The sequence below is a fragment of the Ochotona curzoniae genome, unplaced genomic scaffold, assembly GCF_017591425.1.
Source record: "Ochotona curzoniae isolate NIBS_2020 unplaced genomic scaffold, NIBS_Ocur_1.0 contig_1, whole genome shotgun sequence".
In the NCBI taxonomy this organism is placed as follows: Eukaryota; Metazoa; Chordata; class Mammalia; order Lagomorpha; family Ochotonidae; genus Ochotona; species Ochotona curzoniae.
The window spans coordinates 24,488,629-24,776,986 of NW_024464918.1; the positions used below are offsets into that span (position 1 = coordinate 24,488,629).

The 288,358-nt window shown below is 39.1% G+C and overlaps 2 protein-coding genes across 3 annotated transcripts; one reads left to right on the forward strand and one right to left on the reverse strand.

The window, feature by feature from the left end:
- Positions 1–9,807: 9,807 nt before the first annotated feature.
- KCTD16 (potassium channel tetramerization domain containing 16) lies at positions 9,808–208,695 on the reverse strand. The gene is made up of 2 exons (XM_040999459.1): positions 207,555–208,695; positions 9,808–10,269 (listed from the first exon to the last, which is right to left on the reverse strand). The coding sequence occupies exons 1-2, from the start codon at positions 208,384–208,386 to the stop codon at positions 9,818–9,820; spliced, it is 1,284 nt and encodes a 427-aa protein (XP_040855393.1). The 5' UTR covers positions 208,387–208,695; the 3' UTR covers positions 9,808–9,817.
- Positions 208,696–243,633: 34,938 nt separating this feature from the next.
- Positions 243,634–257,379, forward strand: YIPF5 (Yip1 domain family member 5). 2 transcript variants are annotated; one of them, XM_040999629.1, is made up of 6 exons: positions 243,634–243,769; positions 244,497–244,616; positions 252,140–252,312; positions 253,448–253,593; positions 254,573–254,754; positions 256,044–257,379. In XM_040999629.1, the coding sequence occupies exons 2-6, from the start codon at positions 244,507–244,509 to the stop codon at positions 256,204–256,206; spliced, it is 774 nt and encodes a 257-aa protein (XP_040855563.1). In that variant the 5' UTR covers positions 243,634–243,769; positions 244,497–244,506; the 3' UTR covers positions 256,207–257,379. The 2 variants fall into 2 exon arrangements, with proteins under 2 accessions (XP_040855563.1, XP_040855499.1); XM_040999565.1 differs by having other exon boundaries at positions 243,647–243,769; positions 244,405–244,616.
- Positions 257,380–288,358: the final 30,979 nt, after the last annotated feature.

The window sequence follows — 288,358 nt, forward strand, 5'->3', positions numbered from 1 at the left end:
GCTAGCCCATGCAGCAAACTAGAGCCTACCCTCCCTTGTTCAGTATTCTTGGTGAGGGTGGAGACTAACAAAGACTCCAAAACGCTACAGCCTCACCTTTTTCCTGCTCGGCTTGTGCCTTGTATGAGTATTTACTTGGGCTGTGCAGCATGGATGGCATGACTTTGGAAGAATTTTTCAGAACAATGTCATCACAGTTGGCAGTCAATTTTTAAAAAGACGTTTAAAAGAAGATGTCTCAGCCTGATTCCATAGGAGTTCCACATACCGCTTTCAACACGTCTCTTCTACTCTCAGGATCTCGGGATTTCCCTGTTGCACAAGAAATAGTTTTGGATAAGTCAGCGTATCTCAAAGTCAGTATCTTAAAACTAGATCTATTAAAGAAGTCCAGAAGATTCTCAGTTAAGTGAAATGTCAAATTCCCTTTACTGTAAAATTCCCAGGGCTTTAGATATGATAAAGAGCATTTTATAATTTCAAAGGGGAATTTGTGAAAAAGGCTATATTTCTACAACTATAAATCATTCAATGCTTTCCATTTTTTATTGCACATCATGGGAGAAGTGTCCCACCAAACACTTGACAGCAAACTAAATTATTTCTGGATGGAGTTCCTGGCATCAGTATTTGTGGGCATTTGGGGGAGTATGACAATTTAAAACAGCCCCATTAATATGAATTGGAGCCAATTTCCCTCTAAATATTTAAATATTCATTGTCTTAAGTCTCTCCTTTTTCTTGTTTGCTAATTCAGCAACTCCCACGACAAACCTGACTCAATAAATTGCACTGTTAATTGTCTCTTGTCTAAAATTCTTGAGTTAACATGAAATTATGTTGAAACATCAATCTCACATAAATTGTGATTCAATAGGTATGAGTATATATACATATAGATATATGAGACAACTAAATGTTACCAAATTATTTATTATGATTGGTGCTAAATTACAATGTATATGAAATGGAGTCATTTATGGAAACACATAAAAAATAGTTACCTATATCTGTAGTTATATTCACACAAAGAATCTGAAATATAAGTTTCTGTTCTGCCTTTTAAAATATATCCACAGAATGACTTTGTAGTTTTCACCATACAATTATACAATACTGATACTGCACCTGTATCATTTACCATACTATAAGAACTAAACATAATATGAAAGCAGTTAATTGCAAATTATTTTTTTTCATATCCATCAGTGACTCAAAACAAAATAGTTTATTTCTATTGGCAGTGAGAATGGATGGTAATAATTAGCATAGTAGGTATTGCATACATCGATATGTATGTTTATATTTGTGTGTTGCTCAGGGCTGTTGTTCAATCTATAGGCCATTGCCTTTTGAATGGACCCATGGACCAAAATGGTGTGCAATTCCATTCGGACAATTAGCAGCACTTTTTCTTTTACCATGTTTTGCTTACAAAAACAAATGGATAAGAAAGAAATACAGCAGGCTAAGATCTATTGCATTACATACTAAGGTAAAAACAGTTACTGAGTTATTCGAGTCACAGTAGTTTAAGTATATTTGCTATTCACAGACTGCAGACTTTTTGCTGAATAACCGAGCTGTTGGGAGTTGACAACATGTAGACATGCATTGATGTGAGTCCGTAATTAATGATGTTGATACTGCAATAAGCACATTCATTTTAACACCATTCAGTAAACAGATTCCTTTAAAGTATGAGTTAAATCTGTCACAATTACGCACACCCACAAAAAAAAAGGAACCCTGTAAACAATTTGACATTACACTTATGTACAAGCAAACCGTATTGGAAAAGAGAAGAGGTAATTTCAAATGGTGTCGCTTGGTATACATCAATGTGCAACAAACTGACCCAAGTTATCAAGTGCTCCAATGAGGTCAAGGAAAAATAATATGAGCAAGGCCCCAGTAAATCACCACTCAATGTTAGTACCAATGGAATGCAGACTCCTCCACCTGCAATGCCATCACATGCAGAGTATCCGAGAAAGATGTGAAGAGGAGCGTCACCGTCCCTGGAGAGCTCCAGGTGAGCTCACCAACAAGGTCTTTAACTTTAAAAATGTCAAGGGGTGGTATTGGTATGATTCAAATATGTCAATTGAATTTGGAAAATTGTCATGCTTATTAGGTTTGACCCAGTTCTCTGCTGGATCTAAACAAGAACTGGGATCTTGTCTCTATTACTAAAGTGCCACCAGCCAACACAATGATTTCTGATTTCACCAACTAAACTGGATACCACCACCAAATTCAGGTGTGAAAACACTAAAGCAGATCCACTAAGCAGTTTTCATTGAGACTCTGAAGTGTGACTCCACTAAGTTTGTGTTTCTGCATGTATTGGTAGCATACATTTCCAGTAATTCCTGAATGCATTTCCTTGAAGCAGAAGCAAGGCATCGAGAGACCTGGGCACTCATTTCCCTGCCCACCCGCCATTATATACAAAAATACAGTCATCTGTCCTATAAACTAAGCATAATATTCTCCTGATTTAGCATTCTCCTTTGGAATTAAAAGTAAATGACAAGAAAACTTGAAGCCAGGGTGATGGAAAATCTCCTTTGTGCTTGAAGATTTTGAGAAAAAAAAAAGCATTAATTCTTTCCAATGTTCTTAAAATGCATCAGAACACTTAATTGTTAAAAACATGGATTTTCTGTATTACTATTTTAAGACCACATCTTTAGGGGCCTATGGGGGAAAAAAATGAAGGACCAATCTTAGTTTATCATGTTTACATTGGCTGGTTACACCTGACAGGTCCCTGGGGGAGGACTTCAAGCTTGGTGTGTGTGCTGAGCCATGGCGTGGGAGCCAGGCTGAGTTTCTGAAAGGTATGGGCTGTGTGCCTACCAGCTGATCCCAGGGAGCACCACGGAAGCTCTGCTTGCATAGCGTGACTTCAAACACTTTTCGTAATTGCCAATAGTATGCAAAGCACATGGTTATGAAATAAGAACATAACTCAATAAATTATGAGTGCCCAAAATCCAGTCATTTGTCTCTAGAAGACACTTAAACAGCTAAAGCGATATTTGCTTTCATTTGACTATCTGCTGTTCCTTCTTAGAGCAACTGTTTTGGTTTTTGTATAAATAGGTTTATAGTGTTATTTGCAATAGTCTAAAAAGTGTTTGGTTGTAATTACAATGTGCCCTTGAGCTTTAGTTTCTATTTACAATATACATATTATAAATTATTTACCATAGCTTTAAATAATAAAATAGTTTTTTAGCTCCACCTACAAAATCAGATAGGGTCACAACGACCCTATGAATGACAAACAGAAATCAACAAGGAGATGTTATCAGCAGGTCTTAAGTGCCATTACGGCAAAAACTACCGAGTTTGTGCTGTTGTACACCCCACTTTTTCTTCTCTTCTTAAACATCATCACTGGTGTGATTTGTGTGGGTTTGGTTTTTCAGAATGAACAATTTTTAAAACAAATAGTTTGAAATTTCAGCAAGTGGCTGTAATAAAAAAGCCAGTTAATTTTGCATTTTCTTAAATGCACTTCTGTTTAGTTTTGTATCCATAGATGTTAAATCTAGGTATTTTCATTACATTCTCCATACCATAGATAAACACATATGTTCATAGTAGTAGAGAACTTCAAATATCAAACTATAATAGGCTATCTAAGAGATCAAATATAAACTGTAATAATAATAAGTTTCTCAAACTCAAAAATTCCAAAAGTTCAAACAATGAGTTTGTTTATGTGTGTATACAAATGTATAGATGTATACACAGATATATACATTTCAATAGATGTACAGAATATGTACATATATACATCATTTTATACAAACACACAGCTCCTCTCACACACACACACACACACACAATTTCAGTGCACTTTCTTTTGTTCAGTCACCTCTCATTTTTGAAACTTAAAATTATGAATGAAAAAAAATGCTGGGAAGGGCCCAGCGCTGTGGCCTAGCGACTAAAGTCCTCACCTGGATGTGCCAGGATCCCATATGGGCACCAGTTTTAATCCCAGCTGCTCCACTTCCCATCCAGCTCCCTGCTTGTGGCCTGGGAAAGCAGTCAAGAATGGCCCAAAGCCTTGGGACCCTGCACCCATGTGGGAGACCTGGAGGAGGTTCCTGGCTCCTGGCTTCGGATTGGCAAAGCACCGGCCATTGCGGTCACTTGGGGAGTAAATCATTATATGGAAGATATTCCTCTCTGTCTCTTCTCCTCTCTGTATATCTGAGTTTGCAATAAAATAATTTAAAAAAAAATGTTGGGAAGAGCCAACCACCTTTGGATTTGTGACATATCTTGAATAAAAAGCTGAAATATCTTTATAAAAAATTGATCAAAAAGCCAAAAGGTGATGTATCTACTTAGGCAGGTATCTACTTGGATGCATATATAAACATAAATATACATGCAAATACACCTGCTATACATCTCCTGAAATTGCTAGCCTATATTTAGCACATTAAGCAGGCACCCTCCTCCTGACATGGAAAATAACTCACCACTTCAGGTTTTACCAAAGTGAAAGAATTACCAAATATCTGTTCTACACCATGATTACCCCTTGGTAAGGTTTGAGGCCTCGAGTACAGCTATGGCAAGGAGAATCTTCTCCAAATCTACCTTTCTGTCTTGAGGAGGAGCAGTTCTAATGGTATGTGCAAATTAAAAAAAAATGAATCTCAGAAAGGATGGCAGAAGTTCACACTGGCTACTCTTGGAAGAAATGAACAGCAAACTCAAAAGGACAGAGATGAGATTGCACAATAAGGTATCCAAGCCTTCATCCTTTGTGGCCCATCAAAACCAGATGAGAATCTGGCTCTCCCACTGTGAAGCTATAGACCTCCCAGGTATTACTTTCATCTAGTGAGTCTCATTGACTTCAGTGACACTGATTTATTATATGATTACATGAGATAGGTCACGTAAATCATTTAGAGTTTGACATATAATAATAAATCCTTTATATACACTCTAATAATATTTAAACCATCACTCCAAAAATATTAATAAGAGTTACATCTAGAAATAATAGTCTAGGACTTGTGCGATCTGACTTAAATTAATCCAAAATTTGATTCTATGGTAGATAATGATGCTCACCACAGTGACCCGTACATGGTAGACACTCAACAAATATTTCATGAATGCATGCATGAGCAAATTAATTTCTAATTATTTAAGAATTATTTAAGCTCTCTGGATTCTGTATCTCTCTTGTGTTAGTTGGAAATATGATGATTTGACTTTCTGTTGTCCCTGGAATGGTTCTGCGATAGAAGAAAAAAGCATAGCATTATTTACCATGCAAGTGTGGTTTATGTTCTAATAAATTCAGTACGAGCTAAATACTTAGACTTGGCAGGCCAAGCTTGTACTGTGATTATAGCATCTGCGGAGACAGGGTGTGAGAACTGTCCCTACATGGGACTTAAATATCTATGTGCCACCATTACTGAGCAGATATTTAACCCAAAGCAACAAGAGCACATGATGAAGAGTTAAAGATAATAAACATAATAAAGGTATTGGCCTTATCCCCATTACTGGTTTGACTTCAGAGAGCATTTTGTTGTCTATTTTAATCAACTTGAAAAATATTTTTAGCAAGTCATGTAAACAGAAGTCCTCCAAAGTGCTTCCCAACAAAAGAATTTAGTTATTGTAAGGTGACAATTGCAATGACGTGAAATTTTTCTGAGGCAGAAAGATTATAAGTCAGTCTCATTCCTTCCAGAACCCTGAAAAAATGTAAGTCTCAATTTTTAGAGTTCTACAAAGTGATAATTTGATCTCACTTTAAATAAATCACATATACTTTTAATGTGATAGTAAACTATTGATTGTATTTGTTGCTACCTCTTGGCCAGGAAGTGTTTGTATATGCAGCACAAACAAATTAAGCCAACTTTTGATTCAGTTTCTCAACTTGAGCATCATTGACATCTGGGGCTAGCAATTCTGTTGTGGGGAACACTCCTGTTGTAGGATCTTCAGCAACATTCTTGGCTTCTACTCATTAGAGACTAGTAGCACTTTTCAAGTTGCGGTCATCAAAAACATTAAAAGCCAGTGTCAAGAGTTCTGGAGTTTGAATCCAGCCTGGTTAAGAGATGTTGCTTGAAATAAACATAAAAACCATACAAATCCAAGAAGAGTTTGTCGAAATTGCTTCTCTCTCACATAAAGGGTTAAAACACCAACTACTGACTCAACCTGAGATAAACTGCTGACAACCAATGTGAATTTAATATCTATTCTAGCTTTCAAAAGTGTATTCATTGTCATTCTTTCTTTCATTTTTACTATAGGTTAGGGGAGAAAAAATAGCACTAAAGTATACAAAAGTGAGTTTTTTCCCACCAAATATTTGTAATATTTGAATTTCACTTCATAAGACCAGCTTACCCAAAATCTCCAAGAATTGGTCCTCACAGTTGCAATATGACATTGTGTTAAACACTTGTAACTGAAGGTTTTTTCCATGCACCTGGATAAAGCTCATATGTGCATCAGTCAGTACTGACTCAACACTAACCTAAAATTCCTGCTAGCATCACACACACACACACACACACACACACACACACACACACACACACACACACACACAGATGCCATTATAGAGCAACTCCTCTCCATTAGCTTCTTGTACATCAATGCTTCCATTTGAGATAGATAGAACCCACATTTGCCAGCAGAGAATCAGAAATTATGTTGATTCTTATTGTGCAAATGCAGGTAAATTAGTTAAAGGCCAATTCTAAGAATAATGTGACAAGATGAAGGTGGTCACTGGAGATACGTGACTTTCTGAATCAGGTGGTTGGCACCTACCGGCTTTTATGAAGCTGAATAACAGGGTAGTAACTCTCACCCTTGTCTGGAATAAATGCCTGGATAGTTGTTGGGCCAAGGCACATTTTCTCTATCTTTCAAAACATAACTTCCTCAAATATAGTAACGATGGTAGTCTAAGAACTTAAAAAATCTTTACCCAAATAACCTAGATTGAGGATATATATATATTCTCAACTGATTTGATTCCATTAGTTCTTCATATCAATATTTTATGGCACTTGTTATAACCAGTGTTCAACAAATAAGCCATATGTATGTGTGTACATACATATATATAGTTCTGTTAAGAACTGAGCTGTACGTTTTAAACACTGTTTTCAGTTTGGAGAAACAGGCGTGATTCAGTCCGCAGTAGGGTTGCTGGGGTATTTCATCTCCTCATTCTTACCCAGCACTCAATGCTCATGTTGCAGGCTCAGACACTTTGCCTGATAACTTCACCCAGGGTAGTAATGATGACTTCCATGCACCTGCTGCAGAGCCCTTCCCTGACAAGTTCAGTGCCTACCTCAACGACAGCACCTGTACTAATGTGGATGATACTCATGTTAATCTTTGCCATTTGTACTTTATGCCACATGTGGGTACGAGTCCAGAGCTGGTCCAGAATAAAAACGTTGCTTTGCTTTAAAATGAAGTTTCTATTTCTAGTTTTCTTTGTTATCAGGAGCTAAGGGGTGGAGGGAGGGGAGTTCCTGCACAGAATCATTCAGGAAAATTCATGATCCTGAGGAAAAGTGCCATGTACACTTTTTTCTAGTGGGTTGACTGTCCATTCAGTTCTGTTTTGATAATATTATATTCCAGTCTGAAATTTAAGGAAATTAGGACTCTGGCCATTTCAATCTTACCCTAAGTTTTTGGAAAATACTCTCAGTTTAACTGCAATAATTATGTAACTAAAATGAGTTTCAGAATAATTTCTCCAGATCCAACTTCTCTACCAATTTAGTTCTCATTATTTGCAAGATCATCCATTATGAAGATGACTGCACTGTCATGTACTACCAAGACACATTGAAAAGAATGAAAATATATCATTAACCAAGCTATATTGCACTTGAGATCAAATATCTGCTAATATATTAATAGACAAAAGCATTTCAACCCATAAATTACAATTGTCTGAGTAATTCAACTCCCAAAATAAACTTCCTGTTTCATTTAAGTAAAACTGTAGACCTCATTCAAACGATTAAGGCAGGAAAACACTGGCTATTCTGTCATCCAAGGGGAAGGGAAGAACTGCAAAAATCAGAAAAAAAAATATCCCTATACCGAGAGCAGAATCAGGACAGAACCTCTTATATGATAAATGCACATTAGCAAAAGATTTCAAAGGGAAGAAATTGGTCATTATTCTTCCCTCCTAGATATCATCCAGTTGCCCTTATTACACACACACGCGCACACACACACACACACACACACACACACACACACACACATTATAGAAAATTAGGGGGAGCAACTGGCACACAATGAACCTTTGAAAACAATTTCTCACTTACCAACAGAATGAATGAAAGATGCTGAAAATAAAAACTCATCTTTCAACACTGATGTAGCACAAGTCTACAAAAGTATTATTGTTACATTAATAGAATGTGGAATCACATGGATGGTTAGAAAACTATTAACAGGGCTTTTTTTTTTTTTTTGGCTGTGTCTATACAGCGAGCCCCAGTTACATATGAGGGTTATTACGGATTTTGTCAAAATGACATAGCTAAATCTTCATGTGGACACAGCCAAGTCCCAGAATCCTAGCAGCAACCAAAACTGGATACGACAATCATGTAGCATTGCAGGGTAAAATCTTTACGAGAAACTATTGTAAGAAATGAAAAATACATTTTCCCCTGAAATAAAAAGTACTCAGGTACTGTGTGTTCTTCCTAATTCCCCAGTTAGGCAGGAATATAGAGAAGTTCAGTGTGGAGGACGCGGAAAGGCCACACCATTACAATGTGGGCAGTGAGGACACTGACGCGCTGAGCCAAGAGTGATCCTCCCCTCACGGCGGAGACGGCTCTGTGCTGTCACTCAGTAGTAAATCGTGTTGATGCAGATGTTTGTCTTTTCTTTTTAATATAAAGAATGTTGGACTGGCTCTTCTCGCTTGCTCCTAGCACTAAAAAGAAATATATATATATATAAAAGAAAGCAATAAAAGGGAGACTGAAATGTTACCTTCTAAGCAATTGTGCTGCTGATGAGGGTTGTTTAGTGATAGAAAGGATTTTCAAGAGAGGAACCTCTGGGAGGGTCTGAAGAAAGAGGCACAGACTCATCTGTGTGAGTCTAGGAGGGGCTCCTGGAGCAGGGACGCAGCCCACAGGATGTCCAGGCCCCGGGGACCTCTGCTGTGTGTGTATATATACATACTTAGCTGTGCTAGGGTGGCACAAATCCTCATGCATACAATCAATATAAACTGGCACATAGAGAAAAGTCATAGAAATCCACCATCCCCACCCTCACCCGCAACACTCCCGAAAACACAGAAAAAAATATACATAATAAAAAAAAAATTCTAAGCATTTGGTTCAATCTCCTTCTGTCAAATCCAGAGAAGGAAGTAGATCAAGAGAGAGAGAAAAAACCCAGTTTCAGAGAAATGACTCCCAAGGCATCACAGCTATTCTTAGGTAGCTGGATTTCAGATGTATAAGATACTCAACTCATGGGACCAAATTAAAAACAACAAAAAAACAACAGCAGCAAAAGAGGGTTTCTCATATTTCCACATTTGGAAAGAAATCTACCCTGTGGATTTACATGTTAAAGTGAACTAGGTAAAGTAGGCAGTAGACATCAATGGATTATTGTGTTCTAACAAACATGTCTCATCAGTTTTTTTTTTTTTTCTGTAAAATACGATTTTAGGAGGGTTCCAAAATGGTGACTCAGATTTTTTTTTTTCTTCTCCCATCCCAGCCCTTCCCTATAGGTGATATTTTCGTAAAAGTTCAGATTGCCAAGGGTGTTTTCTCTCGGGAAACCGATCTGGAATTTTTATCTTCAGAAAATCCTGGATGCATTTCTCTAGCTCCTCCTCAATTGAGAGCTTTTCCTTAACAGCCTTTTTTTTGCTGCTCACGTTCGACTCCCTAGAGCCCGAGGTTAGGGTCCGAAGCAAATCGCTTTTCCGTCGCATCTCGGACTGTTGGACCAGCTGGACCGGACCCTTCTTGATGGGACGATCCAGAGTCTGGATGTTGGTCTGGCGTGTCACAGGCCCGCAGATGACGGTCTCCTGAGGAGAGCTGGCTTCTGACTGGCTGTCACAGCTGGAGGTGGAGAGGTCATTGCAAGATGTCCCGCTCTCTCCTTTGTCACCTTTGCCATTCTTACAGCAGCAGTCACAGTGCGAGGATGACCACCTGGAAGGCTCCCCTGCAAGCAAAGCACAGGACACAAGAGATTACTATCAGCTCAGGTTGCAATACCGTACAGCACAGCACTTGGAGACTCAAGCACACGCATCACACTTTGAGAAGAAAAGGGGATGCATACAGTCAAGTCAAGTCCACGAGAGTAGGAGATTCGTAATCCCACCTGTGTAATGCAGTCGAGGCAGATTAATTCTTAAACCCACGGATACTACATTTGGATATCACTGCACAGGAATATCCAGCTATTCCATGTATTAACCTAGTGGCCTTGACACAAAACTCTTCAATGTTCAAGGCTTCTATTTCCTCATGTATTAGATGACAATACCTTCCAACTACCAGATTTGTAGAGAGGATACAGATCTGTCAAGTAAAATTCTGAAGGCAGTACATAGCATACAATAAGCCCCAAAAACACAGTGTCAGTGTCCAATTTTACCACGGCTGACAGTAAGCCTCAATACGAAATCCTGTGTGTGAACAGTCAAATGCAACATGAGAAGTGCCTCAGAGTGGAAAGCAAGCAGGCAGAGAAAGGGGCTTCCCTTAGCTGGCTGCTATCTAAGATCTGGACGCTCATTTTCTCACAGGCCTCACAATAATGCTATAAACTCAATAGTTTCACTGCAGTTACCATACAGGGAAACTAAGACCAAGGAAATTAAGAAACTTAATACAGTTTGTATCACAAGACAAAGCTGGATTTAAACGCAGGGTTCTCAAATGCCACAAATAAGGCAATGAACCCGTTTCAATTTGCCTGTTTGTAAAATTTCTGTTTCTGCTTCTAGCCCATATTCAAGCTTCTGCTTCCTCATGAAATTCTTTCTCCCTATCCCAGAGAAACAGCTATCTCATTCCTATGAATTGAGGTATTCTGTAGGTCTTTTTCTATACACATCACATTTTATTTTAATGGTTTTTCACGATACTTTATGCATCTCTGCTACTAGACCGTGAGCTCCTAATATGAACACAGTGAAGTGTTGTTGTCACCCAGTAAACAGCCCTAGGAATAGTAACTCCTAAATGCATGTGATCCAGTAACTCCTCGATACATGGGTTCAGCCATGGTTGAAGCTTGACTTGTCAATGGGACTTTCACTTACATGATCCACTAATGTCTCTTTTATTCTTAAGAACTTCTTTGAGACCCTGTTTCCCCGAGTCTTGATTGATAATGTGGCATTGAGCAATTTGGAGAGAGGAATTCTTCAGGTAAAGCTACTGCTCTACAAGCTAGAAAAATCCACACTCACAGAACAAAGCAACTTTCTAAACATATCACTGCCCAATTCTTTCACATCCCCCTGGAATCCTAAATGGAATGTTATCAAGTGTTAATACATTACATGATTGATATTTTATACAGATAGTTGAACTTGGATCAAAAAACTGGAAACATTTTCTTTATTAGATTAAATACAAGGATTATGATGTATCTTTAAAAGTTTTCCAATGGAACCAATTTTGATTTGCATTCTAACCTACTTCACTTCCATTTCTAATATCTGCAAAGTAAACAAAAGTGAATGAAAACTATTAGGAAAGTTACGTGCTATCTTGTTGCATAATGCCTACCTATTGGATACCTACATTTTACATTTTTCCCTAAGGAGTTTAAAAGAGGTTGTAAACATTGACTGTAGTCATATAAGCAACATAGAGCCATGCTTTAAAGTCACATTATAATATGAAACTGAGTAATCACTACGGTTATATAACCAATAAATGAAATGCAACAATCCAATGAGCTGAAAGAAATCAGAGAAGTGCAATGTTATCCCAGGCTATGACAAATAGATACCTTCCATGCGACACAGGAACTTTCAAACACGTGCCAGGCGGTAATCAAAATTCTCAGCAATGGAAGCTGGCCTCTCTCTCTAGTACGGATTTTGAGAGAATCATTTTTTTTCACCTTTAGTAGATAAAATCTACATCTGCCTCCCTAACTCGGCCATCTTTGCCCCAATAAGACTCAAGTAAGAAACTATTCCAAAGAACTGGACTAAAGAAATACAGTCAAACCAGAGTTAAAATGGCTTGGTCCTTTGTGGGAAAGTTCAGAAACTGAATTTAGCCTTTGCAGAAACAGAAAGAGGGGGAGGGGGATGATAGAAAGGAGAAAAAGAAGAAATTCTATGTGCAAGGACAAACCTGCCGATTATCTTAAAGAAAGATAAGAAAATATTTGGGGCATAAATGTCTTGGAACCAGTAAAAATGCAAGCCTGGGAGACTCTTTTCCCATGGAAAAGCTGTTCCATTCAATGGACTCAGAAGGAAAGCTGAGCTGTTTGGACAACGAAAGCCCTGAAGCATGGGGACCCCTGAGTACTCCCATGGAAAATGGCAAGCAGCCTTCAAGGGAGACCGAGCCAGGAACCTGGCACTGACACAGCTAGTTCCTCCCTGGACCAGTGGGGTGGTCACATTTTTAAGTGTCAGCTGGGATTCTCTGGCTTCCAGGCAAAGAGAACTATTACATTCATCTTATTCCAGACATTATGACTGCTAAAGAGAAATTGAACAACTGCACCTTTAGTGTAACTTGTCATAGCACCACATGCTTCAATATTTTATAAGACCATTTGAATGTTTTACCATTTTGGCAAGATAATTCATAAGATGGTTTCTGAAGTCTCTGTAATATTCAAAATCAAAGAGGTTGAGATGAATACATTCCAGCTAGAGTGTTGTATGGAAAGTCATTCTGAAAAATGGAAAATAATCCAACATGAGAAGATAATCACTCCACTTGTCCATAGGAAGCATTGTCGGCCTGACTACCTTCTTCCCAGGAACCTCACCCACCAAAAAGTGGTACACCAAATCAGAACACTGAAGCGACACGTAAGAACAAGCACATCCCACTGGGATGTGCTCACATGTCCTGAGGCATCTCGAAAGATCTAATAAAGGTCCCCAACTCACGATATTCCAGAATCCCCCCAATTAAAGCAAGTAATGGTATCATAAATACTTGGTACTTTAAATTGCAGCATTCTTTCACTTCTAATGTGTTGAGGTTTGAAAATGGGCTGGGGTAATTCTCTCCCCATGGGGGAAAAAAAAGGCTACAATTATGTGACCAGGAGACATTTTTAAAGGGTCGAATTCTAATTTCAAAGTGGATGAGTCTTTTCAAATACAACTTTCATTGCAGATACATCAAACAGTTCTAGCGTTTGGAGGAAATTATAGTTTGAATTACATGGGGAGGGGCAGGATACTCAGTTGCTGCAAGTCCTTGAAGTCTAAAGTCTTTGTGCAATTTGTGACTGGAACAATTGAGGACCATGGAAACAACAGGTGTGACTGGACTTGACACTCTTCTGCTACACTCCTACCTGTGGTAGTCCTTGCAGATGAAGGAATAATAAAAGATGGCAGCATATTTCTCCCCTATGAAAAATTCAAACCAAGCTGAGTGAAACATGACTTAGCAGACTCACAAAGTACTTATGCATTTTTTAAAAGCGGCAGCTCTGCAATCTACCCACACTCCAAATTTTCCACCTGCTAATGGCTGTGTGCATGGTGCACATCATTTACAGCAGCAGCTAGGAAAACTGCATTCGTTCTTTTCGTCAATGAGGCAGGAGCCTTCCAGTCTGGGAGCTAGGTGGCCAGATTTAATTTGTTGAGGCTGCTAAAAGACTTTCTTGGTATCCCAGCTGAAAAGTCAATAATGGTCAAATTGATGTTTTTATAATTCTGCTAACCTTGGAAAAGATATTGCAGAGTGAAGATTGGGAAGGCTATGTGAGCTGCTGTGACAGCCATCACTCTTGGCTTGTGACTAGCTTTTTTTTTTTTTTTTTTTTTTTTTCTTAGGGACAGTCAGTCTTGGATATACCCAGCTGGGGTTTCCCATTAGGGCTTTGAGTGTGGACAAGATCACCCAGTGCAGCAGTCAGAAGCAGGAGAGCAGGTACTTCACCAATGATCTTAATACCAAAATGTAAATACACAGGATTAACTAAATAGATATTGGAGGACTTGCAAATGAAGGCAGGTAACACGAAAGAAACAAAGATGGTGACTACAGGAGGCAGTTACCACAGTTAAGTCTGAGGAGACAAAAGAGGATGAAGTCTGAAGAATCTAAGAACTTAGAAGGGGTGCCCTGTGCAGGTGGGACTCAGAAATCTGAGGAAGGCAGGCTGGCTGCCCCGTTGGTTCTGACTTCTCTAAAGGAGGAAGGAGAAATCCGGGGGGGGGGGTGGAAAAGTGACGGGGAGAAAAAGGAATCAATTACTTTTGGGGTAAATTAAAGCTAGGTTCATGCCAGGAGAAATAAAGAGCAAATGAGGAATCTTCTTTGTCTTCTGGTCTTACAGCACCTCCTACTGGTAGGTTTTGGAGCACTTCCTATTGGCAGAACACAGCAGGAAGTCACCTATTTGCCCCGTGGAAGTGGGTGTAAAAGAACCTGAAATACCATATGTTCTAGTGCAGCAGTTAGGAAATGAAAATAAAATCATCACTTCAGTACAGCTTTTTGTCCTGCTGCCCTGTTTTCCCCCTCAGGGCTTTGCCATTTCCCTTCCCTCTGTCAACAACAAATTCCTTAAGCTTTCCTCCTGCCAGATTTCTGCTCATACTCCAGAACTCAGCTTAAACATCACTGTCTCCAAGTGGCCTTACTTATGTGTCTGCCCTTCCAGTTTAAGCTCAATCCAACCTCATGTCCATAAGTTTACAGCTACACAACACATAATTAGAAATGTGTCCCTTGGGTTACTGTTGAATGCCTGTCTCCCACACCGGAATAGAAGGACTGTGTTGGTTTCCTTCTGAATTCTAGCTTACACTGCAGTGCACATGTGAGTCTGGGTGGCAGGCATGAGTGGTAGGTGCTCAGTAAATATATCTAAATGATCAATGAATGTGAGAATGTTGCATATGCATATATGTGGATTTTACCCCACAAAAAAAAAAAAATACGGAGATTCAAAATTCAGATGGCGAAACTCATTAGAATGGAAAATATCTAAATATTTCATTAGAAAGCTAACATAGACGTAACAAAAACATGCTCATTGAAAGATAATGGCAAAATTCGAAGACTACCACTGAATTTTAAATATATATACTGCTATATACATGTATGTGTATATAGAATTATCATCACTCACAATGATTTGCAACTTAAGCAAAAAATCACTTTCATAACCATTATGCCTGTAATATATACTTAACCAATTTGGTAATGTTCTGTTTATCCTACCAATTCAGAGTTTTTGAGTATTACATATGAGAACAATGTAATGACTTGAATAAAGCAAGAAATTCTAAATTTGACTCCCCGGTTTATGCTCTGACTCTTTCCTTCCAGCACTCCATGGTGATACATGTATTCATTTTTTAAAAAACATTTATTTATTTTTTATTGGAAAGGCAGAGAGGAGAAGAGTCAGAGAGGAGAAGAGTCAGAGAGAAGATCTTCTGTCTGATGGTTCACTCCCCATGTTTCACTCTCCAAGCGGCCACAACAGCTGGAGCTGAGCCAATCTGAAGCCTGGAGCCTCCTCCGGGGCTCCCATGCAGGTGCTGGGTCCCAAAGTCTTGGGTCATCCTGCACTGCATTCCCAGGTCACAGGCAGGGAGCTGGATAGGAAGCAGGGTCGCTGGGATTAGAACCGGTGCCCATATGGGATCTCGGCATGTTCAAGGTGAGGACCTTAACCACTATGCTATCATGCCGGGCCCCATGTATTCATTTTCTAAGCCCTTTCTGCTCTTTTTTGGTTTCTTCTTCACCTTATTTCCTATTTTTTGTCTCAGAGCTTTTTCAGCTGAAGTCATGCTTCATAGGTCTCCCCCCGCCTACTTGAAATTCTAGGGCTCATCCTTCTACCTTCTCTTACCTGGTCCTCTTCATCCTTCTTTCCTTTTTCTTACGACCTTCTTCAGAAACTGTAATGAGTCCTCCAAAGCCCACAATTCGATCAGTGGCGAGCTATCTTCAGTCTGCAAATGGAATGCCCCTGGGATAGCCATGGGATGTCCTGTCCTCCTCTCTGGAACTGCCTCTCCTGTAACAACTGCTCCCTCCCTGTTCCATGCTGTCCTGATGCAGCTATCAGCAAGGGCAAGGCTCGTGGTCCATATTTGAACCAGGGAGTTTTTACCTCCTATTTAGAGTAAAACAGGTAGAGGCATGTGACCCGAGGGGGTGAACAAGAGTCCCGAGTGGGACCACTCTTCTCTAACAGGGAAATCATGAAACTAGGAGTCTGATCATTGGACCAAACCAGTTGAAGAAGATATTTATGTAGAAGGAAGCAAAGCAAAAAGACAGGTAGAGCCAAGAAATCAGAGCAAGAAAACTAACAATGTCTCAAGTTGGCCCTGTCACTAGGTTTACAGTCATTTAAGCCGAGATTTTTTCTGATGAATCTAGTGAGAGTTAATTTTGGGTGATTTAAAAAAGTCTTGCAACTATATCAAGCTCACACAAAACAATGTAATCTCTTGCTAATTTATCCTCTTCATCATCTGAGGACTTAGGCAATTATGACATTAATGCTGGTTGATAACTTAAGGGGCAAGCACCATTACTATTTTATTTACAGGGAATGAAGGAGCAATAGAGAAGTTCCATCCACTGGTTCGCTTCCCAAATGGCATCAGCAGCCAGAGCTGAGTTAACCTGGAGCCAGGAACCACAAGCTTCTTCTAAGTTTCCCATGTGGATGCAGGGCACCAAGACCTTGAGCCATCCTCTGCTGCTCTCCCAGGCCACAAGCAAAGAACTGGATCAGAAATGGAGCAGCAAGGACACAAGCCGGTGCCCATACAAGGTGCCAGGCGGTGCAGGTGGAGGATTAGCCTGTACTGTGTTGGCCCCACTCAGGGATCTTGGAGCTGACTCATTTCTGTTAGCCTTTGATTTTGTTTGCCTTTGACACACTAATCCTAGCATGTTTAAATAACATTTTGAAAATACATAGCCTAGCTCTTTTGCCAAATGTTGTATGCAGTACTCCAGTTGTGTATAGGAAATAGCTACCCTCCCAATCCAGAAACCCAGCACAGTCATCGATATCATTCATTGAGGAACATTGCTGTGCTTGCCAGTCTTTCTAGTAGGTGGTAGGATTTAATCCTCACGGTAGTCCTATTGGGGAATGCTGTTCTTTTGTCTTTTTTTCATGCAGGAGGAAACTGTAATGCAGCGTGGTTAATCACCTGGTCCAAAGCTAAAGGTTGAAAAGTGACAAGAATTCAAACGTGTATCCTTTTAAAGTAAAGATTCTGGGGCTTGTGCTGTGGCAGAGTGAGTTAATCCTCAGTTTGCAGTGTAGGCACCATTCTAGTCCCAGCTGCTCCACTTCCCATCCAGCTCCCTGATTATGCCCTGGGAAAGCAGCAGAGCATGGCTCAAGATCTTGGGGTCCTCTTCTCCCTTCTTGCCCCCAACATGGGAGACCCAGAGGAAGTTCCAAGCTCTTGACTCTTCAAATAAAAATAAATAAATCTTCAGGGCCCGGTGCGGTAGCCTAGTGCTTGAAGGCCTCACCTTGCACGTGCCAGGAACCATATGGGTGCTGGTTCCAATCCTGATGGCCCTGCTTTCTATTCAGCTCCGTGCTTGTGGCCTGGGAAAACAGTAAAGAATGGCCCAAAGCCTTGGGAATCTGCAGCTGTGTGGGTGCCCCGGAGGAGGCTCCAGGCTCCTGTCTTTGGATTGGCTCAGGCTGTTGTGGCCACTTGGGGAGTGAATTTACAGATGAAAAATTTTCCTCTCTGTCTTCCTCCTCTCTGTGTATCTGATTTTCCAATAAAAATAAACAAATCTTTAGTAAGTAAATACATCTTTAAAAATAAAGTGAAGCTCTTGTCCTTTTCAGTAGATACATTGTCCAATCAAAACTTTTCTCCAAGAATTATTGAAAATAATTAACTCGCTGAAAGGGATAAAGAGTTGGGCCTGGCATGATAGTATAGTGCTTAAGGTCCTCACCTTGTATACGCCGAGATCCCATATGGGCACCAGTTGAAATCCCGGTGGCCCCGCTTCCCATCCAGCTCCCTGCTTGTGGCCTGGGAAAGCAGTCAAGGACGGCCCAAAGCCTCGGACCCTGCACCCTCGTGGGAGACCCAGAAGAAGCTCCTGGCTCCTGGCTTCAGATTGGCTCAGCTCCAGCCATTGTGGCCGCTTGGGGAGTGAGCCACTGGACAGAAGATCTTCCTCTCTGTCTCTCCTCCTCTCTGTATATCTGCCTTTCCAATAAAAATAAATAAATCTTTTAATAAAAAGGGATAAAGAATTAACTTTAAGACATGACCCTTTCAATTATGTTGAATAACAGTAACCTCTAAAAGTAGAAAGTAACTAAATAACCAAGATTTCTAGGATGTTTGTGTGTGTGTGTGTGTGTGTGTGTGTGTGTGTGTGTGTGTGTGTAACAATTTCAGCCCTCCCAGCAGCGCATTGAGAATGACTGCGAATGACCATAGGAAGGATGCAGGGTCAGTAGGCTGCCTCCTGCAACATGGAATATTTCATATCCCTCTAATATTATTCAATTCAACCAGGCTACCAAGGCAGCAATAAGTGTGTTTGAAGAACGTACTTAATTAGCTCACAGTAAAAGCCTGTGCCAATTAATTAAGATGCAATTTCTTAACAATGCCTCATGAATATTCAACAACTGACCAATACATGATAACTCTTCAAAGGGGGAAAACACAATATACAGTATACTGGCAAATGCAAATCTAAACTCCAGTGATCCTCTTGGCTAAAGAGAAAAAAAATCCCCAAACCAGAAAACAAATAAAAAAATCATCCAAGAGCTGGCGACTTGTGAATTTTATGAGAAATGCAGATAAAAATAAAAGAACCATGTCAAAAGATGTGTGAGTTGTAAACTACACCAAGAGATAGTGAGGCAGAGTTGACCAGAAACTGAATGTAGCAGAGCATGGTCATGCAAAAGCCAGCCCAGTAGTGAGGCAGACCTCATGAGGGCAGGCCCAGAGCCACAGAGAAGTTGCTCTGAATCAACAACACAGAGTGAGAGGCCAACAAGAGACCTCAGAGAGCACAGAACACCCTTATCTTAACAATGAGGAAGTACTAAGGCCAAAGCCTGGCTTCTGGTCGGGAGCTCTGAGATCATGCCGAGGACACAGCCAGGAAGGTATAGAGCTGGTTGGGCAGGGGACAAATGAAGCACAGTCTACTCCAGAGGACTTCTGAACTGTGTGTCATCTTGACAAAGGAAGAGCTATAAAAACTCCTGGAGAGAGTTCAGTGCTGAACACTGCCTAATGTTAGGAGATGGAGGGAGGGATGGAGGAACGGGAGAGACAGACGAGTTAAGAGGATGCTGACACTGGCATCTATGAACGCCTATCCTAAGCCAGAACCTGGACTGGACAGTTCACGCCATCTCACTAAATCTTCACAATCAACAAAAAGGGGCAGGATTGCAGAGCCTAATTCTTACCTCTTGGGCCGAGCAGAGAGCTAGAGTGGATTAAGATATCCCAGGTACCAGGAGGCCATCATTTCATCATAGTGATTGAATCAAGTCTCATTTTAAACTGCATATACCCTCAGAGGAAAAACAAATAACAGACATCTCAACGTGAATTAGTTTGTTCCCAAGTAGAGGAGAAAGCCTGGGGACTCGTGTTAGTGAACAATGCTTGGCAAATGGTAATTATTCAAAAACTACTTGCTGGATTAAGCAACTGTGAGAACCTACCACAAGCCACATGTGACACTCAGCATGTAACAGGTAAAATATCTTGTGGTAACAATACTCATCTGTAGGATTCAAGGTCAGCACCATTTCCATTTAGGCCGGGTAATTCCCTGCAGTAGACTGTCCTGTATTTTGAGGAGGTGTGGCTGTGCCTCCGGCCTCATCCAGTAATCGACAGTAGCATTTCCCCCTCTTCAGGGAAGGGAACTAAATATATCTTCATATTTCAATAACTGCTTTTGAGCAGAGATCAGGGCCAAATCGCCTCCATTTGAGAACTAGTACCCTAAGAAAAATGTTCCTATTTCACTGATGAAAAACCAGAATTCCAAATTCTTTTACTAATTTGCCCATGGGTCACCACACTAGTAAAAGGCCAAAGAATGATTCAATGTCTGATAGAGCAGACTGCAACAATAACGCCTGTTCTATCACTATATTATGCCGCTCCAATGAAACGCTGCCTTTTTGACAGGAACTTATCAGGCAAAGACTCAAACAGCCTATTTCCAATGAGTTCTGAAAGGAGCCCAGTGAAAAGAGATGGAGGAAATTGAGCTGCCCTTTCACTTTTCATGAAATGGAAAGAATATTTGGTTTTCACAAGGCTGCAAGCAGATGATAAGAGAACAGAAAGCTGCATAATTCGGCAGCGCTGCCTAAACATGTATCTCTATTCATTCATTAGGCCACTAATTAATTACTATTATTTTAATTAGGATTTCAAAATGAAATAAAGGTGAAGCTAACCACGAGTTTTCCCCCTATAGTCACTGACAATATTAACAATATACGTTAATAGTACACAACATCAAATTCAGTGTTTACTACATGGCAGGTGTTGCTCTAGACACCTTTGCTCACAGAAGTTCATTTGTAAGTTGCAACATTTCTGTGAAATAAATGCCAGCATCACACATTTTTGCCAAAAAGCAGACTAAGGCACAGACGGGTTCAATCTTTCTGAGATGCAACTGTGATACAGCTTTTGCAGTGAGACCCCAGGATTTCTGCAGTGAGGGAGCAGGCAAAGCCCAGGAGAAAACAAACAGGAATGGGGCATATATTGACTGGTGCTTTGCAGCCTCCTCACTTGAGACTGCTGGAAATATTGATACTCCTCTGGTAGCGAGGGGGCAAGAATTCAATGACATGATTTCCTCTCAGCAGTACCACAAAGCCAATGACATGCCAGTGATCACAATGTGAGTGATAATTTATATGTAAATGACCAAGGTTAATATTCATCAGTGCGTATATATTTAACAGAAAAATTCAATGGTTGTAAAGAAATTTCTGCTTTTTTCGTGATTGAATGTCCTGAATAAAGTGCACTTTTCCCCCAAAAGATTTATTTATTTATTTATTTTTATTTGAAAGGCAGATTTACAGAAAGAGAAGAGAGAGAGGAGAGATGGAGTTCTTCTACCTACTGGTTCTCTCCCCAAATGGCTGTAAGGGTTGGAGCTGGGCTGGTCTGAAGCCAGAAGCCAGGAGCTTCTTCTGGGTCTCCCACATGGGTGCAGGGTCCCAAGGCTTTGGGCCATCCTCTATTGTTCAATGTGGAAATCCTTGAGTACATCTGGAACATAGCACGTTGAAAAATCCTGGTATCTCTGTTAATAAATGTGATTTGGCCTCCCTTTCTTCAAAAGCAGACATTGGGCTACTGATTAAAACATCAGTTGGATATCTTTACCCCAAATCTGAGTACCTGGTTTTGATCACCAGCTCTGACCCCAGATTCCAGATTCCTCTAATGTCAGAGAATCACAAGTAATTGGTTTCCTAGCACCCATGTGGGAGATCAGAACTGATCCCCTGGCTCCAACTTTGGTCTGTGTAATTTAGGTCACTTAGAAAAAGAAGCTCTGTCTCTCAAACTATTGAAAATCTCCTTTACACTCTTCTGTAGTTCCATGATTATTCCTTTGTTTCAATAATTCCATGTGACTATATACAATAATTTATGTAATGCAAAATAGAACACAGTAAAATAAATGAAAGATATTTTAAATATTCTGTAACAAATTAAATTTTACTCATGTACCCATCTTGTCTTTCACCTGACTATAAATTCTTCAAAAGTAAATTCCCACCAGAAAGAGAATTCCTGGCAGAAATGCAAAGATTCAATACGTTGACATATCAGAAAGTGAGAAAACATAGCACTTGCTGTTTGTATAAGCTCTATACGTTATAAAACTGTGTCCATTCATTGTAACACATTTGATCATCACATTCATCCACTCAACACTCACCTGAATGTTTCCTGCCAGACACTATCTTAGTGATGAGTTTATAGTCTAATAAAAAAGACAAACAAAGCCGAATAAAATCTCATACAGTTCTGAGGTCAGTGAAGAAAATCCTACAGGGCAGTATGGTAAGTTGAGTTGGGATGAGAGGGTTACGGTTATTGGGCAACATTTGAAGCTGACATTTGAGCTGGATCCAAAAGTCCAAAGGAATCCATCTTACCAAGTTGATGAAGAAGTCATTAGAGATGAAAGGATGCAGAGGAACTGAGGTAGGAATGATATGGCATGTCAAGCACAGGAAGTAGACCTGAATAACAGTCATAGTGTAAGAAGAGATTGATAAAGCTGAAACAAGCTAAATTGTACCCTACCTCAATAAATGTAGTCAGGAGTAATAACTCTCAACATGAAAATAATAGTGATTTTTCTTTGGAATTATACTACTTATTTATTTTATGGCAAACTTTCTGTGCCAGCTTTCTAAAGAACATATTACAGGTGATCAAGAATGGAAGCGGAGAGGCCAGTTAGGAGGCCAGTGCAGCCATCTACAAAACAATTGATAGAGACTTTGGGGAATAAAATGGAGACGAGGGATATATGAAACAGGTTTACTTGTTTTGAATTTATAGATGAGAAAAATAAGGCTCAAGGGTAAGCCATCTCAAGTACATTGATTATTCAAATCTTACATACAGTTGTTTGTGCAAGAAGATGCCCTGCAGCCTCCAGTCCCTATACACAGAGCTCTTACTCGGTTTCTCCTTCTGCACCTGCTGGGGTTGTTTAACTGACTTCACAGACCACAGCCTGGAGTTTAATTCTACAATCAGGAATGATTATATTGTTTGTAAACAATGACAGACTATGATAAATATGCATTCTGGTTAATTACTGTCTTCCCATGTGCTGTCTTTGCTTTCTCATTTCCTGTCACATCTTAATACCTGGTTGTGGGTTCTCTAAAACAGGCAGAGCGAAAATAGCTGCAAACATATGGAAAAGCAACAAAACAGCCTTCTCCCCTGGTGGGCTCCTAGAAACAGGAGGCAGAGCTGAAATTCAGATGTCTGAAGGATAACAGTTTTCATGAAGTTCAGCCTTATATCATTCCTTGGGGTTGTACGTTACGTTCTTAGTCAAGGAACAGAGTTCCCAATAAAATTCCATTATGGTCTAGATGCTGAAGCTGAGTGAGTAAAGCAAATAGTAAATTGAGTTCTGATACATTCAAAGATATTTGGCTTTTCTTTCCTTTTATTTATTTATTGTTAAACAGCAGAAGCAAAGAGTAGTTAGTAAATACTCTATGGAAATTGGGTTAACATTATGTATAGAACAGCAGCCTCTACACAGAATCTCTAGAACAGAAAAAGAAATCTCCATATGGTTTATTAAAAACAAAAACAAAAAACCCCACACATGGTGCAGTACAGGTGTTGTATAAATCAAATGGCAGTACACAAAGATGGCAATTTTGCAGGTGGTAGAAGGCTTGAAATGTGGGGTCACTCAGTTCTCAATAGGAATGTCACGGGCGCTACATATCACGTGAGCAACTTCAGTGAGTCAGTGAATATTCTCTAGTTTGTTCACCTCTGGCGTCACGGTAATAGCAGTAACTGTCTGGCAAGGATGTTTGAGCTGTATATACAACGTACTTTGCTGGGTGCTGGGTCTCTGATACCATCCAGCTACAATCATTTATTGTTGCTACTAGTTTTTATGAATCCTTCTAGTCTGCCAATTTCTTAGGGGTCGTTCTGGCATGTTAACAGAATGGGGTTTTTTTTTTTGCACAATATGAGCTCCCCACACCCTGCCTACATGCTTGAGTTTGTCTCATACATGCCACCTATGAAATGAAACTCTCTCCATGATTTTTAGAATATTAATACAGAGGCAATTTCAAAGGCTTGATCTTCCGACTTACTGCTCGAAGTTATTACAAGAAAATTTTTGTTATTGTTTTCTTTGTTAGTTTTTTATATCTATGATGGAAGAAAGAATTATGTTGTATGGTTGCAAAAAGCTGCTGTCAAAATGAACTTAAAAGCTCAAACCACCCAACTACAACTTGTCAGTCAAAAAATATACTTTTTAGTGAAATGAATTCTATCATTACTGTCTCCATTGAATTTCTTTCTTGGCTTATTCAACTCAACATGTTTGGATATGGATTCTAACTATGAAAATAAGTCCCACAATTTAGAAGGGAGGGGCTCCATGGAATCAAAATTTGCATTTACCTGTGTCCCATTTGTCCCAGGAGCAGGAATGTGTTCATTCCTCACTGTTCCTCTGATGGGAAAAAGAAGAAAAAGCCTGCTCTGACCCACGAGAAGAATCTAGAGATAGGGTCATGACAGCATGGAACTGTGACCTCCTGTGGGCACTGGGGACAATAAAGCTTCTACCAACCCACTTTCACACTTAAGATCTTTGATAGGTTCCAAAATGTCAACTGCAAGAGATCAAAGATTCTACTTTTGTCTCTTTTGTCTACTGCTGTATGCTTAGTACTCAGAATAATGCCTGTGCAACAGATAACGATTTAAAGATAATTGTTTAGGGAATCAATGCATTGCACTGACTTTGGCCTTACTCTATTTCAGGGAAGTTTAGATTGAATAGTTCCTAACACAAATAAATTCCACCACAGACAGTTGTCTCTTCAGCCAGAGGTGATGACAAAGAAGAATGAGAACACTCAACCATTCGGTTGCTCATAGATGCCTGCCAGGACACATGGGGCACAAGGTCCCCATCATTTCTCTGTTTGAAAAGAAAACGGAATAAATTGTAAATAGTGGGTTGACACTGGCATGGTGGCCTCAGAACAAGTCATCTTAGACTATCCTCTACAGTGCTGTCGTTTTTAACATAACATTTAGGGCCCAGCACAAGAGCATAGTGGTTAAGGTCCTCACCTTGAACATGCCGGGATCCATATGGGTGCCAGTTCTAATCCCAGTGGCCCCACTTCCCATCAAGTTCCCGGCCTGAAACCTGGGAAAGCAGTCAAGGACGGTCCAAAGCCTTGGGACCCTGCACCCACGTGGGAGACCCAGAAGAGCTCCTGGCTCCTGGCTTTAGATTGGCTCAGCTCTAGCTGTTGTGGCCGCTTGGGGAGTGAACCATCAGACAGAAGATCTTCCTCTCTGTCTCTCCTCCTCTCTGTATATCTGCCTTTCCAATAAAAATAAATAAATAAATCTTAAAAAGAAAACCAAACATTTAGTCCTCGGCTGGCCTGTATGTACTTGTAGGCTGGAAAATTCAGACATAATTAATTGCTTTGCTCATTTACTTATACCTTCATGTGTGTGTATCTCTCCCAAGATAACTGCACTCTTTCCTTAAATGGAATTAGAATATGATCTGGCTGAGAAACATACATGTCTCTAATGTCAGTTAAGAAAAAATTGGTAAGGAAAGGATACTTTGTACTTTTAGAATGGTAAGACAGTGAAAGCAGAGTTTCTTCTAAGTTGAACTCCCCAGAAAGGATAGGCAATCTGGTCTTCGTATAGAAACAGTGATTGTATTTCTAACAGTTCTAATGTCCAATTAGGAATCTATCCACAAACTTCATCAGGGTATGTGTGAGAAAATGCCATATTGATATAATTGTAGAAATGTGTCCTCCATATAATTTGGCACCTCCTTAAAAAAATGACTAAAAGAAGCACCAGAACTCATGAATATCTGAATCAGACTATATTTGGTAGTAACAGCAACCAGATACTTTCCTAGGAAACATAAAGCTGATTTTTATAAGAAAAACAAAATGTATAAAGTTAATATAGCCACAGCTAGTCTCATAAAGTCTTCAGTTTTATGGAAGATATAGATTGTCTTGCACAAACTTACTGAAGCAATAGAGACAGAGACTGATTGGATGAGTAACTTCCTGAATTCTGATATATTGCAGAAAAACTATGCATAGCATAAGGATTTTACATAACCAAAGTTGGTGTAATCATATACATTTTTTTGTAGTTCATTTATTCACTGTTGATTTTTCATCGGGACTAGAACTCCTAGAGCAGTTCTGTGAAAAGTTTCTCATCAAAAGAAAATGGAGGGGTTAATCTCCATATGCTAAATTTATAGCCACTGACCAGTGTGTGTCCCTAACATAGCCTGGCCATCAGCTCACACTGGAACGAAAAGGGCCATCTCTGAGGCCTTATTACTTGGCAAAGGCTAGTATATCTCTTGGAAGTTTCATTATTATTATTATTTGAAAGGCAGAGAGACAGAGAGAACTTTCATCTGCTTGTTCTCTTTCTACCTGTCCAAAACAGCTGGGTCTAGATCAGGCCAAAGTCAGAAGCCCGGAAGTCATTCAAGTGCTTCTATGTAAATAACAGATACCCAAATATGCATGAACCATTGCTGCACCTTCCCACCATTCATATGAATGGGAAGATAAAATTAAAACTAGAGCCAAGACCACACAGGCATCTCAAGCAGCAGCTCAATCACTGGACCAAATATCCGCTGTGGGTTGGATTATCCTTTAAGTCTCAGTTATAGATTATAGCTAATCTAAAACCAGCACCACAGAGAATCACTACAGCATATGATAGAGGAGAGTCTTATTTCATGCTAAATAAAAGATTTCTTTCACTGGTGTAAGAATACTACTTTAATGAAAACAAGTGATTACCCCATGCTAAACAATTTCTTAGTGAATTTGTGTGTAATTCTGGTGATATTTTATGCTTTATTACATGAAGCAAATGATTTCTTCTTCCATGTTCCAAATTTAATAAGCTGAGATTCATACAAAACCTTTTCCAAGTTTCTACAATTAATGTAGACACAAATTGGGAGTTTACAATAATTCCCATCATCACGTCTCTTAAAGAATTTTGTCTTTTGGACTCCAGTATAAAAACCCATGTAGATCATAAAGCCATCTTCAAGTGGTAAGAAGATTCTTGCAGCTTGTGGCAAAACAATTTCCAATGTCGAGGTGAGATGAAGCTAGTAATGGGAAATATTTCAGATTCCTATTGATGGAAAGGAAGGTAGTGAGACTACTGAACTCTAGCAGTAAGGTAGTCAGACTTAAGCAAGGGACTCTGAGACATCCAAAGGAACTGGGAGCCTGGGCATCACCTCCAAGGAGCAATAGAATGAACACCACAGAGGAGTAAGCTAAGATGCACAGCCAAAACTCCTCCTTCTCAATCTTTGCCAAATCTGTTGTTATTATAGATCATCATTCCAACAATGCACAAAGATGTTACAAACAAGGAATTTGGCAGAGATAGCAAAGATGCTGTCTGGGGTACCTGCATCTTACATCAGAGTGCATTTACTGAGTGGGCTCAGTTTCCCATTCCAGCTTCTTGCTAACACATAGTCTGGGAGCCAGCACAAGTTGGCTCAATACCTGAGTTTGTGCTACCTCTGTGTAAGATTGAGATTGAGTTCCAGGTTTCTGGGTACAAGCAAACAAGACTTCCTCCCCCCTGCGTCCTCTGTCCTCCCCTCCCCTCCTCCGCTGTCCTCCCCGCTGCGTCCTCTGTCCTCCCCGACTCCTCCGCTGTCCTCCCCCCACTCTCTTCTTGTTTTCTTCTTCTCTGCCTTCTTCTTCTTCTCCCCCTCCTTCTCCTCCTCCTTTGTCATTTTTGTCTTCATCTTCATCTTGGCCTTCTCCTTTCCCTATCCTTATCATTCTACCTTTAAAATAAAAGCCACATTTTTTTTTTCTTAAAAAAGAAAAAGACAATGTAGACACAGATCTATCTCAGAGAAGCCTATCAGGACCAAACTTCTGTTTTGTACATCTCATCCACATTCCAGACTTCCTGCCAGGCACCCTTCAGTTGGGGTTTCATGCGGCAGTACCAGACGGAATTATTTTTATCAGCAATCTTCTCCATTTCATGCAGAAGTAAAAGGTGCTGACATGAGCCTTATGTTTGCAGATTGCCGAACTGATCTGAGACTAGGAACCAGAAATTAAGAAAACAGTAGAGCAAATTAAAAGTATAGTGGAGAGTCTCCAAATTAGAATGAAGGAAGCAGAAGAAAGAATCTCAGAATTGAAAGATATTTCCTGTCACCAGGGGGAAGAAAACAAAAAGCTGGAAGCAGAGTGGGATCAGGCCAAAAAAAAAAAAGTATTCAAGAATTGAAAGACACTATTAAGGGGCCTAATCTAAGAGTTATGGGAGTCCCAGAAGGTGCAGAAAGAGAAACTAGTTTTACTAACATATTTAATGAAATAATAAGGGAAAATTTCCCTAATCTAGAGAAAGAATTGGGAAACAACATCCAGGAGGTGCACAGAATTCCCAATAGGTTTGACCAAAAGCAATCTTCACCACGACACATGATCATCAAGCTCTCTTCAATTGAACATAAGGAAAAGATCTTTAAATGCGCACGTGAAAAAAAAAATCAATTGACATATAAAAGAATGCCAATTAAACTCACAGGAAACTCTATAGCCAGGAAGAAAATGAAGTGACATATTCCAGATTCTAAAAGAAAAAAATTCTAGGCCCAGGATAACATACTCCACAATGCTTTCTTTCGTTTTTGAAAATGAAATAAAATTCTTCCACAGTAAAGAAAAGTTAAAAGAGTTTGCCTCTTTCAAACCTGCCCTACAATGATATTTAAAGATGTTCTCTTGTCAGAGAACAACAGAAGTAACAACAGAGTAAATTGGCAACGGAAGACTATCAATGAACAGCCCATTCCTAAAATGACAGGACCAAATGACCACGCATACATATTAACCCTGAATGTACAGGCGAGGACTGTAACCACTACGCTATGGCACTGGGCCTGGGAAATCTTTACAACTAACTAAAATATGAGACGGGAGATAAGATAGAGTGCCTGTTTGCGCATGCCAAAAGAAATGAATATGCTGCGACTAACACAGTTTCGCTTCTCAGTACAACATCCTCCCCTCCCCATCCCTCCTGAACATCAACCCTGTTGAGGGAGATTTCTGATGTCCTTCTTGTAGTTAATGAGTAAGGATGCTCCAGAGAAGTTTCTCAGAATACCTGCTTCTGAGCGGGGCGTTGAAGTGATGAAACCTTAGCTCCAAAATGCCTTGGGAAATGCAATACATTCACGTTCCAAGTACAAAGCCCCTCCAACTTACTTTGAAAGTTTGCTCACAGCCTGAATAAATCAAACTGAAAGACTTAATTATGAAGTCCCAGGGCTGGTTATGAGGATGATAAAGTACCTGCATCTCTGTTTCAGTGCAAGTGTTAATATTTCAGCAACTTCTAACTGCCTGTATTCTATTTCACAATCCATGATTAAAGTTTAATTTTCACAGTGCTTTCCCAAAAGGTGAGATTCGTGTTTCAGTACCTTGTGATAGCTCTACCATGTCCTTTTCAACATGTAAACAAATTCTTAGACACTACTTGTCGGTGCACAGTACAGGCTGTTTTGTACAGGGCACCCAAGTGCACACGACACACACACACACACACACACCCCAAAGACAACTGACCTCACGTATGTTCTCTTCTGCCACTTATTCCAGGTACATGTTTGAGAACAGAAATATTGGCAAATTAGCTATTCTGCCTCTCAAAACTCTGTTCTCTGCTCTAATTGGGTATCATAGTTTGCGACTTCAACAGAACCGTTGAGTGAAAGGAAACAGGTTAAGTTGCTCTAAGAGACTATTCAGCTTTCACCTTTTACGGGAAATAGGTGCAGAAAATCTCTCAATGTAGCATTGTAAACAGCATTTTAAAATTGTAATTGGTATAAAAGAATAGCTCATGTTATTGTATACGATTTGATGAGTTTGGACATATGATTGCACCTAGGGTGCTGACATCACAACCAAGATAAACACACACACACATCTATCTTCCTTTGTAATGGTGATTGTGTGTGTGTGTGTGTGAGAGAGAGAGAGAGAGAGAGAAACGAAGCTGGAGAGAGGGAGAAAGGAGAGAGAGAGAGAACATGTAACACAAGAACCGATCACAGCAACATGTCTTCAGTTTTTAAGTCATTCCACACTGCTTCCCACAGCAGCATCATTTTATGTTCGTAAAGACAGTGAGTAGGTTCCAGTGTCTCCACATCCTTTTCAGCACTTGCAATCTCTTGATAACAGTCATCTCAACAGCTGTGAGGCTAGACTTCCTTGCTGTTTTCATTTGCATTTTCCTGATGATTCATGATGCTGAAAACTTCTTGTAGATCTTTGGGGAAGTCTTTATTACTCAGTGCCTTTATTCATTTTTAAATTGGATCATTACTTTTCATGTCAATGTGCTTCTCACATATTTTTTGATGTCAGATACACTACAAATATATTTCTCATTTCATAAATTGCTTTTCACCCTGTTTTTTTTTTCCTTTGCTGTGTAGATTTTTTTTTGTTTGTTTGTTTGTGACACCTATCCTCTTGCCTATCTTCATTTTGGTTTTCTGTTCATTGGCTGTCATATCCAAGAGTGCATTGCTGAAACAGAAGCTAGGAAGCTTTCCTCAAATATTTCAAAATTTCTGGTCTTACATTTAACTTTTTAGTTTAATTTTACTTTATTTCTGTTTTGTGTGGCTAATCCTCCACCCAACGGTGCTAGCATGCCATATGGGTGCTGATTCATGTCCCAGCTGCACCAAGTCTTTGGGACCCTGTACCCATGTAAAAGACACAGAAGTGTTCCTGGCTCCTGGTTTTGGATCAGCCCAGCTCTGGCTATTGAGGCCATTTAGGAAGTGAATCAGCAGATGGAAGGCCATCTTTCTGTGTAAAGTTTGCCTTAAAAAGCAAAAAAAAATGAATTATTTACTTTCATTGGAAAAGCAGATTTACAGAGAGAAGAGACGGAAAGAAGCATTTTTCATCAGCTGGTTCACTCCCAAAAGGATCCGAACAACCAGAGCTGAGCCAATCAGAAACCAGGTGCTAAGAGACTCACGCAGGTCTCCCACAAGGGCACAGGGTCCCAAAGACTTGGGACACCCTCTACTGCTTTCTCAGGAAATAAGTAGGGAGCTGTATAAGAAGTGGCGTAACTAGGACATGAACCAGTGCCCATATGGGATGCTGGCTCTTGGAGGTGAAGGATTAGCCAGTTGAGTCATTGCACTGGCCCCTTTAACCTGTCTTTCACATAAGAAACTAAATCTTCTAAAAAAAATAGATGACAACTGGAAACTGCACAGTAGCCTAGTGGCTAAAGTCCTTGCCTTGCATGTGCTGGGATCCCATATGGTCACCTGTTCTAATCCTGGCAGTCCTGCTTCCCATCCAGCTCCCTGCTGTGGCCTGAGAAAGCAGTCGAGGATGGTCCAAAGCCTTGGGACCCTGCACCTGCGTGGGAGACCCAGAAGAGGCTCCTAGCTCCAGGCTTTGGCTCAGTGCAGCTCCAACCATTGCGACCGCTTGGGGAGTGAATTACTGTATGGAAGATCTTCCTCTCTCTCTCTCCTTCCTTCTGTAAATCTGCCTTCCCAATAAAAATAAATAAATCTTTAATAAATGACAACTGCATCTTAGAGAACTATATTCTAACTATACTTCTGTAAGTGTACACATAAAATATAAAGGTTAATAGATTCTAAAAATCCCTCAAATTAATATTTTAACAACTTTTTAAAGTTATATTTGTCTATTATACATCTTAAAACATCATGTAACAACACTGGAAAAAAACTCTGTAATTCCATGACAAAGAGATTCATACTATTGCTAATTTTGTGTGAACCTCCACACACCATCTTTCTCTCATCATGAAGATAAATCCATGATATGATTTCTAGCAGCTTCATGCTGGCTCGTGAGTTGCACTGAAGGTTTATCTTATTTCAAACCAAAATGAGTTGCTTAGTGTCTGTGAGGCCTAATATGATACAATAAAAGCCATTAGGAGGAAGTGGTTTCTCATTTTTCCTAAGGGTGGAGGCATTAAGAAAAGAAGATTTGATTAAGAGAATATGGAGACAAATCAAAATCTTTAATCCAGGACTTAGCCTTTGGAATCAGGATTTAATCTAAAATAGGAAGGCTCCTTAGAGCTGTCATTTAAAAAAAAAACCACTCTTGCTCTTGTCTCTGATGCTGTTTTAATGCAACTGCTGATAAGAATCCACTCCTCACAATACCAGAGCCTAGCCAAGAATATTTTAAAGTGGCAGGTCTAATTTCCAACTTCAGCCTCAGTGTTATGAATATAAATCATCACCAGGACACATAAACATCATATAAAGGTGCTGGTCAGCAACTCATCTTTCTCAATAAACTTTCCAAAGGTCAAAATTTAGGAATCTAAGATACCAAGAGGGAGTTGGAAACTCACATCTTAGCAGACACTAACTCAAACACTCACATAGTTAGGGTTCAATACTGGGTCCAGTGCAAAGGAAACAAAAGCTAAAATTGCAATGAATTTACCTTTCTTCCACTCACTTTATGCTAAAATGTGACATTTGTGCTGCTACCTGCTACCTACAGATTACAGGGTGATTGTAAAGTGAACAATCAGTTTGGAGGGCAGAGATAATAGTGAATGCAGGAAGACCACAATATGAATGGGGCTGTACATTTTAACCACTACAAGTAGTCTGATTGTGAAGAAAGCATGGCTTACTTGTGGCTTCTTAGAGAACAATTTTTGCAGAGCCTTCTAGCATGCAGTTCTGAAATATCAGAAATACTGGAGAAGATTTAAACACTACTGATGTCTGGTCTGACCCACAAAACTTAATTCAAGTGAAAGAGGGTACAATTTGGACATCAAGATTCCTAAAAGCACCCCAGATGACTGTATGATAGAGCAAAGTTTGATAATGACTTCCTAGGACATTATAATATTCATGGACTTCATCTGAGAATAACAAATAACCCAAATAATTATTTCTAAGTCATGATATAATCATATTTAATCTTTAATCACTATATAGGATTATGGGGGAACAGCAGTGTGACAGCATTGCTTCCTATCGTTTATGCTGCTCACATAATATCAACTAATTTACTGGGGAAAATAAAAGCCATAGACATTTATGACAAACTTAGCAGAAAAGGTATCCCCAAAAATGTAAACATGAATTAGTTCAGTTTATTCACAAAGTGACTAAGAAAAAACAACAGCAGGAAAAACTTCCCAGGGGTAGGTGGATCAAGCTATACATTTTGTATAGGAGACTTGCTGCAATATATCATTGAAAATATCCGATTTTCCAGCAATTATGAGACATGCAAAGAAACATGAAAGTGTATTTATGCCTAAAAAAAGCAGACAGTAGAAATAGAGTTTGAGAGGCCCAAGAGGTAGACTTAGCGTCTATGTTCAGATTATTCAAAAATGTATGCTAAGTAAAGATGTAACAATGTCCCGACAGTTAGAAAATATCAATGAGAAGTGAAAAGCTACTTTAAAAAGCTGAAATTCTGAGGTTGGAAGCTATTATAAGCAAAAGGAAATTTTACTAGAGGGTCTCACAGTAGAGATGAGCTGGCAGAAGAGTTAACCTGAGAACATAAAGATACTAAGGTAAAGATTATTAAATCTGAAGTGCAGAAATGGGGGGGGGATGAGGAGAAAAACAGAGCCTTAGAGAAACATAAAATATCATCAGTCACGTCAAAATGAATACAGTGGGAGCACCATTGCAGAAGAGAGAACAGAAATGTACAGAAAACACTTCCAAAGAAATAATACTTGAACATGTTACAAATTTGATTTAAAAGATTAATTTATAAAGCTGAGATTCAACAGGAAAGACAAACATAGGAAGATTTACATCAAGATAAATTACAGCAAAAATACTAAAAAACAAACAAAATCTTTAAAAAGCAACAAAAGGAAAATATTCAGTATGTACAAATAATTCCTCCAGTAAGGGCATCACTCAACTGCTTTTAAGAGATAGTGAAGGCCAGGAGGGAGTGGTTTTACAGTTAAAATGTTATGAATTAAAAAAAAATAGCAAGAACAATAAAATCCAAAACCTGTTGCAAAGAACCCTACTTCCTCTGAACCTACTTTTTCTTTCTTTTTTTTTTTTTTATAAAAAGAAACACTTTGAAATAAAACATTTGAAATTCATATAGGATTTTTCACACATTCATTTCATCATTATTCACGATAGTCAAGATATAAACAAAATAAAGGTATTCATAATCAGATACATCAATAAAACATGATATGCGAACACAAAGGAATGTTATTCCAAATAAAAGAAAAAAAAGAATGAAATCATAGCACTGGCAGTAAAATAAATGGAACTGGAGTATATCATGTAAAATGGAATGAGCCAGATGCAGAAAGAAATGCCACATGCTTTCCTTCTTAACTGGAAGGTTAAAGAACAACTGGATCTCAACAGGGAATAACTAATACTAGAGGTTTCAAGGGGTAAGCACTGTAGATACATTTTGGAAAATGTATTATTGAAAAAAAAAAAACCAACCGAGTTAGACTGAAGGAAAGAGTTCCGGGTATGAACAGAATAGTGTGGTGAATAGCTGACCAGAATTATAATTATATAATATAAACACCAAGTATGCAGTCTCTCGGCAAAGTATGTCATCAGATTCAAGCAGAACATGTCCGTGGATTCAAATTACATCACCATTTATTGAACCTACCTTTTAAAAGCAAGAGAAAAATATAGACATTGCCAGTAAAACAAAAAGTGAGCCTGTTGCTAAAAGATCTGTCCTACCAGAAAATCTCAATGAAGATTTCAGGGCTGAAAACAAGTGAATAACAGATGGTAATTTTATTCCACATGAAAAAATAACCCCAAAATGCTGTTAAAGGTAATTATGCAGGTAATTACAAAGACAATATAATTACATATCTTGATTCCTTTGTTTTCTTGACTGATTTAAAAAGCAATTGCATAAAACAATACGAATGTAATTGTAATGTTAAACCTATAACATACAGAAATGTTATATCTGTGGCTAAAAAAAAAAAAAAAACAAAACACAATGGAGACTGATTGAAACCAAGCTGTAATGGAGTAAAGAAATGAACCAGATGCTAACTCAAATCAAAAGAAAGTAATGAAGAGAATCAAAGAGGTCAATAAGAAGGTTAATATAATAAACTCTGTGAATATACATTGGATTCTTTCCCTGGCTTTCCTAAAGGATACAATTTTAACCTAGATATAAAAGAAAATATATTTTTGGATTTATAACATATACAGACATATATGTGTAAAAGTAATTGCATGGGAAAAGGTGAGAAAGAAATAGAACGACATAAAAGGAAAGTTCCCACATTTCTCTGAAAAGAAATATAAAATGGAAGGCTGGTGTTGAGGTGCAGATGGGCAAGATGCTGCTCACGATACCAACACCAACACTGGAGTGCTGATTCTAGCTTGCGGTTCCTACCCAGCTGCCTGCATGTGCTTGGGAAAGCAGCCGAGGACAGCCTACCACCCCCGTGGGAAACCCGGATGGATGGAGCCAGCATTTGTGAGTGAACCATTGGATGGATGACTTTTCCTACTTTCTGTTTCTATCTCTGTCATTCTGACTTTCAAATAAACAAAGAATTAAAAAAAATATATAAATCCTATATGAATTTGAAACACATTGTGATAAATTAAAATCAAAATCGCAAAGCCTAGAACAAGTACAAACAAAAATCGAGAGATTAGAATAATATTTGAAGAACGATACATAATGCACAAAAGTAACAAAGGACAAGTATTTTGTTTTCAAAAATATATAAAACAGAAGACAAAAAGAGAAATGGAAAATGTAAGTTTAACTGTAAGGTGAATGGTTTAAATAATCCAAAAGTGGTAACTGTGAAACTGAAAAAGCAAGACATCCTAAGGAGACATATTTTAGATGCAGTTGCAAGCAGTGAAAGTATAGAAAAAGGCAGCACAGGTAAACGATGCAGTATGGCCGGTCAATGAACACACGGAGCATGCTCACCATCATTGCCATTGCAGAGATGCAAATCAAGAACACAGAGAGATGTAACTTCACACCCAACAAGCTAGGTTATCAAAAAGTCTGATAATCAGCATACTATTATTATAATAGTTAATAAGAAGAGGAATAAAGACGATGCAGAGAAATTAGAACCCTCTTGAATTGGAGGTTAAAATATAAAATGAAATTGGGAGTGGAGCTGGATTCAAAATAGGCTCTCTGATAAGGCATTCGGGCATCCCAATGATGTCATCAGCGCTGTGCCAAACCCCCACCACAAAGTTGGTTCTACTTTCTTCTTTAATCTGGTGGTGATTAGGTTGCAAGAATGTATGCTTTAGAATAATGTATTAAAGCATATATTTTGCTTTGTATAGTTTCCTGCAGCTGTTGCTTTTATCTAACGAAGCTTTTAAGAAATTTGATAAATAACTCTCTTGGAAATGGTATAGAGAAAAGATTTCAACAAGATGGGGTTAAAATTAGAAAAAAAATATGAGCACAAGGAAGACACAGGGTGATAAAACTAAGGGACAGGCTAGTCAGATTTGGTGATTGGTAGGATCCGTGGGTAGGGCAGAGTGAAAGAAGATGACTTACAGGTTTGGGGACTAAGCAGGATGATCCGAAGAACACAGGACAAGGAGGATTCATCCTGATAACCACATTTGGCTATCAACTTGTCCTGTTCAGCTCCCATTTTGTTTTAGGGCAATAACAAACACATTTTCTTTAAAAAAAATATTTATTTTATTGGAAAAATCAGATATACAGAGAGGAGGGGAGACAAAGAGGAAGATGAATCTGATGATTCCACTCCCCAACAGTCGTAACAGTCAGAACTGCACCAATCTGAAGCCAGGAGACAGGAGCCTTCTCCACTCCCCTATGTGGGTGAGGGATCCAAAGGTTTTGGGCCATCCTTGACTGCTTTCCCAGACCATCAGCAGGGAAGTGGATGGAAAGTGGAACATTCAGGATTAGAATCAGTGCCCATATGGGATCCTGGCGCGTGCAAGCTGAAGACTTTAGCCATTAGGTTATTGCACTGGGCCCAAAAAACACATTTTCTATAGCAAGCCTCTTTTTCAGTCCCTAGCTTCAAATGACTGCTTCCACTTGAGCTGTGGGGAATGACGATGATGCAGGCCTGGCCAGTCAAGTACAGCGTGCCACAGCCACTCTCACAGAAATGCGGACATGACTCTAGTTAGAGTTGTGTCTGAGATGTCACCACCTCTTATCCTTCTAGACCAAAAGGTACAGAATTTAGATTTCTCATCACTACAGTAGCTAGTGTGAAATGAGAATTTGCCCAGAGTGATACTAACGCAATGGAAAACAGAGTAGAAATGGATACACACACTCCAAAGAGTACTGATCACATTGGTTTCTTGGACCCAAGGTTTCTTGGACTCTTGCAATATTCAGCTGAGGGTGAGGTTTCACATATTAATCACTCCTTTTTGTATGTTACTATTAGAAATATGTTGAGTAGCACTTCTGTAAATTGAAAGTGAAAGTATCTGGATGAAAACACAAATCAGAAATGTTTTAGAATTTACTGACTACTCAGTTGCATGACTACTCTAGCCTGACACTAGCCAATAGAAATATATCAGTGAGACATAAAAAGGTTCAGGATTTTTAGTAGTCCAGTAAAAGGCAAAAAATAAATGGGCAAAGTTAACAAAATCAATTTTAATTAAAAATTAAAATTTTAATTTGCATGTATTATTTAAACCAATATGTAAAATCATTTCAACATGTGGTCGATAGCTTTAAACTTGCTATTAAAGTAGGTTACATTTTTCCTTTCTGTACTAATTTCTTGAAATGTACTGTGAATTTTTAAACTTGTGACAGATTTGTGTTATGACTAACCTTATTTGAAGTTCTCAGTAGTCACATGCAAAAAGTGGCTGTGACAGTTGGCCAGGGACCTCTAGTCCATTTTCCCCAGAGAAATCTATTTTGCGTTGGGCCCCGTTCATAATACCTTAGATACCTTAGAATTACATATTATTTTCATAAATGAGAAAATGAAAGCAAGTCAGTACCAAGAGCTGGAATACACAAATGGCAACAATAAAACAATGAGCAATTTACAAGTTAGTGTTGATAATGGAAAATAGTAGCTTTATTTTGCTGTTGTTTTTGTACTTGGCTAGACAGTATTAACCCCTTTCTATCTATAAAAATAACTGCACAGAAAGATAACTCCAAGAGATTTTATTCTTTGCTCAGCATTATTCTAAGAACTCTACATATGTCTACTTATCTAATCCGTGAAATAGCTCTGAGGTAACTGTCTTAAACATCTTCATTTAAAGCAGAGTACAAACAGATCAGGTGGCAGGCATGGGACTTGGGCCCTGGGCATCTGGATCCTCAGCCCACATTAGGAACCTCTGGCTGTGTTGTCTTTGTGAGGTACCATCCTGGGTCCCATTGTAGAGGTCTACTGTGAGTCTTTCACCCTTTTCTCTGGCAGCCTGGGGAAGTGTGCAGATGGAAAGGATGTGTGAGAATCTATGCATAGTAGAGGCAAGAGCAGTGGTCAGAAATTCCTATTCAGATTGTACACGCCTGGCCACCTAAGGACCCAAATTCCTGCCTGTTTCCTAAACTACCTATACAGTATCCTGTTGATCTGTGAAGTACTGATATCCTTACAGTAAATGCTCTTGGCATTAAAATTCCAATATTGATTTTTTTTATCATGTTCAATCAAAAATGTTGATTGATGTTTAGGGAAAAGATTATTATAACCATCTCACACAGCTAAGAAACTAAATGTTTTTAAGGGTAAGTACTTTTTTTCCAGTGTTAGTCAGAAAATAGTTGATAGAATTCAAACTTGACACCATCCTCAATCCTGGGACCAGAATCCAAGTTCTCCTGACCCAGGACCACTTAAAATTACGTTGAAGAATGAAGACAAAAGGCTACAATAATGTGCACAGCTTTTCATGTATTGCCTGAAACTTAAATTCTTAGATGAGGATGTTCAACACTGTGGTAGGCAAGAGATATTTAAGAAACCAGAAAGTCATAAGTAGTTGACTGTCAACTTCATTTTCTGTCCCATGACAGTTCTGCAGTCACAGAGTATAAACATTCATTAAATCTGAAAGGATTTTAGCTTTGGTCCAAAGGAGAGAAAGAGAAGAGTAGAGTCTTAAACAGCAGCCACATTGTAGTCACATCTGCACAAGAGGTCACCTAGTTAAACTCAAGTGGCTTCCATAAGGAGCTAGACAGAACAATTCTATCAATATATTCCTGCAAGCACAGCTGTTCTTTGCTTGTCTGATATGTGGATGACTAAGAACAGCGTAACAGAGAATGCTAGAGACTAACTCAAGGCCAGTATCACGGCAGCCCAATGCTCCAGGCCTGGGAATAGAACAAAGGAGACAAGAGAGGAATCCTTGGAGAATGGAATGAGACATCCACAATACAGAATGCTCAAGGCACACAAAATACACAAAACTGACGACCACCATAAAATAAAATCATTTCCATTCCCATATACTAATTAGAAACACAAACAGAACTTCTTTGAAAACAACTGACGTTTATCAAAATTTTAAATACATGGAGTCTTTGTCCCAGCAGTCCTATTTCTGGTGGTATGGAAGGATATATATGCAAGGATATTTCCTTTAGAATTTTGTTATTCATGTCTCATGACTGTGCTAAAGTAAATGCCCACTAGAAATGGACTATAATGACAGCATATTCACATATTGAAATGCGAAACAAGTTTTAAAAGAGATAGCTGCATATGCAAGAACGTAATATTCATGATGAATTGATGTTAGGGAAAAATAGATCAACACATAAATACACTAACTTGGACTGATATTGTATAAGGTCTCTCCATGTATTAATTCATTGAAATCTCACAACAAACTTCTGAAGCTGATATTATCGTTGTCTTTGACTTACAGGCAAGGCAAAATGCCTTCAACAGGTCATTTAATGGAGAGGGAAGGGTAGAGAACTGATGACTGATTTTTACAATTTGTCTTTCAAGGAAGCTAAAATAATGCCATGAAAAATATTTTTTAAAAGCACTGTAAAATTATTATTGACCCATAGATATTTTACATCTAACTTTGGTCACATGCCCACCTAAACCCTAAAACACATTTCTCAGCTTATTCATTCATGCGTTTCCCAATTTTAAGTGACATAAAAAAACTATTCTTATTTTCCCAAAGCAATTGTTCTCCTAATAGCTATCAACATTACAAAATACATGTTAATGTGCAGACCAAAGTCTCCTTCACTGAGCTGCACTTTACAATGCCACTACTGTATTTGTGCTATCTGTTGAATAATAACCACCATTATGATCCAACTGTGTTGTGACCCGTATTTTAGAAATTGATTACACCAATATTCTAATCATTTTAACTAGAATGAAAGAGTAGGCTTTGGATAATTGTTTCAAATATTATCAGGTTCATCTAGTCGCAATCAATCTCTTTGTATCATATCCCAAAGGGTGCAATGTATAACATCACATTAAAACTGAAAACATGGGTATAAGCAAATGAGATTAAATACCGGGCCAACAAGGCTTAATCTTCCCTCCCCCTGGCCTTTTAAGAAGATTACTATAATCCACATCAGCAATGATATTGCATGACTTATACATCCCTCCCTCATTTGAGACCCAAATACTGAGTATTATGTCAATGAGAATTATTGTGTCCCTCTGTGAAACACAATTAATTTAGCCATTAATTCCTATGTCAACTGTAAGCATATGAGTATCTCCAATATCAACTAAGAAAAAATAATATGTTAGCTGGCAGTGAACTTGAAAGTTTAAAATAAATGACAAATATCATCCAGAAGGTTAAAGATTTCACAGGGTTATTTCACTCTTTATGGTTAATTATGTCCAAATACTCAACATTTAACAATCCCAGAGATAAAACTGACTCACAGGTGAGCAATCTCCCAGTGCAATAAACTGGCTCAAGGATAGTTTTGTTTCATTGAATAAAACAATTAGCTTTCAGTGTGCTGGAAAGCGGGAAACAATTTCACAGATGAGTAGAGCTGAGGGCCGAATCTGCTGGTGAAGTTGGTGTGAGTCAAGAGGCATTTCCCCAGGTCTTTCTGAGCTGGCATCATCAGCAGGTAATAATACATACAGAAGAGCTGTGTTTACTTACAGGCATGTGACCCAAAGAATGCATTATCTGAAAGACCTGACAGCAATGCCTCAAACAACAACAAAACAGTGTTTTTAATAAGGGTTTTCGTGAGCCCAAAAGTGCAACTCACTATTTAAAACAGAAAGGACAAATGCTTTCATGGAATTCAAACATCATTATTGTAGACATGTTAATTCCTCTAGGCATGTAAGAAGGATCAGGTTCATAGTAAGGCAGAAGCAGGAGCCGATCTCAGTCTACTTGGGAAATCAGAAAAGATGGGTGCCAATGCAGATACCATAAATTTGTAATTTATTTGAAAGAGAGATGAAAAGAGAGTGCTTCCATCTTTTGGTTCATTCCTCAAAGTCCCATATCACCCAGGGCTAAGCCGAGATTCAGAATCTCCATCAGGGCATCCCTGTGGCTGGCAGGAATCCAGGGGCTTGAGCTGTTATCAGCACTGACTCCCAGGGAGCACATTAATAGGAAACCAGAAAGGAAAGTGGAGCTGGGATTTGGACCCAGACACTGTAGTATGGGATGGCAGGATCCCAAAGAGCCCCGTAAGCACAGCAGCAAATGCTACTCTACTCATTTTTAAATGTCAAGCAAATGATAATGACACTGGATGACGTAGAAATTTCAATTGGTGTGCAAAGGCTGATGATGCTTATATAAAATATTTTTTTTAAAAAATTGTAAACAGATTTTTTTTAATTGAGAGGAGTTACATAAATTTTTGAGTTTCAACTTTTCTTGAAGAATAAGGCAAACGTTTGTACTCTGTGGATCCCCAGGGCGTCATGCAGCAGCTGTCTTAGAAGGAGCAATGGCTGACCCTCTGAAAGGCCAGGTTCACTGCACTCCTTCCTGCTCCTTATTGCTTTTACACATCAGAGACGATCTTTGGGTACAATTTTCCACTACACTTGTGCTGCACTCATTTTCATGGAGAGCACAGCCCCTTAAAGGTATCTGAATTAGTGCTGCATACTGTATTAGGCCAGAAGCTACAAGAATAGATTTCAACATCAGATATAAATATAAAACCTAGTTTTGTCATTTAATACTGCTTGTCCTTGAACAAATCATTTAATCTTTCTAAAAATCTGTTTTGCAATGAATAAAATGAGAATAATTAAGGCCATCTATCTCCTAACTCAGCTGCAAAGATTAAATATGAATGTGTGTGTATGAGTTTGTAAGTCTGCATCTATTGATAGCACAAAAGAACATAAAACACGACAGAAAAAAAGGCTGGGGTGATGCAAGGAAGTATAAGCATGATTTAGAATAAATAATAAAGTTACATTTTTAGAATAGAGTAACTTATTCGATAAAACAAATAGTTTTATTAGTATTCCAGTTTTTCTCCAAATACCCAGAAATCTATCTATATTAATGGAATCAGGCCTTTTTAAAAAAAAAAAAAATATGTACTAACAAGCTATTATCTCTGGCCCAGAAGTCCCAGTGACTTACTAGTCATTGTAAGGTTTTTGCCCAGGATATCCTGCCGGTTAATTCTGATAACATGTGCACTGAAGAAAGGATTATTAAAGTATTAGATCAGTTTAACTAGCTATTTACTAGTTCATTTTTGAAAAAATATGGTTTTCAAGTTAAGTGTGATGGTTCAATTGGCTCATCCTCACCTTGCAAGCACCAGCAGCCCATGTGGGTGCTGGTTCACGTTCTGACTGATGCAGCTCCTTGCTTATGACCTAAGAAAGGAGTAGAGCTTGGCCCAAAGCCTTGGGCCTCTACATCCATGTGGGAGATCAGGAGGCGTCTCCTGGCTCATAACTTTGGCTTAGCTCCGGCTGTGGTGGCTACTTGGGGAGTGCACCAATACATGGAAGATTTTTCTTTTTGACTCTCTTTCTGTAAATCTGCCTTTACATTAAAAATAAATAAATCCTTACACTAAAAAAAGAGAAAAATATACTTATCTGAATCTGTTTCTTTCTGTATAAACCAAACCAAAAAAAATCCTAAATGATTGTCATGGCATACTGACGACAATATTTGCAAATCTCTTTATTGATGTGCCTAGTACATAGAAAGAACGGAATACATGGTAATTTACTTTCTTTCTAGAACTAGTCTGAACACCACATTTCTCAGGTTTTAAAAAGATGACAATGATTTTATTTTTCCCTGAAAATCAGAATAATTTTAAACATCGATGAATAGAAAGATGACTAAGTACCTATAGTTAAACAGCATCAGTTTGAAAATGTATTCTAATAACGAAAAGAAAAAAAGTATTACATCATGTAGCTCATTCTTGCTGAATTGCAGAACAACCATGGTTCCTTGCTTTGTGCTAAAAATGAGCAGCTTAGAAAGATCAACACATTGAAAAAAAATCTTCTAGGAAATTTAGTAGAGATTCCTAAGACATATGGTTTGGTGTTAACAATTTCCATAACTATACATTATGCTATGCAAGGCTCTGAAAAATGTCTCTAAGACCAGACAATTTTCCCATGATTCATTAAAGCAGGAATAATTCAATTTATTGGGTGCATGTACTACTGTTAAGTACCTGTTTTGCACATAGTATTGTGTAAGAGTAAAAACAAGTATGACACTAGCTTTGCCTTCGTCTACATCCAGGTTTCTGAAAATGTGATTAAAAAAAAAAACAGTGTAAAAATCACTGTGTTACTAGAATACAGATTTTTTTTTTGATTCCTCTAATATACTCAAAATGGAGCTGGCAGCCTGCATTGAACCACATCCTAGTTGGTTTATATGCACCCTACTTCTAATTGAATGCATCCATCTATAGAAAGTGAGTTAAGTTGCTAAATTTGATTCCATTAGTAAGAAAAGCCCTGGTAAATTATGTAGCCATACATGTAGTAGAAAATTAAAATCATTGCATTTGACACAAATCTTAAGAAGTCATTCAATGCATACAACCACCTCACTGTTACAGAGAAGTCCTGCAGTAGATGAAGAAAATATGTTTTGTTTTATTTTTTGGGTTTTTTTTTTTAAAGGGCCTGTAATGGCCGGCCTAGTGACTGTATCTGCTGGAAAATGTGTTAGCACTGGTATGTATCTCAGCTGCTCCACTCCCAATGCAGCTCCCTGCTTGTGGTCTGGGAGTGCAGTAGAGATGGCCCAAAGCTTTGGGATCCTGTACCTGTGTGGGGGACCTGGAGCTTCTTCCTGTCTCTTTACGTCAGATCATCATCACTTGGGGAATGAACCAGCAAATGGAGGATTTTTCTCTCTGTCTCTCCTTCTTTCTTTGTATCTGCCTTTCCAAATAATAATATTAATAATAAAATAAATCTAAAATAAAATAAAATGAGATTTTTAAAACCCCAGAAGAGAAACAAGATGACAGAATAGACTAAGGACAGAGAATCATTAGTTAGGGTTAAGCAGAGAGACCACAATTGTGGGAAATAGGAAAGGGCAGATGGAAGGCAGAGGACACTTGAAGACCCGTAGACACGGGGATGAAGCAGAGATAGCAGAGCTTGTGTTGCAGTGACCAGATACTCAAGCAGCAGTCAGAGATCGGAGATCGGAGCTCCACCTGTGGCCAGTTGCGATTGGGCGTTCACGAACAAAGATATGCCGAAAATGAAACTAAAAGGATGGAACAAGATATTCCAGGCTAATGGAAAAGAAAACAAGCTGGTATAATCATTTTTTTCTCAGATAATAAAGATTTTGGTGTGCAAAATACTAAAAGAGATGAGGAAGGATACACATAATGATCAAAGGATGCATTGAGCAAGAAGAGATTGCCTTGCGAGATTCTTAGGTTTTCTTTGTCACCGTTACTTGTTTTCCTCCCTTGCTTTTCTTTGCTGGTTTCTGGAAGAGCCCGTCAACCACACAGGAATTAAAGGTCTTTTGATGGGTGAGGGCATAAAAGCCAATTGGTGTTTCTGAATGGGTAAGCTACGTAGATTTATCAGCAGAACACACCACTGCCTAAACCAAACCACTATGTTGTAGCCTGAAAACAGTGACGATTGCGTTATAGTTGGCTCTTCTACAAGTACTGGCATCAGAAAGACAATCAGAATATCAGCATCTAGGAATGTTTTGGAGATGTGGGGTAACAGAGAAGCAACAGAAAAAGATCCTGAGCTAAGCTCCGTTTTACCTCTTTCAAATGGCTGCAAGTCAGAATGTGTAGCAATGTAGAGTCTGACACCCACGGCTACGTCATCTCCTTGTGTATAGAGAGTAACATAGTGGGGGGAGCAGGCAGAGGATGAGAAGAAAATATCAAAATTCCTTGAATTAGTGTCAAATAAACTGCTAAATTACTTCAATAGACCTAGAACCCAATACTGGCACAGTTATTCAAATTGTGATTTTAGTGATAAATAGATTGCATGAGCAAGATAATAGGTAACTTCCACAAATTCACAACCTAGGAAATGGAGAAACATTTCCATTTGGGGAATATTCCAAACGCGAAATTAGATTTATTCAACTCTAAAGTTCATATAATTTCCATGTGAGCCACTCTTAACTGTGGGAGACTTGACAGCATCTTCCAGTCACCTAGCAGAAACCAGATTGCATCCTGTGCCAATTAAATCATTTTCTCTGATGAATAAAGCTCCTTACATACAAAGTCATTCTCACATGAAGACACATGTTTGCGAATCAGTGATATAAAGTACATTTTCTTAAATTTTCTAATCACCGGCTGAGAGTAGATTTAAAAGGACATTAGACTTTTGGTGAGTCAAAAAATGTAGGGAGAGCTCATTTGACAAACTGAGCTCCTCCTTAAACAGGTAGAAAGACGGGGGCTTTTGGAGTGCAATGGAACAGTACAGAGCCCCAGGTCTCCTGCAGGTGGAACAACTGGAAGGTAGGAGAGGTGCCAAGATATTTTGTCAATTCTACTGAGGCTAGGCCTCTGTAGTAGTGACCAAACTCCACGTAGGAGATCAAGATACTCAAATCCATTCATTCAATTCAGCAACTTTCTCTAAGATAAGGAATCATCTCTAATTTCATTTCCTGAATTTTCTTCTCTGAATTGGCTGGGTAAACTATCTGTACACCCATCTTCGAGGACTGTAAAGCACACTTAGACACTCTCCCAATGTATAACTCCTAACCTCATTATAAGCTAGCCCAAAGTGTTCCAAAAGAGGAAACAGAGAATACAGATGACCTTAAGTAGAAACAAGCTTGACATTAAGCTTGTGTTTGGAGAGTGCTCCCCAGGAGGAAGAGTGGCTGTAGCTGAGCTCTGAGATGTGTGCACAAGTCATTGCCAAAGGTACATGGCCTTGGAATGTTGTTCTGTGGAAGCTGGAAAGTCATTGGGATGCATTACATTTGCTGACTGCATGGGATGCAAAAAAAAAAAAAAAAGTGCATCAACTTACCCACCCTCACGTGCTGGTGTGAGATTCCCTTTCACTAGCTGTTTCACTTTCTTGGCATCATTGATCATTGTGTTAAGTAATCCTAGAGGCCACACACATGCTCCTAACATTAACCTACTTATGAATTATTGGCCAAGTAGATGCTTCTCAGAGCAACATATTAGAGTATAAGTACAGGAGTTAGAGCAGCAAATTTAAAAATGATAACTCTGAACTTAACCTGTGATTTCCTATCATTATCACAGAAGTGTGATGTGCTGGTGAGTCCTGGACTTCTGAGTCAAGCTGTCTGTATTGGTGGTCCTAGCTCTGCCGTGCGCTATTGGACGCAGCATGGTTCTCAATCTCTCTCTCTCTCTCTCTCTCTCTCTCTCTCTCTCTTTGCAGCATGGTTCTCAACGAATGATTTTTTATTCCTTTCTTTAACTTCTTTCCTCATTCAGTTTTCACTTCATGTGTAAAATACATTCAGAATGTATCCTCTTCTCTTATCTGCTCTGAATATACTCTGGAGCAGGTTATTTCACTCTCAGCACTGTAGAAATTTTATACAAGATCATTTTTTGTCTTCACTCTGTCCTTTGCATTGTAGAAAGAATACTAGCAACACAGGTTTCTACCCTGTAAGATTGCAATAGCAACTCCTAGTTTTGACAACCAAAAATATCTACAGACATTGTTAAATGTCCCTCTTGGGGTGGTAGTAGCAAGAGGGTTATGTCCTGCTAGACACTATTTGTTCAGACTGAGGACCCGCTGTCTCAGTGACTTTTATGTTTTCTAAAAAACTGATGGCTTCTCCATTCATTCCCTATGGTTCATTCTGCACATGGTAGTCAGAATATTGATTCAAAAACATAAATAAAATTCTATCATTCCCTTACTTAGAAGCTGGCTTTCCATGTTCTTGTAACATAGAATCCTAACTCTGCTTCAGCCTACGTGCTCTGACATGATAGTGCTCTAATGTTGCTATCTACAAGCCCTCTCTGTCACTCCACTCTGTCAACACAAACCTTCTTCTAGTCTTTAAAAACAGTGTTCACTCATACCATGGGATATTTACATTTGTGATTCTCTTTGCTTAGAAAATTATTTCTCATAGTTGGAGACCTCTTGTCATTCAGAAGCTGCAAGTGTCACAATCTTAGGTGAAAGGTTTATGACTTGCTTGTTTATGATGAAGAGAAAGGTTCTTGGCAATATTTACTTTATAGTTGTCCGCTGAACCACTGGATAAGGTTACTTCTACCTCCTAACAATCTGTGCAGAAATACATATTCATGGTTGCAATCTACTGTTTTCATTTAACATTAGACTGAGTAGTTGCTCACATTCTTAAGTATTTTTCTGCAAAAAAAGCTTTCATTTTAAGTGGCAACATATTCTTCTACCGCATACCATAATCAATTTAATGAATCATTTGTTCATTACATTATTTCTTTATTTTTCCATCTTATAATCTCCTTTAGCATTTACTCAGTAGACAATAAAGTTGGAGAATTTGACTTTTGATATTTTTCAATAGTATCAAACATTTCCTCAACCAGACATCAAACACAGAGCTGTATTATTTGGAGCCAGAGTTGAGGGGGGATTTGTGCCAAGCAATAAGAATAAATAGCACTTGCTGAAATTTTTCAGTACAGCATGTTGTATTTTTCACAGAAGTAGGGGAGCATAAATACTTTCACTTGTGGATCTGCTTGAAATTTTTAAATGTGGCTGTTCTAACTTTCAAGCTGCCTAAGAAGGTGGGAAAATGAGTACAAGGCACAAAAATCCAACTCTAATCAGCATACAATCAAACAGAAATATTTAAAAGAAAATCAACAGCTCAGAAAGCCTGGTCCTGGCTTTTTTCACAAACACTAGACCACAGCTTTGATGATTATCAGCTCAAAAAGTTAATGGCAGATTTGAGTTTTACACACTAAGCAGGCTGTACTTTAGCCAGACAATTTGTTTCCAGAGTCCCAGTGTCTGCCTTGGTACTCAGAAAGCAGAGATTTTTAGCTGACAATCAGAATCAGAGAATGGTGACAAGTACATAATGGACACTGACTGAAATTCTACCAGGTGCCCTGCACCAAGATTTGTTTTCAAAGATCCACTTATTCATATTGGAAAGGCAGATCTATAGTGAGAAGGAGAGAGGGGGAAGGATCTTCCATGCATTGGTTCACTTCCCAAATAGATGCAACAGCTGGAGCTGAACAGATCCAAAGTCAGGAGCCAGAAGCCTCTTCCAGGTCTCCCACATTAGTGCAAGGTCCCAAGGATTTGGCCCATCCTCTACTGCCTCCCAGGCCACAAGCAAGGAACTGGATGGGAAGTGGAGCAGCCAGGGCATATGGGATGGTGGGACTTGATATGGGAGGATTAGCCAATAAAGCCATTATGTTGAACCCTGATCCAAATGTTTGGCTGAAGTTCTATTGCACACATATATTCTTATACCCAAAGCCTCTGTGGCAAACCCCACATCCCAGGCCACATATACCTTCCAGTACAAGTAAACCAAAAGAACTCAAATGTTGTTTGACTTTTGTTTGCCTAAGAGTTAAACCACCCTCATCATTGTTACCCAGTTACTTACAGGAGTCACTGTGGTTGATTCAGGGAGGCTTAAGCCATAACTGGTCCTCACTCTCTGTCCTCCTCCTTGTTACTACAATGTGTGCGCTTATACCCATGCCCATTTCTAGATGTGTCCAAAGTTGCCAGAGGAATTGTAATGTCTGTGCAACCAGGAGACAGTGTCTCTCTCCTTGTCTCTCTGCCATGCCCTCTTACTTAGACCTTTGAAAAAAATTCCTTTAGCTCTGGCTCACTCTCTTACTCTACTGGCATTCAAACTGACCTTAGCAGCCAGGTAGAATACTGGTGACATGCCATTTTGTCTTGATTCAAGATCCAGACATAAAAAACAAACATACAAACAAAAAACTTCATATCCTTATCCAAGAAAGAACAACCCCCTTTTAAATAAACCATGATAATGGATGCAAGGCTGCCCCTCCAGGCCAACAGATTCACACAGCCCACTGAAACAAGTTCTTGTTCACAAGAATGAAATTCTCTGAATGGAGGCCCTGCGTGAATTTCTGCTTGCAGGCAGAAGTGGGGTTGAGAGGCTCACTTGATTTCACTGCATAAGTTTTGGGGGCATGATTTTGAGAACCCTCCTCAGGAAGTGTCTCTGCTGAAACACTCAAAGTTAGGGACAAAAAACAAGCTCCTCCTGAATATTCGAAGCAAAATTTTTCAGTGAAAAAGAAGCGGCCAAGACATGCTTAGACTTCTCCTGTGGCCTTCCACATTACAGCTGAGAAGAGAAACTGCAATGGCAAAGAGGAGCGTAAAATCCTTAAAGTAGAAAAGGAGCAAAGACAGATGCTTGAGATGTGGGACCAGAAAAGAGGCCAAAGCAGATTACATTAATCTGTTTTTCTCTGCTTAAAGGCCCTCCACTGATTTCAGATGACTTACAGCAAGTGTAAAATTCACATTCAGAAGGCAATCGGCACTGATGCCACGGTGAACTTACTGGCAGGGTTATCTGAAAGCACACAAGGGACATTTTTGCCCTAGTCATTCTTCTTTGATAGGCTTCCCAAGCATATCATCCTCCACGATATATTAAGGCTCCTATCAGCAAAACGTTCTCTCTTCGGCTTCACCAGGAAAGGCTGTAGCACAGATATTGTACCGCGTGAGTGTGTGTACACACATTTCACCAGGCTCTTCAAACGAACTACACTGTGAGAATTACAGTCAGTTCCCCTCCTGAGAATGCCCAAATGTGCATGTAGTTTTCAAGTCTCTCAACAAAATTCTGGGCGCCTTATTTTAACCATCATCTCCAGAAAAGAAGCACACACGGTCACTTCCCAAATATCTCTTATTCTCCCATTCCCTTTACCCCACAGGTCCAAGAAGTTACCTAGTCTTGTCAAATCCCTTCCTAAATATCAGGATATTCAGCCTTTATCCTCATTACTGATGTTTTAGTTCAAATGGCATCTCTTACAGAACTACTTCAGCAGCCTGTTAAACCATCCTTCATTATTCAACCAAATACTTGTCTGAAAAATAGTTATGATGATGCCACAGTACTGTTTAAACTCTCTCTCTCTCTCTCTCACACACACACACACACACACACACACATACACACATTCTTTAATGCCTATAGCATACAATGAATTTCTTAGACTAGCAGGCCAGAGCACGACACAGCTTTCATTTTGTACCAAAGCCTGTGCCTGACATTTTATCACCAGGTGTTGCCTTTTCCAGCCAGGCAAAGTGCAGTAATTTGTATAACAACAATGTTGATTACCACCAACAAGGCAGTCCATTCCTAGGACCCTGTTACTGCAGTGGCTTTGTCACCAACTTTACCTCATTCGATGCTATGTGGTTTATAACTCAGTTCCCCACCTGCTTGTCTAGTGACCCATCACAGGAAGCATATATAATGACACTAGACAGGTTACATTTCAGTTGTATAATTATATCACACACACACACACACACACACACACGACTAGGCAGATAACTTCTCAAGACAGGATTTTTGTATTCACTATTGTGTCTTCAAAGACTTGGTCATTGCCTGTAACATTACATTTGTCAGCTCAGATGCCATAACAAATGATCACGAGTGAGTGGTTTAAACAAAAGGATTTTATTTTTTTTGCAGCCAGAGGCTGGGAAGTCAGTTCAGGGTATAAGCAAAGTAGTGTTAATTCTGAAGTGGCTCCCCTTGTCCTGCGTGTCAGACTATCTCACTCGGGACTCACGGGGATTCTCTGTGTGGGCCTAGGGAGAGAGTAGCAGCAGTTCTCTACTATCTCTCTCTGTGAGGGCACTAATTCCATCATAATGCCTCCATCCTCATGACCCCAGCTAACTCATGGTGCCTCACAAATTGAGTGTCATCTCCAAATGCCATCAGATTAGGGGTGAAGGCATCAAAATCTGAATTTCTAGGGAACACAAATATTTAAACCATAATAAAAGTCCAATGAGGGGCCCGGCGCGGTGGCGCAGTGGTTAAGGTCCTCACCTTGCATGCCCAGGATCCCATATGGGCGGCGGTTCTAATCCCGGCAGCCCCGCTTCCCTTCCAGCTCCCTGCCTGTGGCCCGGGAAGGCAGTCGAGGACGGCCCAAAGCTTTGGGATCCTGCACCCGCGTGGGAGCCCTGGAAGAGGCTCCTGGCTTCGGATCGGCATAGCATCGGCCGTTGCGCTCACTTAGGGAGTGAATCATTGGATGGAAGGTCTTTCCTCTCTGTATATCCGCCTTTCCAATAAAAAATAATAAAAATAATAAAAAAAAAGTGGAATGAGTGCACCATAAAGTGTGATGACTAAATTAATCATAGTTTTGTTTTTCACAGATATGTTCATTTCTTCTAAACAATTCAGTGGTTATCTACCAACCCACTATACTAGTTGTCTTAATCAGGGACAATTTTGGCTCCCAGGGCATTTTCGAAATGAAATCTCGGGTTATTACACTAGCGTGGAGGAATTCACCAGCCTCTGATGAGTACAGCTCAGTGATGCTGTTTGTCACAACAAAATACTACTTGGCTAAAAACGGTTCTGAGGTGGAGAAATCAAAATGTTATCAAGTATATAAATGAATGAGGGAATTTTACAAAAAGTCGTTTGCCTTCTGCCTTATGTTGCCACCTGATGCTTCTCACCGATCAGTTGTCCTGGCTAATCTGTCCCACAATCATATTTGAATTTCATATTTAATTTTATCAATTCAAGGATCCCAATAGGAAACAGTTACAATCGCCCTGTCTAATATGATTGTTCTTAGACATGAATTCATATCTAATTTAAACTTAAAATACTTAAAAAATTAAATAAACTTTGGGCAGGGATCCGAGCTAGCAGCTTAGACTCTGGTTGAGCTACCAATATTCCATACTTGAGTGCAGACTTGGGGAGAATGTGACAGTGGCTTAGAAGTCAGGTTCTCACTTAAGTGGGACATTGTGCCACTGGCCTTTCTGCATTTGTCGCTCTACTTCTCAAATAAATAAACACTTCTCAAAAATTAAAGCTAAAACTTTGGACCAGTCCTCAGTAATGTAAACTAGCTTTTCAATGCTCAATAGTCACATATAATCAAAAGCTACCACATTGCATAGAATAGGTACATTTTTATTTCTACAGAAAGCTCTTTTGAATAATACTAATCATGTAGGTTATTCCTTCTTCATTACCATGAGTAATAACCAGGAATTAAATGCATCCTTTACTTTGCCTTCAGAATATTTTCCTGCTACAAGAAGAAGAAGAAACATATATTTAATAACGGTGTGGGAAACCTTCCCATTCAAAATAATTACACACACGGAGGTGTATGATAGAGTTTGATAAGGGTATACTTCGCTTGTTAAAGGAATACTTCACTGGTTAATGGGAGAAAAGTCATAAAGTAAACTTGTGCTACAATTTCTTACATATTTGAATTGGCTTGTCCATATAAAAGGAACAGTAATAAATTGAGCTGAAGAGTTCATTTTAAAACTCAACAACTCAACTAAAAAAATGTGCATAATGAAGTATTCTGTGAATATTTCAGAGATTAGATGAAAAGATCTACATAGATCACTGAGATCAATTGTAACACTTCATGAGGGTTTTCTCAAAAAATATGTTGGAAATTTGATGAGGCACACATGTCAAATGGGCACAATAGAAAAAATACTTCAAGCCGTATCAAAAGAGCGGTGTTCTAAATGCTGTCTTGATCGCATTAGGTCTTAGGAAGATACTTCTATCTAGAACCAGGAGAGTATCTGTGGAACAAGGTAGGAGGCAGAGAGATGATCAGTTATGTTGAGTACAGACAGTGTGGTGTAGTGGAATGAGCTTGGGATTTGGAGACAAAGGTTAGGAGACCCAAACAAGACAGTGACATCAATGGGTTGTAGGCAGTATGGTTTCCCCCAGCTTCAGACTAAACAGCATTTATTTTTAAGATCATCATCAAGAGCATAGGCCTCAGTATATCAATAGTAAAACTCAGTATAAGTGTTTCACATGTCTGTTCACTAGCCAATTAGTGTGACCACAGAAATAAGGCTTTCATGGGCTAGGCCCAAGACACATACCAACTTTTGCAGCTGAATAAGAGTAACTTCAGTCAAAACTTACTGATAAAGAAGGTCTGGAGTGTGACATCTCACAAAAAAACCTAGGCTATAACTAGATACTAGTTAGCTGAAATGAAAATATCTACTGCACTAAGATAAAATTTTGTCTAATTTAAACTAAGTCTGTTATTCTGTAAGTCATGCACAAGCAAGGTATTCTTATATTTATCCATTCATTTATGGGAAACTCATGTAATAAGTACATATTTTAAGTCAAGCCCTCTGTATTCATTGATTAAGGAGACACTCTCTCAGGACCTGCATGATGTTTCAACTAGCTAACCTGCAAGTAATGCCAGGATCCCATATGGGCACCAGTTTATGCCCTGGCTGCTCCACTTCATATCCAATTTCCTGCTTGTGGCCTGGGAAAGCAGTGGAAGATGGCCCAAAAGCCTTGGGACCCTGCACTCATGAGGAAGACCCAGAAGAAGCTCATTGCTCCTGGCTTTGGATCAGCTCAGTTCTGGCTGTTGTGGCCACTTTGGGCATGATCCAGAGGAAAAAAAGATATTTCTGTCTCTCCTTTTCTCTCTGTGGAGCTGTTTTTTCAATAAGAATAAATAAATCTTAAAACAAAAGAAAAAGAAGGAGGAGACACTATCCCTTCGTGAGTTAAGCCTATAAAATGAGTTGCCTAACTTCCTGTCTTCACATTTTCACTGGATTCAGCTTTCTCACTACAAAAATAACATAAAAATATTTTACAGGGACACACAGATCATGTGCTTCTGGTATGTTTTGCAGGCTAGAAATGTCATCAGTTGCCATGACAACCTGTTTGAATTCTCAGAGTATGCAGCATTTTTCATACTATCAATCAGAAGCTTGATTTATTTTACAATACCATAAAATGTTGACCCCATGGAGAGGAAAATATGGATGAAATAACTAGAGAAACACTGAAGAAATTATGGCTTATAGTGTTTCCATGGAGGCCTTGAAAGTTTGGAAGCAGAGTGAAGTTTTTCTAAATATTGACTTCTATAACTTGTGAATAGAAAAATTCATTTAAAACCCACCAAAAATTCTTACATATACTGAATATTTACCAAGCATGTTAATGTACACAATATAATTACAGTGGATTTTAAGAATATTATGGATATACAAGGATATCTAAGCCAATCCAATTCCTCATTTCATGGAAAACTCAAAATCCAAAGAGAGCAGTGTTCACATTTTAATAAAACTACTGGCAAACCTCAAAGCAGAGCCTGTATCTTCAACCTCCTGGGCTCAGTCTACAGTATCAATCAGTCAAAACACTGATGTCCACTCAAAAGAGAGTGCTAACACATTTTGTAAATTAGAAACTTAGGATGCATTCCAGAGCATGTTGCACCAATTGAGCTCCCTAAGGTTCTCCATCCTGACCATGCCCAAGAGCTACGCATGCTGACTAGTATTTTTATGACAAATACAACCTCTGACAACTTACTGACCCTTTGTTTTTTAGTCCTTCCTATCTGTCCTGTCTTCCTGTTCCATCAAAGTAGTATTATAAACTTGACAGGGGAGAGTGATAGCATTGTTGACAGTAGACTTTGATGACACATTCCTGGAAAAGATATAAATGTTTCCTATGGAATCAATCATGATATACTAGGCTAGCTGAAAGTATTAATTACAGTAGTGTTCAATTTAGGAAATGTTAAAAGCTTGTATTAGATTATTGGTTTGTTAGGACAACCATGTAGCGCGTGGCTTAAAAAACACAAATATATTTTCTCACAGTTCCGGAGACCAACAGGTCAAGGAGTCAGCTGGGTTGTTTGGTCTCTGAGGTGGACATGGCCATCTTTTCCCTTTGCTTTCACACAGTGTGTCCTTTGTGAATGTTCTAGCTCCTGTTAGGACGAGATTACTGATCCGATTCAATTATGGCCACCCTAAAACCCTCATTTAAACTGAGCATGTTTTCTTTTACTGGTAATATCTCTAAACTGAGGCTATCTGGGTTATTAAGACTATAAAAATGGAATTTGGGGAACATGATCATCAACTACTCAACTCACAACAAAGCTGTAGTTAAATGTCTTAAAAATAGTCTCATTTCAGAATATTACAAATTAGCCCAATACAACTTATTTTTCCTATGTTCAAGGTATTGGAGGGAAAAAAAATAATCCAAAATGCCATTTTCCCTGTAGTATATTGCCTAGCACCCAATCCTTAACACCATGACAATGTGTGCTCAGAACTTAGGGATCTTGACATATCAGCTTGAGCAGAATAAAGACCAAATGTCAGAACAAATGAACAGGACCAGAATGAATAGCAAAGTAGGTTCAACTTGGGAACACACATAAGGTTGTTACTGGGAATTGGCAAGGTTTGCAAATCCTCTGTATTATCTAGTGTTTTTTTTTTATATATTTTTTATATGAGCGGAAAATGGAATTTCTCTGCAAATACTCTTCTAGAATTATCCCAGTTAAATGTATGGTTATGTATGATACATTATCCTGAACATCAAATGAAACAGCAAAATAGCACTAATCTCTGTCTTCTGTTGAAATAGACTTAATATGCCAGTGTCAGGGAGAATACATAATTTAACAGCTGCATAAACCAGAACAATTTATTTTACTGTGCATTTTGTATTTAAGATGGCACCAATCATGGCCTCCTTCAGGAACCAGCAATCCAAGCTACTTTACAAGGGCACTCCTTGACTTATCCAGAGCCCTGTGCGATGTGAAATTCAGCCACATTTCTCAAATCCAGACAGTCTAATGCAAAGCTTACTGAAATAGTTCATGATGTCCCAGGCTTAGAGGCTTCAGCACACTGCCAAGCCTCTTCCTGGACCACACTTTTCCTGTTCCCCTTCACCTAAATAACAATGCCCTCTAGTCTTGTCTGAAATGTTATGACCATGGAGGCCTCCCTGATGGTCACCCATACACAGGTTCTGCCAACTGTGATCCTTAACACTCCACTGAAGTTGTCTGATTTGTTGACTTCATTCTAGATTGCAAGAACTTCGAGAAGAATCTATCTCACTGCTATATTCCCAATACCCACTGTCATGTGTGGTTCTCAAAAGATGTTTGTTGAATAGATGATGGATAAAACAGCTGTCCCAATAACTATGTCAAAGGTTGAATCCAATGGAAGCTATTTGCTGATGTGGATGTTATGAATAGAGTCCCTAATCTATAAGAAGCCTTTGAGGCAAGTGTTTTACAATCATAAAACAAAATACAATTCAATAGTCGACAACAAATATAGTGTAACAGTAAAGTCAGATGTGAATTGAGCCTTAATAATCTGACCCAAACGTTTCTCACTTTACAAAAACGAAAGCTACAGCCTAACGAGTTCTACGAATCAACATAATTTAATAATGACAAAGGACTGTGTATTGTGGCACAGTGGGCTATCACTGCTTGTGATGTCTGCTCACTAAATCCGAGTTACACTCTGGACTACTATACTTCAAATTCAGCTTTCTGCTAATATGCCTGACAGGCTGCAGATGATGGCTCAAGTACCCACATGGGAGACCAGATGGAGCTGCTGGCTCCTGGCTTCAGCCTACCCAGGCCCAGCTGTCTGCTGGTGTTTGAGACGTGAACCAGAGGACAGGAGATGTCTTCCTCCTTCCCCTTTATTTCTCCTTAACTCTCCTTCCCCTAACTTCTTCCTTTGCCATCATTCTGCTCTTTATATAAATAGATTTATTTTATTTTTATTGGAAAGTCAGATATACATAGAGGAGGAGAGACAGGAAGGAACATCTTCCATCTGATGATTCACTAACCAAGCGGGTGCAATGGCACAGATCCGAAGCCAGGAGCCCGGAAGCCACTTCCGGGTCTCCCATATGGGTGCCGGGTCCCAAGGTCCTGGGCTGTCCTTGACTGCTTTCCCAGGCTGCAAGCAAGAAGCTGGATGGTAAGTGGGGCTGCTGGGATTAGAACGAGTGGTGCCCATATGGGATCCCAGAGCTTTCAAGGCAAGGACTTTAACCACTAGGCCACTGTGCCTGGCCCTGTCACTCTGCTATTTAAATAAATAAACACATATTTCAAAAATAATGATAGAGATAGAGCACAACACAGAATTTTGACTTTAAGTCCTTTCAAATATTCATTAAAATTGATTCAGCATTTGTAAGTGTCAGACATTAGGGATTAAGGCTGAATAAGATTACCTATGCAGTCCTCAAAGAGTATACATATTTTCTGGGGCCAGTGTGAGGGCTCAGCTGGCTAACCCTCCACCTGCAAACTCTGGCATACCATATGGGTGCTGGTTCATGTCTAGGCTCCTCCACTTCCCATCCAGCTTCCTGAGTGTGCCCTAGGAAAGCAGTAGAGGATTCGCCTAAAGCCTTGGGGTCTTGTACCCATTTGGGAGATTTGAAGGAGGCTCCTGGTGCCTGGCTCTGGATCAGCTGTGCTTTGGCTGTTACAGACACTTGGGGAGTAAACCAGCAGATGGAATAACTTTGTTTTGTTTCCCCTCCTGTCTTTAAATCTGCATTTCCAATAAAAAGAAATATCTGTCTGTAAAAATAATAAAAAAAAAACCCACAAAACATAGTTTTCTTAGAGAACACAAGAAGTAAGGTAAAAAACAAATGACCAAAAATGACGAGAACAACACTACATGATAATTTTCAAACAGAAAATCATGGTACCAAGTTTGATAATGACCAATGAATTTCCCTGACATACAGTTTCAAAGAGAGGCTGATGTCAGGTAAAATAAACATCATAGGAGCAGCTTATGTTAATCAGTTTACTTGGTTCCAATTTTAGTATATGTGCTGCCGAAGCGAGCACAATCAGTATACTTGGAATCTGAATACTTGGAATACTTGGAATACTTGGAATCAGTATACTTCTGAATCTTTTGCTGTTTTCAATTTTTAATAGGTTTAATTCCCTATATCCCACCAAGCCATATTTCTTCCTTGGACTGAATGAATGTTGCTGGCCAGGCTTGATGAAACAGGTGTCTGCTTGATTATTTGTAACAATGTGATGTATGTGTTGTTATAAAATGAGATGAACCGAAGCTAGTGCATCTGGGCCACAGAGTAGTAAGTGGAAGGTGTGGGTCTTATGTTTTGACAGTGAAACAACAAAAGCCACTCCTTTCAAATGCAGATTTTATAAGCGGATCATTGATAAAGCATTCAAAAGATACTCTGCCAGGGAGATGATGTTTAATCATACATTCCTCAGTGCAAATCATTAATCATTAAGAATCATCTAATCTTTAGGACATTGTTTGCTACCTTCTAGGTAATATCCTTAAGTGTCAATAAATTTGAAACTAAGTAATGTACTGTATCGCATGATAACCAACATCAATCCCTGCAGCTAAGCCATGGTTCAGAACTAGAACAGCCTTCATTAAAACTAAAATTCTGGGGCCCAGCACAATAGCCTAGCAGCTAAAGTCCTCACCTTGCATGTACCAGGATCCCGTATGGGCGCCGGTTCCAATCCCGGCAGCCCTGCTTTCCATCCAGCTCCCTGCTTGTGGCCTGGGAAAGCAGCCAAGGACGAACCAAGGCCTTGGGACCCTGTACCTGTTTGGGAAACTCAGATGAAGCTCCAGGCTCCTGGTTTTGGATAGGCGCAGCTCTGGACATTGTTGCTACTTGGAGAGTGATTCATCGCATGGAAGATCTTCCTGTCTCTCCTCCTCTCTGTGTATCTGACTTTATAATAAAAATAAATCTTAAAAAAAAAAAAGCACTAACTAAATTCCTGGGTGTGCTTGGTGTGGATTTCCTTTAGCATGGTAAAATAATTTTAAGAATTCGTAGGAGGCTTGCTGATTATCAAATTAATTGCCATAGTGGTCAGACACAAGGCAAGGGTAATCAAATCATATGTTATACCATAGTTTGCCTTGCTTACAAGACATTTACAAACCATTGTAATTGAGTTTCAGTATTTTACTAAAAATGGATCAATAATTTTCCTACTTTTCCACAAATTTGCCCTAGAAACGAACGGGGTCAAATTCAGCACTGCTTTTTTGTTTTTAGTTCATACCACTGAAAGTTCAATATTATCAGAGTTATCCAAACGGGCTTAGTACCACCAATGGTTGCAGGTTCCAAGAGATTGCCTTGGAGAGCTAAAACTCACCTCTGGACCAAACAGCCCTATTGTTTGGGTCTTTCCCTGGGGTCTACTCCTTCCTGCCATCCCAATCCATCATGAAAAACAAGAGCTGTTTGTCAACAGAAATCCAATCAAACTAATATCATCAGGGAAGCAGCTTCCTGCAGATGTGGTTGATGCTTGGCCTAGAGCTACAAGTTCAGAGTGACCTGGTAAGCTGTGAAAAGCAGACAACCTGACTCCCCATTTTAGCAGAATGAGGTGTCATGTGCTACAGAGAAATAAAAATAAGACAGGGGCCTAAAGAAGAGTCTTCAAGTAAAAGTGAAGGCTCACTTTACAAAAATAGTTACTGGCAGGTCTCTGCCTCCACTGAGGCCAGAACAAGCAGAGAAATGCATGCTGTGACAGCAGGGATTAAGTCACCCTGGGAATCAATTTTCTAAACATCACAGGGTTCTAGCAAAGTCTTTTCAGCTCACAATGTTCCATTGGCCTGAGTTCACCGTACCTATAGCAAAATGTGGTCTGTGGGAAACCACATTTAAATGTTCCCTTGACTTTATTATAGTGTCATACGACATTTCCAGGAAGGACTCTCAAAATGAAGTGAGTATTATTTAACATGAACTAATAATTTTCAGGGGCAGCCACGGAAAGACAGTTTAGAACTTAGCATTTAGAGTTAAAAGTGCTTCGGTTCCAAAGTTGGCTGTCATAGTTAAAATCTGAGAATTACTTAATCTCAACCTCCTTTAAAGGAAATTGCAAACATGCAATGTCCCTAGGAGAACACCTGTTACCCTAAAGCATTCAATAAATATTGGCAAAGTTATTGTTATCACTATCACTAACCAATTTGAGCAACACAGATGTCCCGGAAAGATCTGGAAATACAGAAATACCATATGTTCTCCAAGATCTTATAGAGCTATAAAGCCAAGTAACACTTCATTCTGAGGCTCGCGTGGCAGCACACTGGATTAAGCCACTGCCCGTGGTGCCACAATATCCCTTATGGATGCTGCTTTGAATCCAAGCTGCTCCACTTGCAATACAGCTCCCTGAAAATGCACCTGGAACAGCAGAAGAAGACAGCTTAAGTGGTTGGATCCCTGCCACACACAAAGGAAAGCCGAATGGTGTTCCTGGTTTCACACTGGCACAGCCCCACCTCTCTCATTGGAACTGTGCTTTTCAAAATACACACATGCAGGCACGCACACATACATACACACATACATAAATCATGGGGGGAAAAACCTCACTGTAAAACATTGTAGATCACTAGTAGCTGGGATGGGTGGGAGGAATGGAGGTAAGTTGGATCAAAGAAGGGAGGCAGAGTTGAGAATAATTTATTGTGTCTAACATTTGACTATGAGATGTTATGGCGTAAGCTGGGTAGGGTTTATAGATTGTGATATTGACAACAGTGAAAGATGAGTGCGGTATATATGGGAACTCTTTGTACTGTATTTCAGCATTTTGGTTTATAAATTTAAAACTATTCTGAAATTTTAAAATGTATATATATTTAGAACACACACGCACACACACATACACAAAATTTCTCCCTGACACAATGAAAGCTAAAGTTTGAATTTCCCGACAGTAATCAGTATTCTGGCCAACTTTGCACTGACTGAAATGGAAAACAGTTCAACCACACTTAATTGTGTAGACGGGATCCAGGGACCAGGAAGTATCCTTCCAATTGCCTTTGGCATAAATTTTACCACTAACATAATGATTATCAAGCAACCTGTCACCTCCACCACAGTGAGATCCATAAGAGACTACACCTATCACGCTGTCTATCCGCTAATAGTTTTGCTTAACTTAATTTTCCTTCATAGTTATCCATTTCTGCTTTACTCTTTGCAAAGCATGTTGACATTTGCCAGTTCAGATGCATCATGACATTATTATCACTGTGACACAGAAAAAGCGACATCATGCAAGAATTATGCCTGAGGACAGTCTCCATCACAGGAATGTTTGCGCAGTGGATCATATACTAACCCTAACCATTTTCCTCAATGAATGTGGGAGAGGATGGCAAAGAACAGCTAGATAATCATACACCAGGAATGTGCAGAATCAGAAGACAAGCTCTCAACATGATGATGATAATACCAATATTTCTTAGTACTGACTGAAAGTTTATACTAATAGAATCTATCCTTCACTCTGTTATATACATATAGTGCCATTCTCAGAGAATGGTACTTATGAAAATTTTCTCCCAATGAGGGAAGAGGTTGCTATAGAGCAAATGTACTTTTAATTTTTAAAAAAAGATTTATTTATTTTTATTACAAAGTCAGATATACAAAGAGGAGGAGAGACAGAGAGGAAGATCTTCCATCTGATGATTAACTCCCCAAGTAAGCACAATGGCCGATGCTTAGCTGATTTGAAGCCAAGATCCAGGAACTTCCTCCTGGTCTCCCACACGGTGCAGGGTCCCAAGGCCTTGGGCTGTCCTCAACTGCTTTCCCAGGCCATAAGCAGGGAGCTGGATAGGAAGTGGAGCTGCCGGGATTAGAACCGGCGCCCATATGGGATCCTGGCGCGTGTTCAAGGCGAGGACTTTAGCTGCTAGGCCACCGCGCCAGGCCCCGCAAATGCACTTTTAAAAGAAATTTATTTCGTTTATTGCAAAGAAAGATAGAAAGAGATCTTATATTTTCTTATTCATTTTCTAAATGCCTGCAACAGCCAGACCGTGGCTAGATCAAATTCGCTTTGGTCCTCCCACTTGGGTGGCATGAACACAAGTACTGGAACTGTCATCTGCTGCCTCCCATGATGTGCATGAGCAGGAAGCTGGAATCTTGTGAAATCACAAGCAGAGGTGAGGCCAGCACTGTGGCAGAAGGGCTATAGATGCCCCCTGTAGCTCTGGCATCCCATACTTCTAATCCAGCTCCATGATGATGTGCCTGGGAAGCAATAGAGTTTGGGACCCTGTAGCCACATGGGAAACCCAGACGTTTCTGGCTCATTCCTTCAGACTGGCCAGGTTTCAGCATTGTGGCCAATTGGGGAGGGAAGCAATGGATGGAAGAGTCCATCAGTCTCTCCTTTGCTCTCTCTCTGTAACTCTTTCAGATAATTAAACAAATCTTTTTGGAAAATGCAGAGCTGAGGCTTGAACCCAGGTACTGCAAAGTGGGATGTAGCACAGCAAGAGATGTCTTAACTCATAACTGAAAGAAGTTTGTAAACTTTTTATTGCTCCAATCCTAGGGTTTTCTTTTCTTAGCAAGAAATAGTCCTGCAAATGAACTGGATAGGAAATGAGATATTCTGAGGTCACGTTTTTCAGCAAGTGCTGTGTACATGCAAGTACTATATATTGAAGGCAAAGGGTTTCTCCTCTTTGCTTTCCCAAAGGCACATGCCATACACTAAGATCCTAGAGGCATATCAAAAGTTTGCCTCCCAGTTCTTCCAGCCACCACCCAAACTAGTTTTAGTTTCTCACACAGGAGCATGATATAATAAGCAGGCACCAAGTTTGTTCTGTTAACTTAAAATGGAGTGGAATTTTAGGATGCCTTACTTCTAGAAATACAGTTTATATTTTGGTGCTAATTCTCAGATTGTTCAGCACTGGAGCAAACAGGGAGAAGAGAAGCAGAGAATTGTCTACATACGGGAGATAGACAAAATAAAGGCCCACACAGCATATTCACACCCTAATACTGAGTAAATACATCTTCTCTCACATATCAGTACTTTCCCAGGGATCCTATAACAAACAACACAAACATGTGGCCTACAACAATAGAAATTTGTTCTCCCATGGCTATGAGATTCAGAAATCCATGATCAAGAGGGTGGCAGGACAGACCCTTTGTGAGTCCTCAGAGGAGAATGATTTTCTTGTCTTTCTCTTAACTTTGTGATTGCAGCAATTTTTGGTTTTCCTTGAACTGAAGACACATCAATCCAATTTCTTCCTCTCTGTCACTTCTGTAATTTTGGCTTATATATGTATTCACAAGGCTTTCTATCCTTTGGTACATGTGTTCCAATTTAGATTCAGGTCATCCAGTGTCATTTCATTTTAACTTGATCACATCTACAAAGGCCCTATTTCAAAATAATTTCACATGTGCAGGCTCGAAGGGTTACAATGTTAACATCTTTTTTTAGCAGACATGATTTAACCCATGCTATACAGTGAAAAGGACTTTGCAAGTGTGATTGAGTTAATGGTCTTGAGACAAAGACAGTATACTTATTTACCCAGGTGTACCTAATATAATCAGAAGGCTAGCCCTACAAGGAGGAGGCAGGTGGATCAGAAATCAGATACCAAGAAGGCAGCGGCTGTAGGAACACTTCAGGCAAAAAATGCTGGCAACCCCAAAAGCTAAAGAGGGAAGGACAAGAGTCTTGTCTGGTTTCTCTGGAAAGAAAAAGCACTACTGAACCTAAAACAGTTTAACACTAAGAGTTCGTTTTTTCTTTATCACTAAGTCATCTTCCTCTCTCAGACTTCTGTAGTCAAGTAGATGATATCACTACACAACGGAAAACCCGTTTTTCAAATGGCATAAAAGAACCAGGATTGCCGTTTGTCTACACACAAGAGGAACAGTCATTGTTTACCTGGCTGCCCAGTGCAGGTGGTGACAAGAGACCAAATAAACAACTTGCTGCCATAGATGCCATTGTGAGATAATCAGCCCAGAAAAGCCTCTTCTGAAACCCATTAACAGAAGTGCCAGTATTCAGCTGCCAAAAGAAAAAAAATAACTGTGGGCACCAAGCACACTAGACAATCCTGGCCTGTGTACCCAACTGAACTGCTCTTCCAAAATCTGAGTGTAATCTAATCAGTCTCCCTTCTACCTTTCTTTGGAATATTTCTAAGTTCTGGAAGATTTCTCAAGCATGGCCTATAAGCTCCAGAGTGCTATCGTAGCTGCTGTCTCATTTATGCTCTCAGGGCCCAACACACTCCCGAGAGAGGAGTACCTTACAAATATCTACTCCATGAACAGAACAAGCGTCAGATAACACTTAGATCAATTACATCGGAGCTGTGACAACTTGATAAATTTGCTTTACCCTATCGAACTTGTTTAGACATGTGGGAAATGCAGATTTAATATCTAGGCAGTGAAGACACTATTGTGGGCAAGTGCATATCAGAGTGCCTGGGTATGAATCGCATTTGTGTCCAATCATAGCTTCTTGCTACTGTGCATCCCAGAGGGCAGAAAATCATAACCCAAGAACTTAGGTTCCTGGCATCCACAGGGAAGACCTGCATGGAGTTCCAGCCTCCTGGCTGAAGCCTGGCCCAACTCTACCTACTGCAGGGATCTGGGGAGCAAACCAGTGATTGGAAGTGCCCTTTCCATCTATAAGACAAAATGCATAGATAAACAGAAATTTAAAATAAATCTGGGCACCAGTAATTTTATCTTACAACCACTGAAGATTTATAGCACTTAACATTTTGTTCCTCATGGAAATAATTTCTTTTATTACTTTTTTACTTTCATTTGATGAGTAACATTTGTGTATATTTGTGGAATAAAATGTGATGGTTTGGTACTTTTATATAATGTAGAATGATCAGATCAGGCTATTGACCACGTCTATTATGTCAAATCATTGCTTTGTTCCAAGAAACAGAAGGGAGTGGAATGAGATTCAAGATCCAGAAAAAGAAAAAAATGGAACCTAGAACACTATAGAAAAGTTATGTTAATAAGTGCACCTAGTGGATAGGTGGATGAACAGACAGATGGATAGAAAAGGCAAATTGGAATATTTTGTTGTTCCCCCAAAATGCTGATACAGCAAATACCCATCCGTCTGTTTGTCTAAAAGGTATCCAGAAAGCTGTCCCTTCCTTGAATGTTGTACAGCAACCAGCTAGGTCACAATTCCACCTAAGTAGGTAAAAAGTGTATCACCTGCATTTCACAAGTGTATATTCACGTTGTGTATATTTGTGTTTTATATATATATATATATATTTTTTTAAGATTTATTTTTACTATAAAGGCAGATTTACAGGGAGAAGAAGAGACAGAAAGATTTTCCATGCTCTGGTTCATTCCCCAAACGTCCTCCATGGCTGGAGCTGAGCCAATCTGAAGCCAGGAGCCAGTTGCTTCTTCTGGGTCTCCCATATGGGTGCAGGAACCCAAGGACTTGGGCCGTACAACATGGCTTTTCCAGACTACGTGCAGTGAGATGGATGGGAACTGGAGCAGCTGGGACATGAACTGGCACCCGTACGGGAGCCCAGCCCTTGGAAGTCACCTGCAAGCAACATTTGGGTGCTGGTTCACATCCCAGCTGCTGTACTTCCAATGCAGCTCTCTGCTTATGACCTGGGAAAGCAGTGAAGGCTGGTGCAAGAGCTTGAGACCCTGCATCCACATGGGAGACCTGGAAGAAGCTCCTGGCTCCTGGCTTTGTATTGCATCAATTCTGGCCCTTGTGGCCATTTTGAAAGTGAACCAGAAGATAGAAGATGTTTCTGTCTCTCCTCCTCTCTTCAAATCTGCATTTCCTATAAAATAATAAATAAATAAGAATAGAAAACAAAGAAAAAGAAGAATATCATAATTTTTTTGCCATATTCATGAGAAACTCATCTCTATGCATGAAGTCCTATTTATTCATAGGGCTTATCAACTAGTCCAATGAAGAGCAAAATGAATGTGTTTCATAAACTTAACTGGCTGTTAATGAAAAATATTTTAATATTTCAATCAGATTTCTAGAATAATGAAAATGTTCAGGTATTTTTATTAGCTTTTCAAATGGCTGTGCTTCAATAAAATGCACACATAATGGATAGGGCAACCAAAAAATGGAAATTACAACCATGCTGCGCATAGAAAATTAATTTTCTTTAATGATGGTCAGAAAAAATGTCAAAAAAACAAAACAGTCAACAAGACTGTAATAAACAAAAAAATAAAAAGGAAAGATGTGTCCTGGTTGTACACTAACATAAGATTTAAAAAAAGAAAATCCAAGGAGGAGAAAAAAAAAAACGCTTCTGTTAATGGCAGACTGCTTATAACTGAGAAAATGGAGAAGACAGCAATGGCTTAGATTATTTGGGAGCAAAACAGTTTCAGGGTGAATGAAATGTTATGTAGTACAGCTGAAAAAATGAATCCAAGTGAAACATGTTGATAATGTTCGGTACACATATAGCATTTTTTTCAAAGATTTATTTCATATTTTATTGTGAAGTCAGACATACAGAGAGGACGAGAGACAGAGAGGAAGATCTCCCGTCCATTGATTCACTCCCCAAGTGGACGCAATGGCCGGAGATGAGCCGATCCAAAGCCAGGAGCCAGGAACCTCCTCAAGGTCTCCCATACGGGTGCAGGCTCCCAAGGCCCTGGGCCGTCTTCAACTGCCCTCACAGGCCACAAGCAGGGAGCTGGATGAGAAGCGGGGCTGCTAGGATTAGAACCGGCACACATATGGGGTCCTGGCACATGCAAGGTGAGGATCCCAGCCGCTAGGCTATCGCACCAGGTCTAATTATAGCATTTTGATCTTCATATTGCACTTATCCCTAAGAATCATGCTTTCACACATAGGAAGAATTCAGTTACCACTTGCTTCAAGAGAATAGATGGGCGCACCCTTCTTCCCTGTATTAGCAAACACACTGCAATTATGCTCTGATATTTAGAGATTGGCCTTAGATTTTAAATTACAGGAACAAATCGAGAAGCTGATATTTTGCACCTGTGATAACAGTCGTAAGAGTTATAGTAATTGACAGAGTACAAGAACGTAGTCTAAATGAGCAAGCTTGACATTGTTCGGTTTGATTATTCTGTATAGCCTTTGCCTATACTCCTGAAGAACTGTGGTTTTTATTATTATTATTATTATTATTATTATTAGCTATGTGCTGATATCTTTACCTAATGGAGTGTGAAGCCTGTGATTGTGAAGTCAAATGAAACCTGCTACTATAAAAATCAGGGAGAAAAAAAAAGAAACAAGGAAGGAGGAAGGTGAACTGGGAATGTGGGCAGGAGGGAGGGTAGGAAGGCAAGTATGAATATGCTCCTCAATTGGTAATGTGAAATCTACCTATTTTATATAAATATAAAAGTTATAATATACAGGTTGTAAATGCAAGAGATTACAAATTGACAAGAAAATTATGTTGCAGAGCTTTCTAAAATTTCAAGCAGTTAACCTTTTTTTTTTTAATTGGAAAGGCACATCAGACTTAAGGAGAGGAGGAGAGACACAGAGAAAGATCTTCCATCCACTGGTTCACTCCCCAAGTGACCACAATGGCCAGAGCTGAACCAGTCTAAAGTTGGGAGCCAGATGCTTCTTCTGGGTCTCTCACATGGTGCAGGATCCCAAGGATTTGGGCCATCTTCCACCACTGTGCCAGGACACAAGCAGGGAGCTATCTGGGAAGTGGAGTAGCTGGGACATGAACTGGCACCCATATGGGATGCTGGCTCTTGCAAGGTGAGGATTTAGTCATTGAGCCATCACATTGGGGCTGTAGTTAGATTTTTTAAAAAACAAAAATGATTTATTTAGTGATTTTTGAAAGGCAGAGAGACATTCAAACATATGGAGATCTTACATCTACTGGTTAATTCCCCAAATACACACAAGGGCTGGATCAGGCTGATTCTAGGATCCTGGATTTCAATTCAGGTTTGCACATGGGCAGCAGGTATACAAATAACTGAGTCCTCACTTGCTGTCTCCCAAGGTGTATGTCAGAAGTCTGGAATTGGAAATGCAATTGGGACTTAACCCCTGGCACTATGCGTGTATCCAAGTAGCATCTTAAATTGGTGTCCCAAATGCCCATCCCCTATAAGATAAAACTAAAAAAAATTACAAATACATGATTAAACGAAGAAAATTCATACCAGAATCTCCCTCCATGATGAATTTACATAAATATATGTGTGTATTATGTATCCAAAAGGATTTATTTTAGGAGATTATTTGTATAACTACTCTAAATCTTTTTATAGATGTAAGCATTTTCACATGTTTCAAAACTTGTGAATAAATTTCCAAAACAATATGCAGCTATATATAACTGGCATTTCTAGAGCTATGCTGGAGGGACTAAATGGAAAAATGGCAAAGAAGTAAAGAAAGTTATAGCTTACCCTACTCAATTTATCTTGCACTGTAACTATGTAAATTAGTGTGAACCTATAATCATTTTGGCTCAGAATAATCAGACTAGACAAAAATGTAAGAAAATAGCAGAAAAGAGCAATTTAATATAAATGTTAGCATATAATAAATTTATATCGTATTACCAGGATCAGGCAATTTTTTTTAAATGCCTAATATATTATCACAACTGTGGATAAATAAGAAAGTCAGTGTTGGATACCTTACTGATTTTTTGTTAGAAATTAGCAAAATAAGTTGGAAAATTCAAAAGCTTTGCAAAATATTATCAAAAGTTTTTGTGAGGCTTCTGGAAAGGCAGTAAATTCACAATGTATCCTATCAGATTTGGGTATGAAAACTATAAAATAATCACACCCTTAGCGTCATGGCTCAGTTATTTTGATTACTTGTTCATCAAACTAACTCTCGTACCTGGTAAGACAAACCATTGCTAGAGTGAGGACAGGGATTTGAGACTTCATGTGACATGTTCTATCCAGTGCAGTCATTTCAATTATGCATGTGTTTCCTTGAATTGTATCAAGGGGAATTTGAGGCACATTCTCTGTACGGAAATGACAGTCTTTTTTCATGCACCATTAGCCTGTGTCTCTCTCATTTCCAAAACAACATAGAACATCTAGATACCCCTATAAAGTGAATTCAACAATACTAAAAAATACATAAATAATAAGCAAAAAACTTGACTGTGAGATGGTATAAGTCAGTTTATGAGTCAGAGATTTGAAAGTCTGATTTTTCTCTGCTACAACAGAGTGTTGATTAGCAGGGGGCTTATCCTAAACCTATACAAAGTTAAGAGTAATGCTTGGACTTTAGTCATTTGTCATGTTTTATCAGAAAGCCTTTGTGGGATTAAGATGAAGCAAACATGTATTTTTGAATCATCTATCAACAATCTTTGAAATCTTATTGTTTTTATATCTAAATTATATCTGATCTTCAATTATCATGCAAGCAAGATAAAGTCAACTCTGACCTCATCAGCAGTTGTCTCACATCACCCGTAAGCAAAGAGCCAAGTCTGTCACCTGAGTATTACTTGATTAAAGACAAATGTCTTTAAATCACCAGATAAAAATCTTGAGTTTTGACCAAGGATTCCAAATTGATAAATATCAGACACTATAAGGAGATAATAGGCCACAACTGTGTTTTTAAAATGGGTTGCCAAGACCAGCTATCACACTTTTCTTTTTTCTTTTTCTTTCTTTCTCTTTCTTTCTTTCTTCCTTTCTTTTTTTTCATTTTTTTTCTTTTCTTTCCTTTCCTTTTCTTTTCTTTTATTTTCATTTTTGTTATTATTTCCCATGATACAGTTGGATACGCTGGATTGTGGTCAGATATGACATTCTCTCTGCCTTGTCCCTCTGTCCTATCAAAAATCTGCAAAAGGGCTGACAGACATTTTTTTTCCTCCAAGAACTGGACAGCAAACATTATGGAATTCACAACCTGTATAGTCTGTTGCAGGTTGTAATGTAGAAGCTGCTATGAACTATGAAGAAAGACATGGATTTGGGCTGTGTCCCAATGAATTCAGAAGAACAGGCAGCAGGCCAGAGTTGGTCCATGGGGCAGAGTTTGCCAACACCTGATGTGGAAGCTAAGTGAGATGACTGCTTAAGCAGCAAAGCCGAGAGCAGTAGGGGGTTCTGCTGTAATAACTGCCAGTCCACTGAACCACAGCTATTAGGTAACCATGTTCAGACTTTGTCATGGTTCAGATCAGGATCATGTTTGGTGTAAGGAGTCAGTCTGGAACTGCTCAGATTCTGCTCCAAGGACCGCCTTGAAGCACAACACAACAGAAACAGGAAGACTATCGTGGAGCAGACAGCCAGAATGTAAAGCAAGCAGAAAATCCCGGGGCTGAATAAGGAGGGTGTGAGAAAAGAAGAACAAAAAGGCAAGCAGTCAACCCAGCTGGTGCTGAAGAAGGCCTAAATACCTGACAGCTTTGTTTAGACCCTTTGCCCTGACTGTCCATAAGAACACCCAGAGAGGGCCTCCAGGAGCCCTCCGCTAAAAGTAAGGAAGACACTCTTTCATTGGATCAATTTTAAAATAAGATTGGAAAATGAAAGCATATTTACAATTTGATTACATTACATAAGTTATTACATAAGCTATTTTGTTCAACATATCAGATACAGAAAACATCTCTTCCCTATAATTATACTTGAAAAAAGAAACAGACAATTAGAACAACTATCTGGGTTTTCATCCCAATGAACAATCCTATGACTGCACCAATTCTCCAATTTCTGTAGTAGCTTCCAGTTTAGCTTTCAGTGGTTCTCAAATTTTAGAGACCATCAGAAACACCTGGGGAGCTTCTTAAAACTTCAGATTGCTGGGCCCAGCGTGATAGCCTAGTGGCTAAATACTTACCTTATAATCACTGAGATTCCATTTGGGCACTGGTTTGTGTCCAGCTGCTCTACTTCCCATCCAGTTCCCTGTTTATGGCCTGGGAAGGCAGTAGAGGAAGTCTAAAAGCCTTGGGACCCTGAACCTGTGTGGGAAACCTGGAAAAAGCTCCTAGCTTTGAGTCAACTCAGTGCCAATTGTTGCAGCCACTTAAGGAGTAAACCAGCGGACAGACCGTTCTGTCTCTCCTCTCTGTAAAATCTGACTTTCCAATAAAAATTTTAAAAAATAAATACTTACAAACCTTTCAGATTGCTAAGGCCACCCCTAGAATATCTGATTCTGTAGGTTTGGGGTGGAAGCTGAAATTTTCCTGGTTCCACCAAATACTTGGGTGACATTAATTTTGAAGACCACTAGTTTGTACCAAACCTGGTTTCCAGGTGTGTTTTGTCAAATCATAAAGAACAGGACTGAACTGTCTAACACTTGTTGGCACACATTACCCTTCTGTTGTTGGCTTGGTTCATTAGACATATCTAGATCATTCTGCACACAACAGCTATGGCTAGAAAAAATTTTACTTATGTTGCCAACAACATCCATCTCTTGGCTACATGTTTGCAAGAAACCTGTACTTTCTGGCCTTGTCATTCCTTTGCTTAGCTATGATGTGGAGGTAGTTATCTGCCAATATCAACACTTTTCCAAAACTACCAATCTCTTCGATGGAAAAAAGTATTGAAGGGAGTTTACTGACATATTGCCTGACACTGTCATAATCCATGAGTGGCAGAAAATAGACACCCAGTAAGTAGGCAAATTTCCATCTGGCAAGAAGAATGCAATGAGCACCAATGTGAAATGACAGATAGTAATAGAAACCAGAAAGTCTATGGGAAAATTAGCTTTCCTCTGTTCACATCTGCATGACAGGGGAAGCTGCCAATCATGGTCTCTAGAGACAGAGGCTTATCTGGGTTCCCAACCACGTTCTCCTAAGCCATGTTCTTCTAAGTTTCGAAAAATGAAAGAAAGAAAAAAAAAGCATAGGGAAAAAAATAGAATCAGTCTGTTAGAGAGCTTTAAACAAATGTGGAGCTGTGAAACAAGCTGTCACAAATTGGCACAGAGAATGCAGAAAATCAATGTGAAATGAAAGCTGCCTCTTCCAAGAAAATAAGGCAGGCATTTTAACTATCCCTACTCCTGCAACAGCCTGCAAGCTAGAACACAGGTTGCTAGCAAAGGGGCCAGTGTTGCAGCACGCTCTCCCATAGGGAGAACAGACACAAGGGGGCAGGACAAAACCAATTCACTTGCTCACAGATTTTTAAAAGTAGTTTATTGACTTGAAAGGCAGAGCAACAGAGGTGGAGGAGACAGATATAAAGAGATCTTCTATCCAATGGGTGAGTCCCCAAACAGCCATAATGGTCTGGGCTGAGGCAGGCTGGACTCAAGGGCCTGGAACTCCATCCAGACCTCCCATGTGGGTGACAGGGGTCTAATTCCTTGGGCCATCCTCTGCTGCCTCCTCAAATGTGTTAGCAAGGAGCTGGAACAAAAGTTATGTAGCTAGAACTTGAACTAGTGCTTCAATGCACAAAGCTGATGTTTCAGGCTGCAGCCACAACAAGGCTTCATAAGAACAGGATTTTTAGCCCCTTGAAGGACACATGTTGCCTAAATTGAGTAAGAATGAAGCAGGAATATAAAAGCATCCCACAAGAGTCTTTTTAAAGAAAATATTTGTTTATTCAAAGGTAGAGTTAAAGAGAGAGAGAGAGAGAGAGAGAGAGAGGGAGAGAGAGAGAGATCTCATATCTACTTGTTCATTCTCCAAAGGATCACAACAACAGGAACTGGGCTGGTCCAAAGCCATGTGCCAGAAGCTTCTTCTGGTTCTTTCAAGATAATGACAGTGGTCCAAGAATCTGGGCCCCCTCCGCTTCCCTCTCAGGCACATTAGCAGGGAGCTGAGTTTGAAGTGCAGCAGCCAGGACTCAGACTGTTGCCCATATGGGATGCCGGGGCACATTGCTGGCCCCTGAAAAGAATCAAATATCATGCATATACACAAACACAAATTCCCTGCCACTTTGAAAAACCGAGTTAAGTACAGCAATTTAAAATTAAAGTAAGTTTAACTTACAAACTCAGTCTTTGCTTGGAGAGATGCAAGTGATTATGAGTAAAGAGGGTAACTAAAACAACTGCAGAAGTAATGAAAACAACTTCCTGAAAACACCAGGCTACTACTATATTTCATTAAGTAATGTCACAAGAATATTGCTCTGAATTAGAACATCAGGCAGGTGCAACAAAATACACTATAACTTCATCAAAATAATTCAGAAGTCCTAAGTGCCATAAAAATACTAGAGATGGTGAAAATTGATTTATTATAATAATGGATTTGTAAAAATGGAAAAAGTTCATTTGAAAAATTAACTAGCATGCTTTTGTGTGAGCACAGTACAAATTAAAACAACTTCCTCTACGGTGACAAGCAATCCCAAAGTCTGTGGTTCAGTATACAACAGAAGACACCCTCTTTGCTTGTACTGAATCAAAATGGGTCAACAGGAAGATACTTAATATATTAAGTCCCTCAGGCTGCACCTGGATATGTGTTTTCACAAAATCGAGGCAGAAGATAGGAAGCACATTAGGTCACATGTTTGTTTTGTCTTTAAAAGTGACCCAAATCACTTCAAGGTTTCATTCACCAAGTAAGCACTGGAAAGTAGTGGCTATTCTTGACAAGAACAATGAAACCTTCCCTTCTATGTGCCAGAATAAGAACAGCTAGAGAAGTACGACGAACAATACCAACAACCTTAATCAGCTTCATTTCTTGCCTTAGTTACTGCAATAAACGCCTCACCGATTACCCATGTCCGCACGTCTTTCTGAAATTCACTAACATCAACTCCTGAGAATGTGAGATTTTTTTCCACATTAAAATAGATCTAATAATGTTATCAGTTCCATGCTAGCCAACCCTTAAGTGGCTTTGCATTTCAGTTCTAACCAGATGGAATACCCCATGCCTGGTTTACCACCATCCCTGTGTTCTGACCCATTCCTAGCAGTCTGATCGCATCCATACCCACTGTTCAACTCACTCCAAGAACTTTCTTCAATCACCTCGTCCAGATCTACGTTAGTCCTTTTAGGTTTCCTGAATCCATGGAGCCTTTTTATGTGTTATTCCCTTTTCAGTGTTCTCTCTTTCCAGCCTGGCTCATCATGGCATGTTCCTTCACCACAGACTTTCACAACCCTTGAATTCTCTCCCACAGACGGATTTTTTAAAATCATTCATAGTAGCCAACAGGCTTTTAGATTTAAAACCATGAGATAATTTGTGTGTATTAAAATCTTTCCTTCCACAAATTCACAAAGGAAAGGACATTGTTTTTATTCCTCCATAAATTTATAGAACTTTGCATACAACCTGCTGTACAGTATGCACTTACTACTACGTGATTACAGAAATTCAGCACAATTCTCTCCTTAATGTCTAAGATCAATAAACCGTTTGACATATGCATGGCACAAAACCTCTTATGTGAGATTTAAAGTAAAAACGCTCAGGTTAGGATTAAACATGACATTATATCTTTGTGTCGACTTCATGGTTTATAAAGAACATTCAAATATTATGAAGAATATTAAAAAATATTCAAATCCATTATAGTACATGGTCTTTCAAACCTTATTCACCTCCTATTTTACAATGAGAAACACAAGCTAGAAAAATCAGAGATTTGTTCAGGTTCATACTGCAATAAAGGGCAATTCTGTAAGTTGAATTAGAGACATGTGATGGTTCTAGTATATTTGCTTCTAGTTTCACAAGCCATCCTGTCTCTCCATTCAAGAAGGTCAACCTTGGAGGTATTCATGTGACAACAATGCTAATGAAAGGAAAATTATTAACACAACACCTGGGCCAGATTCTGGCTCTGTATGCAGAGGATGACCTTCAGTATTCATTTCAGAATCTCTGCCCAAAGGAATTGATCGGGCAAAAGAAGAACTTCATCAAGGGTTCAGTTTTATAAATATAACTCTGTCTGATATCTCCAAGGACGCTGAAATCTCTAGCACTAGGTTTGTGGCAAATAATGCTTCTACCAAGTTTGTATCATATTCCAGTGCTGCTTGGTAGGGGTTAGAGATGATTCTATCATATTTATTTAAGAAATATATTTTGATTACATACTCTACCGGGAATGTTGTGTCTGGTGCAGTGTATCAGGGTAGCTGGGGACAGAGGTAGAAGGCTTCTGAGCACATCTGGAGTACAGGGTGAGTCTATGTGGATCCTCAATGGGAGGGACAGAAAGTGAGCAGCATAGTAGACAGTACTGCTCATAAAGGAACCAATTACCCTGGAGCAAAAAGAACAGATAATAGAGGGGAACAAGAAAAGGAAACAAGAATCCAGAAAAATCAACGTTATGACTGTTTGAACGTTGTGACCAACTGACTCCACCTTGCTTTGGAAAAACGTTTCTTGAAGCCATTTTCAGTGCTTCTCCAAGATAGCCTATCATTAATGACAATGTTCTGCCTATCAGAGGAGGGTAAATTTTTCTGCCCAGGGCCATTTGGATATTTATAACATCGTTTATAGGCTACACAAAATTATCAACTTAAAATTAACTGCTCCAGAATTCTTGAATTTCATGTTTCACCTGTGGTTGCCTTGGTAGGGCCACACCAAATGGTTTTGCTGACCCATTATGACTGGTGGGGTAGATGTTCACAACATCTACCTTCATGCCCAGGCCCTTGAAATAATTGTTGGAGCTAGACCTTCATCTTTCTTCTCCCCTTGCCATCCAATTCTAATCCTTCCCTCTTTTCTTTGAATACAAGTCCATTTCTAGTTCTTGCCAGAAGATTCCCCCAGTGCCCATATCTCTTTGCTCTCCAAATGGAGAAAAATTACTGCTAGGTGAAACTAAACCAAAAAAATAGGAAATCTACCTGGCTTGGCAGGGATATATATGACACAAGGCAGTCAGAAAAAGGGACAAAATGCTTAAATTGGCTTTAATTCCATTCGTATTCACTTTAAAAAGCTGCATAAAACATTGAATGTGTTTAGCCACTTGCTTTAGAGATAAGTGATAAGACTCATTAGCCTTGACAAAAGAAATTTTTAAAATATGAGAACGAGAAATGAATACCCCCAGGAGGCACTACAGAGATATGAACAATGAGAGATGGTTCACACACTGGAGTCCAATTTAATTAGATTATTGCTCCAGGAATTATCAAAACTTTCAAAAACTATTAAGTTTCTCTTCTTTCCCCCCAAAAGACAGAGGGTCAAGTCACTATGAACCCAAAACTTTCATGGCCAATACAAACAGCACCTTGATAAAATCAGGAAAATTTTATTGGCATGCTTATATTGTTTTGTATGGTTTGCTCACTACATGGGACACATTTTGTCAGCTGTAATAGGCAACCCCAGAGGCCATCTGTCAAATGGCAAGGGAGAAGAATGTAAACCTCCCATCATACTCCCACTCTGCATGACCATCTTTTATACAATAGCCCCATCATCCATCACTCCAATATTATTTCTATTTTCATGCTTCTCTCATTTCTACCCATTTTAATTCTTCACCATGGCATTTTCAAACCTCTCATGTATTACAGATATACACATACTTTTTCATACACATGTGAGGACATTAAAATGGTGTATGGGACCTCAACACATACTACATGGTAGTGGTAATAAAAAGAGTCTGGTACTGGTACAAAAAAGAAAAGATCAGTGGAACAGAATAGAAACCCCAGAAGGGAGCCCGAACACATACAGCTATTTTTCAATAAGAGAACTAAAAACCCAGCTTTTAGGCTTAGGGTTAGGGTAGGGTTAGCGTTAGCATTGTTGATTTCTTCAACAAATGATGTTTGGACAATTGAATATCAGCTTTTAGAAGCAAGAAGCAAGATCCCCACCTCTCACCTCATAAAAGTCAGCTGTGGACAGATGAAGAACCTAAATCTGTACCCAGAAATCATCAGACTATTAGAGGAAGGCATAAGAAGTGCTCTGCAATATCTAGGCATCTGTAAAGACTTCTTGGAAAAGTTACCAAAAACACAGGCAGTCAAAGCCAAAGTAAAAAGAAAATGGGACTATATCAAACTATGACGTGTCTGCACAGTAAAGGAAATGATCAACAAAATGAAGAGGCAACCCACAGAATGGGAGAAAATCTTTGCACACTATGCAACAGATAGTGGACTAATATCCAGGATTTACAAAGAGCTTTAGAAACTCAAAAACAGACAAACTTAATAAGAAATGGGTGAAGGAAATAGGCAGGCAGGCATTTTTTAAAAGGACAAATCCAAATGGCTAAACAGATATATGAAAACAATTATCAGGCTCCCTAGCTATTAGGGAAATGCAAATAAAAACCACATTGTGGTTCCACTGAACTCTAGTGAGAATGCCCTACATTTAGGAATCTACTAACAACATCTGCTGATGTGGATGTGGAGAGAAAGCATCCTAGTTCACTACTGATGGGAGTGTAGGTCAGTATAGCTAATATGGAAGTCAGTAGGCAGAGTACACAGACAACTAAAATGGATCTACCATAAGTTCCAGCTTGCCCTCTCCTGGGAATATACCCAAGTGAAGTGAAACTGGCACATCAGACAGCAACATACAGCACAATCTGCAAAGCAAAGACATGGAAACAACCCAGATGCCTATTGAAACAGGAATGAATAAAGAAACTATACAATAATGGATAAAGAATACTATACAATAATTAAAAAGAATGAAAGTCTACTATTTGCAGCAAAATGGTCCCAGCTAGAGACCACTATGTTCAGTGAAATCAGACAGTCCCAAAAGGACAAATACCACATTTAATCTTAGCCAAAAGGTTGAGAAGTGATAAAAGAAAAAATATCATTTGTTTTCTCTTATATATAGCAACCTTCATACAAAATACAAGATCAATAGACATATAGGTAAGCATGTATATACATATATTCATCTAGAAGAACTGCATAATGGAGGTAAGTATATTGGGAAGTGAAGATACATTGCAGTGTGCATTTCTATTCCTGTACAAAAGGACTCCCAAGGAAAATGTTAAATATATCTTTACAAAAGGATGCTGGAGTCTCTACCATGGTCTAGACCTACAATGGAATGATACACTTAAGTAGATGAGTGATGGACTGATGCTGAAGGACTAAACTATTGTAACAATGTGGAAGAAAACAGTGGGGCAGGGAGGGGTAAATGAGAAAGGCAGAAGGAGAAATCCCTGAGCCTACTGAACTGTAACATGAAAAATGCTATTATACATGAATATACTATTTTAGTTGGGTGAGCCTTCATTGTTGTGTGATGTTTGTGTGTGTGTGTGTGTGTGTGAGAGAGAGACACCAATGATTGCCCTTACAACTTACGGAGAACTATCATATCTGTTAACTCATTCAAACTAATGTCATCTTAGTTCTTGTGATTAGTTTGACTCTTTGAGGAATGACTGGATATTTTTTTAAACCAAATAAAGTATCAAAAACATTTTGGAATTTGACAGCTTTTGCTCCTTTCTTGTTTCATAAATATGCACTAATTGAGTATATTTTCTAGCCACTGCAATAAGCTAAAAAAATTAGGAAATATAAAAAGGTAAGGTTATGTTCTCCACCAATGCAGACATACATTTGTACTCATATAGCAAGTGTGTATTGAACATTTATCATGGATTGTAGAGTCATACGGGCATGTGCAGAGTGCAAAATAGAAGTGTGAGAAGAGGAATGAATAAAGGGAAGAGAGAAAACATGCAGTCACAGCAGCACAGCACCGTTACTATGCATCATCACACTGCGTGTCACCATGGTGTGACACACAGTCAATCACTACATAAGAGCAATAGGAAATACACCGATTTCAGATGACCAATCACCAGTATTATCAGACAAGCTAGAAATCTTCAGAAATACACTCGCAAGTCACTTCCCTTGCCACTCACTCCATAAGATAGTATGTCCTTAGGATGAGTTGCTGTGAAGCTGGGAGGCATTAGTGATGGAATTGCATTCAGAATATATTAGTTCCCCATTCTGCACACACACTCAGTTCACCACAGAGAGCCTTTTCCCATCAACTGGAAGGGAAAGTCAATAGTTACTTAATGCTGTAGAAGAGAAGAGATTAAATACTATTTGTCTTGCTCTTAACAGAGTTTTCCCGCCAACGCAGTGGATATATCCATTTTATCATGTTTTGTGTATAAATATTTCTAGACTTAGTGACTCAAGTGACAGGAAGGGGATGTAAAAATCTTGCAAAAACAATATTTTATTTTTTTTAAGATTTATTTTATCTGCTTTAAAGACAGAGTTAGAGAAGACAGAGAGGCAAAAGTCTTCCATTTGCTGGTTCACTTCCCCAACCAGCTGCAAAACATGAGCCTGAGCCTATCTGGAGCCAGGCGCTTCCTCTGGGCTTCCAACAAGGCACTAGGCCCAAGGATTTGGGCCATCCTTTGCTGCTTTTCCAAGCCATAATCAGAGAGCTGAATTGGAAGTGAAGTAGTCAGAATACAATCCAGTACCATATGGAATGCTGGCATTGCACGAGGAGGCTTAATCTACTATGACACAGCACTGGCTCTGTAGAATACAGTATTTTAGAACCTAAATATTGATTATCAGATAATTCAGTCTCACTTTCCATCACAAATATGAGTATTTCGATGAAACAAAGATGACACAGGAAATTTTTTGAATATAATTTTTATGTCTTTTTATACTAAATATTAATATTTATGCTACATTAGACCCACACAGCAAGTGTTAGATATTGTCATTGGGCAAAGAAGTATCTGTTGCAGTAAACTTACATACTCATCCCCCTAAACACCACAATACACATGATTTGAGTCACAGCAACATTTCTGTGCAGCATGAGCCCTCCTCAAAGAAGAGCTGACTTGTCCAGACATTAAAAAATAAAAGCCTTGTAAAGTTCAGATTTTGGTTAAGAGTAGATTGGTCTCTCTGGGTACCTGGACAAGCAACACATAAACTTAGGAATTTACGTTGGACATATTTTCCTTTGTGGTCATGGAAAGCAGAAAAGATTGTAAAGTGACAAAGTGGCATGAAGCAACCATTTGAAGCTGTGGGTGTAGATAGAGATTTAGTATGGTAAAATGAGGCTGTCTGATCTATGTAAAGAATAACATCCCAGGCCCAGCACCATGGTTCAATTGGCTAATCATCCCACTCCAATCACTAGCACCTTATATGGATGCCTGTTCTTGTCCCAGCTGCACCATTTTCCATTCAGCTCCCTTCCTGCCTGTGGTCTGAGAAAGCAGCAGCAAATAGACCTTAGGACCCTACACCCACCTGGAAGACCTGGAAGAAGTTCCTGGCTCCTCACTTTGGATCAGCTCAGCTCCAGCAGTTGCAGCTACTTGGAGAGTGAAGCAGGGGACAAAAAATCTTTATATCGCTTTCTCTTTGTGTATCTGCCTTTCCAATAAGGATAAATAATTTTTTTTTTTAAAGAGTAACATTCCAAGAATAGTAAGGTAGGTCAGGAAATAGTGGAAATGCATGTAAAGGAAGCAAAAACAAATCACCACAAATTGACGGCATTTATTCCACTGAGAGCTAAATAAAACGAAATGTGAGAAAATAAAAAATACATATTCTGTATTTCTGATTGCATCTCTGCTATCATTGATTTGTGACTATTATGTAATAAGTTTGTTCTCCTGAAGACATCAGCACCTAGGAGCAAACAAAAATATTTTTCTAAATGTGTGTCCCTTGTATTTTATTGAAAGGTTATAGCCTTAATCAGCATTTCCCTTTAGAAACAGCTATAATCAAGGCAAATAGCTTGAAGCTCACATATTATTATCTCACAATGAACTGTGAAGGAAATATATTGATTCATGGGTCTGCTGATTATTTGTTTCCAGCTGTTGGCATCATCCCTTTCAGCCAAAACAGACTGTAGTGCCTTGCTTATTTGAATGCTGGACTCTCAAAACAGCCAAAATAGATACCAAATGGTGTGCACTTTGTTTTTTGATGGGGGCCATCCTAGGCTACACTACTCTACCTTTAAATGTTACCTACTTTTCATTGGTTATCTACCTATCCATTCTAAAACTAAATAGCCAAGGGATCCTCATTAGAAAATAAGTTGGAAGTCAGAAATAAGACCCTAAAAATCAGCCACATTTACCACAAAAAAATCCATTAGCTTGGAGGTATTTAGTTTCTAAATAAATAATGCTGTAAACACTAAAAATGCCTGCCTACAGAATTACTGGATATTAAAAAAAAAACTAGTTTTGTATCATCAGAAAAAGGTTAAATTAGGTTAACTATACTTTTTCTTAAAATGATAACAAAATAGGTAATATACTTGGGAGATTAATATTCCACCTGGAATTTATTTTAAAATTATTAGGAAAAGGGGTATTTGTCCTATTGCTTAGGATACTGGTTAAGAATTCTACATCCTATATTGGACTGCTTTATTCATGTTCCAAGTCTGTGTTTGCAACTGGCACTTAACCACAATTCATAGCTTGGCAAGGTAGGAGGTGATGGTTCAGGTAGTTAGGTCTCGTTAGAGACCTGGATTATGCTCCTAGCTTTAGCCCAGGACCAGCTATTGAGAGCACCTGGGAAGTAAACCAGCAAAGCTTCCCTATCTGCCTGGTTATCTTTCTCTGTGTTTCTTAAATAAGAAGATGGATTTAAAAAAAAGAAGAAGAAATTTGGAAAATGTATTTATTTTGAAAATTTCTTTGGGAGATTTTGAATACTTCAGCAGTAAGGGAATGAGTGCTGGCATTTCCAATAGATATTTTGATGAAAAAAAAAAAAGCAGAGAAAGGATTCTCCTACCTCTCCTTCTTTATCCTCCAGTGCCACCCCCTCACCAGCCTCTGCAACCAATAAGGGTGAAAGAATGCCTGGGTGTGTCTCTCCACTGCAAGTAATAGGCAAGCCATTTGGTTAAGATCTGAATATGTGCTATAACTGAGCAGTGCCTTATGATCTGCGTGAAAGAAGGAAGTGAAACAGAAAACGCTCCATCATAAACTCTCTCGTTTCAATGGCTTCTACTCATCCTGAAAATTAAATTCAGCTGTTCCCTTTGAAAGCAATGTTTATCGCATTTATTCCACTGCACAAAGACTAATATTTCACTAGGGGAAAGCATCCTAGTATAACTGTCAACTCACGGTTGTCACATTTGCTATTTTGGTTTTTCTGATCAAAGCGATGTCTACAATTCACCATCCCTAACGAAGATATTTTTACATATTTATCACAATATTGCTTTTGAACCAAGTGTGCCAAACCCATCAGAACTGCTTATAAACTTGAGGCTCTGATGTTCATGAAGACAGGTGACATAGCTAGAAACACTTAAAGCATGATCAAGATAGAGCTAGGCTAATCTCAATAATGCATGTTAAAACTTTCAGTGTGCCACTGTCACTTAGCTCTCTACAGAAAAAGTACCAGCAATCCTTTGCTTTGCAAACATAAATCCTAGCGCCTCAAGGGCTATTGTAAGGCCAAAAAAGAAAAAAAGTAAACCTCCTGAGAAAATATTGCAGTTTTAGGAAAGCAATGTTTTCAGCTGCTATAATCATTCTAATTATTTTAGAATGTTTCCTTTTTTCCCCTTCACCCTCTAGGGCCTTTTTACCTTCAAATCAGCTATAGAAACAAAGCAATTTAGCACAGCAAAAAGCTTATTAACACATGATGCAGTTCAGTGGCATGAGAAAATGCTGGAGAGAAAACAAGGAATCCATCCCTCCTAAAAAGGTAGATCAGATCTGAACACTTGAAATCAAAGCTGCTGAGCTTGGGAGTGAGTAACTCAGTGAAATGTTAGAAGGTCAAAATGGCAGCTGTGACTGCAGAGAATTCTCAGCTTCATGGGATGAAATATGGTAGTCTAATTCCCCAACATACACAACAAGTACAGAGCAGAGCAAAGGTAGGCAATTTTCTAAATCCTCATTTATCATTCAAGGGAGTCTACAGGTTCTCTTGAACTTAGTTTCTTTTATGTTGGAAACACAAGGAAAACCTTATGAGCAGGAAGCAAAATAGATGGGGGTACTGGTGAAATGCATAGATCTGTCTCAAACACTTGATGATAAACAAAGCCTGCTCTTTTTTTTTTTTTTAAGACTTATTAGTTTCTTAGTCTATTTGTGTTATTGTTGTTTGAAAGACAGCATTATAGAAAGAGAGAAAAAGAGAAAAGTCTTCCATCACGGACTCGGGTTTGGCTGAAGTCAGAAGACAGGTGTCTCATTTGAGTCTCCCTGTGTGTGCAGCAGCCCAAGGACTTGGACCATCTTTCTCTTCTCCTGTGGGCATTAGCGGAGAGATGGATAAGAAATAGAGTAGCTGGGATTTGAACTGGCACCTATTTGGAACTCAGGCAATGTGCAGGTGGTCTTTAACCTTTTATGAAATGAGGCTAGTCCCAATAAAATTTACTTTTAAGACCTATATATAACAAAGGCAGAAAGTTCATCTGGAAAAAAATGAGTCAATGTTCTATTAAGCATCCCTTCTTCCACAGATGGTAAATAACCAAAGAAGGTCAACAATTAACATATAGTAAAACCCCATTTCATGGATGTTGGCATTTTCTCCTATGATGAGTGTTAGTTTAAGATCAATGCACTATAAAATTTAATGCTGAGCAATCAATCATCTGTGAATATGCAGGGAAATAGAGTGAATGGCCAAATAACGCATTGGTCCACTTCAGTTCATGTCTGGTACACTAGTTGTTTATTTGAATAACTTAAAAAAATACAAATCTACTCCATTGACCAGGTCAAAACTAAACCTCATTAACTTATTCTTCCAGTAATCACAATACAAAATTATTTTAATGTACATGCAGCATCTTATTTACACAAGAAAACAAGAAAGGATAGGACATAGGTCATAAAATTGGATTCCACTGATCCCCCAAAGAAAAATCCCCTGTGGGGTGACTTTAGTATATGTATACATCTGAACCTAAGAATTATTTCTTTAACTTTATTACAAAAATAAAAACTACTCTATAACTAACCGGACAGAAGATTCAGTGGAATAACAACATGCAAAATATAGTATTTCTGGAAGAAATAAAATTACAGGATTGATTTGAATCCTATATGCCACTTACCAATGATCTGACAATGTGAAAACTAGAATTGGTACATCTCTCAATGAGCTATACACACTTACTTGTTCATACATACATTAGCATCATTACACCCCCAATTTATTCATATATAGATTGATCTTATTTCTAGATACTCTTTAGCTCTAGTTTTTCTATTACTCTTCAGTACAGATGTTCCCCTCACCCCTGAGGATAATTTCCAACAGAAGATGTTTTTGCCCAGCAGTTAAGATGCCCAAGTCTGTCTTTGGAGTTGCTGGGTTCCAAACATGATTCTGGCTCCTGAATCTAGTCTCCAACTAATGCAGATCCTAAGAGGCAGCAGAGGATAGCTGAAGTATGTGGGTCATGCCAGCAATGTATGAGACCTCGGTTGAGTACCCAGTTCCTGATTCTAGTCCCAGCCATTGAGGGCCTTTGGGCACTGGACGAGCAAATGGGAATTCTATTTCTTCAGTATGCCTACAACACTTAAATAAATAAAAAATAAGTATACCTCACCACCCCAGCTTCTTTCCTAATTGTGTTCCTTCAACTGTGCAAAAAAAGCACAAAGGCAGGCAGGCTACATACCTTGAAATGTACAAAAGTGCACTTAAGACCTCAACCTGGGCATGGAAACATGGAAGTGTTTAAGCCTGTTTCCCTCCAATATTAATGTCTCTTACAAAGATATTACAGGTTATGACATGTACATACAGGTTATGACACATACACAAATGAACACACACACACATAAGCACATACACAGTTTTCTGTGGTAGAAATGGATAGAAGTAACAAGAAAGCAAAGTAGAACCTGAAAAAAAATGAAGAAGATCAGAAAGACTATCACATATAATCAACTGTAGAAAATTCTGGCATTGTGGAGAAAGTGTACCAGACAGGGATGTATAGGTTTTCTTATTGTTTCCTTTTCCACGTGCCTTTCAGTTCCCAAATCTGGGAATGCGGAAAATTGGTAATGATGCTTTTATCACATCCCCTGCAAGAGATTTCTGAGCAGGTGCTTCTTTGCTCATGGAAAGGGCTGGTTAATATTCATGTAATCATCTCAGAGGCTTACATATAGTGAGGGCTTCATCTCTCCCCTCTCCAAATACACATAGTAGATTGGGTGAGCTTAGAGAAGGGTTAAATCAAGGGTAATCTGGTTAAGTGATTCTGCCTTCAGAGATGTATTTTCTTTAATGTACAGCAAAGTAAGTAAATACCACCGGAAGTATATAATTTTGGTATTCTATTGAAACTCCAAAGATCTGACTATGCTATCCAACTTATGAGCCTAGCATTGCTGAAGTAGAACTGGTTATCAGTTGCTAAGGTGTATGATCTCCAGTTTGCCACAGTCCTCACTATTCCCTATAGACTGGTATCCAAGCACTTCAGTGAATTGTGCTATATCTAGGACCTCCATCATAGTTATTGCTATGAAGATATTATGGTTAAGATGCTCATGGAATATCCAGGGACAGCAGAATTACTAAGTTATAAACAGGTATTTCTCATTGAACAGAAGAGAATTACATGAGAGATAAAGCTGATCTTAAGTCTTCTGGAATGTGAAAAGGTAGCAAGTAAGTCTAATAAAGTAGAGAAACTACTACAGAAATGTCATCACCACATCCAAAGTTGCTCCAAATCCGAATGACTATTTGTAAATGTCCTCACAATGGCCAAAAAATTTTTAAAAGGGTTATTCTACTGTATTTCTTTGTGAGCTTGAAATGTTAACACAATGATCAATTATGGATGGATCAAAGGACAAAGCACTGTGGTCACACCAGAGCATTAATCACTTGTAACTCTTGTTAGGGACAACAGTTAATAACATGGCCCCTCATTTATAACTTTCAACATTTCCTTGTCCTTAACATACAAGTTGGCCCTCCAAACACATTTTACTGGAAAACTACACAGGCCAAGAATAACATAAAAATATTTTTAACTGACAAGGTAGAGTTCAGAGGATTGAATCCTATACTGTTGAACACAGCTTTTCACTTGGAAAAATAACTGTGGTATACGACTCTTCTCTGAAGAATTTCTGATGGTTTCAACTTTGTACACTTAGCTTTACATCTGCATAGTTAGAACCACCTCCTACCTTGCACATGTTTATGTCAAGTACCCTCATTTATCTGCATGTAATCTGGAACCAAGAACTTTATTTCTGCCCAAGAGAGATGCTATTCCATGGGTGTGTTGGAAATTTAATTCCCAGTACAACATTGAGTGACAGGAACTTCCAGAGTTGAGTAAGTCACAAGGGCTCCCTCTTCAGGAAAAGGTTACTATCATTATTACAGTTGCAGCTTAGTTATGGTGGGATGAAATAAGAAGGTTTTGAAAATACTGATACCTTGGTACTGGACTTTTAAGGCTCCAGGACTGGGAGAAAGCAATGTGTTTAATTTATAAATTACATAGCTTACTGTATTCTGTTGTAACAGTACACAACAGGAATCGGTGCTACTGTGCATTGAGTTAAGCTGCTATCTATACCAGAATCATCCTATATGGGCTTCACTCTAACTTCCGGCTGCCCCACTTCCAGTCCAGTTTCCTTATAATGCAGCTGGGAAATCATCTGAAGACAGCTCAAGTACATGGATCCTCAACCTAACGAGGGAGACCTGGATGAAGCTCCTGGTTCAAACAGGCCCAGTCTTGGACTTTGTGGCTCTTCGGGGAGTGGTCCAGAGGATGAAAAAAATCTCTTTCTCTCTTTCTCCCCTCTTCCTCTCTGTAACTCTGCTTTTCAAATAAATGAATGAATCTTAAAAAAAGAAAATGCACAACAAAGAGGCCCTGTTAAATCATGTTTCTGAGAAAAGTCCATCTGTCAATAATCACTAGACCAACTACCAAGATTATAATAGCACTTTACCTATATCATTACACATGCATTCAGTATATTTCTTTTTTATAAGGAAATATATATAAAGAATGCCCTAGGAAACACTAATCTATAATGAGTCAGCTATCAAAGAGCAGGAAGATAAATCATATATGAAAGGAAAAGTATAGGGAACCAGATATCTCAATAGAAAGCAAAATAATGAATGATAAGAGAGCAAAACTGAATGGGTTAAAGTGAGGAAGGTTTGATGTGGCAGTCCTAGCATACTGATCTTGGAAAGCACCTCTTGAGGTTCCCGCTCTGCATTTTCAGATGTGAACACTAATGCAAAGGTCTATGCTACAAAAAGCCACAGGAACATCATCACTAACGTAAGCATCTATTTTGTCTCACACAAAAGTTGGGGCAGTCCTGTTCCAAAAGTTTTTCAGGTGCTCAGCTTCAATACAGCTGGTACTTCCAACATCACTGAAGACACCGTTCTCTTCTCTAGGGTCAACATGGCATCGTCACATCTGTGACCCAGATCATGGGATGGGAGAAAGACAAGAGGTCTAGGCCGAGTGTTTTCTTTTAAAGAAAATGACTTTTGCAAAACATGTTCTTCTGTATCATGGGTGAGACCTAGAACAAATTTGCTCACTTATCTATGAGAAAGTACATGACTATAAGCTCCAGGCGTTGTCTTAAAGTTCTGTTATAATAGAATAAAACAAGAAAATATTCTTTGGCAAGGACTGCTGGTAAAGCTGTATTGATTGTAAGGGGAATAAGACCACACAGAGATCATACATTACTTGAACCATTTTCATAGCTAAGGTCTAGGTCGTCAGTCATCTAGGACATCTCTCTTCAAAAACCTGGACGAGAAGCCCATGAACTGGAAATAAATGAGACCTCAGCACCCAGATTAAGAAATACTGAATGAAGGTCTTCTCCACATAGACCAAGACTGGCCCACCTAGGTGTGGTCAATTTTCTTGCTAAAACCAGAGCAATTGTGGTTTGTCACACAACTGATCTAAGAATGGCTGCAATAAATACATTATTTCTGGAGAGTAACATGACAGACAGTGTCACATGAAGACCATGGCAGTTCTAAAGTGAAAATCTCATGTTTTCTTTGGAAAAACATATACTGAAAGTGAACATCTTCGAGAAGGCTTCATGTAGTTTTATTGGATAGAAGCTTAAGGAAAAAAAAAAAGAAGAAATGCACTCAAAATAAAGCATAGAAAAGCACGGTGGAAAGCAGAGAACGGAAATGATATTGTGATAATGAGGGCTATACGCACATCATTCATTTCAGCTGAAAAGAACTTAATCAATCAAGGTGTGTGTGTAGGGGGTAACTATTTTTCTTTCACGGGTGCACATAAAATCCCACAGGACTGGTCACAAACTACTAGAACTGAATGAGTCGGAAGAGTTATCATCCGTAATTGCTTGGCTTCTATCACACACAAGCTGGCTTCATCACCTTTAGAAAGAAATGAAAAACTAACAGCTCAAGAGTGAGATCTGACTCTAGCAAGAAAAGTTAAATTTCTAAAAGAATTCCAGATTTTTTTCCATCTCCTTCCCAACTAATCCGCATCATAACACTTAGCAGATAATGCTGTATCATAATGTGATTCTTCAATTTCAATTTCAACCTTGCTATCCGACTTTACTCTCACTTTCTCACCTTCCCCTCAAAATGCCTTGTTTCAATGTCTTCAGAGGCAGTAGTGTCCTATAATTTCTACTACTTCCCAGTGCACCTAACAGAATGTATCAGACACCACTCACAGCCACCACTTTCGAAGAAATAAAATAATACAGGTCCTAAAGCAGATGATGTCCAATCTCAACTACTTGTTACTGGAAATTTAACATTTCATTTTTGAAATCTCATCTCTGTCTTGTGGCTGGGCCCCAAATGTCTGTTTTCTAATATTTTAAACCTGTAAATACGTTGCCTTATGTGGCAAAATTGACTTTGCAGAAGTGATGAAGGAAGTTGAGCTGGCTATGTTTCTAGTATTATCCATACAGGACTTCAGTACAATCACAATGGTCTATGGAACATGAAAGAGGGCCAAGAAGAGAAGGCCTCAGATGCATTTAGAAGAAATGGATTCTCCCCTGGAGCATCTTTGATATTAGTTAGCTCCTTCATTTTGGACTTCTGAGCTCCAAAATTGTAATATATATATTACATATATATATATATATATATGAAGGTACCCAAATTTTGATTCATTTGTTGAGACAGTGATAGGAAATGGACACATATGCACATATCTTTCCCATTACGATAGAATCACATGAGTAAACTGCCCTTATTGCACAAGCTTTCATTGTAAATCAAACAGAAGGATTTCACTTTTAAATATCTGAGCCAATAATTTCTTTTCCTGTAGGATATAATACTCCAGGATTTTAGTCATCCAGTACAAAGTGTGACAGGGTAGGTAGTTTGGGTATAGCATGTTAAATCACTATGATACCAGCATCTTATATGCAAATGCTGGTTCAAGTCCTGGGTACTCTCAATTTAACTTCCTATGAATGAACCTAGAAGCCATGGAAGATGGATGAAGTGCTTGAATCCTGTTATGTAAGTAGGAGACTAGGATGGAATTCCAGGTTCCTGACTTTGGCCTGAACCCGTCCCAGCCACTGTGACCATTTTGGAAGTGAACTAACAAATGAAAGATCTGTTCTCCCTTCTCTCTTTCTTCCTGTGTGTGTATATGTATGTGTATTTTGTCTTCTCTTTCTTTGCCACCTTGCCTTTCAGTTAAATAGCAAATCTTTAAAAAGCTATGAACAAAACCCATGGACACTGACTTATATCCTAAATGCAAATGACAAATAATGCAAAAACGATAAGCAAAAGCAGTCACATTGGTAGGTATCTCAAGCAGCATGGAAAAACATACACTGTCTGGCAAGCCCATGATGTCTCAGTACTTCTTCTTCCTTCAACATCTGATCAGTGGTTACTTCTTCTATAAAAGCAGAGTTAGGCTTCTCTTCTTCCCAAGGTTCCCACAGGACCTGGGAACATATCCTGCACATAGCTCTGGGCTGGAGCATGTTCTGCTATGCTGCAACTGTCTCCTTATGGAATCTTCAGTCCATCCCTATCCTAACAAAGAACCCCTAAATAAAATCCCATCATCTATTTATTTTTTTTTTTGCCCCCTCAGCAAGCAATGATTGGCAGAAAGAGGCAATTAATAAGTCAGTTGTAAATGAATTAACATATACATGAATCAATAGTAAGTGCTACTTGAGGCTCACTGCCTAGCTGGCATAGCATACATTTTACAGCTAAATCTTTACAAAATACTGTTAGATGAATATTGTTATTCATATTGATATATAAGGAAGTTACATCACAGATGAGTTAAATAATGTTCCAAATTCGCAATTTAAAAAACATGTGTGTTGTGATAGTCTAACTCCAGGATCCTGATCTCTACACTGTAATGAACGAAGGCATGACTGGGCCACTCCTTGGCTCTCCCTTCTGTCGTTGTTCCCTACATAAGACTGTCTTTACCCTTTACTCATCACAGACATGTCCAATTCACTGTTCTTTATTTCTTCTTGATAACAGAGTGAGAAACTGAGAAGAGGTGTTACTAAACAGAGCATCAGGTGGGAATTCACTGACAGCTAGTGGGAGGAAAACAGGTGGAAAGCTGTGGGTTATTAAGTAGAGTGTTAATTATTCATGAATAATAACTTGTCGCTCTTCCCTAGCAGCTATCCCATGTATGGCAGAACAGGAGAAAAGAAAGGTCTCTTAGCAATTATTTCTTAAATTAAGAGGTTTTTTTTTTTTTCTTGTGACACACATGGAATCAGCAACTTCTAGTCATCATGCTTATTATCTAGGAAAATAGAACATTCAGAAATCTTGCCTGATAAAATTCTATGAGAATAAGATAACACATATCCAGCTCACGAGAAAGACAGTGAGTCTGTGAAATTAACATTTAGGTGAAGTCTTTTGGGGATTTAGTGTCTAACCCTCACATCCCCAAAAGTCTTGAATTACATCCTTCTTAATCAATGTAAAAAAGGGGGACATATTCCATACCACTCAAATGATTATTCCAGAACACTGTTTGATCAAACTATACTTTCAGAAATATCTCAATGATCAAGATGACTGTATACTACATTGGGCAAAGAAAATTTGGGAAGAGGAAGAACAGATCTGAGGTTACCTCACATCTTTATCTAGCGAGTGTGAGGGAGGAATTCTTAGTTAAAGATGGCAAAAATAATCCTGACTTAGCTCTTAGATCCTAGAGGGAAACTTAGCAGTTCATGTCATCAAAGAAAAGGGAGGAAAAGGTAGGGGTAGCCAGAATGTGAGATGCAATGCCAGTTACATTCTCTCCCAACTTGGTTTCTCAAATGGTTAAGTACATGAGGGAATAGAATGGCCTCATTATTTAATAAATAGGACTATGATGTACACTTGACGAACTAATGATAGCCTCTGCAGCTTCTAAGCAATATTTGTATTTTCTCGAAAAGATATTTAATAATGGAGGGGATGCCAGTGAGCAAGGAAGCTATTACAGGTCATTAGCCACTTCAGTTTATCTTTATTGTTGTGTCACTGCAATTTATATTCCCATAAACAAGAGTCTGTATAATACCTACTCTACAAACAGATGCCTCAGGATCAACTGTTCCTCTAAGTTATAGAGTTCCAAGCCTCTTTTGTATAGGAAAAGCATGACTGGGGGGAAACACAACAGACATATTAATATTTCTAACATGAACTATATGGCTCTGAGTTCCCTGAAGATGCCAAGAATCACATCAAAATCTCTTTCAACAAGGACTCATTGGGCAGACACTTAGAACTGTAACTCACAGGGTTGCGGGAAGAACAGACAGCCCCCACCCCTCTTCTAGAGCACATTTTATGCAAGCAGCTTTACAACAATTTAAAATTTTATAAAATTTGTAGCTTAGCAAATGATTTTTAAGATTACTTGATGAAATGTAAAAAGGAATAGCATGAAAGCAAAGTTATGAGACTAACAGAAAAGGAAGTTGAGGATTTGAACTCGATGCTTGTTCCCAATGAAGTCTCAGTGCAGTACCTGGGCCTCAACTCATCCATTTAACTGTTTCCATTCCTGCCCCACAGTTCATCCAGCTGAGACGGCCTGCGGCCCAAAAACGCTGAGCCTGGTGGTATCCCTTTACACCAACAGTCTGTGACGATTATTCTTTCAAATGAAATAAATGCTGCCATCCTGAAGTAACAAATGAATCAGTGCACTACCTGCTTGCGGGTAAAGTCATTTGGGAAGCCATCGTCACACTTAGGCTGAAAAGAATCACATTTGTTTGTTTCTCAGCCCGAGTCATACTACAGGAAAACTTGAAGGCAACTGCATTCAACCTGACCGATCTCAAACTTGTCTGTCGGGAGCTTTCTTACCCTTGAATCCCATCGCCTGTCTGCATCACCACTGCATCCTAGCAGCTCCTTCTTGTCCCCAGGAGAATGGGATCCTTTCCTGGTTACTCTTCTAATGTTCTCTTTAGGATTAAAACAATGTACCAGTCACATGAAAGCCACGATTCTCCATACCTACATGCCTATATACTTTCCTATAGTTCAGTGCATTAATATCTATCAAAGTTACTTGTTCATCTGTGAAACACCTGAAATCATCTCATGTACCTCCATCTTCATACTCTGCAGTATGCATTTTACAACTGAAAATGCTGCATTTGTGGGTGAAAGACAAATTCTTGCCAAGTTATTAGATTTAGATTGAAAATCTCTAACATAGTTTAAGGTACTTGCTATTATACGCGCGCACACACACACATAGATATATATTACAGATATTGGACCTGGTGCAGTAGCCTAGCAGCTGAAGTCCTCACCTTGCATATACCAGGATCCCATATAGGGCCGGTTTGTGTCCTGGATGCTCCACTTCCCATCCAGCTGCCTGCTTGTGGTCTGGGAAAGCAGTGGAGGACGGCCCAAAGCCTTGGGACCCTGCACTCACATGGGAGTCTCTGGCCGTTGTGACCACTTGGGGAGTGAATTAACAGAGAGATCTTCCTTTCTGACTCTCCTCTAATAAAAATAAAATAAATCTTAAAACATACTGTGCATTTCAGAGCTGTTTAAAACAAAGGAAAGGAGAGTTCCTGGAAATGTAACCCAAGTTACATATTCAGGAAGGATGCTCTCTCCCTGTATCTGAAATAATCACACAGTAACAGCCGTGCTTATAATCACAAGAATGACTGTTGCAGCTTATGTGTTGACAATACTGTTGGGTTTCAGAAGGTCACTCTAGCTCCCCCAGCTTGTATTCCTGCCTGTGTTACTGGTTGCCATCTCTTACACAGCACCTGGGGAAACCCTTTTTATTTCTAGCCTTATTTCATCTTTAAATACAAATGGGTTTGAGAGTGGAGATGGGCAGGCCAAACACCACGCATTGCATCTCCCAGGCTTCAGCTCAAAACCCCATTTTATGCTTCAGAGCCTGGACTATATAGCAGGGCTCTAAGCTTGCCAATCAGGGAGGGTGCTAGCCCCAGATGGGCTTCCTCATAGGCTTGCTGAGATGAAGCCAGCTTTATGGACTAGCAGAGCAGGGCCATTTTCTACAGGGGCAGAATTACTGCCTGGGTCTTTTTACTGATGATGATAGCAGAGAAGGAATAAGACAAGTCATACGCCTGGCATAACAGTCCACACAACTCATTGAGTGCACCAGAATAATGAGGTAGCCCACATTTGCAAATGGCCAAAGCTTACCTGGTAGACAGCATTGTATGTTGTAACAGCAGTGTTCTCAATTCCAGATATCCCTGGTAGAAACCAAGGAGTTGGCAGGACCTAGCCCTTGTCGGAGGCTGTGGGAAAGAATCTGTGCTCCAGCTCCTACAGGTAGTTGGCCAAATCCTTTATTATGGTGGGGAGTCTAAGGACCCTGCTTTCCTGCTATCTACAAGCAGAGCTACCATCTGCTGCCAGAGGAAACCCACCTTTCTTCTCCCATACTCCTCATTATTCTGAAATCAGCAGTGCCACATTTGGTCCTCCTCATCCTTCCAGTCTTATTTGTCACTTTTTAGCCCTTCCCTACTCTCATGGAGGACTCCTGTAATTACACTGAAGCCATCAGGATAATCTAGAATTATTTGCATATTTTTAGGCTAAGTAATTAAGAAGTTTAATTCCACCTATTAATTTCTTTTTTGCCATGTAGAGTAACATATTTAAGAACACGATATCATGAACAAAGATCATGGACAGCCAGAATCACAATCACACATCAGCTACTTCCTATTAATTATTATTCATAGGTCAGGTCCACAAAGAGCACAGCTTAATAATTATTACTACCTAAAACACACAGGCACTGAAAAATGGAATGAGAATAATTCTTATACTTCAAACTTTAGAATAGCTCCCGAATAGGAGAGGTAGCATCAACATCCTCAGTCTGTGGAGTCCAATATTTTAGGATTTCAAAAGATTCCAAGTTATGGTGGCAAAAATAGTTACCAGCATCATCTATGAGACTTGTGGCAAGGAATAGAAGAAGTTTATGCTGTGACTTCCCTGGGGCCACATCAGGTTACTCTGGGTCACAGTCCTTTTGAGACTGGCATGCACATTGATAGTGATTTGCGAAAACCTAGATCTGCTATTCTTGGATCTGCTGGCTGTAAGGAAATCTTGCAAAATGCAAGCACAAAGGGGGTAAATTTCAGATTTAATCTTAAGGATGTAATGGAATTTAAGATAACTGATATTCAGGAAGAAGGCCTCAGAAACCCATGCAGCTTCTCCTATGAGGACATTATTTTTGCATGCCTGTTTCTGTCTTCACTCCCAGCCCCCAGATCCAGCTTGTGGCAGAGATCCACATCCGCTCTCTCTCCAAATTCAGAGTTACCTATCTAAACCCCAAGAGACCAAGTTGGTCAGTATTCTAAATTCAAGGGGGAGAACTTAAGCTGCTTGTGCCTCTCAGATCGAATCAACTGAAGATGGAGATGACTGTTAAATTTAAACGTATATGTGTTAGAGGTGGGGGACTCTGCTTTGGCTGCGAGCCTGACTGAAATGACCGTGGAATTTTCTCAGCAATCTTCTCAACATAGCCAGAGCTGAAAGGATTGACTGTCTCAGTTTTATCAGCAATTTTTTTTTTGCTTCCTCTAAGTGAGGCTATGGCTGGATTTGACTGCCACATCTTCGGGGCAAATGTTAAGCCAGATCCCTGTGCTGAGTGGTCTCAGAGATGACTTCCTACGCAGCAGACATCGGCTCTTGGTTTACACTCTACTCAGTCACATAAGACTAAAGTAGCAGAAATGGTTGACTGTGGTCTACAAGGTAAAACAAGACAATTCCCGACCACACAAAAGATCTAAGATCAACTTCTGGCTCCTGTCTGATCATCCAGCATTTGTGGAGTGAATCACAAGACATAAATTATTTTCTTTCTCGCTCTAACCTCACATAATCATACAAATAAATAATTGATTCAATAAACACAGCTCTTGTTTAACTTAAAAAAAAAAAGAAATGGTTGCCTTCCAAATACGCAGTATGGACCTCAAGGATTATACTAAAATGTCCTCCTAGAACTCTTTAGAGTAGGGTTACAGGCAGAGCACCAACTTGAAGCTGCACAGATTGCCACATGTCTAATAAATTGGGATTTATTTCAAGCTGTGAAATTCCTAGTTCCTTATGCTTCCTGAAATTCACAGTCCTAGAAAATGAAAGGGAATGTGGTAGAATCTCTTATAATCATATATTCAGTTAACAATAATTTATATTTAAATGATAGTAGAAGACGAGGTAGGAGAGGAGACTCTCATGAAAATAATTAGTCACCTGGTCATTTAATACCCTTGAACTCTCCTTGGGATCTGAAGCTCCAAAGGGCTCTGAAGATCACTTTTCTGAATGTCAGTTATTTGCAACACGGAAACTGTTGCAGGCATATTTGAGAGAGTGTTATTATTTCTACCATGGACCAGTTTTTAGATTACTAAAAATAATAATAACCAGTCTATACTGAGAATTTTTTGGTATGATGTGTATTTCTAATCTGTGTAAAAAGATACATGTGTGTAAATTACACATTTGAATAGGTAACACGCACACACATATGTAAAATGAAATGGCAAAATTTATACCTCCTCTCATGCTGATTCCATAATTCCTCCACACAAGTACAAACTTTCCTTCTGGTGACTTTTGTAGCTCTCAAACAACAGTGTTTTTCTTTAAAAAAAAAAGTCATTGATCAATAGCTCCTTATTTTGACACCAATGGCAGTACAGCATCCACACCACTTTGTTCTATTTAACAGCACATTTGAGAATTGTTTTAGCTTGGAACATATACTTACGCTTAGGTTTTTACAACAAGTGGAAAATAAGTGCATCAGAAGTTGTCTAATACACCTTAACCTGCTCCTTAGTCTCTAATCCTTTAGTGCGTAATCCATTGATTGCAACAGTAGTCAGTGGTATCCTGAGGAACCCTACCATTCTAATTGTTATTCACATCCCATTGCCTTTTACATTACCTGTAACATAAAGATTTTTCAAGAAAATAACAGGGTAAAGTAACTTCCAGCATCTAATAAAGAGTATTGATCCCTACTGGTTTTGTTCCTGAAGAACCAGATAATTATGTTACCTGGATTTCAAAGTGGAATAGGAAACAAGTAGTGGGGGAAATGTTCAGCCTACATGGGCTTAATTAGTTTACAACTGTCTTTTTTTTTTTAAACTAGCTTGAGAACAAATAAAAAGCTCCCTATTGATCTAATTAGAGATAATGATTAAATAAATGAATATTAAATACAACGCACGTTTGTACAGCATAAGACAGTTTAGAAGACCTGCTTGTATAAATAAATTATCTTTTCCTACTCCAACCCCTGCAGTACCAAATATATTTAATAGCTATGGAAAATTACAATATCTCCAAGGGAAGAATTCTAACTCTTCTAGAAAGAACATCATGCAATAAAAAAATTCAAGTATAAACAGCTGCCTTAATAATTATTAAAGCAGCAAATGAAGTTGCTTGTAAGACTACTGCACTTGACGTACTAATGACTTATCAACAAGGAAACAACTAAGAAAGGTACAAAACCACACAAAACAGGGTTTTCCTCTGTTCTAAATGAACGTACACCTTATTTTGAACACAATCTCTACTGATAACTACTAAAATGCCCTTAAGCAGGGTACATTTTTGTGAAAGATTTATTTTATATATTTGAAAGGTAGAGTTACAGAGAAAGAAAAGGAGAGAAAAAAAGAGTGAGAGAGAGAGATCCTCCATCTACTAATCTACTCTGCAATGGCCACACTGTCCAGGGCTGGGCTAGGCTGAAGCCAGGAACCAGGATTCTCTCCCTGGTCTCCCATGTTCATGCAGAAGATCAAGAACTTGGGCCGTCATCTACTGCTTTCCAGATGCATCAACAGGGAGCTGATCAGAAATGCAACAGCCAGAATTCAAACCACAGCCCATGTAGAGTGTGGGCCCTGCAGGTGGTGTCTTAACTACAACACAATGCCAGCTCCTGGTAGGATATAATCTATGGAAATTAAGCTCCTGTGCAGATTTTGAAGTAAGAATAGGGAAAAAAAAAAACCAGAATGGAATCTGTCTTGATAGGACTGTATAGTCTATCAAATGAAACACTCATCTATTTATCTTTAGTTGTTTTACTTGAAACAACTCCTGTCCCAAAATAATTATAAAGCAATTACTTGCCAGTTTTCACTTTATTGGTTACTACTTTTACTCAAAGAATAGCAATTACTACATAATTATAGTACATGGTTATCTGAGCAGCCTTAACTGTGCCTACCAACAATAAATTATACAGTCGGTGTAGCTTTAATTAGTATTCTGCAGAGCACAAATGTGCAGTGACAATGTAGTTACATGTTAATAAGTCTCTCTTCAGTATAGAACGACTACAGTAAAATGCCATTGGATTATGTCCATGTAATAACCTGTGGAGTCACGCTTCTATTCTAGACTTTTTGAAAACCAGTGACCAAAACTACAAATTTGACATTGCCTTCCAGTTCCTAATTTCATCCCACCATCGCAGAATAAAATTTAATAAGTCTAAGCTATCTAAATTGATTAGATTAATGGAAGAAATAAAATTAAATAAAATGAAATGAAAAGTAGGCATTTTTGTCATCCTCTTTCCTAACAGGTGTCCTTTTAACAGGTGTCCTTTTTGGTGGAAAACCAGCAACTGTGGCTTCAAGTCAAGAATTGCAGGTGCAGAAGCTTGATAGTCATCACAGACTGACCTGTGCCTACTCACTGCTTGTAAAGAGGAGGACTGAACTTAGCCTGAGGCCATGGTCTGTGGTTTATCTTCTCAGGATATTGCTTTGGTTCCAGAAGTAACTACAGAAAATCAAATTTCTGAAGATAAAACTTAGGAATGTAAGTCTTTAACAAACTTTTAAAAATTTTCTTCTTTGTTTTTAAAAAAGAACTAAATCTCACAAAAATTTGAGTTGGTTGAAATATCAACATGAAACTTAACAAAGTCCGTCAATATGCACATCCCTGGGGCTATTCCATAAAATATGAGAGCAACACATGGCACTCTTATTTGAGTATAAGGAGTGACAAAGAACTTCAAAGAAGCAGAAGATAAAAAGCAACAAAGTGGCTCCCCCAGCAGTTACCAGTGACCTCTGGGAAGTGTCACAATGGGGCCACAGATCCTAACATATATAACAGAGGAAGAGTAAATGAGAATAGACAAGTTAGCTCCCTGCCCACCTACCCTTGAGCACACATCCTTTCCAACAGCAATTACCTTCTAAAATCTCACCCCTTGCCAGTTTGCTCTTGATGTTCCTGCAGCAGAGATTATTCTGACTGACTTTGTGGTCTTCTCCTATTGCAGAGCCTATCGCAAGAGAGTAACAAGAGGGTAAGGCCAAAGAACACATGTTCTCCCAGAGACCGTCCCAAGGGCGCTACTGCTAGGGTAGCCCCGGCTGAAATGTGGGTTGGATAAATAAAGCATGGGTCTTCTTTGGAGACTGACCACGCTATCCAGCTTCAAGCTAATGAGCAGTAAACTTTTAGAAATAAATAAATAAAGACTTACTTATTTCTTTGAAATGCACAAGTAACAGAGAGAAGGAGAAAAGAAGAGACAGAAAGAGGTCTCATCTGCTGGTTGACTCTCCAAATGAATGAGCCAGCAGATTCACAATGGCCAAGACTGGTTCAGTTCAAAGCAAGGAGTCGTGAATTCCACCCAGGTCACCCATGTGGATGACAGGGACAACAATCTGGAGACATCTTCCACTGCTTCTCCAGGAGCAGAAAGCTGGATCAGAAGCAGAGCATTTGGGACCTGAACTAGCCATCTAATGTTGAATGCAACATTGAACTGGTGGCTTAACCTGTTGTGTCATAACAAGAACCCCATAAACATTCTTTAAACAAACAAACAAGTTAATGAATAAATACTCTAAAGTTTTACCTCAAGGACCAATGGAAATTAAATTTAAAAACAGAGAAAATATTTTTGAAAAGTAACCATTACTGTCTTTCTACTCACTGCTTGTTTAAATCTTTATTTAATGATGGATTCAGCCGGGTACAACAGTTTGAAAATATGCCATCCCAGAAACTAAAAGAAGAAGAAGAAGGAAGATTGGGATGGAGAGAGAAAGAGAGAGAAGGAAGGTGGGAAGTGGTATGTTGTTAAAACCATATATATGAGATATATGAAATCTGTTCCCTTCATGTATATATATTAAAATGGCATCAACTCTAACATGTTTTTTCTACTTTTCCCAGGTAAGTTTAAATAAATAACACATTTTTAACAAACCATCCAGCCCAAAGAAACCATGTATCCTTCCCTTTATATACACATACACCACCATTAAAAACTATGTGGTATATTATAATTTAAGAGTGATATTGAAGTCCTTTACCCAATGACTTCATATCTCTAGTAATGGCAGGGTTTTAGCCCAAGTCTGTCAGACTAAAGTCTATACTGTTGTAACTATGGCAACTATATCCAGGAACACCTGAACTAACTTTAAATAAGTTCTTACTAGGGAGTAAATTATTTACATCATCACTTTATATAACTCTATTACAAAATTAATAACAATCCTAGTAGCATTCCCAGTCCATAGGTGAACACTTTTATAAAAGATAGTACAGTTACTCCTAGCTCAGAGATTGATGCTCGGAGCTCACAGCAAAGCAGGTACCTTAATCAAAGCCTTGCATGACTCCTACACCAGAGATCAAGGGGAACAGGTGATTTACTGTCCAAAATAAGTTCAAACAGAAAATGAATCTTTTTTCTCTCCTCTCCTGCATCACCTTTCTTCTCTTTTTCCCATAGCTGTTTTTTTTCTAGATAATTCATTTAGCACATACATCTAGCACACCGATATTGACTTTGTTTACTGGGCCCTGAGGTCCTTGGGATCTGAAACAGCAATTTCAAATTATGTATTGATAGGGCCACTTACAAGTCATGGCTAGAAGCAAGTGTCCGATTTCCTTGGACAGAGTAAAACAACTGAATGAGTGAATGCATGGACAGACATGGGACTTTAGACTGAAAGACTAGAAAAAATGGATGCCAACTACATGTGTCACCAGTTTTCTTTCAGGAAAAAGAATGCTGATTTGTACTAAAGCAAGTGCTATATAAATATGAACACAGACACACACTTACAACAGCAGCCCGATAACAATGTTATAAAATGTATGAGATGTACCTCCTTTGGACCACGATATTCAGATTTTAAAATCTTGACAGCTTTATTTTTAGCTATGTTGGCCGTAAACTGTGATAATACAACCTAATTTGGCAAGTGTTTTATATCCATAATAAGACTTGTAAATGTTGTCTGTTTTTGTACATAAAGATATCCTGAGTAAAATATTTAACATAATGGTGTCACTTGTCATATTATCTTTCCTCTTTCTACACCTGAAAAGGATTACATGACCTGTGGTTGTAGCTTGGAACAAAGGCGTTCTGTATATTTGTACATTTTTCATGCATGGGTTTTCTCCTTAAGAATTAATTTATGGCTTAACAAGGCATGTGCTTTCAGAGGAGTTTCTGAAAGCACAATTCAGAATGGATGCAATATTTCCAAATAAGAATCTCATAAATTATCATTCAAAGAAGGACCAAGACATATTCGAGAGTGAAGGCAGATGTCACTGGTAATTAAGCCCAGTAAGTACCAAGCATCTCAGGACACATGGTTTGGCGACTCCTCTTGACATATTTACACACAAATGCTCAATACGTTTTCAATGAAGGTAACAAGCATGGGTCAATCAAAGTGATAGGAAAAACACTCTTGGAATGGGACATGGCTTGTTGTTAATAGCATCTTTCTGAATTCACTGAATCCCCAACTAGTCTGCATTCAAACCTCTGCTTATGAGCAGTCCTTGCCAGTCACCATGCCCTGGGGTCTTCCACGGGCATAGCAGGACTCAACAACATCAACAAACATCACTCCTGCATAGGACAGATGCATTTCCTCATGTATTTTAACTCAAAAATCACATGATGTGTTTTAAATAGAGGTTTTTTAAATATTGCTAATAATTTTTGAATAACTATTGAAGTGACTGAATTTGCTCATTTTACAGAGAGGTTTTTTTTCTTGTGGGATTTTGCTACTTTAAGATGCCAATTTTTATTCTTTACATTTGTGCTTTTCTTCTGGGGAATACAACTTAAACTACTATTGACTATTGACATGTAGGTTTGTCTCACTCCTTGTCCCCTTAAACAGACAGTAAAATTTAGATGCACCTCATGGAAGAAATGGAAATATTTTGTTTTATTTAAATACACAAAAAGGCATCAAACTTTCTAGCATTCATGTATATATATGACATATCCAGTTCAGATTTAAAGTTGCATATGCAAGGAGATATTTTTCAAACCTCTCCTGTGAGATGTGAAGTTATAAGGGCCAAAATACAGTGTAAAACAAAGACTGCAAAGCATGCTATTTTGTTGAGTAAGACTGTCATAGGTACTAACCATATTAAATGATATGAAACATGGTTCTGGCCTTAAATATTTTATAATCCACTTAAGGAGAGGACAATCACATATGAAACAAGAGAGTAATACAGTCAGCAAATTTAGGACTTAATTGTGTTCTATAAACTCTCCAAGGCAAAGTCAGTACAGGTTCGATTTCTCCCTTGAATATCTTAGAAGCTAAGCGATATTTCTCCCAAAGGGGCTGACCTTACTAGGCTTAAGCTGATTTAGAACAGATAAGATTTTTACAGCAAGAATCAAGCCAGAAGAACATTGAAGGCAAAGGAGAGAGAGAGAGCGAGAGCTGAAAGCAAAGCAGCATGGTATATTCCCAATACATTTCTGCAATTCACATGAACAAAAGGAAAAGGAGTGGAGCAGCAGATCAGCGAGTGGTGATGAAGAACCAATTGTAAAACAGTAGAATAGAACAGTGAAAGATGGGCCTGGTGTGATTGCCTAGTGGTTAAAGTCCTCACCTTGAACACGCCGGGATCCCATATGGCATCAGTTCTAATCCCAGCAGCCCCTTCTTGTGGATTGAGAAAGCAGCCTAGGACGGCCCAAAGCCTTGGGAACCTGCACCCTAGTGGGAGATCCCGAAGAGGCTCCTGGCTCCTGGCTTTGGATTGGCTCAGCTCCAGCCATTGCAACCGCTTGGGGACAGAATCATTGTATGTAGGATCTTCCTCTCTGTCTCGCCTCCTCTCTGTATATCTGACTTTCCAATAAAATAAATAAATCTTTAAAAAAAAAGTGAAAGACATCACAGTAAAACAAAGTGCACAGGGTTAAGAGAGGTTTGTTAGGCCCGGCGCGGTGGCGCAAGTGGTTAAGGTCCTCGCCTTGCACGCCCAGGATCCCATATGGGCGCCGGTTCTAATCCCGGCAGCCCCGCTTCCCTTCCAGCTCCCTGCCTGTGGCCTGGGAAAGCAGTCGAGGACGGCCCAAAGCTTTGGGACCCTGCACCCGCGTGGGAGACCCGAAAGAGGCTCCTGGCTTCGGATCGGCATAGTATCGGCCCGTTGTGCTCACTTGGGGAGTGAATCATCGAACGGAAGATCTTCCTCTCTGTCTCTCCTCTCTGTATATCCGCCTTTCCAATAAAAATAAAATAAATCTTTAAAAAAAAAAAAAGGTTTGTTAAGTGGGATTTCTGGCTAGGCTACTCCGCCATGTTTATGTTTCTTATCTCTTTATGGTGGATCATGTTCTTCCAGAAGCTCCTTATTTCCTGTCATAAAAACTTAGTTGAGATTTGGTGATTTGATTTGACACACCTCAAATATATATGGCTAATGTCTGAATATTATTTCTACAAACTCATGAATGGAAAAACATTTCAAAGACTTCTTTTTCTTTTTTTTTTTTTAAAGATTTATTTTTTATTATTTTATCATTGGAAAGGCGGATATACAGAGAGGAGAGATAGAGAGGAAGAACTTCCGTCCGATGATTCACTCCCCAAGTGAGCGCAACGGGCCGATACTATGCCGATCCGAAGCCAGGAGCCTCTTCCGGGTCTCCCACGCGGGTGCAGGTTCCCAAAGCTTTTGGGCTGTCCTCGACTGCTTTCCCAGGCCACAGGCAGGGAGCTGGAAGGGAAGTGGGGCTGCCGGGATTAGAACCGGCGCCCATATGGGATCCCGGGCGTGCAAGGCGAGGACCTTTAACCACTTGCGCCACCGCGCCGGGCCCTCTTTTTTGATATTATTTATATTTTTTAAGCTTGGAAGCTGAAGCTTAAGGATACAGATTTCCAAATCTGTATTTAATACTGCCATGTGAAAATGCCTCTCTATAGAATGGCTACAGAGCAGGCCATGGTCATGTCAGCAACAGCTTCATTTCCTGACTCTAAAACTTTCTCAATGTACAACTTTGAGCAACTTACTTTCTCTCTTAAAGATTCAATTATCTGGGCTGATGCAGTGGTACAACAAGTTTATTTCCCACCCTGTGGTGCCCACAGTGGCACCAGTTCCTGTCCTGGCTGCTTCATTTCTGATCCAGATCTCTGTTTACGGCTGGGAAAGCAGCAGAGGATAATTCAAGTCCTTGGGAGCCTGCACCATGTGGGAGAGCCGCAACAGGCTCCAGGTTCCTGGCTCCTGGCTTTGAATCAGCTCAGCTCTGGTCATTGTGGTCATTTGAGAAATGAATCAGCAGATGGAAGATTTCTCTCCATCTCACCTTCTCTCTCTGCAAAATCTGCCTTTCAAATGAAAATAAACAAATATTTTAAAATGTTCAGTTCTCTCCATCTGTAAAATTAGTTTGGAAAACATCACCCATCTCCTAGGGATGAGACATGTGGGCACAAAATAAGATATGTAAAGTACTTAATAAGGAGCGTGGCAATGCTGAGTTTCCAACAAATGTTAGCTATAATACTTTTAAATCATTATTAGGTGTTATGTATAAGTTGTTCAAATACATGGTCCTGCTAAAAGAAAATTTTAAAGTTACACTTTAAAATATCAGAGTTTATACGTGGTAAGTTTAACTTTATAGCAATCAATAGACAAAACACATGCTTCAGGTTCATTAAGTTAGGAACTCACTAAGTTTATTCAGATATTTGCAACCAGTATATTTAGAATAAAAAATATTTTAGCTTCAACTTGCATTAAAATTATGCATTTTATGTTTATATTTATATGAATTTATATTATTTATATGCATCTGGTTTATTATTGTTTTCTGTTGTGATTATATGTGGCTGGTAACCTTACAGAATTTTAGGACACAGGATCTGATGTTGGACTCAGGATGGGTGGACTGGTAGTGCACACCAGAGATTTCAAGGACCATGAAGTCCTTGCAAATGTATGTAAATCTAGGATGTTTGCAAACATTTCTAGAAAAGAATCTTAGCTGCAGTCAGATTCTCAAAGGAGTCCACTACAACGGAACAACATCAAAAGAAGAATTATGAAATCAACCTGGTACATACATAAATTTAGTAGCAAACTATTATAACTTGGTAAAAATACATATATATTGACATTGAAGAGCCTAAGGCACATTCAATGAGAAAAGTCACAGATTTTTTTTTAAGTTTCAGGATAGCACTTATGCCACTTTCCTATAAGAAATATTTATTTTGAAACTGTCTCCCACATTGGTGGTAGGCATCCAAGCATTTGGACCATTCTTCGCTGCCTTTCCACGTACATTAGCAGGAAGCTGGAACAGAAGCACAGCAAAGGGGACTTGAATAGGTGCCCTGATGTAGGGTGCCGGCATCACAGGCAATGGCTTAATCCACTGCACATCACTGGACCCCAGTGAGTTCCAATCCCCTATTTCTCCCCCATATTATGTTCAAGTAGAATAGGTCCCAGAGATATGGATCTATCTAGAAACTCATTACTTGCACATTTCTGCATCTGCCTCATTATCTTTAAATGCCAGTTTCTTATATCTAGAAAAGTTCTCTATTGGTAAAATAGCACTACCAAGAAATAGTGAAGTTAGAGGAGCCTTTCTACCCATCTATGATAACTTAACATGTCCTAAATATATGAGAATTCACATATTAATTAGACTTTGGACAATATGTGAAGCACTGGTTCAAACACTTTATATGTACCATCTGAATTTTCACAATGCCATGGCAGTTATTCTGGCACAATAAGCTCAATATAGACTGTGAAGAAGCTGAGACTTCAACATTAAAACGAAATTGAGTCCTTTAGCTGATGTGAAGTAGGTCTGGGAATTTGATCAATGTACTTTTAACGCTTCATTCCTCATCTCCCACATTCTCCCCTTTCACCTCCTTTGCCTCCACTTCCTTTCCTAGTATGCATTTACCTGAAAATTATTCATTGTGATAATATTTTTATCTTGCTAGAGTGTTCATCCAATGGGGTGGGGAGGGGATGGGCAATAACACAGTACAGGCCAGTATAAGGACTCATCAGGTCTCTCAACAGCAAACATGTTCACGATTGCTCTACTTCTTCCAGAATGTACTATGATTTCAATATGGCCCTTTAAGGACAACACTGCTTTCAAGGTTTCACTGGATTGGTAGAAGCAGGTGGCAGGTGGCAAACATTAGCCCTGATCTACATCTAATTTTCAGTTCCTATTTAGGTTACTAAGGTTTGTGTAGCTTAAAAGGTGCACTACCTTCTTGGAAGCTAAGTGGAATGAACAAAGTCTAATTAAAAATGTGACTTACTGCTTGATTCAGTATTTATAAGCAGAAAGCTCACTGGCTTCAGAAGAGAATGTTGGTATTAGCACAGCAAAGGATATTCAAAGAGGTAAAAAATAAATGACTGAAAGATGAGGCTCTAAACCTGTTAGTGCCAAGTCCGATGATTTATTTCCATAAATCATTGCAATGTTCAGATTTCACATATTAAAATAATTCAAAGCCAATTTTGCACTGCCTTTTGATCTGAAATCGTTGAGAGTGTTGCCATTGAAGCAGATGAAAAATTAAATGTCTCCATTTCTTTGGAAACAGGGCACAAGCAAATTACTCTATCATAAATTTTAACATCCATGATTCAGTACTCTGTGGGGACTGGGCTCAATTTTCTAGGTCTTGCTACCACGGAAACCAAAGACCAATTAGCTACAGGACAGAAAACCAGCAATGAAAGCCTGAGGACAGAAAGGACACTCAAAGGAAACGACCATGTAACTCAAATTTCAGGGGCTAAAACTAGAAAGAGTATACATGTCATAGATTTTTGGGGTGAGAGAGGCATCAGCCTCCTCCCTGGTGCCCTTCCACTCACTCAGCTCTCATCCTTTGTCTTTTCCTCTCTCAATGTCCAGAGGAATCACATAGTTTCCGATTATCTGCAGCCCTGTCATATGCTCACTCAGATCACTTTCTTCCATCTTTCTTAACTGTCCCCAAGTCTATATGGAATCAACAGCTTATTTACTTGTCATTGCCACTATTCTATTTCTAAGTTGACATAATCACATTACACTCCTGCTTTCTCTTGATTATTGTGTGTGTTTCTGTGTAAGAGCAAAGACAGTGAAGGTGCTCATCATGGAGTCCACACTGTGCTGATTTCTGGGTCATGGTCAGAGAGATGAGGATCCCAGCTAAATGTAATCCAATGTTAATGGAGAGATGACCGCTCCAGTGAGGCTGTATCCTTGGAAACCTTGGGTCATCTGATAGGACCCCCGTGCCTCACAGTGGAAATTGTAGTAAAAAGGCCAGGCTCTTCCCATCTTCTGGACTAAAGCCTGGGGTTTGTTCACAACACAAACAAATATAGAGATTTATAAATCTGTGTAAGACTGAGTTATTTTCCCCTGTTGTACTGAAATTGGATTTAATTTAATTAATAACAAACAGCAACTAGGACATTCTTACACTGTATAGCAACTGAAATCATTTTCGCAGAAAATAGCTACTGTTTGTCAACCACTTAAGTATTTCACTTGAGTTATCTTATTTAATATTGAACAAGTATATCTAGTAAATATGATTGCCATCTCTCCTTACCAATGAAAAAACCTGAAACACAGAAAAGTAAGATCACATAGTCCAGTATTAAAACAAGTTGCAAATTCATGTGATCAAATTACACAGGTTAAAAATGTAAAATCCTACCCACTAGCACCTCTCAGGCTTAAACAAGATAGATAGATAGATAGATGTTAATATGTGCTCTGTCCCCATTGAAAGGAGATCTTAATCTGGGCTTTGTGGTCAGAACTGTTCCACAGAAATGCTTTGACATATCTTTAGAACTGGATTAGCATCTCATTTACTGAGTAGCATTATCTACTATTTAGACAGCACTTACTCTGTATAAAGGATCTCTGCCAAAGACTTCATGTGCATTCTCTCATTTAATCTCTGTAATTCCAGAAGCAAATGCCACATTTGTTTTCATTTTGCCAGGAAAGAAATTGAGGCCTGGAGAAGTTACACAGCTATAAAGTACTGAGACCAGCCTAAGACCCTGCTGGTTTCCAAAAACCACTTTTTTGGCAGACTCAAATGCTAGCTTTATGCTCTTTCTTGGTGCTGTAGCCATTCAGCTGCCACCGTCTCTTCTTTTTCCCACCTGCCCCAAGAGTAGTGAATTTCTTCCTTCACTAGATCTTCATGCTCTTCTTTCTCTGCTCTTCTATTCTCTCTCTTTTTTTGGGTTATGCTCACACATTATCAACATTTTTAAGACCTTATAACATGCCAGGTACTCTTCTGAGCAATTTTATTTCTCCATTTTTGTTTGTTCCTACATAATAGCTGATACGGTACTGGAAAAGTATTCAGTACGTACATGGTTTTGTTAGCTGTGGTCCAGTGTCCTTAAGGAACTGAAAATGTTCCCAGAGAAAGAGAATACTCTTGCTTGCTTTGCTTCCTTCTCTGCCTTCTATCATCCTTCTCTATCTTGTATTTCCTCCTAGAAATACGAGGGTACTTCGGTTTATAGGAAAAAAATGGAATGAAAAAATATTTGTTTTGAAGCAAAAATATTTAAAATAATGTTTTCATAATACCCATAATTTCATGATCTTTTTGAAGACATCTTGTGTTTGTATAAGAATGCTTTATATCAAGCACTATGCAAAGTGCTAGGGATACAATACAAGGTACAGAAAGATAAATAAATGCCATTGGCCTCCTATATCCATGTGTTCTACATCCCTGAATTTAACCTATCACAGATGAAAAATATTTTTTAAAAAAATTGTACCTGTACTGAATATATACAGATTTTTTTCTCTCCATCCCATAAATAGTACACTATAAGAACAATGTATATAGCATTTGCATTGTATCAGGCATTATAAATAATCTAGAGATGATTTAATGTATACAGGAAGATGTGTACAGGTTATATCACAAACACTGTGCCATTTTGTTTAATGGATTTAAGCATTGTCAATTTTGGTACCTGTGAGTGGTCCTGAAACCAGTGCCCCATAGACAACAAGGCAGGGGAGGCATATAGTGAAAATGTGTCTCAGGAGATCCACTGTCAAGTTGCAATTTCATTGCTTACATTTGTTTACACATCACTCAGCAGTTAAGAATAAAGTGCTTGCCACTGTTACCCTTGACCCTGAACAGAAGTAAATGCTGGGAAAGAAAGGCAGCACCAAAGCTTAAAGGTCCCCAGCCTATGATGTTGTACAATGGCATCCTGTGTGCCTGAGATTCGGGAGCTGTGTAGTGTGCTGACCCCAGTCCCAAACCAGGGGCACTGCAGGGGTGAAGACAGGTTTTAATTAGGGGACTGGTTTTTCTAGCCACTTGACCAATGGGCTTCTGTGGATGACTGCCATCCCACCTTATTCACCTGGGGAGACACAGCATGCACCAGAGAGGAGGGAAGGGAATTTAAAGACGTGTACCTCCCTCATGCCTGACCTGAACACAATTTCTAACAGAGATCTGAGCAACCACTGGGAATGCTGCTGCATGTTACTCAGATTAGATGAATTTCACCGCATAAACCACTTTCAAAGGGTATAAATCAGAAAGTCACAATGAGTTATTATCTCACTCCAGTAGATTGACTGCCATGAAAAAGAACAGGATGTGGGACAAAAGTGGGAATGTAAATTAATACAATCATCATGGAAAGCTTAAACATATAGCAAAACATAGGAGTGAGTCCTCATAAGCATGTATGATTTTTATGTGTTTGTTAAAAGTTATTTTTAATGAAAAAAGAATGTCACATCATTTGGTTCGGTTTCAAAGGGCAGAATAACCTGCATAAACTCACTGACTCCCCACTTGTTCATTCAGTATACCATGAAAATCTGAACCCCCTATTTCTCAGGTACTGTATGATGCAGAATTTGGCATTTGTGGATCAAGGTACTTCTGGTTTCCTGTAGCAAAAGTTCATATATTTATTAAATGAACGGATTAAGCATGCATAATCCTTGTGGAAATACAAATAGTAGTACTTTTTCATTCGTTGTGACGTTTGTACAGCAGTGGGGCGAGTGAGTGGCTTTCAGCCACTATCAAATTGTTAGTCCTTTACTGTCCTTTCAGAGGTCTCCTGGGAGTATCTGAACTGACTGACCACAGAGTTAACTGCCTTAAGAAGTTTAATGAGCAGGAAATGCTATATTACACACAAATTACACATAAATTTTACAGACACCACGCAAATTAAAAATTCCTGAGTGCTTTCAATCTAGAAGTCTATTCTCCCTAACCACATTATTTGTTTTGTCCTTCTGATATCCACTCATACAGCATTTATTGTTCATCCTGCATGCCAGCATTGTCTTGGACCGTGGGAATATAGAATGAGCATGGTAGGAGAGGGTGCTTTTCTTCTGAAATGGAAATTCCAGATCAGAACTGTCTAGCACAAGTTTCTGTGATGGTGGGAACAATCTAATGTTAATTAGGTTAGAAAATAATTTGCTGTCCTACTTAGCAGTAAACTCCATGAGGCTACTCGGTATTTAAGACTTGGATATTGCCATTGAGGAATTGAACTAGTAGAATTATTGTATTTTAATACATCTAAGTAGCCACATGGGATTAAGGGCTACTGTATTAACAAGTACTGTTCTGGTGGTGGAGACTGATTGACCTGAATAAAGAAAAACAAAACTAACATATTCCCATGATAGTGGGTACTATGAAGGAAATAAACAGATGGTGTGATGTGTGTAATGAAAGAACTGACTTCAAAGAGAGGGGTTAGAACGCTTCTGGAAAAAAGACCTCCATGCGGGGGCGTTGCAGGCAGTGGGAACAGTAAGCCTCTAGTGCAGCCGGTTTTTGTGCATGTACTGAGTGCTGCCCCCATCTCTAGGCAGGTGAACTGCAGGGGTGGAGACTATTTTAGGATGAGAAACTTCTTCTGGTAGCACTGTTAACAGCGGTATTCGGAGTGACCCCCGAAAGCCGTATTTAGAGTTGTTTCCGTTGAAATGCCATCTCTTGTCCACTAGTGTTTATGGGATGTTCACATCAGACTGCATTTCAGGGACTCAGTCTGTGGTCTTGTTTATGCCACCTGCTGCTCCCGCTAACAAGCTGGCACTAACAGAGAGCTGTGTGAAGCAGTGGCACTAAGTCCTATTAAGATTGGGGGAAACTTTTCAAGAAAATAAATGATTATTCCCATAAATGTCTAATATTGAATACAAGTGGTTAACAGTTAGACCATAAAAAATTAAATTTCAAGAAAAAGACCCAAAGATACAAAATTATAAATGATATAAACAATATATGTAAGAGTAAATGCAAATAATAGATATATACTAGAGAAAATATTCATATTTCCTCTATTTATGGAATTTCAAATGAATGCAATTGATTTACATCATTTTATAGCAAAGTGATCAGAAAAATTTAAGAAAATATAAAATCATATTGGGAAACTCCTGGAAATATTGGCATGGTCACATTCCTAAATAAATAAAAAGTTTGCACTATTTTAGAAAGCAGCACAAAAATAATTATTAAGAACCATGAAGTGATAAAGTGTTTTCTATCTTTTGCTTCAATAACGCCACCTTATGCACTTGTCCTGGAGGAATCATTGTACAGCAAAACTTCCATCACAGCTGCGGCCTAATTTATAAATATTTGAGGTTATAATGCTCCAACATTAAACTATCAGTAAACGGAATATGATTCATCAACCCAAGGCAACATTATATAGCTTAGTAAGTCAGTAATTACTGAGACAATGAAGAAACTTGGTGACATGTTTATGTCTGTTATGAGTAAAGCATTATATGACATACACACTGATCACTATTTTGCATCACCCTGAATACTCACACCCATCCACTTCTAATGCAAAGTCTTTACTTAGCTTGGTTTGGTCCACAATTAAAGTCTCTCTCTCTCTCTCTCTCTCTCTCTCTCTCTTTCTTCAATATGTTGTACATAGCAGGTGCTTAATAGCTAGTAATATTAACAGGCCTACTAACTAATGCAGTATGTTAAGAGAATGAGCACGGGGTGAGGCCTCTGGAAAGTGCTGATGGCTACAGGTACCACCATACACAGCACAAGAGGTGGTGTTAAGAAGGTTCTAGTGGGGCTGGTAGGATAATGTAACAGGCTAATCCCATGTGGATATCACTCTGCTCCACTTTGATTCAGCCCTCTAATCACGGCCTAGGAAAACAGCAGAGGCCATCATACAGAAGGAAGCTCCTAGATCCTGGCTTCAGCTCAGCTCAGCTCTGACCATTGTGACCATGTAGAGAGTGAACAGCAGATATAAGATTCATTATCTCAATCTCTATTTCTTGATCTGTAGCTCTTTGCATTAAAAAAAACAAACAAAATTTCTTTCAAAGGCTATAGAGATTCAATCACCAGATTCCTGGCATTGTACTCTTTCATTTGCATGAAGAACTAGATAATTTAGTTGACTTTTCGAAATCTCAGTTTTCTGCAAAAATAAAAGGAAATATTAACTGTTGGGACACTGCCACGAGTGCCAAATAAAATTATGAAATTCAAGTGCTCAACACAGTATACTCTCAGCAAATAAAATCTGTATTCTTATCACTGATGCTGTCATGACAGCAACTTTTGCATAATGATATTGTAAAAATTTTTCACTGGTCTAGGACTTTATACATTTAGATCAATATTATCGCTCCCTCGTACATTCAATCACTACATTTTAAAGACAGATTTTCTAGAAAAAAAAAGGAATTGTCACAGCTTTCTTGGAAAGGGAAACAGAAGTGACGAGATCATCACCATTACCACCTCAGCCCTGAAGCTAAGTCCTGGGACAGCTGCACTCAGACACCATCTTGTATGCAGACAGGGTTTGGATCAAAAGCTCCACAGTAAATCTGTCATCTTAGTTCTGAATAAGATTCTGTAAATTCAGCCCCATGTTGATAAAAATCTTTTTAATCAAGCTGCAATGAGCACCAAATCTGAAATACAACTAACTCCCTTCAACATTCAAGGGACTTTTTTTTTAATGTCACTGATTTCCAAAGATAAATGCACTCTGTTTTCAAGATAAGTCAAATGTCTAAATAAGCTGATGAAAAATTACACATCTTGAAGTCCATTAAGATAAGAATAAAATATTTAGGGTCTGGCATGATGACTCAATGGCTAAATCCTCACCTTGAAAACTCCAGGATCCCATATTGGTGCCAATTAATGTCCTGGCTGCCCCACTTCCCATCCAGCTTCCTGATTATGTCCTGAAAAGCAGTAGAAGATGACCCAAAGCCTTGGGAGCCTGCATCCTTATGGGAGACCCAGAAGAACCTCCTAGCTCCTGGCTCCAGATTTGCTTAGCTCTAGCTATTGCAGTGATTTGGGGAGTGAACCAGAAGATGAAAGATATTTCTCTCTCTGTCTCTCCTCTCCAAAAATCTGACCTGCTTATCCAATAATAATGAATCTCAAAACAACAACAACAACAAGCTATTTGATAAGGACAATCAACAAAACTACAGTCTTAAATTTGTAGAAGTGGGTCCAGACACAAGTACCAGAATAAGATGGGCTCAGGAGATTAACAGTATTGATGGGCCCAATTTTGCACCTATGCTTTTTATAAATATAGCCACACAACATGCTTTGGTCACTAAAAAAAATAGTAAACATAAATTAAAAATCAATTAAGCACTGAAGCTTTCTTTTACTTGGATTGCCTTTGCCATGAACGTGCCTATACTAGACCGCTTGAGAGTGAGAACCATGAGGAAGTGCTGAGTTGTTCACAATTATTACAGGCTGAACAGTCTTAGACTAACCAACATCTTGCTGACTCCCCAAGCACAGACTCCCAGAGACAGCACAGCCAAGATCAGCAGAGTCACCAGATGCACTCACAGATGACAGACAAATGAACTGAGTGAGGAGAGCCAACACAGAATAGCCACACAGCCAACCCCAACTCTTAAAAGAAACCTATTATTCCAACCCATTGACTTCTTATAAAATGTGGTTGTGGCACTACATAACTGATACCTTCGAACCAAGTGACAAGTAGAAAAGAGCAGCCATATTTAGTAGCAAATAGGTATACTATGTTTTAATAGCTTTTAATTGAGAACACCTAAATGAAAGATGTTTATGCACAAATTCTCAGTAATGCTGTAGAATAATTACTAAAATGCCACATGCAGTATGCAATGCAATTATTCTTTAAACGTTGTTCTGTAGGAGGAAAGGGGCAAAGAACATTGTAATACATTTTCCTGATGGGCTCTATGGTAGCACAACCGACTGGAGAGCTGATGGTTCGTTCCTTTGAGGGATGCCAAATGTTAGCACTTAGGGTCCTTCCAACCGTCATTGGACAGATTAGTTTCTCTAAATATGACTCCTCCAATTTCTTGCTAAGCTATTTCATGTTCTAAGAGATAGAGGAGAGAACTTGGCAGGCTTGTCAGTAAAAGCGCAGATTTTAATTTAACCTTCCTGTTTTCCACACATTATCTACATGTGACCACAAGGTTTGTTGTTCCTGAGTCTTAAACTTGCCCGTTTCAATACCTGGAAAAATAATTCTCTTACTGCCACCAGGTAGGGCACATGCAATAATTGGTTGCACATGGCAAGTGATTTCCTGGATGGTCTGATTGCTCCGAATGCATGTTTTCCGAGGTGGCCTTGACGCTTCCAGGGCATCCAGCAACCTTCAGCCCTCTGTGCTCATCACGGACTCCATTCACTTTAGGGGCTCCAGTCTCCTCCATCAGTTGGTCCTTCCTGGATTTCCACTTCTTAACTTGTAAAGTATTGTTGACACTTCTCAACTCTGTTGTCTTTCTAGCTCATTTTTTTTGTCCTTACAGGTTTATGACTTTCCTCTTTCGTCATATCAAGGATGTGAAACAGGGATGTTGGGGCGGGGGAGAATACACATGCATTTAATCCACTACTTTTTGCTCGAAAGTCTTTGTTTTCAACATTCAGAGACTTCCTGAAAGGATTTCTGGCATCTTAGAATCTTAGTGGTGGGCCCTGCGCAGAAGCCTAGTGGCTAAAGTCCTCCGCTTGCATGCACCAGGATCCCATATGAGTGCCAGTTTGATCCAGCTGCTCCACTTCTCATCCAGCTCCCTGCTTGTGGCCTGGGAAAGCAGTCCAGGACGGCCCAATGCTGTGCACCTGTGTGGGAGACCACGAGGAAGCTTCTGGCTCCTGGCTTCATATCGGCTCAGCTTTGGCCATTGCAGCCACTCAGGGAGTGAATCAATAGACAGAAGATCTTCCTCTCTGTCTGTCCTCCTTTCTCTCTCTCTCTCTCTCTATATATATATATATATGTATATATATAAAATACATATTATATCTGATTTTGCAATAAAATATTTTTTAAATACGTGTTCACAAATATACATGCCTATACTATACATATTTCTATTTTTTTAAATGTTTCATTGTATTCATTTCAAAAGCAGAAGAACAGAGAAGGGGAAGAGAGGGAGAGAAAAAGAGAACAAGAAATTGACAGATGTCCAGACTGCTGGTTCACTCTCTAGATACCAGCAACAGCTGGGATTGGACTATGTGGAAGCCAGAGTGGGAACTCAATGTAAGTCTCCCCTGTGTGACAGGGCTACAAATAACTCCCATGGGGCTGGCACTGGAATCAGGACCAGAACTCAAACCCTGGCACTTCTTCCTTGCTGGCTTGCTGGCTTCTGGTCAACTAAATTCAAGTTTGGAAATAACAGTTGCACTCAACCATACTACAATGCTTTTGAGATAACTGCATCCAATCTTTATTTTCAAACACATTTTGAACTTTTTCCACTGCTTCTTAAGAATAGAGAATACTTCAAGGATGTTGTTAGAATTTTCTGATTCTTAATGATATGATTTCAATATTGATGAGTGACAGTAACATCCTACCTTCAATTAAGAGACCTCAAAGTCTTCAAGTCTGCAGAGAAATGGACAGGCTCCCTGTCTCTTACCTGTAACTATATGCTTCTTATCTAACGTAACACATGGTTGACAGCTGACAATTCTCTTTCCTACTGCTCCTGGATAATTACACACTCACTGCTTTCAACCTGAGTTACCATCTCCTCTATGAATTAGATTGTTGACTTGGCCTTTCTGCATATTGAAGTAGCACTCAACACTTCTTCAAGGCATTCCGCAAAGCTGGTAACACCTAAGATAATCACATTCAAATTCGTGAACTCAAGAGCTCAGAATCCTCTTGTGAGTTACTGAACTAACAGTTCACTGGTGATGTTATGCTCTGAGATCTGATTATTATAAAAGCTCCAGGAATTCTATTAAGCTTAAAGTAAAGCTACAACCATGCCCATCTCACAGTTAGTACTTCAAGCTACTGACACTGTGTCGAGAACACTGTGAGGCTCAATAAATTTAGGTAGCCAGTGAATGTTTTCTACTCAGTCTAAAGCAGGATTCTCTAGATGTGATTTCAGGCTGTTACTGTCAGTTCCTTGCCTAGAAAATATCAATGGCTATTTTAAAATTCAAATTCACTTCTATCTCCTAAGTCCTCTCTAATTCCCTTCATTTTATGTTTCTACAGCACTTCACTTACTCAGTTAAGTTCTGCTTGTTGCTAAGTTGCTTGTTTCATTGTCCGTCTAACTCATACCATAAGCCAAGGTGCAGAGCATGGGAAGAACGAAACAGGAAGAGTTATAAATGTGAGCCCTGCGATCACAGAAGACTTACTGGAACTCCTGTTTGCTACTTTCACTGCAAGTGTCAATTATTTTATTCAGAGAACACGGCTAAGAAGAGAATCTCTGTCACAAAGGACTATTGGGAATGTATTGTAATATCGCCATCTATCAGCACATTGCTTTATTTATCAGGTACCAGCATCAGTGAATATTGTCTAGTCCTCTTCTTCTCCTTAAAAACAGGGACTTAGTATCATTTATCTACTGAAATCCAATGCAGAAAACAGTAATTTTTAAACTAATAAATTAAAAGGTAGATGGCTGACCATGTTGCAGTCAGATTATTTCCTTATGACCCCAATAAATAGAGCCCTTTGTGACTTTAAGTGGCTTAACCATTCATGTAGGTAATCTGTATTATTCAAATAATCAGAATGACCTAGAAATTGTGCATTTATTTTGGACTCCAGAAACTCAGCTTACTCCCGGGGACTTGGTGGATGCTGAGTTGAGGCAATTATGGGCTCTTATGGTCATTTCTGAAGCTATAGAGTATAACATGCAAGGAATGTCAAACAGCTTACAATAATTTCAATCCGATTTCACTCAAGATCTCTGACCTTCAAATACCTAATGTCTAAAATAAAATAACTGCAAATCACATCTGTCAATGTTCCTCCTAGGGTTTTGGTGAACATATGATATATGTGAAAGTATTTTGCAAACTTGCAAGACCTATATAAATATTCATGGCCGTGTGCTTGATTGATTGTTTATTTATAGAAGCTTATTTCTTGGCACCACCTGAAAATTTCTATCCAACTTCACTAATACCCACATTCCTTCAAATGTATTTAACAGATTGATTCAAGGCCACCAACAAATCTGTTGCTGTTTTGGTGCAAAACAGAGTTTAGTGATTTCCTGTGGTAAAACCCAAGAGGGCCAATAAAATGTTTTCATTGATTGTGCTGTCAGTTTTAGATGCTGCACAGGCTCCCAAGAAGAGCCACCTCTTAGCATTCTACTGCAGATTTACTTTTAATGGCCCTGGGATCGAGTGGGTAAGTACAGCTTTTGCAGTAACACTAACCTGAAGAGACAGGCCTCTCGTGAGTACCATGTCATCTTTATGTTTTCCAACCTGGGGCCATAAATCCCATCAGCCTGCAGAGACGAAGCATCCTAGAGATTATGGTGGCACTGAGGTCCTCTTTAAGCTAATCATGCTAATAAAAATTAAAGTTCAAAGTCACTGGGTAATTCAAAACATTCATTATACCTGTGATGACCCAGTCACGGCTGATCAGCCAAATACATATTAGGCCAGTGAGTCTGTACCAGGAAGTAAATATTTCTAAGATTCACCTTTTAATCTCCAGGGACGTGAATACTGTGGGATGCAACCAATATTTCAAACAAATGTGGTCTGGAAAGCGCTGAAGGTCTTTAAAAAAAAATTGCTGTGAGTTGCCAGGCTGGAATATGAATGGATTGCATATTTATAGTTCATTCATAGACACACACACCAAACAAAAAAAACCAAATCTTGATTCAGATTAAAAATCACCATGGCAGCTAATCTGAAAGAACAATGATGGCATCAATGAATCAGGTAATAATAACCCAAATGTTGGCTTAAAAAACATTCTGCAGCTTAGTCTCTTTCAGCCACAAAAATTAAGCGGATGAGAGCTCTTTTAACAATGAAGCAGAATAAAATGATTCCAAAAAAGCAGGTTGGCAAAATCCACAGTAAATCTCCAGCTGTCAGGAATAACAGGGAATTGCTGGCAATAAGCACACATGTTGGGAGCCTAATGATGGAAGGCCTGGAGAGTCAAGCTGCATGGCTTAGTGGCAATCCATTAGGGCCTGTGGAACCTTAATCAGTTCTCACACAGATGATGCAACGCGCATGAAGCATGCCAGCATGCAACACATGCTGCAGCATTTGATCTGACAAGACTACATCCTTGCTGATGGGTCAAACAGAATATTCACCTATTTCTTCCTGACCCTTCCCACACACTGAGAATGCAAGGCAGATCATTGCCGAGCTCAGGGGAAGGCCTATGCTGAAAGAGCAAATGCAGATTGACTCTGGAAATATCTGTCTTCCTGTCCCTAAGCCTCTAAGTAAAATTAATGAGGAGATTCTGCGTAATTGCCTCATGAATTCATAATCACATATGCACCTTTCTACAAATTACCAAATCTGTCTGAGTGGCATATTAACGTGGGACTTTAATATTACCTCTGATGGTGTTAACACAGGCTGAAACATAAGCAGAACTTCACATTTCTCATTTCTTCCTTTTGAGAATGTTTATTGAGTACAGTGCTACGTTCAACAGAAATCAGGAGAGAAAATGCACAGCTCTACAGTTTATTTTCTCACCTTGTACATAGGGAGAAAAAAAAGTAAATCAATTTTTCTACACAGTGTGATGCCGTTGATGTAACATTCTTTGCAGAGTTAATCTACCGATACTAAATAAATCTATGTCCTCAGACCCTAAACTCTCACTCTTCGGGATGTGTGTTGGAGGCAAACATGCAGAAGTTCACCAGGGAGTCTTCATCGTACTGTTTGTTAAAACAGAAATAACTAGTGGTCAAAATGTTCATAATTAGAAGATGGGATAATTATAAATTGTGATGCGCCCATGCAACAAAAATACTAGCCCACAACTTCTGAAAATGAAGCAGAAGCATATGAGTTAATGAAAATGTATCCAATCTATAGTAAATAAAGAGTAAGATGAAAAAGAATCCCCATAACACAATCTTTTCTGTGTGATTTCTTAAGTTGTGCCTATAAATACCTACATGTGCATGAGCAATATGGAAATCTCTGTTTTGTGGAAAGAAACATAAGAACCTGGTAATAATGATTATCTGTAGAAAGTGCTTGAGACATGTATATGAAACAACAATTAACATTAATTATTTTAAAATACTGCATGGAATGTATACCTAATTCTATATTTGCTGTCGTGGAAGTATCAGGAAGGGTTCATGAGTTCTAGTGGGGAAGAGAAAGGAGCATCATGAATGCTGACAAAAAAAGCTAAGAGTTGAAGAAAAATCAACACTCTACTTGCAGAGGCAGGAAAAAAAGACCAAAAGGTATTCTAAAAGATATATCCTCAGAGAGTCACTGAATCTCCACATTCGTTAGACATGTGTCACTCTGCAAAAAGGGCTGAATTCAGAGCAAATAACTTACAAATTCCACAAATCACTAGAACAGAAAGAGGCTCTTAGCTGTAAATCATTATGCTTATGCAGTTTTTCTTTAAAAAAAAAAGATTTATTTATTTGAAAGGCAGTGTTACAAAGAGAGAGAGAGAGAGAGAGAGAGAGGTAGACAGAGAGACATTCCCCCTTGTGCTTCCTGGACAGCCCCATATGTGGGTTTGCACAGGGCTGAGTAGAAGCCAGGAGCTTCTTTCAGGTTTCCCATGTAGATACAGGGTACCCAGCATGTGGGCCATCCTCTGCTACTTTCACAGACACATTAGTGGGAAAATGGATTGGAAATAGAGTAGCAGAGACTCAAACCAGTGCCCACATATAAGATGCCAGCATTGCAGGAAACATTATGCCAAAATTCCAGTCCTATTTAGCAGCTTTCAAAAGTATGGTGCATTTCAGTGAGATCACACATGTACCTAGAGGCAAATTCTCCATCATTGCCAAAATTTCCACTCAAACTTCCAGCTCCAAATACTTTCGCTACCACAAAAAGGCTTAATACCATCACTCTACTGAACATTCAATTTTCCTAAAAATTTCTAAACTTACTAAAAACTTTCTCAGAATTCTTAAACTATCTGAAATCTAAACCATGCTCTAAGTGTTTGGAATGTGTCAAAGGTTAACCATAATATTATACTCTAAGGTCAGAAAAGCTTTTAATTATAATCACAATATATCTATTTTATAGAGACTACTACTAGTGAAATTAAAGATTTTTTGAAACATCTTCCTAAGCTTTGCTTTTTGAAATTCTTTCTTGGAATAATTTATTCCCTCAAAGACAAAGAATCACCTTGGAGGCATTTGGAAGTGATAGAATTATTTTTCCTTTTGTTGAATGAAACCAAACTGATTTCCAAATCAGGTGAAAATCTGATTCAAAAGGTCCTACCTCCACCCCCAACACCCTCCTACCCAACCCCCAATAAATATCCTTGCAGTCATCCTCAGTCAGAAAGAGAACTGTAGGAGGAATTGAAATGAGTAAGTACAATTAGATATAAAGTTCAATTTAATCTATGACACAAGTGTTTCTATTTCAACTTCAATGCCTTCCATTGCACATACAGTTTGACAAACTAGATGGAAAAATATCTCTATTTATCACAAACTAGTATTATTCATGGAAGGGTCCATACATGTTTTAAAACTTCTATTTTAGATATTTCTGTTTCTCTATCAGATAGCTATTTTGTATTTTTCTTCTGCTAGTCTCTGACATATATCATCTCTGATCACCATGATATTCTATATTTACTGCTACTCTCTCAAAGTCAATTTTCTCTTTGTGTTTTATTGCCAAGAACTTAGGCATCCATCTAAATTGTTCCAAAAAGAAACCATCCCATGGCAACCTATGGGGAAAAAACAGTCAGATTTGTGCAATTTTTATGTCTCCCTTTAAAACTGCAAAGTAATTTGTAAAATGTAATCACCTTCACAGATGACCTAAGGTAAATTTCAGAACAAGACATTTTACTGTATCATTTTAAAACCATGTTAAAACTACTTAGGGCCTTCTTTTAGGCCAAATTATTAATTCGTTCCTGATAGAATGGTGTATATAAAAATGAAGGGAAATGCCCATGAACACATTTACATGTTGCAGAGCTTCTACATGAAGTCATTTCTTAATTGAGTGAATATCTTTACAGTACCTAATTCTATACAAATCATCATTCCAGAAACTAGGAAGTTGATAATGGACATGACATCGTTACTAAACTCATGGACTTCAAAGGGGAGAAGTAAGGGAAAACAAGCCAGAAAAGAGGCAATTACAACACACCGGGATGGGGGCTTTAATGGGAAAAGTGCTCGGTGCTCTCTAAATTCACCGACAAAGTATCTCCTCAAGCTGTACTCCCAGAGAAGGCTTCAAGGCTATCATATCAAAGCTGGCTAGAATGAAAGAATGAAAGAGAATGGGAAAATATAAGGATGAACATTTTGGTTAAAGAGAAGAGTTTGTCCAAAAGCCCAGGAATAGATAGATCTCAAACACGGAGGAAAGGTTGGTAGATAGGCATGCTGATTTCCTGATTCACTCAGCCCTACGCTGTATGCCTGTATTGAAGTACTGCCCTGTGTCCTACGAGAATGTACAGGTATCAATAATTTTTTTATTAAAATCTCAGAAATCAGAAAGCACAAGTCAGGGTAGGCTGAGCACAGAATCTGAGATTTAGAGAGAATGAGCAGGTGAAGAACAGAGAGTAGATGGATCAAGAGATGGAAACAGAAAGCATGACTCTGAATTCTGTTGCAATGTTTACATGGCAATTAGGAGTGACTTCAAAACTCTAAGTGTTGTTCTGACCTCATTAGATACTTTTTTTTAATAAAGTAGGTTTCCCCACAAAGAGGCTAGAAAAGAATCTATCACAGGAACCTCTCCAGAGATAACTGTGTAGACTGCTACAGAACAGTGTGTGAAAAACACTGTGTATGTGGGTATGTGTGGGGCGGGATAACAGCCATGTTTACTTTATTCACATAATAGAAGAGAAAACACATGTTCTATGATGTTGTTGTTGCAGTTAGGGGTCAGCACATGAGGACAGTTTCTTAAGGAAATGAAAGTCTTTAACTGAGTTTTTAAAAAGCCCGTATGACTGGTCACTGCTGATAAATGAAGTCATCAGATCACTTCATTGGTGGCAATGAAACATGTGAAATGACTCAGACTGCTCAGAAAGTGCTGGCTGCCACCTGTGGTCACATCAATTGACTTTGTAGCATGTCGGAGATGCGAAGGGTCAGTTGAAATACAGAATAGTGAACATTCTATGACCAATTTTCCATAAATCATTCCCAAATTTCAATCAATACACAGAGAGAGACTTTGAAAGCAGGTGAAAAATGCAAGTCACATAGAACTTGCCTGCTGTTAGCACTAAGAAGCACTAGAGCATTAGCCAAGTATGCTAAATCTCCAAACATACTTGCTTTCATGTCAACACCAGTGAATGCTGATATGCATGAAGATGCCATTATAAACCGTGGGAAAATTGCTGCAACAGCTACTACAGGGTCTACTCATTATGTGAAGGGAGGAAGCACATTTTAAAAAGCAGCAGTTATGGTTTTATGTGCAATATGAAAACTAAAAACACTACAATTCTTACTTCCATAAACTCTCAGTAGTGCATTGAGGAGAAAATAAAGAAAATTAGTAACAAAGCTAAGAATCAGACAAAATGTAACCATGTTGAGGCTCTGTTACAGTAGTCACCTGGAAAGTGAGAAAAGAAACTTTTAGGCTGTTTGGTTTGTTTGTTTTCAGAGAATCAAGCAGTCATAGAAAGTCCAAAACAGAAATTAAATGATTCTAAGAAGAAATGAAATGATGTGAGAAATCAATAAGCAACTACTTTGACTACAAGATGGCCCTGAAAAAAAGGATACAAAGTCTTGGTCTCATCAGTGATTCTAGGAATGAAAGTCAACTTTTTGGTTAGGTTTAATGTACTCTACTGACAAAACGTTGCCTGGTAGCTTTCAAAGCGGAGTCCAAGGGCATTGTGGTCTAGTAAGTTGGGTTGCCACAGGCAACGCTGACATCTTAAGGCACGGATTTATGTCCTGGCTACTTCACATCTGAAGCACTGTTACTGTACCCAAATACTTCCTTATGGCGCGCTTGCCATGGATCAGGCACGGTGCTAAGTTTTGGTGACACTACAGTCAACAATCTTGTTGTCTTTACCAAACACACTTTGTACTAGGAAAATACATAAATATTGTTTAAAATGACCATAATTTTAACTGATTTTACTTTGCTTGTTAGGTATAATAAATGGCTATTTGTTGATTTTCTTCATTACTAAGTTGTATCATTGGGTATTCATGCAATAAAGTGCTAAAAATTTTAACACATAGGGATCAGTCCTGAAATTTTCTAGAGTGTAGATTTTAATTTATAATCAAAAACACATCATTTGGGGCTGGCACCATGGTATAGTAGGCTAAGCTTCCACCTGTGGTGCTAACATTACGTATAAGCACCAGCTCCTGTTCTGGCTGCTCTACTTCCCATACGGTTCTCTGCTAATGTGTCTGGGAAAGCAATGGAGGATGGCTCAAGACCTAGGGCCCCTGACCCCATGTGGGAGACCCAGAAGAAGCTTTTGGTTCCTGGCTTCAGATCAGCCCAGCTCTAGTCGTTGCAGCCACCTAGGGAGTGAATCAGCAGGTGGAAATGTGCTGTTTCTCTTCTCTCTCTCTCTAAATTTGACTTTCAAATTAAAGTAAAATGCATCTTCTAAAAAGTCATTCATATTCCCATTTTAAAACCTATGTTATAAACATACCTCATCCACCTCCTCCACCCTATTCCCCAAATACCTAACAACGGTGAAATGTGTTATCCTCATGCATTTTTTTTAAACTCTTTTTACAACGAATTACCGCAAATAGTGAATTACAGAGCCATGACTAGCTTTATACTCAATGTGAGCCAAACACGAGGGTCGTTACTGTAGACAAGAAGTTATCACTTACAGTCACAGATGTGTTAGGCTTAGTTGTCCTGAATCATCAAGGTGAGAAGGAAAAAAAAAAAAGACTCTTAAATCCACATGATCCTCAGAATTTCCTGGGCCTTTTTGGAAACATCCAAATTTAGTCACCTTTCCATGAATCTAAAAATCCAGAATCATATGGCAGACAGCCCTTGGGACGTACATATTACATTATACAATTCTCAAACAATACATTTTGAGAGCTCTCAGGAGAAAAGTTCACCACAAACAGAGAAAATACACGAATAAATGAATGTTCAACTGCACTTGAAAGTAAGGTTTCCCTCTTTGGCCTGTCATCTTCCCTCATAGCTGCTAACCCCAAAGACTGATCTTAGACTAAATTAGATCACCAGTTATGCTAAAACAGGACATGGAGTGCTTTGCTCAGAGAATTAATCAGATACCTCATCCTTTTTCATACAATACAATAACAAGCAAGTTTCTTAGGCACCCTACTATGAATGGATGGCAAAGAATTAATTTCTGACAAACAGGTACACTTTAATTATTCAGTCAACAAATCAATTCAACAAATCAACAATCATCCACTCACATTTCTTCTAAGCCAGTGTCATGCTAAGCAATAGATTTTATATTGCAAGCAAAATCAGATATGATCATTGTTCTCATGCAGGAAAGAAAACTCTTGAATAAATATTCATATGAATAGATGTATAATTATATACTAAAAGAAGCCCTGGTTATAAAAGGAATGGAGTTTTAGCAGCTCAGTTCTTGCCCATTCGAAAGAACCTTTTCCAAACTGTGAGGTCAAAGAACTCTCACCTTGTTAAGTTATTCTTAATTGAAACCAGAAGGATGAGTAGGAAGCAACTGGGTGAAGGAAAGAAGGAGGGGAATAATATTCCCAGCAGATTGGAATGCTAAGAGCAAAGGCTTGGGAATAGGATAAAAATGTAACTTTGGGTGGGGTCCTTCCAAAATGACACAGACATGAAACACTGAATCAAAACTTTGTAGAGATATTAGTCATTTCAGGTCTATTGTTTAGTTATAGGCTATAAACATATGGACCTATGATAAACTTCATGCTTGTTACTACCATCATCATCATCATCATCATCATCATCATCATCATCACTAACCACTATTCAACCCTTAATACAAGCTAGATATCCTCTTACGTTCATATCACTTACAGTAACCATCAGGAAAAGGTTATTTGATTCACATTTCTGATAAAAAGCACAATTAATAGCTGAGCACTGGAGCTAAGGTTTGAACAGGTCTTTAACCATTATGCTACACGACACTGACAGTACTTTGAGCAGAGTCTTGATAGGCGTGATAGCAATGAGAATGCCTCGCAGTCCTCCAATCATAGAGCGCAGAATTGACCAAAGCCTCACCTGGTGCACTCTTTCACTGTGTATGAACAAACAATAAGGGCCACATTTTCCAAGGACAGCTCCCAGGACACCAGGACTATCTGATTCCTGAGAAGCTAAGAGATCTGCTCATACCTGGTTTTAGGTCAAGAACTTCTTGACAGACTTGAAAAACTGAAGACATTCTTCCTATTTCCCTTCTATTCCCCTTCCCATTGTCACACTTGTACAATGATCTCATTGTTCTCCTTATCTTTCCTATCTCCCCTACCAGTTTGCTTTCACTAACATGAATCCCTAATGAAATTTTTGCCAGTTTTTTTTTTTCATTTGTCTTTCTTGGAAGACTCAGACTAACATGGTCTTTAGGGAGACAGATATATGAAGGTTCTTCAAAATGTTCAGGAAAAAAATAGGCATTTTGAAAAAAATACATATATTTCAAAAATGTTTTGAACCAAAATCAGTTTTTCTATGAAATTTTTAGACTACCCTCACAAAACCCAAAATGGATGATGGAAAAAAAAAAGGTTCAAGACTCCCCAGCAACCCAATTAGTCTATTTTCTCAGATGTTTAAATAAGAGTGCAGAGAGAGGTGTTTTCTGCATAGCAAGTAAAGCCACAATCTACATTGTAGGCTTCTGAGGTAGGTTCCAGTTCTTTTCCAAGCTCCATTTCCAATCCAGCTCCCTACTAATGGTCCAAAAAGAGCAAAGAAGTATGACCCAGGTGTTTGAACCCCTACTATAATGTAGGAGAACTGGCAATGAAAGTCCCCGCCTCCCAGCTTCAGCCTGTCTGTCTCTGGACACTGAGGCCACTTGGGGAATGAACCAGCGGATAGAAAATATTTATTTCTCCTTTTCTCTCTCTGTTTCAAATAAATAAGTCTTTAAAATTAGTGTGAGAATATAGATTTCAGTCCATTTGTTTTTCATATTATTTATAATATTGATCTCAATTATTAATCTGTATGTGCAATCCTTACTATAAAATTGCGCTCTCTCTCTTCCCTCTAAAATTTTATCCAAATGAAGGGATGTGTGAAATTCGCTTTAATATAGTCCTCGTTTGTCCATCCTATGGGTATTGAAGGTGGTAGGTGGTTCCTGCATAGACTTAGGGATGCTGGGCAGGTGACTGCCACACATACTTTCAGATATTGGGCAGATAGAACAGGTGCATACACTACTCTTCAACTGCTGAATCATTTTGACAGAGAGGAACAGCATGTGTGTGTGTGTATGAGAGAGAGACTACTCAAAATTTGAACCATTAAAAATTTATGCTTCCAGAATTATTCTTATTTCTTGAGATTCATGATAAATAAAACAACTGCACAAAATTTATATTGCTTCTATTCTTTTCCCTTTATCAGCAAGTGGTGTTTTTGATTTATCTGTATTTTTTTAAAAATAAAATAAAATTGTATTTTTTCCTCACTAATTAGATACAATTTACAGCTAATTGTGATGGCAAGTACAGAAGGGAAAATTGAAGAAAGGGAACATTTTTTTTTCAGTACATGTATTATTCTTTCTTTCGTCTGAGAAGACATGCTTGAAACTGAATTTTAAACACTTCAGCACTGGTGAAACAAATTAATAATGGCTCAGACACGGAAGTGCTGCATATTATTCATGATCTTGAAATTATTAATGTAACACATATTGCCATTTTGGTAATTAACACATCTTATCTAATAGAATAAGGCCATCACATCAAACTAAAAAGTAATTAAGTTACGTAACTGCACAGCTGAGGCAGAAGGATGCATGTCAAGTGCATTGAAAAATTTGCAACTCACCTAGGTAGTTCTGAAGAGTCAAGCAAGGCAGTTTGTTATTCACGGCTGAGTTTATCAGGGATAAGTCTCTCCACCGCACCATGGCTCAATTTCTATCTCCTCTGTGCACATTAAGGTTATTACCAAACTCTAATATTTCTTTTTTGTTGTTTTTTTTTAAAGATTTATTTATTTTTATTACAAAGTCAAATATACAGAGAGGAGGAGAAACAGAGAAGAAGATTTTCTGTCTGATGATTTACTCCCCAAGCAACGGCTGGTGCTGCGTCGATCTGAAGCCTGGAACCAGGAACTTCTTCTGGGTCTCCCACGTGGGTGCAAGGTCCCAAGGCTTTGGGTCATCCTCGACTGCTTTCCCAGGCGACAAGCAGGGAGTTGGATGGGAAGTGGAGCTGCCGGGATTAGAACCGGCACCCATATGGGATCCAGGAGAGTTCACAGTGAGGACTTTAGCCGCTAGGTCCCCGCCACTGGGCCAGGCCCTTCTCTTTTTAGAGATTTATCTATTATACTTAAAAGCGCTACAGTGCTCACTTCAGCAGTACATGATACTACAGTTGGAAAGTCAGAATTAGAGAGAAAGAGATCTTCCATCCAATGCTTCATTTTCCAAATGACCACAAGCAAAGTTGGGCTGGTCTAAAGTGAGCAGCCAGGAGATTCAACTGGCTTGCTAACGTGACTGCATGGGCCTAAAGGCTCTACTTCCCCTGCTATTAGGAGAGGGCTAGTTCAAGAATGGAACAGATGGGACCTGAACTAGTGCCCAGGGGATGCCTGTGCCACAGGCTGAGGATTAGCAGGTGCCAGGCTTCTTAATGGGCATTTCTAACATTAATATCTTGATGATCACTGGAGACACGTGTTGATCAAGCTCCAGAGCTGTCCAAATCAGAGTGTCTGTCATCCTGCTATTACACATTTTTGAGATCAAACGTTATTTTAGTAAGCATACGTCAAGGTCCCTGGCAGTCTGCTCTTAAGCCGTGACACAATACTCTCACAACACTGAAGTTGGGGAAGAAGACTTTGACAGAGTGGATAAAAGAGCCCACAATGTGTAAAATTTATAAAACTTTATGAAATACGTGTTAGGCAATTTCTAACATAACTTATCAATTGCACTATATTAGCAAGACATTCATTAGAGCAAGGCAAACTGAGCTAACCCTTCATATCTCAGAATATATTTGACACCTCGGTGAATTCAAGTGGAATTGGAATAAAAAACCCATTTTAGGGCCCAGCACAGCAGCCTAGTGGCTATAGTCCTTGCCTTGCACATAATGGGATCCCATAGGGGTGCTGGTTCTAATCCTGGCTACTCCACTCCCATCCAGCTCTCTGCTTGCGGCCTGGGACAGCAGTCGAGCATGGCTCAAGCTCTTGGGACCTTGCACCCGTGTGGGAGACCTGGAGGAAGTTCCTGGCTCCTGGCATTGGATTGGTTCAGTTCCAGCCTTTGCAGCCACTGAGGAGTAAACCAGCGGATGAAAAATCTTTCTAGAATTCTGTCTGTCCTTCTCTCTGTAGATCTGTCTTTTCCAATAAAACTAAATAAAATCTTAAAAAAAAAAAAAAACGACCTTCATTTTAAGTTTTAGTATCCAGGGATGCATAGAAGTACTCTTGAACTTTTGAGGTTTGGCAACAAGGAGCAATCACATGACCAGCAGTGTGACCTGGCACAAGTTGGTACTATGCCTGAGTTCTTTCTATCAGATGATAAAATGTCACTACTACAAGTCAGAATCCAATAAAATAGTGCAGATCTTCTCAAACATGAACTGCACACAAAACAAACATGCAACAAATTTTAGTGGCCATTTTTACGTTTTTATCTATTTGTTCAAAAAAATCTGTTATGTATCAAGAACTATGCTACATTGTAGTACCCTCACATGTTTGTTAATAGAATCTTAATTAGTTTATCATAAATTTTTGCTATTCTTTCCTATAGCAATCCTATTTGCTTAAACTTTCAATTGTCTCACTTTTTATTTGAATATATATTTTAACCTGCCTCTGAACATCAAATCTATGGAATGGCAGGTATTAGATATATTATCTTTAACAAAGATATATCAATTAAATGCATAAATGCTTATCTGTCAACCACCTAAAATGATCAGTGTTTGGCACATCTCACTTTGGGGAACATTGAAATAAAGAATTTTTAAAAATTCTGTCCTCAAGAGCTTTTTTTTTTTCCTTTGCAGGTACACCTGAAGCTACCCAGGGAAAATCTCAGCATTCCCCAGAACTGTCCTGAGTTCAGCTGCCAGCTGAGCCAATGAGATACTGAGACTGAAAGGAAGCTGATCTCAGAGGACTGATGGGAGAGCTCAGGCTTCCCTCCAGCAAATCTGAAAGTGGCAGAGTAATGCAATTACTCTACTTCAACAAGATCTGTTTTCCCTGCTACTCCAAGAATCACATTATACATGCAGACTGGTATGAACTGAGAATACATTATACCTAATGAAATGAACCCATGCCATTTCCTCAGCATCACTTGCCTGTCACTCAGGCATTGCCTTATTCCCAATATGTGTTACTCCATAGTATCATTGGCAATATACCATGAACAACATACCATCCACATGGACCAAGTTAGAACAAAATCTGTGGTAACAGATCCATAAAACTCTCCTCTTCTTCCCTACCTGCAAAAAAGAAAATAACAACAAAGGTTCCAGCAGGCCACTCAGGGCTGTCCCTTTGGTCCCTCTTTCAAGGCTACAAAGAGATTTGCAAAGATGGTCAGAGCCAGCAGCCTCCTCCCTCCCGCCTCCCCTACCCTGGAGCCGCTGGGTAGCTCTGCACAGCTTGAGGAATGCCTCTCAGCAAGAGAACGTTCACACTTGCAGCCTGAGCATGTCAGAGGACTGAATAGAAAGTTTTTTTGCCCCAGATTATTTGTTCAACCACTCAGCAAATATTTGTTAGGCATTATTGTTCGCCAAGCACTGGCAATGACTCTGGGGAAACTCAGATGAGCAAAGCTCCACCTCTCCTCTCACAAGTTTCATAGTGCAATGGGAGCAAGACACAGGTAAAAATTTTAGTAACTGGCCTTCTGATGGTGGATCATCAACAGAAAGCCATTGTAGAGTGTGAGGAGAGGTGAGGGCTGTGACATTGAAGCCATAAAAGAACGCTCAGCTCTGCTCAAGGGAATAAGCAATCTAGGAAGGAATCCGAGAGAAGGCAGTAGCAGGAATTTGAAAGGGTCTTGGCATTAGCATACGCAAGGGAAATGTGAGGATGTACACTCCAGGAAGAAGAAATAGGACAGGAGAGCTGACTCCAGAAACAGCAGGTTCAAAAATTGATTGAATATGGTCAATGCTGACGTCATAGATTGTGCTATTAAATTTGGGCTTTTTCCAAATTTGAGAGGTTCTTAAACTTTGCTATGCTCCATTAGCAAGCCATTTCCCAGGACTCACTCTCAGTTACCTGGGGCCCAGAAATATAGTCTTTAACAAGTACTCGAAGTGGTTGCTAATAGCAGGTAGTCCATAAACCACAGTGAGAAATTTTGTGATTGCTAGGACCACTGAAAATCACATCACTTTCCCTCACAAGCCATTGTTAGGCTAGACTATTCCTAGCACTTTCCTTACAAAGTTTTTTGTTTAATGTTTGCATTTTTCTGGCATTGGTCAGTCTTGCATGAGTGACTTCAGCATTCTAGAGAATTCACTGCACCCCTTGGTGTTTATGTTTTGAAGATCCAGTGCATGCACTTACATAGAAGAGTTGCAAAAAGTCAGAGAAAAAAGGAAGCAGGTCAACTGGCTCCAGCACACATCCTTGAAAAGAAGGAATATGGAAGGAAATGGACTCCTTTTGGTGAGTAATGTTTGCCTAGGTGCCTCTTGGTAGGCTTGGTAACTCATTATTGTTGAACTCTTCCTCGCTGATCCTGGTTTCACCAATTCGCCCAATAGGTCTATCACCCTATGTAAGAAGTCCAAGTGGACACCTGGGGTAGGTCATGGAGCTATTGGGCCCCAGGCACTTCTACTCGCATCCACCTTGCCTATGTGTGAGTATTCTTTGCCTACCAAGAATCAGTAGGTTTTGCCCCCAAGATGTTTAAAGCCATGTTGTTGTCCCTGCTGTTGTAATGATCTTCTTTCTTTTAAAAACACCTATACAAGCGAATCAAAAGAAGACTTGTTTCTATGAAAATGATATTAATGTATAATAGGAAAAAACACAAAGGAGATTTTCTTTTGAAAAAAAAAACAGATTTTCTTTTAAAAGCAGGGAATGCTCTGAAAAATTTATTTAACCACACCCACAAAGTAAGTACAGATGAAAGTTTTTAGATGAGATTCAATGCTTCCAAGTCCACTGTGAGATATTAGAGGCTGTGTGCTGGCTCACAGAAAATCCGGGTTCCCATCCCAGCCCTTGCAAGAAGGAGAGGCTAATGTCTTTAGTGGGTACTTGCTCTTGCAGTGAACATGCCTGTGCTGGGTCCTTGATCCAGATTCCAACTACCTGCTTAAGCAGACTCTAAGAAGGCAGTGGTGATGGATAAGTAATCGGTGTTTAACACCCACATTGGATAGCCGGATTTCATTCTGGACTCCTGCCTCTGACCCTGGCCCAGTGCAGGCAACTGTAGATATTTGGAGAGAGAACAAAATTCAAAAATAGTTAAAAATTAAAGAAGTTTAAAAATTAAGTGCCAGTGAACATCAGAAAAGCAGGAAAACAACTCAAAATACATAACAGATACTTAACAAATGACAATAATTGGCTCTTTCCACTAGCCACAAAGACCACTGTGGGCTTTACAACACGCCTGTCCTGAACCCTGAAGCACAGATCTCTACTAAAGCATTATCACACAAGTGTGGATAGGAAAGGCAGACTAAGGGATATACACAAACCAACAGGTGTGGATTTTTCTCTTAGTGCTCTCATGGATAATGACAAAAAAAAAAAATCGTATTCATGCCAGCTGCAGATGCATTTCTACCCAATACTTCTGATCTGAAGTCGGCTGAATTCATGATTGTGGGACCTGTTGGTTTGGAGGAACCATTCTGCAGCAAGGTGAAGAATGTAGCTGAAGTCCTTTCACACCTAGTCCTATTATACCTTTTCCTACAATCTTTTCTGCCTTTCCCTCCCCTGCTTAGTCCCCTCACCTCCCCCCAGATTAAAACCAAATAGACAAAACCCCTTTACTGCATAATATGATGGAGATGGATGATAAACCAAGATCTAGGCGACATGCACGACCTAGGCTTAAGTTTCAGGTCTGTTACTGGGCTGCCTAACCAAGCTCTAGTGAGCTTGAACAAAATGAACAAATTTTGCTTTTTTTTTTAACCGAGAAAGTAAAAACAAAACAAAAGGTGATACAGCCTAAAAGCTGAGAGATATTTCCTTGTTTAAATTTTTATTACTCTCAGGACAGTTTCACTTTATCTCACTTGCTTTAGCTTAAGCATTCCCCAGTGTTTCAAAGAACTCATGTCTCCCAATCACAAAGTAACAAGAACAAAATACTTCTATCCAAGTACTTTGGGTTTTGACTATAATGTTTGTACTAATCTCCTACATTGGTTAATAAAACAAATTGCCAAAATCTGTTTTGTTCCAGGTGAAATGAAAGTAAAACGTAATGATTCAGACAATTCCATTCTGTCACATGATCCTGGCAAATGAGGGTTTAACTACATAACGCCTGATACTTGTCTAAGTCAAATCCACCATTAACTGCTATACAGCCTTCAATTAAGTGAATTTCTTTAAACATCAATTTTTCATTTAAGTGAATTTCTTTAAACATCAATTTCTGCCTGTAAAATATAAAAATAATCATGGTGTCTATCTTAAAGGGTTACTTTATTTTAAAGAATGACAAAATAAGATAAAACATGCCAAATACTAGCTTCAGAGAGTTTCTGTGTATAAATAATTGATGGTTATTAAGAGGGCTATTAATGAATATCCCTATTACTACTTGATATTGATAATACCACTACCACCCTAACTATTATGAAGAAAAAAAAACATTATATGAGGGTCTAACTCTTCCAGATCAACTGCTCACATGTGTCAGTTTTACAAGGTACTTTTTTCCCATAATCACAAGGAAGGGAGGCATCACCCCCTGGTTTTCAAACAGACGAGAGTGCCATTTATAAAGTGAAACTATAGAGACCACCACTGTGTCCACCTGGTGCCAGCATCCCATTTGTGGCAGCAGCACTTCTGATCCAGCTCCCTGCTAATGGCCTGGAAGAACAACCCTGCATCCACATGGTAAACCCAGAAGAAACACTGCTTGGGACTTTGGAAAGGTTCAGCTTCAGCCTTATGGCTATTTGTGGAGCTTGCCAGGCGATGGAAGATTTCTCAGCCTGTGTCTCTACTTCTTTCTGTGCAATTCTGCCTCTCAAAGAGTTTTTTTTTTTTTATTTTAAAGTAAAAGTAAAGTACCCTATAGTAAGGGTGCCATTACACTGATGTGAAAGTATACATAAATCTGAATCAATTGCTTCTTTTACCATAATTTTTCAAAAAGCATAGATGTACTTTCTAAATTCTAATCTACTCTCTGATGACAAGGTTTATGATAGAGTTGCTCTTTTCATGTCTGATCGCGACACTAGGTCATCACAGTAGAACTCATCTGTTACTTAAGACACCGATAAAAGGCTATGTTCACCACAAGATGTCTTCTAGCAAAAGTTAAAATTTTAAGAATAGTGTGTTGTGTCCAGCAGCAGGTGGATTCTATGTTAATCTGATCCACTAACACTGGTAGGCATTTTATTTTAGAATATTTGATATTTTTATTTTTTGCTTTGCATAAAACAAAATTTCAAAATGCCATGAATTCAAAAATCATATTTTTTCAACTCTTCTCCAAATCCTGAAAAGAAACTAAGGTTATGCTTTAGGGCTTCTTACAGGTTTTCTTTTTTCTAAGCTCCTCTTTTCTTTATACAGCCTTCTACTACCACTATTACTCTTGCCTTTCTACCAACTCTTCTCAATGTAATGCAATTAGTGGGAAAACAGTTATTAAAAACTTCGTTTAGTGACTTCTTAGGAATGGTTATGTGACAACTTTTTTAAGAATCAAAACAAGCTTCTGCCTAGTCACTTCTGCTTATCAAGTGTTGCAATTGTGTTTTCACAGTGATCTTCAGCATCATTCCAAATACTCTGAGCAGTGGAAGGGAAAGGATGAAATGAAGCTACCACACCCTTTGCCAGTGGGGATTGTAGCACTTCGCTGACAATGTAGTATCTTACATTATCTTCTATGGGAACTACATTCTCATTTGTAAGACAGCAAAATCCAGAATTTTAATTGCCTTTTTTTTTTCTCTTCGACTATGAATTAGCTCTTAAAAAAAAAAAAAAGATTAACTTACGTGAAAGGCATAGAGGCAAAAATGAGTCTCCTATTTGCTGTTTCAATGCCCATGAACCCACAAGAGTTTGGGTTGTTAAACCAGGCTACAGGTAGGAAGTGGATATTCATTCCAGTTCTCCAACATGGGTTCCAAAACCCCAAGTAGTTGACCCATCACCTGCTGCTTCCCAGGATCAGTGTCATCAGCAAGCTGGAAGGGTCAACCCCAGGCAGGCCAATAAAAGATGCAAGCATCCCAGGCAGCATCTCACCCATTGCACAAAATGGGTGCTCCTTCTTGAATACTGAGCTCTATGTTGTATTTTGAGATGACATGAATGCAGTAAATAAACTGAACTGAAGTGCTTAAATTAGTTAGTCAATTTAAATTCTTAGGTTACTTTAAATTAACTCACAACAGACTTTCACAGATATAGATAGTTCTGAAATTTCTAAATGGATATGGCCTGGAAACAGCATTCTCTTGGAAAAGGAAGAAGGGGACTTGGGTTCAATCTGTATGGATATTGACAAGTGCTCTCATGTTTTACTTTAATATTTACTTTACATCAAAGTGATGAATGCTGGAGATGAAGCTGATGAACACAATGAATGGGGACGGGACTCAGCACTGACCCTAAAGTCTTCAGCTCTGCCACTGTTCACAGGGAGACAGACTCCTCAGCTGCTATTCTTACAGGGAAGACAATATGTAAGGCACGTTTCGCTTTTCTTCAATGGGGACTGATTTATGACATTCTGAACTCTAAGTGCCAACAATGTGTTCACTTATGAATCAGGCTAGAGGCCTTTTTGGTAGAAAAAAAAAACAGCCCCTTTAAAAATGTTTAACTTGGGGCCAACACTGTGGTGCAAGGCACTAGATCACCACCTGCAATACCAGTGTGCAATACAAATGCCAATCCCAGTTCTGGTTGCTTTGCCTTTGATCAGGCTTCCTGCTCACACACCTACGAGGCTCCTGGTGGTGGCCTGGTCCACTTCTGGCAGCTGCTGCCACTTGGGGGTGAATCAGAGGGCAGAAGTTCTCCTTGTCTTTACCTCTCTTTCTGCAACTCTTTTAAATAATTAAGTAAATATTTAAAATAAAAATAAAAGTTTATTTTTCCTAAATTTTCAGTAATATTTTTTATGTGAAACACCTTTCTTCTCTTTTTAATAGATATCCTGCCTGACTCCCACTCTTTCACTCTGTCACGCGTGCACACACTCATATGTACATTTATACATGTATCTGTATTTTGGAAAACAACCTTCTTATTAGGTAATATATTATTAACTCTTTCTCTTTTGACTAAATAAATTCTACCATAAAATTTTTATGGTCTCAGAGCATTCCCTATGGCACACACTTCAATATCAATCATTCTTATATTCTTAAATAATTAGGGTACCAATTTTAAGTAATATTAAAATGAAATATATTTTTATCTATGTGAAAGTACTTCAAAAGCTCATGGAAAGTATAGATTATAAAAAAATAACCTTTGGATTTCAAAAAATTTTGTTCCAAAATATATTTCAATCCAATTATTTACAAAAATGTAACGCATTGTCTCCAACATACTTTCAAGAAGTAGAGTGTCTGGATAAAAAGCTAGGTGAATTTTAAACAATACTAAATCTTCTGCTGAGTACTGAGTATGTGTGAAGAGTTAACTAACTCTATAACCTTCACAACAACAAAGAAGTTAACATACTATTGTTGTCTCTACTATATAAATATAGAAACTGAGTCTCAGACTGACATCTCAAGAGCTTCAAGGTAAATCTTGGATGACCAAATTGATGTGGTCGACCCATAGCATCATGGATGTGTGGCACCAAGGAGATGGAATTACCACTTGGGTGGCTTGAGCGGTAAAGATTAACTTCCAAGGGAATTTTCCTGCTAGTGCAGACACTGAGAGGCAGCAAGTGATGGCTTGAGTAATTGGTCACTGTCATCCACATGAGAGACGATGGTGGAGTTTCTAGCTCCTAGCATTGGCCTGGCCTAGGCCCAAATGTTGTGGACATTTGGGGGAGTGAACCAGCAGATGGGAGCTCCTGGTCTTGATCTGTTGGTCTCTCAAAGAAATAATCAGACCAAGATTACCACAGTCTTCTAAGAAAGAGCACACTTTGGCATACTTTCTAATGTTCTTTGCCACTCCTTGGAACTCCCTGAAGCAAATGAGCAATGGGTTGAAATAGAAGCAAAGATATAAAAAAAAAAAAAAAAAAAAAAAGAAGAGGAAATAGAAGCAAAGGTAAAAAGACAGTGACACAGTGACAGTGAATTGAAGTTTGGGCAATTCTTGTTTCATTTATTCCTCATAACCACTATAAAGTGAGAGGGAGAACAAATGCCACTAACTCAATGAATATGACTATAAGTTTACAGCACTCCTCTGTGTATCAGAGAAAACAGTCATGAAAAACAATTTAGCTCCTGGAACTACTTTTGGACAAGTATTTTAAAAACCAAAACTTTTGTTTCTGCTTTAAACAAAGCATAATTGAAAGTATGAAAAGATTTCACAAAAGACCAAAAAAGATTTCACATATTAAGTTTTAAATATACATAATGACACAATGCAGAATCAAAAATAAATTGAATTGCACTGCATACAAATTTTCCTGCCCTACTCTTTCCTCCTACTGTTCTGCTGTCTCTATGTTCTTCAGTAAGTTCCACGGAAATAAATCCCTCCAAACCATGGTACCTCTTCACCCTTCAGCAACTACAGTCCCAAAATAGTCCAATATCATCAGGATTTTCTTGGAAAAACATTGAACTTAGGGCCAGTGCAAGAGTTATTTAAGCTGCAGCTTTGTACATTAGCTAAGCAGCTGCATAGCCTGAAGGTTATGCATTTTGGGTCTATTCTGCCATCTGTATTTAGATCTCTGGGGAACTGAGTACTAATATTTTGGTCCAAAGCAGTAACAGAAGTCTGTCTGGTCTCAGGACTCTCTCATCAGGATTACAAATTGCTCTGGCCTGTTTCCCCAAACTACAAGGCTTGAAAGATTCAAATATTAGCAACGAATGAAGACATCATTCAAAATATGCCAAGAATATGTCAGCCTCCTGGGTTTTACAAGCAATTAGCTTGACCTTGAACCACTATTATCTTTTCTACCTGGAAAAAAAAAGGAGGAGATACGGAGACTCTGGATCTTCTGTTGAGAGGATGTTATGCAGCATAGATACCTTGTCTCCTGGAGTTGCAGGATATATTGATCCAGAGTCTTGACTTCTGATAGTCTAAGAATGTATAAAATGCTTTGGGCAGTTTGGCATAGAACTGTCCATTAAATCCAGCAATAAAGGAGAAAGTATTGATTCCTTCTAACTTTTCACCTCTTCTCATTACTAGTAGGTTTGTTTCAGAGAGAAGGCAGTGTGAGATGTTGTAAGAACTATGGCAATTCACTGAAGCAGACAAGGTGAACATTAGAATGAGATGAGCTTGTGGTGGATCCCAATCCCAGCATGGGCATTATATGTGTGACTGTACCCATGGGCATACTCCGGCTTTCAGGCTTCCATGAAGAAACAACTGTGAAATTTGCCCCAAAGGGCTAGTGGGACAATTCAACAAGATGTATGTGAAAACTGTTCTACCCTGAAGATGCTCTATGCAACTCATTACCCTGTTGAAAAGCAAATGTGAAGGAAGGAGAAGCTGCTATCTCTTGTTCTCCTGCCATTTTAATGCTTTCAGTGCATTTTTTCTATATTAACATCTTTTTTCTCCCACCCTCCTCCACAGTTTGAGTATGGCAGATTTATTCATCTGTCTTTGTGTTTGAATAGGCTTGCCTTTTGTATATAGTAAATCAAGCCTGAGAGAATGAGAACAAAGGAAGAGCAATAGAGAAGGAAAGGGCTTCAGATCCACACCAAATAGAACTCGAATTTCTAAGTGAGGTGATGTCAGCCTGGGATATCTGGATGCCCTAGCGATTCAAGCTGCCCAGTCACTAAATTCAACATCTACCCACCAGCCTTGGGTGGGCTAAATTTTGCCTGGCTCAAATTAGAATCTGCCCACTGAGTCAACAAAAAATAAAGCCCAGGGATTGCAAATTTCCTCAGAATGAGTGCTTACCTGACAAGTTGGTGGTAGCCATTCTCAGTGCTATGTGGGAAGCTGTAATTGGGAAGCGTTCTGGATGTAGCACCAGAATGTGAGCATGCATTCATTTCAAATGCACTGTCGGGGGTGGGTTGAGGTGGCAGGAGGAAAAGGGCCGTTGTCCTAGGCATGCACAATACAGGCAGTTAAAATTTGGGAGAGCCTAGCTTTTTCTTGATACTGTTAAAAAGGTACCCTGATTTGCCATCTAAGCCTAGATTTCACATTATTCCCCTCTAATAGGTACACAACAGTGTGCTTGTGAGATAGGAGAAGCCTGTGGAAGAAGCTCTGAGCCAGGCAGACCATCTGTCAGCATGATTAATGTGCTGGGTAACACTCGGCTGTTCTTTCCATAGCATAGCAAATGCATCCAACACATCACCTTTGCTCAGTTACTGCATGGCTGGCCAAGATCGGCAATCTACCTCAATCCTTAATGACACTCTAGGATTCTAAATCTTCCTGAGCCTCCATTAGGCAATTTCCTAGGTCAGAAATTACAGACTGCTGCAGCTTCAGCCACAGCAATCATGGCAAGAGGCTGCTCCACGAGCTCAGGTCAATGTACAAAAGTTCTTAACCCAGATCAACTCAGCATACATATGTTATCTAGAACATTCCAGACTAACAGTAAGCAGCATGAACTTGGAAGCCAGAGAGATATGGGTTCAAATTCTGCCTCTTCCATTTTCAAGTCATAATCTTGGAAAGTTATTCTATCACCAAGTCTTAGATATTTCATTTGAGAAATGAACTATTAAACAAAATAATGCATGCCCAACAGTTATTACAAAGTTTTGTACATAGCAATTGTTTCAAAATGATGCTTACTTTTCTAAAAGCACTAAGTGTTTTTGGAAGAATATGAGAGAAGATGTAGTCTCAGAAAGTTAAGAGCAGGATGCTGAAGTGAACAGTTTAATGACAATAATGCATCTATACTTTATCATTATTATAACGACTACATGACGCTAATGCAAGGAGAAATGATTCATTTACATTTGGGAGACTGATCAAATTTCTAAAATTAAGTTCACTTTTGGCCTAAGATTTCAAAGGCAGATAAAATTTTAAAAGGTAGTGAAACAAAACAAGACCTTGAGCAATCAAAGGCATGGGAAGCCATGATTGGGTAATAGCAAACAGACCAATGAGGCTGGTGTATGTGATTGTAGATAAGGGCAGGAAGCTGTTTTAGATTAAAACCTTTGAGTAAGGATCTGGAACTTCACTCTTTAGGCCATAGAAAGCCATCAGTTATTTCAGGATAAAGGAGTTACCCTGCAGCCATGGTTACAAAACCACAAGTCTTTGTAACTTAGTCCTTCCCTGTAGCTTCTGTTTCAACCAAATACCCAGCTGAACATTCAGAAAGACTTAAGTGCTTGGCTGAGCTGCTGCACACTTTGCTTGAGCCCTAGAAGGTCACAATACTTGGATTCAATTTTAAGTCCTAGCCACAGCCATGGTAGAGTCTATTTAATCATCACCTACTGTGGACAGAGGCAATGATCATGATTGTAGTGATAATTGAAGGTTATCACTAGAGTCAGCACAGCTCACAACAAACTGCACTGATCCAGGGGCTTCACCGGATTTTAGTTTCTAGGGCTACCATCAGAAAAGACCTGGAGGCTTAAATAACTGAATTTATAGTTTCTCGTTCTGGATGCTAGACACCCAAGATTAACACATTAGTGTGGCTGGATTCCTCAGCTCCCACAGGCTTTCATCTTGTGTCCTCAAGTCATTTTTATTTGCTGCTCATACATTTCTGGTTTCTCTCTGTCCAAATTTCCTCTTCTTACAAAGATGCTAGTTGGATCGAATGAGCCTAATCACTTCTTCAAAGGCTTTATCTCAAATATAGTCACATTCTGCAGCACTAGTGGTAGTGCTTCAACATAGGGATTTTGGAGGTATACTACTGAACCGTTAACAGCAACTTTGCTTCTAAAACCTCCTGCCTACACTGAATCAGATAACTGCCAGCTTACCCCAGGACACAGCTTATTAGGTTGAAGTAAATTCTTATTCAGAGCAAGGGAACAGGGACTGGGGTGGTGGCACAGCAAGCTAAGCCACCACCTGGAACAGCCATGACTAATTTCACACGGCTAGTTCGACACTTGGCTACTTGTCTTCCAATTCCGCTCTGCTAGCATGCTTGGAAGGTACTAGAGGAGATACCAAGTTCCTGAGCTCCTACCACCTACATTGGAAATTCAGATGGAGCAATGGCCACCTGGCTCATGTCTGCCCCAGTGCCAGATGCTGTAATCTTCTAGAGTGTGAATGAGCAGATAGAAGATCTCTTTCCTTCTCTTTTGCCTTTCAAATAAATAAATAAATAAATAGTAAAAGCATGTAAAAGAAAGATATAACATAGTCTTTCTCCTTAGAATATGGGATTGGGGCTAAGAGATGGCTCATCAGTTTGATCATACCTTCAGCTCCTTATAATGAAGTCCAAATGGAAGCTCACTGGCTTGCAGGATAACTCTCTGATGCTATATAGCCGTTGCTGCATTTTAGGATTATGTTGCTTTTTTCCCTTTCCCCAAAACAATACTGCCCACACTAGCTATTCACATCCAACTTACACTTAATATTACACCCTGGTCTTTTCTTATTCTATCTAAATTAAGTCAATTTTTATCCTCACAAGATTTGCATTGTTCATTTTTCTTTACTGTATTTCATTTAGATTTTTTTCTTTTTTTTAAACACATTCGTAGGATAGAAAACTAAACACCCTTGTCCCCAACAGCAACAAAAAAAGGGGGCAGGAGTTACACCACATATCCTAACAGTGATAAACCATTGGCTAGAAAGGCTATAGTATTATATCTATATTTTATATTTTCTGTCAGATGATATATTAAAGTGTGTTTAAGGCTGTAACAAGTTAAGATGAGGTTGATAAACACTCTCTAATTGGCACAGGCTTGATCTCCACCTGTTATCTTACATACTTTTTCTGGGCCTCTCATGGCTTTTGTGTTTAAACCACAAAAACAAACCACCTTATATGAAACAGGAGGTAAGAGTTGGGGAAAAGAAATGGCATCACAGGGCCACTTACTGGACAACCTGTGCACTCCATTTCCCAGATCGGTCTAGCCTAGCCTCCCATCATCATGTTTATTGGGAGACTAAAATAACAAATTATGAAGAGTTTTAGATAGTTCAAATAATATTTCTTGTGAAACTAAATAGTTGCAGATTCCTCTTTAAAAGCTCAATCATGTTCAATTTTTTAAAAGATGTATTTAGTTTTTATTTGAAATGCAAACTTTACAGAGAAAAGGAGAGACAAAGAAGGTCTTTCATCCATTGGCTCACACTCAAATGGTCGTAATGGTCAGAAGTTGAGCTGATCAAAAGCTGGGAGTCAGAAACTTCTTCTGGTTCTCTCATGTGTTTTCAGGGTCCCAAGCACTTGAGCCATCTTCTGCTACTTTCCCAGGTCATAAACAGGGAGCTGGATCACAAGTGGAGCAGCCAGGACTAGAATCAGCATCCATATAGGATGAGTGCACCACAGGGTTGAGGATTAGTATGCTGTGCCACCACGCTGGCCCCTGGAGTTTTTAAGAATATAAAGTGACCTCATGTTCAAAACTTTTGATAAGAAGCAAACACTTTGGTCACTCCCATTGCTCCTATCATACCAAAGTGACAAGTTTTGCTTCCAGCTCTGAAGAACCCTTCCCACCTGCTGGATTCAGAGAACCTTAAAAATCACATAGCTGATTCTTTAAGCAATCATCACGCATTTAATAAAGACCTTGTGACTTGATAATATTATGCAATCTTTTCTACCACTCTTAAAAAAGAATTACTTCTGAGGTTAAAGTAATTAAGTCAGTTAAAGCTGAGAAAGCTTGCATCTAAACTACTACCATTCCAGTAACACTCACAGGTAAGCTGCATGAGCAAGAGAGAATTAGTCACCTGGCTGTGCAGGACAAATTTGCTTGTATTCTTGGGTCTTCTGTCCTTGACATGTCTAGCAAGATTGCTAACAACCAGCAAAGCATATGCCTTCTGAAAGGAGACACTAGTGCTGCAAAGACTTTGGTTATATAACCAAACATGAAACCAAACCAGGGAGAGGCACAACTGGATGCATGATCAATATAGATAATTAGATTCCTGTCTATAATACAGAAATTATTTCCATATTCTATGACACCCTGCAGCTCCTGCTACAGGCTGCACTCCTTTTTCACTGGTGGTGGCCAACCCAAGGGGATCCAAATTAAAAGAGACAGAATAATAAAAAAGGAAGAGGCAAGTAGGTGTTTTAATAACCCTGTGAGCATCAAATTATAAAAAGCATTCTATCCTCCACATGCAAATATGATAGAAGTTCTCCTGTTATTTGAAAACACATACTATACACCAGAGCAACTGCCTTTACAAAGTATGTGGCTCATAGAATCAAAACAGTAGGTTGTTTTACACTTAATTTATTATAGTTATCTTTTCCTTGATACTGTATATGATGTGCAGTAATAAACATTCAGAAGCTGAGAGTCATGTGAGCTAATTCTAACCAGAAAGAAAAACCAGTGGGTGAAGATTTATGAAATTGCTAACAGATCCAGAAATAACCAGGATAAGTCAAGCTGCAATACAAACAAGCTCTTCTACACTCAGGATGCCGGTCTCCTTTCAGACAGAATCCTGCTTCTTTTATCACACTTCACTTCCTTCAAAAACACTTCTTAAACACCTACTGTCATCATGCGTCTTATTTTGAGCTAATTTCTCTTTCTTTTCATGAAGATTGATTTAGTTTTTGAAAGGCAGGGTGACAGAGAGAACGAAGCCTACTAATGCACGTGGGAAGGCAGTGGAAGATGGTCCAAAATCTTGGGCCTCTGCACCCACACGAGGGACTCAGACAAAGCTCCTGGCTCTTCACTTCGGACTTATCTAGCTCTGGATTTTGTGCGGGTAGCGAATCACTGAATGGAAGATCTCTCTTTTTCTCTGACTCTCTCACATAAACGAAATCTTGAAAAAGAAAAAGAAGCAACATATTTTAAAAAATAAAATATTTTTAAGATTTCTGTTTCTATCTTTATGAATCCTAACAGCATTTAAAAACTTCAAAAGTCACTTTATTAAAGATGCAAAGGGTGGGGGATGGACTTTGATGATCGAGTTGCTGAATACTTGGTTGCCAAGGGAAGCATCACAATGCATTTTGGCTCATGGGGTTATTTACAGAGTGGTGATTTCCATGTTAGAAATGACAGAGGCATATCAAAGATATGTTATTCATTAAGTCCATGTTTTACTAGTTACTTCTGCTATTTTCTTGAGAAACATAAAGAGAAATAGAAGTATTGCCCATTTGCTGGCTCACAGCCCAGATGCCTTCAACAGCAAGACCTGGGTCTGGACAAAATCAGAACCAGGGACTCCACTGAGTCTTCCCACACAGGTAGAATGAATTCAGTTACTTAAGATATTACTGCTGGTACCCAGGGTTTGCATTAGCAGGAAGCTGAAATAGGGAGTGGAGCCAGGTATGGAACACAGGCACTCTGATACAAGATACAGACATCTTAACTGCCAAGCTAAATGCCCATCCTTCAATGCCAATTTGAATCCTGGCAGTTTCACTCCCAACTCCTCTCCAGGCTAATGTGCCTAGGAAGGCAATGGAGGACAGCCTAAGTGCTTTGCCACTGGCATCCCTTGGGAAGACTGAGCAGGGTGCTTTAGCCTGGACAAGCCCTGGCCATTGTGATCGTTTGGTGCGTGGCCTAGCATATAGACAAAAAATTGATCTCTCTGTCATTATGTCTGTTATACAAATGTGCCTTTTAAATAAATAAATAAATCTTAAAAACAAACCAGAGAGAGAGAGAATGTGTTTACAGTTACACAGCCCATGGTTCTTCTTCCCTACCCTTCCCTTTGACTTTATACTCAGTTAGATCTCTATGGGGCTCTTAATCCAATTATTACTCTGCCTAAAATCCTTCCCTCTGCCTTTCTATTGAATTCAAAGTTCCTCGTGTCTTACTGATTCTCTTCTCTGTTCATCTTTTCTCACTTTGTTCCACATGTCATCCTGTCAAACTCCCCACCATTTCCGAAGCATAGTATGCCCTCACTCTACTGCAGGGTGTTCAACTTGGGGCTCACCTATGTTCACTTATCATGCCAAATGTCCTAACATTTGTGATGAGGTGTCTGTTAGCACACAGTCCTTTGGGAGCTTTCTGTATCTCCTGGTCAAGTCGTTATTAATCATGAGCTTGTTTAGTTGGCCATTCACTAGAATTCAGGTTTTTGCTAGTTTATAATTTACAATTTATAGTTTCTAGTTATAAGGAACCTCAAATTCCCCATAATCATCATGATCTCTATAATTGTTTGGATAGTCAATGAATATTCATTTCATGCTTATATACTAAATGTGTAAAGTAAATTACAGTTTGCATATTAGAGGCATACAATAAATTAAAATGCAAAGTGCACTGTATTTTAGAAAATTCTTTATGCTATATTGTCCCAGTGAAGCAGCACAAAGCAATGTCTGCCCTATTACTCAGTACAAATGGTGAATTCTAAAAAGTGGATATTCAAAATTAGCAGGGGTGCTCACAGCATGTTGCAAGAATTTGGGAGAAGAGATACAGAAGGAAAACCAAAAGGTGACAATTAAGAGAGATGTTTTAGTATAACAGATACTTTTGTCTGAAATGGAACACATGAGATTTTACCTCCCCAGAGTTTCTTAAATGTGTCTATATTTTTATTGATTCCATGCTCTTCCACTTGAGAGGCAGAAAATCGTTCTAGTAATAAAACAACCATGTGGGCCAGGCGGCGTGGCCTAGCGGCTAACGTCCTCGCCATGAACGTACCGGGATCCCATATGGGCGCCAGTTCTATCCCAGCAGCCCCACTTCCCATCCAGCTCCCTGCTTGTGGCCTGGGAAAGCAGTCAAGAATGGCCAAAACTTTGGGACCCTGCACCCGTGTGGGAGATCCGGAGGAGGTTCTGGGTTCCCGGCTTCAGATCCGCACCGGCCGTTGCAGTCACTTGGGGAGTGAATCATTGAACGGAAGATCTTCCTCTCTGTCTCTCCTCCTCTCTGTATATCTGACTTTGAAATAAAAATAAATAAATCTTTAAAAAAATAAATAAATAAAACAACCATGTACTCAGATTATATTTAACTGCAGCAGAATGGCTCCATTACAATCAACAAGTTACTAGATTCAATTGGTTTAAAAGTAACAGTTATATTGATGATGAAGCAATCTGCATTGATTTCTAAGATAACAAGCTATAAATGATTACTGATGAGATTTTATGAGGTGCAATCCCTTCATTTATCCATTTACAATGAACACATTTTGTGTTGGCAATGACAACATTATAGGTTTCTTATTTTTCTTGAATCACAGAAGAATGAATATCATCATACTTTTTCATTTTAAAAGAGAGAATTAAATTTTTGTGTGATGCTTAATTATAAACATTTTTCCTTCTCACTTTCTCTTCCCCTAACCCTCCATATTATTATAATACTCAACATACACATGTTATCCAAAATGGCCGATGATTGCACATAACTATATTTAAAAAAAAAGTCTCATTATTTGTCAGGCAAACAAAATGGAATCCTTTCTGTTTTTCAGAAGAGGATTCTAGTTCTGAGAATCCTTTGATATGTGAATACCTTTATCCTAGACAATAAATGTGCTGAAGAGAGGATATTTATATTTGAATATAAATTTTCTTATAGCACCCTTCATAAAGATGTTAACATGCCCTGTTTTTCACAAAGGCCATATGATGCAGGAGTTGTTACCAGATGTGTGATTTAATCAAGTTATACAGCCTTGTAAACTTACCAATAAATAAATAAATGAATAAATAAAATTAAAGCAATGCCAGTATGCTTTATGAGGATAACATGATATAATTTATGGCTTTTATGAGGATAACACGATATAATTTATGGGACATATTTAGCTATTTTTCCTATTACTTTTGCTATTATTTTATTCCATTCAAAATCAAACAAGATACTTTCATTTCAATAAGTAGAGAAAGCTTCCCAGTTCTCCCATGAAAAAACACTTTCATGTAGGCATATTCCTGGACATACAAAAAACTTCTACCTCTTCTTTGCTGATGGTCCCTTTTTCCCACATTTTTTGTGGTTCCTGCCTCCTGTGCTATGGTATACCTGGTTTCCTGATTGAATATTAAGTAATATGTGCCCAGGCCTCTCTTCTGGGCAGTTTTCTTGATGCACCATAGCCATCAAGGACAAATGTCTTCTCCCATGCCCACTATTTTTCAATGAATCAATACCTAGTTCCAAAAGATAGATCCTTTGTCTTCAAAGGAAACCACTGAAAGTCCTCCAACACATTACTATAGCACACATATACCCATTTAAAACCCATTTTTCCTATAGCAGTGAAAGATCTAGGTGAAAAAAACATTTTCACATTCAAAACAAACAAAAAAGTTATATATTGTCCCTGATAAAATGGGACTTGGATTTGTTTTTTTAACCCAGCCTCCAATTTTATTGGTGGGAACAGTCCTCAAAGGCATAATCACATATTATCCCCACACTACAGGGTACCAGCTGACTCATTTCTGCAATTAAGTGTCTACCTGAGAACTTGCTATACACAATAAAAAAAAGTAATAAAATTAATGGTGGATTTAACTCACCTTTGAAACCTAGAGGGCAGTTAGTATAGGTAAGTAGGTGGTAAAAGAAAAACAAAGTCCAACCAGAAGGCCCGAGTATATTTGCAACATTCAAATACAGCATGACATTTAAAACAAATAGTAATTCAATTCTCCATGATCATTACTACCCATTGTCAGGAAGAAATGAAAATTTTTGTGAGAAAAACAGAAAATAGAGAGTGTATTTAACAGCTGTGAGACCTCTTCCTTTCATGAAAATTTTTAACACATTTTTATCTAGGTCATGAGGACTTATTCGAATAAAGCAGTGGTGTCAGCAAACCAAAGTGGAAGTTTATGTAAAGAACAGAGTGACCCTGCTTATCTTCTTGGTTCTTTTTAGAGAAGGAACTAAAAGACGTTGAGAGCATTTTTGCCAAAGGATTAATAATCTATTGTCTAAATAAGATGCTGGACTCTGCATGGTCCATGCCTGCAATGAAGGAATCATGATTGGTTACGAACTGTACCACTGCAACAATATGGAGGAATTCAATATGGGGAAGGGAGGGCTTGGGGGAAATCCCAGAGCCCATAAAACTGTGTTGTAAAATGAAATAATAAAATTTAAAAAAGTCTATTGTCTAGAAACTAGGCAACATCATATATTTCAATGAGAGATAAAAAGAAAAATGTATCACTATTTCATGACATTTCTTTTATTCCATTTTTTTTCCCTCCAAAGAAAAATTTCCCTTAGCTTGCTCCATCCTGAGATTTCACTGTGCAAATAAGGATCTTGATGAAATAGGAAAACAGAAAGAGGCCTTAGAGAGGCTAAGTTGATCTCCTTCATCAAGAACTTAATCTGAAGAAGGACTAGAGAAAGCATTTAGATTGGACTACACTTAGGAGGAGACGCCCATGCATTCGTGATCCTAAGAGTGCCTCATGGAGGAGCAGGTGAGTGAGTGAAGAAGGAATTCAAGATATTTTTCACAGCACATAAAACTATTGCCATCTTCTTTCCTTGAGACTCGTTAAATTATAAAAAATATTAAAAAAAATAAAACCCACACAAACCTCTCATTTGTGTGGACGTGGATTGGGGTACCGGTTAGACCTTTAATCAGGTAAGAGCAGAAAATCCCATCCCCAAGAAATATGTCTCAGAAGGCATCTTGGAAGAGGGTCTTCTTGCAGGCACTCCATTGATCACTTGACAATGCTAACTTATTTCTACCACAGTTGAGTACTTTCAGGGCCAAATAGGATGCATCTTTTCCAAACTTTTATGGATCTTTGAACATTCATCTCTTAACATTGAATGGTTGAGCTAAGGGTGATCTAATAGTGGTGTCTGAAAGTGGCAGGGTGGAAGTGGGAAGTCTTTTGGGTCACTGTGGACATGCCTTCAGAAGGTGATTCTTACAAGAGGCTTGACTATTTAAGCGCACGTACTGGGAGCTGTTTACTTTGTTTCCTTTCTCACACGTGATCATTCTTCTGCAGCCACCACGTGATCATCCTGCACCTAGACTATTGATTGATTATTGACTAATAAGACTATTGGATTGCCTGATCCTGAACCTCCAAAATACAAGCTGGAAATAACTATTCTCTTTCCCAAGGGCTCCTTTCAGGAATTCAGATTAAAGAAAAGCAGACTAATGCAGGTGCCTATGCCAGAGTCAGACGCCTGATAAAATCAGAATCTCTTCATCTTCCTCCTTGCTGGCAGGGTTAACTACCCATCTTAAAGTTTCATAGCAGCTGCTGTAGACAGTCGAATCTCATAATTGTCCTACTTTTGAACATGATTATGTGATCCAGAGAGGATTAAGCTGGGGAAAAGATTTTATTCCATTCTAGAAGGTGGCCCACTGATCTGATTCCTCCTAATCAGGTGTGAAACATTTTTAGAAATTATATCTGAACACTTACAGCCTGCTTGAAGTCTAGACAAGAGGTAACTCTGGCCTTGTGTCAGCCACCCAGGGAAAGCACTAAGGGCCTTGCCTATCTCACTAAACCAACTCTACATCTTCTCTGGCTTCAGGTTTCTTCCTGAAGCTAATGAACCCCTGATTGCCAAAGTCTATTTTAGTTATATTTTTAGTTATTTTCAGCTAAATATATTTTTTACTGAGACAGCATTTATATCCAAAAAGGGCTTACCTATGGTGCCATAGTTCTACTCTTCGTTCTGCAACAAAATATCACTGACCTTTTGTTAGAGGGAAAACAGGACACTGAAACAGGGAGCAATAAAGCAGGGCTAATAGAGTGAGCAATAGAGTCAAAGGAAATACAATTCCAATGCTTCTGGCCCCTATATTCTTATTCCCTTCTTACTGGATTTAAAACATTCCTAACTATTACACAATCTGAAACAACTGATTCCAAATATCACATCCTAAAGTTCAGCATGTGAGTAAACATGTTTCAATTTCATCTTTTTCTTGAGAATCTTGAATACAAGAAGATAGGGAACTGATCTTCTGCAAGTCTAAGTTTTGTTCTAGATCAATCCAAAAAGAGACATTTCACTTAAGATTTTGTGCAGATGAGAAAGAGAAACGAAAAGGCCACTGAAAAAAAATTGGGAAATGCTCCTTTCACCTATTTTCTTGATTTTAACTTCCCTGATTGTGGGCTTTTCAAGGATACTCCCTTCCATTGCTGGATAGTTTTGTTTTGTTTTGTTTTTCTGGCAAGCAAGCCAAATGCTCCAGAAGATGCTGAATCTTCCAGCTGGTTCATTACAGCAATTTACAAGTGAGGTGCTTAGAACACAATCAAATTCTCCAAAGAGTTGTTGAAGTTTCCAGAGGATTTATATGGTATAGACATACCTTTAAGTTTACTTATTTTATTATATCTATGTAGCACTCTTATGTCATAATCCACTGGTCTCTGAAGAACCAGAAAATAAAGAAAAACTAAACATGGCAGGTATTTTTTGATTGTCATATACTTTCAACAGCCTGCTACAGAGCTGGATGGGAGTGGAACAGTCATTATTCAAACCGTTTTTTTATATATGATGTTGGCATTGCATATGCAGCATCAGCTTGCGGCACCACTGAGCCTGCCCAAGTCAAAGCCTTTGCTCTTCCTCAGCTAACAGTGCTCAAAATCCTGATGACGAGTAAGCATATTCACGAGTAATTTTATGAACTGTTGATGTATATCAATAATATGAGTCAAATAATATAACAAAGTAACAGGCAGATAAAAATACCTCTCAAAAGAAAAAATAAAAATTTGTATGAAAACATGCACATGGCCAGAGAATTAAATGTCTGGGAATGTGAGTGCCGCAGAATTTCTTGAAGCTTCTTTGGATAGATACACCTTAGACATTCTGTTAAGAAACAAGCTGCTCTGAATTTTAAAGTATCAGCACATCTTTGATGAGTGTCAACTGAAAATAAGTCAATAGCTCTTTAAAAATTCATTTTAATCTGTTTGTGGCTATTTTGTCATTATTTTCATCTTATTGTCAGCAAAAGCAAAGTAAGATATGATTTACTGGCACTGATTCAAAGACGACCACAGTTTTAAAGAGATGTGGGAGTTTATAATCTGGTTCAATCACTAGATAATCTTCTAAAAAAGATTCAGCATTATATGCAAAATGTAATTGACCTCTTGTTTAATTACATAAAGAACAATTTAATGAAATGAAAATGATATTTTGCTTTACTGGACCAGCTTTTGTGGCTAGTTCATCATTGAAAGTGGCATGGACCTAAGAGGGAATTGGAATTCCAGATGCAATTTACTAAATAGGTTACCAATTTTGTAGCTTGGTGTGAATGCTTTAGAAAGTCTCCATAGGCAGACTGAGTTTCAGTCATAACTACAAGAGACCTCAAAATAAAATTTCAGCAATGGATAGAGGTCAGAAATATTACTGACCTGTAAGAACGAACACTCCCGCATATCTTTATAAACAAGGATTTAAATTCCTAAAAAAAAGCTACAATAACAATTATATAAATAATGAACAGGGACCACTAAACAATGAAAGAAATACTAAACTGCTGACATCTGTATGGTTCCTTCAATATTCACAAAAGGAACAAAATATGGGAGCAGCTAATTACAGAAATTTGTGAATTTCCATACCTTAGTAAAAGTTTTTAGAAGCTTGAAATAATTAGGAGTTAGGACAAGACTACAAAACTAGGCAAACGTGAAAAGAGTCACAGATCATCCCAGAGAGAAAATCCCAGATTGATAACGGTGGCAATGGAAAAGGGCACAGGTTGGGAAGACACAGAAAAGTGGGATTTGGTTACCAGGCTAACCCTGGGAAGCTAGGTCTGAAAAGAGGAATAACCAAGTCGACCTTCATCTGAAGACTCAAGATGGCAGAATAGGGTAAGGACATTTTCCAAAGGTAAATAAAACTAATTAATTAATTAATTAATTAAAGCACTTGACTTTCAGTTCACCAAGTCCATGTATAGAAAAGCTAAGGAATTCTGTGCCTTACATATTACACTTTGGGGCTATGGAGGCCCTTCATCATTGTTGCATATTGGCCCTTTCTGGGCAGCGCAGTTCCTAGCTAAAATGTGTGCAACCCAGCCATAATTCTGAATGCTGGCTCCATCTAAGGCAAATGTTTACAAAGAACTCAGGTTGTTCCTATGATGTGATAAGTGCGTAACCCTTTATCTCTTATATTTTTTTCTCACTAACTTTCAACTCCTTCTCTTGTCTTATATTCTTTTCCCCGAGAAACTACTTTTTTAGAAAAGTCAACTCTTCTCTCTACACTGATAGATTTTTAAGTTTCCACCTTCACATTGAATCTTCAAATCTACATTTACACCCACAAGATTTTGAAATTAACTCAAACATCATGTAATTAAAATCAAACTGTTCCCACTTCTCACCTAAAATAGTACTTTTGAGGGCTCATATCTAACTACATCTTCCATTTCACATAAATGTAGTCCATGCCATGACCACCATCTTTGACCCTCAATTTATACCTGTGTTATGATAAATTCCTAAATGAAATCTGTAATCACCCCCATTTTATACATATAAGGCAGATCTGTTTTTCCTCAAGGAATCTGTTCATCAAACCATGCCCTGCTCAGTAAAATTCTGGGTTAAGCAAGTCTACAACCCTAAAGTCACCACCACAGCAAGGATATCCTCATCATGTGCCAAGATACCACACTCCTGAACTGGATTGGTAGAGGAGACTACTGCCAACAACCTCCTGCCCTACCCTTGAATTTACAATGCAAATACCATTAGTCACTTTTATGTCAAATAGTGCTTCAGTAATAGTTCTCCCAGTTAGGTATTTAAATGCATAAATTCAATGCTATGGGTGCTTCAGTTCCATGCAGTTTGTTGCTATTACATTCCTTTTCATGGTTGAATAACACTCATAGACAAACACACATGCACATGAGCATACACAAACACACACATATGCACACCACCGCCGCCACCGCCACAGTTTTTCTAGCCAGTCTTTTGCTAATAAACACCATGGCTGATTCCATGTATTGATTCTTCTCAACTGTGCTACAGTAAAGATGATGGAGCAAGGATTTTTTGATACAATAATTTCATGTCTTGCAGATATACCCAGGAGTGGAATTGTTCCCACAGCTTGTTGCAGTGGGTGCGCTAATTCACGTTTTCATCAACAGTGCACAGATTTTTTTTCTTTTCTCCAACACCAGTATTTGTGACATTCTGTCTTTTTTGATAATAGTTATCAGGTGGGAACCGTGGAGCAGTGAGGTAAGCCACCATTTGGTATGACTGCAACTCATATCAAGTCCTGGCTGCTCCTGCTTCTGACAGCCCCAGCTGTTACAGGCATTTGAGGAAAGAGCCAGTAGAAGGAAGAGCTCCCTGTTTCTCTCCCCTCCTTTCAGTCTCTATCCCTTTCTCCTTCCCTCCAGTTCACTTTTTCCTCTGCATTCTGCGTTTCAAGTAAAATTTTTTTTAAAAAAGAAAAAAAGGCAAACATTCACAAGTATTTTTTAAAATACTCAGGACTAAATATATAGATAACTCCTTGTCATGAGGTAAGAGTTCAAGAGAAGTTACATGGAATGATTCCAACATATCAATGACAATTTCTAGGAACATTAAACTGCTGAAATTGAAAATGACCTTTCTTGACAGACATTAGGAGATAATTAAAATGGGGATTTTTTAGAAGCAAATGTCTTGGCAATGTCACATTGCCAAAAGAGAAATTTTGACATTTTTCTCTAAGACAGATCATAGAAGGAAACCCAGAAGGACAGATCTTTACTAATATCTTTGTGAAGGAAGTCATTACAGAGACTGCTTTTCCCTCGACATTTACTATTGTATAATTGGGAGGCAGTCAGACACACTGCCTCAATCATAAACATGCTTCAGCTGAATAAATTAAAGAATACTTATGAGAGCAAAAGTAAGATTCTAATACAAAAATTATTTTAATACATAGAGTTTAGTATATGTCAGTCAGCTCAGGACATTTAGAAAATTTTTCAGCAGTGAGTGTTGATGGTAGAAATCTATACTGCTTGATTTTAAATAATAAATGCTTATTAGAACTTATTTGGATTTTCATTTTAATTTTGATAATTCTCTGAATTTCATAATACAAAGCACATTTCCATAAACAAAGCTTAATTTGCACTATTTTGCTAACTAGAGATTAGAATTAGTATTGACAAGAACATAACAATGTAGCCATGACCTATTGGCCAAGCAGTGGATTCTATGTTGTCCAATCTTCGCTGCAGTAGATAAGGTGTATATATTTCCCATAAGGAAGGGCAGGGAGGTTAAGGAGCTATTCCCTTCTCTTGTATCCTTGGCTCAGTAGCACATGGTGGAGAAGGAGCGCAAAGGCATGCCATCAGCAGAAGGAGGTCTCTCCTAGCAGACGTATTTCCCAGATAGACAAAGGCAGGGCAATGTGAGACGAGTGATAAGAATCTCCACAGACAAGTGAAACACTCGACAGACATATCATTGCTTAAAACCTCAGCCCTCTTAAATCTTTAGAAGATGATGGAGCTGATCTCTGCAATTTGCTTTCATGTGATGTCAGGACATGAATTACCCTAGCATGAAATGCAATAGGCTTCAGGATCTAGGCACATTCTGGTTCCTGTAAGAGGCTGGTGAAAGGGGATAAGCAATAAAAAAGGATTTTCTCATCTTCCACAGCACCCTGATTTACTATCTGTTCATTTTTAAGGTGCCAGTATTAATAGCACATGAAGAAAAGAGGAACCAATCAAATGCCTTTTCAAGGACTACATTTCTAAGCCTCCCTCACAACCTCAAGGACTCTAAAGATCATATATGAGTTACTGCAGAAGTAGAGGGGAAACTCCTCCATTGATTTATTGACTGACTCAAAAACATTTCTATTTTCCTCACTGGATGCAGGGACAGGTACTGAAATTGAAATACATGACATCTTCACAATTAGCCAGGTCTGCCTAGTGGTGACATTTTCCGAGAAGGATACAATAGGTGAAGGCTTTGCTGCAAGTAGGCATCATTGTAGTCAGCCTTAGCCTGAGCTGTCCAGGGTCCTGAGCAGCAGTACCTTCATACTTCTCCAACACAAGTTCACAACAGCCTGGTTCACCCAACACAGCTCATGATTGTGCTTATTATTCACTTCCACAAATGTGGAAAGAAGCTTTCATGAATTTAAGCAACTTGTCCAAGTTCTTAGAACTAGAAATTAATATAACCATAGTTTAGACCACATTTTCATCTCTCCAAGCCCAGTACTCTTTCTCTAGAGCAATTTTTATGAAAGTCTAATTCAAGAGTCTTTGATAAAAGATGACTCAGAAGGATCTTAAAAATGTAAATTCTGAAACCTAACCCAAGACCTACTTTATCTGAATCTACATACTACGTATCTGCATTTTAATAAGTCCCCAGGGTGATTCATGCACATTAAAGTTTAATAATTATTGCTCTAAATCCTCGTATGTTGTTTCATGGCTTGTAAATCACTGTAAATATTTTTGTTTTAAATATATGAAAGACTGTAACCTTGTTAAAGTATAATCTAGAGAGTTGACCTAATAATTAAGAAAAAAAAGAAAGAAGAATCCGAAGCCAGGCTTCTTGGGTTGAAATCCTGACTCTTTCACACACCAGCTGTTAACCCTGGACAGTTGTTAACTAAATTTTGCTATTGCATTATTTTCTTTCTCTCATCCGTAAAATGGAGTTACTCTAAGGTGTAGTGGATGCAAGAACGTATCTATAGACTTGCAGCTATAGGGAGCACACCCCAGCCAAGAACCCTGGGAGCTGTGCTATGAATACCACAGTAGCATTTGCACCAATGCTCCACCTTGCCTGGTCTTGTTCCCACCAGTGACAACATTGCCAGAATATCAAAGTAGGCCCATTTCTGGAAGTTGTGAGGCATCTGTAATGACCAATTCTGACTCACAGACATTTGCCCATGTTGATGAGCCATTTTTCAGATGAATGGCAATTTAGGACGAGTGCACCACTTCTTTCCCTTTCTTTCACTTGAGTTAAAATCCGTAACAAGACCTGATCTGCTTCCTAACCTATTTCAATTCCTTTCTCATTCTTCTAGCCCTAAGACATTTTCCCAAACACCAACTTTCTATGCTAAAGCCTGACTTGGCAGCATATGCTTCTTGGGGAACCTTTACTAATATGTGAGGATTGAATGTGAAAAAAAAAACCTTAAAATATACTTACTATCAAATCCAGCACATAGTAAGCATCAGTACGCGTTTGACATTTTTATTGCAGCAGCTACTTTTAATGCATTACTGCGGCCAATAGCAGAAAAGTTTCATGATATCATTAATCCAAGTACAGGTAGATCAAAATATATGAAAGGACTTTGTAGGTTCTCTAAAATGGACATGAGAGTCATTGTTTCACACTGTAAAATCGCATTTTAAGTAGAATCAAATGGGGACATTCTAAAATACAATGCAAAATGTTAGCAAGGACATCTGTTCCCCTGTTGCCAGTTCCCACACCTGGCACTGCAGCTTGTTCATCTCCAAAGAACTCGCACCTCTCACAATAGCTGGATCACAGTGGATGTTCCTGAGCATTTGCTGTATTGAACTGTTAAATTCTACTGCTGATCTAAGCCTTGTGCTATAAGATATGGAAGGATATATTACGTGTTAAGTGACTATATTTTCTACCAAAAATTTTAGAGCCCTTTGAAAATGGACACATAGTTTAAAGTATGGAGTACAAACCGGTCAATTCTCAAAAATGACAGTGCAAATCAAAATGATGTCCTGTGGAGACTCGATATGCCCCTCAAACTGTAACTCACTAATCTGCAAAGAAAGGTAAGGAGATACCTTCTTCACTCACATATCTGTGGTGTATTTGAAATTTGACTATTATCTCAAATAGAGCAGCCAGAGGTACAAATAAAGAGATCTATTTAAAAACAAAACAAGCCAAAATTAATCTCAAACCCCAAGGTTTCAAATCAAATTACACCTGCCTTGAAGTTGGCAATGATTCAAACCAATAAGTATTCCTGACAAAAACATCAAGAAATGACTCCATTGATTCAAGTCCTTTATGAGGAAAAAAAAGTTTGAGAATTACTACAATCACCCATTTTTACAAAGACTTGAGCCCTTTTAGATTTTGAAGAAATGGGCAAAAACCTGCAATCCCTTACTGCAGGTATATTGTCAGGTTTGATCACTCACACACCAGTCACCATTTAATATCATAGACCTATACATTCAAAACAGAGAACATTGAAGAAATAATTTATAAATTAAAATAGAAATGTTTCTTTCATGATTCATTAGCTTTTGCGTTCATGGGGCAAAGTGACATCATTCAGCTGCTTCAGGAAAATATCAGTGACAGACCCGGAGTACAATAGCACGGTGCCAAGAAGAAAACTCAGGTCTGGGGGGGTTTTGAAGTTCAAAAATCATATTAATGTCTTCTGTCTCTACACAAGTTAGGGTGGGAAAGAAGGATTGTGAGGGTGGAACAGAAAGGAGAAAACAGGAAGGATGGCAGAAGGAATGGAATAAGAAAACACTGAGGCAGTACAACTTGCATTCTAAGATACTGTTAGACCAACATCAACTACTCGATGTGGCATATTTGAAAACACCTCTTTCATTAGTATCTTTCATTTTCCCCTCTTAGGACTGATTTTAGGTTCTCAGATTCCTCAGGTGCTGGTCAGCTGTCCTAGGATTTAGCAGGACCCTTTTCACCACCTCCATTCTGCTTGGTTTCTGGGGAGTATTTTTGTGATGTGCTGTTGAGGCCATCACACTTACCAAGACCTTCTTCATGCCACCTACAAACAAACTGCACTTGGATGCACAGAGACTGTCTTGTGGAAGGGCATTTTGTCCCTGAGCTGCTCTCCTCCATGCCTCTGTGGGCAGCTGAACAGTGGGAGTTTACAGGAGGTTCTTCTGTAATGCTGTATTTCAGATAATCATTCAAGGATTCTGGCTGTGACATTCAGATCTGGATCCTCAGCAAGCCAGCATGTGGGCAGAGTTACAACACAGGAGACAGAGGCATCTATGATTAAGGATGTCCATCCTCAACTCCCTCTGAATGACTTTCTTCAAGCCATGTTCTGTTCTAATTCCTTGTGATGGTTCCTCAGTTACGAAGACTGGCGTAAAAAGAGTAACGGACACAATTTTTAACTGAAAAAACTATCTTTTAAAACCTGTTCTTACACTTTTTATAAGAAATAAAATAGAGCAGGTAGTAATTAGTAGAAAAAAGAATCATGGTCTCTCATGTGGATGTGCCATTCAGTACTAGCAGGGAATGACATCTGTACATGTTAGAGCTAAAATCAGTGATTGTAAAGACAGCATAGTCACCTCCTTCTCTAGATTCAATAGAACTGTTAGGATTTTGGAAAACCAGCTTGTGAGCTTTCATTGTTGCTTTAAAAAGCCTCCTAAGCCACACTGTGCAGTGGGAAAGGCTTCCTTTCATAGTTTTCCATCTTTGTTTTCATGTTGCCTATACCCAAGAAGCAAGAGATCTTGTTTTCCCTTTCTAAAATCAATACCCTCTTCTTATGCTCAAAGAATTTCTGGTTTCCTGAAACAGTCTCTCTTGCAGCTCTTTGTAGCCCACTTCCTGGCCCCAGACCTCAGCCTGCCCAGTAGGAACAGAGCCCAATCTAGGCCAATCAATGTGAACCTTCACTTTAAATTGCAATTTTGAGAAAGATGTTCTAACGGCTTGAGCTATCCTGAGAGATAATAACTTTAAAATTACTGGGCCCATCCTATATCACAGGAAGAATACACTCAGGAATTAAATCAACAGAAAGCTATACAAGTCATGAAAAAGAACAATACAGGCTCCTGGCCACATAATTGGAATAACTAGATCAAGTTATTATATCAGGGCCATATTATCTCTAACTTCTGAAATATGATTCTTTTTTACAACTTGAGGAAAAACATTGTCATATTTCTGTGACTGCAACAAAAATGGTGAATACTGATACCTTAATACCCACCGATTTCTAGTCAAAGTTCTCATTTACCCTTCATTTGCTCAGGAATATATGTTTTTATACCCTTCAAGTCAGGGTCTTCACAAAACCAATCTCCAGGATTACCTTCTTATGCTGTCAGAAAATTCCAGTTCCTCATAAATATGTACTGTGTTATGACCTATGCCGGAAATCAGCTACAAAGCTGATTTAAATTAACACACAATTGACTAAAAAGAGTTGATTTTTGCCTTTCTTTACTACATTTACCAAAAGTAACTTTTAGTATGGAAATTTGGGCATTATAATATATCCAGTTTGGAAGACATTTCTGACCAATTAGAAAGATCAAAGAAAAAGTATCTTCTGAGTTGTCAATGGTATAAAACAAAACATGGTTAATAGATGACAAAATCAACTAAGAAAGAATGAGCTCATTTCATACTCTGTCACTGACTATAGCTAAAACTCCCAGGTAGCACTTATAAAGTAATTATCTGATAGGATAATTAAATAGGACTTGTGCCAGGATCAACATGGTGGAGACATTCCTAGTTGCTTTCCCCAATATACCCAACCTCAATTTCACAAAAACATGAATCTCAAGACCCTATCATCAAGTGAAACAAGAAAACATACAAAAGAAAAATGCTTCCCAGTCTTGTGGAGAGAGCTTCAGCAAAGAAAATTCCTATGAGACGGCTGCTGTGAGACCAATACTGAGTTAGTTCAACGCTTCTTTTTCATCTCCTTGGCTGGGCAAGGCAAGCCTCAGTCACACAGTTTCAGCTCTGGGCAGGGTTTAGATAACCTAAGCATGCATGTTTGTCTATTACAAAGAAAATGACAAAGGAGGTCTCTGTGATTTGGAATCTTTTTGTCATCAATTCAAATAGAAATAGACTACATAAATATGAGAAAAAAAATAGACCTCAAGACAGCTATAAGATACTCCCTGCTCGCTCTTCTTCTTACATCAAATACGGATGGGTTGACCCCTCCCTCTGTCCCACAGACTGCCCCCCACCTCATTTCAGAAGTCACTTCCAAGTAGTAGGTTGTCACCTATATTTCTGACAGAGCAGTTGTAAATCATGACACCTTCCTTGATCAATTCTTCAAGAAGATATAAAAGTCCTAAGTATATCTGCACTTAATAAAAGTATTCAAAAAATGAAGCACATAAGTAGATGTAACCAAAAGGAAAAATAAGGAATTGCACAGTTATAATTGTAGACTTCAACACTCATCTTTTAGTAGATAAAAAATTGGGTGGAGTGAAAACCAACAAGAAAACAGAAGTCCTAAGTAACATTATCAATCATCTTGAGCCAATTAACATGTACAAGGTACTTCACTCAACCACAGCCTGAAATATGTTATTTTCAAATGTGCATGAAGCTTTCATTGACATAGATCACGTACTGAATCATAGAAGCAAATTTCAAGATAGTTCAACTAAATGATGCCACATACTGTTCTCTGATCATAGCAAAACTAAACTGTAAACCAAAACAGAAAGGTATATCACAAATCTCCAGATAGTTCATAAAAAATATACTTCTATATATTCTAGGAGTCAAAGAGAATGCTTCAAAGGAAAGTTAAAATATTCTAATGTGAGTGAAAATTAATTCAGATCACATCAAAACATATGGAGTGACCTAAAGTAACACTTTAAAGAACACTTAATTTTTAGGCTAGAAATAAAGTACATCCCTCCATTTAAAAAGCACACAGAATTTAAAATAAGCAGAATATGTAATTATTAAAAAGGAAAAGAGAAAATATTGTAAAAATAAATGAAATTAAAAGCATTCTTTATTGGAAAATGTTGTGTGCATGAGGCTGGGGCTTTCCTGACTGGTTTTTCAGAGGAGGGAGAAAAGCTGATCCAGTTGAGTGTCAAGGCAAAGTACTCTGAAGGCAATGTGTTTGAAGAATGGTAAGGCTGGTGTGCCCAAAGCTGGGGTATGTGTACTTGGCATTGTGGGACTGGCAAACCAAGGAGCAGAGAAGGCCAGTGGCTGAAGGTCTTGCCACAATATGGCTTCCACAGAGCATTCCGAATGGGACATGCCAGTTTGTGTCCCAGCAGCCCCTGCTTGTGGCCTGAGAAAGCAGTCCAGGATGACCCAAAGCCTTGGGACCCTGGACTCACATGGGAGACCCAGAAGAGGCTCCTAGCTAATGGCTCCTGGCTCCAATTTTATTTTAATTAATTAATTAATTAATTAATGGAAAGGCATATATACAGGAAGGAAGAGATGTAGAGAGAAAGATCTTCCATCCACTGGTTCATTCCCCAAGTGGCCATAACAGCTAGAACTGAGCTGATCCAAAGCCAGGAGCCCTTCCTGGTCTCCCACATAGGTATGGGTTTCCAAGGCTTTGGGCCATCCTCTACTGCTTTTCCAGGCCACAAGCAGGGAGTTGGATGGGAAGTACAGTATCCATCCAGAACATGGATAGGTGCCCATATGGGATCTCAGTGGATGCATGGTAAGGATTTAGCCACTAGGCAATTATGCAGGGCCCCAAAGTAACCAATTTCATCAGCAATTTTCCAAACAAACCACCACACAGAAAAATTCCAAAGGCACATCACCTGGGTATGTGGTTGGTTTTTTCAGCCCTGTCAATATGCCAAGAAAGACCTTCCAAATGGTGTTGTGGGATGTGAGAGAGATCATGCTAGACACATCTAGGATATATTAAGAAGTCTTTATGAATCACGTTTGGCAATAATGATGCCCACTAGGTTGGCAAATGAAGTCCCTGTGGCAATCTAATCTGAATTAAAACCCTAACATGAACAAATGGACATTATTGTGAAATTCACCTATTAGACTGAAGACCTATGTTCCAGCTCTCCTAGGAATATAAATTATCCTAAGAGACATGCAGCAAAAAACCTGGACACTCTTACAAAACTGCAAACATTCACGTTTTCCTGGCTTCTCTGATCATAGTCCATTACTTGAGACCTCACCTCTCCTGGAACTCTTGAAAGTACACAAATTAAAAACACAGTATTTGAATCTTCACTACTCACCCAAGCAGTGAACACAGGGTGAGGAATACAGATACACAGGGGCCATGTACAGGGGCTACCTCTGTCCTAAGGGCATGTCTGCAAGATGCCAGAGAGCAAGCTGGTGCTGGGGAGGCCAAGAGCAGGAGTGCAAGAGTGACAGAAGTACATGACCAAGCAAGAGAGCCCTTCTTGCCCTTAGAGTGGTTTGAGAGGGAGTGGTTACACAACAATGCAATGCCACCCTCTCAAGTTCCAAGTGATGATAGGTGAGCATCACAGCTGGTCAGAAAGGAACAGGTAGGTGAGGGAGGCATGTCTTTCAGCGTTCACCTGAATTAGCTGCCTAAGTCCGAAACAATGGCATGGCATGGACAGAACCCCTATTCAAGTGTTCCTTAAAACCTAGGCAAGATCTTATCGGGTTGCAGCGCCCCCACCCTCAGCCCAAGGTTTCCTTAGTATGGCTAAAGGAATTCTTGAAGTGAAGGAATGGTACAGCTGACCCCTAAATATTCCAGTCAGGGAACACAAGCAGTCATTTGATCCTCAAATAGATAAAATCACTGTTGACCACTACTGTTCTGAGGATGTGTATTTAGGGAAACTCTAGGTGTGGGGCAGAAGGTAACTACCACTTCCATGTAAACCCCTAGACTAGCTGAAGCCCAGCTGGCTTCAGGAACTTGGACATGAGCTGAAACAGACCTCCCAGCCCCAATTTCAGTCTGTAAGGACCTTCAATTGAAGACTGTTTATTTGTTCCACCTCCCAGAAGTCAGCGACTGGCTTTCTGGGTGTTTGGAGAGCAGAGCTAGTTCTGAGGCTCCATCAAAACTCCTCAACTGTTGGTGTTGCTGGGAGATGGGAATGGGATGATTGCTCTGCAACAATCTGTTTAAGAATATTAACTTGAAAACTGCATTTTAGAAATTAGGAGTCCAGTTTATAAGTCCTTAATAATCACACGGTCCTAGGATATTTCTAACACTAAACTTTCAAGTCTTTCAAGCAAATCCTCATGGCATCATTTCACTCCCACTTCCACCCCCCTTTAAAGCCCAAGTTTTTTGCAACTCAGTGTTTCCAAATCAGAATTACACATAAAACTTAAAGTGAATTAAAACTGATTTTGTTTTGAGAATCCTATGACACGCTTTGGAATAATTAGAAAGCCCCTGTAGTGTCATAAAATCAGAAATGGGGATGTATTAGCTTGTGTCATTGCTATGGGGAATTACCTCCTAAGACAATTTGGTTTTAGAGAGAGCAGCAACAAAGGGAGAAAATAGGGCAGGCAGTACTGCAAAGTGAACCAGACCTGAGGGGCTAGAGGCTTTGTCTGTCCAGGCAGCATGACAGGTGAAGAAGGAAGAGAATCTACTCTGGTTGTTAGGTTGCAATGAGGCCCTTTGCTCAGATCCTTTCGGTAGAACGCTGTGTGCAAGGAGCAGCAGCCAGAAGGAAAGATTTTTTTTATTCAGAAGTTGTTCAGAGAGGTCACTGCTCCGGGAGTGATTCGAATGAGCAGCCTGTAGCTGCAATTTCCTCTCTGCCTTTAAGATACACCTGGAGGTGTATCATGTTTCCCCATTTTAATTTTAGCATCTACACTTCAGCAATTTGCATTTAAATGCATTGTCAGAGAACTTTCAGAAATCTTTAATAGGAAGACCGATTTGCATTTTAATACACTGTTAAAAAATTTCAAAATATCTTTTTTTTTAAGTGTGAATACATAATACCAGAGGAATGGCCACCATTAAAGAAATTATAATTACCTGGGTATGATTTAAACAGAGCTGGCTTTCAGAAGCACTGTGGCTTTGTTGGTGTTCCTTCAAAGTTCCTTGAAAAAAAAATTCCTAAAGAAAAAAGAAATCCTTCTGATGGAAGAAGCATTAAAAAGAGAATGGATTTCTTCATTTTTTTAAAACCAGGAAGAAAAGCCCTCATGAGTGCACCAAGGGTTGGCATGAGTTAGATATCAGAAGGAAGGTGATCCTAAGGAAGAAATAAGGAATGAGAGATTGCCTTTGGTGTACTTCCAACAACCAAAAGGTGAGTCCTGAGGGAAAGAACTCCACCTAACTGGATAAATTTCTTCTTTGTTTTTCTTCTTCTACTGATCACATACTCTTTGGAGTAAGGCATGGAGAATAAAGGCCACACGAGGAAGAAAGTGTTGACCCATTAAACATGACCTGCGAGGGAGAAAGCAGAAGTAACAGAGAAACACAGGTGGGGTCACAGCTTTTGCAGACACACCTCCAAGGAGCACTCACTCATTCCTTTATTCAGTTAACAGTTGTTGCATGTCATCTGTATGCAAGAACAGCCTTACCTAGCAAGTACAGGAGGACAAAACAACATAATTGAGAGCAACTAGCAATTGAAAGTTTTGTCCATGTTCTCTCTTGAAGCACCTTTCATGTATTAACTTATTCCTTGGAAAAAAATACCTTTCTGAGGTGAAACGATTATTATCCACAGTTAATAGGCAAGGAAGCTGAGACATAGAAAATGTAAAGAAGCTCTTTATTGTCACTCAGCTCTTCGTGATTGAGCTTAGATTCAGACCAAGCTATGTGACCCCAAATCCCAAATCCCTACTTCAACCACAGTGAGGATCCACCATGTTTTTCAAATATTGGTTTTGTGAATAATACATGTTTTCCTGTCCATTTCACCTTGTAGCTGGAGAGAGAGAATTTACGATCAACATTAATGTATGAATGATCGATATATTAAGAAATACCAGCCAGTCAGCACTGTGCCATAACAAATTAACCTGCAGCCTTCTGAAGCAGCATCACGTATGGGTGCTGGCTTCATGTCCTAGCTGCTGCACTTCTGACCCAGCTCCCTGTTCAAGCTCCTTGGAAAGCAATAGAGGAGCCCAAGTGTTAATGCTCCTGTATTCACGTGGGAGACCCAGAAGAAGCTTGTGGCTCCTGACTTTGTCCTGGCTCCAGTCCCAACCATTATAACCATTTGGGGAGTGAGCCAAGAGATGGAATCTCCCCTCCACTGTAACTCTCTGTTTCAAATAAATAAAATAAATCTTAAAAAAAAAACTAATGATTTGGGTGTAATTTATACTAAGGATTGGGACTATAAATAGGCAAAGAAGTTTAAGAAATATTTGAATTAATATTTTTTTCCACAGGGACAACAAACATAATCCCAACTAATTACTGTTAAAGATAAACAACAAATGGATACCCAGTTGGCCGGTTTGACATATCTTGAGTGTGTGTGTCCTGTTAACTATGACACCGACACTTAGGTTTTACATATCAGGTGGGAATGGTAAATTACCACAAACTCATTTTTGTATTACAGATTTTTCTCTAACATAAAAAAAAAAAACCCCAAGGATGGTCACTTTGATATACTCCAATTTAGAAAAAAAAAATCCAAGCTCATAATATTTTGTTTTGAGAGGTGATTGTGCAGTTTCTGATGAATCATTGCTCATGTGAATTATTTATAAAGCTACAGGAAACCACAACCTCTGGTGAACATATCATTCTGATTCCCTCATTCCCCTGGAAGGCTGATTCCGTGCCAGCCTCTGCCCCTTCCCACAGACATTTTAGGCTACCTCTGGCAACAACCAACCATTCATCCAAAGGAAGCCCAACTGATACACAAAGACTAGATGTAGAGCAGTTATCCAGCCAAGGTGTCACTCTGAGCCCTTTATCCCCAGGTGCCAGAGTAGCGGATGCAGGATAGGCAGCAAGGAAGATGTACATACATTCACGCTTGTACAAATTGGTTGCTTTTCAAACAGAATCTAAAAGTGTCAATAACATCAATCTCCTCACAGGCTCTCTCTCAGCCTCTTAGAGGCAACCACTAGGAAAAACCTGCTCTACAATTCCGGAATCACAACTGGATTCCATTTTTTAAAAAATAATATTACCATTCTCAGGGCCTCCACATTCAAGCACCAAAATCCCATATGGGTGCCAGTTATGCCCTGGCTGCTCCACTTCCCATCCAGCTCCCTGCTGTGACCTGAGAAAGCAGTGGGGGATGGCTCAAGTCCTTGGGCCCCTGCACCTAAGTGGGAGATCGAGGAAGCTCCTCATTCCTAGCTTTGGAATGGCTCAGCTCCAGCTGTTAAGGCCATTTGTAGAGTGAACTAGTGGATGGAAGATCTTTCTGTCTCTCCTCCTCTCTGTAAATTAGCCTTTCCAATAAAAATAAGTTTTTAAAAATTAATATCACTATTCTGGTCACAGAAAAGAACTTGATTCTTACCTGGTCTACTGGAATTTCTCTTTTCATTTGTAAAGCCCGTTAGAGTCATACAACTCTTACTATTGTGTAGCAGAAAAAAACCTGAAGCATTAGTATCAAACAACAGGTAGCGCAGAAGTGCTTGGGTCTTTGCACCCACATGGGAGATCTGATTGAGTTCCTGACTCCTGTTTTAGCCTGGTCCTTCCCTATCTATTGCACACATTTGAGAAGTGGATCAAATCTCTCTGCCTCTGTCTCTTTGCCTTCCAAATAAATGAAAATAAGTAGATTGGGTGTTTAAAAATCATAATGCAAAAAGCGCCTTAGCAATAGTTATCCTGATCATGCTTCATTGAGTTAACAATATTCAAGAGTCACTTATGGGACCAGAGCTGTGATGCAACAGGTTGTCACCACCTGCAGAGCCTGCATCCCATGTGGGCACTGGTTCAAGTTCTTGCTGTTCCATTTCAGACTCAGCTCTCTGCTAAAGCTCCTGGGAAAGCCACAGAGGATGGCCCAAGTGCTTGGGGCCATTACACCCACACCCATTTGGGAGACCTAGAGGAAGTTCCTGGTTCCTGGCTTCAGCTTATCCCAGCTTGGGCCCTTGTTGCCATTTGGAGTGTGAACAGTGGAAGGCAGACCTCTCTTCATCTCTTCTCTCTGCTCTGTACCACTGCACATCAAGTGAATAAAATAAATCTTAAGAGGCTTTATTTTTTTAATAAGTAAAAATAAAAAACATTTAAGACCAAAGACGCATAGTCAGCTATCAGCATCCCTTGTCTTCTTGGTTACTATGCTTTTAAATTGAGTGGACCAGGAAGGAAGGTGTGTCCTGAAGTTTGCTTCAAGACCATCAGCTCTTTCTCAGCTTCACTGTACTTTCGGCAAATATGCTATAGCAAGATCAGGTTTCACATTATCCCAATCTCTCATCATTTACTATTACAGTCAAGTCATAGAGTAGTTCTTTTTCTGAGTGAAAAAATCCTTAGGGAGTGCAAAGGAAAGTGATAATGCCTGTGGGGAGCAGTTTACTGTACTGGTGTGAAGTGTTCACTGCTGTTGATGCTTGTTATTTGTCTTTATTTTTTTAACCACCTTACTTCTTTCAATTAAACTAATAATGTTTTGCCACACTGATGTCCTTCTGCTTTGGGGAAAAAAATATAAATAGACATTCCTGACACCTGTGTCTCTCTTTTAAGTAGATAATTATGTCTGTACCTGTCCACTTGAAAACAATAGAGCTGAAATTGTTTCCTGGCATTGAAAATTAAAATACACCTCAATCTCTTCTGTTTTTAATCCTCTATGGTAGAGAGGTAAGGCTGCTAAGAGCTGAAAAGTGTATGTCTCTACTAAGGTTAAAAAATAGGCAAGCGCATACATGTACTATTTCCTAAGATAACCTTCACTTAACTCTGTTGGACACAACTTATTATAACTGACTGAAACTATATGGAGTTGTATTTAGTAATGTTGGAGTTGGCATCATGCTGTAGTGGATAAAGCCTTCCCCTGTGATGCTGGCATCTCACACTGGCACCTGTTTACATCCCAGGTACCCTACTTCAGATCCAGCTCTCTGCAAATAGGAAAAGCAGTGGAAGATGGCCTAAATGTTCTGACCCATGCACCCACAGGGTATACCTAAGTGGAAGGTACACCCAGATCTAGAGGAAGCTCCTGCCTCTTAGCCTCCATCCGTTTCAGCTCTGGCTGAAGCAACCATCTGGGAAGTGAACTAGTAGATGGAAGAACTCACCCTCTCCTTCCCTGTGCCTCTCTCTTTGCATAATTCTGGCTTTTCAATAAATAAATAAATAAATGTATAAAATAAAGATGTGCCTTAAATTATTCTCTAAAATATAGAACCACATATCATATATAAATAAATTTGGAGTGAAATTAAACTTTTAAGCACAGTAGATACTATTTGATATTTAAAACCATTCTGCTGTTAATTATTTTTATTAGAACCCCTGTTCTAAATCTAAGTATACATTTTGAGTTTCAAAATTAGCACATTTCTCAAAGAACAAAATGAAAATAAGGAAATGCACATGTTAAATGCGTTCCATGTGAGGAGGGGACTGCAGGATAGTAAGTTTACATAAGATGATGGAATTTTGCCATCGTAAGGACAAAAAGAGTAACTAGAGCTTTCTCTCTGTCTGAGGAGGCTCTGAGAAGGCAGCTGCATTCAGACCAGGAAGACAGCCTTCATCAAGAACTTGAACATTCCAGCATCCTAATCTTGGACTTCCCATCCTCCCTAACTATGGAAAATAAATACCTGTTCTTTAAATCACCCCATCTGTGGTATTTTGTTCTATTAACATAAGATAAATAGGTGAGAGCCATTGGTCTGAATATTGTACTCACTTGTACACCAACTTCATGTGTTTTTTTTTTTGCAAGGCCTATATATAATTTTTATCATATTTATTTTCAATCACAATTTGTATTCCAAAAGACTCACTAGAAACTAAACTTCATACTCTAATCCTACCCAGAATTTGACCACAATTAGCCATAAAAAGAGGAAAAAAAGAAAATAATTATAATTAACATAGTAATATTAAATGATAACCACATGCCATTTCATTTTTCAAAATTCCCGAGTCTAGTATATTCATTTTTTTAAGATTAACTTTTTGAAAGACAAATTTACAGAGAGGAGAGATAGAAAGATCTTTTGTCCACTGGTTCATTTCCATAGCAGCTGCGATGGCCAGAGCAGACCAAGAGCTTCTTCAGGGTCTCCCATGAGGGTGCAAGGTCCCAAGGCTTTAGGCCATTCTTCACTACCTTCCAAGGCCACAAGCAGGGAGCTCGACGAAAAGTGAAGCATTCTGAACATAACACGGATCTCTCATATGGATATCCCATATGGATCCTGGCCCACACAAGGCGAGGATTTAGCCACTGAGCCATCACCAGGCGCAAGTCTATTCATTTTTACAAATAAAGATTAGCAGGGATTTAAGGTGTTAACAATAATCTAACATCAAACTGAAAGATTTTCTTGGTGATAATTAGACTGAATAAAAAAATGAAACAGGAATTAGCAAAGTGTGAATCTATATTACTTAATCCTAATGTCATTGCAACCTGTCCTTATATGTGTTCCCTCTTTTGAATAATTACTCTAAATCGGCTTGAGCAAATGTAGTACTACTATTCTCTAAAAGGTCTTTAGAACTCTAGAGCTCAAATTCTACTGAGGATTCATCAGAATGATTGTTAAGTGGACCATACAGCCCTCTTCATCGGGGCCAGTACAACTTTACACAATTTTTCAGTCCTAGCATAATCATTCACGCCACTTCCTTTCATAATCAAGTGTGCCCTGATTTGGGACAAACCATTACAAGGTCACTAGGTTGAAGATTCATCTGGCTCTCATTATTTAACACCTACCCTGTACTCAGCTCTGTAACAATGGCTGTAAATGGACGAGTTAGAGAGTTCTCTGCCCTCCGAGACCTTACAAAGGTGATCAGGGTCAAGGGAACCACTTAATGACAAAGCAAAGTGATGAGGGTCACTCAGAGGTCTGTGCAATGTGCCCCTGGGATCACAAGGAATGAGGCTAGATGAATGAATGGAACAGTGAAGGCTCCTACTCAGGAAGTGCCAGCAAGACCAGCTCATTAGTGATGTAAGGACCTAGCAACAGCAACACCCAAGTAAGTACGATTCTCCTTTTTTGTGTGTATTTCTCTGAGCATATTTAAAAAAGCGTTGTGTTAAAAGAAGAGAACAGATTTCATAGCCACATTTCTAAAGATAAACATACTTCCCTTCCTCCTTTGGTCCCAACTTCAAAGTCCTCCTTCGTTCCTTCCTTTTTCTTTTTTTTTTTTTTCTTAACATACTTTCAATTCACTCTATAAGTCATCATTAACCATAATTGTAGGAAGACTTAAACAAAGTTTTACTTTATGTATGTGAGCATGGAGGGAACTGCACTACCAGTCTAAAATGAGAACACACTTTCCTATTTCTATTTCTTCAGTGGCTCTAAGGATAAGAAAGCCTGCCCTGCCTGCACATCCATTTAGTACACAGAGGTAGATAAAACATCTGTAGGGGTTATTCTCACAGTTTACTGGTTACCAAACATAGATCAGATCATGTTCCTCTGTTATCTAAACCCTCAGAGGCTGAACATCATTTTCATGATGAAATCCACATCCCTTCCCATGGCCCACAGATTCCTGACTTGTTCTGCAGCCTCAGCTCATGCTTTTATGGACCTGTAGCACTCTTTGTGTGTAACACAGTGCATGGCAACGAAAGGATTATTCAGTCAATATTTATTACTAAACTAACAATGGCTAGGGGATGAAAGAGAATTTAGGCCATGTATTTATTTGACCTAAACGATTTCATAAAACTCTCGGACAGTCATGTCCTGATCTCACTGGATAAGAGGAAAGAGGTGAAAATCCACTTGGCTTCTCAGGTGTGTGGGCACTTGATGTTGGGGGAAGGCCAGGTGGTAGAATCCTCACAGGAAAGACCAGGAGGAAAACTCTCTGCCCCTTCTAAGGTCCTTACCAAAGGCTGCAATGAGTCTAGGGCTGCAGTGAGACTGCAAGGTAATTTTACAGTTGCATATCCATTTCTTTACACAAAGGACTTCTCAGTGACCTTGAGTAAGCCATTTAGGAAAATGTCTGTGTTACTTAAATGAACCATCTCTATGGAGAGACGTGATGAAGCTTATTAATTTACATTTATAAAAACACTTTGAAACCTCTGGATGAAAGAAATACTGCAGAGAGGCACAAAGGGCGAGGTAATATAGTGGGTCAAATTGTGCCCTTTTACAGAAACATGGAGTAGGCAGACCTGAAGACACTTAAGAGGGACCTCTGGCACATTACTTTTCATATTAATCTTCTAAGGAACCCCCTACTTTTAGTACTTTGTCCTAATCATATGTATTTAGTCTAGTAATTATTCTTTGTTAACATTTTTCTCCTCATCTTTCAGGGATTTGCCTGTGAGGTTTTCCCTCTACAAGGTTTTTGCCAGCTTGTTCGTTGCTACCCTACACCAGTGACTCTCAGTTCCCAAACAAGAAGCCTTTGTTCTGATCCAAACGAGACACATGAGGTCATTTGGTCAATTCTGAACAGGTATTTACTAACCATAGGGAGATAGGAGAGCAAGTTCAGGAAAGAGAAAAGAAGGGAACTTTTCAAGAAATCTGCTCTCTCTTTTTTTTTTTTTAAAGAGAAATGTATTTCTTCTTATTGGAAAGGCAGAATTACAGAGAAGAGACAGAGAAGGAAAGATCTTCCATCTGCTGGTTCACTCCCCAAATGGCCTCAGTGGCCAAAACTGAGCTGATTCAAAGCTAGAAGTCAGGAGCCCCTTCTGGGTCTCCCATATGAGTTCAGGGATCAAAGTATGTGGATCATCCTTAGCTGCTTTCCCAAGTCATAAGCAAGGAGCTGAACAGCAAGTGGAACAACCAGGACCCAAACCGGTACCTCTATGGGATGCCAGTGCTTGAAAGTGGAGGATTAGGCTGCTGAGCCATGATGCCAGCCTCTAGTATATGGGTTATTTATATCATTTTGAAAATAACAATATTAATACTTAATAATACTGAGGGCCCAGTATTGTGGTTCAGCAAGTAAAATCAAACTGCAGTGTTAGAATTAACCAGATTCAAATCCCAGCAGCTTCACTTCCAATCCAGTTCCCTCCTAATGACCCAGGAAAAGCTGTGGGTGATGGTCCAAGTACTTGGACCCTTGCACACATCAGGAGACATGGATGAAGCTCTTGGCCCTTAGCTTCAGCCAGGCCCCGGCCGGGCTTTTGTGGCCATCTGGAGGGTGAACCAGCAGACAGATCTTTCTCTCTCGTTCTCTTTCTCCTTCCCTGAAACTCTCCATCTCTGCAATTTTCTTTGAAGTAATAAATAAATCATTTTTTTAAATGCTGAAAAAATAGATTTTTTTAGGATAACAATTTCTTCCAATGTAATAAATATACATTCAAAGATAAGACACAGATTTTTAAAACTGGCAGGCAAAAAGAAAACTAAAAAAAGGAATGGAAACATGCAGCTACCTTTCTCAATATGCCATACCAATTACACACTGATTGTGACCAAAGGCCAGCAAAAATCCTGACCTCATAATTCTGCTTTCTTTGGGAAGGAAACAATAAACAGTTGGGTTACTTGGTCTCAAAAAGAGCCGAAAAACAAGACAAAACAAAAGACAACCTGACATGCCTTCCTTTGCCTTGCTTTCTTAAAGGGACTGTCCTCCGTTTGTGTCAGAGGACAGAGAAACTTGTCCTTCATGCAGAAGGTTAGAGATGCCCCTGTTCTCTGTTCACTCTCTTTCCCAGGATTGTCTCTGACTGTGTCACCCCTGAAATCTCTTCTTGCCCTTCTCATCTCTCAAAGGCCACACAGAGCTGATTGCTGATCTCTTTGCAGATCGAGTCCTGCCTGCACTCAATTAGTGCACATCAGCTCACCACGGAGCACACCTGGTACATACCTGCAAGCCCCATCCCATGAAGACCACACAAGGACCCATGTGAGAATCGCCCACAAGTATCCATGGTGCTCAGTTCTTGTTTTTTTTTTTTTTCACACATGAATTGCATGAAAGGAGTGGGGCCATTCCATGTACAGGGCACCCTTCTGGGAGCCCTGGTTCAGATTTGTGCTTTTTGTGCCAACATTTTTTTTTTTTAGCTTTTGAATAATTGTCCTAAGAGGTGCCTCTCACTTCATGTTGGCTGGAAACACAGAACACAGAGTTCCTCAAGGCTGAAGTGTGACCTGCTGCCTGATCTTCTGTTTTATCACCTTAATAATGCAATACTGAACATGATGGCAGAATGACAAACAGTTGAACCACCAAATTCCTGTGGGCAGGGTATTTTGAACAAATATAAGGTACTATAGAGACAATGTTTGGAGTTTCCAAAATAAGTGACTACTTGATGACTATGAGGTTTTCCTTTGGCTTTGACAAGTTAAAACTCCAAAGAAAAGAGCTCAAGGTATCATTCAAATCACCTCCTCAGTCAACATGAAACAGTGACTGAGCGTCCTCCGAGTGCTATCATGTGGTACCATAAGAAAACATGCCTTTCTCTGGAAAGCAAAAATGCTTTAAAGAATAAACCCAAGCAAGTGGAGAAAATCATTTTTAGCCAGAGACAGATTCGGGGTATATAAAAGGAGCTATCCACCAAGGACTGCACATGGACACATCTTTCAATTCAGCTTCAGATTCTGTAATTATCTCAAAATGTCTACATTTAGAAATGGCATCAAGGTCCCACAGGGTCTAGAGAAAATGAAGTAGGATACACATTTATTTACGAGGATGTCAGTTTGACACTGATAAGGAAGTATCTATGTCCACGTCTGACCTGTTGTTGCAGTGGCTATTCTCGAAGGCTAGGCTAGATATTTTCACCCATATCTCAAAGTCCTTAAGAGCAGGACTTTGGGACAGACAGACTGAGATTTGAATCTAGTTCATCCAATCATATTGGCCACTTTAATGTTGACACTACTCATTTCATCACTCCTAGGACCTAGCATGTTAGCCTACTGCACATAAAAATGTTCTAGATATTTTTTGACATACCAAACATAATTTAAATAGCACAAATATTAACGGAGTTGGAACACTGGGTTGTATCTCTTTGAACTAACATGAACATACACGTGGCCAAGATGAAGTGTGGTCACAGCTTATTTAAACAGATTTTGGAAATCTAGGGCTCACTGAGCTCTTCTAACTTGGTGTGACTGGTAGATGATGCTGAGCTTTTCCAGAAGTCTATTCCAATCATCACACCACTCACCATGCTAAGCTGCCCCAGGAGTCTGGCTAGAGATGGTGCCTAAATCATTGCTAGGAACTCCAGGAGAGAAGAGTCCAGAATAGATGAGATAACATGTCTGGAATTATCTCAATATTTCAAAATCTGAAACAAACCTTTCTTTATGGTCCACTGGATACAGAAATTCTCAGTTGGATGGGCCCAGCCTTGTAGATAAAAAGCTGTGCTATTATAATCATAGCAAAAGTTTTCTTCTTACAAGAAACTGAGGCTCCTCTACTGTGGTGAGGGCAGGGATGCTTTAGAACAAAAATAATTCTTTGAATTCAATTGTATAGTATGTGTAGTGCATTGTGCTTTGTAGCATATCAAGGTAATTAACTCACATCATTGCCTTCTAAAAACTCATAATATAATGAGGATAAAGAGATACATATTATTAACTATAAAGTAGAATGCTATGTGGAATATAAAAAATCTTCAAGTTTATGATCTATATACTACCCCGCAAAAGGCAAAGCTATTGCCACATTGTTTATCTTGCATATTCTGATTTCTCTTAACTCTCCTGATAGTCTAGGGATTACTAAGTATCACTAAACCTCTTTCTAATCTCTGCATACAAAATGTTGGCCATATCCTTTGCCTGATCTTCCATTTCACCTGCTCTGTTATCTCACTGGTTGTTTATACTAGATGCATGCAAAAATGTGATGGAAGTTTCTAGTAAAACAGCAATTTTCCTTTAACAACGTTAAGATTACTCCTCAATTTTTATTTTGGTCACTAGACCTTTAGGACTTCTTGTTGTTTTTGTGGCACTGTTAAGAAGGCACACCTCCTGGACTAACCCCAAGGGAAATCATGCAGACAGCCACCATTAGAAGACTTCCTTAGGGACTGTCTGAAGGTCTCGGTTGCTAATCTTTCCTGATATTCTATTTATCATTGTAGTTGAGGTAATAATGAACCTTTATAGGTAAAACCCTGCTGATGAAAGATCTTATGAGCTGAAACCCAAATAGATTCATTCTAAAAAGGTATTGTTGTCTTAACACCAAACTTTGCAAATTTTCATAGAAAAAAATAGGTTCCCTTAGATCAATATTTTTTGACTGAAGTCATACTGTTCAATACAACTTCAAAAGTTTCTTCGGTTTTAGATTTCAAATATTAGGAAAGGAAGGTAGATGGTTATGTTTATTTTTATTTAACAAAACATCACTACACATTTTTTCTTTAACTTCATCTCGTTTGATTTTGGTCTAGGAGTTGATTTACCTATTCCCATAGGTAATGTGCAGTCAGTAAGGAATAGAGTTGAAGCCATTCAGAACTAAATACCTTGATTTAAAACACAGATAACAGCAAAACCTAAACCCAAGTCTGTCTTACTCTAAAAAGCCAGCTTTCAACCACACCATATGGGCTATCTCTATATTCACTTTTAATCCGCAATAGCGTTTTTTGCGAATCACTTTGAATTTTCCTATTAATTTATTCTTCTTGCACAAAGGCTATACTTTGTGCCTCTGTAGCATAATTCTCAACACAGTGTTTGTGGAAGTAGAGCAAATAAAGGTAAAGGATTTCTTAATACCACGTTGCATATTTGAATTTTGGGTTACAGATGCCATGAGAAGAATGTGTCTCCCTCTCCACCTGGCTTCCAAATAAAACCTCTGCTAAAATGGGCATTACTTTTGTCCATGAGCAGGCCAAGATGGAAACAAAACATTTTCAAACAGAATTAGTATGTAAGAGGTCCTTTCATGTATAGCTCTGGCAGAAATAACCTAAAGTGGAAAGGACTTAAACTGTCTCATCTTGCACTGAGATGGCAGAAAGTGATGTGGTTTGTGGAACATATTGAAATTAACCACTGGTCCAGGCTTCTCAGAGATTACATAGCCCCCTCATTCTAATAGTGAGTAACAAATGAGAAAAAGAAAGAAAATGTTTCCTGAGAGATTTCTTGTGTTCCCATCTAGAATGCCACCAGCCAGCATCTGGGAACTACATATGCAAATTATAAAAGTTATTTAAACATACCAGAGCCAGGAGACATTAATAAACCTAGTTTGGGTTCTAAAACCAAAGACTTGAATCAGCAAAATTTGAGACTACTTCTAATTTTATCTGACCTGTTTCCTTATATGCTGCTGTTTTCTAAGAGCCTCGGTGCTTGTGGTGTCATAAAGACTGAATATGAAACAAGGCAAAAAACATAGGACTCAAAACCAGCACACATGGGTTCAAGGTCAGGCCAAAATATGTCCCTTAAAAGCAGAGTAATTTCTGAGAAAATTACTTATTTCCTGTGAGCATTTTCATATGTAAAATATGGGCTTGGCATGACCTTTTTGTCAAAACAAAAACCCATATAAAATACTTGACAGCATAAAATGCATTCATTAATCACTGGAAGCAAAATCATAATTAACAAAGCAGCAAATTCAATTTCCAAAAGTTTTTTTTTTTATTATACCAGAGAGTAGGGTTTTCTCTCTTCACTTGCCCCATTCCATTCTATCCCTAATTACGTATTCACAAATATTTGCTGACTGCCTAATCTGTGTCAGACACTACTAAGAATACAGTAGCCAACCTTCTCCTCTTGTGGAAAGGGGAGGTGAGGAGACAATCAATGAATGTGCAAATAAACAAATGAGTCATTTCAGATGAGAAGGGCTGTGAAGAAAATGGTAACGATTATAAAGGAGCTTTCTGAGATAACCCATGGGCTGCGATCTGAATAATCGCAAGGGGCCTCTGGTACAGAAGAGAAAAAAAGAAGCACCATTCTTCTGTCTAAATATCAGCCTCAAGGTCCTCGGACATCCTTGGAGCCGTGATGTGATCAAGCCCAGCGGCCTCTGTCACATTTCCTGCTGGATTTCTTCTCATTTATATTGCTTCAGCCACACTGTCTTCTTACTGTTCCTTGTACACTAATGCCCACTTGCATCATTTTGTGTGTGTGCAAAATACATTCTCTAGTCATAATGTGTTCTCTCTTGCCCCATTTAAGAATTAGCTATGGGGCCTTATCAGGTCTGGTATGATAGCCTAGTGGTAAAGTCCGTGCTGTGCATGTGCCTGAATCCCATATGGGCAACAGTTCATGTCCTGATTGCTCCTCTTCCCTTCCAGCTCCCTGCCAGTAGCCTGGGAAAGCAGCAGAGAATGGCCCAAAGCCTAGGGACCCTGAACCCACGTGGGAGACCTGGAAGAAGCTCCTGGATCCTGATTCCTGCATTCAGATCGGCTCAGCTCTGGGCATTACAATCACTTGAGGAGTAAACCAGGAGATGAAAGAGCTTTCTCTGTCTCTCTGTAAATCTGACTTTCCAGTAAAAAATAAATAAATATTTTAAAAAAATAAATAAATCTTAAAAACAAAAAAGAACGTGAGGTTTATAAAACTTCTAATAACTGTCAGAAAACCATGGAAATAAACCCAATCCCTGTTCACCAAAGGTGGCTTGTCGGGGAGAGAAATGGATAGAAAAGACTGTGAGGAAATTATAAAGCAAAAGGAAGTCCAGAGAGACAGAAGACACTCTTGGGTGTCTGTTAATGAGAACATTGAATTGGTTAAAAAAAAAAAAAAGCATAGTCTGCAACATTGCTTAAACTTTTTGTGTGCGAACAGGGAGTAAGTTTGGATTGTTTTTACTGGTTTGTTTGTTTTCCCATTACCAAGGCAGGTGTTTAGCTCAGAGGTTACAACACTGCTTGGGATCCCCACACCTCACTTCTGACCCAGTTCTGCTTCTCCGCCCAGCTTCCAGAGGATGCATACTCTGAAATGGGTGCTGGCTTAAGTACTTGGGTCTGCCACCCATCTAGGAGACTTGAGTTGGTAGTCAGTTTCAGTCTGTCCCTTTCCCAGCCATCAAAGACATCTGGGGAGTAAACAAGTTTGTCTGCCTTTCAAATACACTAAGCAAGTAAATAACTTAAAATGTGTCCTGTAAGTTAAGCAATAATAATTATAAACATGATAATAAGAAGTAGAATTTAGTGAATACCACCCTATTTATTACGTATATACAACCACCCCACAATCAGCTTACAACGACCATTTTATCATATTCATTGATTCAATAGCTGGGAACAAAATGATTTTGATGTCTCTTCTCTGAAACTTCAATTGAAACTGTCCCCTAGGCCCAGCGCGATAGCATAGTGGTTCAAGTCCTCACCTTGCACACGCCCGGATCCCATATGGTCGCTGGTTCTAATCCCAGCGGCCTTGCTTCCCATCCAGCACCCTGCTGGTGGCCTGGGAAAGCAGTCACGGACGGCCCAAGACTTTGGGATCCTGCACCCCCATGAGAGACCTGGAAGAGCTCCTGGCTCCTGGCTTCAGATTGGCTCAGCTCTAGCCGTTGCAGACACTTGGGGAGTGAACCATTGGATGGAAGATCTTCCTCTCTATCTCTCCTCCTCTCTGTATATCCGCCTTTCCAATTAAAAAAAAAAAAAGAAAAAAAGAAAGAAAGAAAAAGAAACTGTCCCCTGGGCCTCAGTGTGGCTTCTCTGTGTTTGGGCTTTCTCTGCCTGATTAGACTTACACGACTGCTCAAAGGTCCAAAAGGAAGTATTCTACCAAGCCGGTCAGAAGTTCTGGTGCCTTTCCTGACCAATTGTATATTATTTTCATTATACTCTGAAATCAGAGGAGTCACAAGTCACAAAGCAGCTCTAAGTCCTACTTTCGGATATCTGGGTCGCGGTACACATGGTAACAGCCTGGCATGAGGGATATAGATGCATTCATCCTTCAAAATGTGGTTTACAGGAAGATAAGCACTTTACATGATAACCTAATTTAATTTTTACAAGATCCCTGGAAGAAATAATTATCTCACATTTAGAATTAAGGATAAGTGCAGGGAATTTAAATGATTTGAGCAAGATCACACTGTTGACATATAGTATTGCTGAGAGCCAAACGAAGGTATCAGAGGCTGCACAGTTCCTATATTTCTTAACAAATCTTGCCCATTGGAAGAGGAATAAACACTAGATAGGGACAATAAAGAGCACAACAAAGAAGCTGGGAGAATATGAGAAGGCCTGAAAAGAAGAAATGGGTGAAAAAAACAAAAAACAATAAAGGCTAGAGCATTATGCTACACGGCCAATGTTCAATTACTAGTTCTAGTGATTTGATTTGTTTGAGGGAAGACCATAGATAATACCCTACATTCAATTGCTTCAAGTTAACATCAAACAAATTCCTAAATTTTAATAAAAACTCACAGGCTACTGACATTCTATATTGCTCACTTTACTAGATTTTAAGTATTTTGAAAGAAAGAATATAGGTATTCTGAATATCTTATTCTTTAAGTGAATGTTTAGTGGATGTAGCTGAAAGCTAGATTTCGCTTGTTTTTATCCTAATGGCTTCTGCATCACAGTCATCATTTATTCATTGAGCAAATGCATATTGTTTAATGGTTGTTAAGTGCTACCTAGAATCAAATTGAGAGTCTTTTTGATAATGTATCCTAGGAGGAAGTTTTGAAATTCCTCTGTGTATGAAAGGCTTTATATCAAATTATCATCTGTGAATATGACAGAAAATAGAGTGTTCCGCTGGCTGATAGGAACCTATTGAAGACGAAGTCTCGGCCCATCGATCACCTGATTTCTATGACACAGATCATCTCTCCTTCCTTGGCCTCCCTTTCCATTTCAAGTGCTGCTCGTGGTCTTCAGCATGTCCCACGCAGCCCTGCAGAGTCTACATCCTGCATATAGCTCAGGCACATCTCAAGTCCGTCTTGTTTTCTTCCTGTCTTCCTACCATTTTGGACTCATTTTAGGTCTTTGAATATGTCCTTCTCCACCACCTGTCTCAGGATTTGTGCAGATGTTAGTTCTTCTTCTTAGAATAATTAAATCTTAGACTAATTAAATCCTGTGTGTTGTGTACGTTCAGCTTCACAACAGGATTTTTTCCTGATTTAAGGATGTTTCCCTTTTGACTACCCAGGATCAAACTCTCCAGACCTCCACCTAAGTTACATATGTGTATACTGGCCTCTGGACTTGGGACTTTGCATGTTCTAGTTTTATTCTTTCATTTGTCTCATCTCCCTACTAGACTCTAGGCTCCTTGAAGACAGACTGCCCATTTTCTTTTCAATTCTCAGCATGTAGCAGAGGGACAAACCCACAGAAAATATTTAGTAATTATTCACAAAATAAATAAATACATGAATAAATGGTAAACTAAACCAATGAAGAAATGAATCACAATGCAGGATTAGTGGCATTTCAAACAATTTGTAAAACGACATTCATCCCTACCTACAAGCAAAACTTCTCAGATCCAGTACACTCTAATTTTATTATATGAAAATTATACAGTCGATGACAAGCTAAACTAATACTAATAATACAACAACTTAAATAAAATGTTCATCTTTTAAGGTTTCATAGTCACCACTGCTTTTTTATTTTGTCCTCAAATCCACAGTGCAGTAAGTTTTTTACCGCTTTCATCCTTTCTAAGAATCCTAAACTCAAAGTGATACAAAATTAAGGGTGAACTTCTTCCCCTTTCACAACATTGTGTGGGTTAAACCAGGGAAGGTCAGGGCTTGGGATTGGGTCAACTTTTGAAGGCACTTTGGAAAAGAGACTTAAAAGCAGATGTGTTTCTCCAACACTCAGTAAAAACACACACATTTATTAAAGGGGTTATTTTGTTCAAATTGAGATATACCACATTATATATCAACCTGACCAGAGAGTGTATCAGATGTGGATGTGTAATAATGAAAACAAAGCGAATTAATTCAATTCTATGGGGTCAATTTAACAACCATCACTAATTTGTCTTCTACGAACCTGCTTTTCTTATTCTTTATACTGTACAAGCACCAAGTTTTATTTACACAATACAATTTAGTACTTCATTAAGCAATCTCTTCTCCCTATTTCCTGTGTACACTTTAGTCTCATAACTAGAATAGAAGCAAACAGGAATTACACTCATCTGAGAAAACTCAGTGCTTTGGAGTCAAGTCTCTTTCAGTCATTTTACCAAACTGCTTTAAAAAAAAAAAACTTATTGGGCAATTATGTATCTCAGAAGAGAGGACTGGGAAGCTGAGCAGAAATTTTGAGACTCAAAAGCAAGAAAAACAGAAATCAAGATCTACAGCTACCAAGGAGCTTGAGTTTGGGGATTAACCATTCTGTTTAGGTAATGTGAAAAAGCTACAGGATATAATTTTTGGGTAGAATTGAGGATGCTAATGGCCCTAGCCTTCCACTCGAACAAACAGTAAGTCCTCTTTGGAGGAGAGTTCTTAGACTTGACTGTACTCTGATAATTTCCCAGGTAGATATCTAGCGTTCAATAAAAAAAAAAAAATCAAACAGGCAGAAAAAGGGATATGATAAACAGATAACAATAGAGTAAAAGAAACATAAACAAAACCATATAATATCCAAAGACTAAAACAATTACATTTAAATTTATTTTAATATGTTCGAAAAAAGATGACATTGAAAATCCTGACATAGAACTGGAAAGTGATAAAAGAACTTAGTGAAAAAAAATAGAACTTAAAATTGGGTCATTAGAAATAAGAAAACAAAGGATGATTTTAATGAAACAGTAGACTCACTTGAAGTGAGAAGTGAATCAGAACATAGGTCAGAAGAATATATCCAAAACAAGTCATACAGAGACAAAGGGATTTTATTTAAAAATAGAAAGCAGAGCTATGTAATTGTACTACAAATATATGTCATAAACTCACTGAAGAAACGGATTATGTGATGCCATCCTAACTAATTTGGAATAAATGGAATCTGTAAGATTAAAACAAAATAAAGTGTACACAAGTACTGAGTCCCAATCAATAAAATTGTGGCCCACACTAACAATTCAGAATTTGTCACACAAACACTCTGAAACTGAAAGCTCAAGTGGATTGCAGATAGCAGAAGCAGTTTTCATATCTGATTACATAAAATCTTTACATTAAAGTTTGGATGAAGGTTATTAAGAGATGGGACTATATTTTTAAATTCTTGTATTGAACTTTCTCATTTTTTAAAAAAATTAACCATTAAAATTAAAAAGCGAAAAAAATCTTACATGCATTGTAATGAAGGAAGAAAAATTCTAATTGAAAGACACATTTGGGATGGGAGGCCCAGCACAATGACTCAGTGGCTAAATCCTTACCTACAAGCAACGGGATCCCATATAGGCACTGGGTTGTGTCTCAGCTGCTCCACTTCCCATCAAGATCCCTGCTTGGGGCCTGGAAAAGCAGTAGATGATGGCCCAACCCTTGGGACCCTGCACCTGCATGGGAGACCAGAAGAAGCTCCTGGCTCCTGGCTTTAAATTGGCTCAGCTCTGGCCACAGTGGCCATTTGGGGAGTGAAGCAGCAGATAAAAGATCTTTCTCTTGGTCTCTCCTACTCTCTGTAAATCTGATCTTCCTTTCCAATAAACATAAGTATTTTTTGAAAAATAGAAAATAAACACTTGAGAAATTTCAAACATGCCAACACTCAGTAGACCTAAAATATTCCCTTTAGAACTTCCTGGTACAAATTGAATAAGAAAATGAATCATGTGGTGGCTGATAGTGTGTATTTTAGACTCAGACATACCCGGGATTGAAACATGATTTTACCATTTTTAACTATGTGTTTCACATCATGTTGCTTAATCTCTATTAATCTGAATTTTCTCATACATAAGAAGAGCTGTTAGCATTTCCAAAGTTATTGAGTTGTTATGAGCTCTAAATGGAACAATCTTTGTAAAGATCTCAAACAGATCTTGATGACAGATTTTGGCATATAGAAAATAATTAATAAGTGAAAGCAACTATTGTTATCCCTCCAAAACCAGCACTATTCATTGCAAGCATTTAAAAAATTCATGCCTTTTCTCTCAAGTATAGAGAATAATAATTCTAAATTGCACTCAGTCTTTATCCATCCTTCAAGTACCAATGGAATCTCGTCATCTCTAAAAACTCTGTGATAAACCACTTTAATCCCAGAATTTTCACAGGCTTATGTATTACATAAATGTAATTCATGACTATTTTACATGTAGCATTCACCTTTTTGTCACAGACTATAAACACCTTGATAATAAAGAGAGCCTTATTTATTTTCATATTTACCAAAATGCTGAGCACAGAATAGACATTTAAAAATTCCAGTGGCTTTTCACTGTGATTTTTAAAAATCTGAGAGTTAGAGAGACACACAGAGACACAGAGTGGGGAGGAGGAGCTCCGAGTCCAATGCTCTCCCAAGCCCATGGCTTTTGTTGAGCTAAGGCTGAACTAAGAGCATGGAACTCAACCCAGTTCTCCCCCTCTTACAGGTGGCAGGATCATAATGACTTGAATCATTGCTGCTGTCACACAAAGTCTGCATTAGTAGGACTTGGTGTCCGGAGCCAGAGACATATGTCACACACAGGTACTACAATACATGTAATGTAGGTATCTCAAACAGCATCTTAACCACGAGGTCAAATGGCTAACCTTAACCAAATAGTTCTAAGTGTTTCTAACAGAATCTAGTCACACATGATTTAGTAATCGAGAACTTAGCTGTCAAAGTAAGACTTAACGTGGCAAATATATAACTACTATCCTTTTATAACAGAAATAAAAATCTTCCAGAATATTCTTCACTTTAAATGCAAATAAATTAGATTCTTTGCCGCTGTCTCTGGGGTCCATGTCATGTGTTTTTGACTTAAAAAAAATAATTTAAAATCAAGTCTTTTAGGGACTTTCACAGACACATTTCCTTGGCTTAAATTCATTCTCTCAGGAAATGCAAAACTCATAATAACTTCCAAATTCTAACAAAAATACTTGATTATACACAATACCAGGAAGAGCACATCATTTAACAATTCCCTTATGGTGGTTTCCTAAGTGCTTTTACGTGGGTTGTCTCAACTGACGCTCATAAAAACTCTTAGATGCTATCTGAAAAAGTATTACTACCCCCTGTTTGCAGATAAAACAACTGAGGTCCAAACTCACCAAAAATCACACAACTTTCTCTCATTTAACAAGCATTTAGTGGATGTCTCCCACCAGCTTTCCCTGTATGTTCCTTCAGCCTTTGTGCTTGCTTCTATCACAGCATTGAAATGGTTGTGAATGGCTGTAATCAACTGCCTACTTAGCTGTTTCCTCTCCTAGACTTACGGCTTCTTGCAGGCAAGTGTCTGTCCAGTTGTATTCTTAGTGCTTAGCATCACGCGTGCACTCAGTAACGTTCTATTGAACAGCTTAACGAGGCACAGCTCAACAAATAATGTCAAAGGATACACCACAACAGCATGAATTGTTCTGGATAAATGTAAACCACATCATCCTTTCTTCTGTTCTTATCATCTTCCCAGCAGATTCAATGGTTGTGGTATAAATTTAAAAGGAGCAAGACCTATTAACTGAGATAAATCCATAAGACCAAGTGATCAAAAAGGAGCATGGTATGCCAGCATATTGCCATCACACTCCCCAGATAAAGCGCTTTTGTCTACACAAGATTGAGTCCTATCCCTATTACATTTCCTAGGCAACTCTCAGTTCAAAAGAAAAGCAAGGAAGAAACAAAGGAAGGAAGGAAGGAAGGAAGGAAGGAAGGAAGGAAGGGCTGGTCCTATGGAAAGACTAGAAATGTCCAAAAGTAATCAAAATAAAGGGAATTGATGCTCCTAAATGTAGTAGGAGATATTTGGCTTTCAGAGAGGGGAAATACTGGAAATACAAGATGCTAGACACTTGCTTACAAGGAGAAATGATTCAGGAATAACATTGTGTGAGGTACTGAGAAGCCAAACTCTGGAAACCTTAGAGAAGACAACAGAAACATACCTGCAATGTTTTCCTTCCTGAATCTTTTTTCCTTGTAGGTGTCTTAGACCTACTTTTCTACTTATCCTATATGCAAAATCAATATTTTGATGTTTATTCTACCTGTGTCATTGCAACAGCGCCTCCTTTTTCCGATCCCTAGCCAGCTGGCTGCATAAGCCCCACCACCTTCAGAATCAGAAAAATGAGATGATTGTACAACTGTAGCATTCAGAAAGTTGGCATTTAAATTCCCCATGTAGAAAAATGGCCAATCGCTAGTAACAATATCTGATGCTAAGCAAGTAGAGTGGTACTGATATGCTTTGCCATAACTGACAAAAGCATCAAGCAACTTAGTAGATACAATTGTGATTTTATTCTTTCATACACTTCACTATGACTTCAGATAAACACTCAACTTTTCTGATGTTCTCTTTGTTTATGATCTTTAAATGGAAGGTAAGTCCTCAAGATTCTATGTGCCGATTCAGCTGTGTAACTGAAAACACATACTAATCCAGGAAGAGAATAGCTAGAAGCATTAAACAACTGTAATCCTATTCTTCTAGACTTATTCAAAGTATGAACAATTTCTTCTTCCTGTTCCACAATCCTGGAGATTTAATAGACTTAAGCAAGATAATCTTGATCAATATCTACTAACTAAAATCAAAGATTGCCTGTGAAAGAATGAGGAATAAGAGAAACCTTATATAATCATTGGAAAAAAATAAGTCACAAAGGAAAAAATGACCTAAATAAAAATAACCAACAGATAATTTCCCTATTTGGACCATCTGCATTTGATAAGCATAAGCTTAAACCATGACACCATCTGGTACTACTGGAATTCAACACTGCATCAACAAGTCAAATCTTATGATAGCAAGGATAGCAGCCTCATGGCTTATGATTTAAACAGGAGACATTTTTTAATGGGAGGAGAAACCTACATCCAAATCAACTTCATCAGAAACTATCGTGGTGTTTCATGTTCACCCTGATTAGAACCAAACAGAGGCACATAATCTGAAAAGCCACAGCAACCAGACTTTTGGAGTAGCAAGTGGCACAATCAGAGGGGAAATTTTAGCCTTTTCATTCCAAGTCCAGGAGCCTTCACTGAACTGCCACTGGGTTCACTTGTCTTCAGGGTTGAATAAGCTTGCTTACAAATTACCTGATTTGCAGGTCAGTGTTGTGGCGCAGTGAGTTAAATGTTTACTGACAATCTTGATATCTCCTACTAAGGTGCCAGTTCAAGTACTGGCTACTCTACTTCCAACCCAACTTTCAGATAATGTGCTTGGAAAGGGAAAAGACGATTGCCCATAAACATAGCACACATAGCTCAACTACGAGGGGCCCTGTCATCCATCATCCATATGAGGGGATCAGGGTGAAATTCTTGCCTCTTGGCTTTTTCGTGGCCACACTTTGTTACAGCCATATGAGAAGTGAAGCAAAGAACAAACTCCTCCCATCTCCCCACCCTTCAGCACCCTTCCTAACCTAGCTCTCTGCACACTCTAGCTCTTTCTCTGTTTTAAATAAACAAATAACCAAATGTTTACAAATCATTTCATTGACTCAGTACCACTGGTACTATCTACGTAACTCGAACCCTGCAATAAAAAAGTTCTGCTTAGCAAACATGATGTAATTGATCAAGCCAGAATGAATTAGTAAATGTATGTTGCCTTTGATATTATACTTGTCACAAGAGATTTAAAATCAGAATTTTGTGCTGTGGCGTGAAGCCGAGGAGGGCCAGCTTTGGAGATAAATGGCCTGTGTCTCTTCCAAATGGGGAAGTTTGAGCAATTTATCTTGACTTTTGAATTTTAGCACATTCAAACGCAACATCAAAAGCAAAAACTCATTTCCTCCCCATTACTGAGGCTTGGCTGCTAATACAGCACCTGTTTGGCATCAATGACAGTGAATCTACATGCTTCTGTAAAAAAGCAAAGTACAATACTCGAAGATCATATTCTTTATAATGAATCATCACCTCCTGCTGTTATTTTTTTCTAGGTGGAAAACATTACAATTGTGTTTTAATTCTGGCAGATTTTTGTCTCATAAATATCTTGATTTCCTAAGTGCAAAGAAGATACTGTAAAAATCAAATGCCAAGGAGAATTAATTAGTCTTTTCTGATTCCTTCCTCTTCACTCTCCACTAGGATTTACTACCAAGGAAGGAGCAGATTTCTTGCCACCAGATAAAACCGGTCAGTCCAATTCAAACAGCTGGACAATTCTGCCTTATCTTCCTAGTTGAACTGAATTCTTTTATATTCATTATCTGTCCTGTTTATGGAAGATCTAAAGGATATAAAACAAGAAAAACCCCACTGTGACAATGGATCCCATTTAAAGTGCAAATAATATAATAGCAAAGTTCTTTTGCAGATGGGAGTGTGATGGACAGAAGCTAAAGCCATTAAAACAAAACTTTCTTTTACCATGAAACACAATACAAAAGGGCATGGCAGGAACAAGAAGAAAGGACTGTGAGGAGGACTGACTGCAACCTCAGACATCGCTTTCCTTTCTTCCGTTTCTTTTCCCACACCTAGGAAGAAAGCTCTGGTAGGTAAGACTCCCTGCTGGTTACAAAGCACTGTTGGAAGCAGAGCCAACCTTGATGGTATCAATCACTGACAATGCAGATTTCAACATCATAAGCCAATGAATTAACAATGATAGAATCAGAATTTTTTATGCAAAGGAAGGAAAAAATCAAAGTATTACAAAACTCATGGTTGACACCATTTTCCTGTATTAAATACTTGATATGCCTCTACAAGCCCCCAAGGCAACTCAAACTGGATATACAGTAAAAATCTGAAAGTACTTAGCAAAATGTTGACCACATAATTGTACTAAATCAAGGGGGTAATTCCTTTGTGTGAAACAAAACATTTCATGTTTCCACTCTTATATTTAAAAGTGACCCCAGGGCCCGGAGCGGTGGCCTAGCAGCTAAAGTCCTCACCTTGTACACACCGGGATTCCATATGGGCGCCAATTTGTATCCCAGTTGCTCCACTTCCCATCCAGTCCCTGCTTGTGGCCTGGGAAAGCAGTGGAGGATGGCGCAAAGCTCCTGACTTCATCGGCTTCAGGATTGAGAGAACAGGCCATACTTAACCTGATCTCCGTGCTTGCCATCTGATCATCCCTTCTTCTACATTATTCTTTCTTATTTTGTCTGCCTGAAAATTCTTTCACATTCTAGACAATATTGCCTAACAATGGCCACGTCAGGTGCTGCACGTTAAGCCACTGTTTGTGCGGATTCAAATCCCAGTCCCTCCGCTTCTGACCCAGCTTACTGCTAACACATCCCAGGAGGCAACGGCTCAAGTGTGTGGGCCCCGTCATCCACGTGGGAGATGCGGTTGGAGTTCTGGGCTCCCAGCTACAGTTTAATCTAGCCATGGCTGTCATGGTTATTTGGTGACTGAACACATGGATGGAAGATTCTCTCTCCTCTCTGCCTTTCCAGTAGATGAAAATAAGCAAACCTTACTTTTTAAAAAAGGAATTGTCAAGGAAAACCTTCATGACTATTCCATACAAAATTGAATACCTTCTCAAGACTATGCCTTCAGGCGTTAGTTCTACAGCTCATTAATACTTTAACCTCTATTTTCTTTCTGGTAGTGACATCATTTCCATATTTCTTGAATTCACATATAAAGGTCTAGCTACATAAATCAAAACATAAATTCATACCTTATATAAATGGAATTCCAAAATCAGAAAAGAAAAAAATAATACCATGCCTAATAATATCTTCTTTTGAATAAGGTATTGTTAAAATATAGGCCCCCTCAACATATTTTTAAGCTAATATTTTTGCTTCACAATAAAACCACCCTCAATTGGACTACAAATAATATCTACTTAAGGCTTCTATAAGCATGCCTAAAAATGTCCTTATTTGTCTCCGCTATATTGAATTTATGAGATATATGGCTCTTATCACTGATATAGGCACTTTTATTTTCTATTCTCTACTAATTTTTATGAAATGATGAGAGCATGATACATTAAATATTCAAGTAATAACTCAAGTTCTTTTATACTGGCAAAACTATTATGAAGCTAAAAATGAGTTCTCAACTGTAATTCCATATAACACATTTCATCTTTGTAGCCCTTTAACGCGAAAGAGTCCAGTGTACTACACTTTAGTTGGTGCCTAATAAATCTACATTGGTGAATGACACACTTGGTAGCTAAATGGCACTGAACATGCAAAATCCCTTGGATCCTTTTCATCAACTATGACGCATTGCACAGTGACTAAGATGAGTCCCACAAGCCAGATTCAAGTCCCAGAATTCCTGGCTCCAAGTTTGAAGCACCTGCATTGATTTACCAACACTAGGCTCACATTTTCCCTCTCTAAAATGAGGTTAGCAATCATTGCAAAGATACAATAATAATTTGGGGGACTTGGATACTTACATGGATGATCTTTGAATATTTATAATCCATTCATGACAAATTACATTCTCCTGTAGTCATTCATGCTCAATTTGAACAGCATCCTGACCATTCAATAGATTCTCTATAAGTTCAACTTTGAATAGGTATCACCTTCTCCCAGGGTTTTAGCTCACTTATTTCCATCTTAGATTGTGAAAATCCCTTTCCCCCTTGATCTTTAATCACCTTCATCTCTTCACGTCCTCACTGAATTTCTTACCCAGATTAAATTTAATGTTCAATCAGTTTAACACATCCTTTTGCATACGTATCCAACTCCTATGCCTCAGCAGTAGAAAATTTCTTGTCTGCTGATTAAGATCAAACACAGGCTTACTCCCTCCCTACACCCAAACCTAAGGAAAATAGGACAGCCCCTCTGAATGAACTCATTTGAAATATTGTCACTTGTTTCAAGTGAGTCCTCAGTGCTTCCAGTCAAGAATGCATTTCCCTAGTTCAATCACCTTCCTCCAGACTTGCCTTTTATCTTCAAGCCCAAGTATTCCCCCTCATACCTGTTTTCTGAATGTGTAAGTATATAATTACTGTATACTGTACCTACTACATTTGATTCTATATACAGTTACCCCATTATCGTGGGTAAACAAAGTTCATGACAAATAATAAACAATTCACTCAGTTCCGTTCCTTCCTATGTATTCAAGGATATCAGTCCAGTTATGTCTTTTCTCTCCTGAATTGTTTTTCTCTAACTACTGAATCCTTCCTATGAACATAAAAACATACTATTTTTCCATCATCCTGAAAAAAAAAGAAAAAAGAAAGCCCCACAGGGCTGGTGTCCTGACCCAACAGGGTAATATGTCTTCTTCTCTCTTTAAATTGACCTGTCAACTAAAACAAACAAACAAACAAACAAAAACCAAACCCAGAGCCCTGCTTTGCATGCTCTCACTTGCTGTTCTACCAGCTACTGTCTATATTTCATTTTTAGCAAAATCTCTTTAAAATAAAGCCTATGTTCACCTTACTCAGTTATTTTACTCATAACTTATATAAAACAACTTATAATGAGACTTTTGATTTTGCCACTTCACAAGAAAATTCTGTTTTCAAAGCCACCAGTGACATTCACATTGGAAGATCCGACAGGCATTATTCCAGTCCTCAAGGAGCGCACGCTTTCGGCAAGGCAGGATTTGATTCATTTTCTCCTACCGACTTTTTTGTATTTAATTACTTCCTTCACACAGACATCTCTTGATTTTATATCTTTTCTTAAAAGATTTATTTATTTTTATTGGAAAGGCGGATATACAGAGAAGAAGAGAGACAGAGAGGAAGATCTCCTATCCAATGGTTCATTCCCCAAGCGACTACAATGGCTGGAGAGGAGCCAATCTGAAGCCAGGAGCTCCTCTGGGTCTCCCACGCGGGTGCAGGGTCCCAAGGCTTTGGGCCGTCCTCGACTGCTTTCCCAGGTCACAGGCAGGGAGCTGGAAGGGAAGCGGGGCTGCCGGGATTAGAACGAACACCCATATGGAATCCCGGCTCAGGTAAGGCGAGGACTAACCACTACGCTATTGCACCGGGCCCAATTTTATATCTTAATTCTGAAATTTATCCTTCAATTATAGACCCATATATTCAACTGCCTACTTGCAACATCTACGTTAATGTCCAACAGGCATCTCCAGCTTAAAACATCTAGATGTTGAGCTACTAAAGTTTACTCTTAAATTCTACCCTTTCTTAGTTTACCTATTGTGCACTAAGTCCATTTTTATGAAAAAAAAAAAGTCCATTTTTCCAAGCTATCTGAGGTAAAAAAAATCTTACAGTCATCCTTCACATTTTATTTCTATTGTATAACAAAACTATGCCATTTGCATTTCCTGATGCCTCTACCTTCAAAATACTTGAGGAATCCAGCCATTGTCATCATTTGCACTTCTACTGAGCTGATCCTGAGTCACAACCTCCTTTTCCCGGTATTATTCCAACAGCAGTCTGCGACAGCCCTGCTCTATCCTGCGGCACCAGTCTGTCCTCAAACCAGCATCCGGATTGAGAAACAACAAGTAGGTTGGGAAAATATAAGTCAAATTTCCAACACCAAAAAGCAGGCAGCTTCTAAAAATTGGCCAAGTCATGTCACTCATCTGCTGAAAACTCAAAACTGGCTGCGTGTGTCACCCCAAGTTACAACCACACTGCTTCTACAGGCCTGCACACCCCTGAGTGCTGCACCCGCTCTTACCTCCCGGGCCTCCCTTCCTAACTCTTCCTCCTCTACCTGCTCCAGCTGCACAACCACCTACCCTGTTAATCGACCAGTTACCTCAGCCTTGCTAAGGGCTATCAGATGTCACAGTTGAAATTCATCTCCAAAAGCTTTTATTTAAGTATAACCACCTCAGTGAAACCTCCCTGGCTGCTATGGAAAAGGACAACCCACACTCCAACCCCATTCTGATTCATTCTCCACAGCGATTCTCTCCACGTTCCTGTGACACAATTTATATTCCACTTATTTATTTTTCCTATTACCCCTTGCTGCCTCTCACACACATCATAAAAAATAGCTCCTTGGGCCCAGCACAGTAGCCTAGCAGCTAAAGTCTTCGCCTTGCACTCGCTGGGATCCCATATGGGCACTGTTTTTTTTTTTTTTTTTTTTTTGGTTTTTTGTTTTGTTTTGTTTTGTATTGGAAAGGCAGATACAGAGAGGAGAGACAGAGAGGAAGATCTTCCGTCCGATGATTCACTCCCCAAGTGAGCACAACGGCCGATGCTATGCCGATCCGAAGCCAGGAACTTCTTCTGGGTCTCCCACGCGGGTGCAGGGTCCCAAAGCTTTGGGCCGTCCTCCTCGACTGCTTTCCGGGGCCACAGGCAGGGAGCTGGAAGGGAAGCGGGGCTGCTGGGATAGAACTGGCGCCCATATGGGATCCTGGGCGTGCAAGGCGAGGACCTTAACCACTGCGCCACTGCGCCGGGCCCTGGGCACTGGCTTTAATCCTGGCAATATCAACCATTGCGGTTACTTGGGGAGTGAACTAACAGAAAATCTTCCTCTCTGTCTCTCCTCCTCCTTGTATATCTGACTTTCCAATAAAAATAAAATAAATCTTAAAAAAAGAATATAAGCATTTAAAGACAGGGAAAGTATGTTTTTCTTATGCCATGTTGAGTCCTCAATGCCTAGAGCACTATTTGGCATATACTAGTTGTTTAATAAAATTTCTTGAATAAATGAATGATGCATAAAATACTTGCCACAAAGTCTGGCAAAGAAAAACATCACCCTCATAAAAGTGAGCTATGATCATGTATTCAAAAGGATGCTGATTTTTTTTCAGACAAACTCTGAATCTTGAATTCTTGGCTCACTAAAAACCAATAGGAATCACTTTATTTAATACACTCTTGTATTATACTTTGTACGTTACAATAATTGTTTGAAATACTAGCAGTTCATCAGTTTGTATCCTCAGAGCCTAAACCTTAGCAAGGACTTCGGAGGTCTCCGTTGTCTGTTTTCTCCTAGGTCAAATGGAGAAAAGAATCACTATTTCCTTATGGGTCTAAGGATTCCAAAGAAAGAACATCCTAATAGTTACAAAATGCCATAGTGCTTCCTGGGTGATATGCCTTCAATCACTGGTATCTATAATTCATTTCAGAGAAGGTATATAGTTAAAAGATTAAACAAAATAATCATCAAAAAATGAGGAAAAACAAGAACTTATACTTTCATGTCTCTAGAATTCTGGGATTTTCATTAGAATTAGGAAAAAAAAAAAAAACCCCTGAGGCTGGTATTGTGGTGTAGTTAGTTAAGCTGCTGCCTGTGATGCCAGCATCCCATATGCATGCTGGTTGGAGTTCCTGCTGCCCTGCTTCCAGTCTAGCTCCCTACCAACGTGCCTGGAAAAGCAGCAGAAGATGGCCCACGCACTTGGGCCCCTGCGCCCACATGGGAGACTTGGGAGAAGCTCTGAGCTCCCCGTTTTAGCCTGGCCTAGCCCCAGCCATAGTAGCCGTTTGGGGAGGAGGGACTAACAGCAGGGAGATCCTTTCAACCTTGACCTCCAAACTAAGTAAATAAATCTTAACTTTTTACAAAGCTTGTATTTTAAGAAAATGAACAAAGAAAACATGTTTAGAGTGTCAACTGCTTTGAAACAATTTAATTTTCTTTGTTTTTTTTTTTTTTTGGTTGCAACCTGCCTGTTGTTAACAGTTAAACTTCCAAAGTAATAGAACATTGTTCTTAACATAAAATATGCCACAGGTATGTTCTCAAATAACTCTCTCAAATGTCAAATGGGCAAGCTGCTAGAAGAGAAGTGTGTTTTCAAGATACTTTGAGATTTATGATAACAGTTCCAGGTAAGCCACAGGTTCAAGCCTAAAAGTGCTTTTTTTCTCTGGAGGCAAAGATCGCCTGGTAGGCCACCTAGTTAATTCTGTTGAAGACTACCTTACCTATTTCAGTCTTGCTGCTGATTCTAGAACTGGAAACTCTTAACACACTTGTCAGTTTTTACACACACACACACACATGCACACACAAATACATACATTATTTACTTACAATTGCCAACATCTTTTTTGTACTATGAAATCTAATGCTTTTTTTTTTGTCCCTGTGGTACTTAGGAAATCAAATGCTTAAAAATAATGTCATGTAGAAATCTCTGGGAGATGAGACTGTATCCCACAGTTGTGTGTGGGTAACTGAGGACAGAATTGCAGATTTCAGCCCAATCTGCTGTCGTTTTTTTAGAATTGTATTATGGGAAAATCATATTTATAAGACTTGAAATTTGAAGGTGAAAGAGAAAAATTATCCATGTTGAGCACTCTGGCACCCACACACCTTGCTGGGGGCTTTATGTGGGCTTCTCAGTCAAACTTGTGAAGTGATTCCTTCAAACAGCTGCTTTGGCAGTCTGAAGAAGATAGCATAGCCAGCTGGTGGGTCTCTGTGCTATGGCAAGACAGTTAAGAATGCCAGCATCGGAGTCAGGGAATCGGGGTTTGATGCCTTTTCATACCATCTGTTATGTAACATGGGAGTGACGTACTGCCGCAGCTGGATAGGGTTGTTGCAAATATCAGTCTGGATCTCAGTCCATCCTTACTGTTTCTTCATAGGAACCAGCCAGATGTGTGATTCTTGGCTTTCTGTCCTACCAATATTCTGAAGCAGTCACTGAAAGTTAAGCTGCACAAGCTAATCCTCTCTTATCCCCAGTTTCAGGTACTCAAGGTCTCATGGAAATTAAATAAAAAAACAATTTACATGATACATGAGTTGGTGTGCAATAGAGGAGAGCTCTGATTACTGCTAACATCTCAGTATGTAAATACATACTCAAATCACCAAATGTCTACATTTTTATTTCTATCTTACGCAAAAAGGACTTCAGTAGCAAGTTAAGATAGCAATTATTTTATTACAGTACATCTGGTTGTCTTGAAGAAAATAATCATTTTCCCATAAAAAGAGGCAAATTATCATGGCAAATCAGAGCATAAAAATTTGAAAATATAACTATCATAAAAATAAACTTCTAGTGCTATTTTTATATGAATATGAGTGGTATAAGAGATAATTCACAAACTCCAAAAGAGTTTTTTTAATTATAATTAATTATCCCTATAACGGTAGAAGTACAGTTTTAACCAGAGACTTCCACAACAGTTCCTTGGAAGGAAAGATAATTTATCTGATAGAATAATAAAATCACTTTAGACTTACTTCACAATATGGAAAAGGATTCTAAACTACAAGGTTTTGAAAAATATACAAATCAGTTACAGAAACTAGTTTACACCCCTTTTAAATATGAAGAACTATTGCTTGCATTAGTAAACATTCGTAAACAAAAATAAACACACAGCTAAAAACCTGACCAAAACCGCAAAAACCCAGGTTTTCAAAAGATGGAAAGTTACCAGTTGTTAACAATATCTGGGACAGACTTTTTCACATGGCTACATAAAGCCCTAGTTTTTTTGAAACTGTGCTCAAGGGCTACCAGGACAAAATCAAGAGAAAGTGGAAAGGGAGATACACCGTAAACTCCCCCATTCTCACTTCAATCAAAACAATGCCACTTTAAAGTTGTTTTATGTTGACTTATACCTAGGAAGCCTGGCTATTCAAAGAAGAAACTCAGTTATAAATCATGTGGCACATCTTCTTCTAATTTTATAAATTATGTTGATAAATGTCTTGCATAAAAGATACACTTGACACTTTAATCCAGCATTACAGTTTACCAGGGTTCTGTAAAGGATTTGCTTTTATCCATCTGGCCAGAACTTGCATACCAGAAGTATATGCCTATTATATGAAAGACTAAAATATACCCAACAAATCTCTTTTTGGTTGTACATATCTAAAGACATTCTCTAGTTGCCCACTCAAGCTATGGTAAACTTGGCTTCCATGGCAGTCATCTAATCAAGCAACACAGGTACCTCACACCCATCATGCTATTTGCTACTCACTCCATGGAGCTATGAAGCAAGCACAAAGGTCTGCTCCTGCTGCCACACAGTCAATGTGCCTGAGGTTTGGAGAGCTCAAATGGTTTATCCAATTATCTCCCCACTGTTCATCCACATATCAATCCTGTGTCTGCAGGTGTGCATTTCCCGTCTCTTCTTTCTCTCATTCATTTCTACTATACTAGGCAGACTTCAAACAGTTCATGAAAAAATGCACATTATCTTTTTCTCAGAGAGAGAGAGAGAAACTTCTATTCGTTTGTTCACTCCCCAAATGCTTGCAATGGCCCTATTCCAGAGGCCAAAGCCAGGAACTCAACTCAACTCAACTCAACCATTTCGGTAACAGAGACAAAATAGCTTAAGTCATATTTTTGTTACCTCCTAGGGTTTATAAAATTGATGAAGTAAATCATGTTCTTTAAATTTAAAATAATAATAACGTGTATCATTCTGAGCATCTTCTAAAAGAAACCTAGAGTAAAATAGCCAAGTTCCATAAAATCAATTACTTATCATCTAGCAAACATTTGGACTTTGATTTTGCACATATACTTCTACAAGCAAAAGCTTTGCATGGAAAATAGAACTGAAGAATTTTTTTAAAAAAAAGGGGATGATGAGAGTTTCTGAAAAAGCTACATTATTCACACAGCTATCATTAAGAAAAATCAAATTAAATGAGAAATTACACTATTATTATTAATCTTAAAGTTATTCAAAGCCATCCCAGGATATGACGTTGATTTCATCAACTAACTAATACCTTAAAATCAACAAATACACTGGAAATTTAAACAGCTCCTTGTAAGCATTATTACTGATAATGTTAAACGTCCTCACACACCAGGTTCGGTTTAGGAGCTTCTTCTCTTTTTCCAAATCATATTTCAACATCATACTAGATTAAAAGCTCCCACTTACTTGTCCCTCCTCAATGATCAGTCCCATATGAACACTGGCCGTATGATTCTGCTCATAGATGAATCCACGCATTCCAAGTGTTCCTTAAGTATTTCTAACGTTTATGAGTCAATCATGGCATCATGATACACACCAAAGCAAACAGTAGTGTGAGTTCACAGTCCCTAGCATTCTCTGGTGGACCCAGGAGGCAGGGCAAAGCTCTCAAAAAATTAACACCGACCTCCACCTGCCCGTTAAAGAAAGTCAAATTCTGATGAAAGGATGTCAAAATGTGTTAGAACACAGGAATACATTCACTACATTTTTTTTTTGGTCTATGTGGAAGGGTGCAAACAAAGAGAAGTGTGAAGTGCCTGATGTTCCAAATCAATGAAGTCTGTTCAGATTGTTAAGCACTTCCCTGGCAGACTGTAGAGAAGCACTAGAAAATCATTAATGGGAAGAGTTGGTGATTCAGAATTCTAATTCTTTGCATAGAGATATAAAATTTTCTACCTATCTTAAGTGGACAGTCCTTTAAAAAGGCACTTCATATCATACAGGTCCTCACTACGTGTGAATCAGTGAAATCTTTTCAAATATATAAATAGTAAATTCTATTTCTGCAAATCTGAAGTATGCCTAATAATATTCACACATTACATTATCAGCTATCTCTATGACACAAAGAATAGCCATCTAGAATACCTCAACTAACCACAGATTTTTTTAGGACATAATTTCAACAACTAAGAATTAACAATCTTTGGGCCCAGCATGGTAGCCTAGCGGCTAAAGTCCTCATCTTGCACATGCTTGGATCCCATATGGGTGTCAGTTTGTGTCCCTGCTGCTCCAACTCCCATCCAACTCTCTGCTTGTGGCCTGGGAAAGCAATCGAGCATGGCCCAAAGCTTTGGGACCCTGCATCCATGTAGGAGACCCAGAGGAAGCTTCTGGCTCCTGGCTTCATACTGGCTCAACTTTGGCCATTGCGGCCACGTAGGGAATTAATCAGCAGACAGAAGATCTTCCCCTCTGTCTCTCCTCTTCTCTGTATATCTGACTTTCCAATAAAAATTAATAAATCTTTAAAAAAAAGAATGAACAACTTTCTATTTTATTGCTTGTCAAAACTGAACAACTCCACATAGGTATCCCTTTGTTTCACAGGGAGAAAATATATTTCACCTACTTTACCAGAAATAAATTAATGGAAACTAAATTCTGATTTCCACTTGTATTACAGTGCAAATCGGCAGGCATATATTCCTAGGAAAATGTCTACAACTGTTGTAACTTAATGTTTAAGCGCAAAGAAAATTAGCAATGATGCCTGATAAAACTTCGCTTTATTTTACATGTAGGTCAGCTCTTTTTCTGCTTAGACTATTTTCAGAACTCTGCAAAACCACCTCAAGGCAAGGAAATTTCTTTGTCCACCATGGTAGCGTAGTGGGTAAAGCCACTGCCTGGAATGCCAGCATTTTACATAGGCACAATGCACAGGTACTCATAGTGGAGGCAAAATGTCTTTTTCTTTTCATTTCCAGAACAAATTTAAATGATCCTCTTGCCAGTGGTATTCTCTGTAACCATTCTGTCACCATGATGAACACCCTCTAGACTAAGATTCAGACAAGGTCACCAACATTCTGAAGTGACTGAATGTGTAATTTAAATCATATTTCTAATTTTCTTTAATTACCCCTCAAGGTATTGTATGTAAGTGAGAGGCATAGAGGGAGAGAACTTCCATATACTGGTCCATTCCCCAAAGGCCCACATTTGTGAGGGCAGGGCCAAGCCAAAACCAGGAGCCCACAAATCCATCCCATTCTTCTACAAAAGTGGCAGGAATCCAAACACTTGGGTCCTCTTCTGCTGTTTTCTCAAATGTATTAGCAGGAAGCTGAATCAGAATTGGGGTAGCAGGGTATAGAACTGACTCTCAAGTAGCAATTGAACTCGCTGTGCTGCCTCAGCCAACAACACCCTGTATTCTTTTTTTAAAAGATTGATTTATTTTTATTGGAAAGGCAAATCTACAGAGAGAACAAGAGACAGAAAAAAAACTTCCATCCACTGGTTCACTCCCCAAGTAGCTGCAGTGACCAGAGCTAAGCTGATCCGAAGCCAAGAGCCCAGTGCTTTGTCTGGGTCTCCTACATGGGTGCAGGATTCCAGGGCTTTCAACCATCCTCTGCTGTTTTTCCAGGCCAGAAGCAGGGAGCTGGATGGAAAGTGGAGCAGCTGGGACACAAACCAGCACCGTATGGGATCCAGGCATGGAGAGGATATAGCTGCTGAACCTTCTTGCCCCGCTGCCTGCATTCTTAATTCACAATCACATCACATATTTTCTTGGGTTTTGAAAAGGCACAGGTTGAAATCCAGGTTAGAAAAACAAAACAAAACAAAACAAAAGCCACTCTTAATGACTTCCATGATTGAGCAGCCAGGGGATGCAAACATACGAGAACTGGAAACCTGTTGAAGCGGTTACATCTGCTTATTCAGATGTAATTATAACACATTTCCTTTTAGAAGAGCATTTCTATATGTGTTTTTGTTTTTGTTTTCAGTGTACAGAACAACAGACAGGGCTCAGTAGCCCAGAGGACGATTAGAAAGAAACAGGTAATTCACCGCAAGGAAGCATGTGTTTTTCATTGATGCCAGAGCTCCTCGTATTGATGAATACTTCTTCAGCTCTGTTTGGGTGTTAGCTACTGCACCAGTTTTGACGACACGTATGTCAACTGTTTTGATTCTCACAACAATCCTATAAGGAAGCAACAATTGCTTTTCTCTCCATTTTGCACAGAAGACAGTTAAAACATGGAAGTGAGATAATTTGCTAATGATTGCACGGGGAACAGCTTAGAAAAGCTGAGCTTCAACTTGCAGCCTAGGTTTACATTGGCAAATAGCCAACTTTCATCTGGGCTCCAAATCCCAGGCTCTTAGCTACTGTGTCACACCGATTCTGTCATCCAGGGATGATCCTTCACACTCGTAGCAAGAGAAGAGGGAGAAAGTGGAATAATAGGGCAGTAACAGAACTAAGAAGGAAAGTCTTACCACACACTTTTCATAGGAATAGAGTTCTTTCCCTATTGGGGCTATTTTATCAATTTTGCAGCACTTTTCTGAATTCTGAGTCCCTCCTGGGTTTTTGCTTAAAGCTTAGCCCCACCCAGCCTTCAATTTGCTCTAGCTTGGATAAATCGGCTAAAAGGAGATCCCAGGAGACTTCATTGCTGCTAAGTGTTTTTCTAAGTTCTGTAGAGCTAGAATCTTTGTGTAGGTGCTACAAGTAGAACACTTTTCAATGAGAATTCCAACTTCTATGTAAAATTCTTGGCACTCAGTGAAAACCAAGAAATAAAGTATTATTCTTTAAAACACTGATCACAGAATCATCGCTGCAGTTCTTCCCAGTTACTAAGGCAATGTAATAGCACATTCAAGACAGCAGCATCTATGGCCATAACAGAATGTTACAGTAGGCATCTTTTTCTGTTTTGTTAAAAAAAATTATGGAGTATCTACATTTGTGTTAGGTACTGTACCAGGTATGATGAGCATAAAAGGCACTGTTCTTTGTTCGTAAACCTTATCGTTAAAGACAAAGTAACTAAGCGAGTATGACATGTGGCTGTCTGAATTGCAATGCAGGAAAATAATGTCCTATGAAACTCACAGATGGTGAATGCAGCTCAGCTTCAGAACAGCTCAAAGAATCCAAAATTCAAAGTACAAAATTAGAATAGCCAGAAGGTGAACTTTTCAAATGCAAAATAATTCCTGCTGACCATCAACAGGACTCAGTGCATAGTTTGAGAGGCTCACTGCACTCCTCATGGTAGGCCTGGCCAATGACAAGAGTCAGAGTGGGATATGAGCTAGTTCTGGGCTAGTTGCATGGAGATTAGGGACCTCTCTCATTACTTTGTCATAGCAATCACCATCTATTATGGAGTGCATAGTCCCAAACTGCCTTTTATTGATAAGATTAGAAACGTCTAATAAAAAAAAAAAGCTGTCTTTAATTTGCCTCATAAAATACAGCATTTCAATACACCGACACAAACTAAAAACTCACTTTCTACTGTGTATCATGATTTTTTGCCATAAATACTGAAACTGAATCTTACCAAGGCTCTTGACTTAACAAGTTAACAGAAAAAGATGGTAAGGAAAAACATATTACTGACACCTCACTGATAATAGAGATGACAACTAAAACCCAAAGTGTAGGATATTTGATATGGCCAACACAATAGTTTTTTGAAATAAACTATGAATTTAAAAAAAGAGTGGGAAAGAGAGAGACAGAAAGAACACATGGTTTGCATTAGAGGAAATTAGTATATACATTTTACTACTTTGTTGCACTTAGAGCATATGCAATATTTCTTTAAATCATAAAAAGGGATAGTAAAGAAATATAGCAATCAAATGCGATGGATGTTCGTTTGAATCTTGATAAAAATAAGTCAACCTAAGGAAAAATATTGTGAGAGAATCAGGAAAGATTGAACACTGAGTAGATAGTTGTTGATAACAAAGAAGTATATTAAATTTTCACATTATATGGTATTAATTTTTAAGTATATAAACACTCATTTCCTATTGTGTGAGAATGAAATGAATGATAGCTAAGGTTTACGTCAAGCCAACACAGTACAAACAGGAAGGAACGTAAGTAGGACAAGAGATTAAACAATATTGGTCCTGTATTGAGAACTGCCGTTATTGGATCTGGGTGTTGGTTACACAGATGTTGATTATACTATTGTCTCTATATCTGAATAATCTTGAACATGTTCTATAGTTTAAAAAAACACTTCACTGACTTGCCAAAAATTACAATATTGGAGGGGGGGGGTCAATAATAACACACCGAAGCAAAGAACAACAGTATGTTATAATGCATAAAATGAGATTTAACCTACCAATATTTTTAATTGCTCTCTCCCCTAGCATATCAGTTTCAGGAAGGCATTTTTATTAGACCTCAGCCCAAAAGTCTGGCCATCTGAGGGTGATCTCAGAGTCACTGTTCCACTTTCTATTCATATGCTGGTCATATTGATAATTCTGTCAAATTCATCCAGTGATAACAGAGGCTCAGAGAGAAACTAATGTGATTATCTTCCTTTATTTGACATAAAATTAAAAACAGGATAAAATAAACTTTAAAATAATAACATTCTCGTATCACTGTTTTATTGCATCAAATTCTGAGGGTACAGCATCTTAAAGAAATAAGAAACGCTGCATTCTTGTCACCATGTGATGTCTACCTGCACATGGGTCGAAATGATTTCATGATGATACTTGATGCATAAATTATGATTTTCAAAAATTAGAAATAAAGGAGCTTCTAATCTTAAGAACACATCTTTCAGGGCAAAAGCCTCTTTGGTCTGCAACAATTAGAATCATTTCCATATACCAATGCCACTGGGAAAAATAACACAAGGCCTTGAAAGCATTCTAAGTGCAATGACAGAGCACAATTTTTCCTGTCAACAAGTTTTGCTTATGGCATGGGGAGAAAGAAAACAAGACCAGGAATGACTTCAATAGAATAAAAAGAGCATATAACATGAAAGGACAATGGAGATGTAGCTGGTGCAAGAGACCAAACCACATACACTTAGCCATTTGGGCTATGGTGTTTCTAAAGTTTAATTTTGAATACATCAACCTCATATCTCTTTGGTTGTACTAAAATTAGGTTGTGAATGGTATCTTCCAAAGAACCAGGGGAAAAAGAACTAGAATCATCTTGGGATGGATGCATGTCCACTTGTTTTCCTATAAAATCATACCCACACCCTTCAAACAAAACTTTGGAAGTCAAGTCAGAGTACTTTATTCACATTAGCCATAATCATATGAAAGTATTTGGTTGCAATACAAAAATCTAAGTCAGAAATAATTTTCTGATCTACTTTTCATGAATATCCTATCTTATCAGCCCTAAAGACATGTGTAAACTATCAAAATAATTTAAATAACTTGATGTAAAGGCCTCAGGTCCCTTCACTGTTAGAAACCCAGAAGAAGCTCCTGGGCCTCATCTTAGGACCAGTACAGCTCTGTCCACTGCAGCCACTGGAGACAGCAAATGGAAGTTTCTCTCTCTCTCTTCTCTCTCTTTCTCCTCTGTACAAGTGTCCTGCGAGTTAGACTCCCTACTTAACGGTCATTTTATCATTATTTATTTTTAAAGAAAAATGTCTTTGAATCCTCACGCTTTCAGGCAATCAACTGAAGTAACTCATACATGATGTGACTAAAGGAAATGTGCCCGATTCTCTTTAACCAAGAACTATCTCCCCATTCTCTCAGACACGAGAAGATGGTTCTAGAAAGAAAGGGTTCATTTATTTCTATACACCTATTATTTTGTTTCTAAATGGTTGAATGGTTTTTGAGTATATACTTCAAAATCAGGACTTCTCATTTCCAAACTCCAGTGTTCTCATTTCATTTAGAAATGAATCAAGAGGGTGTTATCTGAATTTAACAATATCACCTTCAGCACAATAATTGAAAACAGATGTATTAGTCACTTGGATCAGAAATTATAAAAATGCACCTTCTCATTATCTAAAATAGTTTGTAAGACAACCCAAGGGTAGATGTTTATTTTCTATGTTCCTACATCATTCATATTAAATGTTCTGGTTCTTGTTAAACAAATTATAATTCATGATATCTTACATATGATATTTTGGTGTGAAACTGCTGTACACAAAAGCACTACTTACCTCTACCTTAAATTCTTCAGAACCCATTGCCTTTTTAATTGCATGTAGTTCTGTATTAACAAATCTTTCACCCAACATTGCCTGAGGTTGACAACCAAATCTAAATAAAATTTAAATGAGGTTAAAAATCTAATATGTTAATAATTAACGGTTGGATTTTGATCTCCCATGTTTCTTCTGGAAATTTTGATAGAAACTTAGGCAAATCAAAAGAGGTCTCTTCCTGTGACTGCCAACCACCATATGAAATGCACTAATTTCATGCTGTTTATTTTTTATTGCAATTTGGACCTAGACAAATTAACATTGCATTATTCTTGAGTTATTAGGATAGTCTGACACCTTAGAATTAATTCCTTAGATCTAAGGAGTATATGTGTACATATTTCTCTCTCTCCTAAACCTGGAGGAAGTTGAGTTCCTCTGAGAAAAGCATCGTTGCATGTAGTCAACTCCCTGCTTTAGAGTACCTCCCATGGTTTCGGCCCATTAACCCGAGCACAACAGCTTGATGAATTAATGCTTATATAGGCACAGTTGGCAGCTTCTAATTAAATAATTATGGCTAAGCAGCTGTACGGAAGCTGTTATGCACCCTAGAAAGCCAGCTGTCAGTTTTATTGGCCATAGGACAGAGGAAGAGTTACCATTTAGCCCTGAAAGTAGAGTACAAAGGAGAAGCATGTCATCGACAAGATCTGTGCTGATGGTCTGAAGTCCCTGTACATTTGCGCTAGCCTGTCCTTGGAGACACTGAGCACAAACTGCTCACTGCAAACCTCTCGGCTACCCAAAGAAGGAGGAAGCAATTATAACCTTAGAGCAGAGCCTTTCCAGAGCAATCCAAAGAGGACACACGGTGTTAGACAGATGAGCCTTTGATGAACACAGAAATGCCACGAAGCCGGTAGGCGAATACGTCCTGAATCTCAGTGAGCAAGTGATTAAAGCAGTCCTTTTAGGGGTCCGACTTGTGTGTTTTCATGTGTTTGGCAGCAGCTTCTTAAAACGCTTTGTTTTCAAATTTTAGAAGCCAGATAACATCAGAAATATCATAAACAGATATTTTAACTATCTCTGGATGTTATTTCCTCCAAAAAGTTTGGAGATGATATTTATTCCACAGAGTCACAGATAGTGTCAGATTCCTTTATAGAAGGCTGAAAAACCTCAGTGTCTTATCTCTCTGCTCATGGGAGATTGGCCAGAGGGAAGAAAGCAGTGCCCGCCGATTAAGCTCCAGAATAAAGGAAGATACAGCTTTAGATAGAGTGACTGGACCACATAATGTCTGTTATCACACATTAAGATCCTCTTGCACTGACAGCCGACTTCTTTTTTTTCTCCACAGGCTCTCCTATCTGTGCAATCCATGTGTCTTCACTTCTAAATATGTACACATGATAACCCAGTATAGCAGTTCTACTTCCCACCGACCTCTTCACCAAGGCTCCTGGCACAGTCTCCAAAGGGGGAAAAATGTGCAACGGCGGGGAGGGGGGGAGGTACAGATAAATAATCTAAGAAATTAGCATTTACACTTGTAGACACTTAAGACATTTTTGGCCCAAATTCTGGATTTGTTTAAAAAAAAAAAAAAGATTAGAGAAAATGTTAACACTGGAAACAGGCATATTCCTTGTGGAATTCACCTTACCCAACTCCCAGGCCAGGGGAAAATCAGCAGTTAACTCAAGCACTAAACAGTACAGCTTAACACACTGTTCTTCCTTCAAAGATCAATGGCTTATCATTTGTAGTTCAAAATAATGCCATTTCATACAACAAGGCAATCAGCACCATAAGCCTTCATTAAACAAGGGAGTTGACCTCTTAGAACCCCTTATTTAAAAGGCACCATGGGAAAATTGTTTCTTTCTTCCTCACTCTGGTTTCCTTTTATATATGTAACTCTCCCCTCAGCTGTCTGAAGGTGTTTGCAGGGGGTTGACAATTCTCAAGGATCTACTTCCTTTTGGGTCTTAAATGAAGCTCAGCTTAATTAAGCCTGCAGCTCAACTCCAGTCTCAGTACAAAATGCTAAAGATTCCAATAGCACATCTGTAAAGCCCATAAAAGCAAATTTCAGACCTGGGGGTTTGGGCAGAGAAGAGGAAAGGGGCCTTTCAGCAGTCTGTACTGCCATCTAGCCAAGACTACATCATTCCGTACAATATGCGTCGGTGTTCTGAAAGTCCCTGATGAAAGCATTTCTTAGCAAGAAGCCCAGCAGATTTTTAGTTCAGCTAAAAGAATAGTCACCAGTACTTCCCATGTCTACCAAACTCCCATTGACCAAGAACCAAGTTGCAATCATAAACTTACCCTCATAACTCAGTAAAACTGGCAATAAAAAAAGAAAGAAAAAGCAACCAAACAAAAAGACACAACATGCTTGCTTTCACTCCACATCACTTTCATGTGTCTTTTGTGATGGTGGAGGACTTTGAATATTCTGGGACTAGTGGAAAAATAGAGAAAAAGTGCCTTAAGAAAACCACCACCACTGAATGCTAACCTCTGATAGTCTAGCTGCCACTCAGGAGCTATAACAATCTTGAAGCGTATTTCTCAGATTTCAATAGAACATGCAGGCCATAACATCTCTGAAGAGACTGACACACAGGAAAAATACATGGAACCCTCTGCACTTACGGTAGAAGACATATTCTGTATAACTGGACCAGATCTTGTCATCTGTATACTGGTTGACAAAAGATGCTGTCACCGATGAGTTACAGGCCACCATGTGGAATCCACACTCGGACAACATATCAAAAGCCCTTTCCAGATGCTTGAACTTGAGATAAAACCTGGAGGTGTATCTTTCCGGGGCTCGGTCAGGGTCTCTACTTTCATTCAAAGTTTCTCCGAAGACTTCCTTTGCCAAGGAAATCCTTCCACAAACCAAAATTCGGGGAACTCTCCGGAACTTGGCATCTGCTTGGCCCTCTCTGCCCAGAGTGCAGGATCCTCTGTAACCCACAGTGATGAAGCCCCACTTGCGATCGGAGGGGAGCAGCGAGGAAGGGGGACAGATTCTCGTGTCACTTCCTTGGGAGGCATCTTCAAAATCACTGTGGCAGAACTCCTCTGGGCTTTGCTTGATGTCGTCGGGGGTCAGTAGTTTGACCAAGTCTGGGAGCTGGAAGTATTCTGCTTCCCTTTTCAGTCTCCCCCTTTCTGGGAAGTGATCAGGCAGGACCACCTGCCTGTCCCTGAGATAGTCCAGGATGTAACGGAACAAGAAGCCATCTCTATCAACAAAGAACCTTCCCTTGGAGTCTTTGGCTAGGTCATTCGCCATGTCCCTCTTTGGGGAAAACATTTTCCACAGGAGGGAATGAGGGATACTTATCAGTGTAGAATGGCGAGTGAAATAAACTTGACCCCCAACATTCAGCTCTATGACCTCAGGGAAGGAGTTGGGAACTGATGCTCCTTGTTCTCGGGGGTAAAAACGACTACAGTTTCCACTAAGAGCCATTGTCCCTTTCTTCTCCTTCTCCTATTTTGTTTTAAAGATACAGCCCACTGGAGTCACAGCCTTGTCTTTTGCCTCAACTTGTAGAGGAAGAAGGAAGCTAACTTCTTAAAAGTGATCTCTTCTTCACCCAGACTTTTTTTTTTCCCAGTAAAACAAAATTTAGAAGTGTCTACAGGTGAACTGGTGCTGAAAAAGTAGCTTAAGCTCAGGCTGATGGCAGCTAATACTTCACAGAATAGAATCGACTCATCTGCATCCGATCTTCCATCAAGCTCAGTAGGCAAGGCTGGCAGTGTCCCCAGTTACTCTGAAGTCCTTCCGAAGGAAAAGAGGATACATTATTTCCCCAAACCCAGACTGAGTCAGAAAGAGAGACCTCTGGAGAGGGGAGAGGAAGGGGAAAAAGGGTAGGGAAGGGATGAAAAGACTAAGGGAGAGATTATTTTACATAAGCAGTCCTGGAACTACTGATTTCAGCTGTTCTTCAACTAAATTGCAGCTTCTCTCATGCTATTTTGAGTCTACATGTTTTTAGGCACAATCCTTTGATCCAGCCATTCATATTAAAAACAATCCTATTTGTTTATTATGCATTCAAATCCAACATGCAATTTTCCGACTCTTAATGGGATCATTCGGTCAACTGGACGGGAAATTCCTTACCTTGGTGAGAGCTGAAGACCCAATTCTAGAGAAGAAATAAGCATTGGCAAAGCAATCAGAATCCACAGCGACCACTGACTGAAGCTTGTCAAATCCCAAGCAGGTAAAGGACAGAGGTATCAATGAAAAGTGCCAGAGACACATGTGCTTAGAAAATAATACGTATAAAATATTATTTATACAGATGTGTGTAGTATGTATGCATGTGCTCTCTCTCAAGTTCAAATTAAAACAAGTCACAAAAAAGTTAAACAGGTTAAGTTTAAGAAGCAAAGCAGAAGAAAATATTCGACCGAAGCTTTTCCAGGAAAAAAAAAAACATAAAAATCCCAAACCTTCAGAAAAGATCCTTAAACCAGAGGAGAGTTGCAGGGGGTACCAGGAATTAGAAGGTTTTCAGAAAGCCCAGGAACAGGACAGAGAGGTGTGCCCTGCTGAGGTCCCAGGTAGCCAGCCCACCTGCCGGCAGGGGCGAGCCGACTCCCATGGTCCCGGCCAGGCAGGAGCCGGTGGAGCCGGAGGCCGCCACGCAGCGACGCCGGCGGGGGCTCGGGGCTTCAGCCTCTCCGGCGGCGGAGCTGGGCGGTTCCACAGTTCCCAGTGCAGTTCGGATGCTGTTGTTTCAGCAGTGCAGGCAAGAAACCATCCAGGGAAATGACTATTACATCATCTTAAAGGAATACGGCTTGGAGAAAGCGGAGGCAGCTCCGAGTCACGTCCTCGTCGGTGACAGGTTGCCAGGACCACAAAGGGATGCGGTGCTCGGCGGGGGGCACGCGACTCGGCTCGTCCAGGGCTAGGGGCGGCACGCCGCCACGCTGCCACTTCCCTCTTGTCCCGGGGTGGTGGAGTTCCCAAGGCCCTTTCTCACCACCACCCCGCACTCCCAATCTCCCGCAGCCTGATCACATAAACACACACACGAGTGTGTGTGTGTGTGTGTGTGTGTGTGTGTGTGTGTGTGTGCGCGCGTGTGTGTGTGTTTTAATTTGGAAAATCAACAAACCGTTTTCAACTAAAAAGCAAATGCCCCCGTCTCTAAAGCTTGTCTGTTTATTGGTTGGTTTTAAAGATTACAAGAATGAACCCAGTATTCAAGGGATTTGTCTTAAATCCCTTGATGAGAACCTTCTTCACACAAATCTCCTTCCTTTCTCTTCCCTTCCTCCCTCCACCACGACCACAGTACACAGATGCACGCACAAATCACTCCTGAAATTAAGAATACTTCCCAGCATGCATACGCAAAGCGCTAGCGCCCAAAGGACACCCATAGCCTGCAACGCTAAGTCACCAGCTGGGCTTACCTGTAAGAAATTGCCACCTTCAACCCTTCACTGGGGCTGTTTCCCTACCCAGCGTCTTCTCCTCTGACCTGCTCGCCTCCCCCATGCTGTCCCAGGAGGACTCAGCCCATGGAAGACACGCCTGCTAAGAGACATTTTACTCCTGTCCCAGAGGCCTCCCTTAAGTGCATCATTAGAGTTTCAGGAAGGCATTTCCAGGGCAACCTAATCCACTAACAAAAGTGCTTCTAGTTGAGCCTGCCAGTCAGTAATGGCCCAGCCAAGGCCTTCCAGTAAGTCAGCCATTTCCCCCTCTCAAGGGCCAGTGTCTCTGGGCTCCCGTTTCTGATAAGAATAGCGTACTTCGTCGATGAATAATATATGTAAGGCACACTCCATCCCAAACAGCTGCTATTAAAAAAAGGAAGAAGAAGAAAGAAAAAAACAAAACCCCAAATGGAAGGGAGCTGATGATTTAGACATATTTGATGGAACACATGTGTTTATAGCCTACTCTTGTCCCAAGAATCAGCTTTGAAGAGGTGCTCAGAAGTACAACAGATTTCCACATAACAATCTTTTCTTTAAATAATCATTCGGTTGCTGAACACATTCAGAGTATTAGCTAACATTCCACCACCTGATTCTGTTTGACTTTGTTTCTTTAACTAATGCATTAACCTGTTCTGGCCTCAATCATTAGTATTTTAATGCTGGACCGAGCAAGGCAATGTTTATGTGATGCACTTGTATCGCCATCTAGTGGCACAGGATATCAGTGCAGTTCTCCATCTGGCAACATAGTAAGCGTCCAAATTTGTTTTCTCCTTCATTCTTAAGTCTTCACAGTAATTTGAATTTACTTGACATACAGTGTTCAGCATGACAACAAAATAGATATGTCACTGCCAACAGGTCAAAAAAATCTATAAATCTTATCCATGCTTATTAAGTGCTGTTTTGAGTTGTAAAGTCAACACACACTTTGCTTTACTTTTAACAAAGCAGACTTTCCACCAAGGCAATAACTTTTGGCGCAGGTGTTATAAGATTCTTGGGATAGTTTGTAAGCAAGTGGAGAGAAGGAATGAGGAAAAAAATCATGGTCCTTCACGCTAAAAATGACTTGAGAAATGGCAATCAGTTATGTCAGAGGTGTGGAAAGCTACAGCCAGAGACACACAGCTGCAGAGCATCAGGCCAGCTGTTGGGTATGGTAGTGTCTTGTAGATGACCTTTTTGTACAAGTATTTTAGACTAGGGATGGAAAGGTGACATATAAAGAAAATCATATTTTCTTTAAAGACTTATTATTTATTTCAAAGGCATAATTACAGAGAGGAAGAGACAGGGAAATTCCATGCACTGGTTACTCCCCAAATGGTTACAAAAACCAGAGCTGTATCAATGTGAGGCCAGGAAGTCCAGCTCGGTTTCCCATGTGATTGGCTGCGGCCAAGCACCTGGGCCACCTTCTGCTACCTTCCCAGGTGCTTGAGCAGGACACTGGATCAGAAGTGTAGCAGCTGAGATGCAAACTGATACTCCTGCGGGATGCCAGGGTCATGGGCACTGGCTTAACTCACTGTGCAACACTGCCTGAGAAAATAATAATTTCAAGCTACTACACATGAGAAGAACAGTAAATTAATTGCAAAGTGGACATATTTTTTTATAGTTAAAATAAGAGTGCTCTGACTTCCAAAAAGTTAGTTTTGTTCATTGATCTGGGTTTTATCAGGTGAGGATATTTTGAGACAAGAAATTTTGAACTTGATTTGGAAAACAAACTGTGTGGAGAATCTGTCCAATTTTTTGGAAATTTACCCAAAGTCAAAAAAACACCAGATAAGCAAGTCCTCATGTATGTGAGGACAGAGCCCCTTGGCAAGAGCTGGGCAGGGCAAGGCAGGGCGTGTGTGTGCAGCTGGGGAGGCCGTGGCTGAGTCGCATTTCCATACATCTGCGAAGCTGATTTTTGAGAGGAGACTACATGTACAGAGTCTCATTCTGAAGCCTGAAATTCAAAATATTCACCAGATAAGTTTAACCTTATCACTCCCTGGTTCATCTATAACACCTGGTATGTGTTAAACTTTCAAAAGTACAGTGAATTTCCAACATTTTTATAGTTATCATGTATTGTATTGTTTTGTGCTGTAAGTTTTTACTTATTGAAATACACAGTTAAAAACAAATGAAGGACTACACTATTGTAGTAAAATGGGAAAAATCTGTTGGGAGGGGTGGGTGTTTGAGGGGGAATCCCAGACTATACGAAATTGTACCACATAACTCAAATTTCAAAATAAAAATGTACTTAAAAAAAAAAAAGATTTGAAGCTTGAAGGAAGCAAGGCAACACACCATACCGAGAAATTTGAATAGTGCTAAAGTAAGCCAGGCTGTCTCCGAAAGGCTGTCAGTAAGCCCGGCTCTTCGGTGCCTTGACTAGAGGCAAGAGGCCAAGCCTCAGCTGTAAGTGTATTCCTGTCCTTCGTGTCAGCAGATAACGCTGCGAGTGTTATGACTTTCTGCTGGCAGCTCTCCACCCAAACATTGTGGGATGGCACACTCGGCCCAGAGGCTGAACAACAGACAGCAGGATGTCTCTCTTAAGGGAAGAGCAAGGAAGAAATACTCCAGCCCATTCTTTATGATCGGCAAGCACACAGAACAAGATGTATATTGCATAAGCATGATAAAATGTAACTGATAAAATAAATTTGATAAATTTCACTTGAGAAACAGTGACATTGATAAAAGGTGTTTACCTCTCTATTTCCTGTTTCTTATTTTCCCAAATCCCCATAGCTGAATGGTGAGGGTTAGGTTTTCCAAAAGGACAATCTCAGTTTTGGAATACTCTGATCGCTTCCCACATCCTCACTCCCTTTGCACTCTTAACTTTCCTCTCCCCGCAGACAGAAATAACTTCTCTGCTGTCCTTGCTCCTGGGAAGTGCGTTGATGTCGTAAGCCTACTCAGACCAAAGTGCTGTGCACTCATTCTGATCCGTACCCCAATGACCCCTGAATTATCATCCTCATCACAACAGCTACTGTTAATGGGGTCCTACTACCAAATCCTCACCAGGTTTTACCCATCTTGTAGCTCTGCCCGACTTAACCGTGGGATTTTGAGCTGGGGATTCCTTGTCTCCGGGTCAGGGTAAAATGATAATAAAGGTTTTCCTCCAAGAGCACCATACTGAAAATATTTCAGGATAGATTTTGTGGCTCTTCCTGGGTGCTTAATGAACACATTCCATAGTCAGGATAGTTAGGAAAGTAGTTGTATTCATTATTGTAAATTTCAGTTGAGACATAAGGGATCACAAAAGGCATCCTAAGATTTAAATTCAGTTCTACTTCCAAAGCTTTTGCTCTTCTCTTTAATCAATCTCAGGTAAGGGTATTGTATATTCGTGCAGGAATTTCAGGCTTTGGTGGGATGCTCAAAGTAGCAGAAAGGGAAACTAAAAATAATCATTATTTCCTGAGTTAAACAGAAGATCACCACTTGCTTTGGCAGATGAGGTGATTTTCCTGTTACCCTTCCATTCATTCCACATGTATGTGTGTTGTGTCCAGCACAGTATTAGATAGTTGACATACAAATCTGAGTTTGATATAATCTCGTGAGAGGATGACTATAGTTAATGCTAATATACTGTATATTTCTTTACCAAAAAAAAAAACCTAGGAGATAAGATTTTGGACATTTTCCCCATAGATGAATGTTAAATGCTTCAAAGGATAAACACACTTACGCTGATTGTACATTACACAAAAAATCACATAGCACCCCACAAACATATAATTTTATGCATCTGAATATTTTTTTAAAAAATCATTAACCTCAAAATACTCACATACAACACACTCAAAATTATACCAATGGAAAAATGCTTTGAAAGCTATTCTTTCATCATTGCCTTTTATTTGCAAAAATATCTGAGGCTATTTGGTCTTTGGTCCTTTATAGTTCACATGGGATTTGGACAAATCATTTAACCTCAGGTGACCTCTGCTTCTATATCTGTAAAATGAATCTCTCTCCTTAAAGAGATACTGTGACTGATGACAAAATAAAAATAAAATACATCTGGCAGCCCTTCAAAGACACACCACGAAGCAATTTGCGATGTCAGAAATAAAGGATGAAGGCAGCAGTGATCTTCTTGTTAACACAAAGCTTTACAGCAAAGCATGTGGATTAGACCTATATAAACACCAACTCGGAAAAGCAGACTCTTCGAGGTCACCTAGTCCAGTCTAGATGTACCTAGAAGTTTGAGGTGACAGCAAACATTCAATCTGGTCCATATATATATACTGGAAGCAAAAGCTGTCCAAGTCACCATGATGTCTCTACAGGACAAAGTTCTCCCAAGTGAAATCTGATTTTTAAAATAAAAGATGCTGAGCCTAGAGCGATGGCCCAGGGGCTAAATCCTCCACTTGCGTGCGCTAGGATCCCATATAGATGCCAGTTTGTATCCCAGCTGCTCTACTTCCCATCTATCTCCTAGCTTGTGGCCTGGGAAAGCAGTTGAGGACAGCCCAAAGCTTTAGGACCCTGCACCTACATGGGAAACCAGGAAGAAGCTCCTGGCTCCTGGTTTCAGCTCAGCTCAGCTTTGGCCATTATGGCCATCTGGAGCATGAACTAGCAGATACAAAATCTTTCTCTGTCTCTCCTCTCTGTAAATCTGCCTTTCCAACAAAAATAAATACTTTTTTATTTGAAAAAATCTTTTTGTAAATATTTTTAGTTTATATTTTTTATTAAGAACTTTCTTATAAAGATTTTTTAATTCATTTTTTATTGGAAAGACAGATTTACAAACAGAAGGAGACACAGAGAGAAAGATCTTCTGTCCACTGGCCACAATGGCCAGAATTAAACTGATCTGAAGCCAGAAGCCAGGAGCCTCTTACCTCTCTCCCACATAGATGCAGGAGAAGCAGAGCAGCCAGGACACAAACCAGCGCCCACACTGGATCCCTGCACTTGCAATATAAGGATGTAGCTACTGAGCCAGTGTGCTAGGCCCAGAAATGAAGTATTAAAATCCTATTGTAAGGAATAGTAGTTGATTTCTAAGCTGGAATACAATTAGAAAGATGTTTATATCAGCTATATGAACATCAGCAAGCCACTTTGCCTCTCTGAGACTGTTTTCCTCATACATACATTACAAATAAAGAGATCCACTCGGCAGGGCTGATATAAGGATGAGAAATAACGTTCTAAAATTGCTTGATGTGTAACAAATGTTCAATAAGTGATGGGCAATATTACCATATTTATGCTATCATTTCCTCTGCCCGCTGCATCCTTAAATTTCTGCCTATGGGTCTTGGTGAATGGACAGGTACCATATTACTCATTCAGGTTGGAGATGTAACTGGCCCCTTTTGTGAAATCCTACTTTTCCCTGCTAACAGGAAAATAGAAGAAAGAAAGGGCTCCTTGGAACACACTAATCATACTTGTCTTCTGAGATTGATGATTAGTTCATTTAAAAAATACATTTCTGTCTTAGAGAATAGCCACATCTTTCAAAGTTTGATGAATGAAGGAAAGGCAACGGACAGACTAGATCATTCAGGCTATTTCAATGTGATATATCCTAACCAAATTGTTTTTGTTTTTGTTTTTGCTTTTCCATGTAGATAAAATGAGGTCTTGAGGGTGGCTTATCTGTCTGTGTTGCTCAGGTGGATACACAAGCTACAAACCTAGAGACGACATTTAATAAAATTATAAATTAGGATACGGGGTTAGATAAGCACTATGGATAAAGAAATGATGGGCTTCTTTTAGCACCAAATAGAGTAATCAAATGCACCTACCCCCCTTCTTTTTTTTTTTTTTTACTATTTTCTACAAGAACATTTATATCTGCAAGTATGAAGAAAGAAAAAATATCTGCTCAATGGCAATGATGACTGGAGTTTATACCGAGAGTATTAGTGCTTCAGAATAACCAGTTATCCCCTTCCAAAAAGAAAAAAACAATTCTTTCCCTGAAAACACACTGGATAATCAGAGTCAACATACTCTTCTCCAAATAACTCCAGTGAAGACTTAAAAAAAAAAAAAAACAGACTTAAGCTAGAACCCTCTTCTCCATTTCTTACTATCAACTTACTCAAATAACTTTTTCTGTATTTGCAAAAAACAAGTATATCAGGCACTGTAAAGGGACAATAATAAAGCAGACATGAGTCTTATCCTCAACTGGCCTACTGTGTGGTAGAGCAAAATAAAGGATAGCACTCACTCTGTGTCAAGTAGAGACAACTGACACAAGTAACTGACAATCATTGTTAAGAAAATGAGGAAAGTTCAATGAGAGAGACAAAGACCTAACCAAAGCCACAGCCATTTTTTAAAACTTTAAGGTACATCCTGCCTAGCAGCACAAAGTGCCCATTAATAAATTATTGATGGACTGAAGAAAGTGCCACCTGACATCACTTTGCATTGACTGGGCATGGAGTATGAGAAGTACTCATCTAGAATTCATTTAGAGCCATTCCAGAGCTGACTCATTAGAGTGCTGATACTTCAGAAATATTTTATATGTGCATAAAAATGTAAGTCCATTGCAGCACTAAACCATACAGCCAATTTATATTTGATTCCAAGCCAATGAATACTAGGTCATTGGTGTGGTCCTTCCCAGTTCATTGCCATTACTTCCCCAAGACAATTGGTTCAAGATGGCTGGTGAAACATGTGCAAGTAATAGTGTGGATCCCACAAAAGATCTAGAAAGATACTAGATAGTAGCAAGCAATCTTCACTGCAACAGCTCTGAGTGCTTCCCCGGAGATAGTTCAAGAAACCTGGATTACCAGACATTTGTTGTCTGGTAGAAACACTTTGACATCTTGAGGGCAATGAAAGTTTTACTGCTGCTTGAAAAGATATGAGAGATAAACAGAAGACATGTATGGCCCGGGCTATATCAGAACACCAGAAGACTTAAAAAGAAAGAACATCTAAAGTATGCTAATATTTGCACATACTCAAGGTCTCATGCTGCAGTGATTTTCTAGGGCTTCCCAGATGACCACCTACGGGAACAGATCCCCATAAAGGGTCTGCCCAGAGTTCAAGGCTACAAGTTGGAAGATCCCAAGCACAATTTGTACTTCAGGTATTAAGAAATCCGGGCTTCCCTTCCCTTTTTACCTGGCTCTTCGCCACCCTCCTCCATCTTGCCCCTTCCCTTGCCCTGGCAGCCCCCATCCTGCCACCATGGCAGGACACGTGTCCTTTCTAGCCTCCTCCCTCTCAACTGTCTCTCCTGTTCCTACCCTGCTGGAATAAAGGACCTACTAAGCCAAAAAAAAAAAAAAAAGAAAGAAAGAAATTTTGTAATTCAGGGAATCTTGAGGCTTTAAGGAAATTAACTTAGTGGTTTTTCAAAGCAATTGCCTAACATGAAGGAGATTTAATAAAACACCAGGAGTTACATTTGACTGGTACCAAAGGACAACTCTGTGAGCAATTTTGGTGACTTATCATTCTGCAGATAGTCTGCCTGATTGATTGACCGAATATTCACATATTTTGGATGGAAATGGAAAGAAACTCTGAGCTAAGATTTAAGTGCAAAAAATGACTACTTCCTACACAACAAAACGGTAAGGCTGAATCCTAAATCCAGCATGTTTCTTTAGTGAACTAATTAATTTTATTTGAAAGGCAAAAAGACAAGAAATAGAGAGATCTTCCAGCCACTGGTTCATTTCCCCAAATTCCCACAACAAATGGGGCTGGGAGGAGGCCAAAGCTGGGAGCCCATAATCCCATGCAGGCCTCTTAAGTAGACAGCAGGGGACTAACTGCTGGAGCCATCATCTTTTGCCTTCAAGGGTGAGCAATAGCAGGAAGTTGGGACCAGAAGTGGCGCCTATGCACTATGAAATGGGATGCAGACATCCTAAGCATGATCTTGACCATTACACTAACTTGCCTCTCAAACCCATTTATTTATTAGCTAGGAAAGTGACATAACCTTTCCCAGGCATGATTTTTCATGAAAATTAAATCAGATAATACATGTTGAATGTGTCATTTATCAGCTATCCCTAAATATTTAACAGACGTAGCTTTTGCTGTGACTTACACACTGACATGGGTTGATGCCTTTTTACATTCATTTTCTCCAGAAATATTAGAGTTTATTCATTCCATGAGAGCACAGTGTAAAGTCACATCAGTAAAACTGGTTAATCCTCGTTTAGTTTCCACAGGAAACAGAGCAGCTGTGTGATGCCCTTTAGAAGGTCAGAGCTTCCTACGGAGAGATGTCTGGAACGGGTCAAAGAGCACCATATGGTTGTGCTGTACTGTCCATTCTCTGAACAGCACACGTTCTATTTGCCAAATTGCTGGTGTCACCTTCTCCACCTCCATAAGCTCAAGCCTTGTTCTTCATCTGTTAGCTGTCACTTGTCTCAGCATGGTCCTTTGTGTACAGGGGAGTTTGGGCTAAAATCTGCATATTTCTTCTTTTTGCCCTACATGCTTCCATTTGCAGACTTAATTCAATCCCAATGCATCATCATCAATGTGCAAATAACTTCAAATACCCAAATGGTTTTCCCTGATCTTTTCTCAATTTCCATTTAGTTGTTGTACATCTCCAATGGATTACCAGCACCTCAAACTCAGCCCCAAGCCAAACATCTCTTTGTTACATCCCATATGTTTTGTTTCACAAAGTTCTCTTCTGTATCAAACCCATCACAGCTCTCCCCTACCACTGTGAAAATCCACCATTTGCCGCCTTCCTTACTATTTGTTGGCTCATCAAATGATAGCTGAGGATTTACTATGACCTAGGTGAGGCACTAAATGGTAAGTTCTACCTGAAAGTGCTGCCTCTGCTTTCTAGACCAGAGACAGATTTAAAGACTACCCAAATAAGTCAGGGAGGCAATTTCAAGTAGCGATATTAGCTACGAATAGATGGTATGATAAGACATGTCTTTGAAATTGGAAGAGGCAAAGAGAGGATGCAAACTGCAAGTCTAGCCCTTTGTAGAAGCAAGCTGAGGGAAGGAGCCAGCTAGGGGAAACTGTAGGAACAGAGTGCTCAGGCAGAGATTGCCTAGAGCTCAGACAGCTGAGATGACTCTAGGTTTGGTTTGCTCAAGAGACCAAGTAAGCCATCAACGTAGAGACGTGTAGACCAGGATCAAAGTGTAGGTCCCAGAAATAGGGGCCAAATCACTGGAGGCCTCTGTTACCATAGTAGGAATGTAGATTTCATTTGAGTGTCAATTTCATTACAAAAGGAAGTCACTGGCGAATTTAAAGTTATAAACAGTAGGCTCTCAATATGATAAATATAATTAATAATAGGGTACATTAGAAAAGTTACGATTACATTTCAAAAGTTCTCATTCCCTTTAACATCACATGCTTAATATCTGGCTATGGTTGTTCCTCATTATATTTATATATTATGTCATGACTTCATGCCCCTAAAACATATACTATTAAAAATTGTCAAGGTACAAGAATGAAATTTTAGGAGAAAAGAAGTGATGTTTCATAATTTACTTATGCATTTTCTTAAAATATGTATTTATTTGAAAGGCTGTTACACATAGAGAGGAGGGCAGACAAAGGAGGGAGAAATCTTCCATCTGTTGGTTCACTTGCTAAAATGGCCACAATCAGCACAAGTGGGGCAGACTGAAGCCATGAGTCAGGAGCTTTTTATGGTCTCCCACTTGGGTGCAGGGATACAAGCCCTCCAGCCACCCTCCACTTTTTTTCCCAGGCACATTAACAGGGAAGTGGAACAGCTGGATGTCAAACTGGGTAAGGAGGTTGGAGAAAATCTGGAGATATAGGAGGGAAAGTTACTGTATGTACCAGCCAATGCTCTCCCTCTTTTCAGACGTTTTTGTCCAGTTCATTTAACATGCAGACACTATCATCTTCTAAAAATGCATCCTTTTCCCAAGCATCTTTCTTGGTTTCCCATTGCTTATAAACTAAAATCCAAAGTCCTTGGTATAGATTCACAGCCTTATGCAATATGGCCTCATCTGCATAGGAAATACATGCAAATAAGTTTATATGGCAAGGATTAATAGTTACAAGCAGTTCAACATGTTCTGTATTAAATTATTTTAGAAGCAGTAATTCATAGAAAGTGATGCTTTCGATGTGTGAGGGATCGACATTCACAGCTTTTTAATTGTTTTTTAAATCCTAAAGATCCTGCCATAAATGAATGGACCACAATGCATCAACCATGCTCTAACTTCCAAGGCAAGAAACAGGAAAGCTGTAAAAACTAAAAAAATCAAGTAGTAGCTTCGGACACAAATAAATAACATAAATTAATCTTATTACAGCCTTTGAGTTCATCTATTTTCTATGTCATCTCCAAATACAATATAATGAAAGTAATACTGCTAAACTTAATGACAAAGCCAACTAGATAAACAACTTGACACTGAAAAAAATCATGCATCCGATTGAACGTAAGATTTCCCTCCTATTCTGTCTTAAGTAAACATTTCTTGGAAACTGAGAATTCATGGCTAGATTATCAAACCAGATGTAGGAAGTTTCCTGTCAACTTCCACAGAGACACAAGGGGGCAGTGTTATCCCAGTCTCTTGCATCAACTTGAGGCCCTGAAGAAAAAACAGAAAAATTAGCAGAATAACACTGCTCATTGGCCCATGCTAGCTTCCTTCTACTTACCAAATCTCAAGCCCTTAAAGGCAGCAACAAAATCCCCTCTGATAGAGCTTGCCAAAACTTTTTGGGCTGCTCTATTTTTAGTATGGCCTCAAGAAACTCAGGCTCATCTCAGCCTTATTGCTAGTTACTATTTTTCCTATTGCAGAATGGATGATGAAAAAAATTCATCTGTGTTGACCATATTTAAAAAAAAAACCCTACACTTAAAACGGTATCACTGGTTGGAGGCCCTAAAGTTTCCCTCTACTGCTACAAAAATGAATGTGTACAATCAGATACCAGTCACTCACTCAAAAACATCTACTTACAGAATCTTATATACAGATAAATGACAAGGAAAGCAGGCTAACAGGGAAATTCAGAGATAGGTCCACAGAGGGAGACTAGTAAGTATTCTCCCAGGAAAGGTAAACATGTTTTTGTTTGCTTAATTAATTGACACTGTATTTGAAATCAGATATGTGTATGTGCGCGCACACACACACACACACACACACACACACACACACACACACACACAGACTGATACAGACTAAGGAAGATCTTCCATCTCCTGGTTTCCTACCCCAAACTCACCCAAGCAGCTGGGGTTAGACCAAAGCAATCCTGGTCTCCCACGTGGGTGGCAGGGACTCAAGCGCTTGAGCCATCACCTGCTACCTCCATGGAGGCAGAAAGCTGGGACTACAAGCAGAGCGGAGACACATCCCATCTGGGATACAGATGCCATGAACAGCATTGTTTCTTTTTGCTTAAGATGTATTTACTTATTTGAATCTCACAGTTACAAAGAGAGATATATCCAACTGCTTGCTCACTTCCCAACTGGCCACAGTGGTAAGGACCGAGCCCAGTTGCAGGAGGCCAGGAACTTCATCCATGTCTTCTCCATGGGTGGCAGGTACCCAAATACTTAAGCCACCTTCTGCTTCTTTTCTCAGGCCTATAGCAGCAAGCTGATTTGGAAGTGGATCAGCTGGGGCACCAAATACTGCCCATATAGGATGCTGGTCTCACAGTCAGCAACTTTACCAGCTAGGCCACAATGCCAGAACCCCACATACATACACTGACCTCCCCACCAAAAAAAAAAAAAAATCTTAATTGCTGCAACAAATCTTGACCCCAGATAAAAGTTCTTAAAGGAATATAAGGAAGAACTCATTTGTCTGTGTTCAGGGTGCAAATTGGGAGGGTGGGAGACAATTTAGAGGATATGACTGCAATTTCACCTCCAAAGACAGGAGGAATCTTTAAAAAAAAAAAGAAGACAAAGGTTCTATTTGGGGACTTTTTTAAAAGGTGAAAAAGGTATGCATGCAATGTGTGTCAGCAGGGGTGTAGGAATTGGGACAGGAACAGTAAATTCTTCAGTGCAGCAGGTTGAAAAGTCACCAGTGAAGGAGCATCTCAGCAGGTGCAGAGGAGTCCGAGCATCATTCTGTACCAAGCAGTCATTGTGAATTTCTCACTGTGACTCCTACAAGGCGATCCTGAGTCCGTCTATACTTTCCTCAGCGTATTTCTAACTTCTCAGAGAACAGATCTGCAGCAGGAACTTCCACTCCACAGGTCCAGTATGGGATGTGGCTTTGACATCAAAGATCTAATCATTTCAGCTTTTACAGGTTTTAAAACACTTTAAAAAAAAGATTTATTTATTTTTATTGGAAAGGCAGATATACAGAGAGGAGGAGGGACAGAGAGGAAGATCTGCCATCCAATGGTTCACTCCCCAAGTGACCACAATGGCCGGTGCTGCACCGATCTAAAGTCAGTATCCAGGAGCTCTTCCAGGTCTCCCACGCGGGTTCAGGGTCCCAAGGCTTTGGGCCATCCTCGACTGCTTTCCCGGGCCACCAGCAGGGAGCTGGATGGCAAGAAGGACTGCCGGGATTAGAACCAGCAACAATATGGGATCCCGGCGAGTGCAAGGCGAGGACTTTAACCACTATGCTATCACACTGGACCCTAAAACATTTTTGTTATGTTACAATGAGTCAAACCACCACTTGGAATCCCTGCATCCCACAACAGAGAGGCAGTTTTAGTACTGACTCCTGTGCTTCCAATACAACTTCTTCCTAATGTGTCTGAAAGGTAATATGTGATGGATCGAAGAGCTGCCTCCCAGACGACCCACACGGGAGATCAGAACGCAGTTACTGGCTCATGGTTTTAGTTTGGCCCAGTCCAAGCTGTTGGTATTTAGATGTGAACCAGATGGAATGAAAGATATTTCTTTCTCACTCTCTGCCTTTCAAACAGAATAAAAATGAAAGATAAACACTATTTAAAAAGATTTTCCCTTTCCACCTCAAACATGGAATAAAGGGAAATAAGGGGGAGGGTTTCTTTATGACTGTTTATCAAAATGAAAGCAGGCATACAATCAATGCTTCACTTGTTGCAGCAATCAGTGTTCACTCGGAGCAGGGACTGAAGATGTCTTGTGTATGTCACCCATTCATTCAGTGTATATTTTTTAATATCTTCCATATTCCAAGCATTGCTATTAAACATTAAGGATATATGATGACACAAAACAGCCAACCTCTGCCCTCCTAAAGTTTATATGCAAAACAAAAATGAATAAAACTATCAAATATCAATGGCAATAAACTTGAGGGAATGGAAATAAAGTTAGTTGATTATTAATTATTACATTGCAGGACAGAGGGAACAGTAACATGGGGAGGGGGAAATTTGTGATTTTTAGTAGTTTAAGCTAAAATAACTTTTGTCTATTCAGGTGCTACAGTACAAAGAGAAACTTTCATTCATTAATCAATAATGATAGAAATAGAATAGATACCAATTAATAAATGGTCAATATTTAGTGACTAACATGCTATTTTATTTCTTCTTCAAATTAAACCAATAAAACTTTTAAGTGCCAAGGAATGTAAGGCACTAAATGAAAGAGACATGATAGAGAGAGAGAGAGAGAGAGAGACAAACCAAAGACTTAGACAAGCACCTTGCCCAAGTAGTCCTACACATGAGTTCAGAACATGAATTTCAATGCAGACAGTCTGACTCTGAGGGCTGCACTCTTAACCCAGACACCGGAGTGGGATACAGAGATTAATAAGCCATAAACTCTGCCTTGGAACTGCTCATAGCCTAATATGAGGCAGCTTTGTAAACAAATAATTCCAGGGCAGCGATATAAACTGTAATAGAGTTAAAGAGACTCAGAGGAAACTGTGGGTGGGTGAGGGAGTCATCAAAATGCAGACGTATCCGTTTGTGTTTATGTAATTCATTGCTCTCTCTGGGCCTGGCTACCCATACCAATCTGCAGTTCCTCCTAAAGCCTCTTTCCGGTGGATTTCCCCTGTCTGTCTTCACAGGTTGTGGTTTACCAGCTTCATTCTGCACGCAAGAAGTGGTTCTGACACAGAGCCATATAAAAATCTTTACAAACACGATTGGGAAGGCAGAAAAATAACTGAATCAAAATCTACCTTAACTCTGCTGTTAAAAGGATGAGGCATGTATCTGTATGAATTAAAAGGAGATAACCATAACAGGTTCCAATGCACGATGCTAAAGGAAAGACATTAATGTCTCACGTGACAAAACTCAAGTCCATTTGCATTGTAACATAATGTGACTGACAAGCTATTTGGAAGTAGAGCTGTGTCCCATGGGGATCCTTATTTCCCACCCCAACTGTGTTAAAACATGAGCTTCCAACCTCAAATCACAAATGGACTCCACAGTCAATGTATTACCTAAAGTTACGTGGAAAACCCCTTCTAGGTGCTGAGCACTTTCCACAGATTCCAAAACATTCATCCCAATTTTACATCACTAAGATCCATTTTATGAACACTTTCAGAACAGTTACTTCAGTAGATTTAAGCAGTTTATAGTCTGATAAAATTCAGAAGATGCAGGAAATCTAAGTGAATTCTTTCATATCCCTGTTATATCTCATCTTTATCAAAGTGTTTACAAAGTAATGGTGTCATTCAGGTCACTACACATCTGGACTCCAAACAACTGTAGGGCTTGCTGTTGATTATGGTGCACCTAGTTGGTACTTTTATCTTGATTTTTGAACTTTTGTGTAAGATTAGTTCTTTGAAGCAATTTTTGTTTGGTGTTGGTTTTCAACGTGTCAGTGTGGTGGAACAGTTACGCATTTTTGATTGGGAAGGAACATATCAAGTCATTCACAGAGTATTTTCAAATTGTACATGTCACCCCACCACCCAATCCTTTTCCATCTCTTGTTCTATTCCAGTCCTAATTATTCATATCTCAATTATTTATCTGTTGATGCTTCCTCTTCAGGTATATTTGGAAGACTTAGGCATGCCGGTTTCAATATAATTTTAGTTAATTGCCTGTGATAAATTTGTTCACTAGTCTTTGAAGAGTTTTAGACAATAGTGGATCATTATCTACTATCTTACTGATGCTTTCTAATAATAAGTTACCAGGTTGGAAGGTTGGACCTCCTTACTGTTGGCCTGGGCATTCTTTGGTTAAACAGTGTTTAGGAGTTGCGGGGTGGGGTGGGGGGACTTTATGACTATAAAAGCCACCTGCAGGTATATAATTAACTCCATCCGAAAATTAACTATTTTTTAAGATTTACTTATTTTTATTGGGAAGGCAGATTTACAGAGAAGGAGATACAGAAAGATATTCTATCCACTGGTTCACTCCCCAAGCAACTGCAATGGCTGGAGCTGAGTTGATTTGAAGCAAGGAGCCAAGAGCCTCCTCTAGATCTCCCATGTGGATGCAGGGTCCTAAAGCATGAGTCATCTTCTATTGCTTTCTCAGGCAGATAGCTGGATAGGAAGGAGAGCATCCGGAACATGAACAGGTGCCCATATACAATCCCAGCACATGCAAGGCAGGGATTTAGACACTGAGCCATCATGCCAGGCCCCTGAAAATGAGCTGTTTCGCTGATTGTCTTACATGCCTTCTATTTAAAGACACAAGAAAAGTTTAAGATGAGGATTTGGCCTCAGTAAATTCGAGGTATAGAAAAAAAAATCTATTATTATTTCCAAAATACTACCAAAGGACAATCTGCAGAGAAGGATCACATCAAAAGAAAAACCCAGAAGACATCTAAGTTATGGACAAGTTCATTATCAACCAGAGCATTTGCTTAGCCATTTCGAAGAAGCCTTGCTATTATAAGAGAAAATTAAAAGAAAGAAAGAAAGAAAGAAAGAAAGAAAGAAAGAAAAGCCACCAAATAACAAAAGCTCTAGTGCCTGCAGCTTATCCGAGCCTCTTGCCAACCCCAGTGAAAAACAACTCTAGATGATTTCTCAGTCTCCCTGTATGTACAAGCTAGACTCAGAAGTAAGAGTGCTGCCTACTAAACCAACCACATCCACTTCCGTTGGGGCTGGAAGACAGGTTACTGCAGCAATGACTTGTGCAAATATCTCTTCGTGTAATCACAAGCTGAAGCATTTTGCTAGCAAAAATACTCTAAGCAGGGCTGCTGGCTGGTTCAAAAAAGTCTCCTCAAACATACCGCACAACTAAGAAACATCTGGAACTTTTAGAATAGCTTTCACATTTTAAAACAAAAAATTGGTATAGGTTTAACTAATAACCTAACTCTTCAGGTATATGAAGCAATCCAAGGATCAACCATCAAAGAAAAAATTTCATTAAGCAAATGAACAATTAAAGCAATTAAATGCTGTGATGCTTAGGACAATAATGGTTGAGTAAAGATATTTCCTTCTCACATCTACCCCTATATGGGCCAAACTAACACTACAGTAGGAGAAAAAAAAAAAAAAAGGACCACAAGTGACATTTATACCTATAAGAAAAAATAATCTCTCTCTTCTCGCCTCATTATCTCGCCCTCCCCATTTCATCAGTCCTTTGAACTTTAAAAGTTTTATGTAAAGAAGCATTAACATCACAGTTGCTATTACAGAATTTAGGATAAATTTGTGTTTTTCAATCTGTTCTTGTTTGATAAAAGAGGAAAATGTCAAAAATGAGATAAAAATGAAGACCAAAAACACTGAAATGAAGTGTTCAGTATGCATTGTAACTATTACGGCAACAAAGAGCTAGGATAATGAATTATGTCATTGATAGGTAGAAAACTGTAATAATTGGGCTGGGATATCTACAGTTAATAGTCTGGAAAAAATAGTCTACAAAATAAATATGATTTTTCAGATCTCTCAAACACATAAGAATGTCTATGTCCTAAGAGCTAGTCTTTTATGTTTATGTGAACATGAAATTTAAGAACTGGAAAGTCCTAAGGAGTCCTTTGAATATTTTATCAGTTTTTGTTTAAACCGTATGTCTGCCCCAATGACACTGTGAACCCTGTGAGGGAAGGAATCAGTTCTAACTATCTTGCTCACTATAGCCCATTTCCAGCTTCTGGCACAATTCCTTCAACAGCTGTTTATTGAAAACCCATTCCAGGCTAGATAATGTGCCAGAGGGTCAATAACCCTTGTTCCACTTTCTTTTTTTTTACGTTTTTTGGCCTAGGAAATCAGGTCCAAGTAGAGAAAAATGGTTTATATCATGCATCTAGTGGAATAAATCGCTTTAGAAGTCAGAGACCTCCCTCTCACCCACTCCCTGACATTGCAGGTGACCCCTGACTTACTTCCAATTTGTGTGAAAGTTGCCATTTTGTGTGGGTTTTATTATACTGTATTAAAGAGTGGCATCCTCGAAAAGAAGGTATCAGAATATCCTACCTTCACCATTTTTGATGATCAACATGCATTGGTTTTGATACTTAGTCTCATTGTGTGGAAGAGAAAATATGGACGCAACGAAGACAGTTTGGTTGGTCCTTGCTTAAACAAACTGGTTAAAAGTTCATTTTAGGGGCAGGTGTTGGGCACAAATATTAAGATGATGCTTGAGATACCCATATGCCATATCAGAGATTTTGGGTGGAGTTCCAGGTACTCTGCCTTCTAATCCAGCTTTCTGTTAGTGCACATCCCGGCAAACAGCAGGTGACAGATCCAGTTCTTCAGTCCCTGACACCCATGTGGGGGACCCAGACTGGGTTCCAGGTTCCAGCCTTCAGCCTTTCCCAAGTAGGTATTTGCTGGTTGAACACAAAATCAATCTTTCTCTTTCTCCATCTCTTTCATTCATCCTCTTCTATTTCTCTCTTCTCCTTTCAAGTAAATTTAAGAATTTTCTAATTCCCTTTAACAGGTAAAAGAATTTTGAGACAAACTTTACAGCTGTTTAAGACCACAAGATGAGACTATTACTAAAGTACTTGTAAGTAAATAAGTCAATTCTTATGATAAACAGCTTTGACTGGTCACACAGGTAATTTTTTTTTTCACTCTCAGTCACATTCCATCAGGCTGCACACAGGTACCCTGGACCAGTTTCTCCTTCTTGTCTTAGATTAAGGCCTGTTACAAACATGGTGTAATGGATCGCATTGCTGCATTTTTCTGATGCAGCTAATAGACCACAAATTTGGTGAAGCCCTAATTGTTTGCCAAATAGGGTCTCTGTCCTTCCTGAGAGAGAACATCAAATAGCGACACAACCAAAGAACTCTCTTTCTTGGCTTCATCTGTATTCAAGAAGCAATCTGCTTTATGAGAGAGTGAAATAGGGGCCCTGCAGTTCACCTGCCTGAAATAGGATCTTGACTGCAACAACAGAAAGTGAGTAACCTGGAGTCAGTTAGCATGCTTCCTTCTAGCTACACCCAGACACTTCAGTAATTCAGTTTTCTCATCAGTAGAATGGGGGTGATGAAATTCCTTACCCTTAAGAATTCCTATGAGAATTAAAATTGCTTGGCATACAACAAAGACTAAATAAACTTTAGCAGTTTTTAATTTTTATTACTCCTGTCATTATAAGAAAAATATTTTAATGTAATAATCCACTTGCATTTTTTCTACAAGTAAGAACATACCCATCTAAAAAAAAAATAAAATGTTCATGAGTATCTAGTAAAAGCAATGGGAACCATCCCTCCCCCACTCCAAATTTCTGTAGCTCAAGTGGTTTTGATATCACCGTTGCTGCAGCAGTGGGTACATGACTCATTGGGGTAAAGAGGCTGGTGCATTTGGTACTTCTTTCCATCATGCTTACTACAGACATGGGGATGGGGCTCAGTCAGAAATGTGACAATGTCTGCTGGGCTCCTGCTAGAGCAGTTGGGAGACAGGACGTGGTTGGAGACACTGGATGCAAACTATAGCCAGCTGTACCATGGACTTGGCATTCACACTGGCAAGGTATTTCTTCATACAATGTAAGTGATTTGTGTTGAGTGTTCTGTTATCTGCTTTACAAAGTTACACAGAAATCATATTCAACAAGATATCACAAAATTATATGAGTGGTATTTAAAAAAGATCAAATGGGTATCAAAGAAGCAAATTAACGTGGTTTAATGTATAGACTTGAATCAAACCAGCTGGGTACTAAATCTGCCATTACTGTTCAGCAGCCATGTGCCTTTGGACAAGTCACTTATGAGAGAGTGAAATAGGGGCCCTGCAGTTCACCTGCCTGAAATAGGATCTTATGCACCTTAGGGGGATGTCTGAGGAAAAAATAATTTAATACATGTAATGCATTTAGTTCATGACAGGCTCAAGCTCCTGTTACTATCTTATTACTATTCATATACAAAATAGAAGATAAAATATAGCAAAGAATAGTGGAAATGTGTCTTGTAATGTTGTTGAGATTTTTCTGTATACAGAGGATGAAACTGACAAATTAAAAACATCTCTTAGCAAAGGGCTTGAGTAGACTTGTCTCCAGTGACATTATACAAATGGCCAACAAGCAGATGAAAACACATTCAACAGCAATTAGGGAACAAGTAGAAAGAAAAAAAAGCAAAACCACAATAAATTGGCACCTCACATCTACCCAGAGGGATACTAAGATATTAAATAAACGTTGGCCAGGGTATGGAAGTTGAAATATTTGTGAACTCTTGGTAGGAAAGTAAAATGGCAGAACTACCATGGAAAATAGCATGGAAGTTTCTCAAAAGAATATTTTTAATTGGATTACCGCAAGATCAAGCAATTCTACCTCTGGATATATATCCAAAGGAATTGAAACTGTGGTCTTGAACTTGTATTTGTATATGCAATGTCCACAGCAGAACTATTCAAAGTAATGGTAGCAACCCTAAACTCTATCATGGGGGTAAATGGATAAACAAAAAAAATGACTTATACATATAAAAAAATGTTATGCAGCCTCAGAGGAAAACAAGAAATCCAAAATACATTCCTATATGATTGAAATAAGCCAGCTAGAAAAAGCCAAATGCTGTATGATTGTGATTATAAGGGGTATCTGGAGTTATCAATGTACAGATATAAGAAGCAGAACAGTGGTTGTCAGAACTAGAGCAGAAAGGAGTTTGAGCTGTTTAATGCCTGCAGAGTTTCCATTTTGCAAGAAAAAGTTTTGAGGATTGGTGGCACCACAGTATGAATATACTTCCACCACTGAATTGTAAACTTAGTTAAAATGGTGCATTTTATGTCATATACATTTTACCACAGTTAAAAATATATTTAAGTAAATAATTAAAGTACTCTTTTACAGCACCGTAGGAACCACAATGCCCAATCCAGCTTACACTAACACTGAATGAAAAAAAAAATGTAATGATGCTAATTTAATAATTTAAGAGTGCTAATTTAATAATAATCTAATGATATAAAAAAGAAGGATTGAGCAGTTTAGGAGGTTGACACTTTTTGTGGAGCAAATTGGAATTAAGTGTCAAGTGCTAAAGATGGTCATGTGATGAGATCATGTGACAGATGGCAAAGCGCAGTGCCATCTAAAGCTATAAGTTCTAGTCTTGATTCATTCATACACTTATAGTAGTTGGCAAATATTTTCTGGGCACCTCTCATTTGCAGCCCATCATGAAACAAAACTGTGTTGCCCTCCTGGGTTCATTTTTAGACAAGAATAACAATAATTTGTGACTTTTAGTTCCAGGTAGATATGTGACATCAGGCAAGTCCCTCAAGTTTTCTGGGACATATTTTCCTCTTGTGCAAAATGTGTTGCTTGTGACAGAAAAACAAAGTGATACTTTTCCTTCCTTACATTAAAAAAAAAAAAAGTTTATATAACATGCAAATACAGAATGAGGGCAAAAGAAGCCACTAGAGGGCAAAATGAGTACGGCATAAACATTCTAATGATGTAGCATTCTGGAAACACAAAGGAGTCATCTTTTCATAGGTCATAAAAAAATAGGCAATGGCAAACACTATGTGCCATCGCCAACAGGGAACAGCACTAAGTGGTCACGTAAGTGTATTTCATTCTCTGAGCAAATGGTGTGGTTGACAGAGCCTGTTATTAGGAGGCATGGCAGCATGCAAGAAGCAGCATACTGTACCTTGTTAGTAACTGCATAATAAGTCTAAATGCAACTAACTATAAAATGATTTCTACAGAGCCACAAAACACTGATTAAAGAATTTAACCGTGAAGTAGCCCTTCCCTCATGTATTATATACATACTTTGTATTCTTTGATTATTTTTTTTAAAGATCTGTTTTGCTTTTATTGGAAAGGCAGATATACAGAGAGGAGAGACAGAGAGGGACATCTTCCGTCCGATTATTCACTCCCCAAGTGAGCACAACGGCCGATGCTATGCTGGTCCGAAGCCAGGAGCCTCTTCCGGGTCTCCCACGCGGGTGCAGGGTCCCAAAGCTTTGGGCCGTCCTCGACTGCTTTCCCAGGACACAGGCAGGGAGCTGGATGGGAAGCAGGGCTGCCAGGATTAGAACCGGCGCCCATATGGGATCCTGGGCGTGCAAGGCGAGGACCTTAACCACTGCGCCACTGCGCCAGGCCCATATTCTTTGATTATTTGAAGGGGGATGGAACTTGGGTCATAATCTACTATTTTTTTATAATTTTTTTCGTTCTTAATTGTACAAAATCAAAATGCCTTGATGCACTTATGCTGGTTCATAATGGAATGCTTACTACAGGCAAGCAGATTAATTAATAATTCTGTCATTTCACATAGCTTCTTTGTGTGCTCGCGATATGAGCAGCTAAATCTATTAGAAAATATCCATCTTTCTGTGTGTGCATCTTTCTGTCTGCAACTCTGACTTTCAAATAAATAAATATTTTAAAAGAGAAAATTTTCTTTATACAACATGATTAACTCTAGCCTTCATGCTAAGTATTTTCGATTTCTAGATTTATTCATTCAAAGTAGCTGCTATTTGTACCCTTTGACCTACTTATCCCAGACCATCGGATCTCCCACCTGTTAATCATCACTACATTGTTTCTTTGCATTCCAGCTGTTCTTTTTTTCAATAATCCACAAAAAAGAGACAACTGAATATTTTTCATTCTGTATCTGACTCACTTCATTTCACATAATGCTTTCTACTTCATCTGTGTTGTCACAGATCGCATAATTGCCTTCTTTTTTAAAACTGAGTTTTACTCCATGATGTCTATGTGTACTTTGAATGTTCCAGGTATGAAATGCTTAGAGATAGAACCCTTCCAGGTTTTTAGATTTTTTTCCAAGATTATGGAATATTTGCTTACTCATAACAAGATAGTTTGAGGGTGGAATGCAGCTCTAACTACAAAAGTCTAGACTGTAAACTGCTAAGTACTAAAATGAAAATAGACACAAGACAGCTGAATAGTACCCTATTGCCACTTAAAGGTGTATAGAAGCTGGTTGTATAGAAACTAAAACTGAAATGTCAATGAAGTAGTCAAAGTATGTGGTTAAGAATTTGAATCTTTTTAACATATTGGTTACTCAATACCATGTCAATTAATTCCATAATGCTGTAAATAGTTGTTGATGTTATGTTGGGGTTTTTAATTGATTAGGATGATATTCTGTCAGCTCTACCTTCAGACCAGAGATGGTCTCCCCAAGAAACCAATGAATTTATCTGGAGAGTGAGATGCTGGACTCTATGCTTGGTATATGCATGCAATGTAAGAATCTTGACTGAACTTGAACTACAATACTGCAACAAGGTGGAGGAATCCACTATGGGCAGAGGGGATGGGGAGGGAATGGGGGAATCCCAGAGCTTATGAAACTGTGTCACATAATGCAATGTAAAAAAAAAAAATCTAGACTGATGTGGCGGTGATTAAGCTGCTGCCTATAATACTGGCATCCCATACAGGCGTCACTTTGCATCCTGGCTGTTTCACTTCTAATCCAGTTCCATGCTAAAGCACCTGGAAAGGCAGAAGAAGAAGGCTTGAGTGTCTGGACCTCTGAAACAGGTGGGAGACCAGAAACCCATGGTCCTGGCCTCAGCCTGGCCTAGCCATGGCAGCTGCAGCCATCTGGGGAGTGAACCAACAGATGGTTCTTTCAAATAAATAAACAAATTTGTAAGACATTAACATAAAGCTCATTTTTATTTTTTATATACATTATACACAGTCTGAAGGCAATTTTATATAGTGTTTTTAATAATTTTGTGCAAAAAACAAGATTTTTATGTGAAATTTTCCACTTTAACATGTTGGTACTCAAGATGTTTTAGATATTGAAGTATTTCAGACTGAGGATACTTATTTGTTAAGAGAGACTCTATGATGGACTATGTCAATCAGTGGATTCTTCAAAGACCTTATAGTACTTGGCGTGGCAAGATTGGCAGTGATTCATAACTGTTGAACTATCAAAACCACTTGAGCAAGAACCTCGGAGCATACCCTACATCCGGGACCTGGGGAGGGTGAGAAATTGGGTGGGCCTTCTCCCTTAATACCCCCTTTAAACATGAAGGAAACAATATGGAAATCATAGTCTTACACACTTTCCTATAGCCCTTGAACCTTTTTACCCTAATTAACTATGTAAAGATTGTCAAAAACATAATTCAGTAAGCTATACATAAACATTTAAGCTATTTCCATATCTTGATTACTGTGAGCAATGGTTCAGTGGACATCACAGTGTGGGTGTCTCTACCAGGTAGTGGTCTTTAACTTTTGGATGAAGGCCCAAAAGAGAGATGGCAGGGTAGGCCTTCATAATAATAATGAACACCAGCCTCTCTAATGACAAAATACGTTACATGGAGGACTTGTTTTTCATAGGGAAATGGGAGCTTTAAAATGTGTGAAACATTTTTGGCAGTCTTCCTGTCAAAATTTGGAGTCCAATTCCAAATCTCTTTAATATGGGCTAGCTTTTTTCTTTTCTTTTCCTTGATTTTAAAATTTTTATTGGAAAGATATATTTATAGAAGTAATGAGAAACAGAAAGATCTTCCATTCACTGGTTCACTTCCCAAGTATCCACAAACTACTGGAACTGAGCCAATGCAAAGCCAAGAGACAATGATTTCTTCTAGGTTTCCCATACCAGTGCAGGGTCCCAAGGGCTTTGGACCATCCACTACTGCTTTCCAAGGCCATAAGCAGGGTAATGGAGCAGCTGGGACATGAGGATCTGGGTGCAAGCAAAGCAAGGATTTAGCCACTGAGTCATTGTGCCAGGTTCTAGGTTTATTTTCTTAAACTAAGTAATTTACATGGAAAGCAGAATGACTGAGATTGACATCTTCCATACACTGCTTCACTGTCCAAATGGCCACAGTAGACAGCTTTGGGCCAGGCCACAGCCAGGAGACAGGAGCTCTATCCTGGCTTCTCACATGATATACTTGGTACATTCAGTCTGTCATCCTCGGCCCCTTAGCAGGAGGCTGAATTATAAGCAGAGTCACCAGGACTGAAACATACACTCCAACGTGGGATGCTGGCAGCCTACACTCCTGTGCCAGAACACCAACTCCCAGGCCAGCTTGGAGACCCATTTACAGCCAACGGAGTGCGAGTGCATCCGAAGTGATGTGAGACTTCTGAGGACAGTCTAGCAAATGTGGATTTGTGAGGAAACAGCATGTTACTGTTGCTGTTTTAAGTCACAAAGTTTCTAACGGGAGGAGGCTACAAAACAACAAAGGATAATTGTTCTCTGGTCTGGAATTCAGTAGAGGAATTCAAGGAAGTAAACTGTGAATGGATTAAATTAATGGGCATGTGTCCATTCACCTCTGCTCTGAACAATAAAGATTGTCGGATTAAACTCTCCCTCAACAGCTAATCACATGTACATTTAAGATCAGGCCTCTAAGTCTTGCAAATAGAGGGCTTTTCATTTAGTGGGGTCATTGCCAAGGGCAGGAAGGGCATCAACAGGCAGATCAGCATCAACATTCTCCCATGCAGAAGCTCTACAAATGCCAGTCTTTTCCTGACACGTACTCTTCAGTTCACAAACAGAATAATTAGAGCTTGGCTTGAATGCCAACCCATCAGTGACCTCAGCAAGTGAAGCACTAAAGAACAGGAGCATCGGGCAGAGGAAGGAGAGTGGTTGGATCGCAGTCTAACCACTAGGGAGGTACAAGAAGGGGGCTTCCTTGATCTTAAAACACTGAAAAAGCCAGAGCCAGTTGGCTGTATGCAATCACTGAGGCACATGAAGCAGATTCTAAATTTACTGATAAACACCACAATTGCAACATTTGCCTCAGCACCTCAGTTGGGATACAAAATACAACAGTACTGCTATCCTAATGAAACTTCTAATGTAATCAGGTGCTTCCCATTATTCATTATTTTTAATCTTGCTCATCTATGGTTAAAACGCGTGGAAAACATAGTGAATCTGGTACTAGCCCTATTGGTAAAATGAACAAAATCCCCTTTCCTTCTATTCACCATGTTGGTACAAGAAGGCTCCTCTTCCTAAAGTAGTACCAGATGACTAAACAAACGTGATACACCTGACACTGGTCATAAGAGACTGGCAGGGACCTGCATGATGGCTCTATGGGCTCCCCCTGCAAGCACCGGGATCCCAGATGGGTGCTGGTTCATGTGTCCCGACTGCTTCACTTCACACCAAGCTCTCTGTTTGTGGCCTGAGGGAAAAAAGTTGAGGATGGCTCAAAGCTTTGGAACCCTGCACCTGTGTGCGAGACTCCAATGTGGAAGCTCTTGGCTCCTGATTTTGGATCAGCTCAGCTCCGTCCATTGTGGCCATTTGGGAAGTGAACCAGCATATATAGAAGATCTGTCTCTCCTTCCCGCTGTAAATCTGCCTTTCCAATAAAAATAAATACAAAAAAGAGAAGAGACTGGCAGCTGCTTACTAGTCAAAAATACTCGGAGCCAGAGTGAGGAAGACACTGAATGCTTGGCAGGGCCACTCAGAGACTGTCCTGATTTTTCTGCAAAGCTCCATCTATTTTTGCTAGTTTTTGAGCCATCTCAGTGAATTCAGACTAACTTCCCATCACCTACCCCCCTCCCTGCTCAAAAATTTTATTGTGAAGGTTAAACATCTAATTTCCAGGAAATGAGAAGGAAAATGTGTTAGATTTAGTTCAGAAGTCAATTTTTGAATTGAGAAACAGAACTTTTAGTGAAAGTTCAGAAAATAAATGATACTTATAAATGTAAAATCAAATACTCTTTTAAATAATGCTGGTCTTCCCAAAAATAAAATCCCTAAAAGAGTCAAGAAATGCATTTCCTCTCCTCCAGAGAGAAAATTTGCATTCTCCTATAATACAGGATTCATTCTTTTCATTAATTTGTACAAAATTAGGACTGTAGGAAAAGAATAATAAGCATGTTAACTACTTAAAGCAAAATCAAAAGGCAAAAATGTATTTGCCTTTGACTTTGAAATCTAAATACACAAAATTTAATGAAAATCGTAAGTTTGATTTCAAATGCCTCTCAATGAATTCAAGAAGAGTTTAGTTAGTATAAGTAGTCTTAACAACAAAATGTCATATCTAAGCATAATATAAGTATTACAGTTAAGTTACAGTAACTTTACACTCCATAAGAAAATTTTAAAAACTAAATGAATACCAATCTTTACATTTTCATGTTGTATTTTTTAAAAATCAGCATAAATGCAAAAATTAATGTCATTGTGTAAGAATTGTTATTTTTACACATCAACATTTCCTTTTAGCTGACTTTCCCTCATTTATAATTTAATGGCCTGACACTTTGTTTTAGAAACTGGTGGAAAATACTCCAGAATTTATCCTTCTATAAACACAGGACTAATTTTGAACCCAAATAATGCAGGGAATTTACTTTGAGCCATGTGTTAGACTACACTTAGAAAAGCATTAAGTCAGAAAATTACATTGCCAAATCAAAACTAAACCCAGACTGCAGCCTATTTGAGTATTTAACAGGAAAAAATAATCTGTAATTAAACAAAAGAGTGGAGTGATATCATAAAGTTGTGTTATGGGTTCAACTGTGGCTCATACCAAAGACAAAGTTCTGATATTGTAATATCATACTGTGATCTTCTTTGAAAATAAGATCTTCACAGCGTTAGACAAGTTAAGATGAGGTAATTAAAGTGGACATAAATAGTCCCCAATCACTGGTACTCTTATAAAAGGGAAATATGAAAACAAATTTTCATAGAAGGAACACTATATGAAGACACATAGGGTGAATATCCTACAGAGATGAGCATAGGCTAGAGAGAAACATTTGCAAGCTGGAGCATCGTGAACCCTGAGCAGCCAGGAGAGAGCATGGGCAGATTCTACCCACAGTCCTTAGTAGAAGGGAATGGTTCCTTTTTATAGTCATCTGCAAAAAATATCGATGCAAGCTTTGATACAACAGCATCACAATTACTGTGGTCCAGGTATTGACAAGCTTTGAAATCACTCTTCACAGGGCTAATAAATTTTTGGTTTGAAATATTTTCTAGCAGTTTGAGAAAGGGTTGTAGAACAGAGATAGCATTAAATGAATTAGCTTTGATCTAAATCCTAGTAATAAAACATACATGAGAGACCCAGAAGAGGTTCCTGGCTCCTGGCTTCATGTCAGCTCAGCTTTGGCCATTGAGGTCACTTGGAGAGTGAATCATCAGACAGAAGATCTTCCTCTCTGTCTCTCCTCCTCTCTTTATATCTGACTTTGCAATAAAAATAAAATAAATCTTTAAAAAATCGCAAATGGTTAGATAGTAATGAAGTAGCTATAATTGAGGTCCTAAAGAACTTAACTCAAAAATAGAAAAACTGTTCTGCTGGCAGGAACTCTATAAAAACATATTTTACTCAGTGATTGTAACTTCCTAACTGCCCTCTTGTTAAGTAAAACAAACCTGATACTTGCAGAATTGTAAGAAACATTACTTATAGAAAACATTTCATGGCAATTATTTCAATTAGCGAAGACATTACTAATTTTTCCTTTGCAATTAAACATATTTTCTACAAACCAACAAGTCTTTCTCACTGTTTCCTGATAATTAAATTCCTTTTATTAAGAGAAGTGAGAGGAGAAAGGAATATAGTGTAGAAAAAGGAACAAATTTTCTTCATTTTTTGAAATGGCATTAACACATAGAGAAAACAAAATACAGGACTGGAATTGTGGTTTAGCATTTGAAGCCACTGACTGTGATGCCAGCATCCTATCTAGGCACCAGTTGTAGTACCTGCTGCTCCACTTCTGGCCCAGCTGCCTGCTAATGGTCTGGAGAAAGAAACACAAGATGGCCCAAGTGCTTGACCCTGCCACCCATGTGAGAGACTCCACCGAAACTCCTGGCTCCTGGGTTTGGCTTCATCCAGCCCACGCCACTGCAGTCATTTAGAAAGTCATCCCATAGATACAGAATCTTACTTTCTCCATCTCCCTTTCTCTCTGTAATTCTTTCAAACTTTTTTTTTTCAAAAAAAAAACTACAACCAACACTGTACACAGCTTTTAAGTAACGTTGCTCTAACCTTCATGGATAAGTTCTTAAAACAATAGTGTCTGATGGAAAAAATATACAGGAAAATAAAATTTATTGCGTGGACAAGCCAAATTTGGAAAAAGAAAAAAGTGTATTTTAATAATTCACAATATCAAATTAATAATTCTACAATATCAAAATATGAAATAATTTGCAGAAGAAATATCGAAATAAAGATGTGTAATTGATCTTTGAAATGGTTTGCAATCATTGCAGTTGTATAATAATTCCATTTGATTGCTGACAAATTTGCATTACTTCTGTGGCTATGCTAATTCAGTAGTGACAATAATTGGAAACGGATACTGAGAACTTTGCGCTGAGACTTATCTGCGCTATTTCACAATCCTAGCACCTGCTCAAATCAATACTGTTGCTATCTGTTTTGTAGATGAGAAAAGTGAGGCACCAAGAGTTTAAGTAAATAGTAAGTGATAGAAGCTATGAATCTGGCAGTCAGCTCCAGCGCATGTACCCTTAACTACTTGCAATAGTAATTAAAATTTATGACTAATGTATGACAATTTGAACCATAAGATAATTCAGTAAAAAATTACTTTTATCAAAGCTTGAATATGGTCACATATAGAGGAAATAAGTGCTACTCTCAAGTGTTTAAGTGAAATTCCAGTTTATATAAATAACACATAGACTACACATTAGATGAAGAACACATTACCTTGGGAATTACTGCCTTTTCCACATTCACATTTTTAAAAATACTAATAGGGCCTAGGGGTTTAGCATAAAGACTAGAGAACTAGACTGGGTTTAAATCTCTGGTCTACTTTCTTGCCTGATGATGCTTGAAAAGTTACTTACTTGCTCTATTCTTAGTTTTCCCCTATGTCAGATAGGAGTGTATGTTAGCTGCTCCTTGAGTAGTGGCAATTGAGTTAAAAACCATGAGGTGCTAAGATCAGTACCAGGCCCACAGAAAGTATATGCAGCCACAGGAATTAGCTGTCACATTTTTCAAGTGTTCCACTTGGATCTGTGGTTTGAGTGGCTTTGCCCTCACTAAAGACCAGTTCGCTTTCTTTGGTTCTTTTAGCTGCATTATATCCCCTTTAGTTGAGATTAGTTGAGATTTAGAACTTTGAAGCTGGTAGGGGAAATCTGTGCAAACTACAACTTCCATTCACTTTACATGAGATAATTTGCTTTTTAAGAAAGTGCATGTCATATCTACAATGAACATTAACTCTCACTTAAAATTGGTCATTAAAATACTTCACTGTAAGTCAAATTTGCAGTATGTAAATCAAATGATACCATTTCTGTCCAAAAGCTTCTAACATCACACTCAAATTTATCTTCTCAAGGCAACAACTGATTGTGAAAAGCAAAGTATCAAAGAGTAGATGTAAGACTTGAAAAAAATACCTAATATAAAAATACGGTGAGAAAAATCTGAAAAGAAAAAGGATAATCTGGGGAAAAACACAGCTGTCATATTTGACATGTGGAGTATAGCGTTTTGTTACTACATTGAAATAGTTAAGACAAAGTACTTACAAAGAAAAAAAAGGATTATTTTGGTTCATTGTTTTGGAGGGTCGCAGTGTCCACTCAGGCAGTTCCCTGGATTCTGCTGTGTGGTAAAACAGAAGGAAGGTAATATTACAGCACAGAGAGAGGAATCATTACATAGCAGGCCAGGAAGCACAAAATAGCTGGAGTGCTTGGGCTTTTATAAGTAGCCCTTCTCACAAGAGTTACCTTCCAGGGGCATACCCTAGGGTAACAAGGACCTCCCACTAGCCCCACCTGCCAAGCAGCACAACTATATTAGTTACAACCTCCTTAGTACCATTAACTTAGGACTTGCAGTGTTTAAACATCTGCATGAGTTCAGGAGCCAAATTTTATCCAAACTATAGTATGGGATTTCATAATTAATATAGTGGGAGAGCAAAAACAGACATAGGGCAATTATACTGATTTGTGCCATAATTATCGGGTTTCATTGTGGAATGTGATATATATACACAGAGCTGCCAAATCTCCACCTCATCTGGTGCTTGTGGATATGGCTGAAGGTAGGGGAAAACTGACCACGTTTAAAACATAATTTTCTGGCACAATTTCCCATGAGTTACTGCAGAGCAGAGGAAAGAAAGCAGCTGTATAACATCCAAGTACAATTTCACTGCCATCCTTAAATAATGGAGTTACACTGTGAAGTACGTAAAAGTGTCACTGCATAAACAATGTTACTGTGTATACTAGAATTATTGTAAAAATTTAAAACGTCATTGATGACTAGAATGTCCTTTTCTTTTTTCTTATAAGTTCAATCCTTGATACATTTTTGTCAGATGTTACAGGCCCAATTATGATCCATCATCTTTTTTCTATTTGAGTGGTTTTTTTTTTTTCCCCTCATAAAGCTAGCTCAGTGCAAGTACCCCAGTTTCCTTTAATGTAACTTTCTGGATCTGATCATCTTTTTTCTTCCCAAAGGCCTACATAACTGGTTATGAAATTAACTGATATACCTTGGGTTATGCTCCAAAGTGAAACAACGTGAGAAGTTGATAAGGTCATTCAATTTTCTTGTTTGTCTTTACAATTAGAGAAGGGATCAATTAGGGGGGGATATTTTTAGTATGTTTATTGCTTTCACAGACCGAAGCAGACTTAAAATGGCATCCATACTCAAGAATTCACTTACCTGCTTAAATACATGTAGTCTGAATTTCATTTTAAATTTGAGAGTGACATCTCTTTTGAATAGCAAAAAATAAATATGAAGAGAAACAAGAGAGAAACAGATATTTTTTTCAAGGATAGTGTCACTAAGTAGAAAAAACTGATAGGTTATGACCTGCTGTGATGATTGTAAACGCAGCCTCACTGATGGGTTTGGAGATAATGCAACCTCTCACTTTGTGCACAATACAAATATCTTTTTGTGTGAAAGGAAAAGTTATGCATACTGGAAAAATCAGTCGTAAAATTGGGCAAAGCGAATCTTTGGAAAACCATATGTGGTCAGGTTATACAGATGATATCTGCTCCAATAAATGAAATGACTCAGTGACAAAAAATGGTTGAACTATTTCAAAGTGCACTAGTGGTGCATAAAACTTAAATGGTAACTGGCTGTTGGTCTCCTAGTACAATTCTGGGGTTATGGTTTGGTTGCTATGCCCTTTTGTTGTTATGAAATTTGTTTGGAAGGGAGTATGGTTTATTTATTTATTTTTGCTTTGCTCTATTTTGGGAAGTATGTTAGTGTTGGGCAAAAAGTTTTAAACAGCAAAATTTTAGAAACTGGTCCCAAAACAATGGTCCGGCTTGTTTCTGCAGACCACAGGATTTTGATCCCAGACGGGTGCAACCCTTGTTTTCTCCCAAGGGCCAGTGGATATCTATAACATAATTCATGGGTCATATAAAATTATCAACTTAGACAATTATCCTTCTATAGATGTACTGAATATTGAGTGCTACCTTTGGTTACCTTAGAGGGACCAAATGAAATGATTTTGCAGGGTCTTATACGGCCTTCTGACTGGGTGTTCTCCACCCCCCTCATATCACACACAAGGATTCCGGATATAAGTTTTAGTACTGTAAACCCCAAAGATAGTTCTAATTATCAGTGATAGCATTGCATTTGTAGTCACAGGATTCTACCACTTTGAGATATTACTGACTTTAGTTTCTCAAAAAAAGAGTTTCAACAGCAGCCAAAACAGTATTTTTTACACCAAGAATCTATGTCTCCTTTCAGTTCATAAGCCTCAATGGTTTCCCATTTCCTTTAGAATCAACACACACATGCCACAGGCTGTCTATTCCTTGCACCTGCCTGCCCACCTCAGTCTCACCTCTGATGTGGTTCTCTTCAATTTCTTCTTCAGCTACTCTATCTAGTTCGTTTAAACCACTAGTTCCCAAACCCAGTTGCTGCCAGTACCTTTCCCCAGGGGTCACTTGCCAATGCCTGGACAACTTGAGGGACAGGGGGTGCTGCCACCCCTCTAGCAGTCCCAGACCAAGGGTGCTGCTCAAAGTACCATCAGGCACCAAACGGGTACCAACAACAAAGAATCCTCTGGAAAAAGCGGCGGTGGAGTAGGGGATTCCTTCATACCATGCCTTCCCTCTTCCAGGCCTTCTCTTCATCTTTTCCCCACTAATTCCTTTCTGATAACCACTCTCTCAAAGACTCTTCCATTCGGACACATATTATAGCCTTCCAAAGACCGGCGAGGCACTCAGGGATACCACTGACAAATTTTACATTTTCCCCCGATATGCCCAGGAACTAATACAGAACAGATAATTTAGCCTCACTTAGAAAGTCATGGGATAATGATGTCATTAGGTGGTAAGGACTAAGTAACACATTTCTTTAGCACAGCGCTTGAAGCATAGAAAATCCAAGGAAAAAACAACAATTAAAAAAAAAAACGCTCCATTCTATCCCTTTAGTGCTTCCCGCCTTCCTGCAAACCTTCGGCGTGTGAGGAATCCTCCTGTCAGCTAGCCAGTGGACACTGCTGCGCCTGCGCTCTTTTACCTCAGCCGCCAGGCCGGCTGTCGGAAGCACTTGCCTCGTCACCACCGGCCTGTCAGAAAAACCGGCCCGTGGCTATTGCGCATGCGCATACCGGGAATTCCGCCTTCTCCGGGCCTAGTATCCAACCGAAGAAAAGCAAGCAAAGCCTGTGAGCACGCCTGCGCAGGCGAGCGAGCGTACCCCGGAAGTAGTTCTTTGGCCCATGACACGTAGCAACGGAGCCGGTGTTGGGGTCTGAAATTCAGTTTTGGAGGCTCCTTGGGGTTCCTGGGGTTGGAGTTGCCGCCGTTCCCGCCGCCTCCGCGTTCGGTGAGTGTCCGAGACCGCGGCAGGCTGCTCGGCTTCCCCGCGCACCTGTGCGGCTCGGCTTGCTGCCGGCTCGCGGCGCCGCACCCTGGTCCTTTGGTTCGGACTTGGGCTCAGATGGGGTCCGCGCTGCCCAGGCGCGACCCGCCGACCCCCTGCATCCCCCGGCAGCCCACTCGCCCGCCCCCGGCAGCCCACCGACCCCCTGTATCCCCCGGCAGCCCGCCGACCCCCTGCATCCCCCAGCAGCCCGCTCGCCCCTGGCAGCCTGTCGACCCCTGTATCCCCCCCGGCAGCCCGCCAACCCCCTGCATCCCCCAGCAGCCCGCTCGCCCCTGGCAGCCTGTCGACCCCCTGTAGTCCCCCGGCAGCCCGTCGGTCTCTGCATCCCCCCGGCAGCCCGCCGAACCCCTGCATCCCCCAGGCAGCCCACTGCCCCCCTGCAGCCCCTTGGCAGCACCCCGGCCTGGCCGTGCGAGGAGACAGCCGTGGTGTGAGCCGGAGCTGTCCCGAGGCCAGGGCTCCTTTGCCGGTTGTTACTTAAGAGTCCGGTGGGTCTGCTGCTCCCACCCCGAAACCGAGGTGACTCGCTTGTGGGGTCGCACATTTTTCCTTTATTCCTCTTTACCCCCTTCCAGGCTTGCAGGTGACTCCCCCAGAGTATGGACAGTGTGTTGAAGCCCCGGGGTCGAGGGACGGACTGCAGTAACCAGTTGTCATTCCGTTGCAGATCGTTTGCAATGTCAGGCTTTGAGAACTTGAACACGGATTTCTATCAGACAAGTTACAGCATTGACGACCAGTCGCAGCAATCCTATGATTATGGAGCCAGTGGAGGACCCTACAGCAAGTAACTTTTCCAGTTTTGTGGTTTATTTGGTTAGCACTAACAGTGACAGCATCTGTTAGAGTGTTTCCTTCTGCCTGAGACTGAATGAGCCATGGTGTTTTTTAAAAATTTTTTTTTAACATTTTTTTTAAAATGTTTTTTTAAAAATGCGATTGTGATTTTTCCATCCTCTAAAGAGGAGGGAACGGCCTTTAGTTTGCTCTCTGCTGCACACTCTTAGGATGTGCTGGAGTGACAAGCAGCACCTAGACGAGGATGGCAGTTTCACTTACCTAGAAGATAGGTTGTTTAGTCTGGAGGACCTGCCCCAAATTAAAATCTTTGATGAGAAAACTTTCTGGTAGAAGTCCAGCTTTCAGGCTTTAGCGATGTTAATTGAAAAATGCTTAGGGACACTGCCTAGTGGTGACTTTCTCTGGTGTAAGTCATGAAGTAATTATAATGTTCTTATAATCATGTTTGTTTATTTGTTTTAATTTGTACTAACACATGATGAACATTATGGCCTGTAGCTTACAAGTTAACCACTTCCAGATTTTAGGGGGTGGGGTAACTCCAAGCTATTAGGACTCGTCTTAAAAAAAAACACTTAAAAAAAAAACAAACCGTAGTTTTTTGCAGCAAAAGTAGATTCACTGAAGGCTTTTTCTAGCAACCTCTAGGACATCATATACTTAGTCTCACAGCCCCTAAACATTTTACCAGCCTCTCATCAAATGAAGGCGGTTTCTGTACCAGGGAGGCTTCAGTCTTCCTGGGCTCCTTTAAGAGTCTTATGAAAATGGCCTGTTACCCAGGAATACAATGCACACACTCACTTAAATGCCCAAATGCCCTGGTGAGGGCAGTCAGATGCCATCTGATGTTCATCGGCGTCTTCGGTAGCAAAATGCCTGTGGAATGTATTCCCGGGGTGTGGGAACACAAGGGCAGGTTGTGTACCCTTGTACATATTTGATAATTACTCTGGCTGAAAGTAAGTTTGGCCATATGTTTAATTGATCCTGTCTGTAGTAGCAACAGGGCTTGGGAGAGCTTGTCTATTTAGCCGCTTGATCTCTGGGTTTAGACTCAACAGACCTATTCCATTTGAATTGCCATCTCCTGGATTTATCTGTCTGTTAGCTCTTACTCTGTTCTTAGGATGGCTTTAAGGGGGTAACTTCCTCTCCCAGCCGTGATAGTCTCATTTCAGTTCTTTACACAGCAGTTTGTCTGCCGCTAGCCCTTCGTTTTCATAGTTCCATCCCAACCAAATCACATGCCACTAGCACCGTTCCGATACTAATGAAGTTTCTTCTGGGTGGGTCTGTAGCTTCACTGCCAGGTAAATATCCATCTTAGCTTAGTAAGTAATTATTTGGCTTCCTAGAGTTGTTAATGAAAACCAACTGATAACTTCCTGCTCTTGGCTGTAGAAAACATGGGTTAAAATACCATACTGCTTGGATTGTCTTCAAGTTTGACTTAACTTCTTGTTGGTGCGTAACTCTGCATTAGTGCATAAAGTGAGCTTTTGCATTTTGCACTTTGCTCTGTGGGTACTTAATAGGTGTCACCCTTTTGTCCATATACCTGTCCCCATCTCTCCAAAAAAGTAATGTTGCATAAATACCACGTCAAGTTCTAAATATGCCTACAAAATATATAGTAATAGTCAAAAAATTTTTAACTATTAAAAGGTGTTGTGCTCTTATGCTAAACTTTACGAATATAATACCTTTGTGGAAAATCTGAAGGCTTTTGTGAACTTAGGAGTAGCTAACCCAGTATAGGAAGAAACTCTGCGTGTAACACAGTGTTTTGGAGAGCACTGCTTTGGTAAATGCTTCTCTTTTTGCCATGGAAGTGTGCTTTAATCTGCATTGATAACTACTATACTATGTTTCAGTTTTGTTTTGTGTTTGTTTTGTTTTTTGTTTTTTCTCTTTGAATATTTATTTTATTTATTTTAAAAGCAGAGTAAACAGGTTAAGTGAGAGAGAGAGAAAAAAAAGAGATAGGTCTTCCATCATTGGTTCATCCTTCAAATGGCTGCAAAATCCAGGAACCAGGAGCTTCTTCCAGGGCTCCCGCGAGGATGCACAGGCTTAAGGACTCAAGCCATCTTCTCCTGCTTTCCCAGGTGCATTAATGGGGAGTTGGATCAGAAGTAGAGAAGCTGGGACTCAAATAGCACCAATACGGGATGCAAGCATTGGAGGTGGCAGCTTAATGGACTGTGCTACAGCACTGCCCCATGTTTTAGTTTTAAACCAGCAGCAGGGCCTGGCGCTATGGCTCAGTGGCTATTTCCTCACCTTGCACATGCTGGGAACCCATATGGGCACTGGATCATGTCCCAGCTGCTCCACTTCCTAACCAGCTCCCCGCTTGTGGTCTTGGAAAGCAGTCGAGGATGGCTCAAGGCTTTGGGACCCTGCTCCTGTGTGGGAGACCTGGAGGAAATTCTGGCTCCTGGCTTTGGATTGGCTTAGTTCTGGGTATTTGAGGAGTGAAGTAGCAGACAGATATCTTTTTTCTCTCCTGTGAATCTAAACAAATCCTTTACAAAAAAAAAAAAAAGCCAGCAGTAATGGATGAGAAACTTTCCTACATGATTCCAGTTAGAAAAGCAAAATAGCGAAGTCCATGTTCTCCTTTTCGCATTGCATTTTGAAAATAGAATGATAGTACCACTTTGAAATGGTTGTTGTTGCTAACACCATGTCTTTTCTTCATGTGGACTTTATGAGTCTCTACTAGTGGCTTTTTTGTTGTGGATGGTAGACCTCAGAGGGCCTTTGAGGCCTAGAAGAAACGTTTAAGGTTAAAAATTATTTTCCTGACAGTGCTAAGATGTGCTGCATGTTTTAAGTTTGATGTTACAGAAATCCTGGTTGATCAAAATGCTGATCTATGAGACTGAATCAAGGCAGTGCAATCAAATTGCTATATTAGAGGCTGGTTTCTTTTTGCACACTTGTAGGAGTCAGTTGTATTTAAGTATTTTCCTGATCAGTTAGAATTACAGTTTTACTAATTCTAACCCTTGAGCATGCACATTTCTTTAGCATTCAGTGTGACAAAATGAAAAAAAATCATAAAACTCTTCCACACATACTAAAAGGGTGGTGATTTTTTTCAAGAAGAGCACTTGAACAATTCAAGTTGCCAGCTGAACAAGCTGCTTTTTCCTAAAAGCATTTTTATTTGTAAGAACTGCCAGGGGCCAACATTGTGGTCCAATGGTTTAGTCCCTGCCTGTGATGCTGGCATTCCTATGAATGCAGTTCACATCCTGGCTACTCTACTTCAAACTAACTGCCCACTGATGTCTCTGGGAAAGCAGTGCAAGATGGACCACATGGTTGGGCTCCTGCCACTCACTGGAGTGACCTGGATGGAGTTCCAGGCTTGTGCTTTAGCCTGATCCAGTTCTAGCTGTTGTGGCCATGTGGGGGTTGAACCAGTGGATAGAAAATTGTTCCACCTCTCTGTAACTCTTGTTTTGAAACAAATAAATTTAAAACAAACCAACAAAACAGCAAAAACAACTGCCAAAGATTTGCTATTCAGACTTGAGCATTTGACAAATTTTTGTTCTCAAAAGTGAATGAACTGAACCTTTACCTTGAGGACAGTAACTGAAAATGTGTGTCACCAGTGTATACATTCAAGTTTGCAGACAAAATGAGGGTTTGGAAAGCTTGAATCTGCCACTTGAACGTTGACTAGTTACATCGTCGATTTCCGTTTATTGACTTTTTTTTTTATCAGAGCATGGTGATTCTAACATTTTTCTTAATTGGTTGAATTAAATATGTTGCTATATGAAAGATATGTCAAAGTAATACTAAATATTTTCTGAATGGCTAATGCTTGGTACTATAAATTCATACACTGATAAAGAATTAAAAGAGCAAGATGTTCCTTTTGTTTGCATTGAAGAGGTCCAGAAAGTTTATTGATACTGTTTTCAACTCTGTGTTGCAGCTTGAATTTTGAAAATGCTTTATTTTTGTGTAGTGATGTACCTTCCATAAAACTGTGCGATAGTCAAGAAAAGCTTTCCGTTCACATGTGCAGGAACATTAGTTTTCCATAGCAGATTGAATTCAGAAGGAAGTGTAAGATTCTATCTTTTGTTAAAGTAGAAAGTAGTAAGTGGTATTTTCATAATTATAACAATACTACTTACTGCATTTTTTGAAAATAGTTTTATTGAAGTGTTTTTGCTGATATAATGCATGTGCTGTTTAAATTCATTTATAATTTTCTGTTTTAATTTCTAGCAAGCATTTACAGGCAGTAACTCATATAAACGAAAACACTTTGGAGGTTTTTTTTTTTAAAGATTTATTGTTTTTATTGGAAAGTAATTTTACAGAGAGAGAGAGAGGTAGAGGGAAGTCTTCCATCTACTGCTTCACTCCCCAAATGGCCTCTTTGGCCAGAGCTGAGCCAGTCTGAAGCCAGGAGCCAGGAATTGCCTCCAGATCTCCATGCAGGTGCAGCATCCCAAAGTTCTGTGCCATTCTCTCCTGCTTTCCCAAGCCACAGGCAGGGAGCTGGATGGGAAGTAGAGCTGCTGGGGTTAGAACCGGCACCCATACGAAAAGCTAGTGCTACAGTGTAAAGAATTAGCTTATTGCATCATCTTGCTGTTCCCTGTAGTTTTTACTATATTTAAGAATATAAAGTGGTTTTATATACATACATACATTTATATATATATAAATAAAAAAATATACTGGTCCATGCTGTTCTTGGTTTTATATTATATTACATATTATATTTTATTATTATGTTATATATAATTATATATAATATATTATATTTTATATTATATTATCTCTCGGAAAATAAAATACAGTTTATTCAGACTATACAAATACCAAACTGGAGCTTTTCCAGATTTTGTGGCTTCAGAAATGGATTGAGACAATCTTAACTTGAATCAGTGCAATAGAGTATTATATATCACGAAGTGTTGGTGGTTATCTTAGTTTAGCTTGCCCTATTTGGAATGAGTTTGTATGTGCATACACATTAAAATAAATAGAAGTAGACATTTGTGTGCCAGAAAGATTGTGAAAACACAAATACAGACCAAATTATTAGAATTATCTTTGTTGGATAGGATGTTGAGTTAATTTTTACATGTGAGAGCTGAGAGTTGGCCACTGGAATCAAACAGTCTAATTTTGAACCCTGACTCCATCATGAGCAAATTATTTTAAGGTAAATTTCCAATTCCATATCTTTATAGTAGAGACAATAGTATCCGTGTGTTAGTGTTATAATGTGAAAGTATTATAAGGTAATATAAAATAACTCAGTAAACACTTGTAACACATAGTAACATTGAAATAGATGATTATATTTTAGAAAGTTTAATAAATATGCCTATATCACACATGTTATTTTAGGATTAACTTTATTAAACAATAAATATACAACATTTTCCAACTTATAGAAGTTTGTAATATGAAAAATAAGTCATCTGTTTTCACCCATTTTCAAGTTTTTTATGTAATACTGTGATTTGAAGTTTCTTGTACATACACTCAGAGATACCTGTACAAATGTGTGTGTGTGTGTGTGTGGTTGCAGCTATCTATAATCACTGTTTCAAACATTACCTTTCTCCCGACTGAATACATACCATTTGCCCTCAACAAAATTGCCGCATTGTTTTTAACATATGCATGCAATGTTTCCCTTTCTCCCCTTCCCCATATTATTGCTATTAAAAAAAAATGATATAGGAAATACTTTTTGCACTTCCAGAAAAGCAAGTAGTACTTTATTAAAAAATGTATTGAAATAGTATTGTACATCTTGGACTCACATTGGGGTTTCCAGAGTTGTGTACATCTGAAAAAATGCCATTAGTTTGATTTGCTTTTAGTCAAGATGTTCAATTAATTTAAAAATTGAGTTTAGTTTGGGCCTGGCACTGTAGCCTAATGGCTAAAGTCCTTGCCTTGCACACGCAGGGATCCCATATTGGGTGTGCCAATTCATGTCCTGGCAGCCACGTTTCCCATCCAACTCCCTGCTTGTGGCCTGGGAAAGCAGTCGAGAACGGCTCAAAGCCTGGGCACCCTGCACCAATGTGGGTGACCCAGAAGAAGCTCCTGGCTCCTGGCTTTGGATCGGCTGAGATTTGGTTGTTGCAGCCACTTGGGAAGTGAATCAGCAGAGAGAAGAGCTTCTCTGTCTGTCCTTCTCTAAATGAAAGCAAATAAATCTTTTTTAAAAAAAATTGACTTTAATTTTAAAAGATCAGTGTTAATGGATATTACTAAATGTTTACATTTTCTGAAACAAAAGTGTAAAAATATAAAAGACTAGAGCATCTCTAAGACTTCTCAGCCTTCATTCTAAAAAAGTATCTTAAAATAATTAGCTTACTTCTACATATTCTACCGTAAAATCATATTAGTCCCATTAATATATAAGTCATATTATTATTTGAGAACATAGTGAAATTTAAAGATATGGCCTAAGTATTCTGTTCCCTTTTGTCGTTGTACTTAAGTAGCCGTTTTAACTACTCTCCAATAGTCGATTGCCATAGTACTCATCAAGTAAGACATCAGGTATACAGGCAGGTGGAAACATTGAAAACCCTATTTCAATGCAAATGGTGTTAATGTTATGTATTCTTTCATAAAAAGATTTAATTTATTCCACTTTATGGTTTGAAATTGTGCTTGCTTAATTGTCTACTTACAAAAGTGACGTACTATGAAGACAAAGAAGAATGATGCAAATTATAATGGCAAGTTACAGACAGAGTGTCATCTGTACCTTTCATTCACAACATACTTTTTTTAAAGATTTCTTTTTCTATTATTAGAAACTCAGATATACAGAGAGGAGGACAGACATAGAGGAAGATCTTCCATCCATTGATTCACTCCCCAAGTGACCACAGCGGCTGGAGCTGCGCCGATCCAAATCCAGGAGCCTAGAGCTTCTTCCAGGTCTCCCGCATGTGTGCAGGGTCCCAAGGCTTTGGACTGTCCTTGACTGCTTTCCCAGGTCACAAACAGGGAGCTGGATGGGAAGCGTGGCTGCCGGGATTAGAACCAATGCCCATATGGGATCCTGGCGCATGCAAGGCAAGGACTTCAGCCACTAGGTTACTGCGCCATGTCCCACAGCATACATTTTATTTCACAGTGTTTGTGCATACTTACTAGGAAGGAAAAAAGCCACAATTTGGAATTTATTGCTTGTTTCCCTAGTGTTTAAACAGTTAGTACTTAGTGAAGTACTGTTTGCCACAGAGTTGTTATCAGCATCATTGGGAGGATTCTCTGAAAGCAGACGACTTCTTGTTTAACTAATTATCTTGATTTTAGTAATAATTCAACAACCGTTTATTATTTATTTATTTATTTTTAAAAGACTGGCCAACTTGGAGCCTTATGTATTACATGCCTGAATATTTCTGTCAAATGACATTTAAGAGATACTCATGTTGGGGACCTGAAATGTTGATGAGAAATTTACATTTCATTGATTCATAGACAATATGCTGGCTACGACTACTCGCAGCAAGGCCGATTTGTCCCTCCAGACATGATGCAGCCACAGCAGCCGTACACTGGGCAAATTTATCAGCCAACACAGACGTATACTCCATCCACACCTCAGCCAATCTATGGGAACAACTTTGAGGATGAGCCACCTTTATTAGAAGGTAGGATGACTGTTGGTAGTGTGTTGAGTATCCTTTATCCAAAATGTCTGGGGCCAGAAGTGTCTCAGATTTTGTAGTTTCTCAGATTGTGGAATACCCACAGAGCATCTCTACTCTAAAAATCTGAAACCTATAGCATTAGACATACCCAAAACTGTAGTATTTAGCTAGTCAATAAAAATAAATTTTAATTTGGAGAAATTGTCCTTTCCTTTAACCCATCGTGCCCCATTGTCTTTTACAAGATAGCTAGATAGGAGAAGTTAAGCCGAACAATAAATATACTACTTGGCATAACTTTGAAGTAAATATCATGTCATTGAGTATAGTCACTGAATTGGAAACTTGACATTTAGAAAAGAATAATGTTACAGAAGATAGTTGTCTCTTAAGTAACTCATTTTAAACAAACAAACTCATTTTAGCCACACTGGGCCAGATTTTTAGTATTTCTATAAACTGATAATAAAGAATGTCAATGTCTAAACATTTACTTTAGATTATTGGTTCATTTTGTCATAAAAAGTGAAAGAAGGTAATATGATATTGAGTATTCTAACGGGAAATAAGCTGGTGGAAATATTGACATAATTGAAAAGGAGAGTTTTCAGGTTATTTTCCAACCCCAAACACCAGCTCACTAGCTCTGGTCTTTCCCTTTCCCTTCCCCTTCCCTTCCTTTCTTTCCCCTTTCATTTTTCAGGTACAAGGAAGCTCAGGTGCACCCCTTTTTAAAGGCAGTAAAGGTGTGGAAACTTTTCAGAAAAGTGCACAGATATTCATGGAGACATGGCTTTGTGTATAGTTTCATGGGCCTCTGTGTATTTCTGAGATGAATATCGGGAATTTGCTATGAATCCATGTGTTCTTTCTATGCAGTTGGGGCTGAGGATGTCATGATCATATCTATATTTCCCAATACCAAAGCAGAAAGCAGAAGTCAAAAATGGTTTAGTTGAGGGAGAGACACCACAACCAGGTAGAATGTTAGTGATATTGCTAGTGCAGTATTTCTAGTGTTGCTGGATCCTCTTTTGCAGTTAGATATTTCCTTTTGTTTCCTGTCCCAACACAAGTTCTTGAATTAAATTATATTGCAAATCCTGAGTGACTTCCTTATTTTCTTTTTCTTTAGAGTTAGGAATCAATTTTGACCACATCTGGCAAAAAACACTTACAGTGTTACATCCTTTAAAAGTAGCAGATGGTAGCATCATGAATGAAACAGATTTGGCAGGACCAATGGTTTTTTGTCTTGCCTTTGGAGCAACATTATTACTGGTAAGATATTTATAATTTTTGTTTTTTAAAGCCAAGAGACACAGATAGATTTTCCATTTGATATTTAACTTCCCAAATTCCTGGAATAGCTGAAGCCGGAGTGGGCTGAGGCCAGGAATCCACAACTCAGTCTTGATCTCATACATGTTTGACAAGGATCTGGATTATGAAAAAAAAATCTTGCAAACCTGGTACTTTTTGAAGATTTCTCTGTACTTTAATTTTAGTGATAATATTATCTGAATATGACAGTTGTTCACATAGCATTTCTGGTATGATATTTCCAGTTTGGTTAATCTTTGCTATACAAGTGCAATTCAGTGATATTTTTTAACAGGACAGAATTGCTAGAGGTTTTTTTATTTTGTTTTTATTGTCTCATTGAAGGAATGGAAATAAATGTTTTGTTGTATTACTTTTGCCTTTTCTTCTGTCCTCACAGAATTCCAACTTCCTGTTTATCCTGTATTTTTGTCCTCCCAATTTCTGTAACACTCATGTAAAGTGAATAATGAAATTATTTCTGTGGTTAAAGATATTACATCTGCCAATGATAATAAATTGCTGGAAGCCATTGGGGTAAATTAAAGGCTTTCAAGTGATATGGGCTGCTATCCAAACATTCTGAATGAAGTTCCATCTTGTCTCTGTAGTTTATTTAGTTAAAATCAACCAGAGTTCTTTTTAGGAATCAATTTTAGTTGACTTGCCATGGTTTTGTCTCTTAATTATATGTTAGGTTTTAAAGTCAAATGCTAACTGAAATAGAAAACTAAATATTTGTGTATGAGAAAGTAATGCTTCAAAGAAGGATGTAGAATCCCATTTGGTCTTTTATGTCCTTGCAGAAAGAATATTTATTTCTGTTCATTACGGTGGTCATGAGTTAAATATCTTCCACATGTACCATTTTAGGTGAAATCACACTAAAAGTAAATTCTCCTTTGTCCTTTAACTTTTAATTTTTTCTCCACCCTAGGCTGGCAAAATCCAGTTTGGCTATGTGTACGGCATCAGTGCAATCGGATGTCTGGGAATGTTTTGTTTATTAAACTTAATGAGTATGACTGGTGTTTCTTTTGGTTGCGTGGCAAGTGTCCTTGGATATTGTCTGCTTCCTATGATCCTGCTTTCCAGCTTTGCAGTCATATTTTCTTTGCAGTAAGTACTGATATTTATCTGGGGGATTGATTCACTGATTTTGTGTGATATTAATGAACTGCATCATCAGCTTCAGATAAATCACTCTCTGAGCAAACATCAGGTAATTGGTATTACCTGATGCAGTAAAGACTCCTGCATGCTTTTGGGTGACAAATAACAGGAATGAAGTAAATTTTAAAATCATCATGCTCTATCTCTGCTTTTACCTGTGATCAGGAATTTAACTAGTTTTTGTTTTGCCTGTGTCATAACGATATTGAATCAAAAAGTGTGATTAACTTAAATATTACATGGAAAAGCTCAACTCATTATTGCAATTTTTTTTACCACCTTTGATGTTTTTTAGATTATGTCTAATTTCCTGAGGCAGTTGAGCATATTACAGACATGCAAATAATATATACAAGAACACTCTGTTTTAAGCCTTTCAGCTAAAGATGAAACATATCTTTACACTACAAAGCCTATTATTGGCTTATTTAATTCTCAGATGTACTTGTAAACAACTTCAAATATCTGTATTTTTTAAAGTCATATTTTAAGTTAGGATGAAATAAAGGGCTATTTACTACCAATAAGGTTCCCTGTGACTGTGTGCAGGTCCTCTCAGTGACTTAGACTCCACTTTGTGGCCAGTGCTGGATGCTGCCAGTCTGAAAAGTAGTTAGAATATTCACCAACTGCTTACTTCATGCTAGAGATGTCGCAAGATGATGGTTTCATCATGTTCCTACTGGACATAAAAATGTTTCAGATTTTCAGGACAGAAATTTATTTTTGAAGAACTGATATATTTGAATTTTACTTAAGTTATTGTTTACTAGAGGTGTTTCTCAACCAGGAACATATTTGCCTCCCAGGGGACATCTGAGACTATCTGGATACAGTTTTGGTCTCATGGTTGTGGGTGGTAGGAATACTGCTTCCTTGTGGGGTGCAGATCAGAGATGCTGCTGAACACCCCAGCCATGCATGGTGAACCTCAAAACAAAGACACAAGCAGCCCATTCATCAGTAGAGGCAGGGTTGAGATACTCAAGCAGAAGTAGCTGTAAGGGAGCTTTTACCACAAGAAATGATTCAACACCATGAAGTCATTGAGAGGTCCATTTTAACATTTCAAAAACATCTTGATTATTTCTGCATATGTCAACAAGTGAATTTAAAATGCTTTTCTTTCAAATAGGTTTTTTGAATTATTCTTAGGCAACTAATCTCACCTGTTTTTCTTTCTCCCTGTTTTTTTGTTTGTTTGTTTGTTTTGTTTTTTTCTTTCTTGGTTGCAGAGGTATGGTAGGAGTCATTCTCACTGCTGGAATCATTGGATGGTGTAGTTTTTCTGCTTCCAAAATTTTTATTTCTGCATTAGCCATGGAAGGACAGCAACTTTTAGTAGCATATCCATGTGCTCTGTTATATGGAGTCTTTGCCCTGATTTCTGTCTTTTGAACTGAATTTGGGATGCGGACATCAGTGGGAGAAACACACAAAGAGACCTTGAACTCTTAAATCGGACCAGCGAACTGCTACAGCACACCTCTCTTGCAGATAGATTTACGTTTAACGATTGGAGCAATGGAAGCAAACATGGATCTTTTGTTCGTTTTTATAGAACTTTTGAACACTATGTTGGATTTTCCTACAGTGTGACTAGCTTTAAGTGTTTGTGCTTATAGAAATAAGAAGTGCTAGTTCTTTCCTGTTACGCAGCCTTTGAGAAACTTTTAACTTGCAAATTATGTTTTTATAGATTTTTATCAAACCAACGGCAAGGCTGGTATCTTTTCTTAAAAACAATTCAGACATAGTTTAAAAAAAAAAAGATGCAAGACTTCTTGGAGAAATACTTTTCCAAGGAATTTGGAAAGAAAAAATTCTATGTCCACGTCAGTTGCATTTGAAGACTAAAGAAAAAAAGATCTCATTATTGACTTGTACGAGTTTATGTTTCAGAAGTTTGACATTCCTGTCAATCAGTCTCTTGAAATTTTTTGCTAAAATTCAGATAGGAGGCTTACTCTCTCTTATTACAGATGTGAAAAGTGAACTCCTGTTTAGAGAATATTAATTAAGCCATTATGACCTAGACTGGCTGCATTAGTGCTCATAATTGGGTCTTCACCTTTTCCCAGAAAATCACTATCCTTTTTGAGGAAAGATATTTAAAATTTCACAATTTCTGTATTGCAGTTATCAATGTAAAATACATTTGATGCTTACTAATTAAAATTTTCCAAATTAATTTTATTTGTGTTTTTGAGTATACTTTCATCACACCACTGTTTTGAGTGTCTTGTTTTTCTTTAAATGAGGACGTTATTTTGACTCCCAGCTTTGCCTAGCCTCGAAGATAGAAACCACCTAATAATAGAAAAAATGGATTACATGAAAAGCAGTTTGGTTTGAGTTATATTATTTTTTGTATTGAATATATTTGCTTTATGTTGTCATGCTCTCTTATCACTGCATCTGTAGGAAAATACTGTATATCCTGTATGTTTTTCATGAGCTTTTTCTAGATAAACAGCTCTGATTGTGGAAAAAAGAGTTACAAGAAAGGCATGGAAAGGAAAATGTCTTTTTTTTTTTTAAGTGGAGACTCAGACTAAATAAAAAGGAATACCAAACTATTGTAGTAATGATTCTTTTTTGGAGTAAGTCTTCAACAATCAAAGGAGGTTGAGATAAGTAAAATTCTCTCACATTGTCATACTTTCTCATTACTAGCATCACAGTGTATTTTTTTCATTAATTCTTAATCTGGGAAAACAAACTGATTAGTTTTGAACTAGGTTTCATACATAGAAAATTGCTATGGAATATTTTTGTCTAGTAATCCTTATATATCAACTTTGATTTTTTTCAGTTTATTTTACTAATACAATTGTTAAAGCTTTAACATTGTGACAAATGCCTTCTTTAATATCCAGTTCTTTCTAATGAACAAGGTAGATGATTCTTTGGGAATTAAAATCCCTCCTTATTCATTAGATTTCAGAATTAAATCAGCCTAATTCCCCAAATAAAGTGTTTATTTATTGCTATCCCAACAAAATAAGTAGTTGTTTAAATTATTGTAGAAATTTTGGTTTTGTTGAACTTCCAAATGATAACTGTTTTATATTCAGCTGTTGCAGTGTCAAAAGAGGCTTACAGGGAAATTTCCTGTATACTTTAGCATTTGCTTGGTTTCTCAAGGAGTTGTGTATAGCCAAAATTTGCCTTATAAAGTTTTCTTAAATATACAATACATGGACAGCCATAGTTGCACATACCTTAAAGACATATACCACATCTCAGAAAGTACCATGTGACATTTTTTTGTGTGTGTCTTGCACTGTATTAGATGTGTTACATTTGTACATACTAGATTAAGTATCTGGCTTGCTTTCGAGGCCATTTACACTAGAAATATCAGAGCATAGCTAAAAGTTCACCCACTGATTGTGGTGGATACCCAAAACACTTTGGGGATGACCATATCACTGCAGGTTTTGTACTTCTGAGCTCACTCATCATGCTTATATGCATGCAAAGATATAGTCAATTTTGCATATTTGTGTAAAGGTGTATTTTATGAATTGTAACAATTTGCCTACTCTGTGTTTTAAGAATTGCATTACTAGCCTTGTGGAAACAGGTATTTCCCCAGATACAGTTTCACAGATAATACAGAGTATAAATCTTAAAATACTCATTGGCATCCCTTCCAAATATGCTTTTTTTAAAAAATTTAGGAATTTATCTTTAATTCACAAGCTCAAATGGCTGTAGTTAAAAAGAAAACAATAGAAATTAAACTCCACCACCAAAAACAAAACAGTGAAACCAAGACACTATTTGTAAGTCTAAGGCCTTCTAGCCTTCCAAATGTAAGCGCTCTGAAGACTGTATCAATTGGAAGAACAAGGCATATATATGAATGGAGCCATGACATTTATATAACTGGAAGATCCTTCCTGGAACTATTTAATCGGCTTTACAAGAGAAAACAAAAACAAACACTTCCTAAAACAGAACAGAATGAAATTCCAGTATTCCCAATCAGCATGTTCCATGTGGATAGAGACCAACAGTGATCCCGCTTTCCGTTCTGTCTTCCTAGAGCTCCAATCCATATTCACTTCAGCAGAGACACCACAGGAAACAGGAAAGAGCCTGGCATTAAAATAGGCACAATTCAGTGTAGTTGTATGATCTTGCTTATACACAAGCTCACAAACCTGGGGTTAGAGGTATAACCTAAATGGGTGCTAAGACAAGAATTAAAGAAAAATTAGAAAAAGGAAAAAAAATGCAAAAGAAAAGGGAGAAAACAAAACCCTTTGGAAATCAGGGCATTTAATATAGGAACTATAAGGCAGTATTTAAGTTCACTTTTTTTTAAGAGAATTTTTTGGCTTAAAATATTTCACTCTAATAGAATTTATGTCAGCAGTCTATGATTGTCACCAATACACTATGAATACCTTTTACAATGTAAATCCATGTCCCTGTCCCCTTTTTTACCCTATTGCAATTATTACAACTAAGAGACTAAAGCTCAAACACATTTTTGTAGTTTTGAATTTGAACTGTGCATAAACCAAATTTTATAATACTTCCACTTAAGATTGGGACACTTGATTCTTCCATGTGGATCTTAGGACCTTTTCCCACAGGTTTTTCATTTTTTTTTTTAAAGATTTTATTTTTATTACAAAGTCAGATATACAGAGAGGAGGAGAGATAGAGCAGAAGATTTTCCCCCTGATAATTTGTCCCCCAAGTGACCGCAACGGCTGGTGCTGTGCCGATCCTAAGCCAGGAGCCAGGAACCTCCTCCAGGTCTCCCACATGGGTGCAGGATCCCAAAGCATTGGGCCGTCCTCGGCTGCTTTCCCAGGCAGGGAGCTGGATGGGAAGTGGAGGTGCCGGGATTAGAACCAACGCCCATATAGGATCCCGGCTAAGGCAAGGACCTTAGCCGCTAGCCAGGCCCAACAGGTGCTTTCTGGTTCATCAAGGTTACTGCAGCTTCACTGTCTCCTTAGGCTTCTTCCTGACGCTGTGGATGTGGCGACAGTGACGGCTGCTAGAGTCACAGCAGCAACTGCAACCTCGGCCTTCTCAACTTCTTGATTTTTTGTGTTTCTTGTCCTTCTTTTTTCTTTTTCTTTCCACCTCCTTTTTGATAGGAATTCCTTGACCGGTGCCGCTGGTGACCAGTTTGTAGAGAGTGCCTGAGGCAGAAGAGAGGATGCAGGTGCTGGCAGCTTTTTAGCGGGTGGTTTAGTAGATGCAGACCCAGATAGGAGATGAGACCCTCCTTACAAACTGTGGGCTTGGACAGGCAGTCTTTACTCTGGGAAACTCGTAAGGGAGATGGAGACTGCCTTCTCTGGAGTGAAGACGCATGGGCAAGGGGCCAGGAGGAGGTCCGAGGAGTGCGAGGCCAAGGGGAAGGCAAGTGCTCTTTTATGGCGAGAGTACTTTGTGGGCAGTGTGGCCTGATGAAGGGCCTTTTCTATGCTTGGATGACCACGAAGGCAACCGTCTAGGTGACTGGGGAGCTTCTTGGTTTGGGTGACAGACAATGCGAGTCTCGCTGCTTCACTGGCAGAGATGGCAACCTTCATTTTGGAGAGGATCGAGAAGAAGCTGTCCTTTCCTTGGGAGGCAGAGAAAGGGAGTATTTCCTTATTTCCAGCATCTGATGAAGTACCTCCGGGTGGGGTGAAGTCCTTGGTCCTTGTGGTGTAGGAGACCGGAGTGACCGGAAGAAGTGGGCGGAGAACAGACCGGAAGAAGTGGGAGGACGCCGCCTTGTGGTGGGTGGTGGGGAAGAGCTCCTCAGTGTACCGTGAGGCGAGGACGTGACCCGCGGGCGCTGCGTCCTGAGGGGCATGCCCTCCTGGCAGGGGACGTTCTCCACCGGCTTCTCTCGCCATTCTTCCCTTGGAATCCTTTGAGTCCCTCATTTTCTAAGGAGGAAGACGAGCTGTCTGTCCTGGCGCCTGTTGCCAGAATCGGCCGCTACCATTTTACCACCTTCATCTGCTTCAGAGAACTCTACTTTTTTTTAGGTTGTGGTGCTGGTGAAGGAGACTCTTTTTCTCAGGACCTTTCCGCTTTGGCACTTTACCTCAAGTCCTTCCCCGAGACACAGAGACACGGCTTTTTCTTGTGCGCTTTGACTGCCGAGGCGCTGGGGAGTGGCGAGGGTTGGGTGGCGGAGTCGCTGGAGGTGGTGGCCTGTGTCTTCGCCTCACGGGACTTGCTGAAGCAGGGCACCTGCTAGTTTTTGGAGAGGAATTGTCTGTCCTCTTGGGAGGCTGCTCAGGGATGAAGTCTCCGGGGAGGCACTGCCGGGCAGGAGCGCGGCCTCACGCCGTCGTCTGACTGGAGACCCGCGTCGTGCCTGCGTTCTCTGAGGAGATGGCCGCCTGCCTGGTGAGTATCGGGTTGAATTGGGATCTATGGCTCCGACTAGGTCGAGTGTGAGAAGGAAAATGAGACCATGGAAATGACCTTGATTTGGAACGTGGCTGAGATCTTGCCCCGGTCTTTTCCCTTTGTGGAGATATATATCTTTTTTTTTTTTTTTCTGGAGAAGGTTTGGTAGGTTTTGGTACAGGTTCTGGCTTGGGAACTTTAAGGATGTCGCTATCAGAAGTGGCCTCTTGTACTGGGTGTTTTTTGACTTACTCTGAAGGTTCTGGGCCTCTGTGGAGTTTTTCCTTCTGGAGGAAGGACAGGCCTAGCAGGTTCTGTGGTGGAAAGATCGAGAATGCCCGTGCTTTCTCTCGCGCAGGGACAGAGGAAGATGTTCTAGGGGAGGAGGGTGTGGATTTGTGTCTTCTCCGGCCTGCGGACTGCTCCTGCGTGTCGCTGATGCTTCCTTTTCCTTCCTTATCTCTCTTGTCCTGTATTTTGATAGCGTATTGTATTTTACTTGTAGAAGTGGAAGAATTTAGAACTTTGGGCTAAAAGGAGTTAACAGAGTTTTAGCCTAGAGGATAGTCTGACTCATCCTGGAGAATTTTGGGAAACAAGACCGTATTTAGAGATCAGCCTGCTGTCATTGTCCAGATCCGGTGTAATGAATGACCCGGCCAAATGCCTTACTTTTCACCTGGTCTGAAAGAGCATGTGCGCGTGTGATACAACAAGTGTAGCCTTCCTTAAAGTCATATAGAAACTTCAGCAGTAAAAGCAGCTCAGCAGCAGGCGTGTGGTGACGCAGTAAAGCCAAGCCGTGTCTGGATGCCACATCTCCTGAGTGCTGCTGGAAGTGCTGGCTCCTGTGCTTCTGGTGCAGCCTCCTACTGGGCAGCAGATGATGGAGCCCAAGTTTGGGGGTTCCTGTCAGCCACCTGGAAAACCCAGGTGGACTTCCAGATTCTTGGCTTTGGTATGGGCCAACCAGGACTGTTGCAGAGGTTAGGGAGGGCATGAACCAACCAGTGGACAAATCTCTTTCCCTGTTTTTCCTGCCTTGTGTCCAAATAATGGGCCTGCCTTCAAGGTGCAAGCTAGAGAAGGCCTTCGGCCCAAATAATGGCCCAAGTTAAATCTGTACTCGTGAACTATCCACTGACAGTTTTTGTGATTCCGTGTCAAATTTCAGCTACTAGTTCCTAAGCGATCTCGGGTTTTATATATTCCAGCTTATTTGCAGGCAAAAGCAGATCATTTCTCAAGCCATTTATCTGTGTTTAATGATGTGCTTGCTTCAAAATATGAACTTTAGGAACAAAACAGAGAAAATCCTAAGCACCTTATCCAAGACATTCCGACGAATCAATAAACAAGAGAACCTTTTCTCCTTGTTAGCCTGTGTGTTAGGATTTGCGGGAGGGAGTGCCAATGGCAAGGTGTCAGCAGTCATTGGAGATGCGCGTTCGGAAGGGTGGCTTGCGTGCTTTACTGAGTAGATAAGAATGCTCTGCCAAGCATCTCGTGCTTGCTTTTACATGGTCCAAGAGCCTGTCTTCCCCCGCTCTCTAAGCCAGGCTGTTGCTACGCCACGTCATCCAGCATCAATAAAGAAAGAATTGATTTTTAGAAAATCCCAACTTTTCATGCCATTCAAATTGTTTAAGCTTGAATTGTAGGACATTACCAGTATTTGGATTCAGTACATCAACTTGGTCCCTTAATTAGATGTCCATTTTAGCACTGGGCAGGTAAGTAAAAATGAAAGATTAAATATTCAAATTATTGATTTCCAGAAGCTTGTTGAGTACAAAGTCAAAAGTTTGTGACATTGTTAATCAGAGTGATGAACATAAAAACTACAGAATGAAATCTGGTTGTGTGCAGTTCTGATTTTGCATTAAACATGGAAATATTTCTTCTGCCCTGTGCACAAAGTTCCTACTTTTGTTAATCAAGAACATTATCTGCTGATGGAGCACGATGTCCTGTGTTTGTGCAAATAAATTAAAATGATTACATACTCAAATTAGGACTAATTAAACCCAGAGCTGTTCTCATTTGAAAGCACAAATACTATCTTGAGCACATTAGGTTCTAAACATCACTTATTACATTTTTTGTGAGCTTAACAAATTATGCTTACCTTGCATATATAAATTTGGTTTATTTATGAAACTAGCACTAAATCTGCAGATAGGTTTTAGAGTAATTATTTCAATAATTTCGATTACTATTCAATGCTTGTGGCATACACAAAAATAAAGGAAAAATAATAAAATAGTCACCTGACATTTTTAAGATGCTTGTGAATTATAGTTTTAATTGGCTTATTCTTGTTCCAGTAAAGCTAGACAAAACAGTCGTTTTTAAAAGCAAAGTTACAAAAGAGTGTGGCCCTTTAATAAAAATTAAAAAATAAATCCTCAAAAAATATATAATGACTTGTTTTCAGTTTCGTGTTTTTTGATAAATAATGTTGAAAGACTGTATAGATGTTCCAGACATTCAGTGTCCTAGAGGCAGTTTTACTTCCTACATTTTAATCTTGAAAATAGAAACGTTATTTCTTCCTCTAAGATTTTATGATAATGGCAAAGAATGATATCCCCACACTGCAGTAGAAAGGAATATGGTCTTGGTAAGCTGTTTCAGCATGGGTGGCCCTCAAGTGTGCTATGGTAAGTTTTAAAAAATGCTCTTATCATGTGATTCCCTTTCTTTAAATTTTTAGAAGTGATGGAATGCAGGTTAGCAGTCTCAGGAGGTGTCAGTGGGTCCGACTGCGAATGGGCAGAGAGCTTACACAGCAGTGGTGGCGGCACAACTGTGTGTTTATTGAAACACACAAGTCTTCAGTTTAAACGATTGTATTTTGTGGCATAAAATATCAATTACATTAAAAAATATGAGAATTGGAAACTGGGGATTGAGCAGCTACTAGAACAGTTGCATTTTTGGAATTCAAGAGAAAGTTTTAAGGTGTATGTTAACAAAGGGAAAAAACACAGTACCTTTTACTTTAAACAAAAAAGTAATCAAAAAGTGTGAAATTCCAAATTTCACTGTTAAAATAGCTCTCTTCAAGTAAGCGTGCATGCATTTTACCAGAACATACTACATGCAATGATCTTCCCCTCCCTCTTTGTCTCAGTGGTTTGTATAGACATGTGAACCAAACGCTGCACTACTGGATGTAGTTTTCTCAGGTAGCAACTTAATATCTATGCCGAGCCTTCGCATCTTCTCCCCTGCCCCTGTTTTTAATGTAGCTGTCAGTCTATTATAGGCATCATATGTGCTAAGCATTGAGAGTTGCTTATCGTTTTTATGGGCTGAGCATTATTTTGTGAGCAAAATCTAATGAACTGGTCTTCTGTTGAACAGTCATCCGGTTGGGTCAAAGATTATTTGGGGATTTCTGTGTTTAGTTTCTGAGTTACATATAGCACTGCACCAGTGTCAGCCTCTTGGATTACTAGAGTGTCACATTTCTTTTAATAGTGCTCAGCCTGATTGTTACTGTAAACTTAAAGATTGAAAATTTCAACAAATTTATTTCCTGATACTTCTGTTTACTGTGATTGTAGTTCCCTGTTGCTTATTAAAATATGCAAATCGCATCTGGAACATTTTTTCTACTGTTCCTAAGCAGTGGAATGTGATTGCTGCCAACTTTTCCGCTACTCCTTCGCTTCATATCATCCCCACACTAGAGAGCAGGGCTGTACTCAGAGGAAGCTGCCTTTGTCCTTGCCTAGTTACAGGGGTCATCCTGATAATGTCATTTTCAGATCACTGTTTTTAGACAGCTTTTTAAAAATTTTTCTGAAATATGCCTGTTTTGATGTATTCTTATGTACACCCATTTAACTTAGTCATTTTAGAACATTTTCAACATACAATGAAATTTTTTTCAAACTGTTTTCAATTGCTAGTGATTGTATATCGAGATCAAATGTATAGCATGATCCGATAATGGCTTTGGCTCAAATTAGGCCTGATTACCCAGCTTGCTCCTACTTAAATTACAAGAGGTTACATTTTTACAAGAGAAATAAGATTAAAACTAGCACCTTAAATTCAGTTATGTGCAGATACCAGTTTGTCATATGCATTTTTATTGAACTGCAGGAGTTTCTTAACATAATTATTTTAAGTGGCTTTTCCTTCTGCTCTTTTCTGTTTTTTGGATGTGAATGTCTTAAAGGCATTTGCTTCAGATTTCTATTATATTTTATTATCTATGAATAGATTTGCTTTTTTAATGTGTTTTTAAAAACATTGTTTTAGATGTACAGTCACTTTGAACACCATCCCCTGGCTTAAATGCCTGTATTAGCACTGCTGGCCCACGTGCCAAAATGAGATCTAACTCATACTTCACCTTCTCCTTCAACTATAGTCTGTTGTGACTCTGATCTAGATCACGGTCTTTCTGGTAGGATAACTTAGTTTTGGCTTTGTCTTTGAAAAATTCAAACAGTTTTGAGTTTGAATAAGTGATGAAACCTCATGTCCAATAGAGTGGCTAGTACATAGACTATGATTATAGTTGACCATCTACTTTGAAACAGAAGTAAAATTTAATATTTGATGTAAGAGTTTTTTATTCATGTTACAAAAGTAGGAGAGAATAATTTGTGAGCAAACTATTGAACCTTAGTCTAACCAGAGGCCAGCTGCAGGCAGACTATGAGCTGAGGTTTATAACTGAACACTGGATGGAGGGTCGAGGGTGGAATCTGGGTTTTTAGGAGAATTAACACTAGAGAACTTGAGAGTCAGCATGCTAAGAAATGATAGGGAATTTGTTTTGATACTATGGTGTGTAAGCATTCACATAGAAATGTGGTGTGTAAGCATTCACATAGAAATATAGTATTTTAAAAAGAGAGTTTGTAGTGGTATAAAAGCAGTCTTAATTACAATAGCTTTGTAGTATGCTTCGAAATTGGGGATTTGGATGCCTCCAGCTTTTTTCATTATTGTTATTATTTTTGTTACAGCCACTATTATTTTTTTAGAGTTACTTTGGGTATTCTCGGTCTTCAATTTTGACTTAAATAATTTGTTCTAGTTTAATTGTTCTGAAAAAATACTACTATTAAAAAGGCACATCCTCCATAGTCCAGAGATTGATATTCTACCAGATTAAGTGTTCACAATTTGGTTTATTAGTGACCCTTCCAATTGTATAAAATAAACTAATTCACCCTAGGTTACTGAGGAATTTCATATATATTATCATTGGCCTCCTTTTTGAATATTACCAAACTCTTCTTTAAAAAGTCCAGGGGTCATTTCCTAAGTTCAAAAGCCAAAATATCTCTAGCAAAATATAAACTTCATTGCTATATATATATATATATATATATATATATATATACATATATACATATACATATATATATATATATATATACCTTTACTGTAGACATGTCTGCCCAAAATACTGGATTATTCAGCCCATTTCTTGACTTTTAAAACATCTTACTGCATTGTTATGTAATTTGCTTTGTTTTCTCATACACCTGCTCATAAGGTTAAGTCATGTGAATACTTCGTGAAGTTCTGTTGACTGTTGTATAATATTCCATGAATATGCCACAAGTCTCAGACTTTTAGAAAGAGTGTAAAAGTCTTTCTTTTTTTAAAAAAGTCTTCTTTCTCAAGTCTCAGACTTTTACAAAGAGTGGTCCTTAAGCAATGTATTTTCCTCTGTAAATGTGTACAAGGGTGTCCAAGGGTTCCCATGAGGGATCAAAATGCTGCATTTTTTTTTTTCATTAGGAATTTGGGTCTTTTTGTCTTATCCTGAAACCACAAAGCATCCTCAATATTTTTGTTTAAGGATTTAAAAATTTTGCTTTTCATCTTTAATTTAAAATTTTTAAAATTCAATTAAAATATAGTGCAGATTTTTTTTGAATAACAAGTTATTTTGTCATCATTTATTTAATAGTCTATGCACTAAAGCAACTGTTAAGGTAACTACAAAACAATTTCTTTTTTTTTTTCTTTTTAATTTTTTTTTTTAAAGATTTATTTTTATTATTTTGTTATTGGAAAGGCGGATGTACAGAGAGGAGAGACAGAGAGGAAGATCTTCCATCCGATGATTCACTCCCCAAGTGAGCGCAACGGGCCGATACTATGCCGATCCGAAGCCAGGAGCCTCTTCAGGGTATCCCACGCGGGTGCAGGTTCCCAAAGCTTTGGGCCGTCCTCGACTGCTTTCCCGGGCCACAGGCAGGGAGCTGGAAGGGAAGCGGGGCTGCCGGGATTAGAACCGGCGCCCATATGGGATCCCGGGCGTGCAAGGCGAGGACCTTTAACCACTTGCGCCACCACGCCGGGCCCGGAAAGTCACATTTACAGAGAGGAGAGACAGAGAAAGATCTTTCATCTTCTGATTCATTCCCCAAATGGCCACAATAGCCAGAGCTGAGCCGATCTGAAACCAGGTGCCAGGAGCTTCTTCTGGGTATCCTATACGGACTCAGGGTCCCACAGGTCTGGTCCATCCTCTCCTGCTTCCTAGGCCACAGAGAGCTGGAAGGGAAGTGGAACAGCCAGGATATGAACTGGTGCCCACATGGGATGCCAGTGCAGTAGCCTAGTGGCTGAAATGCTCGTGCAATATTTTAAAAATATTTTTTTAAATATTTTTTAAATATTTAAATTATTTTATTTATTTGAAAGGCAGAGTTACAGAGAGAGGTGGAGAGACACAGAGAGAAGACTTTCATCTCCTGGCTCACTTCCCAGATGGCCACAGAGCTAGGGCCACAGGCCAGGCAAAGCCAGAGGTCAGGAGCTTCTGAGTTTCCCATCTGGGTGCAAACACAAAAGAATTTAAATCATCTTCTGTTGCTTTCCTAGGTACATTAGCAGGGAGCTGGATTGGAACTGTAGCAACTGAGACTCGAAATGGTGCCCATATAAGATGCCAGGTTCTGCAGGTGGAGGCTTTACTTGCTGTGCCACAACATCACTGCCACCTAAAAAATTCTTCTTGTCAAAATCAAAAATATAATGTTGAGTACAATTTTTAATTTAGTTGAAAGGTGGGAAAGGTAAGTGAGAATGAAGTCGAGACAGACAGAGAAGAGCTCTCATTCGCGAGTTCACTGTGCACGCCCACCAGAGTCCAAGCCGGAGTCAGGAACTGAATGCAGGACTCCCACCTGCTGGCAAGGATCCGGTTACTTACACTTTCATAGTTGCCTCTGCATTGTTAGGAAGCTAACCAAGGCGAGCTTGGAGGTGAATCCAGCTATTGTGGTCTTAATTGCTAAGACAAATGCCCACTGAAATCTACTAATCTACTAATACAGAATGTAGTTCTTCCTGAGGGTGTAATTAATAGCTTCCAAACTACCTAATGAAGTAGATATTACTACCTGTATTTCAGTCATAAGAAAATGAAATTCACTCAGGTTTATCCTGCTAGTAATTTCAGAGCCCTTGTTGGTGCTGACTCCAGGGTTTGCACTCATTCAGAACACAAGTGATGTCATTTTTTTTGTTTTAAAAAATGTAGAAAGTGAAATTCAAAAAGTGTGAAGCAGCTTGGTCAAGGGGGTCAGATTGCTGGGGGACTGTGTGCCTTTTTCCTGCCCTCAGCTACCGCACTGCTTCCAGTGGTCCCCAACCATGGTTAGCAGCTGCAGGGATAAGGTCCCCTGCCATGCTACATTTTAAATTGAAATATCTTAATACAAAATTCTGCGTACTTTTTAAAGTAGTTATAGAAATTATAAATGGTCATTATAAGAAAAAAATTTTGAAGGGCATTCTGTGAAAAATACACATGAAATCATTAACGCATTTTTCTCTCCTTTTCTATTCATTCTCTTTTAATTGCTGTTAATACTCTAATCTAGTCTCTGTTCCCCCTGGTTTTTGTCTTGTTTGGAAGATTTGCTTGAAGTATAACACAGCAGTACATGCCTAGGAGTAGAAGTAAGATCCAGAGAAATAGGGATCTTCCTGTTGACTTAACGCAGTGGAAACCTCAAAGTTGATCATGATACTTTTAGTGGATGGACAGCTTTTAATCTCTTGACATCTAGTCAATGCTCTGGCTCTTGTCTGGTACATATCATTAGGAAGTAAGAGAAAAACACCTATGTCTGCTTCCAAGGAGCTCACACCTGGTGAAATTCTAACAACACAAGCAAACTTCAGAGTAAAAAGCAAGTGCAAGTAAGCTTGTTCAGGGTAAGCCTGTGTCATAGCTCTCACTCCTTGCATCCTTTATTCAGAAAGATACTGATCATTGACATCAGCTCCCAACTGAAAAGGGCATTTGTTTCACAAATTCAAAAAATATCAACACTAAGATTTTAAAAAATTGTCAAAAGCATAAAATATATTTGTGCACAAGGCTTTAAACATACATTTAAAATGCACTGCAGAATGAAATTGGCATCAAAAACTCAAATATAGTTATCATATATATCTGGTGGCAGGTACGCATCCAGATTGACCACTGCACATCTCAACAAGCCAGCACATTAACTATCTTTATTATCATTTGAATTCATTTTAAAGATGTGAAGTATATGCCCTATAGTTGCACAGCTAACAATGGATCATAGTCATGGTAACTCAGAAAGCAGCATAGCAACTCTTCAAATGGGAACATTTGAAGAGAAGGCATGCTTTCTTATAGCTTATTTTAGATCCAAAAAGCAAACTAGAAAAAAAAATGTGCATAGCAATAAATTGATGAATAAATTAGGATCCGGCACAGTAGTCTAGCGGCTAAAATCCTCGCCTTGCATGTGCCAGAATCACACAGAGGCACTGGTTTTAATCCCGGCAGCCCTGCTTCCCATCCAGCTCTCTGCATGTAGCCTCGGAAAGCAGTCCGGGACAGCCCAAAGTCCTGTACCCATATAGAAGACCTGGAAGAGGCTCTGGGCTCCTGGCTTTGGCTCGGATCAGTTCTGGCCATTGGGGAGTGAATCAATGGACAGAAGATCTTCCTCTCTCTCCTCTCTATATATCTGACTTTACAATAAAATTAAAGAAATACTTTAAAAATTAAATATTCAGTTTGTTTACCATTGGTTTTTTTGTTTGTTTTGTTTTGCTTTGCTTTGCTTTTTTGGCAATAAATCAGAAACGGTGCTCTCTGAGAATTGGATTAGTGATCATTAATTTGATTCTGAAATTAACCGAAGCATTTTGGCCTCCAAAGGCTAGAGAACATGAGCACATAGTCTACCAGGTGCTACCTGCTTTGGTTGTTATGCCCCTGGACAGTCTCTTGGACACTCAAGTTTTCCCTTGTGGCGAAGAGCCAAGCAGGTCTGGAATGTGCTTGGAAGAGGCAGAGAAGAAATACAGGCAGTGACAGATTCTTGCTGTGTTTCTGTCTGTTAGCCTATCAGGCAGTGACAGATTCTTGCTGTGTTTCTGTCCTTTAGCCTATCACACAATTTGAAACAGAGTAGTTTTATATTTCCTGTAAAAGGAGGGTAAAAATGGTTCCTTTGCTGAATAGAGAATCCAAAGAGGCAATCTATGTGAAATGCTTCAGCAGGGTCTAACAGCATCCACGTATGCAGGCCACTGCCCTGTGAATAATACACAGGTGCTTGCTCTGGGCTGGTTGTAGCAAAGCCAGAGACCAAGACAGATACACTGCAGAATGGGTCCAGCCTGTTCCCTAAGCCGCAGCAGGTGGAATTTTTATATCTCTTTCACACTAAGACATAGAGTCAGCTATTCCTGTTTCCGAAAGTCCCACACGAACTTTCCACATCTGATTTGCTGTTTGTCTAGAAAAGAGATTGTAATTTAAAGGCCTGGCTTTGGGAGAAAGGGGAGAAGGGAGGGAGAAATCCCTAAAGCTACAAAACTTATCATGGAAAATAATAAGAGAGTGGCGGGGTGGGGAGAGCCCAAGCTTTGTAACCTGGCCAATCAGACCACAAGAGACAGTTTCCCCTGGGAATCTTCAGTAAATATCCCTCTGAGTCAGTCTCCTGATCTCCAGGACAGGAATAATCCAGCACCCACAAGATGAGATGTGTTTTCTGAGCAACAGTATGCCAAAGGCTGAGTCAGGTGACAAAGTTAAGTAAAGACTGCACAGTAAAGGGACAGTAGTAGCCTCAGCAGCAATTACAGCAGCAATTTCATTAAAGGACTGGTTAAATAATTTTTTTCTGACAACCTAATTATTTTGGGTTTTATGTAAGCACTAAACTAAATAAAAGTTTTTATTTTTCTTAAAAAATACTTATTTATTTGAAAGACAGCTACACAGAGAACAAAGAGGGAGAGAGAATTTTGCATCCTCTATTCACTCCCCAAATGGCCACAATGGCTGTAGTGGTCAAGGCTGTGCCTGTTTGAACCAAGAGCTTCATCTGCGTCTCCCACATGGTTGGTGAAGCTGATACACTTGGGCTATTTTCTGTCGGTTTCCCAGGCACATTAGCCACTGTAACATAGTGTGGGCCCTAAATATTATTACTGTAATTATTAATAATATTACTTTAAATTGCATACTGCCAGCACCTCAATGAAGAGATTTAATGTGCCCTTATTGAGTTGTATCCAGTTTGGCTCAAATAAAATGAGTACCTAATTACACAACTTGATGTGCATATCTGAGAATATGTTTGATGAGATCTAGTATCAGAATTTTGCTTCCTGAAGGCTAATGCAGTTGCAAATAATATGAGTGGTAAAAGTCCTCACGCATAATTTGAAAGAATAACAACAAGCCTGTATTTATTGTAATTGCACTTGGGCAGTATCTCATTTCCACTCAAGCTTCAGGGCTATAAATAGTTGTAATTTGTTTACTTTTATACACTTACTGAATTAATTACAGTAGAACAAGCCAAATGATATTATTGCGGCAGTTGGCTAAACTTGACACAAATACAATAATTAAGATGATTGCTTTCTAATTTGTCCCCTTTTCAGTAGTTTAATGAGCTGAATTTACAGAGTTATAAGCCTTTAAAATTTGAGTTGAGAAGCTGGGCTGTGGTGGCAGTGTGTTTTCGTTGTTTACATTGAGTTTCCTTGTTGTTTGCTGCTGGGAGTTTCCCTCAGGGAGGAAACACCTGGCTCCTGCTTCCATGTGATATCTACTTAGTAAAAAGTGAATTGTTCCCATCTTACTGAAACATCTTGGAATACTTACATGATTCCATTTACCCATCCACGCTGGTAACACACATACACACAGCCGATACCGACCCTTATCCCCTCCTTGATAGAGAAACTATCCGTCCATCAATAAGTCACCTGTGTTTATTGCAGTATGTCTTCCTCTGATATCCACCACTCTAGCAATTGTATTAAGCTGTTCTCTTGTTAGCCAGTCTCCTGTTTCCAAAATCCTGGTTACATCTGGAGAGAGAGGGAGAGAGAGAGAGAGAGAGAGAGAGAGAGAGAGAGCGCTCTGTTCATGTAAAAGCAGACAGCTTCAGGGAAACAGGCAAGTAAAAAATGGCTCCTGTCAAAGGTACAGTTCTTTCATACTGCAAAGCTGGTCTGAGTCATTCTGCTGCTCCCATTATGTTTTATCAAGGTTGGCCAATCACCTTTTCCCAGTGCTCTGGGGTCACTGGTCTGGACAGCACTCCTCTGGTCCACCCACCCTCTGATTCCCAGCAAAGTGGTTAAAAATGTACTGTGCTTGCTTTTTCATTTTACCTTAGTGGCTGAGTTGCTTTGAGAGAATTTGATGCACAGGTTTAAACAACCTCTTTACAAAATGAAAACAAAAGCAAAAATAGAATGGAGAAAGTGCTCTCCAGTAGACTAGTTTCAGCTCAAGCATCAGCTGCCAACGTTTTAATTGAAGTGCCTAGATTTTTGTTGCTTTTGACAATTTTGGAACAGAGCATGGCTGAGAGATGGAAATACTTTATTCCCTCTGTGCACCTCACAAGGATTTTCCATTTCATACCTGGCTTTGAGCAGCTCTCGTCTACAGTCCACCTTTAAAATACCAAGGACTTTTCCCTTCGTCTTTTGTAAAGACTTTAACTGGCAATGGAGAAGCTTACCAGTTGTAACTTTTTTAAACAGTTCACAAAAAGTTCTGAGAGATTGCTCCTCAGAACTCAGTTCTATGCTCCTTGTTTTAGATCTTTACTTCCTGTCTTCCAAGGCAGTTCTTTGCTCTTAGCACTGTAACTCTTGCATAAACGTTAGCGATGGCCACATCTGTACCCAAACATTATCAGCTGCCTGATAGACATTCTTCTAAAGTGTCCCAGACTCATCTCAAACTCAAACTACACACACTGAAACTCATCTCTCCTCCTGTCTCTTCAGCCCTCATGGCTGCCCTTGCTCATTGCTTTTGTTTAAGCTTTCCCACATTTTTTTCCTCTTGCTCCATGTTCCCCTGTCTTTTCCCTCTCCCTTTTCCTCTTGGTAATTGTCCAGAATGCATACACTACCTGATTTAGTCTCTTCTAGCTTAATCCATCCATGGACTAGATTAGCTTGCTATATTATTTCATATCTTTCGCTTGCCTCCTCCTACTACTAGGCTTTGTGCAACCAGGTTCTGTAAATGTTGTTATATAAATATATATAAATATATCCTGGGTACCCTGGGGATGTGGTAAATTGCCATCCCAGTTGCTCCTTATTACAACTCTCTCTTAAGTGACATCTCAGAAGAAAGGCTGCTCCTGCTCCATACAATAACCTCACATATAACCCCAAAGGGCTTGGTAACAGTTTTCTGCATAACATGTCAATACCTGCAACACATTGCAGTCTAGGACCCTGAAGTCATGTACACAGGGTATCACAAAAGTGTTGGAGAGTTTGGCAACCCTGTTAGGCATTTTAAAACATGGCTATATATTGCCCATTGTCTCTTGACCAAAACCTATTAGCTTTATGTCCTCCAAATGCCTCAGCAGACCAATGCTCTGGAAAATGAAGGGCAGCAGCCCAGCATCTCACAGTCTCAGGACCAACAGTGGAAAAGACCAGAGGGCCCAAGCTTATATGAACAAGTGAGCAACGTTTAGTGCCAAAGCCACTGTGCTCATTGTGACAGCTGTAGGTGTAAAATTACACATTGCATTTATAGATGAAGCAGTGCAGGTTGACTGCTGTCAGGCCGTAACATTAGGCAATGTTCCCTGATGAGGTAACACTCCTTTCTTTACATTTTAAATGTCCCTTTTTTCTGTTATTAAGGGAGCAATGCATGCATACTGAAAATTAATTCAAATAATGCAAAATTGTATAAAATAGAAGCCAAAAATCTGACAGAATATCCAATTCCCAGAGTTCTAAGAGCAGCAGCAATTAGTAGGTGTCAGGAAAGCATGTTGGTTTTGAATTTTTAAAGATTTATTTATTTATTTGAAAGTGAAAATTATACAGAGAGATAGAGAGAAAGGGAGAGAGACAGATCTTTCATCTGGTTCACGTCCTAGATAGCATCAAGGCCAGGTATGGGCTAAGTTGAAGTTAGGAGCTAGGAACTTCATCTGGGTCTCTCATATGAGTGGCAGGACCCCAACTACTCAGGCCATCTTCTGTTCTTTTCCTAGTCACTGTCAGGGAGCTGGATTGGAAGTGAAACATCTGGGACATGAACCAGAGTCTATATGGAATGCCAGCTTTACCTGGGCACCACAATATCAGCCTCCGTATTGTATTTTTCAGTAAAACTTTCTGCCTCCTTGTCATATCAACATCTCTCCTTTCTTGAGTGTCTCCTGTAACAAAGTAGAGATGAACAGCCAATATACCTGACTCTCTTTATACTATATTTCTGCCTTCTGAAGCATTCCCAAAAAGAGATAAAATAGTGAAATTCAGGGAGGGGGTCTGGACCCTTTAGTGATTGAGATACACCATTTCCCAAGGGTCAGAAATGACAGATTAGTGAACTCACTATCCACAAATGTCTTAAGCTTATCCTACCAGCATAAATGCTATTCTGCCACTAGGTGGTTCTATAAGCTATCTGATTTTATTCCCACTTGCTGGCTGAAGAATGAAGAAATGTCAGGATAGGATTCCTGGCCTCCTCTCAGATTAATCATCTGTTTACATCTTTACTTTCACCGACTCCTCTGTGTCCAGAATTTGATCACAGAGTCCCTATGTACAGTCTCACTATGGCAGCTTGGACATTCCTTGCTGGGGCAGGCAAGTGGGTCATCTCCCTTCACAGGATCAGACTCAGGGTGTTTTGGAACTGTTACTTGCTGGCATCAGGAGAAGAAATGTCGCTCAGGTTCTTCATTGCTGGCTTTGCACCTATTGCACTCATTCATTCAGTAACGGCTGCGTATGGTGCCTGTTACTGTGTTCAGGGACACTTACTGAATACAGTAGAGCTTAACAGTCTTGTGAGAGACCAACAAATAAGCAGTAAGGACACTTAGTATTTTCCATCCAATACCTATCTCCCTTCTCTTGAATCTCAGTTTTACTCCAGGAAAAATGTTTCCTCCTGCCTCAGCCCTTGGATATTGGGCATATGAATCCTCCTCTGTCTCCCTGATGGGGAGGAGACTCCATCCAGGTTCCAGCATTGCAGTCTCTACTTATGCTGACCGAATCAGGGAAGAAAATCTGGCCTGAGCCAAAGACAACCTGGGGAACTTTTCTGAGCTGTTGAATAATCAACTTTTTCTTTGTTTTATATGCTGGTCTTGAATCTGGGAGTACTTAAACCTGCTGCCTGGCATCTTGCCATCACATGAAGTCTGAGGAGGAAACTGGTATGGAGAAAAACAGAGTTAAGAGATGAAAACAAATTGACCCTAATAAAGCAATGAATCCCTGAATCAAAATAGACTGAAGCTAGTGTCAGTAAATTGCCATTTTACTTGCTTTTATTTGAATCGGATAGACATGTATTTTAACACCAAATGGATATTTAATTAGATTTTGTTACAAACTTTTTGCAATACTCTAAGCAGTAAAGTAGATTATCACAATATAGATTATCACAGTATAATCAGTGGATGATATCACCGGGGTTACATGATGAGATGTTACTGCCATAAGTAAGTGAAATATGTAATCCAAAGAAGGGGATGACTTTCTTAAGAAGCTCATTTATTTAAAAACTGTATGTTGAGGACTATTGGTTTACTAGGGTTATAATAACAAAGTACTACAACATAAACGATCCTTGTTGTTTATGTTTTTACAGTTCTGGAGACTAAAAGTCTGAGCTCAAGTGTCAGCAGAGTCAGTACTTCTGAGGCCGCTGTGCTTGGTGGCTGTCTTGTCCCTGACTCTTCACATGATTTCCATCGCTCTTTCCCCCAATATCTGTAGCCGAACTTCCTTCTACTGAAGCAGTATTATAGTGTAGCAGTAAACACAGCTGAGCTTTGAAAGAGACGTCTCTTCCAGGTAGAGTGGTAATTGAGAAGCCGCATAAACAGCTGTGAGAATTTTGATAGACCAAGAGCCAAAACAGAAACATGAGGCAGAGATTTTGACACTGTGATGCCTTTTCCCAAATCTCTCCTGTGAGCTGAATAAGTCGCTTTTCATTACCTCTTTCTACCTTCTTTCCTACTTCTGAGTATTTAAAGACTGTGTTAAATGTATTATTTTTAAAGGCAATCTTGAAACATAATATTTTCTTTGTTACTGGGCTTAATCTTATTACTTGCAATATTCACTTCATTTCTATCACTGTCAAAAACTGCAGAAGGTTCGAGACATTCCCCACCTACAAGCCAGCAAGCAAACCTGCTAGAGCTTCATGGGGGTTGACAGATGATATGAGATACCTGCGTGAAAGATAAAGGCTGGTTCCTCTCTCCCCACTTTCTTTTTTCTAGCCTTATTTTTTCCCCTTTTGAATCAAAGACAGCCAGATGATATTCTCATATGGGGTATCATGGGACCTCATCCCAGAGAACACAGATCATTGGTCATAAGCAGGTGGCATGCCAGGCCTTTGCTCCTGAGGAAGACGCTCTCTCTCTCTTTTTTTTAAAGATTTATTTTTATTTTATTTTTAGTTTTTTATATTTATTTTTATTGGAAAGGCAGATATACAGAGAGGAGAGACAGAGCAGAAGATCTTTTGTCTATTGATTCACTCCTTAAGTGGCCACAACGGCTGGAGCTGAGCCGATCCGAAGCCAGGAGCCAGGAGCTCTTCTGGGTCTCCCACGTGGATGCAGGGTCCCAAGGCTTTGGGCCATCCTCGACTGCTTTCCCAGGCCACAAGCAGGGAGCTGGATGGGAAGCAGGGCCGCCGGTATTAGAACTGGAACCCATATAGGACCCTGCCGTGTTCAAGGCGAGGACTTTAACCACTATGCTATTGTGCCAGGCCCATACACTATCTCTTTTATACACGAGTGTTCACCATGAAAATTTATTGCAAAAGATCAGCTGGGACAAAAGATCCATGAGTGCCTTGCTCACAAGATATCAGCCAGCCAAGAGGCCCATGGAGAATTACGTTCTAGGAGCCAGGAGTAGTTTTGAGCAAAGAGCTTTCCTGCTGCTTTTGTGGCAGAGAAGTCCTGAGATATCTACACTTGGAAGGAATGCTTCTTTAAGTCTTGTGTATAGATTCTGTTTCCCATATTTCCATCTCTTTGGTTTTCACTGGGACCTGATCGTTCATTCTCCTATACCTTCCCCTTCTTCCTCATCAGCAGATACATAATGCTCTGAACTTTAAACACAGCTATGCGTCACTTCATTCTTCAAATTTTCCTGAAAGACTTTACTAGGTATCAGTACAACTTGATTCATGCACCAAAAGGGACTTGTTAAACATTTTTAAATTATTGTAAGAAAATAACATGGACAGACCTGGTGTAGTCCCTGAAACTTAAAATATTTACCAATCAGTGCTTCACAAATGAGATCTGCCAGCCTGTGTTCTACAGTGTTTGGGCAGTGTCCTCTTCCTCTTCCCATGTTTCCCTAACTATTGTTAGCATCACAAATGCCTTGGAGTTGGCACCGAAGCAGCTGTTGATCCAAACAAAATTAATTTCTTATTATAATGCTCCGTCTATTGTATTTTATTTCCTTCCTACTAACCACAGCTTTGTTTTCATCTTTTAGCTCTCTCTGTCTTTTTAAGATTGTTTCTTTTTATTGGAAAGGAAGATGTACAGAGAAGGTGAGACAGAACTATCTTGCGTCTGCTGGTTCATTTCCCAAATGCTGCAATAGCCAGAGCTGGGTTTGTCTATAGAAAGGAGCCAAGAGCCTCTTCCTGGTCTCCTGCATGGGTGCAGGGTCCTTAAGTTTTGGGTCATTCTCAACTGTCTTCCCAGGCCACCAACTGAGCTGGATGGGAAATGGAGCAGCTGGGACACAAACTGGGACCCATGTAGGATGTTGGTACTTTCAGAGGAGGATTAGCCAATTGAGCCGCTGTGTTTGTCCCTATCTTTTGCCACTTGCTTCAATCTTACACCATTGCTCCTTGGACGTATATAGCAATCCATTATAACACATTTGCTATGTGATAAATATTTCAGATATAATTCTAATTGATGCATGTAAACCTTATTTTTTAATCCTCACCACGTCTATTTGAGGCAATTACTGGCCTCTCCATTATAGGCTGAAAAAAAATGCGGTTGTTGACTAACTTCTTGTAACTTCTAAGTGCCAAATCAGTAGGTTCTGTGCTTTTATTCCACCATAGTGTATCTCATTGCATAGTTGTGTCTCATTGTAGTCCGTGATCTGTTTTAATGGAGGCCTCAGGTCACCATCACTCCTGGGCAAGACACAGAGAAGACACAGAGGAAAGATAAAAATGACCACTGACATCCTCTCCTAAAGGACTTTATCAGTGTTCTCTATGTGTGAGAACTCTTTATTCGATTAAAAAAAGTATAACCTTTGTTTCATCTCTAACAATGAGCTTGAAAAAGCTTTCAATCTTTCAATATTTATTCCTTAAGAAAACAACTCAAGAGAGTTCAAGAATCTTACTTAATAGAGGTAGAATTTAAGTCAAAATTAGCCTACATGATTTCTTATCTACTGCTTGGAAGGATGCTTTCTTGGAACCCAGCCTGTTTTTCCATATACAGGGGACTCAATAGCGTGGATTGGGCAAGGCAGTGGTTATAGAGCAACCACTACAGGGCAGGTCAGCTGTTGGATGTTGGATGCTGGCAATACAGAACATAATTGCGATTCTTGGTCAAGTATAAGGTGTTATGTATCTGAACAGAGAAAACAATGAGTGTTTTTCAAATTTTGTTGCCATCATGTGAATATGAGGCCCAGCGTTTGTGTGTTGGAAACATAACCCCAAGTTCATGTTCATGGAGGAGGGCATTTGAGAGCTACATTTATAGTAGATGAGGGCATAAGGGTGGGGCCTCTAAACAGAGAAAAAGAGACCCACATTAGTGCCATGCTCTTTCTATGTGCAATACCATCTGCTGTGTTATCCTGCAGCGAGAACGCTCTTACCAGGTGCCAGCACCGTGCTTTCGAACTTTCTAACCTGCATACCCAAACCAATAGAAAATGCAGTAAGGCATTTGGGCACCAATGTATAGTTAGCTTTTTACTTTTCTGTGTCTCCTCTTTGTTTTCTGACTGTCAAAATTTAGAGCTAATTTTAAAATAGGGTTTTGAAAACAAAACAAAATAAAACAAACACAAGGCTCTTGGGCCTAGTGTGCTGGCTCGGCAGTTAAGTCCTCACCTTGCAAGTGCTCGGATCCCATGTGGTTTCCAGTTCATGTCCTGGCTGCTCCACCTCCCATTCAGCTCCCTGCTAATGTGTCTGGGAAAGCAGTAGAGGATGGCTCAAAGCTTTAAGACTCTGCACTTATGTGGGAGATGCAGAAGGAGCCCTGGCTCTTGGCTGTAGATCGGTTGAGCTCTGGCTATTGAAACCATTTGGGGAGTGAAACAGTGGACCGAAAATCATTCTTCCTGTTTCTCCTTCTCTCCATAAATCTGATCTGCCTTTTCAATAAAAAAATAAATAAATCTTTATGAAAAAAAGCAGGGTTTAAACCTTGCCTTGGGATCTAAATTTGTTTCTTGAAGGAGTTAGTTTTCTGTAGAATTCATATTTAGTACTTTTTGATGAAAAGCTTGGTATGGCTATATATATATATATATATATATATATGCATGTTTTTCTGTACATATTATTTAACCAGCATGAAAATTAGATGCATGTGAATTCTGTATGAAAAAATTGACAAATGCTAATATCTCTTTGTGCCAAGAGCTGTTTTAGACGCCCAGGAAATAGCAGGGACAAACTATCTTTTAAAGATATACTGTTAGGCCCAGCAGCATGGCCTAACGGCTGAAGTCCTCACCCTGAACACACCAGAATCCTATACGGGCGCCGGTTCTAATCCTGGCAACCCAACTGCCCATCCAGCTCCCTGCTTATGGCTTGGGAAAGCGGTGGAGGATGGCCTGGGGCCTTGGGACCCTGCACCCTGTGGGAGACCTGGAGGAAGTTCCTGGCTCCTGACTTTGGATCGGCTCAGCTCCAGCCGCTGTGGTCACTTGGAGAGTGAACCATCAGATGAAAGATCTTCCTCTCTGTCTCTCCTTCTCTCTGTATATCTGACTTTCCAATAAAAATAAATAAATCTTAAAAAAAATGTATACTGTCAGCACTTCTGGTACTAGTTCTCAAGATTTGTAGCATGATGTAATTGTGAGAAAGCCTCAAACTAAAAATAAGAAATACTTTATAAAATACCTGACCCGGATCCTTCTAAATTTACAGAAATGAGGTTGGCATTTAGCCTAGCAAGTGAGATGTGTGTGTCCCACATTGCTGTACTTGGGTTCAATCCGTGGAAATGGCTCCTGGGTACAGGTTCCTGCTAATGGAAACCACGTTCGGTCACAATAGTGGCTGAAATGATTGGGTTCTTGCTGCTTCTGTGAGATGCCATTCATGTGAGTTCCTGACTCTTGGCTTTGACCTCAGTCCATCCCTGGCTGTTGTAGATAGTTGGGAAGTGAATTAATACACGAACATACTATCTTATTCCCTCTCCCTGTTTCTCCTTTTCTTTCCCTACCTCATTCTGACATCGTGGGGAAAAAAGGAAAACCAGGCACTCTATTACAAATTGTAAAAGCTTATGGAAGGAACTGTGGTGGCTAAATGCAATTGGGTTTTCTGAATTGGATCCTGAAGCGGAAGCATCATGTTAATGGGAAAACTGCAAAAATCTCAATAAAGACTATCATTAATAGTATTACAACAATATCAGTTAATATCTTCATTTTGATAAATGAACAAAATACATTAAAAAGTAATCTTGGGGGCCTGGCGCAGTGGCCTAGCAGCTAAAGTGCTCACCTCTAATGCACTGGGATCCCATATGGGTGCTGGATCTAATTCCGGCAGCTCCACTTCCCATCCAGCTCCCTGCTTGTGGCCTGGGAAAGCAGTTGAGGACGGCCCAAAGCCTTATGGCCCTGTACCCACATGGGAGACCTGGAGAAAGCTGCTGGCTCCTGGCTTCGGATCGGTGCAGCACTGGCTGTTGCGGTCACTTGGGTAGTGAATCATCAGACGGAAGATCTTCCTCTCTGCCTCTCCTCCTCCTCTCTGTATATCTGACTTTGCAATAAAAATTAAAAATCATTTAAAAAAAGTAATCAGGGACAGGCTCCCTATCTATTAGAGAAATACAAGTGAAAACTACAGTGAGGTTCCACCTAACTCCTGTGAGATTCAGAGATCCACTAACAAGACCTACGTAGGTAACGTACTCCACTGCTGCTGGGAGTGCAGACTAGTGCAGCCTCTCTGGAAGTCAGTATGGAAAGTGATAAAACAACTGAAAATTGATCTGTCATATGACCCAGCTGTCCCACTCCTGGGAATATAGTGAAATGAAATGAAATATGCACATCAGAAAGTGACCTGCAACCCTATATTTATAGCAACACAATCCACAATAGCAAAGATATGGAAACAACCCAGACACCGTTGAAAGGCATGGATAAAGAAGTTATTATATATTGTTTTGAAATAATAAAAAGTAAAGAAGTCTCCCAGAATATTTGTTAGGGAATGTCTGACATGACTACTTTGCAAGTGGTTACCACCTTCTTCCTGGTTAGCCTGACTCATGTGATTCAAGTGCACACAGACATCCTTGAAAGATTCTCAATCTAGCCTTCCACCGCCCAAACATCCTCAATTTCTTCCCCACCTGCTGTCTGGCTTCTGGGAGTCTTAAAATAGAGTAAAAGCTTTTCTGTCTGTGATACTAGTCAAATCTAGAACTTAGTTCCCCTGGAGAAGAAAGCACATGATTTTAATTCACCTCAACTTCTAAATGACAGCTATTAGATCCTTTACAAGGAGGGCATTTTGAACATTCCGAAAGGTAGGATTCTATAAAGTGTTAACTGCTTTAGAAAGGCGGCTATTTGTTACTTTTCCAGTAGGTGATTTTGTATGGCCACAATATATAGGAAGTTAGGCAGTTAGTGTTGATTTGCTTAAGATTCTTGTGGCAAATTCCTTCCTGAAGTACTGCAGTGATTACAAAACAGGCAGATGCAAAGAGATTTTATAAGAGGTTCATGAGCTGAGTGTAATTACTCAGGAACCCTAATGTAGCCTCAGGTAGAGATCTCTTTTCAATAGTTGTACAGCGCATCCAAGTGAAGATCTTGTTAACCGGGGCCTGTCACAGTTTGGGAGTAAGAAGAGAGTGGAAATTTCCTTTAATCAGAATTACTGTGACTGTCTTTTTTTTTTTTTTTCAGTAATATCTCCTCCATTGATGGCCTCCATGGACCACTGAAGGGGAGGTTACATTTTTCATGGCTTAAAGTCCTGAATGGATCAGCTTCAGCTAGGCTCTCCAGCCTCAGGTCATGTGACTGCCCAGCCCCTCACTAGCTATTCTCAGTTCCTCAGACACAGATTCTTTCCTCATTATGGCAAATCTTTCCTCTGTTTTTCCTTTGGGGGCATTCTTATTCATCCTTCAGACAGCCTTCCCTAACTTTTGGGAATATTCTAGGTTTGCTAGCAATGCATATTCAAATAACATGCCTTTCTCTATCACCCTGAGGTATTTAATCATTTCCTCCTCCAGTCTAAATACAGAATATGTCTATTCAGTAAAATATATAATTTTTCTATGTTGCTAATCATTACCAAGGAAAACTTAAGAGCAATGTCCAGCATATAATAGGTGCTCAATGACTACATAGTATGCAGGTGAAGGAATTAAATATAATTTATTAGACCTGGAAGGGCCTGGGTTCCAGTCCAAATCCTGATTTATAGAGAGAGAAACTAAATTCTGTGTCAGTTCATTGCCATATCCAAGGTCCTACCTAGGGACAAAATGAGAAACAGAACCCAAATTTTACCACTCTTCCAGAACACTGTTCTTTCCTCTCCACAAAGTTCATAGTCTAGAGATTCATCATACTGGAGGAAAAAGCAATCCATTGCAAGTTATTTGGGATCTAATGAAATTTCAGCCTTGTGTTTTATTTAATACTCAGTTATGTAAAATGAATCCCATATTCTATATTTATTCCACTAGTGTTCAGTTGCTGGAGCAAATGTTAATGATCAAGGATAATGAAAGAATAAAGAAAGGATAATGTGGTAGTCTGGAAAACTTTGAGCGAGCAAATGTGTAATGGGATCACAGATGGAAGCATTTGCATGTCGGGGGAGATTCCCCTTCCCCTCTCCTTATGATACTGTCCTAATTAAAAGCTGACAGTTCACACCAGGATACCGGTTACAACAGACAGAAATCTGTACATGATGGAGCCTGAACTCAGGCTGGTGAATCTTTCCTCAACTCAGTCATTTTGTGTTTCCCACTTTTCACAGGCTGAGAAATATTTCAAAGCCAGTAGTTTCCCCAGTAACAGAATAGTTGCATTTGCATTGGCCAGGCAGCAAAGTTTGAAGAAGCCAACCAGAGGGAACATTGTTTTCATTTCTTATGCAGTCTGTGGCAATAACTTGTTTCAGGTAAATAATTGTGTGACTTCCCTTTGGGAAGTACTGTGTTCAGTGCTGGGGATGCCAAGATGAATGAGGCATGGTTTGTGCAGTTGATAAGTTCCAGAGAAGCACAGGAGAGAAAGTGTTACTTTACTTCTATATGAGGTACTCGGGGCAGGGATATAGAGATACGGAAGGTGTACTGGGACCCTGGGTTTGGAGGGTAAAAACGATTCTTCCTTTTCCAGTGAGCCCATGCATGACCCAAAACTTAAAAGATTATCAGGAAATACCAATTACAACAGTGGAAAAGAGCTTTCAAAACAGTTTCCAAAACACATGAAGAGAACTGTGTGTGAACCAATTTGCGATAATGCATTTTAAAAATTTGGTCTGGAGCTGCTGTGCCAAAATATGCTTTGAAGAGGGTGGAAAGGAAGGGATTACAACGTCCCTGTTTTCTTTCCATTCCTGTCTCTTACGTGTAGCCCTGTTATCTGCTCCGTGTCCTTTCTTCATTTTGCAGTGTCCCCTGGCTTCTCAGGCTTGCGGGCTTGATGCATGCCGGGATAATGGAGAAGTACTCCTCTCTGCTTTGAAATGTCTCATTTTCATCTTGGAGCTTTTGCATTGCATGTTTGTCTCTTGAGAAAGGTCTCCTGGGACCAGTCTGTCAAAAGTGGATCCTGCCCAGTCATTCTTCACTGAAATTATGCCTTTCCCACTACTTACTGTAGTCTAGAATTGCGTTGCTTACTAATTTTAGAGGCCGATTACATAACTTGTTTGTTGGGAGAGTCAGAGAGAGTGACTGGATTCTAATCCCAACCTGACCACTTACTGCCTAATGGGTCTTAGGCAAATCAGCTTTTTGCTTTAGTTTCCCATCTACAAAATCAGAAACTCCAAAGTTAGTTGTGACAATAAAAGGAGTTAATGTATGCAAATCCCTGAGAAGAGTTTTTGGCATATAGCAGATGCTATAGAAACACTAGTTATTATTATTCTTTTCTCCCTCTGTCTAGAACATGAAAACAGAGGTCCTATTTGGTTTTTGTTTGCTTGTGTTTGTTTACCTCATATTTCAGTCTCAAGCACAGGACTTTGCCCTTTGGAGAGGTTTCATTCTCAGAGGAAAATGTGGAAAATCAGACATGGCCATTCTGAATAATCTACAACATTCCCATCATGAGGGATTGCTCTTTGGTCATTTTTCACTTTGTTTTCTTCCTGCTGACTCTTCACTCAGGCCCATTTCGCCCATGGGACCTCAGTCTTCTCAGTTGCAGGTGCAGAGCCACATGTCTTGCTGTTTATTCATGCACGGAAATGACAACATTCCACTCAGTGCTTCAGGTCTGACTTTATTTATCCAAACACAAGCCTTCTCTCCCGTACACACACACACACACACACACACACACACACACACACACACACACACACACACACAGTTCACAGAAAATGGAATTAAAAGGTAAGTTTATTTTGGTGTAAAATATTTTTTGAAATCTTTGAATCGTCTTTTTAAATACGTAATTCCATGAACTATTTGAAGTATGTGCATATGTGTACAGATCTCCAGTTTTGTTTTGTTCTGTTTTTTTTCCAGTACAATAAACTTTTCTTTTACTTATATTTTCCATAAATATTTTGTCAATAGCCATTGAAAGACTATGAATAAGATTCATCTGCTAAAAGGAGATATCAAGAAAGATTTTTAAAAACATGTATCTTTCTTTCATAAATCTTAATCAATCTTAAACAATGTAAATAATTCAATGTCTTTCATGTTAAGTAAAATTACATGGAATGAAACAGAATATTGAAGTAATGGAAAATTTATTAGAATATATGTACTACAATAGAAAACAAAGAAAATTGGAAAGAACAATATAGATGAATTTCACTTGTAGGTACAGCCTGTAGTATGTAAAGGCTCTTCAGAAAGTTCATGAAAAATGCATGTTATGAAAAAAATTATGCATAATTTACAACCTTTTTTTTTGCCAAAATAAACTCACCTTTTAATTCTATTTACCCTGAAATTTTTTATATACTTTTGCATAGCAGTGTTAATATCTTGTTTTGACATTTTTATCTACTTTTAGTCTTTACTTTTCTCTACAATTTTATTATGTTTGTATATAGATGTGTGTATGAGCATATGTTTGTGTGTATGTGTGTATTTGTGTTTGTATATGTGTGTGTATGATGATAGAATTATAAACAGCAGTATGATAGGTTCTTTTCATTCAAATTTCAAGTTCTTTTAAAGATTTATTTATTTATTTTAAAGAATTACAGAAAGAGGCAGAGAGAGAGAGAGAAGAGACATCTCCCATCCATTGGTTCACACCCAAAACAGGCATCATGGACAGGATTAGGCCAGGCCAAAGCCAGGAGACTGAAACTGCTTTGAGATCTCCCAAATGAATACAAAGAGCCCGCTCCCTTGGACCATCCTCTGCTGCTCTCAAACCCATTAACAGGGAACTGGATCAGAACTGGAACATCTGGGGTTCAAGCCAGTGCACATATGGTATGCCTTCATGGCAGGCGGCATCCTAACATGCTGTGTCACAACCCAGCCCCTAAAATTATGTTTTGAAGAATTTCCACTGTAAGCAAGCACTAGACTCAGGAGTGACCACCAAGAAGAAGACAGAGTCTCCTGGATCCCCAAGTCTGACCTTTTATCCAGTTGCTCACACTATCTCCATTTCTTCAGACTATTGATCTGTGAAGAGTTCACAGCAGTATGCTGAAGGCAAGTTAAAAGACAAATTCCATGTAAGAACCTCCATTCATATCACAGACCTGTCTCTTCCCAGTAGACTCTGGTTACTGCAGCTCTGAAAGGAGGTTCACCTGGAAAATATTTTCCTTCCTCCTTACAATGACTGTGCAAATTGAAGATAATGGATTTTACAGCTCAGGTTCATTGTACAGAATTAACTTGGTGCTGCCAGGGTGTTAGACTACTGCCCACCAGTTGTCATGAATCCTCCCCAGCTCTGCTCAGGTTGTTCTTGTTTTCATTATCACATGACCTCTTCTAGCTCCTTAAGCCTCCAATTCTTCTTTACGTCAGAGACTTTCTCATGGCTTTCTCTGTTTTTCCAGAACCGTACACTCCACTCCATGTCACATCTTTCTCTGATATCAGAGATCATCCCAGAGATGACACCTTTGGCCAGCCTTTCCAAAATACATTTCTCTTGTAATTCTTTCGGCATCTGGATTTGGTTTTGGATTTGGTTTTCCCTTACTGCGCTTGTCAAAGTTATCCAATATTCATGTGATTACATTTTAGAATATAGGAACAGTGAGCTAATTTGGGTATCCTTTTTTTATCTGCTACATGACATATTTTGATTTAATACTTCCTTTCGTAATATGTATAATCTATTGTGTGTATGTCCTTTTAATTTATGTGAATGATGTTTGGTTCTTGATCTTGCTCAGTTTTTCCTTCTCTCTCTTGCATACACATGTATAGTAAAATATATATGTTAAATACAGATACATTCTCTTTTTGTGATATCTACATAGTAACATTGTATGTGTATAACATATATGATGTGTGATTTTATTCTATTTTCTCCTGTCTCACACACATATTATAATATACATATTAAATACAGGTATATTCTCTTTTTTATGATAACTACATAATAACTCATGGTGTGTGTCTACCACATTGTCATCATTCCTCCTTCCAGGAAATGGGTACATCCAACTTTTTACCTTTGACAATCTTGTCTGTATCAGGGAAGAATTCTGTAAAATCTGTTGTGCATGTGCCTTTGTGGACCTGATCGAGAAGCCCACTGATATGCTGACCCTAAACAATAGTCACTGAATTTGTGGTTTATGTAATGCTAAGTTTACCAGATTGAGCCCAACTGCTCCCCCAAGAGCTGTCCTCCTCATCCGCATAAGTAATACACAGAGTCCTGTATTCCCACATTTCTCCAGTTCTTGTTGATATCCAGCTCTCTCATTTCTACCAGTTTAATGAATATAAAGTAATATTTAATTATTTTAATGGAAATGGCTCTTAATCATCATCATGATTTTGAGCAGATCATTATGAGTTCATTCACTTTGGGAATTTCCTATTCTGTAAATTTCCTATTAATCTTATTGCCCATTTGCAACTTTTCTCCTTGGCTGCACAAGTTGGTTGCATACTATAGAAGATAAAAACTGATCTTCTTGTTT

Bases quoted from the DNA above. Each gene is read 5' to 3' on its own strand.
- KCTD16 (XM_040999459.1), bottom strand. From the start codon at position 208,386: ATGGCTCTTAGTGGAAACTGTAGTCGTTTTTACCCCCGAGAACAAGGA. The intron at 10,270-207,554 runs GTAAGTGCAGAG...CTTTGCTTGCAG, and splicing joins TACAGAATATGTCTTCTACC to GGGAGCCTTCCAGGTGGTCA.
- YIPF5 (XM_040999565.1), top strand. From the start codon at position 244,429: ATGGACAGTGTGTTGAAGCCCCGGGGTCGAGGGACGGACTGCAGTAAC. The intron at 253,594-254,572 runs GTAAGATATTTA...TCTCCACCCTAG, and splicing joins TTGGAGCAACATTATTACTG to GCTGGCAAAATCCAGTTTGG. The intron at 254,755-256,043 runs GTAAGTACTGAT...TCTTGGTTGCAG, and splicing joins GCAGTCATATTTTCTTTGCA to AGGTATGGTAGGAGTCATTC.